This window comes from Eubalaena glacialis, chromosome 10 (assembly GCF_028564815.1).
Source record: "Eubalaena glacialis isolate mEubGla1 chromosome 10, mEubGla1.1.hap2.+ XY, whole genome shotgun sequence".
Lineage (NCBI taxonomy): Eukaryota > Metazoa > Chordata > Mammalia > Artiodactyla > Balaenidae > Eubalaena > Eubalaena glacialis.
Window position 1 is genome coordinate 19,221,886 of NC_083725.1, and position 243,793 is coordinate 19,465,678.

Consider the following 243,793-nt stretch of genomic DNA (forward strand, 5'->3'; position numbering starts at 1 on the left):
TGCATGGGCTTCTCATTGCGGTGGCTTCTCTTGTTGTGGAGCACGGGCTCTAGGCACGCGGGCATCCGTAGTTGTGGCTCGCGGGCTCTAGAGTGCAGGCTCAGTAGTTGTGGCGCACGGGCTTCATTACTCCGCAGCGTGTGAGAACTTCCCAGACCAGGGCTTGAACCCTTGTCCCCTGCATTGGGAGGCGGATTCTTAACCACTGCGCCACCAGGGAAGCCCGAGCTCCAACCTTTTAAAAAATATGTTCCTTCCACCTTCATGGAGCAGGCGTAGGGGACGGGGAGGAGTGAGAACCCGATTGGCAGGGGTCCGGTCGCAACCCCGGAAGGGGACAGGGGAGGATCTAAGAGGTGGCACCGGGCCACAGTCGACCCCCAGTGACAGCTAACAGCTGCACTACTGCCCCTTCCTGCCCCAGGACCTGAGCTCAGGTCCCGGGGCGGCTGGAGAAACGCACTGTTTTTGGTGAGATGCTCTTACTTACTGTGTGGAGCTGCTCCGGCTGCCCCAGCGCCCACACCCCTGCAGGGCCCTGTGCCCGTCCTCCCTGCCCCCTGCCCAGGGCTCGGGGAACAGCAGTCTCTGTGGGGCAACCTGCTTCCAAGTCCTTCAGTGACCACGGAGGAGTGGGAACGGGCTGGGCTGCCGGGGAGCCTGGGCATGCAACACCTGAGCTCAGCCCTGGGGGCTCACGTGAGGGCAGGGGCTGGGGGGTGCGGGCGGTGAGCGGAGGGGCCTCCAGCCGGCGTCAGTCTGGGCCCTGGACCCGGGGAAAGGCCTCACCCTCTCAGTTCTGACCTGCTGTTCGGGACCCCTGTGGCCCACCAGCCCGAGGCCTGTGGCGCCCGCCACAGACTGCCGGGCACACGGCTGGGGTGCCAACGCCACACCTGGATTTTGCACGGGGACCATCGGGGGGCTCGGTGCACGGGAAGACGAGCAGCCCCCAGGCCCCAACACGCCCCTTCCATGTCCATCGAGAAGTGCCGGATGGAAGGCCAGCTGTGCTCCTTTTCAAGCCCCAGGGAATTCTCAGGAACAGCCCTCCCGGCCACGGGGTGCCTGCCCACCGGCTCTGGGCCTGCGACCAGCCCAGAACACAGAAGGCACAGAAGTGGGTGCAGGGAGCTGAGCCGGGTCTGCAGAAGGGCAGACACCATAGCCTGGTCCACAGCCGACTGGCCCAGGGCGGGTGAGAACGGGCGAGCAGGCTGAGGGGAGGACAGAACGTGGCACAGCCTGCCCGCCTGGGCCCCGGGGAGAAGGTCGGGGCGCTGCCTGCGCCCTCGCTCCGCTGCCTGGCGTTGTTTGTGGGGGCGAAGAGCCGGAGGCAGGGCTCCCGAGGAGCTCAAAGGCCAGGGAAGGACACACGGGACGGTCCAGACCCACCCTAGCGCTCCAGTGGGGCAGCACCCTCTCTGAATTCCTACTGCCACCAAACCACATCCCTAAGGCTTTGGGAAGAATTGCTAGGACCCAGGAAGGCGGCCCCTTGCTGTGGTCCAGACTTCAGCAGCTGCCGATGAGCGGAGGGAGCCAGCCGGCTGGCCGTGAGCAGGAGGACAGGGCACGGGGACAGGGATAGCCACAGCCGGGCTTCCCGCAGCTGTGCCCAGCGCCAGAACCAGCTGCAGCCAATCACAGCCCCCGACATGCCAAACAGTGCCAGGCAGGCGAGAGGCCGGCAGGAACCTGACACCCCCTCACTGGAGAGCCGGCCCGGCCGGGGTGGGGGGAGCCATCCGCGTCTGAACTCACCCCACAGCTCAGCCATCTCCCAGTGACCCAGACGCTACACCAGCAGAGAGCAGCCTGCAGCGGCCGCAGGGCTGAGCCCCGACCAAGGTCAGAACTCCCCCCAGTGTGACGGCCCCCATGCCACTCCTGTGGTGGGAGGGACCACAGGCAGAGACCAGGAGTGGAGTCTTTTTATTAATGGCTGCGTTTTCAAAGAACCATTTTGTAAGCAGGAAAGCTCCTCAGGAAGGGATTGCATTAGTGCAACAAGGGGGAGCCTTGACGCCAGGCTCTCCAGACACGTCCAGGTGGAGACTTTTGGCCAAGGCCGGCCGCCAGGGACTCCGGGGCTGGGAGGACACGCGGCCCCTCCCTCGCGCTGGCGGGGCGCTAAGGCACCGGGCCCGCCTGGGTGGGCAGAACCCCGCGCCGTCAGCAGGCCAGCGGCTTGCAGCCCTCAACCTGCAGCCCTTTGCTCAGGAGGAAGGCATCCTGCGTGGGGTCGCAAGCCAGGAAGAGCTTCACCATGCTCTTGGCATCCTTGGAGCCACCTGGCCTCAGAATGCAGCTTCTGTAGTCCATGGCAACCTGCCGAGAGGGGGCGGGGCTGCAGGAGGGTGGAGCTCCGCCTTCACTGAGGGTGTGGGTGTGGCCACCTCTGCTGTGACTGAACAAAGGGCAGGGGAGCAGGAGGTCCAGGGCAGGGCCCTCAGAGCCTGGCAGGCCCAGGCGGGCGGCACAAGCATCTAGGCCCAGGCCAAGGACCTCCGTGTTGGTCTGCGCGGCAGGACGGCCTCTCACCTGGCCACTCAGGACGCCCTCCTGCTTGAGGCGTGTGTGGAACGTGTCCGCGGAGTACACCTCGCTGCACAGGTAGCCATAGGACTGGGCGTTGTATCTTCCTGCCAGGCGGCCGAAGGTCGCAGGCAGGTGGGTCCCTGGGACACACGCGGAGAGGCTCCTGCCCGGCCCCGTGGCCGCTCAGTGCCCCTTCCCCAGAGCGGGGGCCTCCAACAGCCCTGAGTCCCCTGCCACTAGAGGGAGTATTGGCCCAACACTTGTAGAAAACGGGGACCTTGCAGGCAACTCAGTGGAGGGACACAAATCAATCTTTGCCGACTTTCTGCTGAAGCTCACGAGGGTTCACCCCTAAGCCTCTTACAAGGTCAGCTGCCGAGGCTCCGAGGGATGAGTCAGGGCTCGCCCTCCAGCACGGGGAGGGAGAGCGCAGGTTAAAGCGCTCACGAGGGAGTGAAGCGCGTGTCCGCACCTACACGCACAGGCAAACCTCGTCGACGCGTTCCGTCCAGGCTATGAAGCCCTCTCCTGCCTCTTCCAGGCTCTCCAGAAAGCACGTGCAGATACGCCCACCCCACCCTCGGACTCCGCGGGCCACAGCTGGAGGGACCAGCCAAGGAACCGAGGCAGGAAGAGGCCAGAGCCTGTCAGTCAGTCCCCTTTCACACACTACCAGACGATCCTCTTGACCTGGGTAGTAGCCGCCAACCGACCGCTAAGGTGGGCCCGGCTCACGCTTGGCTACCTGGCATGGCTGGGCCCCCGAGGATCTCCTGGCAGAGGCGGGCATTCTCCTGGGCCGGGTCCGCGGGCGTCTGCGTGTGCAGGGCCTGGTCCACCTCTGCCAGGACGATCTGGCGCAGGTTGAAGAGACCTGGGGGGCGGGAGGAAGGAGACGGGGGGATGGCCCTGTGTCCAGGCCCTGCTTTCCAGCCGGGCGGTCCGGGCGCCCCCTTCCCTTCCCTCGGCCCGGCCTCACCTGGGTTGGCCTGGCGGGACTTGATGAGCTTGTCCCGCAGCCCCTGGGGGACGGCGCTGCCCGTGCCCCACCGAGACTGGCAGCAGCGCCAAGGCCTCACAGGGTGCGGTGCCCCCGGCCCCAGAGCCTTCCCTCTGGTTCTCATCACAGGCTGTCACCAGACTCGCAGGCAACGTGCCTTTCTTTTCTTTTTTCTTTTTTCCGGCGCTCAGCCATGCAAAGGGGTGAAGCCCTGACACTCGCTGCCACGTGCATGGACCCTGAGAACACGATGCTCAGCGAGAGAAGTCAGACACAGAAGGACACACAGGGTGTGACCCCACTGAGGGGAAACGTCCAGAACAGGTAGATCCACAGAGTCAGAGAGTGGGTTCCTGGTTGTCAGGGGCTGGGGAGGGGAAGGAGTGATAACTAAGGACGTGAGAGACATTTTTGGGGTGATGGAAATGTTCCAAAACAGGGCAGTAGTGATGGCTGCACAGCTCAGTAAACTGTCCCCACGCGCTCCGGTGCAGCCTGTGAGAGCATCGCTCTCAGGACGAAGGGCTGACCGCAGGAAGACTGAACGAGCAGTGGGTCCTGGGCCCAGACGCTCAGCTCGCCTCCCGCCCCCACCCGCCCTGGGGAAGTCACTGGGACATGCTGAGCCTCCACTGAGACTGGCAGCAGCCCCAGGGCCTCACAGGGCACGGCGCTCCTGGCCCCAGAGCCTTCCCTCTGGTTCTCATCGCCGCCTGTCACCAGACTTGAATGCAACGTGCCTTTCTTTTCTCTTGTCTTTTTTAAAGGCAGCTCTTGAGTACATGTACTTAACATGCAGGGAACCAGTCCTGACTCCTTGATCCGGGGCTTCCAGCCTCCAGAGTCTCGAGGACATCATTTCTGTTGTTTACGCGCCCAGTGCGTGGGCTTTGATGATGGAAGCTGACACCGAGGGCGTCGCCACGTGCGGGGTGACATCAGCGGAAGAATCCCGTGGCGAGGGCCTGCCTGAGGACCACGCGCGCCCGGGCCCTCCCCGGCCCCTGCCCGCAGCCCCGCGCCCGCACCCACCTGGGAGCGGAGCTGGTGCATCGCTTGGCAGAACTCGTGGAAGTAGGTCTCCAGCTCATCGTGCTGCAGCAGGGAGGGCGGGTCGGGCGTGGGCTTGGTGAATTTGGCCACCATGGCCACGATGGCGATCTGGCGGCTCCCATCCTGCTGCAGGCAGCCCGGCTGCAGGCCGAAGCAGGCCGCGTGCCCGGACTTCCTTTCCCTGGGGAGGGACGCGGGGTGAGGCCCAGCTTCCGCAGAGGAGCTCCGGCCCACGGCCGACAGGTTCCCGCATGCACGCACGCACCGAGGGTAGAGGTCCAGGTAGAACTTGCCGATGGATGACCTTGCCCGAGGCCGCGTCCCGGACCGTGTAGAGCCTCACGTCTTCGTGACACACGTTGGCGTCCTCCTCCAGGTCGAAGGTCAGCCCCAGCAGCTCCTGGGAGATGCCCAGCAGCCCGCGCATGACCACCTGCATGGGGAAGGACTCATTGAGCAGGTACTGGTCCTCGTGGTAGCGCGTCTCCTCCCCCTGGTTCATGTAGTAGCGCAGGTCCCAGGCGTTGATGGGCCCGTCAGAGTGCAGGCCCCGCCTCTGGCACTCGGCCTTCTTTAGCTCCAGGATCACGGCCGCTCCTGCTTCCCGAGGGGCTTCAGCTTCTGGGCCAGCTCATCTGCGGGCGGAGGGGAGAGTCTCGGCTACGTCCCTGTGGCGGCCCCCCAGCCGCCCCCCACCCTGCGCCCCTCGAGGCAGAATGAAGGGTCCGGGAAGGTGACCCCCAAGGGTTGACACAGTGGGGTCTCGGGCAGCACCACGTCCAGTTAAGGTTCGCCTGACGCCCTCCCCACTGGGACTCAGGTGGAGGCGGGGTTACCTAGGAAAGTGGCCACCACCTGGCTGGTCTTGGCCATGTTCATCTCCAGCACGGAGTCGGCACGCGTGCTGAACCCCAGCAGGCAGGACTTCTGGGCCTGCAGCCTCACCAGCTCCCCGAGGATCGTGCAGTTCTCCTGGAACCCAGAGCCAGCCGGCGCTGGGGACCGTGGGCCATGCCCTCCCCGTGGGGCCCCGGGCCAGGTCTCTGCGGGCGGGCAGGGCTCTCAGGCCACTGGCGGGCACAGCTAATCCCCCTCCCTCCTCCTCCTGGCCCGGATTTCTAGACACTTTGGTGCTGTCCTAACACGTGGTCTTTATTAACACAGATCCTTTTGGAACCAGAAACGGCGTGAACCGTGATGGGCTCTAAGGCCAAGTGCAGGAAGAAATGCGGCCAGGCTCTCCAGGAGCCACCCAGGGGCCTCCCCGGGCTCAACAATACAAACTCGGCTGCTGTGCAGACAGCAGCTCATGCCCATGGCGCCCGAACAACCAGCCCCTGGACGGCAAGACGCCTGTTGCTGCAGGTGGCCCGTGGCTCGCTGGTGAGGCCCGGCCCCAGGCGTACGCCACCTTCTCTGGGGCCACCTCTCCGGTTCTGCGGTGGGGTTCTCCTGGGAGCCCCCAGTCACCACAGGACCAACGTGGCCTGTCTGCAGCCCAAGAAGGTGGGGACACAGGACTGTTCCCCGTGCCCCCTGCATCACCCGCGAGGCCCGGCGAGCACCAGTGGTGTCTGCGGGGAAGATGAAGGGCTCGTGCACAGCCCCCATCTGCTGAAGATGCTACACGGCAGAAGCACAGACTGCAGCCACACGCGGTATGGACCAAACACAAGTGTCCTTGCAGGAACCGATGTCTGAATGTCAAGGCCGTGCCCGGGCCACAGTGAGAAGGCCCAGACCCCATGCAAGGCACAGAGAGGGGATGGGGGAATCTGCGAATCTGAGCTCATCAGGCATCACCCCAGAGAGAGAGGAAGAGAGGCAGAAGGAGATACAGAGGGAGAGGGAGAGAGAGGGAGGGAGAGACTTCTCTTCCTTCCCTGGGGGTTCTCTAGTGCAGCCAAGGCCGAAAAGCACTGCATTTCGGGAAATGGGTCCTCGTAGAAAAGTTAAATAGTAGCTCATGGCATTATGGACACATATTAAAAAGGCCCAAAATCTTGGGGAGTCAGGGAGGGGAGCTGGCAGCTGCCTCGTAAACGAGGAGAGATTGGGCGTCAGAGAAGGGGCCTGTGCAGCCCGCCGCCCAGGGCCCCGTAGACTTCATCTCCCAGCTGTGGTCCAGGGCTGGAAGTCAGCGGGGAGGTCAGGCCGTCCAAGCATCAACGTTGACTTCAGGTCTGATCTAAAAGGTGCCTGGTGTCTGTTGAAGCAGAAGAAAGAGAAAGCAGTGGGGAGAGCATGGGAGGGGGAGGGAGCCCCCCTCCTCAGCCCTTCTCCCTCTCTTCCTCCCTCCCTCTCCCTCCCTGCCTCTCACTCTCCCTCTCCCTCCATCTCTTCTTCTGCCTCTCTCTGTCCCTTCCTCTCCCCCTCTCCTTCCCTCTCTCCCTGTCCCTCTTTCCCTGTCCCTCTCTCCCTCCCTCTCTCCCTCTCCCTCTTTCCCTGTTCCTCTCTCCCTCTCCCCCTACCCCTCTCCCTCTCCCCCTTTCCCTCTCCCTCTCTCCCTCTCCCTCTCTCCCTCCCACTTTCCTGTCCCACTTTCCCTGTCCCTCTCTCCCTCTACCTCCTTCCCTCTCCCTCTCTCCCTCCCTCTATCCCTCTCTCCCTCCCTCTCTCCCTCTCCCTCTCCCTCTCTCCCTGTCCTTCCTCTCCCTCTCCCTCCGTCTCTCCATCTCCTCACTCCCTCCCAGAGAGGGAGACACAGAGGGAGAGGCAGAGATGAGGGAGAGGGAGACAGGGAGAGGGAGAGGGAGAGGGAGGGGGCAGAGAGGGAGAGAGAGGGGGGAGAGAGGGAGAGGGAGAGAGGGAGGGAAACAGGGAGAGGGAGGGAAGGAGACTTCTCTCCTTCCCTCCTTCCCTCCTTCCCTCCTTCCCTCTCTCTCCCTGTTTCCCTCCCTCTCTCCCTCTCCCTCTCTCCCTCTCCCTCCCTCTCTCTCTCCCTCCTCTCCCTCTCCCTCTGTCTCTAGAGGGAGAGGGGGAGAGGGAGAAGGAGGGAGGGTGATGGAGGGAGGGAGAGGGAGAGAGGGTGAGGGAGGGAGGGAGAGAAGGAGGAGAGAGGGAGATGGAGGGAGGAAGAGACCTCCCTCCATCTCCCTCTCTTCCTCTCCTCTCCCTCCCTCCCTCTCTCTCCCTCTCCCTCTCTCCCTCTCCCTCTCTCCCTCTCCCTCTCTCCCTCTCCCTCTCTCCCTCTCCCCCTCTCCCTCTTTCCTCTCCCTCTTTCCTCTCCCTCTTTCCTCTCCCTCTTCCCTCTCCCTCTTCCCTCTCCCTCTTTCCTCTCCCTCTTTCCTCTCCCTCTTCCCTCTCCCTCTCCCTCCCTCCCTCTCCCTCCCTCTCCCTCTGAGTCTCCCTCTCTCACACTCTGTCTATCCTCTCTCAGGAAGGAGTGGGAGCAGGAGGGAAGGAGAGGCAGAGAGGGAGAGGGACAGAGAGAGACAGACAGAGAGAGAGAGAGAGGAGAGGAAGCAGGGAGAAAACAAGAGAAACAACACACCATCTACATTTCTGTCAAATGACACCGGGGATCCTTACACAACCAGGAGAAAATTACAGAGCGAGGCTCTTTCTCAGCTGGCACTGGAACTGCAGACGGGGCCAAACACCACCAGGCTGGCCACACATGTCCAGCCGCTGCCCCAGTCCCGTGAGTCCGGTCAACAGGGCTCTGAGTGTCTGCTCCAGGGAGCTGGGGTTCACCCTCTCACCCGGGAGGCCGGGCCAAGCCAGTAGGGCCCCGGGCTGGACACATAGAGGGAAAAGCATCCCCACAGGACAGCTTGTGCGAGCAGATTCAGCTGCCAGATTCTAGAGGCCCGGGATCACCCTGTGGCCCGTGAAACCCAGGAGCCACGAGGGTCTTGCATCGTGATTCCTGTCCGTTGGACTGTCAAGTTTATGTAGGGAATCTTGGAAACAGTGGTAACAAGACTGAATTGGAACGAGCTTTAGGCTATTATGGACCACTCTGAAGTGTGTGGGTTGCTAAAAACCCTCCCGGCTTCGCTCTTGTTGAACGTGAAGATCCCCGAGATGCAGCCGATGCTGTCCGAGAACTAGATGGGAGAACACTATGTGGCTGCCGAGTAAGAGTGGACCTGTCGAATGGGGAAAAGAGAAGTCGAAATCGTGACCGCCTCCTTCTTGGGGTCGTCGCCCTGGAGATGATTATCGGAGGAGGAGTCCTCCATCTCGCCACACATCTCCAAGACGGAGAAGCTTCTCCCTCAGCCAGAGCAGGTCCCTTTCTAGATATAGGAGAAGAGAGAGATCCCTGTCCCAGGAGAGAAATCACAAGCCGTCCCGATCTTTCTCTAGGTCTCCTAGCCGATCTAGGTCAAATGAAAGGAAATAGAAGACCACTTTGCAAGAGGAGTGGTGTACAGGAAATAACTTCATTTGACAGGAGTATGTACAGAAAATTCAAGTTTTGTTTGAGACTTCCGAAGCTTGGTGCACTTTTAAATGTTTTAGCTGTTCACATTTGTTTGTCTTTTGGGACAGTGACACATAAAGGTGTCATTCTCTATGGTTTGAAATGGGTCATATGAGGCATGTAATATGAAGAATTGTTACCTTACAATGTTCCCTTAAGCAAAATTGAATTTGCTTTGAATTTTTGGTCTTGCCTAGACTGATAATAAAACTCTCACTCCTGCCCAGCTAAAGTGTGATGTTTACTATTATTATTTTTTAAAAAAAATTTATTAATTAATTTATTTGTGGTTGCATTGGGTCTTCATTGCTGCACACGGGTTTTCTCCAGTTGCGGCGAGCGGGGGACACTCTTCGTTGCGGTGAGCAGGTTTCTCATTGTAGTGGCTTCTCTTGTTGTGGAGCATGGGCTCTAGGCGCACGGGCTTCAGCAGTTGTGGCAAACAGGCTCAGTAATTGCGGCTCACGGGCTCTAGAGTGCTGGATCAATAGTTGTGGCGCACAGGCTTAGCTGCTCCGTGCCATGTGGGATCTTCCCGGACCAGGGCTCAAACCCATGTCTCCTACATTGGCAGGCGGATTCTTAACCGCTGCGCTAACAGGGAAGTCCTCAGCTTCTTCTTGATGCTCTTGATTTTCTGAAGGAAGAAGACGGCGGTAAAATTGGGGGGCGGGGGCACGGAGGGGGGTTCAAGGAGAAGAGGCGGATGAGGCGGACGAGAGGAGGGAGATGGGAAAGAAAGGGCCTCGGGTCCTAACTGTTAGGACCCTCCTCAGGAGTTACCCCAAGGTGACAGTCTAAGCTTCAGCCGTTTCAACGGAGCTAAGTTTCTGTCCCTTCAGGGTCTATCTGGTTTGCAGAAACAGGTAGAAATGGACCAGCCTGGGGGAGGGAGCGACGTGGGGCGCAGAGGAAGGTGCCGGTTCCCCGGGGCCCCTGCCGGGCCAGCAGCAGGCGGGGCGCCTGGAGGACCTGCCCAGGCTGCGCCCCCTGCCCAGCCCAGGACTCAGCGCGCCCGGCCCCGCTCCCGGGCTGAGCAGACGTGCCTGTCCGAGGACAGGAGGGGCGCTGGGGGAGCGTGCCCGCTGGCTCTGCCAGGCGCAGGGGCTCGTCGGGCACGCCTGGCTCAGAAGCAGCCCGAGGGACGCCGGGCCTCTGCGGGCAGCAGGTGCCGTGCCGGGCACTGGCCTCCCTGCAGCCTCACGGCCCCAGCGGCCACGACTGGGCAGGAGCACAGGGCACCCTGGGAGGGCGGGGCGGCACTCAGGACCCCGCCCCGCGCCAGCAGGCTGCCTCTCCTGGGCGCCCCCCTCCACGGGCATCCCCGTGGTCCCTCGGGCCAGTGGTTCTCAAGTGTCAAGGCAGTCTGCGCAGCCCCACTGTCCACACCCTCACCTCCCCCAGCCTCGAAGCTCCATGTGCCTGCCGCTCCGGAAGACTTCGGGGCCCACGTGCCCGGGCCCCACCCTGGATGCCGGAGTCCCACAGTCCTCTGAGTCCCGGTTTCCTCCACCGCAAGGCACAGCGTTTGTGTTGAGGAACAAGAACTGTCGCTGAGCCCTGGGTCGGGCCTGGTACCCGCGTTCACCGCGTCTGTCACTTTCTGACGCAAACCAGCCAGCGCAGGGCTGCACCCCAGCCCCTTCTGTACGGGGCTCCCACACTCGGGACCACCGTCCCCCTGCCCTCATCACCCCGGAGAGGCCCGGAGCCCCGGGGTCATTCTAGCCAATCCTGAGCCCGCTCCTTCCCGGGGACCCACACCTCAGGCTCCAGTCCCCAGCCACCCCTCCCCTCATTCCTGCGGAACCCTCGTGCTCCTGGGAGGCCCTAGGTGACAAGGCGTGCCCCTGCCCAGAACCATGAGTGACAAGCTCTTTCCTCATCTGCTGGCCTCACTGTTCTCTGTCCTCCACACAAACCGACTCGGTCAGCCCTCACGACCACCTGTGAGGGGGTCCTCGGGTCACGCACGTTGCAGATGGTGAACAGGGACAATGGGGTCCAGTGACCGGCCTCCGGGGACCCAGCCAATTGGTGGCAGAGCTGGGTCTGATCCCGGCCATCAAGATGCGTGTAGCCACGGCGCCCCACGCCACGCACCGAGGTGACGCACTCGACCATGGGTGGCTCGCAGTGCCCGCCCCCCTCCCCACCCCACCCCACGGGGCTGCCTCCCGGGAGGGGCCGGGCTGCCCATCGCCCGCCTGTCCAGGGTGCCGCAGGGACTCCGTCCTGCTGGACCAAGAGTGGGAAGAGCTGAGGGCTCTGGGGTCCACGCTGGGGGCAGAGGGGTGTCAGGCAGCTGGGAGGACCTGAAGGGACAGGCCCCCCGGGGGGGGGGGGCGCCCACTGGGAACCCGCGCGGCCGCAGGACTCAGCCAAGAGAGGAGGGAGGGGGTGAAGGCAGACGCCATGCTCTTCAGCCTCCCGTCGTCCCCCAGCCTCCGTGTCCAGCAGGAGCCGCGCTGTGAATTACGGGAGAAAGGGGTCGGGTCTTGGCCCCCAGTCCTGGCACACAGCTCCTAAACCTAAAGCCACAGGCCGGCTTGCATCTTACAGCCCCCCTGCCTGCCCACCTCCTGCGAGGGGAGAGGGCCAGGGGTTGCAACGTGAATCCGTTGCCCATGGCCCCCGCTGTAATCGTGCTCATGGAACAAAATCTCGGTAAACACGGGGTTCAGAGAGCTGCGGGGTGGGTGCCTGCAGGCGGCCTGGAAGCCCCGCGCCCCGCCCCGCCCCACGCCTCCCCACCTCCTCCTTCCACCTGGCTGTTCCTTTCGCATAGCCGGGTGCTCTAGTCCGTGGACTGGGTGCCTGTGTTCTGGGGGCCCGCGCTAGCCAACGAATGGAACTCGGGCTGGGGGCGTGGGAACTCCTGACACAGCCTGTCGGCCACAAGCGCAGAGGACGACGTGGACCTGTGGCTGGCGTGGGCCGAGCCCTGACCTGCGGGCTCTGACTCCGGGTAGATGGAGTCCGAACTGAACTGCAGAAACCTGGCAGTCCCAGCGCTGCTGCTGCGAGAGCCCCACGGGCCTGGCGTCGGGACGGAAGCTCTGTGGGAGCGGGGGCTGAGGGTGGAGTAGGCTCGGAGGAGGGGGGTCCTTCCTTGAGACCCTCCCACCAAGGCCACGGGGGGCGGGGGGCCGGATGAGGCGGGGGTGGGGCGGGACGCAGGGAGGGGCCCACGCCGCCCGTGCTCTGGGGAAGCCCTGTGACCCTGAGGACCGAGGGCACAGCAGGTGCAGAGGGAGCGCTGGTCCACGTGGACCTTCCCTCCTGGGGTTGAGGCGGCAGAGAGATGGGCAGAGGCCGGCACGCGGGGCTCAGGCCAGGCGCTCCCCTACTGCGAAACTTCCTTAAAAAGCAGCCATCGCAGGACTCGGCAACCGCAGTCATGGGCACTTACCCCGGGGAAATGGAGACCGAAGTCCACACAGAAGCTGTACACAAACGCTCGCCTGACTGGGAAGAGCCCCAGACCGAAAGCCGCCGGGGGCCTTCCCAGGGCAACGGATGACAGGGGCAGTCGTGTCAACGTCAGGATCCTGCTGGGACGCTGACTTGACTTTCACAATAGGTGACATTGGGGAAAAGTGGGCAATGTCGTTTCGCTTTCTAGGAAGTTGGCCAACTCCTTTCCAGAGTGGCTGCACTGTCTTCCGCTCCCTCCAGCGACGACTCCCTGTTCTGTGCTGCCTCGCCAGCACGCCAGCACTGGGCACCGTCTCCATGTTCTGCTGTGAGCAGAACTTAGGTTTTCTTGTTCTGGGAGAAGCTCCAGAGTGACTCGCTAAGGCCATCAGCGAGTAATTATTTCCCAATGAGTGGCTATTTCCAGTTAAAACCAAAAGCCACCTAATTATTGCTTTTCCCATAAAATTAAATATGAAATCTACATTATGTAATTGTACACTTATTTCCCCCTTTGTGTATTCTAATTTCTTCCTGAGAAACCTAAGATGCCATCTTGCAGACTGCCCACAGTGGCTACGATTTGGGCAGCAGCAAAGGTCAACTTTAAACATTTTGCATCTAAAGTGGCTTTGGATACCTTTGGATAGAAAGTACAGTCTGAGCCATTTTACAAAATGTGCGGCCATTTTACAAAACAGCTTGACGGTTCCTGCAAGTGTTAAACATAGAGTTACCCTATGACCCAGCAGTTCCACTACTAAATATATACCTAAGAGAAATAGAAACTTATGTCTGCACAAAAGCTTGTACGTGGATGTTCATAGAAGCATATTTCTAAAAACAAAAGGTGGAAAAAATTCAAATGTCAATCTGACAAATGAATAAACAAAATGTGGAACATCCGTACAATAGAATAGCATTCAGCTATAAAAAGGAATGAAATATTGGTCCATGTTACAACATGGATGAACCATGAAAGCATTCTGTAAAGAAAAGCAGCCACTCTCAAAAGATCACATATTGTATGGTCCCATTTATATGAAATGCCCATAATAGCAAATCTGTAGAGACAGAAAGGAGATTAGTGGTTGCCTAGAGCTGAGAGGGTTGAGAGAATGAAAAAACATTGTTAATGTGTAATGGGTTTCTTTGTGGGGGGACAGAAATCTAAAATTGGATGGTTGTGATGGTTACACACGTCTTTTAGTGGTTACACTAAGAACCACTGAATTGTATACATTAAAGGGTTAAATTATGGTATGTAAATTACATCCCGATAAAGCTGTTAAAATTATAATTTTATATTTATAAATTTGAAAATTCATCCAAAATTACAAATTCTTAAAACATGCAACCTAACAAGACTAACCCAAGAAAAGAAATATCTAAAAAATCTATATCTACTCAAAAAGTTGTTTGTATAATTAAGTACCTTTACAGAAAATGATTTCCAGGGATAAATGGCTTTCCAAGTAAATTCTTCCAAATATTTAGGGAAGAAATATTGGTAATCTTACATAAAACCCTTCCAGGAAACAGAAAATAATATATTGCTCAAAATTTTTATAAGGCCAACATAAGCTTCTGATCAAAAGTAAAAAGAACATTACGAGAATAGAATCATAGGCCAGTTTCTCTTTTGAACATGCATGCAAAATTTGTAAATAAAAGCACAAACTGTATCCATGGTATGTAAAACAGTAATATATCACAATCAAAGTGGCTTTCTTCTAGTAATGCAAGGTTGGTTTAATGTTCCCACATGAAACTGATCCCAGGAATGAATCAGAGTGGGGAAAAAAGTCATTTAAAAAAGAAGTCTTGGGAATTCCCTGGTGGTCCAGTGGTTAGGACTTGGCGCTTTCACTGCTGTGGGCCTGGGGTTCAATCCCTGGTCAGGGAACTAAGATCCTGCAAGCCATGGGGCAGGCCCCCCCCCCAGAAAAAGAAAAAATGAAGTTTTAACCAGGAGAAGCACAAGAGTGAATAAACGTAACAGATAACGCCTTATGAAAAGTAGGTGAAGATTATGGAATAGTCTAAACTTTTAAAACAAACAGAAATTGCTAAAGATTCAAGAGGATGTGACAAATGTTGTACATAGGCAAAAAATAAAATAAAATAAGATATACAAATGATGGGAGCCCAAAAATCAGATGCCCAAGTCCCATCTCTGAAAATCCTCATTCAATGGGTTCTGGATTTCCTCTATGTTTAAAAACCTACAGGTGATTCTGATACGACTCATAGACACAATGTAAAGCTTCTGCTTTACAGGAAATAATACCAGATTATTTTGTTATTTTATAGTTATATTAACAGGCTGTACTATTGACGGATAAGTCTGATGTCAAAATGCACTCCCCACTAGGGTTAAAAAAGGAACTAGTACTCTCTACTGCTACTTGGTGGCAGCACGCATATATTGCAATGGCAATTATTGTAGGAAGCCAAATTAATGGAACATTTTAGAATTGGAAGACTACATAGAGGTTACCTAGTCAAACTTCCAACTATTATAGTTGTGAAAACTAAGGCCCATATAAATGAAATGATTTATCTCCAAAGAGGGTTAGTGAAAGAGTACGAAATAAAAACTATCTCTGAACTTTTAATTTAGTGCTATTTTTATTAATCTCAATATTAGCTCAAACTTCAGTGTGACAGATTTGGGATTGAATTCTTGCTTGAATTTAGTGGTTGCGTGCCTTTTCGTAAGTTACTGAAACACTTTTAACTTCGCTTTTCACATATGTAAAATGGTGAGCCTTGACTGATATAGAGTATGAGCTAGCCTAGCACTGTTTTTAACACAAACAAGTACTTAAAATTTTTTGCCTCTCATCCCTCTTAAACAACCTCTATCCTCTTAACAATAAAAGTGTCTTTCAGCTAGCAAAGCACCCCAGAGCTGACCACATTCTGGCAAGAGATATAGGATTCCTTTTCTTACTGAGGGCTCTTTATACCTGATATTCGAACTGCACTGAAACATGAACATCTCTCGTTTATACTGTATTAATGGATTTGATAGATGAATTTTAAAAAGTAATATGCAGAGTTAAGCTGCATTAGTCTCAAGAAATATAATTCGATAGTGGTGGCTAGAATGATAAACAGTGTTTGGACAGGGAGTCCATATTGGATATGAACAACCTGTACTCCCATTCGTCTATTAAGAATAAATAAAATCCTTTCAAAATCTGTTTTAAAGGGCAGTTAGTTTCTTCTGCCTCATTTAAGTTACCTGCAAGAAAAAGACAATCTCCTGAATCCTTGTTTAAAAGGCTTTTAATATAAAGCAAATACTTTTTTGCAACATTTCCCAAACTTCTCATTATCAAATTAGCTGAGGCTTCTCAACGATTATCATTTCACAACAATATCTCCGTTTTCACCTTCTTTAAATGAATTGGCCTAACAGATGTGCCATTAAAACAGAGCTTCACCCTCAACATATTTTAAAGTTTGTATTCAAACAGTATGAAGAAAACAGGATCAGGGAATTCAGACATAAAAGTGAATGGATTACTGATACATGCTACATCATGGATGCAACGAAGTGAAAGAAATCAGGCACGAAAGGCCACATATTGTATGGTTCCATTTATACGAAATGTCCAGCAGTGGCAAATCCATACACGCGGAAAACATTATACATTAGTGGTTGCCAGGGGTTTGGAAGAGAGGGAGATAGGGAATGACTGCTTAAAATGGGTGTAGGTTTCCTTTTGGGGTGATGAAAATGTTTTGCAACTAGGCAGTGGTGACAGTTGCACAGCATTGTGACAGTACTAAAATCCATTGAATTGTACAGTGAATTGTAAAATGATCAAAATGGTGAATTTTATGTTATGTTCATTTAACTACAATAAAAAGGAGAAAGAAATAGGGAAAGACTTTGAGTTTGGGAAAGTAAGGCGAACTGGTCAAGAAAAAGACAGCTCTACTATTCAGTTTTCTTTCAGCTCTCCCAGTGCATTAATCGTCAGCAAAAAGTAGCCTGAACTTGTAGATGACAGTCATTCAACAGAGTCCAGGGAAAAGTAAATAAAATAAAACCCAACTATTCTGATTTAGCACATCTATGACAGGTTAACTTCCTGCTCAGCCACATGGACATTCATGAGGACGTTTCAAGTTAGGTGTCCTCTACTCCAGTACTTTACTCACAGCTCATTCACACATGTATGCAACAGCATTTCTTAATTTAATGGACTCTGCAGTGCTGGTTGTGATCAGCCTCACGAAAAGGAAAGGAGGAAAAAGCCTCCACACTGGCTTGGTGGTCTTGGGATGAAATGGATGCAGAAGACAGCTTGATTGTCAAACTGGAAACTTTTATTTTCCTTTTCCTCTTCTTTTTATCTTTCCTATCAGGTCTTCTCTCCACTTCCCACTGCCTTCTTTCAAACAGGAAAGACATTGATTAGCTGCTGGATTTTTTTTTGTTAAAACAACTATTGTTTTAGATTTCTTGTTGTTCGCTGAATGTTACTGTTTCTACTGCCAAATGAGCTTCGGTGGTTGATGTAGGGGGTCTCTTGGGAACTTAACTTTTTCAAGTTGAAGTGGAAAAGCTTTTTTGTTTGAATTGGCTTTTACTGGGTGCTTCAAGATTTGCTCTTAGCTCTTTGATGGGGGACTGAATAGCACTATGTTTCCTTTGCGGTCCCAGTAAATAAAGGATCCCATGTCCTCCTGGGCACTTTATCGGGATTTTGCTGTGTGTGCTCTCTAACAGCCAGATGCAGATTCCAGGAAAATGACATATAAGTGAATATAAATAATCTAATATTTTTAGAATTTGCTTTGGCCATACTCCTGGTCTCATTCTACTTCTTGTAGCAGATGGCTTTAAAGAGCATTAGCTATGTATATATTAAATATAATATACATATACCAATATTAAAGATTATATTGGTGTATAAATGTAATATATTACTGTTTATATTAATGTATAACAATTATATATTATATTAACATGTATTTTTGCATAGCATATATTGTACACAAACTATGACTAATGCAATGTATTTATATGTTCACAGTATTGATATATCATGTAATATTGATTATAAAACAATTGTATCATAATATAGAAATATATCATTATTATTATCTGATATAATACATTATATTTAATGTATTCTATATAACACAATACATAATGTATTATTATAAGACAAGTATATTATATAATATAAATACTTATATAAAAGTATATATATTTTAATTATACACTACACATACAAGTATGTATAACTATTTATAATTTTATTTACGTAAGAATCTGTTCATAACAATTGATGTAAAAATATGCAATATTTTAAATCAAATGGGCCATAATCTCACTACCTACACATAACTACTTTTAAAATCTTGAACCCTGTCTAAATCATGCTTACATATCTCTCAACCTGTTTTTCTACACATGCACATATACACACATTTATACACAATATATATGTATACTACCACTTTTCAGTTCAATGTATATAAATATATGATATATATAATTATATTCCTGTGTATGTAGACAAATATAAATCAAAGGTATGTGTATAGGTATGTATTTCACATATTTGTATAAATATATCATATAAATAATGTATGTGTACATAAATACATGATTATATACATACATACACAGAAATATACTTATTTAAACAAAAGAGACCTAAATAAACATAGTTCTCAAAGAATAAAACTAGTTATGTCTCACCGTTTCAATAACAGTTTATAGTTTTCTACTGTATGTGCTTCGATAATTGTTACGAACAAATCCCATTTGTTGAATGTTAAGTTGGTTTAATTTTTTGCCATTATTAATGAAGCTCTGAAGAATCCGGTGGGCAAGATTCCTTGAAAAACTCTCCTAAAAGAAAAGAGTTCAGTATGCTAGGTTAAATGTAAACAACTTATTTTTAAGTGCATGTCTGATTTTTGAAGTGTGCAGTAGAAATTTCCAGGACCCCTGAAAGAAGGGGGGTACATGTGTGAGAGTTATAGCTATATTAAGAGTGGATTGAAGATCTTGATAGCTTAGAACAGAAGCTGGTAATCCTGTTTTTATGGAGCAAAATAGCAAATATTTTAGGCTTTGTGGACCAAAGAGGCAAAATTGAGGCTATTATTTAGGTACTTAAGTAACCATTTAAAATATTACCAGTTAAAATGTGAACATTATTCATAGCTCATAGGCCATAAAAAATAGGCAGAGCTGTCTGGATTTGGAATACAGGCCGTAGTTTAATGACACACCTGACCTGACACAGAGACTTGTTGTTAAAATGGCCATGACCACATGGGAGGCAGGAGATAAGACTCCATCCCTACTAGATGGGAAGTTAGAACTAAACCTGTCTATCCCTAGGTTCACCTTTAATGAAAGGGTGTGCCAGTAAAACAAAATATCTGCTGGCAAAGGGAGACTAAGACCAAATTCTCTTGGCCTCTGCTCTGGGTAGGAAACAGGTAGGAAATCTTGAGAATTCTGAACCCCAGATCTGTGTTCACAGTGTTTGGGTTGCAAATTTATTTGCGGTCTTGCAAACAGAAGGTAAGAAATTACCTTAAAATGCTCCCAGATGGGTGGTATTCCAAACACAGAACTAAACACTCTCTGGAGAGGTAGACCTTCAACCCAGGCCTATAGCGTTCCCACAGATAAAGTTTAGCTAAACATGAGCTCATGATCTAAATTTACACAATAATGAAGAAATCAGCTACAATGGGAGAGAATCAGCAAAAACAATCAATACCAGAATTAGATTCCCAAGGCCATCCATTGAATGTTGGAATTATCAGGTGCAAGGCAGAAAATAGACATAAAACTAGAACTGAAACAAGGAACAGGATGTTTTAAAAGAGTGGGTAGGCTCTTTAAAAAATTTCTAAAGTACATGTCATTGATAAAGCTAAAAACTCAAAGGTTGTGTAAAACAGCAGATTAATCATGGAGAAGAGTGAAATTATGCTGTTTTTAAAAATAGGGCAAATCAGATTTTCTGCCTAATTATATAAGTAGATTTATCTTAAAAAAATACACATATTTTAAAGACTTACTGGCTGTAAAGTAACTAAAGGATATTTCAGAGGGCTTCTCTCCAAAGAAAAGTGAGAAGTAGCAAAACACAGAAAGTCGAGGGGAAAAAATGTCAATATATACATTGCTATAGGGTGCACTAAGGCTTAGGCCAGCAACAATGTGGAGGTGCTGACCCTTAGATACTTACAACTAAGCTGGCATCTTCAAAAAGTTCAATTATTTATAACTAAAAAGATTTATTTAAATTAATAACCAAGTGTTTTAATTGACATCAGAAGAGCAAAACAATAAACCCTGAGAACACAGAAAAAATAAATAAAGATATGAGCAGAACTTAATAAAACAGAAAAAAGTATAAAACTGAGGTGATTTAGTAAGTCAAAAGAATATTCTTTGAAAAGATTTTAAAAACACACTTTGAGTAAGCAAAACAAAAACATAAGTAAATAATACACAGAAAGAATCAGAACAATGTTATAGCAGAGAGGACAAACAGAGAGTATATGAAATGCCAGTAAATTTGAACATTTATGTAAAGTGGACAATTTCCTAGCTCCTAAAGTTTACCAACACTGACACAAGAGGAAATATATAGCTGGAGTTCTTTTACCAGTAAAGGAATTAAGTCAATAGTTTACAATCTTTCACCAAGAAAATACCAGACCCACCCAGAACGTTTGGGTGGGGAATTCTATCAAACTTCTATTAAACAGATAACATCAGTATTAATAAAGAAAAACTTCTAGAGAGTAGCAAAGGAAGAATGCTCCTTTATTCATCTTAGGAAGTCTATATAATCCTAATACTGAAAATAGATTAGGACTGTAAGGAAAAAGAAATTTACAGGTCAAATTTACTTGTAAATATAAAAGCAAACATTTTAAGCTCTGATATTAGCTACCCAGGTTCACTAGAGTAAGAAAAAGCATGAGCAAGTTAGGTCATCCAATGAGTGAAAAGGTAGTTTAATGTCAAGAATATATATCAATAGATTGAAATCACATTTTATTTCTTTCGTCTGTCTCTTTAAAAAATTGATAAGTACTTCTATTGATCTCTCTTGTACTGGGCACTGTCCTAAGTCATTTACATATTTACTCCTTTAAACCTTCTATTATCCCTGGGGGAAGGTTCTATTTTGCTTCCATTTCTTAGCTAAGACTCTAACCCCCAGGAAAGTAAAGCAACATTTGCAAGTTTTTGTGGATGGTCAGTGATGGGACCAGTACAGGAACATCCAAAGTCTGTGCTTGGAAACAGTGCCCCATGTTGACACTCACATTACAGATGAAAGGAAAGGAACCATGCACTTACCATACAGATGAAATCTCACATTACATGTTAAAGGAAAGGAACCATGCACTTACATTATAGGTTAATACCCACATAACTGGTTAAAGGAAAAAGAAACATGTGCTTCTCTCAAAAGTTGTAAAGAGAGCATATTTCTAAATATATTTCCCAATTTCTTTTGCTTGTTTTCTGACCTTTGCAGTGCATTTGGCCATGAGGAAAATTTTAATTCTTATATAATTAAATGTATCCTTTTTTCTTTGTATCTTAGAAAGGTGTTCCTCATGAATAATTTATTTCAAGTCTCCCAGGTTTCTGATACTTTTACAGTTTCATGATTTTTTTACTTTTAACTAGTGGCTATATCTAGAATTTATTAATGATAGCCATAGTTTCCCACTTTTGTTGAATAAGTTTGGCTACTGATCCAAAATGTCAATTTTATTTTAATCTCAAATCCCTTATGCTCTTGCATCTAATTTTAAGATGCTTCCTATTCCACTGGTTGTTTTGTCTATCTGAAACAAAATGCTACCTTAATTATAATGTAATTATAATATAATGAATGTAATTAGTAAACATAATACCATATATAATAAATAGCATAATATACAATAACAAAATATAATTTACCATATAACAAGGTCAAAAGAGAACAAAACTATACAATCAGTTGAAATATCTCCCAAAGATATTTTATAAAATTCAATATTCATTTCTAATTTAAAAGAAATAGTAAAATAGGGATTGATGAATGCTTCCACAGTAAGAAGAAATTATATATCTAAAAGAGAAAGAGGTAAATGATAACCTTTAGTAACACTGGCAATAAATACAGGACAAGATGAAGATGCCTGATATAATGTTAAAGAAAAACTATTATGTAACATTGTCTTTGCAGCACTGATGAGTTCAGTGAAAAGAGAATCTCATAGAAAAGAGTATCTCATTCTTCTTAATGTCTGTACACTTGTCCATTGCATGAACATAACAGCTTATTTAACCAATATGTTACTGATCTGCATCTGGATTTCTAGGTTTTCATGGGATTTTATTATGCACAATTGTTACACACTCTAGGACTTCCTCTTATGTTTATATCTTTTGAAAGAAACAATATCTCCACAGATGATTTATCTGGGCTGGCTGCTAGCCGACTATGGCTACTTCTCAGTTCTTCCCTTTACATTCCTAGTCAATATGAAAACGGAAGGCAAGAAGGTCTTCTGTTTAGAGACTGTAAAGATAGGTCTTGGTGATAAAGTCTTGGTGGTAAAGGCTAAAAATATCAACCCAGAACAAGTGTTTTTCCAGCTGTAACTATGTGTGATTCCCTTGGCTTGATTCTGTAGAGGATGTAAGACAAGACTGTAGGATCTGCCCTCAAAGTGCTTCCAGTAAGATGAGCCAAGTCAAGTATGGTGGCATATCTAATTCAAGACAAAATATAATGGCTCCTTTTCTCTCATAGCAAAACTTCGTGGAGTGAATGTAGAAGTCACTGTAGGCTCTTAATTAAAGGAACACAATAAATCTTGTATTGGAAGGTGATTATTCTGGTCTCTTTGTAGAGATGAATTGGAAATTGTCTAGAAGAAGGAAAATTAGCTTAACTAAAGTTAAACTCATAAATAATTGAGCATTAATTAAACATCTGTGGCCTATGTTTCTCTTTGATCATAATTTCTCCCAATTTATACACCTCTTTGATACCCGATTAATCATTGTCAAAGATGCAATTAACAATGATTATTACTGTGTATTAGGTTTTGCCTGGGCCCTGAAGAAACCATCCTAAATTACGAGCTATGATTGTCACTTGATTTTCTCACAAAGAACAGTCAGAACTCCTGGTCTTAAGTGGCTTGGAATGTGAAACTAATGAGTCTCTTAGATATTATTAGAGGACCCTACAGAGCCCATTGGTGAAAGTTTGGAAAACATTGGGCTTCTTAAAATTAATTCTTGTAGTGTGTTACGAAAGATGACTGAACCAAAAGGATAACGGTGTTTCTGGTTCTGTTGTTAGCGTTCTCCATGGAAACATCGCGGAAGCTTCTGGACTCAATTTCCTTCCCCACGTGTGAATGTCACTGAAAATATCCAACTCCATTCTATCCCCATAGAACTTCAGCAACTAAGCAAAATGAAGACTCAAAATTCATTTCAAATAATGAAATGAAAATATAATGTAGAATGGAACTGGGAAAATACCTGGTTTAAATTCTAGAAAGTACTAACTATACAACTCTGGATAAGTTGCTTCATCTTGTTTAGTCTAATTTCATGCGGATCTCACAGGATGTTATGATGATTAATTTAATACTTTTGTATAACGTACAGTGTTATGTAATTTCTTCTTGTTCTTCTTGAGTCAATTCATATCTTTAAGCAACTCACTTTAAAAAATAGTTACTTACTTGCTTAAATTACTCTTACCTTCTATTATCAGCTGAATTGTGTCCTGCTCAAGTTAATATGTGGAAGTCTTAACCCCCAGTACCTCGTAATACGACTGTATTTGGAGATAAGACCCTTAAATAGGTAACTGAGGTCAAATGAGGTCAAATGGGTGGGCTCTAGTCCAATATGACTGGGGTCCTTATAAAAAGAAAATATTAGGACACAGACATGCACAGAGAGAACAAAGTGATTATTAGTAACCACGATCATGTCCTGAATGCATGGAACACGTCACCATTTGCCAACCACCGTGTCAAGTCAGCAGAAACTACAGAAATTGAGAGCTCTCCGCAGAAATTCACACACCCGTGCACCAGGTAACAGACCACAGGCAGACAGACGTTCACTCAGCCTTTCACGTGTCCCTCACGGAGGGCACACTCTCTCCTGGGCGGGGCGAGCACAGACATTTGTCGGGAGTTTAACTACTTTTAAAATGCGTTGAGTCTAGAGCCTGTGCTCCGCAACAAGAGAGGCCGCGACGGTGAGAGGCCCGCGCACCGCGATGAAGAGTGGCCCCCCACTTGCCACAACAAAAGAAAGCCCTCACACAGAAACGAAGACCCAACACAGACAAAAATTAATTAATTAATTAAAAATTAAATTATATAAATTAATTAAATATAAATATATAAAATATATATTTATATATAAATATATAAATATAAATAAATTTATATCTAAATATATAACATTAAATTAAATTTAAAAAATTAATTAATTAATAATAAAAAATCAACCACTGCAATTAAATATTTTTAAAAAAATGCGTTGATACAACCATGTCTCACTTTTGCTTGGATCAGTCAGCAAACGCTTTTTGGAAACCCCTAATTCTCCACACCTACCTTTCCGGCCGCCCTGCTCCTCAGGCCCGGTCCCCATGGGAGGCGGGGCTGCGTGCGGACGCACGGCGAGTGCACTGACGTCCTCGAGCCCCGCCCCCACGGGGCCGCCTGCCGGTTGGAACGGCAGCCCCCCCCCCGGCGCGGAGGTCACTGAGGCCGGCGTCAAAGTGAGCGCGGCATGGAGGGGTCTGCCTAACTGGGGCCCGTGGCCCTGCGTCTTCTGGCTGCGACGCGGGTCCTGCGCACGCTGCGGGGCCGCAGCCGCCGGGCGGTGGGCGCCCGAGGGGCCGGGAGGCGAGCCGGGGCCCCCAGGCGGGTGTGGGCACCGTGTCCACAGCCAGCGTCCCCGATGCCGCGCTCGGGCCATGATGACCGGTGAAGCTGCGCTGCGACAGCGCGGCCGACTTCTTCCCTGTGTCCAGTAGTGGTCTGGAGGGGTAAGGAAGCCTGCCTTTCAATTTGCGGGAGCAGAGGGTTTGAGGTCCTTTCTCTTCTGTTGCTCTAGTATACTGCATAGCACCTAATAAAATACTGGGTTATAGTTGACATTTAAATCGCTGATTGATCACCAAGATTGGGAAGTATCATTGGAAATGAAAATAGTAAGAGTCTTAAGATTTTTAGGTTTTTCTTTTTTTCCCTGTGTCTCAAAAGGTATGTAGTATTTTACTGAGTGGTTGGGAATAAAGTTTGCAGAATTCAGTGTATTCAGTTTTAGTATCTAAATAGAATTAAACTGCTGCTGTAAACTGGAATAACACTTTGTTACTGACAAGTTTTCGAATGCATCTGTTCGTCAATTACCTGTTTGGGAAGATTGTAGTTAATGATTTTAAGAATGTGGCTCTAAACCTCCAGTTGACTCAAGAAAAGCAAGTAAGTCAAGATTGACAAATGTATAGGCTCTTCATCTTATTGTGTGTGTGGTTTTTTTTTTCTTTCTTTTAGTTATTTGTCAAGGTGTAAAGAGTTCTACCACTCTTAAGACAGTAAACTTCACGGGGTGTAATCTGACATGGCAGGGAGCAGATCACATGGCCAAGATCTTAAAGGTGATTTTTTTATGTTTGAACTTTCATGAAAACATATGTGATTGAAGCACATTAATATATTGATACAGATGGCAGTTAATTTTTGTCTTTTGCTACGTGTGAGTGCAGCTTTCGTTTTGTTGAAAGAATATGACCAGTTTTCAGTTTGGGATTCTGCCATGTAGTAAAGATAGTCCACTTAATTTTAGACATAAGAGATTTAATATATAATAATATTTTAATGTATTTTTAGTTACTGAAAACATTGATTGTGATACTGTGAAAAAACTATGCCATTATAGTCTTGAAGACTTAACTGAATCAAGTGTTTACTAGCTGCTGTAGCTAATAAACTAATAAAAATCACTACATCAGCAATTTGTAAATACAGTTTTTAAAATAATGCCTTAACAACTTTACAGTGGTTACAATTACTGTATTTAGGCCTAAAGTTATTTAATAATTTGACATGAAGCCTTCTGAATAGTTTGATGGTGCAGATCAAGGGTAGGTAAACTATGGCTGGTGGGCCAGATCCAGCCCGTTGCCTGGTAAAGAAAGTTACCTTGCAACATAGTCGCACCCATTGTTTACATGATAGCTATGGCTACTTTCACCCTATGCCAGTGGGGTTGAGTAGTTGCAACAGAAACTGTATAGCCCCCAAAGCTGGAAATGTTTAAATTTAGATTTTAAAAATTGAAAAAAATTTTGAGCCTATACAGGGCAAGTCCATTGACCCCTGGGGTTGAAAACAGTCAAGAACTTGGGTGCCTAAGCCAAATGGCCTAGGTTCAAATTCCCTTTCTCCCATTTCATAGCAAGTGACCATGGACAAATCACTTAACTTCTGTGCCTCATTATGAGGTTTAAATGAACTCATTTGTATAAATAGTGCCTGGCACATACTAAGCACTGTGTAAGTGATTGCTGTTATTTCTGCTTGGAGCTTTTATAAGGTATTGGTAATAGAAAAATGACACTAATGATTTTCGTTTTAGAGTGTCAAAGGCACTTTGAGTCTTTTATTTTTTCAAGAATGTAATAAGACTTTTTCCATTTAAAGTCAGTGTTCCCTATTACCAAACTTTATTTTATGAATATAAAGAATTGAATGTCTTTAAGACAATACTTGTGGCTAAATGTCAAACCATTATTTTCCCAAGGCGCATCCAACTGGCTGTGCATAGTCCAGGCCTCTAAAGTTGGTGTGCATACCCTAGGTAGCATGTGAGATCCATTTTGTAAATATAGTTTTAAAAATAATGCCTGGGACTTCCCTGGCGGTCCAGCAGTTAAGGCTCTGCGCTCCCAATGCAGGGGGCCTGAGTTCGATCCCTGCTCAAGGAACTAGATCCCACGTGTCTGTCGTAACTAAGAGCCCACATGCCACAACTCAAATATCCGGCATGCTGCAACTAAAGACCCGGCACAGCCAAACAAACAAACAAACAAATAAATAAATATTTTTAAAAAATAAAATAATGCCTTAGGAGTTAGGAAAAGAACATATTAGAACCTATTTAGCTTTGTATCATTTAAACACTATCTGTGTAGTTTATAATGTACATACATTATATGTATAGAACTTCATGTATATAATTTGTTAAAAAATAAGATGCATATTAAAAAGTTTTCTTATGGGTTGCCCAGTCAGGTGTTTGGAGACCATCGGAGGACAGAATGACGACATTTAGAGCCTCAGCAATGATAGAATTTAGAACCAATTCCCTGACTTAGAAGATAAGGAAAATAATTCATAGACTGTAATTGAGTTGTCCAACTTTACATAACTGTTCAAAAGCAGGTCATCCAGTGGCTGGAATCTAATCACTGACCAACTAGAATCTGGGTCACTGGGCTCGTAAAGCAGCAGTGACTGTTTAATTTCTCAGGTTGATTCTCGTGGCATATGTGCTTGATATGTGTGTGTGTAAATCTCTGACATAATAAGCCATACTCAGTAGGCACACCCTGTTTCCTTTTTCAAGCATCTTAATTTCATCCCATTAAATCTTTGAAGTATCAGACTACCAGAAGGCATGAAGAAACCTGGGCTGAGAGTCTTCGTTCCAGGAGACCTGATCTTGACTGTATGGCTGGTTTGAGGCGCATCTCTCTGAACTGCAACACGCTCATTGGTGACCTGGGTGCAAGTGCTTTGGCAGAATCTCTTAGTGAGGATTTATGGCTTAGAGGTAAATTCTAAAATTGAAAATATTGAATTTTTAATATGATATATGCTTAGCTTTTAGCATGATACTGTTGTGATAGGATTTTTTTTAAAGCCTCATTTTTCTGATAGGTTTTATTTTGCTTGTAAACTTTCTCTACGAGTTGCATATATTCTTTATAGAAAATGCAGAGTTACAAGAGAACAATTACCTATAATCTTAATACCCAGACATAATCACTGTTCATTTTGATGTATATACTTTCAGTCTTTTTTTTTTTTCTATGAATATATTCTGTACACTTAGGGGTAACAAAAATAAAATTGTAGTATACTTGCTATTTCATATTCCTGGTTTTTTCATTTAATGATGTATCATGTAGTATTCCATCATATTGATGTCCCATAGTTTAATCAATTCAATGCCATTAGATTTAGACAGTTTGTTTTTCCCTGTCAGAAACATTGTGACTATGTTGTGTATACATCTCTGTGTCCATCGGGATTACTTCTGTAGAATAAGGAACTAGAAGTGGAATGACCTGAGTGTGACATATTTTTAAGACTGTTGATACACATTGCCAAATTACCATCCAGAAACGCTATGCCAATTTGTAGTCCACACCAACAGTGGATGTGAAGCCTGCCTCACACAAACACTGGCTTGTAGCACTTGTAAAAAACTGTAAAACTACAAAAATGAGTACCTCTCCATTTTCTATGCAAGTAGGATTACTCCAAATTTTATAACTTTTTTCAGTTAATTTAGTATGAGCATTTTAGCAAGTCAGTCAATTTGCATATCCTGCATCATTTTTTGTGATTGTTCAGTATTCCATTATATGAATATGCCACAGTGCACATAGCTTATCCATTCTTGTATATAAGCTTTGTCCAGTTTTTCAGTTACAAATAGTACTCTGATATATATCCTTACCTATATCTCTGACTATTTCTTTTGGTTAAATTCTTAGAAAGAGAGTTGTTGGATCAAAAGGGTATAGACATTTTAAAGGCTTTTCTTACAGAATCTTGGCTTAATCTGATAGGAGAATAACCACATTTTGTTTTATTTCGTATTCATTTGATTTACTGGTGAGGTTTACTGGCTGTTTGTATTAATTTGGCTATTTGGTTAATTATACCCTGTGTCCATTCTTCTATAGTGAGAGTTTGTAAGGGTTGTATCATATCCTGTCAGATCCGTATGTCTGACTTGCTATTTCTGTGTGTCATGGGGGTGTTGAAGGACTCCAGTTATTTCAATGTGATGGTCCAAACAACACTTAAAAAAAAGACTTATGATAGTTTCCTTTCATGTAATATTTTTTAATACCTGTGCTTTGGTGATGATCCCTTTGGTTTAAATGAGTAGGTTGTTCAGCCCCAGAACTCCTAGAATTCATGATCAGTTTTTCTGGTTTTTGTCTGACTTTTTATGGAGAGAGTTCTTTTTTTTTTTTTTTTTTTTAAATAATGAAACTCTCTAGGAGTTAAGCCAGCATTTTATTTATTTATTTATTTTTGGCTGTGTTTGGTCTTCGTTTCTGTGCGAGGGCTTTCTCTAGTTGCGGCAAGCGGGGCCACTCTTCATCGCGGTGCGCGGGCCTTTCGCCGTCGCAGCCTCTCTTGCTGCGGGGCACAGGCTCCAGACGCACAGGCTCAGTAGTTGTGGCTCACGGGCCCAGTTGCTCCGCGGCATATGGGATCCTCCCAGACCAGGGCGCGAACCCGCGTCCCCTGCATTGGCAGGCAGACTCTCAACCACTGCGCCACCAGAGAAGCCCCATGGAGAGAGTTCTTGACCATCATACTTTCATGATAGGTTTTTAGTATGTATTCTCTATTCACACATTGTTTGAATTTGTTATTATTTATATCCTCTTAGACTTGTCTTTTTTGCTCTAAAGCTAACAGTTATTACATTTCTTCTATTTTGTTTTCCCCTTTTAACTAGTTTCAAGTGTGATTTGGAGCTCAAGATCGTGATCAAAAGAATGCAGTGCATTTCTGAGCTCCACCAGTTTTTGCTTGTGAGGTTTACACTGCCACTGCCGCCCTTGCTAATTATGAACTGAGATTCATTTTGTGATGTTTTTTGCTCATAGGTTATATACAGTTATTCTTCAGTTCTGTAATTGTAAAATATGTTGGATGATTTATTGGTACTAAAGCCAGGGTTATCATTGCACATCCAAGAAGAGGTTTTTCAATTGGATTATGCATTATGTTTGTGCGTATATGTTTCTGTTTTTTTCCATACCCAAAATTACAAACCTGCCATGACTTGTCTTCTGCAGGACTCTTCCACGCGTGAGAAAATGAGAGTTGTCTATATGTTAAATCTGTAGAGTTAGCAAGTGACCTTTTGTCTTTCATCAAAAGCACTTGACCTGCAGCAGTGTGGCCTCACCAGTGAAGGAGCAAAGGCTTTACTAAAGGCCCTTGAAACCAACAGAACTCTGCTCGTTCTGGATATAAGAAAAAATCCACTTGTTGGTATGTGGTCACTTTTTTTTAACTGATTAACACATAGCAAAACAAAAAGAATTTGTTCACGTGTTGACAGTTTTTAAAACTTAATGTGTTTAACTTTCCTCATCATATACAGTTGGCCCTTGAACAACGTGGGGTTAGGGGTGCCGACCCCTACACAGTTGAAAATCTGGGTATAAGTTTATAGTCAGTGGTTCCGCATCTGTGGATTCAACCAACCTTGGCTCGTGTAGGACGATAGTACATATTTATTGAAAAATATCCGTGTGTCAATGGACACATTGTCCATTGTCATTGTCGAGGTTCAAACCCATGTTGTTCAAGTGTCAACTGTACTTTTGTAATGTTGCACTTCCCTTATGTTTTTAGCAGATAATGTACTAATTAAAGTGAGTTATACCTTTAAATTGTTCTTATCTCTACTCTGAATAGAGGTGAACCTAGATACTAAGCCTGCTTCCACCAAGAGCATTCTTTCTTTCTTGTGCAACCTCTGAATTCTAGCAAGGAGTACTTTATTCATTTGTCAGATTCACAAGTAATTTTTTTAATATCTTCTGTGTGCCAGATACGGGTTTAGGCACTAGGGATAAAGCAGTGAACCAGGCAGACAAAAGTCTTGCCCTCATGGAGCTTACATTCTAGTGAAGGGGTTCAGATAGAAATGAGTAAACAGATAAGTAATATAATTTTAGATAGTAGGAAGTGCAGAAATATCGTAATGTAAGGAGAGTGAGCGGAGGCAGGTAGGACTCCATTGGATAGGTTTGTTAGGGGACAGCTTCACTGGAGAAGTGGCATTTGAACGGAGACCTGAATGAAGAGAGGAGCAAGCCATGGAAGATCTGGCGTAAGCACATTCCAGGACAAGGAGGCAATGAGTATGCAGGCATGTAGGTGGGTGGTGTATTTAAGGAAAAGCAAGGAGGCCAATCTGGGCAGAGTACTGAGTGAAGAAGAGTGTGGTATGACATGAGGTCAAGGAGCTAGCCAAGGGTCTGCTCTTGTAAAGTCTTGAAGGCCAGAGTAAAGGTGTGGATTATTCTATACGAGTAGAGGGTTTTGAACTGGAAACGGCATGATCCAAATAGTATCTCAATAAGATGACCTGGTATAGAGAATAGACTTGGGGGGATAAAGAAGAGAAACAGGGAGACCAGTTAGGAGACTATCACAGTGGTCCAAATAAGAGATGTTTATGGCCTAGGTTAGGTTGGAAGTTTGGAGCAAGTGAAAAGTGATTGAATTCAGGTTGTGTTTTGAGGGTGTAGCTAGCAAGACCTGCAGATAGATTAGATGTGAGGTATGAAGGAAATAGTAACAAGGAGACAAGTCGTTGATGATTATGTGTGCAACTGGGTGGTATCACTTAGAAGAAGGGGGCTGATGGGAGGAGCAGCTTTTGAGGGAATATCAGGACGTTGGTTTGATATCTTAGATGCCCTTTAGGTATCTAAGTGTCTGGACAGTGCTCAGACTGTGCTTTCTATCCAAAGGTATCCAAAGCCACTTTAGATGCAAAATGTTTAAAGTTGACCTTTGCGATAATCCTGCAGCCTGTGGAACAAAAACCACATTCACAGAAAGATAGACAAGATGAAAAGGCAGAGGGCTATATACCAGATGAAGGAACAAGATAAAACCCCAGAAAAACAACTAAACGAAGTGGAGATAGGCAACCTTCCAGAAAAAGAATTCAGAATAATGATAGTGAAGATGATCCAGGACCTCGGAATAAGAATGGAGGCAAAGATCGAGAAGATGCAAGAAATGTTTCACAAAGACCTAGAAGAATTAAAGAACAAACAAACAGAGATGAACAATACAATAACTGAAATGAAAACTACACTAGAAGGAATCAATAGCAGAATAACTGAGGCAGAAGAATGGATAAGTGACCTGGAAGACAGAATGGTGGAATTCACTGCTGCGGAACAGACTAAAGAAAAAAGAATGAAAAGAAATGAAAACAGCCTAAGAGACCTCTGGGACAACATTAAATGCAACAACATTCGCATTATAGGGGTCCCAGAAGGAGAAGAGAGAGAGAAAGGACCCGAGAAAATATTTGAAGAGATTATAGTCGAAAACTTCCCTAACATGGGAAAGGAAATAGCCACCCAAATCCAGGAAGCGCAGCGAGTCCCATACAGGATAAACCCAAGGAGAAACATGCCGAGACACATAGTAATCAAATTGGCAAAAATTAAGGAGAAAGAAAAATTATTGAAAGCAGCAAGGGAAAAACGACAAAAAACATACAAGGGAACTCCTATAAGGTTAACAGCTGATTTCTCAGCAGAAACTCTACAAGCCAGAAGGGAGTGGCATGATATACTTAAAGTGATGAAAGGGAACAACCTACAACCAAGATTACTCTACCCGACAAGGATCTCATTCAGATTCAATGGAGAAATCAAAAGCTTTACAGACAAGCAAAAGCTAAGAGAATTCAGCACCACCAAACCAGCTCTACAACAAATGCTAAAGGAACTTCTCTAAGTGGGAAACACAAGAGAAGAAAAGGATCTACAAAAACAAACCCAAAACAATTAAGAAAACGGTCATAGGAACATACATATCTATAATTACCTTAAACATGAATGGATTAAATACTCCAACCAAAAGACACAGGCTGGCTGAATGGATACAAAAACAAGACCCATATATATGCTGTCTACAAGAGACCCACTTCAAACCTAGGGACACATACAGACTGAAAGTGAGGGGATGGAAAAAGATATTCCATGCAAATGGAAATCAAAAGAAAGCTGGAGTAGCTATACTCATATCAGATAAAATAGACTTTACAATAAAGAATGTTACAAGAGACAAGGAAGGACACTACATAATGATCAAGGGATCAATCCAAGAAGAAGATATAACAATTATAAATATACATGCACCCAACATAGGAGCACCTCAATACATAAGGCAACTGCTAACAGCTATAAAAGAGGAAATCGACAGTAACACAATAATAGTGGGGGACTTTAACACGTCACTTACACCAATGGACAGATCATCCAAAATGAAAATAAATAAGGAAACAGAAGCTTTAAATGACACAATAGACCAGATAGATTTGATTGATATTTATAGGACATTCCATCCAAAAACAGCAGATTACACTTTCTTCTCAAGTGCACACGGAACATTCTCCAGGATAGATCAAATCTTGGGTCACAAATCAAGCCTCAGTAAATTTAAGAAAATTGAAATCCTATCAAGCATCTTTTCTGACCACAACGCTGTGAGATTAGAAATGAATTACAGGGAAAAAAATGTAAAAAACACAAACACATGGAGGCTAAACAATACGTTACTAAATAACCAAGAGACCACTGAAGAAATCAAAGAGGAAATCAAAAAATACCTAAAGACAATGACAATGAAAACACGATGATCCAAAACCTACAGGATGCAGCAAAAGCAGTTCTAAGAGGGAAGTTTATAGCTATACAAGCCTACCTAAAGAAACTAGAAAAATCTCAAGTAAACAATCAACCTTACACCTAAAGAAACTAGAGAAAGAAGAGCAAACAAAACCCAAAGTTAGCAGAAGGAAAGAAATCATAAAGATCAGAGTGGAAATAAATAAAGTTGACCTTTGCTGCTGCCAAAATAGTAGCCACTGGGGACAGTCTGCAAGATGGCATCTTAGGTTTCTGAGGAAGAAATTAGAATACACAAAGGGGGAAATAAGTGTATAATTCCATAATGTAGATTTCATATTTAATTTTATGGGAAAAGCAATAATTAGTTGACTTTTTGTTTTAAATGGAAATAGCCACTCATTGGGAAATAATTACTCTAATTTCAATTTATTTTACTTTAGATCATTCTGTGATGAAAGCAGTTATCAAGAAATGTCTCCAGAATGGAAGGAGTGCCAAGTCAGAGGTATATAACATGTTTTAATTCTCTCAGAAGAATTTCTCTTTAATGGCTTGTTTTTCTTTCCTTCTTAAAAGAAAATTATCAAGGTACTTTCTGCCATCTTAAAACTAAGCTTTTAGTCAAATGAAATGGCTTTTCTGTTTTTGAAAATGTTGTGTGATGCTTTAATTTAGCTTCCCAGAAATGCAGATTGAAGACCTTTTATTAACTTAAAATATCTTAATTTCCAATGAAGATCAAACCCTCCTAAATTACCTGTGACTTAAATGGCATATTTGTCATTTCTCTCTCAGTACCAGTGGATAACTTCTCCATCGGTGAAGGAACCATCCAAAGCTGCTAGACAGAAAAAGAGAACTATAATTTTGGGAAGTGGTCGAAAAGGAAAAGCTACTATTAGAATTGGTAACTCTTTCTTTTTTTTAATGCTACTAGAACTTATACCCCTTATATATCCAGTGTGCTAAAATTAAAACAGCCTTAATGGTTATTCCTTAATGGTTAATTTTTTCCTTAACGGTTAGCTGTCAGTATTATTTGTGGTTCTTATGGAACGCACCTAGGATGTTCCTGACACATAGTGTTTAATATGTATTAGATATTAATTTTAATATGATAAAGCTCTTGAAGTGACAAAATCCATATCCAGATACGAGGTCACCTTTTCTCCCTTTCATGTGGGGTCCAGGCCTTAGGAAAGAGAGGGAAGCATGTGATGTGTCTAGTGACAACCCCAAAATAAAATAAAGTATGCAGAGCCCTTGGCGCTTTACAGATATTAATACATTTTATTGTCATCACAACCCTGTGAACAGACAGTATTTTACAGCAGCACAGACAGGTTAGGGTCAGGTGCAGCGGGGAAGTGGGATCAGGCAGGATAAGAACATGGGGAGAGTCGGGAGGGCTGGTTCCAGAGCCTTTACTAAGGAAACAACAAAAATCACAGATGATAATGACTGTTTTTTCAAAATGCAGGAATCGGTGGAAAAACTAGAAATGATCATGTTCTGAATTGTGATCAGTTGTGTCTAAATATGTGAAAGTCAGTTACTTTCCCATAAGCCAGAAATAACAATAAAAAACAAGGAAAGATCCCATTCGCAATAGTCACAAAAATTAGTAAATATCTAGAAGTCAGTTCAGTGTTCACCTGAAAAAGTTAGTGCAAAAGGATAGATGAAACATTTTAAACATATTTGTTAACATTAATAAAATGTAATGTTAACATATGATCTATTAACATATAAAGCCACTGGCAGAGGGAAAGACGGATCGGTGGAAAAGTCCAGAAACTGGTCCCTGTTTACTTGAGAATTGTATTTTAACTTAGACAATTTTAAAGTCTAACTTGACTTTTTGTCTAATTGACTGATTGAAGCATTGATAATTCATTTAAACAGAAATTAGATATTTGCCTCACAGCATACACAAATTCTAGTCAGTCAAAAAGATGCAAATGCAACTAAATGCAAGAAGCAAATATAAAATACAGGAGAGAATTTCTGTGTAAGTGTAGGGAGTACAGAAGCCTTCCTAAGTAAGCCATAAAACTCAGAAGCCATAAAGTAAAAGATATTTAATTACATGAAAATTTAAAACTTTTCTACAGTTCAAGACATAAACAAAACAAAATGACAGGCACCAAAGTTTGGTAGTGTATTAACATATAAAGGTTACTGTTGATATAGAGAAGAACCCACAAATAAATGAAAAAGGATAACCAAATTTTAAAAAGGCAGGGGGTGGTTTCTAACTGTATGAGCAAACAACTCAGAAGAAACACAGCTGGCTAATAGACAAATGAAGAGGGGCCAACTTCTTTAGGAAATGCAGATTAAAACCATGGGATTTTCTTCCCCTCATGGGCAGAAATTCTAAAGACTGATAACATCTGGTGTAGACAAGGGAACAAACACACTTTGCGTATGTTAAGTATAATAAATGTGTTCAAAAAATAATAATAATAATAATAATAAATGTGTTCAATTTTGGAGCGAGGTTTGCAGCATCCATGAAAGTTCAAAACTCTCTTGCTCTTTGACCAAAGACTTTTACTTCTAGGCACCTGCCCCCTGCCAGTACTCTGCCTTGCATAGAAGTGTGCATAAAATCAGGCACCCACAAGTCCAATGAGGGATACTTACGTAATGGGGAAAATCTAGAGACAACCCGGATGTCCTTCAGGAGGGGTCTGATGAAGGAAATTAGGATCCATCCATGATATGGAGTAACGTGTGTGTGGAGAAGGGGGAAGGTCTGTGAGCAAACTGGGAAGATGACCTGATACGTCATCAGGTTAAAAGGAAAAAGAGCAGGTGTAGAAAAGGACATGTCTATTATTCCACTTAGAAACCCACAATGTTTGTATTTGTAAATACTATGTATGTATATATGTACATATGGAAACACGCATATATACACGTATACACATTTGTGTATCTGATCCTGAAAATGCACAAAAGACTGTTAATGGAAACCACCTCTATGGAAGGGAATAGATCTTTATATTTTTACTCTAGTTTTCCTAATTGTGTGCAAATTTAGAGTTAATTTTTTATTTAAAAGTTAGGCAGTCAGGAGAGGCCTAGTGACTCTTTTGTGGGCTTCTCTCACCTCAGGATGCACTCTTCACGCCTTTCTTGTTTCTGGTTTGTCTTTTGGAGCAGACACCACTGAAACGAGTGTCTTGTCATCGCTTGCCAACTGCCTGCGGTTTTCTTGGCGCCCTCCTAACCCTCACCACCTTTGTGAGATGCTGTTTTGCGCTGAGGTGGTGACTTTCCCCTCACACATACCCCTCTGGTACCTTGGGAAGTCCCGGGGTTTCTCAGTGGGCATTCTAGAATACTCATCCCAGAGATGCAGTGGGTTTTTCAGCCACATGCATTTGGGGAAGACTGTGTTCCTATATGAATTATCCTCTTGGGAGTTCACAATTCACCGGAGCTCTTGAGACGCTCTAGGAAGTTGAGTCAAGAAACCCTTGTAGCCCTGTTAATTCAGGATTTCCTAAATGTCTGTGACTGACTGTGGCACTGCTTTTCCAGTCACAACCATCCTTATCAGCTTCCGTCATAGACTCCCTGGGGAGCGCTGCTCAGACTCTGTCCTGGAAGCTTTGTAGTCCCAGGATTACCGGCTGCTTCCATGCCCACCCGGCCCCGTGCTAGCGCTCTGTCAGCGTGGCACCTTCTCCCTGCCCCCCAACTCATTCAGGCCACAGGCCCTGCCCCCGCTCTGGGATTTAGTGATAACGCCTGGGAGCGGTGGCCCAGCACAGCCCACGGCAGTGCTCGGTGTGGCTCACAGGGTTTAAAACACACAATGTGAGCCCTTATTGGAACATGGGAAGATGATTTAAATCCAGATGTCTTATTTCATAATCCCCGTGTCTCAAAGTGGGAGAAACGGACTGGGAGGGCCGTATGTTTCAAGCAAAAGGGAGACTGTTTCTCTGTGGGAGTAAAGAACGGGCCCTCACAGTTAACAGGTAACGTAGGGAGTTTGTGTTGAGTCTGTCATGTTGGGCCTGTTATACTCATTTATATGACCGTTGGGTCCCTATTGGCATTTGCATTTACTGCCCATGCTTGAAACTCTCCAGTGTCCCTGTCTTGGTCACGAGCACAAATTCTGTTGACCTAGAAAGTTCTTTGTGGGAGCTTTCTAGCAGGCCTCTCCCCCAGTGTCCCCACCCTCCAGCCCCTATGTCGTAGTGCTTTTTCTAAAATGCAGAACTCCTTGTTGGGCAGACCTGATTGCTCCTCGTTGCTCCAGTATCCGATCGATCCAGTTCCCAGGAGAGCGTGTCTGCAGGGCCCTCTGCGGTCTGCAGTCCTGCCCCCAGCCAGGCACCCAACACCCCAGGTGCTGCAGAGAACTTGCTGGCATCCCCCGTGCCTTGGCAGACACAGCTCTCTGCCAGATGCCCTTCCTTCGTCTCCCCCTGTCCTGACCCCTCCCACCTCCCTTCCTCTGAAACCTTCAACCTTCTCTCGGGCAGAGTTACTTGCTCAGCTCTGTGCTTCCACAGCGCTTGTCCTGTGGAATTTGAATTCCCTCCACAGCCGTCTTGCTAGGTTGGGAGCAGCTAATTCCCCTTCATCTTTTTCTTCCTTCCCTCAGCCCCACACCAGGGACACTCTCGGGCACCGTGCAAATTTAATCTTCAGTTTCTAGTTGTTATGACATTGTTGCTGTCATGATACCACCTACGTTCACAGTAGGATGGGTAAATGTGTGGGGGACGACTGTCAATACAGATTCTCTGTAAATCCAGGTTCTTAATTCTTCCCCCTTTTAATATTTTTTCTCCTGAAAGCACGTGTCCTTTTTGCTGCTCCAGCTCTATACTTGGACTGTCACCTGGGGAGCCTGAGGCAGCAGAATATCAAAGAGGGTAGACACTAAATTTTTAATGTAAGTGTCAACCAGGATACCTACTACCTGTGCAAAGGGGGGCCCAGACTTCAGGCTCAAAGCCTATTACCAGATACTTGGTTTCCCTGCTTGCGTCTCTTCTGTCCGTCGACGTGCACTTGACTCCTATTAACTTTAACAGGAATTATGTGTGTGCCCTGAGGGGCGAGCATAGCTTTTAATGGGGGCTTCCTCACACTGCTTTTCTTTGTTGCTTACTTTTAATGAGTCCCACCCACCCTGTAGAAGTGGAAGAATAAGACAGGATGTGTTTGAGAAAATGGAGATAGTTATTACATATTTTCCTTGTAATCCAGAATAGCATGTCAGCTCTTCTGTTTGTCTCCTTTGGTTGTCAGTGGAAGATAATTTTGGCTTGCTTACTTTCCAAATGAGAAACTGAAGTCAAATACTAACGTATCCTAGATGAAACTTGACCCATTCATTTTTGAGAGTCTGTATGAGCCCTGTGCAAGGTGCTGAGAATAAAAAGACAGATTTATTGACTTCGATAGATATTTACATAGCATTGAATGTGTTCCAGACACTGTTCTAAATTCTATCAGTTATCTACTTTTGCATCATAGAACACTTCAAGACAGTGACTTAAAACCACAGCCATGGGGCTTCCCTGGTGGCGCAGTGGTTGAGAATGTGCCTGCCAGTGCAGGGGACACGGGTTCGAGCCCTGGTCTGGGAAGATCCCACATGCCGTGGAGCAACTGGGCCCGTGAGCCACGATTACTGAGCCTGCGCGTCTGGAGCCTGTGCTCCGCAACAGGAGAGGCCGCGATAGTGAGAGGCCCGCGCACCACGATGAAGAGTGGCCCCCGCTTGCCACAACTAGAGAAAGCCCTCGCACAGAAATGAAGACCCAACACAGCCATAAATAAATAGATAAATTTAGAAAAAAAAAAAAAAGGTTAAGATGGATGTGTTGTACAACATGGGGGATATAGCCAATATTTAAAAAAAAAAAAAAAAAAAAAAAAAAACCACAGCCATTTCTTTTGCTCAGGATTCTTTTCAGTCAGCAGGTGGGGCTGGGCTCATTGGGGTGGTTTCTTCTGCTGGTCTCATCTGAGATCACTTATTCAACCAAAGTCATCTAGTGATTCACCTAGAGTCTCAATGGCTCCCCTCATCTGTCTGGCAGCTGGTGCTGGCTGTTGGCTGGACCTGTTATTTCCAGTAGGCTAGCTCGGGCTTGCTTACATGGCAGTGATGTTTTAAGAGGGCAGGTATAGAAGCTGCATGCCCCTTGAGGCCTCAGCTTGGAAGTTGCACAGCATCACTCCTGTTGCAGTCTCTTGGTCAAAGCAAGTCCACAAGGCCAGCCCAGATTCAAAAGGTGTGGAGCAGTAGACCCCACCTCTTGCTGGGAGGGCTGCAGAGAATTTGTGGCCATTTCGTCCTCACATCAGAGAGGCACAACAGAGAGATTTAGTAACTTGTTCAAGGTCACACAGCTTGGGACAATACAGTGTTTTAAGTGCTTTGAAAGCTGCTGCTCATTATTTTTAAATCTTACAGCCACTATTCGGACCAACTTTTTTTTTTTTCTCTGCAGCCTTGTAGAGAAAGGGTCATTCACATTGCTGTGTGGCTGCCATGGGTTGGAAGCTTCATATATGTTGTACCACTGAACTGTCATAACTAGTATGAAATGGAGATATTATTATTATTCCTAATATTCAGATGAGGAAACTGAGGCTCTTGGAAATTAAGTATGAGTCGTATAAGAGAATGTTAGCTCACTGTTTCATATGCAAGAGTGGTCTCCCTAAGTAAATTATAAATGTCCTGGCACAGATCTTTTTTTTAATCTCTTGTTTGCATCTGGAAAATGGTTTTTAAAACCTTTCTGTTGCTTTGTTAATGGCAGTTGCACATTGCAGAAAAATAGCTGGAACAAAAAACATGTTTTTCAGATGTCCAGTGGAGCCCCAGAATAGAAGCAAGACAAATATTCCATTCCACATTGGCGACACCAAAGGAGATGATGCTTTAGAAAAAAGATTTCTCGACAAAGCTCTTGAACTCAATATGATCTCCCTGAAAGGGCATAGGTGGTGAGTACATGTCCCATCCAGAAGCTTGTCAGAGAATTGGTTTAGTTTTCAGACGCTGAATGAAACACATCTAGGAGCCTGCCCAACCTGGAGTAGCAGTTATTGTAACTAGTTGGGAAAGACCATTTGTTACGGGGGTTCTCCTGCTGCTGCTTACAGGCCCCTTAGCACGATTCCACGGCTGAGAGCATGGGGGGGCCACACCTTCTAGGAGCTTTGGTCAAAATTACCTTTGAAAATCTCTGCTCTGACAGCACAAAGGGTGCCATCCCATCTCTGGTGCGGCTGGCACATGCCTATTCAGTGTAAGAACAGATCACTGTTGCTCCCCTGAACATCGGAGAGAGTAGTTAATTCTGTAAGCTCCATGAAAAATGTATGTTCTCATGCATGAGAATAGCTGCCCGCTCCCTGCCCCCTGTACGGCAGGCTCATCGAAGAGTTGAGCTAACCTAGGTTCAATGTGAGCGTGACGGTCCTTCACTGCGTTGGAAAGGAATTTTCTAATGACTGAGATGTGTGAAGCTCCTGGCCACCTGCAGGGGCTTTCAGGTGGGAGGTTGGACACGATGGTCTCAGGTGCCGTGACTCTCGCAGGAGCTGGTGACGGGAAGGAGGGTCCTGTTCTAAGCCAGATGCTTAGCCAGATGCTAAGCCAGATGCTCCTGTTCTTAATGGCTGCATCGGTGGTTCTTCTGGGTCCGTGGGAGGCATTCGGGCCTCTCTGCATAATGCTATCACCATCGAAGATGTCCAGAAGCTGGCAGCCTTCATGAAGCATTTTTTGGAGATGCACCAGCTATGAGCACATCCTAACCAATATACACTCTGCCCTTGAACAGTGTACAAAAGTCACTTGGGCATGGCTAAAAAAACTAAACAAGCTCAGTATTTTTCTCGAATAAACATGCTTATGATAGATTTTCTTCTTTTTTCAGAGAACAGCAAAACATCCACAGCTATCCCAAGCTGTTGAAACTTAACCTTAATTCTGACTTGAACTGGAAGCTTTGAAAAAGTCTTCTCTTGCTTTTCTACCAAATTCTAGCTACTGTTGTCTTTGCTGCTACTTTTTCTGCCTAGATCTCACATTCAAAGCTGCCTATGGGTTTAATTATATGCAAATTGCAGGTTATTATTTTTAGAGACACACAGACACACAGCATGGAGGGTGGGTGGGGCTCTCTAGGTGCTGAATTTTGATCCTTTGCAAGATGACAGCAGTGGGGTCTTCTGGATTCTTTCTTTATACGGTTATTCTCATAAAGCAATAAGAGTGACATCCTATATGTTTATCTAGCAAGGTCTGTTCTTAATACCAAATAGTTTATATCTCTATGCATTTATATCTCTGTGCCTTTATATTTCTAAGAATACGGTTCTTGTTGGTATATGTTGAGACTTTGAGAATGTTAGGATCCTTGACCTTGTGCATTAGAGTGTTACGTTCTCAACTGTTGTGTGCCTCCCCTTCCCCCTCCCCTCTCCCTTTTTAAGCTGCTTCACAAGATTTGGAAGCTCCCTGATTCACTTTTACTTTCCTTTCAGTGGGTAGAAAAATGGTTGGTTGGTTGGTTGGTTGGTTTTGCACTTATGCTATTAAACTAAAAATCCCCGTTAAACTCCCTTACTGTTTGTTCACGTGACTGTTCTCTTTATGGCGTTTGACCAGTGATGCTGTGAGTTCGGGAAGATCTTTGCTGAAGAGTCTTTTCCCGAATGGTTCATCCATTGTCAGTGTTTTATGTTGACCGTATGAAGGACATTAAAGTCCTAAAACATCAATGAATTTCTTTACATGCTTTTTAGACAGATTGTTCTTTTAAAAACTTTATGTTGGGAAAACTTGAGTCTAAACATAGCATCTGTGAAGGGTATTTTGTTCAAAAAGGTGTAAGACTTGAGTCCTGTACATCCATGTTTTTAATGATTCAGCATACTGGTAGCTTTCCGTTGGCTTTTGGAATGGACATTACCAACACACCACCTTACAACACAGCTGACGGTAGAAAGTTCTATGAACTTTGTCCCACTTAGGCTGGAGACATGCCGCTAGGACAGTTCTGAGCTATCTTCGTGCTTCGTTGGATTGTGTAGTGAGGACGATACTGATCTTTCGTCCCAGCTCTGCACCAATTAGCTGGGTTAGTTGGGTTTCCTGCTTAGGGCTAAGCCTTGCCAGTCTTGGTTCTCTCATCTGTAAAAAGGAGGATTGAAATAACTCCCCCACTTATCTCAGGGATATTTAAAGAGCTTAAAACGAGGGCTCCATGCAGGATGTGACTAATAACCACAGTAAATGTTTAAATAGCAAAAGTCAGCCAGTCCATGGACGCCATCCAAGTGTTCACATATAATAGTGCTCAGAGTCTATTTTGCCTCCTTCATCATCCATTCATATGATGGTTACAAGTCCCTGTGGTTTGTACCGGCCCCACATCTCTTGAATCTCCACTTATTTCCAGTCCCATTGCCACAGCCAGCTCTGTCAGCCCTCAGCGGATCATTTCAGCAGCCTCATCTGCCCCCATCTGCCCCTACCAGCACAGCCAGTTGGACCATCACTTCCCCTTCATGCTCCTCCTTGGTTCATAAAAAAAGCTCAGACTTCTGAGCCCAACGGTCACAGCTTTGTGGTGTCTGGTCTGGCTTCTTCTTTCTTGTGTTTCTGGTTCTTGGAATGTGGTGTGCATATATGCCCATGCTACGTCGGGTAAGCCTGGACTTCCTGCCCCCGCTCAGCAAGACTGACATTCCTTCAAGACACTTGCCAACCTCCTGACCTTGTTTGTGTCTCCTGCATTGGAAGGATGCGCTTTTCCTTTGTTCTTATAAACGTGACCCTTTTATCCCATCACAGCACCTCCATTCTGTGTTTTCCTGTGCCGAGGGTGTCTGCTTACGTGCCTTCCCCATCAGAGCAAGGAACAAGCCCTGTTTCTCCACCTGCATCACCTGGCATCCTGCCTTGCCCTTAGGAGGTGCTCAGTGACTGTCTGTTTAATGAATGGAAAGGCAGGGCTTCCTGAATTTCACAAACAGCCTGCAGTAAAGGCAGAGGTACAATCTCACATACGTGGATGTTTTAATTTTTCAAAAGCTTACTATGTAATATCATTTTTTACTAAAATTTAAAATCTTGGAGGGCTCCTAGATTCTTCTTTACATATGTGTGAAAGTGTTTGGAAAACGTTCAGCAACTGCATTCATACCAGGACAAAGGGCAGTCACTGTTGTCTGGAGCACAGATCGCTGGAAGATACTCATCGAGCGAAAACCTTGACCTTTGTATGTCTCAAGTGAGTGAACGGATGCCAGTCTGCTGACCACGTGGAGAGAGGGGAAGGGGGGAGATAAGGATGCAGGCCCCGGGTCAACAGGCTGCGGGAGCCACAACTGGCCAGTCTTTAAGATTAAAAGCAAAGTGGACAGACAGGTGTCTTTCAGGCCTTGGGAAATCTGTGTAAGGCTTGGTGGCCTCATGTTCCTTTATATCCTCCGGAGTGTCCTCCTTCTTCTCCCAAACTGTTTTTGTCTATTTTTCTCTTGCAAAATTTGACAACATCTAATCATGTTAATACCACCTACGTGAGAAAAAACAGATTTGTTCCCACGTTGCTTATGTTTACCTCCACACACTGCTTCATCCCCAGCACTGCGGCTCTGTTCTTTGCCTGCACAAGAAACAAAATTGTTCTGTTCCGCGCTAGTCTATGTTTATCTAAACATCTAATGCTGTCTCATCACAACTTAGCAGATGCTGGAAGGTTTGGCAAGCCCTTAGGTGAACTATGTGATGTAACAAATAGTTAGTCCCTTTTTTCCCCTATAGAGCATCAGGAGCCAGTAGAACCCCGTAAAATGGACAAGACCCATTGATAGATGTCCAGCTCTGCCAAAGGCCCTTGCAGGTCTGGCCTTGTATCATTCTGGAATTAATGTTTGTTGTATCGTGTTCTTTGGAAGGAAAATAAAATGAGGAAGAATTTTCTCACATTTGATCAGACTGAACATAATTAAGTGAAATGCTACTGCATCTGCAAAGAAATCAATCACTTTAATTGCAAAGAAGATTCCCCGCCTTGGTTAGTAATTGGGCTCTTGGTAATTTAGAATCAGAATCCATGATAGTTTGTGATGAATTGGCTCCTTTTGGGCTAAAGAAGGTAAGAAGTTCTAATTACCCCTGGATTATTCCAGAGTGGATGGAAAAGCTTGATCAAAGAGATATTGGGAGAGAGCTAGAAAAGCTAGCAGTGAGCAATGATTTCTTGAATTTCTTTTTAAGAAGCTAAAGAATAAAATAGTTCATTTGTTGTGACAAAAACCAGAGCTTGTGGTATTTGAAATCCCAGAGCAAATTGGATTTTCTAAGAAAATAGGGAACTGGGCATATTAGAAAAAGTTTATGTAGCCAGAAATCCTATAGTTAGGTTATGGAAATTGGCCTTGCTTACTTGTTAGCACACGAGAATACTGACAGCCTTGGGCCTCACTTGGGGAAAACTATGGAATTCATACTTTGAGTGTTTAAATGTATAAGTAATTGGCACTAAGTTTAAGGAAGTCCAAAATGTTTTATTCAAATGAAAGCGTAATTTAAGTTAGTAGAAATGTACTCAGGGCCCTAATGAATGAATCTACTAACCCAATCCCTGTTGGTATCCTAGCCTTTGTCTCTCTTCAGATTACCTAACAATACCTGAAGAATAGGCTGGATTTTAGGTTGATGCACTTATTTTGAATGGTGTGTGTTGATTTTATATATCTATATAGATGTAGATATATAGTTATAGATATAATTTCAAACTTAAAGAAAAGTTGCAAGATTAGTACAAAGAACTCTTGTATATGCTTTACCTAGATTCACCAATTATTAATATTTAGCTTTATTTGCTTTGGCATTCACTGTCTCTCCATATATACATGTTTTTTTTCTCCTGAACCCCTTAAGGGTAAGGAGACATTGTGCCCTTTTCCCTGTAAATAGTGATTACTTCCTAAGTGAAACAACATTTTCTTACCAAACCACAGCACAGTGGTCTAAGTCAGAAATTTAACATTGATACTGTTGACTGATCTACCGTCCATATTCAAATTTTGCCACTTATTCCAGTAACATCCTTAATGGCTAATTTTTTCAGCCCAGGAACCAGTCTACAATCATGCGTTGTACTTAGTTCTCATGTCACTTTGGTCTAAGTATGAAATAATTCTTCAGCCTCTTTGTTCTTCATATTATTGAGAGTTTGTGACGAGTACAGGCTGGTTGTTGTGTAGAATGATCCTCGGTCTGGGTTTGTGCTCTGTTTCCTCATGGTTGTTTCATGTTATGTGCTTTGGATGGGGGTTCCACAGAGGTGACAGTGTGTCTCTCTGTGCATCCTTACAGGAGCCACCTGATGGTCATCTGTCTCATTAGCATCTTGGTTAAGGTGGTGCCCACGAAGTTTCTCCACTGTCAAGTTATTATTTGTCACTTTGTAGTTAGTAAGTAATTTATGGAGAGGTATTTTGAGACTCAAAGTATTCTGTTCTTCATCAAACTTTTGAATTACTTATCTGGTTCATAGAGCCGGTAATTCAGGTGGATTTATTTGATGGAGAAGGTGAAGTGATTCTTAATGCTTACTTTCCACTAGTATTTTTACAAGCCACTCTTCTCTCTCCCAAAGGAAAAAAAATCCTAAAGTATAAGCAGCAGAGGTGTGCAGAACAGTTCATAGATAAAAGGCAACCGTTGGAGGATATATATTCCAGGAGCTCTGAGAGTAACAAACATATTTTGAGAATGTGAACAGTATGGGCAAGTGTGCTTTTTGGTGAATCAGGGAAGGAGGAAAAGAATCCCCTGATCAGGATATAGGGACCAACTTGCAGACTTTTCCTTCCCTGTCTAGTCAAGGTTGTTTATTTCTCAATAGTTGTAGAAGTACAGCCCTTTGGCCACACAGACCTTTAATCTAATAACCAGATCATGAACCACATAGCCTGATTATGCTTTAAAAGATGTGATATATATAACAACCTAAAGTTAAAGCTGCTTCTAATGACTCTAGCCCCGCAGAATATCCCCCAAGAGAAAAGTAAAATCTTGGCTTCCATCTAGCCAGGTGAAGAGCTGTAGGCATCCCGAGAAATGAAACTTGAAGTTGAAACGTAAGAAATGTAGGAGGTTACAGGTCATTCTGGGGGAAAAAAATAATGATCTTATCCAGCAGAGTAAAAAGCGGCTAGAGGCTGAATCATTCTTTCCTATTCCCGTCCCACAGTTTAAAACCATAGGTTCTTTAGGTTGAATGTCCAGGGGTTGAAGCAGAAATCTTTAGGAGTTCTTAGGAAATGACAGGTGAGCAGGTTAATAACCTCAGGTAGGAACAATTCTGCTGTAAAACACACTGGGGAAAGTACTCCTGAATTTCTGATGAATTTAAGTCTAGGGCAGTCTAACATATTTTCTAAAGAACTATGTTCACGTTAAGGCTCCAGCTGATGTTACCCAGTCGCCTCCCCCATTAAGCCATCTCCAGTTCTCCCAATGGCATATTGTTCAAGATATGGTGTCTTCCATGAGCAAGGTTCTTGTGGATACAGGGGCAAGATATATCAGTTAGGATTTTGTTGGTCACAATAGATAGAAACCTTGGTCCCAACTGGCTAAAGCAAAAAAAAAAAAAAAAAATTATTGGTTGATGTAACTGAAAAGTCCAAAGACAAGGGCCAGCCCAGATCTGGTTTACCGCAGAGGCCCATGGTGTGTATTCTTCAGAGCCACCTTTCTAGGACTCTGCGTCTTTGTCCTCCTTCGTGTCATGCTTCATGATAACCACATTGGTGACATTGCCTCTTCAGAACAGGTCTGTAGCTCTGCTTTCCTCGCCAGAGTGTCCAGCCTCACTCTGCTTGGGCTGCCTTAGGTCAGGTTCTCATTCCTGTGCCAATGAGTAGGACCCAGAGGAAGGGACATGCTAACTGGCTGGAATACAACAGGACCCATCCTTGGAGCTGGGTAGGTGGCCAATCCCACCTAAACCATATAGAAGCCTGTGCAGTTTGCCAAATGAGTTCTGCTTTTTGTTGCCCTTTTGGAGCTTACAGCTTCATCAGGGAGGCAGACAAACAAATAAGCAAATGGATACAAGATATGAAGTGAAAGAACAGAGCTGTGAGAGTAAATGTCAGGGAGACACAGTCCAGACGGCGAAATGGGAAGTGACATTTGAGTTGAGATCTGAATGGTTGAGCAGGAGTTAATCAAGAAAAGAGGTTAAGGAGAGACAAAAGCCACGTGAGCATTTGGGGGAACATTTATCACTTTACTTTCTCTTAGGAGAGTTGGTGTGTGATGCTCAAAATATTGAACAACTAGTATGGTACCCTAAAGAGAGCAAAATTACAAGTGGCCAAAGGAGGATGACTACAGGAAAGCACCACCTTGCCATAGGTGGCCACAGATGAGTGGCCCACTGCTGGGGTCTGAGGCCCACAGGGCTAGGGCTGGAGCAGAGACTGTTAACCAACTAGGATGGAAGTAGTAGATAAGTATATAAATAACTGGTATGGCAGCAGAGGCGTGTACCTGCTGGATTTCAAGCCTGAGTGTACCCCCTTTTTTTCTGGGCCTCTTTCCACTATTTACTGACCACCAAACCTTCCCTATGTGATATTCAATAAATGTTGACTAAACATATAGATGACTATATTGATAGCATGGGAAAATTATCTACATTCATGCCTGGATATTGTTAGAAGATTTCGCCCCAGAGCAAATTAGCAAATGCTTCCCTAGATTCCGCAGAGCATCTCAGATGTTGATTTTCAACTAGTGGCTTCTGGGATTTGAATCAGCATCTGCCTGAGGTTTGCAAGTTGAGGGGAATCTCAGCCTAGAGATACATGTTGATTCCACGGTACAGTGTTGGAAGCCCACACGGAGTAATAAACTTACAGTTGTGTTCTTTTTGAACCATTTCATACTTATTGACTTAATGGGCACGTTAAAAAAAATCATGAGATGAAGCATTAACATCTTGATTCCTGTCTTTTCTTGAAGGGGGAGAAAATTTGGGCCTGCATTTCAGCATGGAGGTTTGTCTGCAGCCAGTAGAGGCTGCCTCTTTAGATGGTGTGCTCTAATTTGCCTTTCTTCCACCTTCCTCATTTTTTTCGTATTTGTTACGTACTTGCCCTTGGGTACCGGGTCTGAAAATAGCAAGATTTAAGCTTTCTATTAGAAAACCATCGCAAGGTAAAAAGAGTACAATGATCCTTGGCATCACCCTTCTGGCCTTTTCCACTGTTTTAACCCCAGCAGCAGGAGCATAAACTTCCCAGCTGTGTGAAGGACTCAGAACTGAGCCAGAGCAATCCCCAAACCAGCTGAAGTTAGTCTGTTAGCTTTGTGCAGGCTGAAAGCTTTAAATAATCATTTCCAGTCATACCTTCTTGTCATTTCCCTTTAGTGTACAATTTCCACCTCCAAGTTCTTGTCTTACACCCTGAGAGCCTGGCCCAGAACTAACCTAGGAGCCTCCACTTGGGTGAGTAATTGTAATTAGCCTCCTTTTAGTCTCTTCAGCATCTCTCCTGTTTAAGGCTGAAGTCTAGTTCTATACGATTTCAAGTAAAAACTCCCATCCGCAAGTCACTGATCCATTCATCCAACCTTACCTAGTTAGTTAGCAAAATGGGGAATCGTATTGACAAGATCATTATCCTTAAGTGATTTGGAGCCTAGTAGGGAACTTAAAATATCAACATGCAGTTGTCATGCTCTGGGACAAGTGCCTATCAGGTAGGGTTGCAGATAAAATACAGGACACCCGGTTAAACTTGCGTGGTTTATTTGTTAAATCTGATAACCCTACCACCGGGGAAAGTGTTGGGTGCAAGGGAACACAGGTGAGGAGGACCAGGGAAGTCTTCCTAGAAGCACTGCCATTGAGGCCAACACGAGAGGGGTTAAGTCAGAAGAGGTGGAGCATAGCGGAGGGCTCTGTGAAGACAGAGAACAGCACGTGTGAAGGCCCTGACTTGAGAGCTGCCCCAGGAAGTTTAGGGGCCTGAGGTTCAGGATGTGGGAACGTGGAGGGTGGAGGAGTATGTCAGGGGAGGGGAGACTGGAGACGCGATGAAGTCCTGCCATGGAATGTGGACTGGATCCTAAGCACAATGGGCCAGCTATTGTAGGACCTGAAGTGGCAGAGTGACGTAAGATACGCATTTGAGAAAAATCCTTCCGGCTGGAGTGTAGTGACTGCTTAGAAGAGGGTGTCTGGAGACAGGAGAAGGCAGAGCGGTGCTTGCTGCGGTAACGATAGTGAGTGATGGCGGTGGCTGTGAGGAAGAGAGAGGAATGGATGAGCTACTTAGAGGGTGGATGGGTAGATGTGGGAGATGAGGGAAGAGAAAGGTCGCATATGAAGATGGTTCCACTCAGTGGGACAGGAGAGGTAGGGAGAAGTGGGTACTGCGCTGCCATCTGCCTGTGTGCCTCAGACCGGCTCCCTGCCTTTCCACTGCTCTGCTCCGTGTCACAGGGCTGATCCTGCAAACCCCATCGCCCAGATTTCCTCGCCAACTCTTTTCCAGGTAGGTTCAGCCAATGGAAAGCATTGGCCAGAGGTTGGAGGGCAGGGGGATGGGAGAAGCCAGCGTATTTTTCCCTCGCCCTCCGCTCTCTGTTTGGGCAGCTGCAGCAGGGCTGGTGGCCGCTTTGCTCTGAGTGACTGCCCCACCAGGCAGCCACTCCCTCTGTGCTTCCAGCTCCTGCCTGGCGGCTGTGGCAACACCATTTCCTTCTTTGCCCACCAGCCCAGCAGTGGGGTGGGTGTGGTTTCCTCTGCTGTGACTCTCTGGGATGTCTCACCATCCCATTATGCCTTTTAGCGTTTTCATCACCATATGAAATTTGTCGTATTGAACTACCTGTCACGGGCTGTTTTTCTGAGTGGACATTCAGTAATATGGACGTGTTGGATTTGAGGTGCCTTATGAGACATTTAAATGGAGACGTTTAACAGGAAGTCATATATAGATTGAAAGGTGCAGAGAGTGGTCTTAGATGGAGACAGACTTAGCTGGTAATGGAAACTAGGGGAGAGGATGAGGTCCTTCAGGGAGATGGCATAGAGGATGAAGAGCAGAGAGCCTAATACAGAGCCCCGAGAAATACCCCAAGGAGGATCAGCTCAGCAAGAGACTAGGAGGGTGCCGAGCGACAGAAAACTTTCAGGAAGGTTGGGTGGCGCAGAAGCCAAGGGAAGAGATTTTCAAGACAGAGACGTTGTTTAAGATCTAACTCGGCTTGGCGGTCACATAGATAAGGACTGAGAAGTAGTACCCTGGACTTGTCAACGGAGAAATCATTGGGGGCTTCAAGGAGATCAGTTTCATGAGAGTAGTGGGGCAGAAACCAGATCGCAGTGTAGATGGGAGGGGAGCAATGGGGGGCAAGTCAAGAAATTGATGGCAAAGGGAAAGAAGGGAGGGGTGGATAGGACAGGAGAATAGAGTGGAGGAGGGCATTTCCTTGTGGCTCTTTAACTCTGGCTGGGAGGGGCCAACAGAGAAGGAGAGCGTGAAGATGTAGGAAGAGAGGGTGGCATCCCGAGCCCAAGGAGGACTGGCCCCTGTCTTCAGCTCCCACCAGCTGGATGTTCCCTTTCTCTAGCTTTCCACGTAGGCTGTGGAAGTTGCCCCTTGCCTCCTTGGATCAGCTGCCCTTGATTCTTTCGTCCTTTTCTTATTTCTCAGTACATCTGGGTCATACGTTATGTGAAGACAAACAAATCACTACTGATGGTTAATTTTCTTGAAAAATCCCCCAGGCAGGTACCATTTTGGAGAACTACATATTGTTCCTCAAAAAGCCAAAGTAGCCCAATTCTCCTCTCTCATTGGGAGAGATTGCTGTTTCTTGGAGAACCCGAGGAAGAGGGTGACTCGCACTTAGGAATAACGTTGCTTGAAAAGTGCAAAAGGTGAGGTTGTTTGGCTATGAGGGGCCTCTGAGGCCTGAGACTTCCTGAGAGATGGCAGACTCACAGCTCCCACTTCCCTCTGACCCTGGGCTATGAGCTCATCAAATGAGATGGTAAATGAAGTCACTGACATGGTTTAAAGGATAATTTTGTTCTCTCTTTTTCATTCAGAGCAAATTTAATGGAATTTGTATACAACATATGGATGAAACATCCGTAAGATGGGGCTTGACTATATCCTCATGATTCCCCTTCCCTTTTCTCCATCTGGCCCCTTTAGCTCTGCAGACTTAACCCCACACCATCAATCCACCCAGTCGGTCCACTGAGCGTCTCTTCCTCCTTCTCATCTGGTCATTGTCGTCACCTTGCTCTCCACTACCGCCTCCTGCAGTAGCTGTTAGGTCCAGGGAGGTTGGTTCACTGTGAGCAAGTAACTGTCAACTCCATGGACAGGTGGGAAGTGACTTGGCAGCCGGAATGAGCCCACCCTGAGTTAACTATACCAATGAGGGTCAAGGAGAATGGGGATGCAGCTGGTCTGCAGAGCCCCAGCAGTTCTGAGACACATGCTCCTGGATCCACACGTTGCTCCATCTCCAGCCTTGCCTTTCTTTGTTCTCTGTCTTGACTCCATCCAGGTTTCTGCTCTCCTTGTCCCTTTGGGGAGGGAGGTCAGTACCGGCCCAGGTGTAGTCCCCAAATGCTTCCTACTTCAGGCCCTACGTAGGCTTGTATATCCACTTGCTTGGGTTGCCCTGGCATTCGTGATAACAAGTTGAGTGGTTTCTGCCCTAGGCTATCTTTTCTGGCATCCTTCCTTGCTGAAATGTCGGAGGAGGCCATTGAGAGGGCATAACCGCCAGCTGACCCGAGAGCTGGACCCGGGCAATCAGAGACTCCTCACCCCCTCCCCTGACCTTGGAATATACATTCTGCCCACCATTCCCACAGTGGGAACCATTTTCAAGAACTCAGCCTTGAGCGAGTAATGTGTTCTTGAGACCATGTGGACAGTATACGTGACTGAAGCCTGTTAAGGTCTCTATGTAAACTCAAGATCCTGGCAGGTGGGTGCTGAGATCTATTCGTCTTTCAGCTGACCAAGGCAAGCCTTGTAAGCAGGTTCCCTTGCTTGTTAAAACTGCCACTGACTTGTCTAGAGCGAGCTGCCTCTTTCTTCAGTCTCTCGTTGCCCTCTGTGTATAGGGGCCAGTTTTCACACCAGCAGATAATCTTAATGCTTTGTTTTCTTCCAAGTATGTACAAATCAAATAATGCTTTTGTGGTGAAAATTATACAGCATTATACAGAGAACCAAACATATACTTTCCATTACATCTTTGATGTACTAGTTGGTGATAAATTGACATGTTTCTTCACCCGTGTTCTTTGGACTGTTTTTTTCATTCGTGTCTGTTTTTCTTCAGATGATTTTCTAGTAATTTATACAAATATGTGAATCTGGATAAACTAATATATTTTAGTGTCAGTTTCAGGTTGCATCCTTTGCTCTCCAACAATCATTGGAGTGCTGTTTTCAATATGTACACACAGGGATTCAAAATAACAAAAATGCTTTTGAAAAATAATGTCGTAGGTTGACAGAGTGGTTTATAAATTATAGCATACGCTTATGCTCTTAATTCTTCCTCTCAACCCTGCTTATCATGGCTGGAATTGCTGCTACACCTGTGGGGTCAGCTGGGGGCTGGCTGTAGCCGGGCCAGGGGCCTGACTGGGCCACATGCCTCTTATGCCCCAGCTAGTAACTGGGGCTTGTGCTCATGGGGGTAGCAGGGCTCCGAGAGGGAGAGTAGAAGCATCGTGGGACCTAGCTCTGAACTGGCACACCATCGTTTCTGCTGCCTTCTATTGGCCATGGCAAGTCACCTACCTTCAAGGGTGGGGAAATCAACTCTGCCTCTTGATGGGAGAAGTTGGAATGTCACGTTGCAAAGAGTGAGGACACAAGGAGTCAACCTGGAGCCATTTTTGCAATTTGGGATGACGCTTGGTGCCTTCCTCAAGGAGGTCGTCCAAAACCATTTTTCAAACATCCCAGGTTCCTATAAATCTCCATCTCTGGTTTGGCGGCCCCTAAAAATTCGCAGTCAGTTTTGGTGAGGGGACACTTGGTGACAGTGTTGTCTTTCGAAATGAGTAGTTCCGTTATCTACATTACATTGCTCCCCATACATTATTTATAAGGTTTCCCTGTTTGTATGTGCAAAATATTTCTGTGTATATTTTGAGAAATAAATTGTACAGGCCTCTTTTTTTCTTTCACACACCCTAGAGATGTTCTAGAGGCAGTCAAAGTGTCCAAATTTTTGAGAAATTGGAACAGTCAAGAGTTACCTGTATGGAATGCTGTTAACGATGGCAATTCCCGCTACAGTACCTTTCATCTGAGACACTTAGGGTCTGTTAACAGATTAAAAGTAGTAAAAGACGCCGATCGAGAGAATTTTCATTATCTTGTGCTCTGAAAACTTGGATTTTCATGGGTTTGAATGGGCCTGAAAATGCATTTTTATTACTAGGGGCATAGAAGCCTCTAGCGGTATTCTTAATAAAGCAAGGTGAGTTATAAGCAATCATCTGATGGAGGGTAAATGTACCACACTCCATTTTAAGAAAAATACAATATAAAAGTCTTACCATGGAAGAAAATCTTTATATGATCTTTTAAAAAAAAAACTTCAAGAAAAATAAAGACATGACACTATATTCAGTTTAAAGTCAGTGACTTATAAGCAAAGCAAAGCAAAGACAGTCTGATTAAGGCCGTTGCATTGTTCTGGCATTTTTTAGGTCTCACCCATTTCTGTGGCCTTTTTAGAGCCTAAGCTTCTAGGGCACAGAGAACTTCATCTTGATGTAGGACTGAGCAAATGCACAGAGAGGTTCTCAATAAATAGGCATTAAATTCTAAGTCCAGAAGGGGCCTTGAGATGGCCTCTCTTTACTCCTTGGTAGAACTGTTTTAACCAGCCCCCCAAAACAGATTTTTTTTCTTTAAATCTCAAAATTCAGAGATTCCACAGTAAGAACTTACTTCTCATATTGCCTTGTGGTCTGCTGTGGGCATCTGTCGAATGGTGTGAACTCTGCGTGGGGACCCTGGCCTCCCCTCCAGGCCCACGGTTTGGGCTGCTGTGGTGCCGTGCTGTGCTAGGGGCCTTCTTTGGAGGTCTGGGCTCCAGTGAGCCTTGGTCATGTTCTTTTATGGAACCTTGGGTGCTTGACCACTCTGAGCCTCAGTCTCATTTGCAGGTTCTGGGGAGGATTAAATGAGCTCATGTGATATCCAAGTGACTGAGGCAGAGTAGGCTCGGGATGAATCTTTGCTTCATTTTCATTAGCTGCGGAGAAGAGGATGACCCTAGGGATGAGCTACTTGGACTCCAGCTTGGTGCCTCTCCAGCTTTAATATGGGTGTGCCTCTCTTGTGGATCTTGTTCAGTGCAGGCTGTTATTCAGTAGTTCTGGATGGGGCCTGGATTCTGTGCTTCTAACAAGCTCCTAGGTGATGGTGACGCTGAGAGCAAGGGTCCAGCTCCTGCCTTTCTCCCTTCTTTCGGGAAGAGCAGGACGTCTGCCCCCCGGGAGGAGAAAACATCCGCAACGTGACGACTAGTAACCAGCTTCCCTCACAGTCAAGGGACCTGTACCACTGCTCCCAACCATTTTGTCTGAGGTGCAGCAAGCCAAAACACTGAGATGCTGAGGTTTGCAGCAAAGAGGAGGTTTATTCACAAGGCAGCCAAGCGAGGAAGTGACGTGAGAATAGGTCTCAAATCCACCTCCCCAAAGGCAAGGGGCTTGGGGTATCTATGGGAGAAAGAATAAAGAAGCAGGGCAGTATGAGGCATGGGAAGCATGAGGAAAGGTGATTGGGAAAAGGTGTGCTCATCATTGTTCTGAGCTGGCGTAACTAGGCTACAGGGCTCAGCACATTCTCGGGCTGGAGTTTTCGGCCCTCTGATGGCAGAAGGTCAAAAGGCACTTGCCCAGTTGGAAGATCGGTGGTCCTCTCCAGTCTTAAGCAGCTCAGCCTAACTAGACACAGCTGATTCCAAGTTCCTGGACAATACTGGGGCAAACATCTTATTGCTTATGCTACATGCTACTTGGAGGACGTGCAAGTGTTCAAGCTACCTTGATGAGTGAAGACAGGATTTGACTAATCATTACACATGGTTTCACCTCCAGGTGAGCAGAAGAGACCTGTAGGCTGAGTCTGGCTCCTGGCACCTGGAATTGGAGGCAGATGGTTTAAAAACGGGCTCTCCCACCCTCTGTGTGATCTTAGGTAGATAGACTATTGAACCTTCCTGTGCCTGTTTCTCCACCAGCAGCATGGGGACACTCAGAGTCGCTCTCTTGGGGGCTGTTATGGGGGTTCAGTGAGATATAGATGCATGCACAGGCACATGGGAGACACCCAGTGTGTGTTACCTTCGTGCTTATTTTTATTAGGAGACCAGTATTGTTAGAAGATTTCTGGTTTGGACAACAAATTAGATAGGTGGTCATTACTATAGTTTATGCAACAGCAATTCACATTACCATTTGCAAAAAAGTAGTTGGTTGTCCAATGGGGATTATAAACATCCATTTAACATGAGCTTCTGAACAGATACTTTACACAGTAACTACTTCACGTACTATTTAAAATCAATTCTCTATGTTTTCTTAAGCAATTGTTAATCCCCAATTTCGTGAATAGTACCAAGTAAGTCACTTGAAAATCATCTAGAGCAATCTATTTCACTTAGCAAGCCTAAAGCTATAGTTCAACAATTTTATTTACTGTTCTATGACAAAAATTACTCTGAACAGCTATCCCCTGGATAAGTAATCAGCTAAAGCTAGTTTGACTGACTAAATCTGATTTACTGAGTTAATAAGCCAGTTGATTTAGAATAGGTCTAATGCATATTTCTCATCCATTCTGCACTAAACTGTTTCCCATGCCTAAAATGTCTTTTTTCCCATTCATACATATCCAGATTCCTACTTCTGTGCTGTAGGGCTTAGCTGAACTACACCTGCCTTTAGTGAAACTTTTCTCACCTGCACAATTGGAGATAATTTTAGTCTCCTCATGACTCCCACGGGGTTACCTCTGTTGTGACACTTGACTATTTGGTGGCATATTTTATTTTAAAAAGCCTTCTGTTACTCCGTGCACATCAAACAGTAAATGCTTTCTCTTAGTAAACGTGCATAACAATTTTCTGAACTCTTCTGCTCTGGGCAAGATTCATAAATACACCAGGCAAACATAGTGAAAGAGGAGACAGTATTTGTGTTGTATTCAATTGGGTCTTGATACCTAAGTGTGACTCTTAACCAAGGATTATGCAGTAGTTAAGGACACAGATTAAAGTTGTTTAGAGTGTGTCCTAAAGTCTCACTGGCAGAATTTAAATCTCTACTCTGGAAATTGTAGACCTGAGACAAACTACTTCCCTAAACTTCATTTCCTACATCTGAGAAAGATAATAGTATCTACCTTGTAGTAGACTGAATAATACCATTGCCCCCAAATGTCCACATTCTACTCTCCAGAACCTGTGAATGTCACCTTAAATGGCAGAAGGGACTTTGCCAATGGGATGAAAGTAAGGGTTTTGAGATGGGGAGATTCTCCTGGACTACCTGGACGGGCCCAACTATAACCACTGGTGTTCTCGTAAGAGAGAGGCAGAGGGAATTTTTACTCCAAAGAGAATGTGATGATGAAGTTGGGGTTGGATTGATGTGGCCAGAAGTCAAGGAATGCTGGCAAGGAAACAGATTCTCCCTCAGAGTCTCTAGAAGGAGGATGGATGGCCCTGTCAACTCCTGGTTTCAGCCCAGGGAAACTGGTTTTGGACCTCTGTCTTCCAGAACCATAAGAAAATAAGTGTGTTTTGTTTTAAGCAAGCACATTTGTAGTAATTTGTTACAGCAACCATAGGGAACTAATACGTACCTCATAGGAACTATTTCTCCAATTAAAATGTGTGACTGGAAACACACTTAGTGGCATGTCTGACACACAGTAGTTATGCTACCGTAGGTCGTTCTTGGAAACTGAAGCCTTGGTTTTGAGGGATCATCAAAACCAGTACAATGGTTGCCATGTTTCTCCTTGTTCATCCTGGTGACAAACCTGGTAAAGAGAGCTCCATCCTTTCCCACAGGACCCCACCACTAGTACTTAGAGGGAAGCGGTTATGTCTCACTTAAGGCACCTTATTCTTTTCCTTTCTACTTTTTTGTTCATGAATCTTCATCCAACTGGCCTTTCTAAATTTTACAGAAAACAAAACCATTTCTCAATGGATTCAGATACTACCCCAAGTTAATATTCCAACCAAGTTCTTGTTCTTCCGGGTCTCATCACCAGAAATTTCTGAGCCTAAATCTTCTCTAGTTTCTAGGATCACTCATTTTCTCATTTCTGCCTTCTCCTTTTAGTTCAGAGTCTTGTCAATTTAGTCCCTTCCCTAACCACAGCTTATAACAAGGTGACACGACAAAGTGATGAAAGTCTAGACGGTCTGGTTTTAATCCTGGGGTTTTGCCACCTACTTACTGTGTGGCATTAGGCAAGCTATTCAACCTCTCTGGGCCTCAGTTTCCCCCCAAAAAAGTGAATATTATGAATATTACCTACCTATAGGGTTGCCATTATGAGGAATAAGTGAGTTAATATTTGCTAAGCACTTAGAATAGTACTTGTTATAGTCTAAGCACTACAGTTGTGCTTGTTAATAATAATAAATAAAATTCCAAGCGTATAACTTACTCAACTTTCTGTCATAACTTTGAAGTGTTGGTCTATCTGCTGGCCAGCGTTGCAGGTAAATGAGTCGAGGCATGGGCTGAGGCATTGCTACCACTGGGTGGTGTGTTCCCAGAACTTGGAACAGCACTGTGAAATGGGTAGTGGTTCTACTTGGAGACGGGGCAGACTGGATGGAAAATGACAACCTGGGAAGGAGGTGTGGTGTCCATAGGTTTGGGGTCAGAGGTGCTGCCTGCTGAAGCACCAGTGCCGGCCTAAGCCGTAAATGGGTTGCTGGGGAAAACAGGAGCAGAATGGAAAATGACAGCCTGGGAAGGAGGTGTGGTGTCCATAGGTTCGGGGTCAGAGGTGCTGCCTGCTGAAGCACCGATGCCCGCCAAAGCCGTAAATGGGGTGCTGTGGAAAACAGGAGCAGAATGGAAAATGACAGCCTGGGAAGGAGGTGTGGTGTCCATAGGTTCGGAGTCAGAGGTGCTGCCTGCTGAAGCACCGATGCCCACCAAAGCCGTAAATGGGGTGCTGGGGAAAACAGGAGCAGAATGAAAAATGACAGCCTGGGAAGGAGGTGTGGTGTCCATAGGTTCGGGGTCAGAGGTGCTGCCTGCTGAAGCACCGATGCCCGCCAAAGCCGTAAATGGGGTGCTGGGGAAAACAGGAGCAGAATGGAAAATGACAGCCTGGGAAGGAGGTGTGGTGTCCATAGGTTCGGGGTCAGAGGTGCTGCCTGCTGAAGCACCGATGCCCGCCAAAGCCGTAAATGGGGTGCTGTGGAAAACAGGAGCAGAATGGAAAATGACAGCCTGGGAAGGAGGTGTGGTGTCCATAGGTTCGGGGTCAGAGGTGCTGCCTGCTGAAGCACCAATGCCCGCCAAAGCCGTAAGTGGGGTGCTGGGGAAAACAGGAGCAGAATGGAAAATGGCAGCCTGGGTAGGAGGTGTGGTGTCCATAGCTTCCGTATCAGAGCTGCTGCCTGCCTGATCTGAGAGCAGAGAGTGAAAGTGGGAGAGCTTCTCCCTAGCTTCTAACTCCTCTCGAGGTCTAGCACACACTGGACACTGCACGGCTCAGCCTGGCTCTGTGACATATCCATTGTACCTGTCACAGAGAAAGGGCGGGCAGGGCAGGGGGTGAGGCGGGGGGCACATGCAAGCCTAGCCCGTGGAGAAACCCCGGCCCAAGGGCAAAGGGCGGGGCCCTTTCTGGACTTTCTAGTGGCTGGGACTTCTCGCTGTGGGTGCCAGGTGTTTGGCACCGGATGGGCCACCATGCAGAGACTGTTGGGGACTGTGGAAGCCTTCTCCTCCAGAGCTCACCCTGCCTGGGCACCGACTCTGCAGGCCCCTCAGCCCTGCGTATGTATTGGCCAGCCCTTCCCCACCACGGGGCCCAGAGGCCAGAGCCTGCTCAGAGCTGAGTGCAGGAGGCACCCAGAGCTTACCAGGGTATGGGCCACCTCCCCAGCTTCTCTGCGAGGCCTGGAGACAGGATCGCCTTCTCCAGGGCTGCTCAGCTGCCAGCATCACCATGAGCCAGGTGGCGAAGGTTTCTGAGCAGGGGATGCAGAGCCCTGACCCGACTGGATGCTGCACCCCGCGATGTCCCTTCCTGACAGACAGGTTCTTTCTTCACTTCTTTTTTGAAATTCGGTAAAACAACATTTAAACCTTCGACTGTTCTTCAGGGTATACAGATGGTAGTGGCTTAGCCGGGATTCGAACCAAGCCTGTGTGATTCCAGAGCTCGTGCTCTGGACTGTGGCGCCTCCTTATCCTATATGCTTCATGTGTTCCTTTTTTTTCTTTTTTTCTTGTAGTCCTTATGGTACTTAGCCCTAAGTGCCATACCTGTAACGAACAGATACACTGCCCTGTAGGAGGTCTTCTTTTGTTCAACGCATGAATTGGTCATCTACCACACTGGGTTCTAATCTCAGAAGATACAGGTCAGGGACCACCAGTTGTCAGTATAGCACCATTCCACATTTCTAATTGAGGCTTGAAGCCCAGATTTTCCCTTTGTCTAGTTTGAAGGATCTAGATATGTAAAGATTATATTCTAGATAAATCATGGGCTATCCTGAAAGAAATTCACCAGTGAATTATTCCGTATGGATTAGAAGCCAGTTTCTCTGGCCTTCCTGGGGTATATCCAGTAAGGCATCTCATACATGTCTAGAAAGCAAATATATCATTTATTGCAACTTCATCGTGGAGCAATGTATTGGTTTAAAGTACGATCAACACAATTTGGTCATTGTGAGTATGCCAGCTGGGTCCACTCTTTACTACACATATGTAACTCTAGAGATTGTTATGCCCAAGAGAGGAGACGTACTCTTGGGTGTCTAGGACAAGGGAAACATGTGTTGTTATTCAGGAGCTGGAAGCTTCAGCATGACAGGAAAGAATTGAACAATCCTGGTCTACACATCACTTTACCTTGTTTAAAACTTGTTTCTTTGGCTTGCTTCATTGGAGTGTTTTCTCTCTCCTGGGGCTGACATTGTGTGTTATGTATCACGCATGTGACATGTAGAAGTTTCAGAACCCAGAATCATATAGATCAGTAAAAATGTATTTATATATTTTTGTTTAAAATCTATTGAAAATAACACTGGGCATAATTCATATATTCCAAAATTAGTTTGACCCTCTGCTCATGAGATTCTTTTTATGGTATGTCACAGCAAATTTGGACTTCCATCCCCAATAAACTCTGGGGTTGGAGGACACAAAAGGTTTTGCTCAGACCTAAATTCTGTCTGAAAAAAAAGGGTAAATATTATAAGCCCTTTCTAACCTCTCCAAGAGCAGAAATGATTTACAGCTGTGGCATTGAACCATAATTCCTTGATTTCATTTGAGAAGAGTTCAGTAAGAAACAATGTCTTGATTTTTGTTTGTTTTGTTTGTTCCCTGTTTTCTTGTCTTGCTTACCAACAATCCATTGTAATTCATGAGTTAGGATGGCAGCAGGCTGAGTGTTCCCTGGAGCTCATTAAATGAACTTTTTTTCCTTAAGTGACTTTTGTCTCCTTGTTTTCAGCCCCTCTTCTTTCCTCTGCCCTTTACTATAACCAGAGCTCAGCAAAAGCTGACTGGCTTTGTGCAGACCTTACTTAGGGTAGTCTTTTCTTAATTATTTTATTCATGGCTCCTCCATTTCATTGTTTGCCTTCTCGAAATGTGTTGAAATCTTTCTGTGGTTGATGACTTCCAAAATGTCTTGGCTTTTATTGGTTGATTAATTTTGGTATTTCTACAGTTTTATTTAAATATGGTTTCAGGAGGAACAGAAAGGAAATATGTTTCCTAGTCTGCCATCTTGAGCTGAAAATCCCTGTTGATTTTAGCATCCAATGTTCCCATCGGAAAAAACCCAACCTTGGCATTAATAGATGTAACACTTAAGATTTCAGCTTTTCTTGAGCAATCACTAAGGATTTAATATGTGGTCATTTCTACCTAGTTTTGTTTTTTTTTTAACTTTTGGGTTTATTTATTTATTTATTTATGGCTGTGTTGGGTCTTCGTTTCTGTGCGAGGGCTTTCTCTAGTTGCGGCGAGCGGGGACCACTCTTCATCGTGGTGCGCGGGCCTCTCACTATCGCGGCTTCTCTTGTTGCGGAGCACGGGCTCCAGACGCGCAGGCTCAGTAATTGTGGCTCACGGGCCTAGTCGCTCCGCGGCATGTGGGATCCTCCCAGACCAGGGCTCGAACCCATGTCCCCTGCATTGGCAGGCAGATTCTCAACCACTGCGCCACCAGGGAAGCCCTGTGGTCATTTCTAATGAGAAAATAATAACTATCTCATGGAGTTGATTTGAGGATTAAATTAGATAATGAACATGAAAATGCTTTGTAAGGTTTAAAAATCTATAAAAATGTTTTCTGTTATTATTTGGTTTGTTGCTATTTCAACTTTACTTGACAGTTGTTTATGACCTTGCTTATGTGAGAAGATGCCTTCTGGTTTATTGTTTTGAAAGCCAGAATATATTTTTCAATAGCTCAATGAAAATGGCATCATTTGTGAAGGTTAAGGGTGAAGGCATAAATGTTTCTTGACACCTATCACTTTACAATGTTTTCAGGAACTAATTGACTCATGTATTCCTCTTCCAAATTTTGTTGAGCACCTCCTACCAGCCACATGCTTTACATCAGGTGTTGGAAAGCATTTTCTGGATTTTAAATATCTTAGGCTTTGTGGGCCGTATACAGTTTCTGTAGCTTCTCCTCCTCTTTCTTCTTCAACAAACTTTCTAAACGTGAGAACCGTTATTAGCTCACAGTCACACAGATCCAGGCTGAGAGCCTGATTTGATTTGTGGCCATTATTTGCCGATTCCTGCTCTGCGTCCTCACTGAGGAGGGGGACCATGTTTGAATAATCACTTCTTTGAATCAACTATTGGTCTTCTGGGGCTTGTCCTTATTCTCCTACAGTCTCTAATCAACATGGCATCCAGAGAGATCCTGTTAAAACATAAGTCAGATCATGTCACTCAGGTCTCTTCAATGGCTTCTTCACAGGAAAAGCAAAGTCCTCAAAGTGCCTCCACAGCCCTAGAAATCTGGGCCTCTGTTTCCTCTCTGACTGTTTCCTTCTCCTCTCCACTTTGCTCCCTCTGTTTTCCACACACTGACATCCTTTCTGCTCCTTGGATACTCCAAGCCTACTCTTGCCTCATTGGCTTTCCATCTGACTATTCCCTATGCTTGTACTATTCACTTCCCAGATATGCTCCTTGCTCCCTCTTAAATTTTATCTTCCCCAGAAAGCCCTCATTGCTCACTTAGTTTCAGATCGCAGCCTCCTCCTACCAGCTAACAATCTCCATCTCCCTTCCCTGCTTGTTGTTTTTCTCCGGCACTTCCCTGATATACTAGTTATTCTATCCATTTATTTCATTTCTATTTACATATTTATACTTATGATTTTATATTTGCTTCTTTACTTTTGTCTCCCCCCTCAGCTCGAGAGAGGGTATATTCATCTGTGTTAATCACTGCTGTGTTTCCTGAACATGCCTATGAAACATACTGAAGAATGGTGCCTGAAATTTGGTAAGGGATCAATAAATTTTCTTGGCTGAATGAAGAAATATGTTCATAAATTAACAAATCTCCGGGGTTTCTGAATTGAGGACTAATGGGAAGAGGAAGGCAAAGGGTTGGGACAGGGTACTGCAAGAAGTAGTATTTGGAGTACTCTGATAGCTATCCTAATAGATACGATTTTGTTCATTTAAGTAGTTTTAATGAGAGAGCTGGGAACTAGGCACACACAGCATCAAGAATTTTATAATGCATTCTGTAGAGTTCTTTTTAAGTGTGTACAAATATCATTGAAAATATATGCACGCATATACACCTCTGTTACTTTATTTAGTGCTTTACAAGAGCCCCTCAGTGAAGGGGTAGTAGCAACTATCAGTATCCTTCCTTTATGATGAGCTTAGTTTATTCAAAGTTACATTATAATTTATTTGTAACTGTGAAACTAGACTTAGTTATTGAGTAGACACTCCCTAGAAACCTATGACATTAATAAAACCAACAAAAATTTGTTCAGTTTCCAATGATACACACACTACAGACTCAATTATGGGCCATCCATTTTAATGAAGGGAAGAAGTGATTTAACAAATACAGAGCAAACAGAATATTAAGTTTTGTCCTCCATTAATACTAGTAACGGATAAAGTGGGCTCCAATGCCTTCAAGGTAGCTTGAGACCGTCATCTCTGTGTCACGGGCAGGGGGATGTTCAGCCAGGATGTCTTTCTCTGTCACTGAGAAAATTTTCCATAATATATAATGATACTTACTGAAACAGATGTGGGGCATTTGGGTAAATAGGAATCCATTAGCATATTTTTCTGGAAGCCTTGACTACAAAATGAAGACAGTGGATTTGGACACTTTCGGCTCTGAAGAAGTTGTTTGGATATTCATCTTTATGCTGAATGAAATACGCTTATTTCATCTCTGCAGCTTCCCATATACCATTTTCCAACCTCTGTTTTGTGTTTGGAAAGACTTTTAGAAATTAAAAATCAAGTTAAAAAGTAAGTGACAACTTAAATGATATATGGAATATTTTGCTGACTTACAAGAGCATGCAGAATTAAACATGACCCAGTTGAAATGTTAATTTTACTTTAATGTGTATGTTGGGGTGGAGTCTTTAAGGTGCCAGAAAACAAGAATTCACCCATCCTGTTTGGAACTGCAGCACACACACACCTTCAGTTAACAGTTCTGTTCATGCCACAGAATCATCTTCAGAAAACATACTGTTTTCTATGTACCTGGTGTATATCTCAATTAGTTTGAAGAATTTCCCAGATACCTCTTAATATGTAGTGCTCCAATTCCAATCTTGCCAAGTCCTGTACCAGTGACATAGCACATAGGAGTTTTATTTCTCTTTATTTCTCTGGGTTGTTCAGAACCCAATGAAAGAACAATGGAATGCGATCAAAGAGATCAGGGTTCTTGTCCCAGATTTACCATAAAATAATTTTGTCCTCTTGGGAAAATTATAGTTATTCTAGGCCCCTTTCCTTTTCTTTACTTTGACAGAGCTGCACTAGATGACCCCACATAACATTGCACTCTTTCAGTCGTAGCTTAGATGTTATTGGTATTCTGAAACAAATGAAGACAATGACACATGAAACTGTGCAACAGCTCTGTAACTATGTTTTCTTAGAGTTGCCTCCATTTTACAGATGATAAGATGACTGAGCACAGAAGTAGATGTTTGGAACCAGAGGTTCCAAAGTAAATGGAGCTAAACCACAAGTTTCCTTCTTTCCTGAAGCTCACTTAGCCAAAACATAGGCTGCTGAATATTAAGCTGTAAAGCATATTATCAGTACATTTTAAAAGAAGCTATTCTTCTAGGATTTCCAATTAATAGCAAGAGGTTTTGAAATTCTTCAAAGATCATCTAATTTTGTGAGATTTACAGCTCTATTTTCCTGTCAAGCAAGTTGTATTAGTGCCAGATAATCATGTGAGCTTCTGGATGCTTCTCTGAACCTCTTGAATTTTTCTTCTTGCTATCTGAAATTCATGCCAGATAAGCCTTTTTCTAGAGCGTATGTACAGACTTGTGTATTTTTATATAGGAAAGCGATGCAGTGAGTCAGGTCCGGGGTTAAGCCCTCATTCTCAGAGTGGTATTGAGCTCCTGGTGAAATATAATCATCATTTCCTCAGAATCGAAAAGCAGTTATCTCTAGTTTTTAATCCCATTAACTATTTATACATTTACGTATGATACATGTATTTATTGTACCTACTAAGTGTGTTCTCTTTGGTAAGTACAAAGCTCTTTGAGACATAGGTTGTTCTTTTTTTTTTTTTTCCCCACAAATACTGTGACCTTTTGAGCAGGAAGGTCTATATTTTACTAACATCTAGAACCAGCAGTTAACACGGTGTCTAAGATGTAGTCAATAAATATGAAATAGATAAATGAACACATTTTTAAGGAAGGGCCAGGACATGAACAAATAGAAAATTTTCATTTTCAGTCACAAAGCCACAACAGACATAAAAATTATACAGACAACAAGTGCTACGGTCATTCAAAGAAGGCATAGAATAGATACAACAAGGATCTCCTCTATGGCACAGGGAACTCTACTCAATATTTTGTAATAACTTATAAGGGAAAAGAATGTGAAAAAGGAATCACTGTGCTCTACACCTGAAAGTAACACAACATTGTAAATCAACTATACTTCAATTAAAAAACAAACAAACAGACAACAACAACAAAAAACCAAAGAGGTCTTAGAAGTTCTTATGAGATTCCATAAGAGAAGACAAATGAGGACGGGAGAGACGGCTTTTGAATCAATTCAGAGGAGAAGTCACAGAGAAACTTGTCTTTGGCCTGAACTTGAGTTTCCATTAAGATTGCAACGCAGTGATATTACCGATGAAGGTAATCACATAAACTTACTATACTGAAACTTGCAGAGGTTATGAGTGTTGTTCAAGATCCCAAAGAAAGTGCATTGTGGAATCAGAATTTTAAGTGAGGCCTAATGAACTAAAAACAAACAAACAAAAAAACAAGCCCTTCCTGTGATACCACGTTGCCTTTGAAGTCATTTTTTTGGTGGGTTGGTAGAAACTGGTTCCAGTGTTTCTTGCAGGAATGACTAGTTCTGTCCCCCCGCGGCCCCCCACCCCCGAGTTGATCCTCCAAGTCTCCTTTAGAATGGACTTGCTAAAATGCAGACACACAAGTATTCATGACGCCTGTGTCCAGTCATTTCTCCTGCCATTGCCTACTTCACTTCTGGATTATATGAACAATTCACTGTCTTCATTTTCCCTCCTCCAAGAATTCCTTTCTCCCTATGGGGCACCTGGGAAACCCACTTCATTTTTCAAAACTCAATTTACATATTATATCTTTTGTGCAGTCTTCTTTTTAGTGTTGTGATCACACGATCCTTTTTGCTACCCTTGCACTTCTGCATGCCTGATTGTTGCACTCGCTACACTGTATTGTAATTGTATTTTTTACATATCTCTGTCTTCTCCTGGGCAACATTCCTTGGGGCCAGGGACTACCTTTTTTCATCTATTGATGTTGCTTTAGCATGTTACTTGTTGTGAAGTAGTTAGTTATAAAAATGAGATTTGATTAAATTGAAAATTGTTATGTACCTATTAGTTATTATCATTCACAGATATAACAGGAAAAAATATTAATGTTGGTGCTGAAAGTTCACTTCTAGTAAATGGTGGTGGTACTTGACTTCACTTATATTTTCCCCACTATTTTATATCTTTCTACCTGATAGCTCTTCTTTATTTCCATCTGTGTTTCTTTATTACTAAACCAAGAAAAACAGGGATAAGGGTAGGGCTAGGCCATACTTGGCTGGAATAGTAAAGAAATTGTGTGGGGTTTTGGTGAGAAAATCCTGAAGCATACAGGTCTGCATCTTCCCTTTGAGGCATGTGGAGGGGTCTGCTTCTAAAGAGTTTTATTAGCAACTAATCAAGATGCTTTTGCACAAGGCTCCTGATTAGCTGTTGGTATACTAAGAGTGAATCAGAGTTAGCGTAGTTTCTGATTTCTTTTAAACTGTCAATGTGGATGATCATTTTTTACTGCTGGAGGTGGTGGTGGTGGGGAGTGAGGGAATGTTCCTTTCCTGCTCCTCATGTTTCAGTCCTGTCAAGAGAGCTCTTAGGGTCATTTCAGCCCTGCTTCTTTACTGACTCTGCCCCAGGATGATCAAGTGACTTATATAGAAAACTTGAAAAGCATTAAGTGAGCATGCTTGCCTTGACTAATTCTGTTCTCTCCCTTGAGAGTGTGAGTGAGTGTCTTCTGTTTCTCTCATTCTGTGTATTACTAGTTAGTAAATCTGCCCAATTCTGGGGTTCCGTTATGTGATCATTTCATTGAAACTGGATTCTCAAGCCAGGGTTATCAACAGTAACAGGAATATTCGGCCCTCCATCTTTTCTCTTTTATCTTATTTCCTAATTTATTCCAAACCAAATGGAATTAAGGCATTGTACTTGCTGGAAGGTAATTAAAAGACCCTAACATTTGGTGCATTACCTGGGAACACTGAGAAATAAAAAGAAAGGAGCAACATTTTGGAGAGGAAAATGTCCTTGTGGAAAATATTTTGGTACTGCCAAGGAAGGTAGTCTAGTGCCTTGGTCTTTAATGTATGGTGGGATGTTGAGACCTTTGACTGTTTGAATATATTTAGGTTTGTGCAGTAAACTGCTGAAGCCTAGAAAAGGTTTAATGCATGCTGTGTAAGTGTCCCGTGCTTGCTGGGAGACTAATAAACTTGGAGGCTTAACACAATAGAAATTTACTATCTCACAGTTGTAGAGGCCAGAAGTGTGATATCAAGGTGTCAGCAAGGCTGCTCTCCCTACATATGCTCTAGGGGAGATTCTATCCCTTGCCTCTTTCAGCTTCTGGTGGTGGCCAGCTCCCTTGGCTTGAGGCCACATCACTCAGTTTTTGTCTCTGTCTTCACATCACCCCCTTTCTGTGTCTGTATCTTCTCTTTTGTCTATCTCAAATGTCCCTCTGCCCTTCTTGTATAATAAGGACAATTTTCATTATATTTAGGACCCATCCAGATAATATAGGATGGAAATCCCATCTCAAGATCCTTAATGACATTTGCAAAACCTTTTTTTTCTAATGAGGTAACAGTCAAGGATTAGGACATGGATATATCCTTTTGGGGGCCACCATCCAACCCACTATACCAGCCGTAAGATACTTTGATTTTGGCTGATGGCTGCAGCTTATGGCGTGGGAGAGGGGCTGTTTCTTTAGAGCCACTTAAGTAAAAGTCTGACATAAAGAAAAGGGGCGTTAGGGAGTTGCAGGTGGCTGAGCAATACCTGGAGCGGAATGAATAAGGCGCCTGGAGGGTCTTTAGTATACAGACACCTTTACCTGGCACTTGACGTGAGAGTGTGCAGGAGTTTACAGGGCAGGAGAGTCTCAGGCAGCCGTCCACCTTGCCTTACTCTTCAGGTACAGTTTTTCCCAAGCAGGCTTGACTGAGACAAAGACTCAATTGTAAGGAAAACCTGTTTTGTAGAACTTGTCGGCATTGACACATATGGTCTACCGTAGGCTCAAGTGACTCCCTTTACATGTGGACCCAAATTGACACTGGATTTGTCAATTATGTTGGAGAAAGAAATGTTCTCTTAAAGGCAGCCGCCTTTGGTCTATGCAGTTCCATAGCAGGAGGCAGTGAAAATGGCCATGGCGGCATAGGACTGTCAAATCTACGCATCAGAACTGGAGGTGTAATGTCACTCGACAGAACCCATAATCAGTTCAGTACTGCAGTGTGAACCACAGGGTCGTCAAAGAGGAAGGATAACTCAAGAGTCCACGTGTGACAGATGCTCAGGGCTGTGCGCTGCACATGGCAAATTCATAGTGACAAATCAACGTCAGGCTTCAAAGATTCCTCCTGGTTCAAAGTTCGCAGGTCAGAAATTTCAAATAAATGGCATAGACTAATGGACATCCTAGTGAGGCTAGAACGAAAGAAACTTTATCTTTCTCTCAAATGCCATTGAGTTTCTGCTATGTTCTTTGGTCAAATTCTGTACTGGATTCTGGGAACAAAAATGTGCCTAGTTTCACTCTTCTAGGGGTGGGGGCTTGGCTTGCTTTTGAGATTGTTTTTAAATTTTGGGGATAGTGCTGTAAAATCAAATTGTATCTTAGTAACTCTTTAGACTCTTTAAAAGCATGGTTCATGAGAGGCTTGATAAACTGATAAAACAGCCAAGGCCCTGAGAGACCCACACCCGTGTCAGTGACAGAAGTCCAAGCTACAGATACTGAAGGAGCCCTCAGTCCCATTCAGGCAATGAAAGCCCTGTCACTGAGAATGAACCAAATGTACATTTGGGAGGATTGTTTATGGACATTTAGGACTTTGGATTTTTAACCCACAGTAACAAGGAAACTTGATTTCAAAATTGGGCTTTGATACTTTGGGACCTTAATTCATAAGAGCGTTTAATGTGTGCCCTTTTAATTTCTCTGTGAAGAATTTGATACTGGCAAAGGTGTACTTTCAAATTTGCAACATTTCTATGATTTCTGAATTGTATTACTGGATGCTTTTATGTATTTAATCTTAGTGTGTCATTTAACCTCATCAATTTTCTATGGTTAGCTGTGCTGTGGATGGCTGGTAGAACAAAAAGTTGTTTCTGATCATTGGATATGAGTAGCCCTGGAGTTAATTTAAATTAATGCAATTTCTCACCCATATCAGAGACTTCTGGGATGAAGCTCTAAGTCATCCACCAGCAGTTCCCGGAAGCCACTCAAATGAGTAGCCCCATAAAAGTGTGAGCAGGACTGTCCTGATAAAGATCTATTCTTTTTCCTGAAGGGAGAGCCATATTCCTTTAATTACAGGCTTAAAGGCATAGTTGAGTGGGTTAAGAGATTGAAAAAAACAGGGGAGCATTAGTGACAATTTCCCTTCTCGTTCCTAATGGTACCAGCATGTGAAGGGAATTTGATTAGTATAACTTTTAACCTCCCTGCTCTTATATTCACTGACACTGGCTAGGTGAGGTGACCTACTTGACTGGCAAAGTTAGGAAGAATAACTGGCCATGCTTTGCTAAGCTCTTCTTCCCTTCATCTTGGGAGTGAGTCTGGTGATAGACAGACAAAAGTTCTCTGCTCCACTGTGGACATGCCCCTTTCACATGGGTTTGCCTGGAACCAACTTGCTGCAACAAAGTGGGTAAGTCTGGATAATTCTAGAATTCAGTTGACAGACTCACTTGGCTGTCTCATGAAGCCCCTGTTTCCAATATAGGCTCTAACAGTAAAAAGTGACATAATGTGTGGGCTCCAGTGCAAAATGAAAATATAGTGCCTCTTGTTCAAACTGCAAAGAAAAAGTGTTGTTGAAAGTATTTGCACTGGGGTGCATAGTGTCCTCCCCAAATTCATGTTCACCTGGAACCTGTGAATGTGCCCAAGTAAATTCTTTTTTCAGATAGACTCGAGATAAGATAACATCATACTAGATTAGGGTGAGCCCTAAATGGGTTCTATGGGTTGTTCTCTCTTCTCTTTTTCATACATGTCATCTTTTTCAGCAGAAGGGTTTGACTAATATTGGGAAGTAAAACGAGTAAGAAAGGATATGATAAGATTCCTTGGACATTCTTGTTTCTTAAAAAACAACTGCTTTCTTTCTGTGTTAGAAGTAAGTTCAGATTCAAATGGAAAGCATGGCCTCCCGGAGCTGTTAACACCTTCACTTAGTCTTGGATGTGACCAGTAGCACAGAATTCTGGTGGAACTAGTAAGACTCCAAATGGGTACCAAATAAGCATGTCATGGAAAGCACACCATGAGCAGGGTGAAAACTAGATGTGAATGGGGCAGCAGGAATGGTGGCAGACACACATATTGCACATGTCCCCTCTGCTCATGCGTATATTTTATTGTCCCATAAACTTTACTTACAAAACGTAAGTTCAAAGATAAAATCATTAAGAATTTCAAGACATCAATAGCAGAGCATGAAACCAAGCAAGCGTGGGGCCCTTCTGAACATGGTTCATGCGGGACTTGATCAACTGGTAAAAGAGCCAAGACTCTGAGATACCCACACCATGTCAGTGACAGAAGTCCAAGCTAGAGATATTGAAGGAGCCCTCAATGCCATTCAGGCACTGAAAGCCCTGTCACTGAGAATGAACCAAAATGTAAATTTAGGAGGATAATTTATGGACATTTAGGACTTTGGATTTTTAACCCACAATAACAAGAAAACTTCATTTCACAAGAAAGTGTGAGGGCTTCTCTGGTGGCGCAGTGGTTGAGACTCTGCCTGCCAATGCAGGGGACACGGGTTCGAGCCCTGGTCTGGGAAGATCCCACATGCCGCGGAGCGACTAGGCCCGTGAGCCACAATTGCTGAGCCTGCACGTCTGGAGCCTGTGCTCCGCAACAAGTAGAGGCCGCGATAGTGAGAGGCCCGCGCACCACAATGAAGAGTGGCCCCCACTTGCCACAACTAGAGAAAGCCCTCGCACAGAAACGAAGACCCAACACAGCCAAAAATAAATAAATAAATAAAATTAAAAAAAAAAAAAAAAAAAGAAAGTGTGAGGTCTTCAAGTTTGCTTTGGTTATTGAGGGTCCTTTGTGGTTACATATCAATTTTGGAGTCGTTTCTTCTATTTCTGCAAAAATAGGGGATTTTGATAGGCATTGCATTAAATCTGTAAGTAGCTTTGTGTAATATGGACATTTTAACAATAGTTCATGAATATGGGATGTCTTTCCATTTATTTATGTCTTCCTTAATTTCTTTCAATAACCCTGTAGTTTTCAGTGTACAAGTCTTTCATGTCTTTGGTTAAGCTTATTCCTAAGTATTTTATTCTTTTTGATGCTATTGTAAATGGAATTGTTCTCCTAATTTCTTTTTCGGATTGTTCATTGTTAATGTGCAGAAATGCAAGTGATGCGTATATGTTGATTTCATATTCTGCAAACAAACTTTGCTAAGTTGTTTTATTAGTTCTAATAAATTTTTTGTGAAATATTTAGCATTTTCTACATCTTTTTCAATAGTTTCCCTTTCAGCCTAAGTGTATCCTTAAATCTAGGGGACATTTTGACCTCCATCTTAGACTTTCATCTTAATTCTCAACTTATTCAGAGTCTTAGTTGGTTAGTGTTCTCCTTATTGTTTGCCACTTTGGAGAATCCAACAAAATGTTCTACTCAAGGTGAGACCTCTTTTCTCTTCCACCTCTGAACCTGAATATCACTTATTACTTACTTCATTCTCTTAGAACTTAGCATTCGAAGTTTAAATGGTGATCTTTCTTAAAGGAGGTCAATATGCTCACTGAATTCAAGACCTCTGGTGAGTTGTGTCAAGTGTGTAGGAATCATATTAACTTGTTGGCTGTTAGCACCCCTGGAAACATTTCTAAAGTGGCGTTTGAGCTTGATATTCAGGTTTTTTGGACACTGCATTAAAGAGTTTAACAGAATAAGAGTAGGCTGGTCTTTCCTAAAGCAGAGTTTATCCAACGGTGACCTTGTAGCCACCTGCATCAGGCTCATCCTCGTTGAGTCATTGAGTGCCCTCAACCCCCCTAAACTGTAAACTCCTTACAGACAAGAATTACGTTTTATAGCTCTTGTTCCCCTTCCCTATACCTAAACATGCCTGGAATAGAAGGTGCCTCTACGAACAGGTGTTGCTTTATTTTAAACTACATTAAGTACATATATATGTTCATTTCCCTCTGGGAAAGGAGGCTACATTCCACAGGATTCAAATATCAAGCCTTTAAACTTCCTTGAACCCATAGATATATAAATAGTTGCATAACTATCCTCCCTCTATACAACTCTAAGATGATCATATCAAAGTATGGTCATCATTAATTGTTTTTCATTGCAAACAGATAATAAGCAAAGTGAAAGGAACTTCTTCCACCAAAGTAAAGGCCAAAGTTCAAAAAGTCAAATTAATATGGGATTTGTTACTATTTTAAATAGTAAAGAACACTGACAAGAAATATCACAGTGCTGGTTGCTATTATCATCTTTTCATTTTCCATTACAGTTGTTTATATTATCTTCATGGGATTTCACTGAAGTTATCAAGGTTTTTTAATAGTCAAATTAAAAAACAAAATCCCTTGAAATGCCAATACAAAGAAAAATGAGTCAGAACATGAAAAAATGTTTTAGACAAGTTGACAACATATATTCTTTGCTCATTTCTCTTTTTGAGACAAGTTCCATCTTATTCACACCCACATGTACAATAGACTGAATAAAATACAACCCCATCACTCGATGGTGATAAAAAAAGGAAAGACAAGCTGGGTCCAGAAAATTCCTCTATTTATTCCTAGTATCTTGTTGCATCTGGCAAAAAAGAGCATTTTGAAATATTCTCTAAAGTTTTGTATTTTATTTTATAATAATTTGCTTATTTATCTCAATGTAAATATTTAAAATGCATGAGAAATATTTTAACATTTGGCATTTGACTATTCCTATCTATTTTCTTAATGTTTCCTTTGCGTCCTATGATGATCTTTTGGGATAGACAGCACATACCACTCTCATACTCCCCAGACTCTACAGCCCCATACACATGCAAAATAGCTTGTGGGGATGTGTTAACATACACTTGGTTGAGGCAGGAAGGCTGTAGAATACATAGTTTTTATACCTCAACATTTTAAGTGTTTTTGGAAAGTAACCCTAGTTTGAGTGCAAGATCCATCGATTTATCAAATGCATTTCAGGTATACCTAGGTATGTCCAGTAAAATGGTAAGACTATATTACTGGGAGACTATTTACATGAGCAAGTGAAAAGACATCAGTGAAAGAATATATTATAACCAAGAGTCAGATATAATACGTCAATCAAATAGAATGTAGATCCCAGAAACATATCCACACATGTAAGGACAATTGATTTTTCAACAGAGCTGCAAAGCCAATTTTGAGGAGAAAGGATAGTCTTCTTGACAAATGGTGCTGGAAGCATATAGCACACGGATATTGTGCATAGATAGCCATATGCAAAAGTATGACCTTTGATCCCTACTTCACACCATATAAAGAATTAACTAAATGTAGATCAAAACATAAATCTCTAAAACTTGGACAAAATCTTTTTGACCTTGGGTTAAGCAAAGATTTCCTAGAGATGACACCAAAAACAAGATCCATAAAAGAAAAGTGATAAATTGGGTTTCATCTTTGGAAGCCATTATTAATAAAAGAAAAGCCACAGGTTGGAAGAAAATATTTACAAATTATATACCTGAAAAGACTTGTGTCTCTAACACGTATAGAACTCTCAAAACTCAGTAATTAGAAAAATTTTTTTAAATTAACAATATGGGTAAAAATATTTAAAAAGAGATCCTGCCAAGGAGGTGTACGGATGCAAATAAGCACATGAAGTTGCTCAATGTAATGAATTATTATCTAAATGAAAATGAAAGCCCCAGGAGATACCACTACACACCTATTGAATGGCTAAAATTAGAAAAGTCCAAGCACACCAAGTATTGGTGAGGCAGTGTAGGAACTGGAAGTCTTTTACACTGCTAGTGGGAAGGAAAATGGTACAGTCACTTCAGTCAACAGTTTGGCTGTTTCTTTATAAGTTGAACATACACCTACTGTATGGTCCAGCCTTTCTGCACCTAGATATTTATGCAAGAAAAATGAAAGCATATGTTCATACAAAGACTTGTACATGGATCATCATAGCATCCTTATTTTTAATAGACAGAATTGTAACAACCTCGAGCGCCCATCAACAGGCGAATGAATAAACATACTGTGGTACACTCATACAGTGAAACACTACTCAGCAAAGCAAAGTGATAAACTATTGATACCCACAAAAATATGAATTACTCTCAAAATAATTACATTGAGTGAAAGAAGCCAGATAAAAGAGTCCTCACTATGTGAATCCATTTATATAAATTTCTAGAAAAATGCAAACCCATCTCTAACGATAGAAAGCCTATCAGTGGTCACTTGGGGATGTGGAGGGGTGGAATGTGAGGGAAAAAAAGGGGCTTTATGAATGAGGCATAAAAACACTTGCAAGTGATGGATATGTTCCTTTTCTTGATTGTGTTGGCAGTTCCATGGATATATGCATATTTCAGAACTTAAATTGTGTTCTTCAAGTATGTGCAGTGTACTGTGTGTCCGTTCTATTTAACAGAGCCATTAAAAAAAGGCTAAGAACAGACGTTTGTCTCAACAAATAAATGTAGCAAAGAACAGAAAAGTCCAGTACAGTATGATCTCTGTCAGTTGAATTTTCCTATAGTTTATTTCCCTCAAAAAATATATCCCAGTTCTTAAAAGAGATGGGACTCTTAATAAAAGGTAAAAAAAACTGGCAAAGCCATCAGCAGGATGAGCTCCAGCCAATTTTCAATTGTGAGACACTAGGTGCACGGTGCAGACATGCTAGGATGTTTGTTCTCCTGCCCAATATTTTAGAGAGGATATTAAACACCCCCGTTAAATGCCTGCAAGTGATGGCCAGAGTGGAGTTTGGAGAATGATGTCTGTGATCTTTAATATGGTTGTGCCTTTGTAAAGAGTCTCACTCAGAATTTCCAGGGTAACTTTGGAGTCAATTTTTTTTGTTATTTTTTGGATGATATATATGTCAAACTCACCTCAAGAATATATCCACGTAGACTTGAAGTTAGGGACCAGCTGGTGTAAATTTGTGTGGTTATCTCCTGACCTAACCTTTAACTTCTCTTTGTTCCTTGATTGTAGTTAAGCTTCATCTTGCCTCAGGGCCTTTGTATTTGCTGTTCCCATGTTTTGGAAATATTATTTCCAGAAAAATTGTCCATAAATGATTCCTTTCTATTCTTTGGCACTCACCTCCAAAAGATATTTTTTCCGTGATGGTCCTACTAGCCTAACTTATTCCCAATTTATCAGATTACCTTACTTCTTTCACAGAATAATAATAAAAACAAATATTTTCTTTGGTGTCTCTTTGTATTTAGATGAACTTCTTCCCAAAGAACTCAAGCCCCACAGAGGTTGTTACCTTTCTTATCCCTTATTCTGTGTCTTAGAACTGTGGCTGGCGTGTAGTAATCACTCGAGGCCTGTTGACTGTGTAAAGAATATGTGAGTAGATGAACAGATTTGGAGTTATTTGAGGTCACTCTTAATGATGGCTGGTGTTGGTGATTAAATTAAAATTGTAGGTTTTAGAGTTGGAAGTGATCTTGCTGAGTCTCACAGCTACGGCAAAACTCTCCCTACTGTAGCATCCCTGACAGATGATCAAGTCTGAGCTTGAATAACTGTATATGAAAGACCCTAGCCAGGGCAACCTCCTAGCTTTCTTCAAGCAGATCACAACCTTCCATGGGAGTTTGCTCCCTATTATTCAGCTGTAATTAGGAGAAAACGGTTTGATTTACCCAGAACCATCTTCTCTCAGTCTCCTTGTTCCAGTTCCTAGAGAATAAACAGGACAGAGTTTCCTCTAAATTACATCCTTTGGGTTTGCATTCCTGCTTGTAACAAAATAAGCACCATGCTATGGCAAAATTCCCCTTGATTGTCTGCCACTTGTTGCTACATTCCTTGTTAGTGTTTAGAAATAATTTGTCTTAATGTTCCACATTATAATTGATGGAGTACAGAAATAAAAGAGATCTTGGGGTTACGTCAGAAGCAATCAGACAGATATTTTAACTTACCCTTTTAATGTATTTAATGCTGACACTGTGAGGAATTGAGCAGTATAGTCACCGCGTTATTACCATTGCTGAAAAAATGTATTTATGGTGAAACTTATGGTAACTTTGAAAGCATTAGCTGATGGGGGAATTGTCAGCTACATCTTAGAGCTCTGAGCATTTCTCAAAAAGTTGTGATACGAAACACCTCTGCCTTTTCTTGTATTTCTGTTATGTTCAGCTACTTCACAAAAAGCATTCTTCATATTCCTGAAATAATGATGGGCTTAGTTGAGATTCTTTTGGGTCCTAAGGGACCAACATGTGTGCATAACAGTGTTGAGTTACACAGAGCCTGGATGTTTAGCTCCAGACTGAAAGTCCCATGGAGTCGTTTTTCACATCTGTTCACCAATGTGTATGAATGGGAGAAAACCAAAGTTCTGGCTCGTTCGATCAAGGGGAGCCACACTCCTTTTACTTTTGCTGTGACAAACAAGTAAAGAGGTGTAAAATATCTGAAAACAGCCTCTTAGGGTTTGGTAGAATGCTTAAGTGGGATGTAGAGAATATACAACAAAAAGAAAAGCAAGTGAGTACTGCTGGCAAACTTTTTCAAGGACAGCTAACAAAACAACAATAGTAGTAACAACAATAGTAAGATTGATTTTGAAAGACTTAAGAGTGGCATGGATTCCTAAGCACTCTACGTGTATTAACTCCACGCCACAGCTCTGTAAAATGGGTGAGGTTATTAAGCCCTTGTTTTTCAAAGAGGAAGTGAAACATAAAGAAGTAACACTCCTGAAGTCCCACCACTAATAAGTTGGGGAGCTGGGGAAAAAAGATCCAGGCAAATTAATTTCAGAGTTAGTGCTCTTAGCCAGTAGGTTATGTCCCACAGGTAATATTTGCACATTTTGAAATCACTTTACAAATACTCTTTTTACCCCTAAAGTACACACGGAATACCCAGGGAAATTGGCATTATAATTATTTTTATATCTTTGCCAATAATCTGTTAACTTTTGGCAGTTCAGTATCCTTCCCCAACTTCCTAAAAATTCAGCCTACAATCCAAAAAAATAAGGGCTAGTGAAAATAAATGTCTTGTAAATCCAGTTCAAGAGAGCAACTAAAAACTAAGGCCCCAAGGATGTAAAAGAGAAAGCAAAAGAAGAGACAAGAAGCCCAAACCCTATGATTAAGCTCCACGTTGTTAGGTAAAGGGGCATTTAAGTAATGCTTCTTTAATACCTTGTGCACAGAGGCATGGCTCTACAGAAGCCAAGGAGTCTCCCTTTCATCACGGATTCATGGTATGCTTCTGGCAGGGTCACTTCCTTCTTTGAGCCTCAAAGCTTTTCATCAAGACAGTGAGGGAATTGGAACAAGGTTAGCTCTCACAAGCCAGCTCTCATGTTCTCTCATGTTACCTGTGAGTCTAGGTAAGTGCCGAATGTCTTTAACATGACAGATTATATTTTTTCTTAACCATTTCTCTTCTCCTGATTTTTACATAATTTCTAATACATAGTAGAATAGTAGAAAAGAAAAAATACCACACTGAAAAGTAACTGATACACTAACTTTCCATTCTCATTTCACTGCCAATTCAGCCAAAAGCCTTCTGTAGAATTCTGATGCAGACCATAAAAACACACTGTAAGTGTTTCAAAGTCTTTTCCATATTTGGTAGTCCTGTGATTTCCACTGGCAGAACTGTCTTGGACTGTCATCTGAAAATCTATCAAAAAGAAATTAAGTAATAGGAATTCATATCAGTGGTATTGGAGAAAGAAATCCTTGAACTTATCTTACTGTGTGAACCTTCATCCACGTACAAAATCAACAAGAAAGGTTAAACTTTAAAGGCAACATATTCCCATGAATAGAAGGGAGAACATAACACAAATAATATACAATGCTAACATTATGTACATACACGTATATACAAGTGGTCTTGAAATATATTCCCAGATATTAATTGGATTAAAGTTTGGGGCAATAAAGCATTTTTTCTCATAGAGAACATTATTCTTTAAGGCACATACAGACACACATATCTGCCCTGCTGGCCTCTCACAGTTTCAGTTGATTCCAGTCATGTCCCCAGTTCATTTCCCCATATATTTATTCTCGGATTAGTGATTTTTGAACAGGTATTCATCTCTTTAGAAATACCTGTGCCATGACCGCAGAGTACTCAGATTTCTTTTTGGCATTTGGTGGCATATGATGGGGAAAGTGATGAGTTGTATGACAGGAGAGGTACAAGGTGAACCTTAGAGTAAGTAAGACATTATGGATAGTTCTTAAGCCCAAAAGGAAAAGAGAAGGATAGCAGCGAAAGTCATTGGAATAAAGGACCTCTCAGATGAATCAGCATTAGGATAATTCATTGGTTACTGACTGTCCAGTCGTTTTAGGTTATAAAGTATTCCTGAGTGACTGCATCACTTTATGAAAGGATCTACCTAACTATAGCTTTCTTTTGCTGGAATTAGTTTATATGGCAATAATATGCATAGAGAATGGCAATTGTGAATTCATGTCTTCCCCAAATTGAAGACACTCGTTAAGGTACAAGTTTCCCCAAGACTGCAAATGATTTATCCATACTATACTAACTGAGACTGTGTCTTGCCATTCTTGTTTGTTAAAGGAGATAACAAGGCTAACTTTGAGTAGAGTAATAGCAGGATACTTAGAAAATACTTTCACATTAATTTTTGTAAACAAAGTTCAGTGTTTACCCACCAAAAGCAAATCAGCTCATTTAGTATTGCAGGAAATGCCTTCATACTTTTTCATTGCCACTAAAGGAATTTAAAACACCTGTTGGATATATTCCCTCCTAGAATGCCATTTGTACGCTTATTCCTCATAGGACCTGTTATTTTAAATGCAAATTCATATTATAAGGCTCAGAATTGATACTCAGTATTTTTAGTGATCACATGGTTTAGGGTTCTCAGATTTGGGCTCAGACTTGCATCTCAAGCATTGCAATCTGGGCCTGTTAGATGATTTCCTTGCAACCAGGAAAAATTGTTTATCTGAATCTAAAGTCCAATTAAAGAAATGTGATAGTGGTGATAGTGGTTGATGAAGCAGACTAGCATAGCAGCTCGGGCAATTATGGACAAGTTACACTTAACCTCTCTGTGCCTCAGTGTCTTCCTCTGAAACTGAGTTTCTTCATCAATGGGAATAAATACTGGTACCAATCTGACAGAGTTATTGTAAGAAATGAAGGAGTTCACAAATTTCCTAAAGGCTTAATGTTTGGCTTGCCGTTACTAAATGCTGGTAATTATTAGTAAAACAATATCCCTCTATTATTTATTATATCAAAATAATAATGATAAGGGCCTGTTATTTTAGTAGTTCTATTTTTGGGTCATATAGTTTAGACTAACTCATATTGTTTAAATGTGAAACCAAGAAGAAAAACAGTTTTGTTTTGTTTTTTAACCTGGTCAAGGAACCCCAAATCACCTAATTCAGAAATGTTTCTAACTTGGCATCTGCTTTGAATCTGTCACAGCCAGAGAAAGTTTATTGTCTCAGAAAGTGACAGCCTTGTATTTGTGTAGCATAAAAAAGAAGATACATGCTAGATAAGATATATATACCCCTTATCATAGTCATGCCACATAGAGTGCAAAACTATTCCTGCTGGGTTCAAACACTGTGATCCAGAGCCTGCCATTGCCTATTATCAGGAGCAGGAAAGCGTAAGAACCGTATGTGTTTGTTTGCCCTTAAGTTGGTCTACAACACAGATACTGTCAATCAGCCTCTGATAGTACCCTGCCCGTGGACAACCTTCTGTGCTCTTTTGAGCATGCTCAGATGGAGTCTACCATCAGTGTGGTGGGAGTTCACTTGGCTTCAAGTGTGTCCACGTTGAAGGGTGAAATGAACAAATACTAACCAAATTTGTGGCTGTCCAAACTAGGAAAATAGTTAAAGAATCAGGACATGAGGAATCAGGCAAATACTCATTTGGCGTCAACCCAATAAAAAAGCTTCTTGGTGAGAAGAAAGTTGCCAAAGATGAAAGCCGAGAATAGTGCTACTTTAGCCTAACCACAGTGTCAAAGCAAATAACACACATACACACAAACGCAAAAGGAAGCCCTCTTCACACTAATGCCCCAAAGTCCTTTATGGGTCTTCAAATTGAGCGGATTAGGTAGGTTGATGTTGTCCTTTACGGACTGGGTCCACCTAACAAGACTGCTTACTAACAGAATATCTCTGTTTTGTCATTTAATAGACATCCCAAACTTAATATACCTTGCAATCAAATACACACATAGTCACTCATGCTCTTCCTGTAGACTTGCCAAAACAGAAAAGGGCAGCTCCATTCTTCCTGGTGCTCAGTTACAAAATGTGATTCATCTTTGACTTTTTTCTTTCTCTCTCCTTTCACATCCAATACAGAAGCAAAATGTGTCAGCCCTATCTTTGAGATAGAACCAGAATTTGACAGTTTCTCGATTTTTCCACTATTACCACTCAGGATTAAGATTTCGTTATCTGTCATCTTAATTATTATCCCTCTGAAATGTGTCCTTAACACAGTGGCCAGAGATCCCTTTGAGAATCTAAGTCAGAAGAATTATGTGACTTCAGTGTCTTCCCCTTCATCATAGTTGAAGCTGAAGTTCTTAAAATGCTGGAAAGTTGCTACATGATTACCCTCCACATTATATATTTGATCTCATCTCCTCCACCTCTACTCCTTGCTCACTCTTTTCCAAGCACCTTATACTCTTTAGTCCTTGATGTTCAACAAGTATAGTAGGCAGACATTTTCACTTGCTGTTCCCTTTACCTGAATTGCTGTTCTCTTTACTATCTACAGTACTCATCCACTCACTTTTTTAGGTCTTTTCTCAAATATCACCGTCTCCATTATGAGGCCTTGCTTGGATTCCCTGTAATAACCTGCAGCCCCACTAATACACCCTACCTCCTTAGAAGCCTCCCTTCTGCTGTAGAATCTGTTGAATGAATGAATGGAGTGAGCTATGTCTAATTTCCAAAAACATAAACATCAGCCATAAACACTTGTGGAGAGACGGGTTCAGGGTATAAAGAATAAAAGAAGTGTAAATTCAGGCCTTACCATTCACCATCCATTCCCTCAGGGTTCTGCTATGGTGTATCTTTGAATAAAAAGCACAATTTGATAAGACTAATTAATAGCTTAAATTCGTTAGACTCCCAAACCTTTTATAGTAGAAATGTGATAAAAATTGTGTCAGAGATTCTCAACAAAATGTTAGCAAATTGAAGCCAAAAAAGTATAAAAACAATTATATACCATGGGGCTTCCCTGGTGGCGCAGTGGTTGAGAATCTTCCTGCTAATGCAGGGGACACGGGTTCACGTCCTGGTCTGGGAAGATCCCACATGCTGCGGAGCAACTAAGCCCGTGAGCCACAACTACTGAGCCTGCGCGTCTGGAGCCTGTGCTCTGCAAAAAGAGAGGCCACAATAGTGAGAGGCCTGCGCACTGCGATGAAGAGTGGCCCCCGCTTGCCGCAACTACAGAAAGCCCTAGCACAGAAACAAAGACCCAACATAGCAATCAATCAATAAATAAATCTTTAAAAAAAAAAAAAAATTAATTAAAAAAAAAAAATTATATACCATGACCAAATGGGATTTGTGTCAGGTATGTAAGGCTGGTTCAACATTTGAAAATTAATATAATCCATCCAAGACAAAAAAAGGAAAAAAAACCATATAAATACATGCAGAAGAAGCATTTGACAAAATCCAGCATGCGCTCATGAGAAAAACTCTCAGTAAACTAGGAATAGAGAGGGACTTTCTTAACTTGATAAATACGATCTACAAAAAAACCAATAGCTAACATCATACTTACTGGAGAGAAACTCAATGCTTTCCCACTAAGATTAAGCACAAGGCAAGGATGTCCTCCTTTATTATAACTTTTCAGTATTGTGCTGCAAGTCCTTGCTAATGCAATAAGGCAAGAAAAGGAAATAAAAGGTATACAGATTGAGAAGGAAGACATAAAGCTGTCTTTGTTCACAGGTGACATGATCATCTATGTAGAAAATCTTAAAGAGTTGACCCAAAACTCCTGTAACTAATAAGTGATTATAGCAAGATTGCAGGATCCAAGGTTAATATACAAAAGGCAATTGCTTTCCTATATACCAATAATGAACAAGTGGAATAGGTTAAAAAAAAACCCACGCTATTTACATTAGCATTGCCAAAAATGTAATACTTCAGTATAAATCTAGTAAAATAAGTACAACCTCTACAGGAGGAAAACTACAAAACCGTGATGAATGAAGCCAAAGAATAACTAAATGGAGAGATATTGCATGTTCATGAATAGGAAGACTTGGTATTATCAAAATGTCAGTTCTTTCCAACTTAATCTATAGAAATTCAGTGCGATCCCAATCAAAATCCCAGCAAGTTATTTTATGGATATTGGCAAACTGATTCTAAAGTCCATATGAAGAGGCAAGAGACCCAGAATAGCTATCACCTCATTGAAGAAGGACAAAGTTGAAGGGATGACACTACCCAGCTTGAAGACTTATTATGAAGGTGCAGTAATCAAGACAGGGTGGTACTGGTGAAAGAACAGATAGATCAATGGAACAGAATAAAGAGCCCCAAAATAGACCCACATAAATACAGTCAACTGATCTTTGGCAAAAGAACAAAGGCAATACAATGGAGCAAAGATAGTCTTTTCATCAAATAGTGCTGAAACAACTGGATGTCCATAGTAAAAAAAAAAAAAAAAAAAAAAATCTAGACACAGACTTTATATCCTTCATAAAAATTAACTCAAAATGAACCACAGACCTAAATGTAAAACACAAAACTGTAAAACTCCCAGAAGATAACATAGGAGAAAACCTAGATGACCTTGGGTATGGCAATGACTTTTAAAATATAACACCAAAGGCACAATCCATGAAAGAAAGAATTGATAAGCTAGACTTCATTAAAATAGAAAATTTCTGCTCTGTGAAAATCACTATCAAGATAATGAAAAGACAAGCCACAGAGTGGGAGAAAACATTTGTAAAAGACGCATCTTGTTAGGATAAAGTGGCAACTTGCAAGCTTCTTACATGTGCAACTGGTGTAATTTATTTTGGTATGTAGTGTGAGGTACAGACTTTAGTTTTCAATGGGTGTGTAGTTTTCTAGGCATCAGTTTTAAAGATTATAACTTGACTTTATCACAATCAAACTTCCCAGACATACTTAGAACTATTTGTGGATATTCTTTTCTGTTTAATTTATATATGTGTTCATTCATGTAGTAATGCTACAATGTTTGAATTGTAGTGGCTTTATAGTTAAGTTATATAGCTGCCTGCTAATTAACAGATACTCAACTTCTAATAAAATTTATGACTTGTACCTGAATGCCTCCAGATTATGTTCTTCATTCAGACTCTTTACTATTCACTCAATATAAATGCAGAGCTGATATACATTAAAAACTGAACTAAGGTGGCTAACATGTTTTAGTTTTCATCTATATTCCTAGATTTAAAATATGAGAAAGTAATAGAATGCAACATTTTAAAAAACCTCTAATGACTCACATTTTCTATCTCTAATTAAAACAGAATACCCTATGGAATATCTTTGCATCATTTACCCAGTTTCATTAATTCTGGCTGCTGAAGTTAATTTAAATTCACTCTGGTAAAATGAGAGCTCAGTATAAGCTTTTAGCATACTCAGTGAGACTTACAAACAGTCATCTGCTAGGTGGTAAACAGTAAACAGTCTTTTTTATTGCAAATAATCTTAGCCAATAAATGTTATTTATGCTCCATTTAAGAATAAAGATGTTAATCTGAGATCACAAAACGATCTTTTTGTTAAAGCTAAAAGCAATTCTGCTTTGATTAGTTGCAAATGCAAATATTACCCAACTTCTTTCTCCTTCTTTGATAGTTGTATAGAAATAAAACTAAATATAAGAATGTAAGCCAAACCCACTACAAATGAAACTGCACTACAAGCCCAGTATCTTCAGTGATTTCTAGATGATTTCTATGCTCAAACCTTCATTCTATCCTCTCTTCCTAAACAGAATTGTTTTTTTGTTTTGTTTTGTTTTTTGGTTTTGAGTAACTTTTGTTACACAAGGGATTCATATTCTTTATAGAGAAATCAAGTAATCAAATAATCCAAAAATAGATTAAAAAGCAGCCATAATTCCACCTCTCAGATATATTATCACTGTATCTATTTTATAGTATAGCTTTCATATATATATTTTTAACATCTTTATTGGAGTACAATTGCTTTACAATGTTGTGTTAGTTTCTGCTGTATAACAGTGCCTCAGCTATACGTATATATACATCCCCATATCCCCTCCTTTTTGCGTCTCCCTCCCACCCTCCCTATCCCACCCCTCTAGGTGGTCACAAAGCCCCGAGCTGATCTCCCTGTGCTATTTGGCTGCTTCCCACTAGCTATTTTACATTTGGTAGTGTATATATGTCCATGCCACTCTCTCACTTCGTCCCAGCTTCCCCTTCCCCCTCCCCATGTCCCTAAACAGAATTTTAAGAAGATAGCCAAGATAAAATGAGAATCTGATTTAGACTTAGGTCCCAAATTTACAGCTTCAATGATATAGGAAAATTCCTTGACAGCTATACTGAGCCTCAGTTTTCACATTTATAAAAGGGTGAGGATTAAAAAAACTGATACTTCTGGAAATGCCTGTCATTCTGATTGGATATTTTTTAAATGTTAACTGAAATTTAAATGTATAAATTATAAAAAGAAGATGACAAAAATGCCTATTATCATTTTATTACCCAGATAAACCCTGGTGGTCCACTGATAGGAGAAGGGGCTTCTCTAAGTAGTTTTCTTCATCCTGATTTCTAGACACTCCCTTCTTTAATCTGGTTTTGGAGGCAGCGGGTGACGTTTTGGCAAGTTTTATTCAATTTCTTTATGCCTTGATTTTAGGAAAGAAGAATAGTAGCTGTGCTGAGCTTTGCCAGGTCAGATAGAATTTTGGAGTATTCTCTTTCTCTCTCTTGTAGACAGCCACTGTCATTTGGTAAGCCATAAGCCTTCCTTTGCTTTGACTGTGGTTAGTGTGTTTGCTGGATTTCTAAAATATATATTTTAGTGTTTACTTGTTTAGATTGAAAAGATTTGGCTATATTTTTAAAACTTTATCCCTTCATTTTGGAAGGCCTTTTAAGTTGTGATATTGCATGCAGGAGAGCTAACCGAATTCTGGACTCCATATTTTCGTTTTTACCTTTTTTTTTTTTTTTTTCCTCAGACTTTGAACCAACAATGGCTAAGAATGAAAGGAACTCAGACCCAAATATTTTTTCCCTTGTAAAGCACAGAGAATATGGGAAAAAATGAAATTGGGAAATTGTTTTGCTCTCTTCCTCCTCCTTTTTGGTCAGTTACCTCAGTCATCCACCTCACTTTGTGTTTCTAGCCTGGCTTCAGAAAGGCCTGAATTTGATGAACTACACACCGTTGGAGTAGTAGATTGCTAGAAGGAACCAAGATCCAGACAACCTTAAATGGCGGCTTCATGGAATTATATTCAAGAAGGATGGTCCAGCCAATTTCCTCACTTCCATTGTGAAAGGAGTTCCCTATTCCTAAGAAAATGGACCTATGTCCGACTGACACAGAAGATGGAGGTTTATCCCAGTGCATTTATATATGTATATATATTAAAATTATGTATATATATATATATATATTTATATATATATAATGCCTAATGGAAATATCTCAGATGGTCTATTTTGTGTTTTTTCTTTAATTTTACTTATAAAATTGTGACCATTTTTTAACTCAAAAGAGGAGAACCTTAAAAATTAATTAAAAAGACATTCTCAGTAGTCTAAGGTTCAGAGTGACTTGGCAGAGAAAATTGCTGAATGGTTAGATAACAGTGCTGGTATGCTTGGCTATTGTAACACTTTCCATTTGAGTTTCTCTTCCTTGAAATTACAAGAACCATATGACTCAAGAGAAAGATTGATAATTAGGAATATTCTGCTTGCTTTTTATATAGCCTATTGAAGAACATTTTGATTAATTATTTGGAGGTCATAGGAAGGAACCTTCATGATCTAACTTTTGAACAAGTAGTGTTGCAACACAAAGCTATGACTTCAAATTAAAAAGGAAATTTGAAATGACCTATTTCTTTTGGCATCTCAATCCAGATATCTGTCAGTAAAATGAGTCACTTTTCAGTCAAATGGGTGGTCAGCAATATAATTTTTTATTGGGAAGCTGAAAGACACCATTGCCAAACAGAGCATCTGCAGTGTTAACATCTATATTTGAGCATCTTTCATTTTCCCAAGGGGTGCAGATGAGAAGAAGGAAGGCAGAGAAATGCACTTGAATAAAGCTTTTCAAGATGGATAGAACAGAGAGCATTCCCAGAGGCAGGTCAAGTTCAACCCAAGAACAACTCTCTCAGTGCTTTCACAACTAGTTAAAATACAAGACCAGTAGTAACTCAGCTCTCAAATCAGTGCTGAAATCAAGCAGAAGGTTGTTAATATTGATACGGTTAACATACATCAAATAGGATTACTGAATTTTCTGAATCCAAAAGTTCTCCACAGTGTTGACATTTCCTTACTGAACTCCCAGGACTGTTTGGTTTCAAAGGCTGTTGGGCTCAAGACGCATTTTGTTTTAAATAATCCTTCATAAAAAGTTCAGCTTTCAGTCTAATATGATTGAAACCCAGCTTGAGTGTGTTTTATACTGCACTGAACTGGAAAGACTATGGGCATTGAATTATTCAAAACATGGTAGGCGAAGGAGTGATATGTGGGGAGGAGGTGATCAAAGAAATCAGTGAGACTTGATAGGTCTTGTTATCTCATTTTATTTACCTTTTAGAACTCTTCCAAATATTAGAGGAAAGAAATCAATATCAATTTTCACCTGTCACGTTCCACACTTCAATTATGAATGAATGTCAAATTTGACCACAGTTTTCTGTACCACCTGCTCTGCAATAATATTTCTGAGCCTTTATTAAAAATGTAAAATTGTCATTGAATTTCCAAATATGATTCTCCAGTGGCTAATTCAGCTTGTTTTATTAATAAGCAAGTTCTGATGAGTAATATTAATTTAATACGCCTGCATGTGTGGTTAAAGTGTAAATTATTGCTGCCGAAGGTGATGAGATATGACTGCGATGTGGTGGTAGGGCACTCACCTTCCTGAACGAACCCTGGGAGCACACAGTTCTTGGGAGAAACCAGTACTTCATATAGTAGCAAATCTGATATTATTTTGCATGTCTCCTGTAGCAGTGGAATGCACACACACACACACACACACACAAACGTGATCATGGGTGAAAAAACACACATGCGCACCTTAGATGCTTACATTAACTTATGAATATAGTTCTCCGGAAAGAAAAAGCTTTACTAATGATTTGTATTTTTATAGTTTATTATTTTATCCATACTAAAACACTTCATGAAATCACTTACTGTTTTGTTGTCCATGGAATCCTTTCAATTTTGAGATGCTAAATATAAATCGAAATAATGATTATAGTCCTTGGCCATGAAAGACTAAGTTACAGAGAGCCCGGTGACTGGAGGTCAGAGCTGCCACGGAATTATTCTCTGCTCCAGAGACCATTAGAATATCACTGTGTACCCACTTAAGGATGGAATGCTGCTACTGAGAAACTAGCTCTCTTTTATTTCTACTAAAAGGAGAGAACAGTAGGGGACCTTGGCTGTGTGAGTGTATGAGACTTTCTCTGTTTTGTACAAAAAACCAAAAACTATACATGAAATAGCTTCGGGCCTTTTGTCTTTTGTACCCAGCTCTTTCCTGTATTGCTCCTGATCAATTACACTTAAATCAACAAGAGTTGCTTGAACATTTTGACAGTTATGTTCCCCATACCCTGAAGCATTTTTAAAGGATTACTGAGATAAAGCTATTTCAAAAAATACTCCCTCCAAATTTTTTCAGGGTGGCATCAATGAAAGTAACTTAGAGGAAAGAAACTGGACCTTGAGTTCCTGGCCTACCACTCTAAGGCCAGGCAAGCATAAACCTTCATAGTAAAACCTAAGTTTGCTCCCAGTTGAGAATTTGGTTTCCACGGTCTTATATAAAAAGTATATGGAGATTTTAATTCCCTATAAGCCCTTTCCAAAGAGTAAATACCGTTGATCATTCGTAAGAGATGATGAAAACTACAATTTTGTTGAATAGGTGGAATATATATTATATATAATATATATATTTATTTTTAATATATATATAAAATATATAAAGTTACTATTCAGAGTCCTAAAACATGGATTTTTCTTACTTACCAAGAATGAACAGTAACTTGATCTCTAAACACAGTAAAGCACCTGGTCATAGCAGCATCATAACAAATATTTGATATCAGAATGAATTCACTGTTCAGGTGTAAAGAGGGAATACCTTCAGTTTTCCTCTTTCTTGTACCCCATTATTGCATCCTGGACAGAGGGGATTTTCTTGATTTTAATCTAAAGGAGAAATGTTCACTTTTGTTAAGGTGGAAATTGACAACCTCAGTAGGCAGAGGAACTGTTTTTATTTGGCTGAATTCATATTTCTAGTGATAATTCAAGGTGTAATAGGGTTTTCTCTGCCACTCCAAAATCTGAAAATGATAAGCATCTCACCAGAGTTTCAGGACGACCCATTACCTATTCTGTGGAAAGGATATTCAAAATACCATGCTTCATCAATGTCTTCTTTGACTTATTCATCAATGGACAACTACTGAGTTAAGACAGTGTCTTATCCTTGCTTCAAAAAAATAAAAACAAAAAAAACCCACAAACACAAAAAAACTGTTAACGATGAAAACTTATTATGCCAGGCCTTAGTATGGCCTGACTTGGAAATTTAGTTTCAGAGGCTTTTGTGAATATACCAAGGAAAGAAGACCTAGGTGTATCTTATTCCCACAGGCCGCCAATAAATATTTGCTTAACGGAGAAAAAATTAATATGTAGTATAGGAGAGAACCTGACAGATGCTTAACATTATTGAGTGATAGCAATGCCCAAACTCATCTGTGATCAAACACTATGAAAGTATCCTCCTAAGGATAAACTTATTACAAATAAGAAGTGAAAATTCAATTATGGAGATACTTTCAGTTTCAGTTCTGATATGTAAAAAGCTTGGAAGTTGTCACTGTATCTTGTCCTTACAAGATAATGCTGTACAAAATGAAAAACAATGAGTTTTCTCAGACATGATTAATAAAACATGTAACTACGAAAGAATTTTAAAACTGTAATTATGTATGTGTATATATGTGTCTCTGAAAAATCTGTGTCAAAGAAAACTGAGACTATCAGTATGAACTCATTTACCTCTATCTCTTCTTACCTTTATTTCCTCCCAAACTTACCAGTACCCATCCAACTCGAAGGATACAAGTGATTTTTATATACTGTGCAAGGTTTTTTTCTTATTCATATGTCCATGTTTCCCCAATTCTCTAAATTATTATCTACATCTTCAGGATCTCCTTTATCGGTTCCTTCATTTCAACATATAAAATATAAGTCCTTCTCATTCTAAAAAATTCTTTTTTGCTAATTATTTTCTCTTTTCATCCAAACTCCTTCAGAGCAGCCTATTCGCACTGTCTTCACTAGCCCCGCCTGGCCCCGACAGGCAGCCCTATGCCCTCAATTTATTGCCATCTGGCTTTCATGTCCACCACTTCACTGAACTGCTCTAAGGTCACTGGGGACCTAACTGCCCAAATCCAATGGACACTTACATTCTCTGAAGGATGACGCTGTCATCTACTTCCTCCTTCTTGAAACTCTATCACCTCTCTCCTTCCCAGAATTCTTTCTCTGCTTATTACTTAAACGTTGTCAGTACTCACAATTCTCTGAAATCTCATCCATTTTCATGATTTTAATGACTGCTGATATGTGCTGATGACATTCAAATTTTTATCTTTCCATGTCTTCACGTGCATGTCCAGTTATCTACCAGTTTGTCTCCTGAATTCTACAGGTGCTTTAAAATTCAACATGTCCAGAACTAAAGTCTTTTCCCCAATTCAGTTCTTTATCCCCTGTTTCCAAACTCAATGATACCACCACCCAACCTTAGTCACACAGATGGGGGTTCAGCCTCCTCCTCCTACTTCTTCCTTACTTCCCAAGATCAAGTCTTGCTTGTAATTTCCTAAATATAATTAGAACTTATTTCCTCCCTTCACCTATACCTTATTTCAGACCCCTTTCTTCTTGCTGTTACCTGGTCTAGAAGTTACCAAATTGCTGTTTGGTGGAACCAGTTGTTAGGCAGTTCTATTAAAAAAGGACTCTAATGCTCGCTTCGGCAGCACATATACTAAAATTGGAACGATACAGAGAAGATTAACATGGCCCCTGCGCAAGGATGACACGCAAATTCGTGAAGCGTTCCATATTTTTGCCACAACTACTGAGCCTGCGCGTCTGGAGCCTGTGCTCCGCAACAAGAGAGGCCGCGACAGTGAAAGGCCCATGCACCACAATGAAGAGTGGCCCCTGCTCGCTGCAACTAGAGAAAGCCCTCCACAGAAACGAAGACCCAGCACAGCCATAAATAAATACATAAATAAATAAATTTATTAAAAATATATATATTAAAAAAAAAAAGAATGTATATAAATGTATAACTGAGTCACTTTCCTGTACAGCAGTAATTAACACAGCACTGTAATTCTACTATACGTCAATAAAAAATAAAATTTAAAAAAACTGCCATAAAAATCATCACATAAGGGGGACTTCCCTGGTGGTCCAGTGGTTAAGACTTCGCCTTCCAATGGAGGGGGTGAGGGTTCGATCCCTGGTCGGGGAGCTAAGATCCCACATGCCTTGCGGCCAAAAAACTAAAACATAAAACAGAAGCAATACTGTAACAAATTCGATAAAGACTTTAAAAATAGTCGACATCAAAAAAAATCTTTAAAAAAAAAAATCACATAAATCAGAAACAAATGAAACATAATAAAGTCCATACATTAAAAAAAAAGAGCATGGGTTCTGGTCACATCCCAGCTTACCACTTACTTATAGCTGTGTAATTTTGGGTAACTCACATAATGTCTCCTCAGACTCCTCATCTATAAAATGGGGGTGGTAATAGTTCCCTACCTCATAGTGTTGCTGTAATCCATAAACACGGTTAAGTGCCTTGGTAAATGTTTGATGCTCTCTGGTTATTGTGAATTAAAATATGTCAATGGCTTCTGGCCATATGATTTATAATAGTTTGACATTTAACCAAATGGTAAAACTATTCCATTTATTATTCCCATCTCTTTTTACCCCTTACCCTGCTTTGTTGTTTATGTTTTCTCCCACCACAGAGTGTTAGTTCCAGGAGAGTAAAGGCTTTATTTTGTTCACTGCTGAAAGCAATAGCACCCAGAAAAGTACTGTACATATGAAGCCCTCAGTAAACACTAGCTGAATGAATGGTGCAAAGTGTCGCAAGGAAAAATACACCAAAACTTTCATTATAATAAAAAAGTATAGATAAATCTTTCTCTAATGGCTTCCAGTCAAGTATTTTAAAACACCATATGCTATAATAAAAACATAAGTAATTTATTAAAATTTGAAGGCAAAAACATAATTTTAAAAGATTGTAAAAGATTTAGACCTATGTTAGGCGTGATGGAGTATGGATGCTTTCTGGAAATTCACAGTCAGATCCAAGAGTATCACTTTCAGAATGTTCTAGTAGACTGAGTTTACTTTTAGTTGTCTTTGAGGAAACAGTCACTATTCTACTCTCTTTCTTAACAGAAATGTGTTTTTTCGAAGACTCACTTCTAATTGGTTCATTAAGCAAAGAATTATTTTGCCCAATTCCTTTGCTTTTCTGCTTTACAGGTGAGTCAGTGCAGGAATGCAGGTCCTTCCCAGGTTGTTTCTTAGCAGAGTATTTTTTGGTATATTCACCTGCTTTGCTCATTTTCTCTGAAGAAGACCTGCTATTTCTAGATAATTCCTCTTCTTTTCTTTGACTTCCAGTTCCAGAAATGATGTCTGCTGAAGGAGAGCATGTTCTAGCAATGAAATCTTCAAAAGACTCCTGCCGCTGCTCTGTGACTGGGACCCCCAGGTTGCCTTTGGAAGTTTCTAAGGCTTCCTGACTAGAGACTGGGACATGGAAGGAGTCGAGAGGCAAAGGAATCCCAGCATCACCTGTAATTTTTTGAAACTGGAGGGAAAGACAAAAGACAAGACAAAAATTCAGTGATGAACAAAGCCAACCATTAAAAAGTAGAGTTCAAAACTTCAATATTACTCTGTGATCTTATTATTAACACAGTCAATTGATTATTCAGAAGATTTCAGAGCCAGTTTTTTCTAATTATATCTTGCCAAGTGATTCTCAGCTTAACCTAGCTATATCCAAGGCTATGTCCGCTACATTTTCAGACTTTGGTGATTGGGGTAGTTACTACCCATTTCCTTTCCCTCACTAAAAATGAAACCCTACTCTGTAAGAAAATTAATTTCTTTTCTATCCTCCAGGCACATGTAAACAGTATATAGTTAGTGACCAGACTGTGTTCTCAAGCTGTCCGTTCCCAAGACCAGTCTGAGATTGGCTGAGGTGGGCAAAGGGGGCTCCAAGTAAGGCTAGAGGAAAAGCTGACAGGTTTCCCCTCCCATTCCCATGACCAGGAGAGTCACTATAATATCTTATGTATTAGCTATGTCAAGATTACTTATTTTAAAAATTATATCAGTACGTGTACCTTCATTAGTGTTCCTTTATTGTAAGCTGACTGCATACAAATAGAAACCTAGATAAAATATGAATAGGATAGACATTTATACAATTTAAAATTTGGAATATTTTCTTTAATGTTTTCTTTCTTCATTAAGGAGAGTTTGCTTTAACTCATAAATTTTCTAAAGAACTTCCAGTTTTCTTATGTACAACAATACAGTATCATGAAATGGGCCCACATTTACTAATCTCAGATTTGGAGAGGACTCCAGAGTCTTCTAGCTCCCGAGCATGTGAACTATTAGAGACTGACCATTATTATTTTCTCTCTGACTTGGTCATTTCCTTTTTGCTAATCACTCTTAGAATCATTAAGTGCTGTTCTGTCCACTTACTTGGAGATTTTGCGTTTGTACTGGGGCACTCTGCTTTGATTCTGATTTTTCTTCTTCAAGTGCCTTCTTTTCTTCTTTAGGTGGACTACTAACAAACAGTGGAATTCATCTGGGGACGACCTAGTAAATGGAAATCTGACTGATCTATACCAGCCATTGTGGCCAGCTGCCCAAGCCTGGACCAGAGGAGGAAAGGAGAAAAGACAAAGGTTATTATAATCACATAAGAGCAGTTTAGATTTCCCCAGACCTACAATCATGAAATACTTCTAAAATCTTAAAAGCCAACAACCTACTCCAGACTACAAGCCTCTCTCTCCCCCAAATTCTCAGCCCTTTCCAGATTCATCCTCTAGGAGAAATCCCACTGTCTCACTAGCTGCTTCAACATGTACCATGCACCCCGTCCACTGCCTGCCACACCTCCATTCCCACACTTCTTTACCACCTTTCCTCCAGTTTCCAAGAATGTGTTTGTTCCTTCCTTCCCAACACCAATTCATTCACTGACAAAACACCACTCCATCAACTATCAATCTCCACTTCCCTCTTTCAGCAAAATTGCTCCCGGTTGAGAACCACTGACCTATATCTTCCCTGCAGATTAATCATAATTTTTATGTCTAAGACAAAAATAACTTTAATTCAAACTTATCAAACAAGCAAAATAAATGAAAGATAGGAAAATTCTTATCCATTCCCGAATATTTTCAATGAAAACTGCCTTCAATTTAGTCTTTACAAAAAACTATACCTACTAATTACTCTGTCTACAGGTTACTGTTTTATAATGGGCTCCCCACTCTACCAAAGCAGGCTCCCCTATTTGCATTTCTTAAAAAATTTAATTCCTCATTTTAAAACGTCAATTATATTACCTATAATTACACTAAATTTGGCTAAATATGGCCACGTAAGTGATGAAAATTGCTCCAGTTCCTCAGCAAACTACCATTATAGTCCCAAAGAGAAGAACACCATGAAGAGAAATGAACTAACCCAGGATCTTTAAGGAGATCCAAGGAAGCATGGAACTTCTGAAAAGAATTCTCAGTGCTGCCCAAAACACCTTCATCATCCAGGATCATGCTTGTCAATGAGTGGGCATGAAGGGCTTCAGACAAAGAGAAATTTATATTTCTTAACTGGGCATTTTCATGTTCCAGCTATAAAAGAAGACTGAAAATGTCTGACATGATTTTTTCTCATTGTCATCAAAAGTAGTCTTGTCTAGTTTCAAGGAACAAAACTAAAACACTCAAAATGTAATTAATCTGTAATTAACCGAACTCTCCACCAGTAAAGACAGAGACCATATCACATAATAACCAAAACCCCCAGGCACCCAACAAAGTTTCCTATATAACATTTAGGTGGTATATAAATAAACCAAAGTTATCATTTTATTAATGATCTTTCACAAAAGATCACATTTCTAACTGGTTAAATTCATAATGGAGCCTCATTCCACATTAGAAAATTACCTGCTTTAAGTTTCCCTTAAATTAGAAAGTGAATTATAGAATCTGATTTGAACAAAACATATTACAACTCTGCTGAATGTTAAGAATTAACTTTAGTGAGCAAAATATCTAATGCTTATGTTTAAAAGTCCTAAATCATACCCAACCCAATTTATTAAATGTACGATCACCAATATTTTCTTTGGCTTCTTCAAAATATTCACTCCCGTGCACTCTTCCCCTTCCGCTCATCACCTATGCACTTAAAACCCCCTATAAGCTCAACTCTAGTATTTCTCAGAAAGGCTGTTATGTTCATGATGCCCCTTTTGCCTTATATAAGCAGGTGCTCAACATTTATTGAATGAGTGTCTGCCAATCCAGTGGATGCACTTTGAAAAATTCCTCCCTACGCTCAACCTATGACAAAGTATATTTATATAGAACTTTTTAGATTATGCCCTGCTTTCATGCACATTACCTAATGTAATTCTTATAGTGTATATTTTTATCTTTCATTGCATTCTTAGAAGTTTTCCAATATCTTAAATTTATTTAAATGATTCACTTTCCTAATTCATTGCCAGAAGAGTCTCATCATGTCTTTTATGCTACTGTATATAGAGTATATGCACAAAAAGTGCTTTCTTGAATCAAAGAATCATGAACAGAAAATAAGCTAATGTCATAAGAAAGCACACACACACACACACACACACACACAAAACGAGATTTTCACATCTTTGAAAACATGCTTTCTGGAATATAGATCATATGATCACTAAATACCAGTAAATGCAAAAGTCCATATGATACAACCAATCTGCAACATATTACAGTTTCAAAGTTTACAAACTATGTGTATATGGCTTAAAATCAAATCAAAATAAAACCAAAACACTCTCAAAAGTATAAGAAATTGTTTACTTCATTGACTCATTTATCAGCCTTAAGTCTTATTACTCTTTCCTCCTTTAACTGCTTTAGGCACTCCTCCAGTTTTTCCTAAACAAACAGAGTAAGTGTTATAACTAATTCGTAGTATAATATCCAAAAGCCTTTCCAGCTATAGGACTCATCAGGATTTAGGGGCAGAGTCAGAAGTGAATTCAGATTTTAGTCTGCTACTGGTAATATCATACCATGCTAGTGAAATGAATTATCAAAATCTATCAAATTAGCATAGTAAAGATTTATTTAAATTCCACTTTTTCCAACATAAACTTGTGGCAGCCCACCATAAAAGGCATATGCGTATAACATAGCAAGTCAGAAATAAATAGTTAAGACCAAGAAAGAAAAATTCTATTTTTATGTGTGGGTCTCTCTATAGTAGGAAGTCCTATTAATGAACATGCTTAACATACCTGAATTGCATAATTGCAGATTCAAAAGCATATTTTTAAAAAGTAATCACTTTTAAAGCAATTTACAGTCAAGCACTGTTCCTGGAGTTCCCTGGGCATTAAATAATCTAATCATCAAAACCCTAAGAGGGGGGCTTCCCTGGTGGCGCAGTGGTTAAGAATCCGCCTGCCAGTGCAGGGGACACGGGTTCGAGCCCTGGTCCGGGAAGATCCCACGTGCCGCGGAGCAACTAAGCCCGTGCGCCACGACCACTGAGCCTACGCTCTAGAGCCCCCGTGTCACAACTACTGAAGCCTGCGTGCCTAGAGCCCGTGCTCCGCAACAGGAGAAACCACCGCAACGAGAAGCCCGCACACCACTACGAAGAGTGGCCCCCGCTCGATGCAACTAGAGAAAGCCCGTGAGCAGTATCAAACACCCAGCGCAGCCAAAAATAGATAAATAAAATAAATGTATTAAAAAAAAAACAAACCCTACAAGGAAGGAACAATCACTAACTCCATGTTATTTTACAGATGAGGGAAACAGGCAGAGAAGTAGAGTAAGTAGAGCAGCACAGCCAAGGTCACACCACTAAGTAGCAAGCCACACTGTGGACTCAGGAAGCTGGGTGCCATTCCTGTTCACGGAGGTGGTAGTCTCCCCATTCACCGAGGTCAATAAAATAAAATGAACACTGATAAACTCTCTTAGGAGTTTTAGGAACTAAGACACTTCGGTTCTTGAAGTGGGGACACTGCTTGCAATAGGCAGAATTCTAACAGAGCCCCTAAGACTCCTACTTACTGAAGTACACAAACCTTCCACTTATTCAATCAAACTCTAAATCTAGGTGCGGCAGTGAAGGGATTTTGCAGACGGAATTAAGGTTCAAAATCAGTTGATTTTTTTAAGATAGGGAGATTATTCTAGGTGGATGTGACCTACTCAGGCACCCCATGAAAAGGACCTGAACTCTTCCTGAATTGAAGTACAAAAGGGACAAGAGGGAGACTCTCCATTGCTGGCTCTGAAGAAGTCCAATGCTGTGGCAGGGAAGGCAAGCGAGAGGCGTCTAGGAGCTGAGACTGTCCCCCGACTGACAGCCAGCAAGGAAATGGGGACCTCTGTCCTGCAACTGCAGAATCTGAATTATGCCAACAAGCCGAAGAAGCTTGGAGGCATTCTTTCCCAGAGCCTCTGGATGCTAACACAGCCAGACTGACATCTCGATTTCAGCTCTGTGACCCACACAATCTATGGTGAACATCCAACATTTGGGGCTCAGTGTGTTACACTTAAATTTCACGTGCTTTAACACTCTCAGGAGGGAAACCACATGTTCCCGTGTGTATCTGAGCAGGAAACCCAGTCACGCTGTGCCTGGACTTCTGACCTACAGAACTGTGAGCTAGTCAAATAGGTATTGTTTTCAGTCAGTGAGAGTGTAGTAAAAGCATTAATATTCTACTCAACCTCCAGGTTCGTGGACAAAATACATGATTGTCATTGTTTTAGGCCACTGTTTCGGGGTGGTTTCTTATGCAGCGATAAACAATCAGAATACTTATACTTATGAAAACAGTAAGGTATATTTATACATTTTAACTGCTTTGAACAATCACTTAAAGAATGAGGAACTCTATTATATGCCATCATTGGGGGAGGAACTGGTATCGCTTTCTGGAGAGTAGCTTTTGGTACCTAACAACAATCCTACATCAGGAGTTTACCCTAAGGAAATCAAAGATGTGGGCAAAGATTTATCTACCAACATGATGTCATAAGATTGTTTATAACCAAACCCTAGAAGAAAGCTAAGAGCCTCCAAATTGGGATTGGTTTCAATAAAAACAGCTCACCATCTGAAGGAATGCGCTATGAAGCCACTAAGAATGACAAGAGGTCTCCACCAGAGTTAATGAATGGGCTTCAGGAGCTCTACATTCAAAATATATCTGTGCGTTTTTCCTGGGAGATGATGCATAAGCTTAATCAAATTCTCTGATGTAGAAGAGTATTTAGTGACATGGCAAAATACTTTTGACACTTTTTTAAGACAAAAGAGCAGATTAGGTGTGTGTACATGCAGAGGTGGCTTTTATTTCCTTCAATAAGTTGTTCATTGTTTTCAAACATTTGCTCAATGAACATATATTTTTATATTCAGAACATGTTTTAAAAATTGAGAGTCTAAGAACTTCAAATTCTTTAATGTTTCATTACTAAAGCCAGTCAAGTTTTCAATGGGGAAAAAGGGGAAAAAATTGCAAAATTCCTCTACTTTTAATATAATGGTTTAATCAATCTTCTAAAACTGATTGCAAAGAAATTCTAAACAAATAAGCAAACAAACAAAAAACCCTCACCACAGTCAGAGGAAAGTAGACTAAAATTCCTGACTGGTTCTAAATAGCACATCAAAGTGCAATTACATGAAATAGTTTCTCCCTCTAACGGAGGGAATTAGAACACAGTGTTAAATTTTTGTGAAAAAGGGTACCCTCCTCCTACAAAGTATTCATAATTCATGTCCCTTACATGGAAATATGGAACCAAAAAAGTTAGAAAGTAAAATTGCTTGATATTCCATTACTTAAATAAGACTAATGATAAGGCTTTGGAATAATTTTCCTTCCTGTCATCTGCTCTCCTTCCTCCCTTCTGTACACTGGCTAGGGTGATTTTTCTGGGACAAAGCTCCCATCATATTGGATATCAAATTTTATGTTCAACTTTTCTCCATTTAACATTGAAATCAGTCATTTCTCATATAATCAGGGGATTCATAACCTTGATTTTTTTTTTGTGGGCTACAAAATATTCCACTGAGTGGGTTTACTGGTTAACCATTTTACACATTTAAATTCTTTCCAACTTTTCAATATTATAAGACAAAATGACCGTTTTTATGCCTGAATGCTTTTTTCCATATTGAGAATAACGTTCTTGCAATAAATCCGTAAAAATGAGTTTGAGATCAAAGCAAATGAACATTTCTAAGGCTCTGAGGTACCTATCTCCAAACTTCTTTCCAAAAGGTTTCTGAGATTTTATACTGCCATCAGCGATGTATCACTTGGTATATAACCTCTACTATAACTGTTGGCTTACTTCCTCACTTAGAGTGCAAGTTATTTGAAGATAGGGGGCGTATTTTATTAAGTGTTTATCCCCAGCACCTGTGCCTAGCACAAAGTAGACGGTCAATAAATAACTGCTTAATAAGAAAAATCCCTGCCAATACAAGATGTACGTGTGTGAAAGACAGACTGTGTGTTTTTCTCTAACTGGATAGATGAAAACTTGTCATCTTCTTTAATGTGCAATTTTTTTGCTTATAATTAGTAATTAAATTTCTCTTTTAGATTATACTGTAAAAATTCAGATTCTCTGAGGCAAATGGGCCTGGCACTACCCATTAGATATATAACCTTGGACAAGTTCTATAACTCTAGGCCTCAACTTCCTCATCTATAAAATGGAGATAAGCTCCCATATCACAGAGCTCTTGTGAGGATTACATGAGTTAAAACACATATAACATTAGAAGAGTGCTTGGTACATAGAATATGTTCAATTAATGCTGAATGAATGGACATGCGAATGCAAACAGTAGTGAAGGGCTTAAAATGAAATGGTCTCATCCTACTCCCACATCCAGCACTCAAGAAGCGACCGATTCTTCACGCAAGTTTTTAATTGTAAAATACGATATGCGTACTGAGAAGTGCACAGAACAAAACTGTCAATGTGACAAATAAAAAGAGAATACTTACATAACCACTACTCTAATCTGAAAGTATTGATACTTGTCAGCATCTCAAAAACCTCCCATATCCTTTTCTCATCACAAGCTCCTTCCCTCTTCCTGGTTAAACACCATCCTCGTTTCTCGACAATCATTTCCTTTAACCTGCATGCATCCCTAACAAAAGAGTTTAGTTTTGTCAACATCTAACTTTATGTAGAGGATCATAGTATATGAAGTCTTTTCTATCTTATTTCTTTCTCTCAACATTGGTTTAAAAAATTCATCCACATTGCTGCCTGTAGCTCTAGTTCATTCAATTTTATTGCTTGATAGTTTTCCCACTGTACGAATACACATGATTTATTTAATTTTTCACTCTTAATGGACATTTGGTTTGTTTTCAGTTTGTGCTAATGCAAATCATGCACACGAATCCTGCTGTACCGGTTATTCTAGTGCATTTACACAGGGCAAGGGTGAGGGCTGCTGGGTCACAGGCTATTTATATACCTTCAGTTGATGGAGAGTGCTAAATGCATTCCAAAGTAGTTGTGTCGATTTATACTCCAGTATAAGCAGGGTAGAAGATTCCCATAGTACTCCAGGTCTACAATACCTGATACTACCAGACTTTATTTATGTATTTGTCAATCTGATTGGCATGTAGTTTCCTTGGTTTTGACTCACTTTTCTCTTATTACTTAATGAAGTCGTACACTTTTCTGTGTTTACTGGCTGTTTGGATTTCCTTTTTTATGAGGTTTACGTCAACTATTGTTATTTTTTATTATTATTTTTATTATTATTTATTTATTTTTGGCTGTGTTGGGTCTTCGTTGCTGCGTGCAGGCTTTCTCTAGTTGCAGCGAGCGGGGGCTACTCTTCATTGCGGTGGCTTCTCTTGTTATGGAGCACAGGATCTAGGCGCGCGGGCTTCAGTAGTTGTGGCACGTGGGCTCAGTAGTTGTGGCTCGCAGGCTCTAGAGCGCAGGCTCCGTAGTTGTGGCGCACGGGCTTTGTTGCTCTGCGGCATGTGGGATCTTCCCGGACCAGGGCTCGAACCCGTGTCCCCTGCCTTGGCAGGCAGATTCTTAACCACTGCGCCACCAGGGAGGTCCAACTATCGTTATTTTGAATTCTTCTCCATTTCCAAGTAATACTCTTACATGACTATTTTCTCATTAAATTTGAGGCATTATCTGTTCACTTTCTAACTTACTAAGTAAGGGTTTAGTTCCTTTACACTCTTTCCTATGTCCACACTGCTCAGTAAAGTTATGTCATCATTAGTTATTCCACTGCTCATGATCTCTTTGACTTGTAGTGATATACTTAAAAACCTACATTGTTGATCAACTATAAACTCTCTCAACGTCACGCTTTGTAAAATGAGGACATTCATACCATCTTCCCTTTTTTCTACCTCCTGTCTACCTTCCAAACCTAGCTTTTACGTTGTCAAAGTTGAAATTTATATTCTGTTCTATGTGCAGTTAAGTCTTCTGTTATTTGAGAGTCAGTACGGAGTAAGGTTTAAGAGAACAGGCAGAGAGCCTAAACTCAAAGCCTCGATCCAACCTTAAATTAGGTACAGCCTGGGCAAGTTCCTTCCCTGTCTTAGCTTCCTGTTCTCAAAAGTGGGAATGATATTAGCACCAACCTCATAAGGCTATTCAGAGGATTAAATGAGTTAATATATGCAAAAACACTTAGAGCCTAATATATACTAAGTACATACTAGTACACAATACATTTCAGTACATACCAAGTTAATACTAATACATACTAAGTATAGTTTAGGTTAGTTATTTGTTATTACATGCAAGTTGACAATAAAAGCTGCAAACCAAGACAGTATTGCCATTATTACAATTAAATTAATATTGCCCACTGCAGATGTACTGTGTCTCTGTGTATAGACTACACCTCGTTCCATACTGTGTCAGTGTCACTGCCCTTGTGCAGGGTGACCACATACCCCAAGACGCCTTGGGCTGTTCCAGTTAATACCTGTTGTCCTGATGTTACAGCATTAGAGCGCCTCCTTACACTATTGAAGTATAAGGAGTTTGGACAAGTTCTGGTTTGGACAACAAATTAGATAGGTGGTCATTACCCCTGTGTGTCATTGAAAAGGGGGACATCTATAGTGTCAAGTTTAAGTGGATTCTTCTCTTCCTCACCCATAGTAGGTTAGAACTCAACCATAGTTTAGTTTGCTTCATGTTTATGTCAGTATAGCCTTTTCTCCTCTGGAGTTCAAGTTCCTTCTCCTCTTCCTCTCCCTCCTCCCTTCCAACAGTGCCTAATACCTAGTAAGTACAATATGCCTCAAGGTGTTTCTAAGCTCTCAATCACACAATCGATAGAAGCCTCTCCAATCTAGACTAGCTGCTCTCTGCACTGACTCCCCTATTACCTTCCTTCTTGGTTTATTGCCTCATTTTGCTGGATTATTTCTATAAATAGCTTAAGGTGTAGCACAGGAGGTAAATTTTTCAAATTTCTTTGTGTACAAAATATCTTATTCAGCCTCCACTTATGACTGATAGTTTGGCTGGATACAAACCCCTAGGGTGAAAATTATGTGCCTGAAAAACTTTGGAGGTATCTTTCTAATGCCTTCCAGGATCCATGGTGCTGATGACAAGTATGATAAAGTCAGATTTTAACTTTTTTTTTTAGGTGACCAGTATTTTTTTCTCTGGAATGGATGTATCCTCTCAGTATTTTATTCTATTTTAATTTATTTTTTCAGTATTTTAAAGTTTCACAATGAAGGGTGCCTAGGTATGAGTCTATTCTTGTTCATCTTGCTCAAAACTTGAGTAAGTATTTTCAGTCTGAGACCTGATGTCTACTTTCAGCTGTGGGGAATTTTGTTGCCCTTTGACAGCTTCCCTCCATTTTTTTTCTGGGTCTGGAGTTTCTAATAGTAACATGTTGGATCTCCCATATGCAGCCTCTCTAACATATCTCTATCACATTTTCCATTGTGTCTTTCTTTTTTATATACTGAGAAATTTTTTTAATTCCTACTGAATTTAGTTCAGCAACCATATTTTCATTTCCAAGAGACCTCTCTTGCTTTCTGACCATTCTCTTTTTAATTAACAGCCTAGTCTTATTTTATAGTTGCTAGCTCTTTTTAAACCTCTCTCAGGATACTAATTAGGGTTGTTTCTTAAATTATTTTGTTCCCTAAATTGTCCCTGTTCCTACCAGGATATGTTTTCACTCTTTTTCCCCCTCTCTCATGTTGTAAGCTTTACTCAACTATCAGGCAAATGACAGTTATTTTCTATTTAAGAATGAGTGCAGAAAGCTCCCTGAAGTCAATGATTGATTGGTTTCATATGCAGGAAGAAGCGGGGAGTAACTGTAATAGGATCCCCCCCAAACACAATTTTCTAGGGTGTAAAAACTCATACTAGCTGCCCTAGTTCTCGCCAGTTTCACTGTTTTCAAAATGAAATCATCTCATTTCAGGAGCGTGAGGGCGGGGCTGGGAGTCCACTCCTCCAAACACAACCCTTCAATGAGCTCCCCTATTTCAGTCACACGTTTAACTAACTCCACCCTCTCTCCTACATGCGCATCTGAGCATGGAGCTACTTCTGCAGGTGGGGTCAGAATCCTCCTCAGTTGAAGGTGGTCCGTGTGCATATTCTAGGTGATGCTTTTCCTCTGTTCTACTGCTTCAGTTTCACACTCTTCCACTTGTCTTCCGTCTTTCAAAACTGTGTTGAAATCTCTTGATTGTTGTGGGCTTATATACTTAAACACTCTGATACCATCCTTGTAGTGTCTTGTCAAAACGGAGAAGAGCTGAAAGGGTTCTCAGTGCGTTCTGAATCTGCTATTCTGTGGTCCCAGTGTTTAAACTTCTTGATCTTCCCCAGTGTCTATCATTGCTTTTAGACATACAATCTCCTGGTCTACTCGTGAAGGAAATGAATACAACACATCTAAAATGACAAGGAATGCGGGTTAGATGCTCTAGGGTCTTGTCGTACTCTGCCATTTACTAATAAACCACTTACGTGCTACAAATTGTAGGTGCTCATTTATAAAATGAAAGGGGGTAACTCTACATGAACTATAGATTTCTCCTACTCTAACATTTCATAATTTTCTAAGTTTTTTTCTTAAAATTTCTCTATATTATCATTAATTTTAATTTAAAAAATAAAAATCTAGGGCTTCCCTGGTGGCGCAGTGGTTGAGAATCTGCCAATGCCGGGGACATGGGTTCGAGCCCGGGTCTGGGAAGATCCCACATGCCGTGGAGCGACTAGGCCCGTGAGCCACAATTGCTGAGCCTGCGCATCTGGAGCCTGTGCTCCGCAACAAGAGAGGCCGCGACAGTGAGAGGCCCGCGCATCGCGATGAAGAGTGGCTTGCCGCAACTAGAGAAAGCCCTCACACAGAAACGAAGACCCAACACAACCATAAATAAATAAATAAATAAATAAATAAATAAATAAATAAATAAACAAATAATTTTTTAAAAAGAAAAACCTTATATAAAATTTTAAAAAATAAAATAAAATAAAAAATAAAATAAATAAATAAAAATCTAACTTTCTCTTTTGAAAATCAAAGAGTAATTCCCATAGTCCTACAATAATGGGATAATTAGTTCTGAAACCTGTCAAGTTTCATGTTTCATACAAAAAGAAAATCATACTAAATAATTTTTAAAAATTAAACATGGACTTTGTAGCACAAAGACAAGGTCCCCCCAAATGGTGTTCCTTTATTTACTAGAAATGTTCAGCTCTGCATTAAAGTTGAAATAAAATAAATATATTATTTTTGAGGTGCAAAAATTTCTTATGAAAATCAATTTTTCTTTTCTGTCCATACAAACAAAAGTATGGAATGACATTAGAGGTCAGGTTTATTTGGTAATAGAATGTAGCTTCTTGATATTTTTTATTTTAGGAAAGGAGAATATCAACATCAAAACGTTTTTCAACTTTACTTTTATTTAAAATAAGGCCATCTTTTCCTCTTATAAAAAGAGAGTTCAACTAGAACTGTCAATTTTCTCATCTGTAAAACAAGAGCACTGAATCAGCTGACTATATTCATTCAGAACTCAATTTATTTATCTTATGATCACTAAGGTTCTCCCTAAATCTAATATACTAAGGTTCTAAGGAAAGGAAAATATATTACTAATGACATGTTTTGATTTTTATTTCTTAGAGTTCAAATGTCCACCATTCACCTTGGTCTAAGCTTTAAGGAACCATTCAAGGGGATACAATGCAGATGGGAGGGGAAAACAGAACCCTCACACAAGCTGTGCCGTGTTGCAATCAGGCTTCCGTTTGAAAAATAATCTTCTCTATAGCTTTAAAGTGATAACTTTGTACTGGCAATGCTTCTTGTTTCAAACTGATTTTCTCTGGCTCTTCCTGAACACTTTCTGAGGAATCATCGACCTCTTCGATTTCTGAGGAGGAAGGAATCTCTACTGTCACAGTCACAGGAAATTCTGATGGACCTGAGTGTCTGAAGAAGAAGATAGGAAATCACAGAGTTGTTATACTAAAGTGCAAAGAAAGAAGACAAGATTGTATAAAAGACAATACAAGCCAGATACCAAATATCCAAATATTAGAGGACATTTAACAAAAGTGATCTGAGGTATCATTATTTATAAATGTCTCTCACTGCTCCTTAGTCTAAAACAGGCAATGACTAAGTAAAATTACAGTAACTTACTTTTGCTATGTTACTGTACAGACCTCTGTTGTACATGGTTAGGATTAGTAATGGGAATTGCCCATATTATTTTATTAAGTTTCTTTCACAGAAGCCAAGTGAGATCCAAGGTAAACATTTTTTCTCAGATCAACTTTATACTGCAAATGAAAAATTTATTTTTCACTATCAGACAAAAACAGTCTGGAAGAAAATGTTTTTTGGAGGAAAATACATCAGTAAAGGGACTGATAAAGAATCAGAAGAATAATCAGAAAGTCAACATATCTAAGCTGTGTATAATAGATGTTAGAATTTAAAAAAATAAATCACATACACATACATAACTAAAACTGACCCATCAGAAATTTCACCTTCTCATCACCCTTAAGCCAAAAGTAGGGTAACAGTAATATAATTCTCCTGTCAAGCTTCACTGCCACTGCAATGTTGTTCAATTGGACATTTCCAAACATTTAAAACCTGACCTGGCCACAACCCCATAAAAGTCTACAGATCATAAAGAAGTGTGCTGGGATTATGTAACTATGCAGAAGACAAGTCACTAGGACATCATTTTGACAACAAGCAGCAAACCTGCAGCACAGGAAAATCCCAACAGGAGAACGAGGTGCACACCCCACTCTCTGGGCATGCAAGGGCAGGACTGACACCCAAGATGCTCTTCTCTCAACCTCAGCAGTGGTGCCTTTCACAGAGCAACTATGCAGTCTCCCAGAACCACTGGGAAGGAGAATCTGATACTGACAGTATTAGCTTGCCATGAGGCCATAAGTGAGGGAATGTGTGTGGCCTTGGTGAGAGAGCAGAGGTTTGGGAGATGTTGCTTTATATTGGCTTTAAGATCAGGAATTTGTACATATAGCCCGCAAACAACATTTCTTGAAAACATATGCACATTCTTGAGTATGACAGCTCCATGTGAGGGGTCAGAAATGGCAGTCAAGTTCGTTTCACTGGGTAACAGCTGATTTGTGGACTGGAGAACAGGCTTCCTTGTTTACAGACAACCACAAGGCTGCCAGTTGTGTGCCAAATCCACACAACTACACAGTTGCATTGGGAGAGCGACCAAACATGTTTTACATGGATTTATTTCAGAGAGGGAAATGCTTCTTGTAAGGCTCTGTCAGTTTAAAAAGCAAGAAGAATGACCATCCACCTTTCCCAATTCAAGCCCTATATATCATAAATATGATAGCTACACACCAGCAACTGATTACGTACATCACGAGCTTTGATGAATGGAAAGCCCCTAACAAGATATCAACAAAATGAAGTTAGATCTTGATGTAAATACATCACCAGTTAAACCCAGTTAATACAACTATTTAGTATTATGTACAGTATCCATACAGAATTGTGTATAAAAATAAATAAGCTCAAAACAAGGACCTGGAGGGCTCTGCTACGGAGAAAACTGAACAGTATTCAGCCGACAGGCTTGGTAATAACTCTCTGAACTGCTGAGAGGCCCCTTCAGTTCCTATGTCCAGGATGGTTGAGATTTCAGTCTCACTTCTTTAAATGGTGATATTAATCATTCTCTAATTCACCACTCTGTGTGACGAGGATGGATCTGAGATTAAGTGTCTCAAGAAGAAGATAGGAAACCACAGAGTTGTTAAACTCAAGTGCAAAGACTGGGGATTCAACACTATAGTTTATGCAACAACAATTCACATTACCATTTGCAAAAAAGTAGTCGGTTGTCCAATGGGGATTATAAACATCCATTTAACATGAGCAACTGAACAGATATTTTACACAGTAACTACTTCAAGTACTATTTAAAATCAATTCTCTTTGTTTTCTTAAGCAATTGTTAATCCCCAATTTCGTGAATACTACCAAGTAAGTCACTTGAAAATCATCTAGAGCAATCTATTTCACTTAGCAAGCCTAAAGCTATAGTTCAACAATTTTATTTACTGTTCTGTGACAAAAATTACTATGAACAGCTATTCCCTGGATAAGTAATCAGGTAAAGCTAGTTTGACTCACTAAATCTGATTTACTGAGTTAATAAGCCAGTTGATTTAGAATAGGTCTAATGCATATTTCTCATCCATTCTGCATTAAACTATTTCCCGTGCCTAAAATATCTTTTTCCCCATTCGTACATATCCAAATTCCTACTTCTGTGCTGTAGGGCTTGGCTCAACTACACCTGCCTTTAGTGAAACTTTTCTCACCTGCACAATTGGTGATAATTTTAGTCTCCTCAAGACTCCCACTGGGTTACCTCTGTTGTGACACTTGAGAAGCAACTTGAAACTCCCAATTACTTTTTGTTTTTCTTCCTGAGAGGGCTCATTAGGCAGAAGCCATGTGTGAGTTATCTTTTTTCCTCTATAGAAAGTACCAGAGACGGCCCACATAATAGAAGTTCCAAAATAAAGAATTCTGAACGACTGAAAAAGACAGGGAATGCAAGCACGCTACCTGTTCCTTTTTGCACGTTCTGCAGTACACCACGGCAGGAAACCAGACACACCAGGTGGTAGAGGTTCAGGAGCATAACATTCTTTACCAGCAGAGTGTTTCCTTCCATTACTTACAGGTTTCTTTGCGGCCAAGCCTATGTTTGACAAAGCATGAAAAGAAGGAATCAAGATGCACCAAAGGTCTACAGAGCAACTGTCACACGGTTACACTTTGAAAGGAATCAAACAGGCACTTGACAATGATGCCAAGGCCATTAAAAAGAGGATCATTTTGCACAAAGGTTTTACCTAAGCCAGCATTTTTAAAAAATATAAGTTCTCTACAGTAACAAGTTATTTTAACTAAAACAAAAGTATTGAGATGTGCAGAAATGCAAAAATAAATTTTTAAAATAATCCCAAAGTATGATACATTTTATGTATCATGCAGAAACACTCAAGTTTACTGAATCTTAGAACACCTTTGGCATTTCTGAATCTCAAGGACAGAGAAACACAGATACACCCATGACTTCTGCCAAACAGAATCTTCAGAATTAGACCAAAATTTCAATTTAAGATGAATTTTTCTATGTAAAAACAATAAAAGTTATAAGGCTGCAAGTTGCTGGGTGGTTGGTGAGTCAATGTTATCTCCTATAAGCCTGTCAACCTTCACTGCTCCTTTGATTTCATATAGAAAATACACAAAAAAAACAAATGAAACCCACTGGATAAAAGAGTGAAATGTGGAGACTTACCCTATATTTCAGTAGTAAAGAGGCAAGTATCTTTATATGAAATATTTGGTGGCAAAAACTAGACCTACGTGTTAATATTTTATTTAGAACAAGCCACATATTAAAATTCACATTTAAATATTTAATTTGAATTTACTGAAAACAAACATCATAGGTTAAAATGGTTATATTTATCCTTCAAATCTACTATATTTTATGTTATGGTATTTATGTTGTTTTATTTATTTTAATAGATATTTATTGGAGTATAATTGCTTCACAATTCTGTTAGTTTCTGTTACACAACAAAGCCAATCAGCCATATGCATACACATGTCCCCATATCCCCTCCCTCTTGAGCCTCCCTCCCACCCTCCCTGTCCCACCCCTGTAGGTCATTGCAAAGCACCGAGCTGATCTCCCTGTACTATGCTGCTGCTTTTTACTATATTTTAGTAGCATTAGGATGCAGGGTAAAATGGAGTGTATGTGGTAATATAGGACAAATATTTCATAGAGTGTAGCTTATTGATAATCACCACATGATCTTGTGTGACTTACATGCCTCTTAAAAATATATAGGAGCTCAGTTCATTTTGTGCTATTTTATTGTGTTTTTTAACTTAATTACCATCAAGAAAAATGTTTGTATGCATGTGGTTTGTCTGTGTATACCCTTCCTTTACTTTCAGAAACTAATGCAAATACATATGTATTAAAAATTTTTTAAATTACACTTTTCTTGTTAGGAGATAAAAAAAATTTCTAATAAAAGTTCCCATCTTTTTTTAGGCATACATAATTACAATATAAATGTGACACAATTCACACCATTATTTCACCCCTATACTCACCTGGATCTATGTATATACCCAGATACTGATTTGGCTTACCTCTATGTCTCCAAATAACTGAGGCAAATACAAAAAAAAGCCCAAGAAGTAAAATTACTCTTAAAATAGCTCGATGAGCTTGTATACTTCAGTTACATTTCCACTTTGTTTAATCATGCTAAATTAAAAAAAGTTTAATTGTTTTCTTCTCATTCCATGATGCCCTATTATATACCACCAGGTACTAATTTTACAGAATTTCTAATATGTTTTACATATACATGTTTTATTTATATATATTTCCATTTCTAATATCATAGCAAAAGTCAACTTAGCTATTTTAAGAATGCTTTACATATGATATAAATTTTTAATAATAATATCTACTTAGTGTAATATCACAAATCTTAACTTCTTTGTATATATTATTTGATTATTAAAATATCAGTCTCTTGAAATAACAATTGGCAGACAATCATAAGCTTTTTTTTGACTTCATAAACACTTGTAACAACTTCTATTTAATACACTATTGTCTTTCACAGAAAGATAGACAAGATGAAAAGTCAGAGGGCTATGTACCAGATGAAGGAACAAGATAAAACCGCAGAAAAACAACTAAATGAAGTGGAGATAGGCAACCTTCCAGAAAAAGAATTCAGAATAATGATAGTGAAGATGATCCAGGACCTCAGAAAAAGAATGGAGGCAAAGATCAAGAAGATGCAAGAAATGTTTCACAAAGACCTAGAAGAATTAAAGAACAAACAAACAGAGATGAACAATACAATAACTGAAATGAAAACCACTAGAAGGAATCAATAGCAGAATAACTGAGGCAGAAGAACGGATAAGTGACCTGGAAGACAGAATGGTGGAATTCACTGCTGTGGAACAGAATAAAGAAAAAAGAATGAAAAGAAATGAAGACAACCTAAGAGACCTCTGGGAAAACATTAAACACAACAACATTCGCATTATAAGGGTCCCAGAAGGAGAAGAGAGAGAGAAAGGACCAGAGAAAATATTTAAGAGATTATAGTCGAAAACTTCCCTAACATGGGAAAGGAAATAGCCACCCAAGTCCAGGAAGCACAGCGAGTCCCATACAGGATAAACCCAAGGAGAACACACCGAGACACATAGTAATCAAATTGGCAAAAATTAAAGATAGAAAAATTATTGAAAGCAGCAAGGGAAAAACGACCAATAACATACAAGGGAACTCCCATAAGGTTAACAGCTGATTTCTTAGCAGAAACTCTACAAGGCAGAAGGGAGTGGCATGATATACTTAGTGATGAAAGGGAAGAACCTACAACCAACATTACTCTACCCGGCAAGGATCTCATTCAGATTCAATGGAGAAATCAAAAGCTTTACAGACAAGCAAAAGCTAAGAGAATTCAGCACCACCAAACCAACTCTACAACAAATGCTAAAGGAACTTCTCTAAGTGGGAAGCACACGAGAAGAAAAGAACCTACAAAAACAAACCCAGAACAATTAAGACAATGGTAATAGGAACATACATATCGATAATTACCTTAAACATGAATGAATTAAATGCTCCAACCAAAAGACACAGGCTTACTGAATGGATACAAAAACAAGACCCATATATATGCTGTCTACAAGAGACCCACTTCAGACCTAGGGACACATACAGACTGAAAGTGAGGGGATGGAAAAAGATATTCCATGCAAATGGAAATCAAAAGAAAGCTGGAGTAGCAATACTCATATCAGATAAAATAGACTTTACAATAAAGAATGTTACAAGAGACAAGGAAGGACACTACATATTGATCAAGGAATCAATCCAAGAAGAAGATATAACAATTATAAATATATATGCACCCAACATAGGAGCACCTCAACACATAAGGTAACTGCTAACAGCTATAAAAGAGGAAATCGACAGTAACAAGTAATAATGGGGGACTTTAACACCTCACTTACACCAATGGACAAATCATCCAAAATGAAAATAAATAAGGAAACAGAAGCTTTAAATGACACAATAGACCAGATAGATTTAATTGATATTTGTAGGACATTCCATCCAAAAACAGCAGATTACACTTTCTTCTCAAGTGCGCACGGAACATTCTCCAGGATAGATCACATCTTGGGTCACAAATCAAGCCTCAGTAAATTTAAGAAAATTGAAATCATATCAAGCATCTTTTCTGACCACAACGCTATGAGATTAGAAATGAGTTACAGGGAAAAAAACGTAAGAAACACAAACACATGGAGGCTAAACAATACGTTACTAAATAACCAAGAGACCACTGAAGAAATCAAAGAGGAAATCAAAAAATACCTACAGACAAATGACAATGAAAACACGACGATCCAAAACCTATGGGTTGCAGCAAAAGCAGTTCTAAGAGAGAAGTTTATAGCTATACAAGCCTACCTCAGGAAACAAGAAAAATCTCAAATAAACAATCTAACCTTACACCTAAAGGAACTAGAGAAAGAAGAACAAACAAAACCCAAAGTTAGCAGAAGGAAAGAAATCATAAAGATCAGAGCAGAAATAAATGAAATAGAAACAAAGAAAACAATAGCAAAGATCAATAAAACTAAAAGCTGGTTCTTTGAGAAGATAAACAAAATTGATAAACCATTAGCCAGACTCATCAAGAAAAAGAGGGAGAGGACTCAAATCGATAAAATTAGAAATGAAAAAGGAGAAGTTACAACAGACACTGCAGAAATACAAAGCATCCTAAGAGACTACTACAAGCAACTCTGCCAATAAAATGGACAACCTGGAAGAAATGGACAAATTCTTAGAAAGGTATAACCTTCCAAGACTGAACCAGGAAGAAATAGAAAATATGAACAGACCAATCACAAGTAATGAAATTGAAACTGTGATTAAAAATCTTCCAACAAACAGAAGTCCAGGACCAGATGGCTTCACAGGTGTATTCTATCAAACATTTAGAGAAGAGCTAACACCCATCCTTCTCAAACTCTTCCAAAAAATTGCAGAGGAAGGAACACTCCTAAACAAATTCTATGAGGCCACCACCACCCTGATACCAAAACCAGACAAAGATACTACAAAAAAAGAAAATTACAACAGATTGCCAACAAACACATGAAAGAATGCTCAACATCATTAATCATTAGAGAAATGCACATCAAAACTACAATGCAATATCATCTCACACCAGTCAGAATGGCCATCATCAAAAAATCTACTAACAATAAATGCTGGAGAGGGTGTGGAGAAAGGGAACCCTCTTGCACTGTTGGTGGGAATGTAAATTGATACAGCCACTATGGAGAACAGTATGGAGGTTCCTTAAAAAACTAAAAATAGAATTACCACATGACCCAGCAATCCCACTACTGGGCATATACCCAGAGAAAACCATAATTCAAAAAGACACATGCACCCCAATGTTCACTGCAGCGCTATTTACAAGAGCCAGGGCATGGAAGCAACCTAAATGCCCATCGACAGATGAATGGATAAAGAAGTTGTGGTACATATATACAATGGAATATTACTCAGCCATAAAAAGGAACGAAATTGGGTCATTTGTTGAGACGTGGTTGGATCTAGACACTGTCATACAGAGTGAAGTAAGTCAGAAAGAGAAAAACAAATATCATATATTAACGCATGTATGTTGATCCTAGAAAAATGGTACAGATGAACCGGTTTGCAGGGCAGAAGTTGAGACACAGATGTAGAGAAGAAACATATGGACACCAAGGGGGGAAAGCCGTGGGGGAGTGGGGATGGTGGTGTGCTGAATTGGGCGATTGGGATTGACATGTATACACTGATGTGTATAAAATTGATGACTAATAAGAACTTGCTGTATAAAAAAATAAATATAATTAAAAAATTAAAAAAACATAAAATTCTTCAGTCTGGCAATCCTCCAAGTGCTTGTAAGATCCACACATCCTGCCTAACTCTTTTCAGGCCCACACACCTAAATTCTAGGTGTGATTTCAGGATTTACAGCCTGAACATTGTAAAAAAAAAAAAAAAAAAAAAAAGATGAAACTGGAGGGAAGGGGGCGGGGCACAACATTTAAAAGAATGACATAGCCTGAGGACAAGACATAAACTGATTAGAATCAAATAGGTCCAAGATGGTGGACAAGTCGACTTCCACTAGACCTTAAGCCTCATTGTAACACATCCACAAGCTAAATGACAGTTCCAAAGCCAACCAAAAAGTGGGCAGTGACCCAATTTCTGGAAATCCCCACCTCTTCCCCACAACAGTTAGCGTACTCCTCCCCCTCATTAGCCTATGAAATTACCCACCCCTATAAAAACTAACAACCCCATACCCTGGTGCCTTTCTCACCTTCTGAGATGGTCCACACTCTGTCTGTGGAGTGTGTTTCTCTCTAAATAAATCCGTTTCTTACCTATCACCTTGTCTCTCACTGACTTTTTTCTGCAATGAGACATCAGGAAACTGGGCTTCATTAAGTCCTCAAACCAGGCGTGTGATCTCAGTTAAAAGACCATGGGCTTTGGACGGGTTTGAGTCCTGGCCGCATGGGTTCAAGTCCCAATCTGGGTTTAGGCTGGGTTCGAGTCCCGGCACGTGGGTTCGAGTCCCAGTCTGAAGTTCATGGCTTCACGTTACTAACGAAAAGTACAGCAGGACCCATCTATTGTACTGTAATTACTAGGTTGCTTTAGCACAGCAAAAATCCTATGACAATTCACTTCATATATAATTCAATTAAAGAATTGAGTTTCAGGTAGAAGGTACCTTTTAAATTTGATTACTAAAATATTACTTTCATAGTCCATCCTTATCTTGTAAATTGTCTAAACTGAGAATTTAAAAACAAGGATTTTAAAAGAGAGTTGCTTAAATTAAAAGTATTATATAATTTAAAAATAAAATTGTAATTAGGCAAGGCAGAGTCAAGATGGCAGAGTAGGAGGACATGGAGTTTGTGTCTCATCTCAACTAGGGCACCAACCAGGCGCTGGTGAGGGACCTCAGACACTGAAGAGGACGGGAGGAATCCCTGCACAACCAGGTAGGATGTGGGGGTAAAGGGGAGGGAGGAAAAGTGGAGGTGGGATGGGACCAGCACCCCTGAGGGACGGCTGGGAGAGGGGAGGGATTCTCATGATCGGAGGTGCTAATGCACTGCGAGGGGATCAGCGGGGATGGGGAAAGACCTTTGGGGGATTTGGGGATCAGAGGGGAATGTGGTAAGTGTCTCCGCCGGCCACTCAGGCCCTGGTGAGGCTGCTGGGGCACCGGGCCTGATCCTCAGCCCTCCAGGGCCCCCTCCGGCCATGCAGGTCCTGAACCTACGCTTCCCTCACCCCCTTGCCCCAAGCCCAACTGCCACCCACCCCACCCACCCCCACCTCCCCTGAGCCTAAGCCACACACCCCCAGGGCCTTTTCCATCCTAAACCTAAGCCCTGCCCCTCCCTACCAGGGCCTTTTTCAGCCCACACAGATCCTGGGCCTAAGCCACTCCCCCAGATCCTCTTCCAGCCTCGAGGGTCCCAAGGGTCCCGAGGGTCCCAGGCCTGAGACCCGCCCCCCCACTCCCGCCAAGGCCTTTTCTGGCTTTTTTTTTCTTTAATTTTTTTTTCTGCTTTTGTGGTTCTGTTTTGCTTTGTTGTTGTTCTTACATTTTTATTTTTTCTAATATATTTTTTATTTTTCTAATTTTATTTTCGTTTTTATTCTTTGTTATTGTTCTGCTCCTTTTTGTTTGTTGCCTTTTTTTTTTTTGGCCGTGCCGCATGGCTTGCCGAGTCTTGGTTCCTAGGCCGGGGGTCAGGCCTGAGCTCCTGTTGTGGGAGTGCCAACTCCAAACCAGGGAACCTCAGACCCCAGGGAATATTAATCAGTGTTAGCTCTCCTGGAGAGCTTCATCTCAGCACCAAGATCAGGTTCCACCCAACAGTCTGCAAACTCCAGTGCTGGACACCTTAGGCCAAACAACCAGCAAAACAGGAACACAACCCCAACGATCAAAAAAATGAGATGACAAAAAATATGGTACAGACGAAGGAGCAAAGTAAAAACCTACAAGACCAAATAAATGAAGAGGAAATAGGCAACCTACCTGAAAGAGAATACAGAGTACTGATAGTAAAGATGATCCAAAATCTTGGAAATAGAATGGAGGCACGGATCGAGAAAATACAAGAAATGGTTAACAAGGACCTAGAAGAACTAAGGAACTAACAGTGATGAACAACACAATAACTGAAATGAAGAATACACTAAAAGGAATCAATAGCAGAATAAATGAAGCAGAAGAACGAATAAGTAAGCTGGAAGATAGAATGGTGGAAATGACAGCCAAGGAGCAGAATAAAGAAAAAAGAATAAAAAGAAATGAGGACAGCCTCAGAAACCTCTGGGACAACATTAAACGCACCAACATTTGAATTGTAGGGGTCTCAGAAAAAGAAGAGAAAGAGAGGACTTCCCTGTTGGTCCAGTGGCTAAGACTATGTGCTCCCAATGCAGGGGCCCTGGGTTCGATCCCTGGTCAGGGAACTAGATCTCACATGCCGCAACTAAGAGTTCACATGCCACAACTAAAGATCCCGTGTGCCACAATGAAGATCCTGCACATGGCAGCGAAGATCCCACGTGTTGCAACTAAGACCTGGCAGAGCCAAATAAGTAAATAAATAAATGTTTTTTTAAAAAAGAAGACAGGGCTTCCCTGGTGGCGCAGTGGTTGAGAATCTGCCTGCCAATGCAGGGGACACGGGTTCGAGCCCTGGTCTGGGAACATCCCACATGCCGCGGAGCAAATGGGCCTGTGAGCCACAACTACTGAGCCTGCACGTCTGGAGCCTGTGCTCCGCAACAAGAGGCCACGACAGTGAGAGGCCCATGCACCGCGATGAAGAGCGGCCCCCACTTGCCACAACTAGAGAAAGCCCTCGCACAGAAACAAAGACCCAACACACCCAAAAAAAAAAAAAAAAAAAAAAAAAGACAGAAAGGTTCTGAGAAAATATTTAAAGAGATTATAGTGGAAAACTTCCCTAACATGGGAAAGGAAATAGCCACCCAAGTCCAGGAAGCACAGAGAGTCCATACAGCATAAACCCAAGAAGAAACATGCCGAGACACATACTAATCAAACTAACAAAAATTAAATACAAAGAAAAAAATATTAAAAGCAGCAAGGGAAAAGCAACAAATAACATACAAGGGAATCCCCATAAGGTTATCTGCTGATTTTCAGCAGAAATTCTGCAGGCCAGAAGGGAGTGGCAAGATATATTTAAAGTGATGAAAAGGAAAAACCTACAACCAAGATTACTCTACCCAGCAAGGATCTCATTCGGATTCGATGGAGAAATCAAAAGCTTTACAGACAAGCAAAAGTTAAGAGAATTCAGCACCACAAAACCAGCTTTACAACAAATGCTAAAAGAACTTTTCTAAGCAGGAAACACAAAAGAAGAAAAAGACCCACAAAAACAAACCCAAAACAATTAAGAAAATGGTAATAGGAACATACATATCGATAATTACCTTGAATGTAAATGGATTAAATGCTCCAACCAAAAGACACACTGGCTGAATGGATACAAAAACAAGACCCATATATATACTGTCTACAAGAGACCCACTTCAGACCTAGGGACACATACAGACTGAAAGTGAGGGGATGGAAAGAGATATTCCATGCAAATGGAAATCAAAAGAAAGCTGGAGTAGCAATACTCATATCAGATTTTAAAAAGTCTAAAATCTTTAAAATAAAGACTGTTACAAGAGACAAGGAAGGTCACTACATAATGATCAAGGGATCAATCCAAGAAGAAGATTATAAATATTTATGCACCCAACATAGGAGCACCTCAGTACATAAGGCAAATGCTAAAAGGGGAAATCAACAGTAACACCATAATAGTGGGGGACTTTAACACCCCACTTACACTAATGGACAGATCATCCAGACAGAAAGTAAATAAGGAGGGACTTCCCTGGTGGCACAGTGGTTAAGAATTTGCCTGCCAATGCAGGGGACACGGGTTCAATCCCTGGTTTGGGAAGATCCCACATGCCACGGAGCAACTAAGCCCATGTACAACAACTACTGACCCTGCGCTGCTCTAGAGCCCGCAAGCCACAACTACTGAGCCCGTGTGCTGCAACTACTGAAGCCCGCATGCCTAGAGCCCATGCTCCATAACAAGAGAAGCCACTGCAATGAGAAAGAAACCTGCACACCGAAACGAAGAGTATCCCCCGCTTGCCGCAACTAGAGAAAGCCTGTGTGAGCAGCAACAAAGACCCAATGCAGCCAAAAAAAAAAAAAAAAAAGTAAATAAGGAAACACAAGCTTTAAATGACACAATACACCAGATAGACTTAACTGATATTTATAGGACATTCCACCCGAAAGTGGCAGAATACACGTTCTTCTCAAGTGCACACGGAACACTCTCCAGGATAGATCACATCTTGGGTCACAAATCAAGCCTCAGTAAAGTTAAGAAAATACAAAATGTATCAAGCATCTTTTCCTACCACAATGCTATGAGATTAGAAATCAATCACAGGAAAAACTATAAAAAACACAAACACATGGAGGCTAAACAATATGCTACGAAATAACTAAGAGATCACTGAAGAAATCAAAGAGGAAATCAAAAAATACATAGAAACAAATGACAATGAAAATACAATGACCCAAAACCTATGCTATGCAGCAAAAGCAGTTCTAAGAGGGAAGTTTATAACAATTCAATCTCACCTCAAGAACAAGAAAAATCTCAAATAAACAATCTAACCTTGCACCTAAAGCAACTAGAGAAAGAAGAACAAAGAAATCCCAAAGTCAGTAGAAGGAAAGAAATCATAAAGATCAGACCAGAAATAAATGAAATAGAAACAAAGAAAACAATAGCAGACATCAATAAAACTAAAAGTTGGTTCTTTGAGAAGATAAATAAAATTGATAAACCTTTAGCCAGACTCATTAAGAAAAAAGGGAGAGGATTCAAATCAATAAAATTAGAAATGACAAAGGAGAAATTACAACTGACACTGCAGAAATACAAAGGATCATAAGAGACTATTACAGGCAACTATATGCCAATTACATGGACAACCTGGAAGAAATGGACAAATTCTTAGAAAGGTATAACCTTCCAAGACTGAACCAGGAAGAAATAGAAAATATGAACAGACCAATCACAGGTAATGAAACTGAAACTGTAATTTAAAATCTTGCAACAAACAAAAGTCCAGGACCAGATGGCTTCACGGGCAAATTCTATCAAACATTTAGAGAAGAGCTAACACCTGTCCTTCTCAAACTCTTCCAAAAAATTGCAGAGGGAGAACACTCCCAAGCTTGTTCTACAAGGCCACCATCACCCTGATACCAAAACCAGACAAAGATATCACAAAAAAAGAAAATTACAGACCAGTATCACTGATGAACATAGATGCAAAAAACCTCAACAAAATACTAGCAAACAGAATCCAACAAGACATTAAAAGGATCATACACCATGATCACATGGGATTTATCCCAGGGATGCAAGGATTCTTCAATATGTGCAAATCAATCAATGTGATATGCCATATTAACAAATTGAAGAGTAAAAACCATATGATCATCTCAATAGATGCAGAAAAGCTTTTGACAAAATTCAACACCCATTTATGATAAAAACTCTCCAGAAAGTGGGCATAGAGGGAACCTACCTCAACATAATAAAGGCCATATACGACAAACCCACAGCAAACATCATTCTCAATGGTGAAAAACTGAAACCATTTCCTCCAAGGTCAGGAACAAGACTAGGATGTCCAATCTCACCACTATTATTCAAAATAGTTTTGGAAGTCCTAGCCACAGCAATCAGAGAAGAAAAAGAAATAAAAGGAATACAAAGTGGATAAGAAGAAATAAAATTGTCACTGTTTGCAGATGACATCATACTATACATAGAAATTCCTAAATATGCCACCAAAAAACTACTAGAGCTAATCATTGAATTTGGTAAATTTGCAGGATACAAAATTAATGCACAGAAATCTCTTGCATTCCTATACACTAACAATGAAAAATCAGAAAGAGAAATTAAGGAAACACTCCCATTTACCATTGCAACAAAAAGAATAAAATACCTAGGAATAAACCTACCTAAGGAGGCAAAAGATCTGTACTCAGAAAACTATAAAACACTGATGAAAGAAATCAAAGATTACACAAACAGATGGAGAGATACACAATGTTCTCAGATTGGAAGAATCAATACTGTGAAAATGACTATACTACCCAAAGCAATCTAGATTCAATGCAATCCCTATCAAATTACCAATGGCATTTTTCACAGAACTAGAACAAAAAATTTTACAATTTGTATGGAAACACAAAAGACCCCGAATAGCCAAAGCAATCTTGAGAAAGAAAAATGGAGTTGGGGGAGTTAGGCTCCTCAACTTCAGGAGATACTACAAAGCTACACTAATCAAGACAGTATGGTACTGGCACAAAAACAGAAATATAGATCAATGGTATGGGATAGAAAGCCCAGAGATAAACCCACATACCTATGGTAACCTAATCTATGACAAAGGGGGCAAGAATATACAATGGAGAAAAAACAGCCTCTTCAATAAGTGGTGCTGGGAAAACTGGACAGCTACATGTAAAAGAATGAAATTAGAACACTCCCTAACACCATACATAAAAATAAACTCAAAATGGATTAAAGACCTAAATGTAACACCAGACACTATAAAAGTCTTAGAGGAAAACATAGGGAAAATCACTCTTTGACATAAATCACAGCAAGATTTTTTTTGACCCACCTCCTAGAGTAATGAAAATAAAAACAAAAATAAACAAATGGGACCTAATTAAATGTAAAAGCTTCTGCACCTCAAAGGAAACCATAAACAAGACAAAAAGACAACCCTCAGAATGAGAGAAAATATTTGTAAACGAAGCAACTGACAAAGAATTAATCTCCAAAATATACAAGCAGCTCATGCAGCTCAATATCAAAACAACAAACAACCCAATCAAAAAAATGGGCGGAAGACTTAAATAGACATTTCTCCGAAGAAGACATACAGATGGCCAAGAGGCACATGAAAAGATGTTCAACATCACTAATTATTAGAGAATGCAAATCAAAACTACAATGAGGTACCACCTCACAATAGTCAGAATGGCCATCATCAAAAGATCTACAAACAATAAATGCTAGAGAGGGTGTGGAGAAAAGGGAACCCTCTTGCACTGCTGGTGGGAATGTAAATTTATACAGCCACTATGGAGAACAGTATGGAGGGTTCCTTAAAAAACTAAAAATAGAACTACCATATGACCCAGCAATCCTGCCACTGGGCATATACCCCGAGAAAACCATAACTCAAAAAGTTACATGTACCCCAATGTTCATTGCAGCACTATTTACAATAACCAGGACATGGAAGCAACCTAAATGTCCATCAACAGAGCAATGTATAAATAAGATGTGGTACATATATACAATGGAATATTATTCAGCCATAAAAAAGGAACAAAATTGGGTCATTTGTAGAGATGTGGATGGCCCTAGAGTCTGTCATACAGGGTGAAGTAAGTCAGAAAGAGAAAAACAAATATCGTATATTAACACACGTATGTGGAATCAAAAAATGGTACAGATGGACCTATTTGTAGGGCAGAAATAGAGACACAGATGTAGAGAATGGACATGCGGACACAGGGTGGGGAAGGGGAGGGTGGGATGAATTGGGAGATTAGCACTGACATATATACACTACCAGAAGTAAAATAGGTAACTAGTGGGAAGCTGCTGTACAGCACAAAGAGCTCAGCTCGGTGCTCTGTAATGACCTAGATGGGTGGGATTGGGGGAGAGGAGTGGGAGGGATGTCCAAGAGGTAGGGGGTATATGTGTACATACAGCTGATTCATTTCGGTGTACAGCAGAAACTAACACAACATTGTAAAGCAATTATACTCCAAGAAAAAAAATTCTAATTAGATGATGTCTCCAAGTGATAGCATGAATAAAGTGTTATAACTGGCCAAAAACTGCTAATTTTTGTTCTACTTAGCACTTGATTAGGCAAGGTAAAGTTTTTTCCTGGTATTGGGAAAGTGAATAATTGTGTAATGATAGATAATGAAACAAGTATTAGAAGTGATTTCGTGCCTGTATGTGTTTCTTTCAGGGTCTTTTACATCCCCCTTAAGCCAAAAAGTCAATGTGACCTCAGATGGCAGCTCCTGCCACTGTAGCTAACTGACATGCCACATGGGGGGAGCTAGTGAGATGCTGTTTTGAACACTTTCCATCACAGTTGCCGCAAGACCAACAGTGGTCGCTGGAGGGCTCCAGAATGCGAGGTTAAGGATCCCGGAGTTAAAACCTCTGACTTGTCTTCTCTCTTCATGGAGAAGTGTTTCCAACTGCTGGCGACTCTACTTACTGGGAGAGTAAGAGAGAAAGGATGAGCTTGATTTGGGCACTGGAGGAAAGAGGTCCAGAGGATATGCAAATGGGTCCAGCAAAAAAGTCCAAAATTCTGCAGTCATCTCTGGTTTAATCCCTCCTCTCCTATGTGAAGAGAGTTAGGGTACATCATGAGAGTAAGGCAGGGGAGATTCACTGCTGTGGACAGGGGGCAAAGAGGAACTAGAGTTTGAGTTTTCAGTGAGGCATCCTCAGAGGAGATAAGAATCAGGTCCAGGAGTGAAAGTTCAGCCTCACAGAACAAGCAAAACGTGCCTTGAGTATTTGTCTGTTTTGGTTTTTTCTGAAACCATCCTTAAGACAAGAAAAACATTAAATCACAAATCTGAAGACTTGAATCTAGTCTCAGTTCTGTCAATCAACAAAACTAGCTGATATGGTGGAATATAATTTGACCCTAGGCAAGTTCACAGGAAAGAAGTTGGTCAACCCCACACATTGGTTAAAATATCTATTTGTTCCAGAAATCACGTACCTAATCACTGGTTTTTCAAGAATTAATAATCGTGGGGATTTACAGTATTGTTTTGCAATATTTTTAACCTTTGGACACTTTTGCTATTTTTTGGCTTTTGGGGGATTTTCTGTAATATAAATAGAATATCATAAGCCCATATTATTTAATTCATCCTTGTCTAGAAAATATAATTGAGGCGTAAGCTTCAGGCATTAGTTAACAATTGTTAATGAAAGATCTTAAAAGAACAGGTGACTATTCACCAGTTGCTTTGAGAAGACTAGCCCCAAACTAGTTATTAACATTTGTTCTCCAGGGAATTCCCTGGCAGTCCAGTGGTTAAGACATCGCACTTCCAAAGCGGGGGGGGGGGGGGGGGGGGGGGGGGGGCATGGTTTTCATCCCTGGTCAGGGAACTAAGATCCCACAAGCCTTGTGGCACGACCAAAAAAAAAAATTTTTGTTCTCCAGAATTCTCAGTACCTCAGATAAGCTCATGTCTCTCTCCGGGTTCCCTGCCCCCTCTAGTAAAGGTCAAGAGAATTCCCAAGAACCCTGTGGATTTGAGTGAGGTAGAAGCGGCCCTTCCCAGCTTCCGCCCTTTCAACTGCAGCAGAGAAGGGGACCCTAGAGCTCTGTGTGTTTCTGGCAAGGTCCCTACCCTTCCCTACTGCCTGACACACCCCTATTATCTGCCCTTCCACCATTAAAACCAATCTCATTATGCCTTTAGCTTTGTTATGTCAGTCTCCACAAGGAGCCCCAACATCTAGTATTACCCCTTATCCAGATACACCTCAGCACTTACCCTTCTGATTCTATCTCCCCTTTGCCCAACCTGCAAGCCTCTGGACAGGCAGTAAAATCCTCCGTAGCCTCAAACTCTTCTCTTAATAGTCTTTTACTTTCTTATTCTAAGTGAAACTTGATTCTCCTCTGAAGTCAGTGCTTCTCCTGCATCTCTCTCAAGTTATGGCTGACGTACCACTGAGCCTGAGTTCGTGTGCTGGTCTTCTTTTCTCCCCACTGCCACTTCCAAATCATCCTCCTCCCCTCCTCCCTAAAAGCACTCACCTTTGAGTCTGGTGTCAATGGACTATCCATCCATTAACCCTCTTTGTCACAGTCATGCACTGAACCCCGCCCCCAGGTCATACTCCCCCATTCCTTAATTTAGGTCCTGACTCTCTATCATTCTCTCCAACATGACTCCTGTCATAATTCTTAGTGATTTCAACATTCACAGAAGATTATGAGTACCCTGATGTTTTAGTAAGGTTTCTCCTGAAAGTAGACCCTGAAACAAGGGCTTTGGATACAAGTGGTTTATTTGGGAGATAACCCAGGAAGCAGGAACCAGGGAGCAAGGAGAGTAAGATAGAGGGAAAGAGGAAAAGCCTCTGTAAAGGTGTGGCATCAAGGTCACCACTATGAAAAAAAAACGGGGGAGGGTATTCAAGTCCAGTGAGAACTCCAGGAAGCATCCTGAGTGTCTCACAAAATTGTCTGTCAAAGGACCAGAGGCTGGGACACTTATTCACTGACTTCTAACCCTACTGGTTGAGGGTTGTTCCCTGAAGCATATCTTCCTCATACTTGCTGTACTTTGTTCTTGCCTGTGAACCTAGCAGGCTCCTGAGCTTTCAGAGAAGACCTTGAGGTGAAAGCAGAAGAGGTGCCCTTTTCAGGTGGGAAGATGTCAGGGGGAGTCTGAAATGTCTTCTACCGTAGCTGTTGCTGAAACCAGAAGTAGGTCAAGGAGATATGACTAGGACATCAAAAGCATCTGGAATGCCTGGCTTCTCAGTTCTCTTACCTCTTATTTTCCAGTGATCCTGTCCTCTGCCCTACCTCAACTATTCTCCCCCTTGATCATAATTTAGCCATTGTCATTACCAATTTCACCCTCCAGACGCTTCCTTCTATCTCTCAACTTGGTCCCTCTTGTATCTTTTTTTTTTTTTTGGTATTTTTTTAATGTTTTATTTTTATTTTTTTATAAATTTATCTATCTATTTATTTATTTATTTTTGTCTGCGTTGGGTCTTCGTTGCTGCGCATGGCTTTCTCTAGTTGCGGTGAGCGGGGGCTACTCTTCATTGCAGTGCATGGGCACGGGCTGTAGGCATGCAGGCTACAGTTGTGGCTCGAGAGCTCTAGAACGCAGTAGTTGTGGCTCAAGGGCTCTAGAGCGCAGGCTCAGTAGTTGTGGCACACAGGCTTAGTTGCTCTGCGGCATGTGGGATCTTCCCAGACCAGGGCTCGAACCTGTGTCCCCTGCATTGGCAGGCAAATTCTTAACCACTGCGCCACTAGGGAAGTCCCCCCTCTTGTATTTGACTCCAACAATCCTTAGACTCTTACCCAGACATACAGTACTTTGATCCTATTATCTTACGCTGTTCTTCACCCTCCAAATTCAGCTTTAATCCTATGGTCGATCATCATACTCACTCTTTTACATCTATGCTCACCTCCCTCAGCAAAACCCCAACCTAGGTTACATTCTATTCTATACCTATTCAGTGTTTGTGCCTGAGCAGCTGAATGTGGTTTTAGAACCAAATAGGTCTTGCCACTCATGAGCTGTGAGACCTTAGGCACATTACTTAACTCTGCTGAATCGTAGTTTCCTTAGCTATGCTGAGTAGTCTCAAAAAAATTCAGGATCACTAGTCTCAAGTGGGTCCTTGGGCTGCCTAAGAATCATAATACATTTCCTTAGTCCCTTCACTCTCCCTCCATCAAAAATATCTTCTTCTTTTTTCCTTTCTTCTTAAACCTCACAACATCCTAACTATCAGCTAGCTTCCAACTTCAGCCAGAGAAGAGGAGCAATCAGAAGAGAACTTTCACCTCCAACAGCCCATCTGCTGCACTGTATCCATTCCACTTCTATGTGTGATTGCCCATGCTCCTAGCAAAGGCCAACCCCTCTCCATTTGTGCACTAGGTGCCATCCCCTCTCTTTATCAAGAAAATGATTCTGGAAATTTTCCCCCTTCTATCTTCTGCATCATCGTTTTTTTCCTTTTAGTGTTTCACTCCTATTGGCCACTTTTGACTCCTCCTTTTCTAAGATGTAAAGTTTAAATGATACTTAAGGTCTCCACAAGGAGGGATTTAATTCCAGTATTAAATGTATACATCTATGTAAAGTGCATAGAACAGTGCCTGACATACAGTAAGCATTATATAAGTATTAGGTCTTATTACATTTATTGAGTGCTTTCATGTGTAATACATTATACTATATTATATTTTACATGTATTATCGTATTTAATCCCTACAATAACTATGATGCAGATGCTACTATTTCTATCCTTATTTTACAGATAAGGAAACTAAGACCCAGCAGGGTTAGTAATGCACCCAAAGTCTCTCACAGCTCGTATATGGCAGGACTTGTTGGGTTCTAAAGCACATGCTCCTAAGGGTTCTCAATCACTAATACATATAAAAATCACCTGGGATACTTGGAATAGGCAGATTTGGGACCTAATTCCTGACCTGTGAAATCAGAATCTTCACAGGTTGGAGCCTGGAAGTCTGCCTTTTTAATAAACACTCTAGGTTATTTTGATGTAACTGATATATCCACCACATTTGAGAAACTCCTTCATATATCCTTTAATGTATACGCAGAAAACAGAGGAGAATAAAACAAACGGTTAACAGTGGATTTCTAGGAGGTGGCAGAGAGGAGAATATAAAGAACTTTCATTTTCTAATGTATGATTTAACATGATGTTTAGATTCTCTTCAATGAGCAGGTGAGTTTTAAAATATTTTAAATGAATAAAAAGTAAAAATTATCCCATTTTGTACCGAACACATTCAAGCACTGATAACATTTTGAAGATTTTCTTCCAGTTTTTTCCCCTATTCAGAGTAGGAGATAAAATTATAGGGTTTTTTTCAAAGTTAGAATTTTAGTACATATGTGGAATTTTGCATCTTCTATTTTCACATATTACATTCTAAGCATTTTCCCGTGTAATTAGCCTTATATGAGTTTTAATAACTTAAAAATTGTCATATATCTCTAAGAATTATTTGACGATTCCTGTGCTGTTATATTTTTATGTTGTTTATACTTTCTGCTCTTATTGATAATGCTAGGATGAAAGTGCTCATACCAAAATTTGAGGATTTATTAAGATAAATGGTTATGAACATTTTTAAGAATCTTGAACCCACAGATTAAAATGCTTTTTACTGACATTAATGTTCCTTTGCTCCTATCCTACCTCTTCATACTTGTGTGGCTTTGAACCTGAGCACTAGATTTTATTTTCTTTCCTTACTAGGTATTGTCACATTAGCTCATTATTACAGCCAGGTGAGATATTTTGGATTCTGATTCTTTTCTTCAGACATATTAGATATCTTTACCAGCTTCATATCATCTGGAAGTTAATATATGAACAAAAATTCAAAAAAGAGTGGAGTCCCAACTCCTAAATGAGACTGCAATCAGACTGACATTGATTGGACATGCATTATGTTTAACAGAAAATGTTCGTAGAAAATTCTACTTTTGGGACTTCCCTGGTGGTGCAGTGGTTAAGACTCCGTGCTCCCAATGCAGGGGCCCCGGGTTCAATCCCTGATCAGGGAACTAGATCCCACATGCATGCCGCAACTAAGAGTTTGCATGCCGCAACTAAGGAGCCCGCCTGCTGCAACTAAGACGGAGAGCAACCAAATAAATAAACTTTTTTTTTTTTTAAAAAGAAAAGAAAATTCTACTTTTTTCCTTAATATTCAGCATGCTGGAAAACACTTTCCATACCTAAAGCAGAGAATAATTATTCTACTTTCCCCCTATATATATTTCATAGAATCTTAATATTATAGTAATAAAGTGCTAGTACATTTACTCTTAGTAAATAGGTCATAAAAATTTTCAACAAGGTTGTGGTTCCCGAGATTTGAAGATGGCAGAATAAGAAGTCCCAGCGCTCACCTCCACCCATAGGCACAAGAAAATTACAACTATTTACCAAGCAACTAATCATGAGAAAAACTGGAAGGCTATCAAAAAACATCTTCTATAACTAAAGATATAAAGAAGGAACCACAAGATGGGTAGGAGGCTGGAGAGGCATTATAGTCAAAACCTATACCCCTGGGTAGGCGATCCACAAATGGGAAGAAAATTACAACTGCAGAGGTTCTCCCCAAGGAGTGAGGGGTCTAAACCCCACATTGGGCTCCTCAGCCTGGGAGTCCTGCACCAAGAAGATGAGTCCTCAGAACGTTTGGGTTTGAAGGGCAGCAGGACTTACTTTCAGGAGAGCTAGAGGGCTGTGGGAAATGAGACTCTACTCTTAAAGGGTGCACACAAAATCTCACATGCTTTGGGAACCAGGGCAGAAGCAGTTATTTGAAAGGAGCCTAGGTCAGACCCACTTGCTGATCATGGAGAGTCTCCTGAAGGGGCAGGAGGCAACTGGAGCTCACCCTGGGGCCACAGACACTGGTGACAGCCAATTTTTGGGAGCTCGTTCTACCACAAGGACACTAGTGCTGGCAAGGGCCATTTTGGAATCCTCCCTGGAGCTTATTAGCACTGAGACCTGACCCAACCCACCAGCGTGTCAGCACCAGTACTGGGATGCCTCAGGCCAAGCAACTAGCTGGGCAGTAACACAGCCTCACCTACCAACAGGACTACTACCTTAAGACCCCCTGAGACCACAGCCACCTCAGACCAGCCCTGTCCACCAGAAGGCTCAGGACCTGGCCCCACACACCAGGGCACCGGCACTAGCAGTGGGGTCCCTCAGGCCATGCAGCCAGAGACCCTAGGCCCAGCTCCACCTGCCAGTGGGCCAGTACTAGCCCCAGGACCAGCCTCATGCACCAATAGGTAGACACCAGCCACAGGAGTCCCTGGACCCTGGTCCCATCCACCAACAGACCAAAACACCAACTCCAGGACGCCAGGATCCTACAGCCAGAGACCTCAGGTCCCAGCTCCACCCACCAGTAGACCAGCACTAGCCCCAGGACTCGACCTCACTAACCAGTGGGCAGACAACAGTCCCAGAATCCCCTGGGCTCCAGCCTTGCCCACCAGCAGGCCACCACCAGGTCCAGGACTCCCAAGGCCCTGCAGCCAGATACCCGGGAACCTGGCTCCACCTACCAGCAGGCCAGTATCAGCTCTGACAAACTTTGGCCCCCTCAGCCAGCTGCCCCAGGATGCAGCCCCACTCACCCAAACCTGCGAAGAACCAGCTTTGGGGCACCTTGGACCCTGCAGCCAGTCAGGAACTTGCCCCATCTATCAGCAGGCCGACACTAGATCCTGGACCCCTACCCGACTACCACCCACTCCAGAAACCAGCTCTGCACACCACTGGGCCAGCTCTAGCTCTTGGGCCCCTCAAGTCCCCTTAGCCAGCAGCCTTGTGACTCGGGCCCTCCAACTAGTGGCCAGCAGACTCTGTACAAATCAGGACCTGGCAACCAACTGGACCAGGGCCAGCCACAATTACCAGACTGCCCACAGGAGTCAGCCCACCACAACAGAAGGACCCATGGAGCCCAAATATGGGGCACCCCTATAGTATATAGCTCTGGTGACCAGAGAGAGTGCATTGCTGGGACCATAGGACATCTCCAACGACTCAAAGGCCACTTCTCCAAGGTAAGGAAATGTAACCAACCTACTAGAAATAAAAACAACAAATAGGCAAATTGAGGCGACAGAAGAATATCTTCCAAACAAAGGAACAAGAAAAAAACCCAGAAGAATTGTGAAGTGGAGATAAGCAACCTACCCTATAGAGAGTTCAAGGTAATGATTGTAACTCAGGAGAAGAATGGATGAACAGAAGGAGAAGTTAGAAGTTTTGTTTCTTTGTTTGTTTTTTAATTTTCAGTAGCTTTTATTCCTTTACACTATATTTTGAATATTTTCCCAACTTTGAAAGTATTTTAATGTTTTTCATTCAATTTTTATTTTTATTTATAAATTTATTTATTTATTTATTTATTTTTGGCCGCGTTGGGTCTTCGTTGCTGCACACGGGCTTTCTCTACTTGCGGTGAGCGGGGGCTACTCTTCGTTGCAGTGCATGGGCTTCTCATTGCGGTAGCTTCTCTTGTTGTGGAGCGCAGGCTCTAGGCACATGGGCTTCAGTAGTTGTGGCACTTGGGCTCAGTAGTTGTGGCTCGCGGGCTGTAGAGTGCAGGCTCAGTAGTTGTGGTGCACGGGCTTAGTTGCTCCCCGGCATGTGGGATCTTCCCAGACCAGGGATCGTACCTGTGTCCCCTGCGTTGGCAGGTGGATTCTTAACCACTGTGCCACCAGGTAAGTCCTCATTCAATTTTTTAAAATCAGGGCTTCCCTGGTGGCGCAGTGGTTGAGAATCTGCCTGCCAATGCAGGGGACACGGGTTCAAGCCCTGGTCTGGGAAGATCCCACATGCCGCGGAGCAACTAGGCCCGTGAGCCACAATTGCTGAGCCTGCGCATCTGGAGCCTGTGCTCCGCAACAAGAGAGGCCGCGATAGTGAGAGACCCGTGCACCGCTATGAAGAGTGGCCCCCACTGGCCGCAACTAGAAAAAGCCCTTGCACAGAAACGAAGACCCAACACAGCCGTAAATAAATAAATAAATAAATAAAATTTAAAATAACAAAAAAAAAACATTAAAAAAAAATCATATAGCTGAACACATACAGATGGCCAAGAAGCACATGAAAAGTTGCTCAACCTCACTAATTATTAGAGAAATGTAAATCAAAACTACAATGAGGTATCACCTCACGCCAGTTAGAATGGGCATCATCAGAAAATCTACAAACAACAAATGCTGGAGAGGGTGTGGAGAAAAGGGAACCCTCTTGCACTGTTGGTGGGAATGTAAATTGATACAGCCACTGGGAGAACAGTATGCAGGTTCCTTAAAAAATTAAAAATAGAATTACCATATGACCCAGCAATCCCACTACTGGGCATATACCCAGAGAAAACCATAATTCAAAAAGACACATGCACCCCAATGTTCATTGCAGCATTATTTACAATAGCCAGGTCATGGAAGCAACCTAAATGCCCATTGACAGACGAATGGATAAAGAAGTTGTGGTACATATATACAGTGGAATATTTCTCAGCCATAAAAAGGAACGAAATTGGGTCATTTGTAGAGACGTGGATGGATCTAGAGACTGTCATACAGAGTGAAGTAAGTCAGAAAGAGATAAACAAATATCGTATATTAATGCATATATGTGGAACCTAGAAAAATGGTGCAGATGAACCAGTTTGCAGGGCAGAAATAGAGATACAGATGTAGAGAACAAACGTATGACACCAAGGGGGGAAAGTGGAAGGGGGGTGGTGGTGGTGGGATGAATTGGGAGATTGGGATTGACATATATACACTAATATGTATAAAAGAGATAACTAATAAGAGCCTGCTGTATAAAAAAATAAATAAAATAAAATTCAAAAATTCAAAAAAAAAATCATATAGCTGGCTGTAGCAGCCAGTAGATTAAATAACACAGAGGAACGGATCAGTGAGCTGGAAGACAGAGGTAGTGGAAATCACTGATGCTGAACAGACAAAAGAATAAAAAAGAAATGAGGACAGTTTAAAAGACCTCTGAGAGAACATCAAGTGTACTTACATTCACATTATAGGGGTCCTAGAAGGAGAAGAGGAAGAGAGAACAGGGACAGAGAGCATATTTGAAGATTTCAGAGCTAAAAACTTCCCTAACCTGGGGAAGGAAACAGATATCCAGGTCCAGGTAGCATAAAGAGTTTCAAACAGGATCAACCAAAAGAGGACCATACCAAGACACATTGTAATTAAAGTGGCAACAATTAAAGGTAAAGAGAATATTAAAAGCAGCAAGGGAAAAGCAACAAGTTACCTTCAAGGGAACTCCCGTAAGGCTATCAGCTCACTTTTCAGCAGAAACTCTGCAGGCCAGAAGGGAGTGGCACAATATACTTAAAGTGATGAAAGGGAAAAACCTACAACCAAGAATACTCTACCTGGCAATGCTTTCATTCAGATTTGACAGAGAGATCAAAAGTTTTACAGACAAGCAAAAGCTAAAAGTGTTCAGCACCATCAAACCAGCTTCACACGAAATGCTAGAGTTCTCTAAGCAAAAAAGAAAAGGCTACAAATAGAAACATAAAAATTACGAAAGGGGACTTCCCTGGTGGTGCAGTAGTTAAGAATCCACCTACCAATGCAGGGGACACAGGTTTGAGCCCTGGTCCGGGAAGATCCCACATGCGGTGGAGCAACTAAGCCCGTGCGCCACAACTACTGAGCCTGCGCTCTAGAGCCCTTGAACCACAACTACTGAGCCCACATGCCACAACTACTGAAGCCCGCACGCCTAGAGCCCATGCTCCACAACAAGAGAAGCCACTGCAGTGAGAAGCCCACGCACCACACCGAAGAGTAGTCCCCGTTCGCTGCAACTAGAGAAAGCCTGCGTGCAGCAATGAAGACCCAACTCAGTCAAAAATAAATAAATAAATAAATAAATAAGAAAAATATATCAGACTTGTGTTTACCAGAGGCAAGGTGTTGGGGTAGTGGGAATTGGATGAAGGTGGTCAAAAGGCACAAACTTCCAGTTAATAGATGAATAAGTTCTAGGGATGTAAAGTACAACATGATAAATATAATTAACCCTGCTGTATGTTGTATATGAAAGCTGTTGAGAGTAAATCCTAAGAGTTCTCATCACAAGAAAAACATTTTTTTCTCTTTCTTTAATTTTGTATCTATGTGAGATGATGGATGTTCACTAAACTTATTGCGATTACCATTTCATGGTGTATGTAAGTCGAATCATTACGCTGCACACCTTAAACTTACACAGTGCTCTATGTCAATAATATCTCAATAAAACTGGAAGGAAAAAAAATTTCAACAAGGTTGTGAATTATCCTTTCTCTGAAACTTAAAACTAACTCCTCACTGATCAAAAGGATTGGCCAGTACTTTAGACACCCCAAAAAGATATTTGTGAACTTCTCTCTGCTGAATAAAAATGAGATTCAATAATGATTTAAAAAAAAAAAAAAGCAAATTAGCAAAGTGCTAACTGATTTATATGCTTTACAAAGGAGACAGGATGATGGAGATAAACATTTTTCTCACAGGGAATATATAGAATTTTATTTTAAAATAATAAAGTAATTATTGGAAAGAATAATCTTTTAGTTCCCCAAATTATCATTTGGTAGCCTAACAACATATCAGATGGTCACTAATTCTTCCATCTGCTCCGGTCCACATCTACTACATAGAGACTGAATTAGAGAAGCGTATTTAGGGATCTGTTGAAGTTATCCTGGCTTGTAATAAGGTGCTGGCAGTGGTTATAGAGTGAAAATGGACAGATTCAAATTATGTTTTGGAAACAGAATCAAGAGGATTTGCTGATGCATTGGTTGTAGGGGATAGGGAAAAGGAGGAATGATGATGCCAAGGTTTTTGGCCTGAACAACTGGGTGGAGGGTGGTTGTTTAAACTGAGATGAGGACGCCTTGGGGAGGTGAGAGAGAAACACGTTTGGATGAGGAAAAGGCGTGGAAATGGCTGTTAAAGAAGAGAGAAGTGGGTTCCCTGGTGGCACAGTGGTTGAGAGTCTGCCTGCCAGTGCAGGGGACACGGGTTCGAGCCCTGGTCTGGGAGGATCCCACATGCCGCGGAGCGGCTAGGCCTGTGAGCCACAACTGCTGAGCCTGCGTGTCTGGAGCCTGTGCTCCGCAACGGGAGAGGCCGCGATAGTGAGAGGCCCGCGCACCGCGATGAAGAGGGGCCCTCGCACAGAGGCGAAGACCCAACACAGCCAAAAATAAATGTAAATAAATTAATTAATTAAAGAAACGTTTAAAAAAAAAAATAAGAGAGAAGATCGGAAGTTTTGCATATTGTCAAAGGTAAAAATGTTACTGAGTCCAAGCTTGCTCTGCTTGCCGCACGACAGGCCAATAAATCAGGAGACGAGGTGTTGAGGCAAAGAATACGACTTTATTCAGAAAGTTGGAAGACCGAGAAGATGGCAGAATAATGTCTCTAAAAAACCATCTTATCGGGGTTTGGATGCCAGTTTCTTTTATAGAACAGAGAGGGGGAGGAGGTGGGGAACTGAAGTAAAAAGGCCATAACTCTTGCAAATATCTCTTGGAATGGCCAGCCTCGGGGAGGGGATGTGTTAATTTCTTCTTTCTTGCAGCCATCCACAGGTGGACAGAGTCAGGATACTTCCCTGAACAAAGGCACTTTGGTTTAACATTCAAGCAGAGGGGCAGCGTTCCCTGAGGCAGGCCATTATGTATAGACAGTATCCTTTCAGTGAACAAAAGCAGCGGAATGCAAAGTTTAAAGAAAGAGAAACAGATCCAACATGGCGTCGGGACTGGCTCTTCCCTGATACAAAAACACCAAGTAAGGAAGTTGATTTTACTCGGGCTATTGCAATGGGGAGAGCACCCCAAATCCAAAGATTAGAGGTAAGTCCGTAGGGTGATTTTGCCTGGAAGAATAGCCAAGTTATAGGCGGGGTTGTTATCGAGTCCAAGCTTGCTCTGCTTGCTGCACGACAGGTCAGTAAATCAGGAGACGAGGTGTTGAGGCAAGAAACACGACTTTTTTTTGACCCAGGTCCTAGAGAAATGGAAATAAAAACACAAATAAACAAATGGGACCTAATGAAACTTAAAAGCTTTTGCACAGCAAAGGAAACCATAAACAAGACCAAAAGACAACCCTCAGAATGGGAGAAAATATTTGCAAATGAAGCAACTGACAAAGGATTAATCTCCAAGATTTACAAGCAGCTCATGCAGCTCAATAACAAAAAAACAAACAACCCAATCCAAAAATGGGCAGAAGACCTAAATAGACATTTCTCCAAAGAAGATATACAGATTGCCAACAGACACATGAAAGAATGCTCAACATCATTAATCATTAGAGAAATGCAAATTAAAACTGCAATGAGGTATCATCTCACACCGGTCAGAGTGGCCATCATCAAAAAGTCTGGAAACGATGAGTGCTGGAGAGGGTGTGGAGAAAAGGGAACACTCTTGCACTGTTGGTGGGAATGTAAATTGATACAGCCACTATGGAGAACAGTATGGAGGTTCCTTAAAAAACTAAAAATAGAACTACCATGCGACCCGGCAATCCCACTACTGGGCATATACCCTGAGAAGACCATAATTCAGAAAGAGTCATGTACCAAAATATTCATTGCGGCTCTGTTTACAATGACCAGGACATGGAAGCAGCCTAGGTGTCCATCATCGGATGAATGGATAAAGAAGATGTGGCTCATATATACAATGGAATATTACTCAGCCATAAAAAGAAATGAAATGGAGGTGTTTGTAATGAGGTGGATGGAGTTAGAGTCTGTCATACAGAGTGAAGTAAGTCAGAAAGAGAAAAAGAAATACAGTATGCTAACACATATATATGGAATCTAAGGAAAAAAAAAAAAGGTCATGAAGAACCTAGTGGCAAGATGGGAATAAAGACACAGACCTACTAGAGAATGGACTTGAGGATATGGGGAGGGGGAGGGGTGAGATGTGACAGGGTGAGAGAGTGTCATGGACATATATACACTACCAAATGTAAAATAGATAGCTAGTGGGAAGCAGCCGCATAGCACAGGGAGATCAGCTCGGTGCTTTGTGACCACCTAGAGGGGTGGGATAGGGAGGGTGGGAGGGAGGGAGATGCAAGAGGGAAGAGATATGGGAACATATGTATATGTATAACTGATTCACTTTGTTATAAAGCAGAAGCTAACACACCATTGTAAAGCAATTATACTTCAATAAAGATGTTTAAAAAAAAAAAAAAAAAAGAAACACGACTTTATTCGGAAAGCCGGCAGACCGAGAAGATGGCAGACTAGGGTCCCCAAGAAACCATCTTATCAGGGTCCGGATGCCAGTTTCTTTTATAGAGCAGAGATGGGGAGGACATGAGGAAGTAAAGTGAAAAGGCCATTTATCTTGCAAAACATCTCCTTTGCATGGCCTACATTGGGGAGGGGAGATGTTAATTTCTTCTTTTCTGCAGCCATTCACAGGTGGACAGGGTCAGATTGTCTCCATGTGAGCTAAACAAAGGCACTTTAACATTTAAGCAGAGGGGCAGGGTTCCCTGAGGCAGGCCATTATGTATGATTATAATAACAAAAGCAACAGAAAGCAAAGGTTAAAGTCAAAACACAGATCCAACATGGAGTCAGAATTGGCTCTTCCCTGTTACAGGGTGATTTTGTAACTGAACAGAACCCTATGAGGCCTTCCCAGAAGAGACCCCTCCCCCATATCCTCTGCTTTAGCTCTTCTCTGAAGTGTCTAGATAATAGTATCTGATGTACATTTCCTGAGTTCTTTTACAGATGCTAAAACCCTCACCAAATGGAAAGAGTTAACTACTTGATGACATGAGCATGTAGCCCCCAGGCCTACTGGCGGCTACCTATCGATAATATTAACCCTTGTGACACCACCCTGTTACCATCAACCAATCGGAGAATTGTGCCTGAGCTGATCACATACCCTGGGACACCCCTCCCTCACCTTGCCTTTAAAATGCTTTGCTGAAACTCATCCAGCAGTTCGGGCTTTTTGAGCACTAGCTGTCCCTAACTCCTTGCTTGGTGCCCTGAAATAAATGCTGCAATTTCTTTCATCACAACCCAGTGCTAGTAGATTGGTTTTACTGCTGCAGGTGAGCAGACCCAAGTTTGGTTCAGTAACAATTTTACTATTGGGGTTGTTTTTATAATCAGGGAATCTCTATGTCTAGAGATTAGTTCAGCTAATCATTTATGAGACCAAGAATGTAAATTTGGAGGGTCTGTGTCTGGCCTTATCACAAGTAAATGAGAGAGTCACTTGTGAGTGAGTCTTCAGGGAGTCATGAGAAAGAATGGACAATCTAAGTCATATGGAGAAGGGTCTTTCTTTGTAGTAAGCTGTTTCTGGAAAACAAAGTTTGGTAGGGGGGATTACCTGTCACTGTTTTCTAGGAGCACAGGGCTCATGTAAAGTTCAACACTGTCAGTATGTTATACTTGAGATATTTGTGAGATCCCAAGTAGAGATGGCAAGCAGGTGGCTGGATATATGAGTCAGGAATCTGGGAGAGAGGTTCAAGGCTGGAAATATATATTTGAAAGTTCTCAGCATTGTAGGTGATATTTAACACTATGGGACTTGGTATGATCACTAAAGGAGAAATTGTATATAGAGAAAAGAGGGTCTAAGATAGAGCTCCAAGGAACTATAATCATAAACATTAAGTAGAGGAGAAGGGCACAATATGAGAGAGATATAACCATGATGTGGGAAACAGGAGAGTTTGGTGTCATGGAGGCCAAGAGAGGAGAGCCTCTCAGGAAAGGGAAAGTGGAGAAGTGCACTGAAAGATGCGGAGAATTAAAATCAGGGCAGTGACCATTAAAACTGATGAGGGAATTAAAGGAAGGATTCTTTTCTTTTAAGATGAAAGATGCTTCTGAACATGTTTTTATGCTGATGGGAATAAAATAGCAGAGAGGGTAAAGAAACTGATGATACAAAAGAGGTGGGTGATGGCTAGTTCTTGAGATGGGATCCAGAATACAAGTAGAAGTACTGGGCTGGAGGAGGGGCCTGGTCAATAATACAGTAAGAGAAAGGGATTAAAAGATGGAAGGACAGAAGTTTGAAGATTTCATGGGAGAAGAAAAGAAAGATGCCATTTATTTTTGCAATGAAGTATGGATGGAGGTAATCCACTATGGAGGAGGAAGGGGAGTAAGAGGTTATGAAATGAAATAGGTGTCCAAGGGCATGGAGTGGAAGAGCAAGCCCACCAGAGAAAAATAGGACTGGATTGTTGGGTAGTGTTAGGTTCCCATTCAAGGTCTGAGTTTGAGTTTAAAGAGAAACCACTCAACCTGGTTTTGGGCTTTTGTCCAGCAATGTTCAGCTACTTGGGTGTAGGCATGAAGAAGACAGAGAGGGTTTATTGAAGGTTGTGATTTTATTACTTACGTACAACAGAGGAGAAAAGGGGCTAGGTTGTTGTATTTTCAAGAAAGTGATTACATAACATGTATAAATTAGACTGAGGGAATTTCACTCCTGACCTTGTCCTATGGGTGGAAACCTTAGGATGGTTCTCTTCAGTTTCATAAGTTGCTAGTGGGGATTTCACTTCCTTATCTCCCCATCCCCCAGTCACCCATCTTGTCCAGGGTCCCACTTTCTGGAGATGGAAGTGGAGCTTAGGAGTGTTTGGGGCCATGGAAGAGGAAGTCATCCAAATATAGTCCTATGGGCTGAGACTTAAGGGGATTGCTTTTATGCAATATGGAGAAGGCAGCTGCCTCTGAGATACCCTCTCCCAAGAAAGGCAAGTAATACACCCATCATCACTGGCAAGGTGTGGCATCCACTGTCACAGCAAAGAAGGATCTTCTGGATTAGGAATAAGGATAGAAATTGATATAGGGATACAGTTCAATTCCAGTTACAGCTAGGCTTAGGGTTGGGTTTAGGGCTGGATTTCTGGGTCTTCCTGGTGCCAGGCAATGGTACAGTCTTTTGAGGTGAACTCTTCTTTTTCTCCATGTAGTACCCAAAGGTCTAGGAAGCCCCAATAGCCATCTTCCTCCCTCTCCCACTCCAAAATCTTGAAAACCCTTGATGCCCCATCTAGTTTTTCACCAGTTCTTTGTTTATTGATTAAACTTTACATACTACCTTTATATGCACAAAGCTTTGTTTTTTGCTTCTTACAAATGAAAAGCTTTGATTTTATAGCTATTGTGTCAAAAATGGACTTCAAGAGCCTATTTTGGAAATAACAATCCCAAACATCCTGGAAGCAACAGGTGCTTTAGGGTCTGCCAGTCTTGTTTGGATTTCTATAATGAAGTGTGGAAAAAATAAGCATAAACATATTTTTCAGAGATTTATATCATACATCTGAGTGGGGAAAAAAAGATGTTAAAGAGTATTTTTTTTTGTAATTTTTAAATGTAATTCACAAGAAATTTATTATAATTGTGGTTGTCTCTGAGTAAGGGAGAATGGATACCTGAGGGACTGTGGAGGAAGGGGGCCTATTAAAATAAATTTCCCACAACACTTCATTATGAAAAATTTCAAACATATAGACAAGCTGAAAGATTTTACATAGAGAACACTAGTAAACCCACCCCCAGATTCTGTCATTAACATTTTTGCTATACTTGCCTTGTCCTCTTTCTATGCAACCATCAATCCATCTTATTAGGACCTCCCTGGTGGTCCAGCCGTTAAGACTCCGCGCTCCCAATGCAGGGGGCTCAGGTTGGATCCCTGGTCAGGGAACTAGCCTGCATGCTGCATCTAAAGATCCTGCGTGCCACAACTAAAGCTCTAGCCTGCATGCCACAACTAAAGATCCTGCATGCTGCAACTAAGACCCGGCTCAGCCAAATAAATAAAATAATTAAATAAATATTTTAAAAAATCCATCTTTTTTTTGGATACATTTCAAAGCAAATAGTAAACATAAGTTATCCCTAAATTCTTCAGCATGAATATCATTAACTAAACTCAAATTTTGTTTACTCTTTTTTCTTTTGAATGAGATGCAAGAATCTTAAGGGTACACTGGCTGAGTTTTGACAAACGCATACACCTGAATAACCCAAATACCTACCACAATACAGAACATTAAATTACCCCAGGAAGAGGAAGGAGGCTTACTTTTAACTGTATTCCTTTTAGCACCTTCTGAATTTTATATTATGTGCTTCTGTTCTCTATCTTTAAATAAATATTTAAGCATTTAAAATATTTAAACATTTTAATAATGATGGTTTATAGAGTCTAAACTGGATGAGGAAGAAAGTGAAAACAGGAGGGGATGATAGGTAACAAGGAAGTGGTGGGGTAAATGGAAAGAAGAACTTATTTGAGATCTGACTTTTGTAGCCATGGTGTTTCCAGAACAAGCGAGTTGGGAGAAAGGAATGTCTTGTTAGACAGTGGGATATTTGAAACTGTTTTCAAAAGTAGTCATAAGTTCAGAGCGTGATCATAGGAATAGTACTATCATAGGATAGTAGTCCCCTCCAAACCATATGCTCTGAATTGCACGTTGTATTTTACCCTTGCAGTATTTACCACAACTTCAATTAAGCAACATTTGGTTTGTATAACTATGCTTAATATCTAGCTCCCTTATTAGACTATAAACTCCAAGAGGGCAGAGGTCTTGTCTGTCTCATTTAATCCTATATTTCCAGTGCCTAGTACATAATAGGTACTCAAACAAGTATTAAATACTTAATTGGATTCTTTAAGCAGGGTCATTAATTTATGAATTAATTCAATTGTTATATCACAGTTTGTCACCTAACTTTTTTTTGTGGTACATAAAGTTGGTTATAATTCAATCAACTTACACTTTAAATTAAGCAATAGAGTTGGAGTAGGGTTGAAGACAACCCAGTTTCACTGGAAAAGGGAACCATAATTATATAAATTTATTCTGGACTAGGCCTTTTCTCTGACCCAGCTGTGACCTTGACCAGAGAGAAGCCTCCATTTTCCCATCTGTAGAACAAAGATGACCTCTAAGAGTCATCCCTATATTGACATTCTGGCAGGACATTACAGGCCTAGTGGCTCTGAATCCTTGTTCTACCACGTCATTGTTTAATCATGCCTAGATTACTCTCTAATAAATCACTGTAAAATGTGGGGTAACTAGGTGGCATGATTGTGCTGATTTAATGAGATAGTACAAAAGCTTTCTAAATTACCCTTCTCCTTCTATTCACTACACAGTAGTCAGAATGATCATGTTGGAATGGGAGTTTGATCATACCACTCCCCTCTTCACAAGCCTGCAATGACTGCCCATCTCACTCAGAATAAAAGCCTGTCTTTACTGTGGTCCACGAGGCCCTATAAGCCCTTATGCTCTTCATACTCTCTCTGCTCTGAACATACCAACCTTCTTACTGTTCCTCTGACACTCTGGGCAACTTGCCACCTGTGTTTCCCCCTATTTGGAATGCTCTTCTCCTGCATATGTCCTGGCCTTCTCCCTCATCTCTTTCAAGTCTTTTTGCTCAAATGCCATCTTCTCAGTGAGACCTATTTGGATCCCTCTATTTAAAACTGCAAACTAGGGACTTCCCTAGTGGTGCAGTGGTTAAGAATCCGCCTGCCATTGCAACAGACATGGTTCGATCCCTGGTCTGGGAAGATCCCACATGCCTTGGAGCAACTAAGCCCGTGTGCCACAACTACTGAGCCTGCGCTCTAGAGCCCTCGAGCCACAACTACTGAAGCTCACGTGCCTAGAGCCCATGCTGTGCAACAAGAGGAGCCACTGCAATGAGAAGCCTGCGCACCGCAATGAAAAGTAGTCCCCGCTCGCCGCAACTAGAGAAAGCCCGCGCGCAGCAACGAAGACCCAATGCAGCAAAAAAAACCCAAAAAAACCCTGCAAACTTCATTACCTTTCCCTGCTTTATTTTACCCTATAGCTCTTATTTATTTCTGTACTTCTCTTATTTATTTTTAACATATTATGTGTTAATGAACACAGTTTGGAAACGTGTATAATACAATACTAGATATATTGTAGGTTCTATATATAGAGTATATTCTCTTTCTTCTCCCAGTGGTTTGAGGTCTGAAGGGATAAAGCTTAGGGGTTTATGGCTTAGGATATTCTAGGATAATGCGCTTTCAGGTAATCCAAGATTTATATTCATTACCTGAACAACCTCTTATAGGTTATTTCAGTGCCAGGCACTCTTGAGTAGAAATATTAATAAACACTTTCGTGCATACATTCATTCATTCACGCAAACAAATATTTAGTGGGTGCCTTCTATGTGCCCTTTCTTCTTGAAGACAGCTATTACAAGCATTTCATTCGGGAATCCCCCGAGGCGGAGGATGAGTGAATACGTCTAGTCCCGCCAGCAGAGGGCGTGCTTTCGCACTCTCCGCATCCTCCCGGCCCACGAGGCTTTCAGGCTCCCACGCTCGCTCCCTAGCGCGGCCCCGCCCGCCGCATCACGTGACTCGGCCACCGAACCAGAGCTGCAGGGCCCAAGCCGGGCTAAGTTCGTTGCCGGTGGCCTCTGCGGGTGCAACCACAAAGGCTAGTCCGAAGGAGTGGGGAGGCTCGCGTCGTCGATGCTTCCTCTTCCATTTCAGGTCGGCTCCCGTTACCTTCTCACCATTCGCCGTTGCTATCTTCCTGAGCGTTTGCATGAGCTCTTTCGTGTGGGGAGGCTCCGGTGACCATGTAGGGGGAAAAAGTGAGGAAGCTCCAGGTGCCTGGGACGAGGTCACCGCTGTTGGCACGCCGCCCCGGCTCCCCTCACATCTCCATTGCGGGCCGGTGGCCCAGTCAGCCCGGGTGGAAACTCCGGCCTGCAGTTGTGGCCTGGCAAGGAGCGCCACGAAATCTCGCGCTGTTTCGCGAGAGTCTAAGTTGAAGGAACATGGCGACGTCTAATCTGTTAAAGGTAAGACCGTCAGTCCAGCTTGGCTTTTACCCCGGGGGTGGTGGGTTCAGCACTTAGGGAATGGCTCGGCCCAGGTTCAGCGGCAAAATGTGGGAGTGTTCAGGGGTTGCCTACCGGAAGGGAAGCCAGGGAGGCTGCCGCCGAGGACCGGAACGCGGGTCTCCGGCCTTGGGGTGGAGAGGCCGTGGGTCGTCCCTCTTGCCGGTTGACCGGTGTGTGAAAGGCCCTGCCGAGGGCTGGAGGGGAGCAGTGCTTTCAAGGGACCAGCTCTGGCCTGGGGCCGCAGAAGAAGGGTGGTGCCGGGTCCTGAAGGATAGGGCAGTTAGTATTCTTGGGGTCTCAGTTTATTCTGAAACGAGAGCCTAAGGCGCGTAAAAGGAAAATCCAAGAAAATGTTCCCTAACGGGTTTTAATGACTGGACCCCGACCTCCTCAATTTCTGTTCTCATTCTGCCTGCATGAAATTACAAGTCAGACAGCAGTGCCTGTCGCCGCACTCCCTCCCGTATCTGCATGCTACGCCTTCCTTCCTATTCTTCCTTTCTTAAGTTCATATTTTACCCTTTTTTCCTTAGGAAACTGTTCCTCAACCCCATTAGATCACACAACCAGATGATTACTGTGGAAGCACTACCATCGTTTTATGGCTTAGGATAGTTGCCTTATCAAAGAAAACGGTTAAACTTAGTTTTATGTATTTGGGATAGCAGGGGAGATGTAGGCCCAGAGAGGCAGATTCTCTACCATCAGTTAAAAAGTTTGGAGGAGAAAGAGGAAGACATGGCACTAGTTTCTGCTGTGCTGTCTTTGTAATAGGAACCTTTTGCCTTAAAAGTATTGACTGAAATGGGGGTAGTGATTAGCTCAGGGAACATAAATACAAAGGATGAACTACTCCTCCCTCAAACCCATCATTAGGCCTTCAGACAGTGTGGCTCGATAATAGAAAACAATAGAATAGAAAATATATTAAAATTTACTGTAACCTCACTCATGTCTTCTTTAGACTACTGCACTGTTAGCTACACTGTTAACTGTTTAATATATGGGACTGTCTCATAAAATGTAGACCTAATTTTACTAATTTAAGAGGCAATATATCTTTTAAAAGGGGGAGGGACCTCGAACGAGACTGAATTTCTGCCACTTAGAAGCTGTATGACTTTGGGCAAGTTTCTAAACCTCTCCGTGCCTGACCTTCTTCATCAATACAGTGGAATTATCAATAGCACCTATTTCATAGGAGCATTATGAAGATTGAGTTAATATATGTAAAATCTTAAAACAGTGACTGGAACTTAATTAGTACCCAATACACATAAATTGCTAGAGTTAACTATTTCTTCTGCTTCTCTAAGAAAACCAATTCATGGGAATTGAGTAACCCATTCTCTACTCTTCTTTTATAACAGTATAGCAAAGCTCTAATGTGTTAATTCAGAAAGACTCCTGTTAATGCATCCGTGTATTTACATAAGCAGTAGTGTATGTTATTAATTGAAATGTGTTTAAGAAGTAATTGAATTCCTTATTCTTTGTGAATTTTTGACTTGTTGATTACCTGGATATAAAGCAAGGTCTTTTTTCCTCCCAGATTTCTCTCTCAGAAAAGAGCGAGTCACTTTATTCTACTCCATACAAAGCCTTACAAAGGATTGTTTGGAGGAGATATAAGTCTGAAGCCACTTCAGTCAATACTAGTAAGTGGTTACCTTGTAGAGATTACGAATCGACATCTATAGCACACACCTACCTATAGAATGAAAAAACTGCCTGAATGTCTAGAAATCGGCACTTAGGACTTAGGTTAAAAAGATCGTAATTCAAACAGTCCTGTAACTCAAATAACTTTTATAAATGAAAGGAAAGTGGTAATGCTTTGACAAACTGGTAAAAGACTCAGTCTCTTTAGTGAACATGAAGAGATGCCAAAGATACACTGGAAAATTTTCAACAAAATTATTTAATGAAATGTTGAAAAGGGGGAAAAAGAATTTCTAAATGTTTTATATAGTATGTGTTTTAAATATGTACAACTAACATAATAAAATGGATATTATAAGTAGACATTTGATTCTTTTATCTGTATCACCAAAAGTTTACGTATTCAAGGTGGCCAGAAAACCATTTTTTTTCTTTTTTCTCTGCTCATTGCAGGGGTGGGAGGCTGGGGGGGAATTGCCTTGTGTTTATACATTTAGAAGTAGTTAATTAAAAAGTGGGGAAGTTTGTCTTCTTGGAGAAATGCAGTGAGATCCTAACAATTCATAGGATCATTTAAATTCAAGTCTGGAGGAGGGCGTGGGAGAGGAATGGAGTGGGAGTTTGGGGTTAGCAGATGCAAACTAGTATATAGAGAATGGATAAACAACAAGGTGCTATTATATAGCACAGGAAACTGTATTCAATATCCTGTGATAAACCATAATGGAAAAGAATATGAAAAAGAATGTGTGTGTATATATATATATATAAAACTGAATCAGTTTGCTGTACAGTAGAAATGAATGCAACATTGTAAATCAACTGTACTTCAATTTAGATAAATAAGTAAATAAATTCAAGTCTGGTAGTACCTTGAATAGAGATAGAGCTGGCTGGGGAGTGGCCAAATTAGCCTCATTTCCTTTTTTGACAGGATTAATAGGTTAGTTCATTAGACAAATGCCTTAGACATTGCGCGGTTAGATTTCATCAGAGCATATTTGACAGAATTATCATGTCTTATGGTCAAAGTGGAGGAATGTGGGCTAGATGAGAATACAGTTAGAATTTGATTATCAGGTAAACAGCTGTACCTGAAGAATGATGGAGGGGTAGATCTTTCCCTCCCTGAAGGGAGGCCTTTAGTGTCCTGCTGAAAAAATACGTCCTTTTCCTGTGTACCAGTAACCTGGTTGGAGTTAAGTTTATTGAATTTGTGGATGAAGAGTTTGAAGGGATAGCTAATATGTTTATGAAAGATAACAAGGTTCAGAACTTTGCTATGAAACTTGAAAGTCAGAACACAATGCGATAAAAACCACCTACTTATTTCATATTGGAATTTGATTGTAATAATAATTATGTTTATTAAAGTAAGTGGGCTATTGCTGGGTTTTGGAAATCTTTTGGATATACAAATATTTGTGTTGTACAATTTATTTTTTATTTTTTTTATTTTTTTATAAATTTATTTATTTTATTTATCCACCTTTGGCTGTGTTGGGTCTTCGTTGCTGCGCGTGGGCTCTCTCCAGTTGCGGCGAGCGGGGGCCACTCCTCGCTGCGGTGCGCAGGCCTCTCACTGCAGTGGCCTCTCTCGTTGCAGAGCACAGGCTCTAGGCGCGTGGGCTTCAGTAGTTGCGGCACGCGGGCTCAGCAGCCGTGACTCATGGGCTCTAGAGCACAGGCTCAGTAGCTGTGGCGCATGGGCTCAGCTGCTCCGCGGCACGTGGGATCTTCCCGGACCAGGGCTCGAACCCACGTCCCCTGCATTGGCAGGCGGATTCTCAACCACTGCGCCACCAGGGAAGCCCTGTGTTGTACAATTTGACATACACAATTATCAGTTGCTTGGGGGTTTATATCTCCAAAAACATTTCAGTATTACTACTTTAACTTTGCTGTTTTAACGTATAATTCTCCTTGTTCCTTTACTTTTGCCGTTACCATCTAGGCCTTCAGTGCACATTTTCTTCATTTCCAAGTGATTATCCTATTCCAAATAGCTGTTGTTGAAATCTTATTTTGTTAAGCCTAACCCTGTTTAATTCTTAGCACATTACTTTATCCAGCTGTTTGAATGCCCTTAACTTTCTTGGTCAATAACACCACAACCTTTTCTAGTTTCCCCTATATTCTCCTCTTTTCCAAGGCACCTGCTACATTGCCTCCTTCCACTTGTTCTTGTTGAGCCTTCTTTTTCCCCCCAGGACTTAGCAGCATGTCCCCTGTTATTTTGTTTCAGTCTCCTTTATTCTCACTTCTATGAGGATAAGAAAGTTCACATATCCCCCTCATATAAACTTAACCTGTACTCTGCTTTGGCTTCAGACCTCTGCCCTTTTCTCTCTTTCCGTTCACTGTCATAGTTCTTAGAAAAGCAGCCCCCAATTGCTTCTTTTATAGTTCTTCACCTTTTTCCTTAATTTATTATGACTTGGCTCTCCCCGTACCCCCACCCAATTATATTAAAACTGTCAGTCTCAGGATCACTAGCAACCTCCTGATTGCCAAAGGAGATTCTCCCCTGATACATTCATCCTCTATTCTGATATTGTTGCTTGCTTGCTACTTAATGCTTCCCTTTTGGTTTTATGCCATTCTCTCCTTGGTTTCCTGTCTCTCAAATCTCATGTGTTTTTCACCTCTCCTCCCCAGTATAATTATTTCTTAGGATTTAATCGTCATCCTTTTTCTGTCTTTGTACTTTTTTTTTTCTGGGTCAGTCTTAACTCCCATGATTTCGCTATTTTTATCTCTTAACTCTGATCTGAGGACTAGACCAAAACACAGTGCTGACCATATCACTTTCCAGCTCATTTTTAAAAAAAATATTTATTTATTTATTTGGTTGCACCGGGTCTAAGTTGCGGCAGGCAGGCTCACTCCTTAGTTGCGGCTCCAGGGCTCCTTTGTTGCAGCTTGCCGGCTCTTTAGTTGCAGCACGTGGGCTCCTTAGTTGCGGCATGCATGTGGGATCTAGTTCCCTGACCAGGGATCGAACCTGGGCCCCCTGCATTGGGAGTGGAGTCTTATCCACTGTGCCACCAGGGAAGTCCGGCTCATATACCTTTGATAGTTCAAGTTCTTTGAGATCTTTCTAGCTGGGTCTTCTCCCTAATACCTCTCTCCTCCCTCTCCCCCCCTCCTCTCTCTCTCTCTCTCTCTCACACACACACATGCACGCACACACACATACACACCCCTACCCCTCCCTCTACCTGGCTGGTTACTTCTTGATTTACTGCATACCAGAGTCTTCAAGACTTTTTATGTTTGCTGTTTCTTTTTTTTTTTTTTAATATTTATTTATGGGCACGCGGGCTTTTCCCTAGTTGCGGTGTGTCGGTTTTCTCTCTCTAGTTGTGGTGCATGGGCTCCAGGGCACGTAGGCTCTGTAGTTGTGGCACTCAAGCTCTCTTGTGCGAGCTCAGTAGTTGTGGTGTGCGGGCTTAGTCGCCCTGTGGCATGTGGGATCTTAGTTCCCTGACCAGGTATCAAATCCGTGTCCCCTGCATTAGAAGGCGGATTCTTTATCACTGGACCACCAGGGAAGTACCTGTTTGCTGTTTCTCCTGTCAGGAATCCCCCCCTCAGTATTAGCCTGTCAAAATCCTATTTAGTCATCAAGACCCAGCCTAGATACCTCCTTTCGTCGTCTTTTTTTTTTTTTTTTAAGATTTATTGATTGATTGATTGGTTGATTACTATGTTGGGTCTTCGTTTCTGTGCTAGGGCTTTCTCTAGTTGCGGCAAGCGGGGGCCACTCTTCATCGCGGTGCGCGGGCCTCTCACTATCGTGGCCTCTCCTGTTGCGGAGCACAGGCTCCAAACGCGCAGGCTCAGTAGTTGTGGCTCACGGGCCTAGTTGCTCCGCGGCATGTGGGATCTTCCCAGACCAGGGCTCGAACCCGTGTCCCCTGCATTAGCAGGCAGATTCTCAACCACTGCGCCACCAGGGAAGCCCTTTTTTTTTTTTTTTAATATGTATTTATTTATTTGGCTGTGCTGGGTCTTAGTTGCGGCATGCAGAATCTCCGTTGCCGTGTGCGGGATCTTTAGTTTCAGCATACGGGATCTAGTTCCCCGAGCAGGGATCGAACCTGGGCACCCTGCATTGGGAGCGCAGAGTCTTAACTGCTGAACCACCAGGGAAGTCCCCTTCCTTTCTTTTTAGTGCTCTCATTTGGAATTTAATTGTTGCTTACTCTGCACAGGCATAGCACTGCATCAGTCTCTTCTAGCACTTAACATTTTGCCTTCTGTATTAGTTACAGGATATGTTTCCATATATATCTAACTCCCTTTCTAGATTGTAAGCACTATTAGTTTAGGGACTTTATAATCCGTTGATGCTTTAACCATTTAGCGTAGTGATTACTCATGGTAGGTGCTCCATAAATGAGTGATAGTTGATTGAAAAGAGAAGTCTAGTGCATGCATTGTAGATGCTCAGTAAATGAGTGTTGATTGGTTAAAGGGAGGAATTTTCTGCCTTTATTCCCTTCTAATTAGATCTAGAGAGGGGGAGAGAGAGGGGAGTAGAGGTATACAACCCACAAGGCAATCCAAACTTAAAACTGAAATATGAAGGACACTACTTTTTTCAGTGGAAACTTTTTTACCCTTTGAGAGGAAAGAAAATGGAAATACAAAGGAGTGGTTCAGAGTGTGTGTAGAACTTATTTTTTATTTAAATAATTTTATAGACACATGCGCAAGGCACCGGGATGCAAAGATAATGCAGAACAATGTCCATGCTCTTTGGGAATTAACCAGATACTAAAGGAGATAAAAAAGTACTGATGATTTGTTTTAAGGCAAGAATTTTAGGAGTGCTACCATGTGTTGTATTGGTCCCTCACCGACATAGGAGATCACTTCTGGTGGGATGATCAAGGCAAGTTTTATGGAGAAAGCATTGGAGCTGGATTTTGAAGAATGGGTAGACTTTTTGTAGGTGATGATTAGGGGAAAATTTGGTAGAACATGCTTGGCAAAGAATATGGATGTGATACCAAGATTTGAATAGTGTCAGTGAATGTGGTTAAGATACACAATGGGATAATTCTTTTTAATGTCTATTTAAACATAAATGAGAGCCTTATTTAGAACCTAACTTTTCATTGGGTTGATGGAAATTGCCCTTTTGAATGGACATCTAAGAGGCATGTGATCCTTAAGGCCACCTTCCTTCACTCCACTGGCCTGTCCTAGAGACCTGGTTACATTTGACACTCACAGCCGAGGGAGAAAACCAATTCGAGGGTGTGTATATTGGCCATCACTAGAGGTGGGAGTGGGAATAGAGGACTAAATCATCACTTACTATAAAACTGTGATAAATATAAATGTGAAAATCTTTCATGTTCTGTGAAAATATAAATGAGTGAGCAGTTACCATAATCTGGAGGTGACATATGTTAATTAAAGCTACTAACAGGAAGTGGCAGTTTAAGATACACTTTAGAGATCAGTCATTTGTCAATGGATTAGAAGAGAGGAATTTCAGACTGCAATAGGGTTTCAAGAGGACACTAGGCATCCATCTGGTGGAAAGAGAAGGAGGGTGGAAAAGAGAGACAGACAGGTGTTTCTTATTAGGTATTTTGTTAGGGTCCTAGTGAACCTAAGTTGTATCACAGAAAGTCATGGCTCTTGCCTTGGTATAGTAATAGAGTAAATTGGTGGCTGATAGGCTCTGTAAACAAGTAAACAAGTTACAGCTCAGGTTAAATCGTTGGTCATTATACATGGAGTACATAGAGGTAAGTAACATCAAGGATATTTGATCTGTATAACTGGGCTTGTTCATTCCACAGATACATTAGTATCCACTCTGCTGGATCCTATTCTAAGTGTCAGTGATACAGCAGTGAATAAGACAGACAAGGTCCCTAGTGTTTGGAGCTTATATTCTAATGCATAAATACTAACACCAAAGAAATAAGTTAACACATTGGGAAGTTTTTATAGTAATGAGGTCTGTGATGAAAACAGTATAATCAAGAGTGCTCAGAAGATGGTGCCACTATTTTACTTATTTAATTACAGCAGAAAATAATTTTTTCCCCTAAATACAGCTTTCAATTATGTTCTGTTGAATTTTCCTTCCCTGCTATTTGATGACATTTCAGCCAGATCCCATAGCTTTCTGTTTTTTTTTTTTTTTAAAGTACTGTTTAAGGAATTCCCTGGAGGTCCAGTGGTTAGGACTCCATGCTTCCACTGTGGGGGGCTCGGGTTTGATTCCTGGCTGGGGAACTAAGATCCTGCAAGCCGAGCGGTGCAGCCAAAAATAAAAAAAATTACTGTTTAGTCTGAATTAAAATTTCATTCTCATAGCCAATCAAAGTAACTGTCCTACCTGCTCAAGACCTTGGCTCTGGATCTGCAGAAAGGAAAAGGGAATGACATTCTTCTTAGGTTGGCTTGGGAAGGCCTCTCTGAAGTGACAGTGACAGTGAGACCCAAATGATCTGCTTTCTAGGCAAAGGTCTGAGGTGCAGTGGTGAGCTTGGCATATTTGAGTAACACTTTTAAAAGGGTGGTGTGGCTGGAGCATATTGAGAATTGCCAGTATTCAAATATATACTGTAGTTTTGTGGTTCTTTTGGTTAATGGGGATTGCAAATGTGGTTTTAAATCATATAACTTGGAGCACTAGTGGCTCGTAGAGATTATGGGAACCCACACATTCAAAGAGCCAACCTCATAATTTACACCAAAGACCTAAAATATACAAATTGGTTTCCCTTTGAAAGTTATTAGAATGCCATCATTGGATATAATCCATAATCAATAGACTAGGAACTGTGCAGCGGTATGTGGGATCTTAGTTCCCCGACCAGGGATTGAACCCGTGCCCCTTGCAGTGGAAGCTCGGAGTCCTAACCACTGGACCGCCAGGGAATTCCTGACTGGGAACTTCAAAGAAGGAACAAATACAAATCTTAAACAACTAAACTCCTTGTGTCGTGGTAAAATATTATGGGCATGGAAGAATACAGGTGACAAAAAATAATTGCTATCAATTGTGAGTATTATTATTTCTTGTCTTGCTTACAACTTGTCCTTTAACTTTTTTGTACTTTTGTCATCATGAAGAAGATGTAGCAAGAAGACCTACAGCAATAATAACTACATTCTTTGTTTCCTTTTAAATATGCAACATTTGACATCATTATAAAATATTGTAGTAATATTGTTCCCACAATTCGATGGGGTGTGTTTTGTCCTGTAGTATAGGGATTTCTGGACATTTTCAGGGCAAACTAATAGGTCAATATTTGTATTATATTGTTGCAAAGTAAGTGAGTAATTTAAAAATGAATCTATTACTTTTAAAACATTTTGCAAGCCAGTAGGCTTTTCTGTTTCTCATGTGTTTATTTAAGCACTCCTGTTTTTTTAACATAGTACCAAATTTTATATTTACACATAAGCAATTATACATCTACTCTTTCTTGGCATCAAGTAACATGGAATTGTTGTAGATGAATTCATTGCTTGAAAAAGCACTTTTGAATTTCAGTGGGAGGTGTGCAGTTTAAAGCAATGATATATTCTAGAAAGATCTATATAGCATCTTTTTAAAAAAAATTAATTAATTAATTTATTTTTGGCTGTGTTGGGTCTTCGTTTCTGTGCGAGGGCTTTCTCTAGTTGCGGCAAGCGGGGGCCACTCTTCATCGCGGTGCGCGGGCCTCTCACTATCATGGTCTCTCTTGTTGCGGAGCACAGGTTCCAGACGCGCAGGCTCAGTAGTTGTGGCTCACGGGCCTAGTTGCTCCGCGGCATGTGGGATCTTCCCAGACCAGGGCTCGAACCTGTGTCCCCTGCATTAGCAGGCAGATTCTCAACCACTGCGCCACCAGCGAAGCCCTATATAGCATCTTTCATTACTGGCCTATAACACCTCCCTCCACTCTAATATATTACAAAAAATTAAGTTTGTTCTGTAATTTACCTTCTTCCTAGTGCACATTTGTTTTTCTTTGAAACAACCACCAGGGCTATAAATAAGAGATTGTGGGACTTTACTGTCAAAACTGTTTTAGAACTGATTCTTCTACTAGGGAATATTTTTCAGGTAAAGCTGAATGTATTTTATTTGGGTCTGGGCAACCAACATGTTATATTAAGAGATTCTGATTTCTTTGTACTGATTAGAGCAGGGAAAGGGAGCTGAACCTTTGTTCACCTGTTTTTCTTTTCATTTTTCTTTACTGTTTTTATCCTTTCCTAATTGTGAGAAACTTTACACTGATTTTTTTTTTTTTTAATATTTATTTTGGCTGCGCTGGGTCTTAGTTGCGTCTCGTGGGATCTTTGTTGTGGCATGTGGGATCTTTTTAGTTGTGGCATGCGGACTCTTAGTTGCAGCATGCATGTGGGATCTAGTTCCCTGACCAGGGATCGAGCCCAGGCCCCCTGCATGGGGAGCTTAGAGTCTTAACCACTGGACCACCAGGGAAGTTCCTACACTGATTTTTTCTTTCCCCTCAGCCCTCGGGGTTTTACATTAAGTAAAAAGCAATTCAGTAGTAGATAAGCTTTTATCTTATTTAAAATAAAGAAAGAAGAAGGGAGAACACAGGGAAAAAGAAATGAACCCCAAGAGTTATAACTTGAACATTTGCTTTTATTGGACAATACATCCAAAATGCATCACCTCTTATATACCATCCAACTCAAATGCATTATTCCCCTGGCATTTTTTTCTGTGGTCAGTGATTCCAGCAGCCATTCATTCAAGTCAGAAATCTGAGAGCCGGAGCTTCCCTGGTGGCGCAGTGGTTGAGAGTCTGCCTGCCAATGCAGGGGACACGGGTTCGGGCCCTGGTCTGGGAAGATCCCACATGCCGCGGAGCAACTAGGCCCGTGAGCCACAGTTACTGAGCCTGCGCGTCTGGAGCCTGTGCTCCGCAACGAGAGGCGGCGATAGTGGGAGGCCCGCGCACCGCGATGAAGAGTGGCCCCCGCTTGCCGCAGCTGGAGAAAGCCCTCGCACAGGAAAAAGAAGACCCAACACAACCAAAAATAAAAAAAAAAAAAAAAGAAAAAGAAATCTGAGAGCCATGTTGTATTATCCAACAGGCAGAACAAGCACATGTCCATTATCCACAATTTAAGAAATACTGTACTGGAAAGTGAATTACTTGAGGACCTTTCATTTATGTGTCCCAATGACTAGCATAATTCTTCATGTACAGCAGGTAGTCAGATGTTTGTTGAATGAATAAGTGTAGTAATGAATGATTAAGAATCCCCCCCCAAAATAAGTTCAAACTCTTTCATTAGTAGTTATTTTTTTCTTCTTAAAATTAGTTGTTTGGGTTTTTAAAAGTACAAGCATTGTCAGAATTTGTTAAAAAATTTTTTTTACCTCTATAAAAGAAACCTAAAAGCTTTTCTTTTTTTGACTCCCCATTTATGGGTCAAAAGAAACCTAAAAGTTTTAAAGGGAAGTGGAATGTGAAATTTTTCATTTCAATGGAAAAATGTGTCCTCCCACTCCCCCACTATGTTTAAAGAGAAATATGTCTTTTATGTAGTGATGCTTCCACCTTATGGCTTCTAGATAATTGCCACTAAATTTTTATAATCATAGATTTTTTTTCCTTCAGTTTATAAGCCTGATGAGGTGAAGCCAAGGGCTGGATCTGGCCCATAGGTTAGAAGTCCTAGCATTCCTCTTCCAGGAAAGGTCCAGGGAGTATTTAAGAATGTGGCTCTAACAGAACTAAACTGCTTGGATTTGACCCCTTGCTCTGCCACTTACTGCTTGTAATCTTAGGGAAGTAACCTAACCGAATTACAGTGTACAGTTTTTTCACCTCTAAAATGATAATAATGTCACCTAACACATAGGGTAGTTGTAAAGATTAAATAAGTTAATATTTGTAGGTATATATTTAGAATAGAACCTGACACATAATTGGCAATCAGATGTTATAAGGTAAAATGATCAAAGTGATGGAGTGATCTATACTGAAGTTAAATAATAGAGGGTATAAATAGCTGAACTCATATTTTTTCACAGATCTCAAATGTTTGAACTACCCTTGGAAATGTAAAGGAAACTATTTGAAGATGAAAGGAAATGCTCTTTTGTACCACATTTATCACATGTACAAAATTTATTGGTTTCTATAACACCGAATTAGCCAAATGCCGTATATTTGTAATGAAAGAAATAGTAGAAAGTCTTGCAGTGGAATGATTAAGCAAAAATATAATCAGAAATTTTTTATCATTCCAATTTCAAGCATCCTACTCTGATTACCCTCTCCTGTTTTTCTAACTCATTCTAGTGCTCTCATTCTGATCATCCAGCTCCACTATGGTCTCCAACTCATTGATTCTGCCTCATTGTTTAATGTCTTAAATCTATGGGTTTATAGTTTTCACCAAATTAGGAAACATTTTAGCCTTTATTTCTTCAAATATTCTCTGAATCCCAAGATTGCGGTTATATGTAGATGAGATCATTTGATGTAGTCTTACAGCTCACTGATATTCGTTTTATTTTTAATTTTATTTATTTATTTATTGACATATAGTTGATTTGCAGTGTTGCTTTAGTTTCAGGTGTACAGCACAGTGATTCAGTTATACTTACATATATATATATATATATATATATATATTCTTTTCCAGAGTCTTTTCCCTTATAGGTTATTACAAAATATTGAGTATAGTTCCCTGTACTATAAAGTAGGTCCTTGTTGGTTATCTATTTTATTTATAGTAATGTGTATGTGTTAATCCCGAACTCCTAATTTATCCCTCCCTGATACTTGTTTTTAAACAACTTTTGTTTCTATGATGTTCATGCTTTCTGCTATTTTCTTAAATGTGTGGAGTGTATTCATAATAGCCAGTTTAACATCATTGTCTACTAAAACTATCATCCACGTCATTTCTGGGTCAGTTTCCATTGTTTGGTTTTTCTCTTGATGGTGAGTTTATATTTTCCTGCTTCTTTGCCTGCTTGATAATTTTTGAATGGATGCCAGACGTGTGTTTTATGTTTTCGGGGCTGGATTTTTAAAATTTCCTTTAAATATTTAAATATTTTGGCTGTGACACAGTTAAGTTACTTGGAATCAGTTTGATCCTTCTGAAGCTTGCTTTTAAAGTTAGAGTGGGTCCATACAGCACCGAAGGTACGGCTACTTTGTTGTCATTATAGATGCAATACCTTTCTGAAGACTGCTAGATGCCTAGCATATTAAGGAGTGTTTCCACTCTGGCTGGCAGAACGTGAACTATTACTAGCCCTGTGTGACTCTGGTGATTGTTTTGTCTACTCCTTTCAAATGGTTATTTCCCCAGTCTCTGATAGTTTTCTCACTCACATGTACAGGTCAATATTTAATAGTCAAAGTCTTGAGGGGAGTCCTCTACATATCTCCAGAGCTCCCTGTGTGTGCAATTCCCTTTTTTCTGATACTCTGTGCCACGCATTTTCATCACCTTGGCCTCCCCAAACTCTGAACTCTTGTCTCCTAAACTTAGTGAAACCACCAGGCTGTTTGGGGTCCCTCTGCTTATGCTTAGTCCTGGAAACTCTATGCAGTATGCTTGGGCGTTTGTAGGGCTCACCTCATTTGTTTATCTTTTCTCAGGAAACACTGTCCTGTACCCCCCTTTGGTTTTCCAGTTGTTCAAGCAGGAGGAGAAATCTGGCACCTGTTATTCTATCCTGGTTGGAAGCAGAGGTCTCTGTCTTTCATCATCCTGTTGTCCTTTCTCTTCCCCTTACCCAGCATAAATTCTCTGTTCAATCATTATAATCTCTCCCTGGAATGCACTTTGGACTCCTTTTCTCCTCTCTTGTTTCACTGGGGAAAACCACAACCCTGGATCCACCTCTTCACCTTTTAGTGCCATCTACGCAGTTGAATGTTGCAGGAGAAAAAGATACACACATGCTATTTTCACTTTAAATTCATGACCACAAGCTATAAGTGAGCCCAGTCACACTGTACTTCCATAGTCATTTATTCTTCCACTTTCCTAGATGTCTGTTTCACATCTTTTCTCTCAAAATTTTGACACCTCCTCCCCCATCTTCCACGGCATTTTCCTTATTTCCATATCAGTGAGAAGCTGAAGCAATCAAAAAGGAACTTCTCACAGTGGTTCCACATCTACCCTCCTACCCACATCTGCACATACCATACTTGGCACGTACTTTGCCTTCTCCTCTTAGCATATAGTCAGTTCCTCCATCTGTGCATTAGATTCCATTCCCTTTTGCCTGTCCAGGGCATTTAAAATTCTCCAACAATTTCCTTCTTTTCTCCTACATCATCAATATTATATCTTGGAACATACTTATCAGTATACAAGCATACTGTATTCCATCTAGATGGGTGGGATGGGGGGGAGGGAGGTCCAAGAGGGAGGGGATATATGTATACATATAGCTGATTCACTTCACTGTACAGCAGAAAATAGCACAACATTGTAAAGGAATTATACTCCAATAAAAAAAAATTTTTTTTTTGATTCCCTCTCACCCTATCAGTTATCATGCTGTTTCTGTGTTCCCTTTTATAGCAAAAACTGTCAAGAGTTGTGCATACATTTTCCAGTTCCCACTTGCCCCCCCCACTTAATTCTACTCCAGTCTGGCTTTTGTCCTTACACCCTACAAAACCTGCCATTGACAAAATCTCAGTGACCCTCATATTGCTATTTCAGTGGTTGTCTCACATCAGGGGTCCCCAACCCCCTGGCCGCAGACTGTTTGCGGTCCTTGGCCTGTTGGGAACCGGGCTGCATAGCAGGAGGTGAGTGGTGGGCGGGTGAGAGAGCGAAGCTTCATCTGCTGCTCCCCATCGCTTCCCATCGCTCGCATTACTGCCTGAACCAGCCTCCCTCCCCCTCCCCCCCCCACCTGCCCCCCTACCCCCCGTGGATACATTGTCTTCCACAAAACCTGTCCCTGGTGCCAAAAAGGTTGGGGACCACTGTCTTACATGATCTATCTGTAATATTTGCTAAAGTTGATTACTCCTCCTTTCCTGATCAGCTTTGTTTAGTTGGTTTCCAGAATACCACACTCTTGGTTTTCTTGCCACCTCTTTGGTTGCTTTCTCTTTCCTTTCCTAGTTCTGACTATTCTCCCCTACTCTTTTTTTTTTTTTTTCCCTTACTCTTAATGTTAGATACCTAAGGACTCCGGCCTGGCTCTTCTCTATTTATGCTTACTCCCTTATTGATCACAATCGCTAACAAGTTTTAAAACCCATCTGTACTCTGATGACTTCCAAATTTTTATTTCCTGGTCAGACCTTTCTTTTAAATTCTAGATTTGCTTATTGAACTGCCTGTTCAACATCTTCAAATGGCTGTTTGATAGATGTGTCAAATGTAACATCTCTGCAACTGTACTCCTGAGCTTTCCTTCTTAAACCTGTTACATCTACAGTCTTTTCCATTTCAGTTGATGGCAATGCCATACTTCCTGGACGTGTCAAATCACAAAACTAAAACAATTTAGTAACGAGTTTCCCTTTATTCAAGGGAAAATAATCCATGGATTGGAATAGTACAATGCCTAACAAGCAGTGGAGCACTCTTCCTGAAGGATTTTGGGGAAGAGCGAGTTTTATAGAATGTTAGAAGAGGCAATACAGAAATAAGGCATGATTGGCTAGGAGGTCAGGGATTTCCTTATAAGGTAAGCAGGTCCTATTTTTTTAGGTAAGGTTAGCTAGCTAAAACTGAGTTAGAGGATTGTGATTGGTGTTATGTTTCCTTGACAGTGAGGTGTTTCCCATCTGTGCAGGCTGATTTAAGTTTAGATTTTTGACGTGGGCTGGGCCTATGCGGTGGCCTCCGTTTTGCTGTTCCAATATACAAATTAACTTTGCCAGACAAAAACCTTAGAGTCAGGCTTTATTCCTTTCTCTCATCCCAGATGCCTGCTGTCAGGAAATCTTGTTAGCATTACCTTTAAAACATAAAATCTAATTACTACTCACTACCTGCACTGCTACCACCCTGGTCCATGTCACTATTATTTCTAACCTTGCCTCTTACACTCAGGTTTAACACTTGCCCCTTTAATGTATTCTCAGCATAGCAATCAGGAAGATTTAAAAATATAAGTCAGATCATGTCATTTCTTGCTCAGAATCTTTTAATGGTTCCCTCATCTCACTTATAATAGAAGCCAAACTTTTTACAATGGCCTTCAAGGCCCTACAAGGTCCAGTACTATGTTGCTTCCCTGACCTCATCCACTCTCTCCTCTGTCCTTATTTTGCTCTACCTTGAATACATCAGGCATGCTTCTACCGTAGGGTCTTTGCAATGGCTGCTTCCTCTGCCTGGAATATTCTTCTCCCAGTTATCCCCCATGGTCAATCTCCCATCAGCTTCCCCATGGCCCATCTGTGTGTTTGAGAAGAAGAGTGCCTCTGAGGGAATTAGTTGTGCTGCAAAAAGTGAAGGATAGAGGGACAAGGAAATGGCAAATGTTGAAATCCTGTTGGTGAAAGAGAGCCAGTGGGTGAGATAATCCTAGACTTATTAGCTATTCTGAGTGGTAATGAAAGACTTAAGCAGAAGAGACTTGTAGCACATCAGTAAAGATGAGGCAGCCTTTAGTTAGCCATTGGAAAAATTCATAAATTAGGGTTCGTAATTTGAAGGTGTCTTCGCTTATTAATATCTTTTGTAGATAGTAGGTTTGGTGTCCTGCTGCTTAGTTTTGATTTAATTATGTGCTTTTCAGTTTAACAGAGAATAGGTCAAAGAACTGCTTGAACATCGTTTTTGGAATCTATTATAAAAGCTTAATAGGAAAATTCAGTTATTTAATTTCTCCTTTAACTGAGTATTAGAGGAAAATGTTTCTGTAGTTAATCTTGTATGTTTCATCAACTAAGAGACAGTGTTTCCTGTCATTTTACCATAGCTGATAGATTTCAGAGCCTAACCAGTATTTATCTCATACCTGTTTAGTCTACTGTACCTTTTTGATTTTGATTTTTTGTTTATTTAAAAAATAATAAATTTATTTATTTATTTTTAAAAAAATAAATTTATTTAAAAAAAATAAATTTATTTATTTATTTTTGGCTGTGTTGGGTCTTCGTTGCTGCGCGAGGGCTTTCTCTAGTTGCAGCGAGTTGGGGCTACTCTTCGTTGTGGCATGCGGGCTTCTCATTGTGGTGACCTCTCTTGCTGCGGAGGATGGGGTCTAGGCGCGTGGGCTTGCTTCAGTAGTTGTGGCTCACAGGCTCTAGAGCGCAGGCTCAGTAGTTGTGGCGCACGGGCTTAGTTGCTCCGCGGCATGTGAGATCTTCCCGGAACAGGGCTTGAACCCGTGTCCCTTGCATTGGCAGGCAGATTCTTAACCACTGCGCCACCAGGGAAGCCCCCTTTTTGATTTTTAATGGCAGGATTTACACTAGGTTTAATTTTGTAAGTTGCCAGAATCGCTTATGGAAGTAGACTTAGTTGACATAAAATATTCTCTTATTAAGAGGGTATTATGGGGCTTCCCTGGTGGCGCAGTGGTTGAGAGTCTGCCTGCCAATGCAGGGGATGCGGGTTCGAGCCCTGGTCTGGGAAGATCCCCCATGCCGCAGAGCAACTGGGCCCGTGAGCCACAATTACTGAGCCTGCGCGTCTGGAGCTTGTGCTCCGCAACAAGAGAGGCCGCGATAGTGAGAGGCCCGCGCACCGCGATGAAGAGTGGCCCCCGCTCGCCGCAACTGGAGAAAGCCCTCACACAGAAATGAAGACCCAACACAGCCATAAATAAATAAATAAATAAATAAATAAACAAGGCTTGCATTCCTTAAAAAAAAAAAAAAAAGAGGGTATTATGTTTCTCCATGTCATAGTCAAGAAAAGATTTGCCTGTCCTTTCTGTGGTTCTTCCATATTTGTTTATTTGCACACCCTTTTCTTAGAGGTAAGAGTAAATGAAGAAATGATGGTTATAGGAAGATATTAACAGAAAAAGTGTAGCTAGCCATAAGATTAGTACACGAAGTATATACCATAGGATCTCAAATCTGACTGAATTTCTCATTAGCCAACACTAAGGAAAGCAAAGTTACCTACATGATTCACTTAGGTTCATAAGGTAAAAACAAACTAGTTGTTCAGGGGAGAAGCACAGTTAATCCCAGTACTAAATTTTGAGTATCTCCCATGGGTCCCTATAATAAGAATACTTTGTGATAAAAGTAGGTACCTGGGGCAAGAAAGTACAGTAACTTTTAGGATCAGCTGTGTTTGTAGATGTAAGAAGTATCATTTGCTTTCACAAGAGTTTAATGTTAGTCAGTGGTTCTTAACTTTTTTGGGGTCATAGACCCTATAACATTTTTATGTAGTTTTACTGTGAATTTGCTAAACATGTAAATTCTGAACTCATCTCAAGAGATTCTGATCCAGCCGGTCTGTGGTAGGTTTTATAAATGTATGTGTAAGCACCATCCTAGGTGATCCTGACGTAGGTTCTTATTAGACCATATGTTTAGAAACTGCTTCTGGAATATAATTTCAGGGAGTTCGAAGATTACTTTCAGTACATGGATCTTATCTCATACAAGTGAACAACATTCTCAACAATTGTATGGTGAAAACAATAATGAGATTCATAGGGGTGTTTGGTGCTGCTGTATTAGAAAATTAATGATTTTTTTTTTTGAAATTTATTGATCAAAGCAAGTCACATGGCCATACCTAACTTGAAAAGGAACAATACTCGTGAGTAACACATGTGGGGTGCCCCCCACACCCTCTCTTCTCTCTCTTTTTAGTAATGAATTGATTTTTTTCCCCTTAATATCGAACCACTTTCACATCACTGGAATAAACATGCATGATTATGAGGTACTATTTAATTGTTTAATTTACTAATATTTTTTAAGACTTTTGCATCTATATGTTCTAATTAGATTGGTCTACAGTTACCATTTCTTGTTCTCTCCTCATCAGTTTGGTATCAGGGTTTTGTTAGCATTATAAAATGAGATGAGTATCTTTCTGGTTTTTTTTCTTCCTCAACTTTCAGAGTTTATATGGATTTTCGATATACTTTCTGTGAGGAGTTTAGGGCACAGTCTCTACACACAAGACCACACTCACTTCTGACATCAGCTGCAAATTTGGGAGGTTCCCAAAACCCTGAGGTTCAATAATTTGTTAGAAATATTCATAGATCTTACTGAAAACTGCTTTGCTCATGGTTATGGTTTATTAAGGGAAAGGATACAGATTAAAATCAGCTAAAGGAAGAAACAGTGTCCAGGAGGGTCAAACACAGAGCTTCCCATGTCCTCTCTGGTTGTCAGGTCACATTTCTCTCCTTCCCTCATTAAATGACAGGGCATATAAGTACTGCCAGTCAGGGAAGCTCACACAACCTTTGGTGTCCAGAATTTTTATTAAGGCTTCATCATGTAGGCGTTGCTCATGTGGATAATCTCAATCTCCAGGTTGATTGACCCAAACCCCCTACCCTGAGTCATACTGTTGGTATTTCTGGATTGGCTTGCCCCCTAAGACTATATGGGTTTGCCAGTCCCCTCCCTGAATCACATTGTTAGGTTATCCAGTATGACCCAAGGCCTCAGGCTAACAAAGACTCTCTTATCAGATATAACATTCTCAGGGCCCAAGGATATTACCTACTGGAAGCCAAGGGCAAAGGCCAGACCGGCTCTTTGGACAAGGCCAAATTCTTTGCTACACACTTTCACATAACTGGTTTTTTTCTTTTATGGTTGTCTTCCTGTGATTCTTTGATACCAGATTAAGTTATAGGGATTCCATTATGGAAAATTGGTTCTTTTAAATTTCTTTAGTTGTCTCTTAGGAGATAAAAATAACAGACACTTCTGATTTAACTGCACTTAAATTACTTTTTTTTTTTTTTTTTGAAGAATAAAGGTTCTCTTCAGTTTGAAGACAAATGGGACTTCATGCGTCCAATTGTTTTGAAGCTTTTACGCCAGGAATCTGTTACAAAACAGCAGTGGTTTGATCTGTTTTCGTAAGTAATCCATTCATTCTACCTTTTTGCTAACATAAAGGAAAATTTGGTGGCTATGTTCAAATGGAATATTGGCTCCAGATTGGACTGTTTACCTGTTTGAAATTATTACTGATTGTGTTGGGGGTCCCCAAGACCACCCCTAGGTTCAGTGATTTGCTCGGAGGACTCATAGGACTGAACATAAAGTCATACTCACAGCTATGATTTATTACAGCTAAAGGATACAAAGCAAAATTAGCAAAGGGAAAGGTACATGGGGTCAAGTCTGGGGAACAGGCACAAACTTCCAAGAGTACTCTCCCAGTCGAGTCACACAGGACGCATTTAATTTCCCCAGCAGCAAGATTGACAGCATATGTGATATGCTGTCACCAAGAAGCTCTTTGGAGACTCAGTACCCAGGATTTTTATTGGGGGCTGCTCACATAGGCAGCCTCTGCCTGGCATGTACCAAAATTCTAGACTCTCAGAAAGAGCAGGTGTTCAGTGTAAACCATGTTGTTTGTACAAACAGGTTAGACACAGTGAGCCATTCTCATCATTTCAGGAAAATTTTCTATCAGTGTAGGAAACTGTCAAACATTCAAGTTCTCAGATCCCAGCCAAACAGGCTTTTCTAAGGAATACAGTCTCGGATCTGTTATGTTAACTCTTAGCCTTTGGCCAGAATGTCTTCACAGCAAGACTATTACCAGTAGGACACCACCCCTGCCCACATCCCCACCCCTGTGTGCAGCAAGGTAAGACCAACTTGTAGTATTGATCTCAGTTATGCCTTTTAGAGGGCCTAAATTTAGTTAGTTAAAATAAATCCCGCCAACCATGAGGTTTCTCTTAGAAAAGCAGGTGGCTTTCTCCTTCAGTTTCTGTATGGACCTTTTACATGGCCTGAGGCATCAATTCAGGCAAAACACAACTATGGCCATAAAGTTGAATTCGACCTGAAAATTTTCCAGGGTTGAAGCAGTGTCATGATAGGGTACATACAAAAAGAAGTATAATTTCAGAGGACCCACATGGTACCCCTGGAAACAAAGAGTTTGCACTTTTTTAGGGTACTCCGAGCAAGACATAAATTAGATAGTATGGATTAACAGGGCCCTCAATGTGTCCTCCCATGGGGCCTTTCACTTTAGCGTTCTCAATCTAGTTCAGTTAATTCAGTCAGGCCTTGTTTTCAGACAGACTACCTGAAGGCAATTAGTTCCAAACAGTTTGTTTATCCACGACACCATTTCATTTGCTTCATAGTGTGGATGACATTTAGAGGTGTTCTTTGTGGAAGGTGTAGGAATTGGGGCTGCTCGCAGCCGTCTCAGAGTACTACTAGGTGTGATTGAAGCGCAGCATTGAGTTTGAATTCAAAGCACTCACAACAGCATAGAAAGCCAACACCAGGAGCTGGGAAAGCTTTCAAGAATACTTATGAAAAACAAAAATCATTCATGTCCTTCTCCCTGGTGCCTCACCAGGTGCTGAGTTTTATTTTTTCTCCCTTATAAAGTCAGTGTGTCCCATTCAGTAATGAAAGCTTTTCACTTTTTTCCCAATCACCCAGACCTGGAGGAGGAACAAAAACATTTTTACAGAAAAACATTTTTATACAACTTAACTAGAAAGACATATGTTTAGGAATTGGTCTGGATGAAATCCCAAATTTTCAAAAATTTTCATAATAAGTTTACGTCACCCCCCACCCCTTTTGTCCTGACCATTTACCTAGTGAGCAGCCTGGAAAAGATCAATTCCGTTCTGGAGATAGCTGTGTTTAATAATGAAGTTGCCTTACTAAGGTGTGTGTGCAAGGAAGGGTGATGCAAAAGTGAGGGAAATAAAATCAGATTATTAATTCATTGTTGAAAACTGCAACTAATCCAGAAAGCTGGACACAAGTCCATAGCAGTGAAACATCCCTGAGAGGGGATCATGAATCCAGTCTGTAAGGAGCGAGTATGCTTTCTCCCAACTTGCAGCTTTTAGTAGTAACCACAAGTTAGGAATGCACTTTAGGTCTGTATATCTGATACAGAGGCTATCAGCAACTTGATTTCAGATGGCCCCATCAGAGAATGAGCCCTTTTCTGTGGGCATCTGCAAGTGATTTAGATCTTCCAGCCAGAATCCATGACGTTTTCAGTTTATGGCTTCACAGAGGGTGTCTTAAATCTTCAACAGTCCACAAGTCAAAGTCCTGTTCACTGAGCATATGCCTGCTTTAGTTCAGCACAGCTTGTGTTGAGGTTTAAATAGCCCAATGTCAGACAATATCAGGTTTCAGCTTAGAGTTAGATCCAAGCAATTAGGATTTGTGAATTCAGGATTCCAAAAAAGCCAGTGACTTTTCTCGAGCAGTGGCAAAGCCAAGATGCTGCAGAACAGACAGTCATGTTCTAAGTCCAAGTGACAAGCAAGACTTTTCTAATCCCCTTTTATTTGTCAGTCTTAGAGTTCAGATTAATCCACTCAGTAATATGCACATCATGCTGGAAAATCATCAGCCTTTCAGGGTCAGACATCTGATTTCACAAGAGCTCAGTAGCAACTGAAAACTGCTTTTTAAAACTCCAGAAGTGTATTTCTATTTGGAAATTTCTTATGTTTTCATGTTGTCTCCCTTTTCTCTGAGATGGCAATAAGTAAAAGTAATAGTATCCATTATGGAGATGTATTTATTCTGTTTCCAATACTCAAACAGTTCAAATTCTAATCCTTTCACCAGCAGTAAAAAGGAAATTGTGTCTCACTAACTTTTTTTTTAAAAATTAATTAATTTATTTACATTTTATTTTTGACTGCGTTGGGTCTTCATTGAGGCGAGCGGGGGCTACTCTTCATTGTGGTGTGCGGGCTTCTCCTTGCAGTGGCTTCTGTTGTTGTGGAGCTCGGGCTCTAGGCGTGCAGGCTTCAGTAGTTGTGGCTCGCGGGCTCTAGAGCGCAGGCTCAGTAGTTGTGGCGCATGGGCTTAGTTGCTCCGCGGCATGGGGGATCTTCCCGAATCAGGGCTGAAACCCGTGTCCCCTGCATTGGCAGGTGGATTCTTAACCACTGCGCCACCAGGGAAGTCTGTCACTAACTTTTTATTTTGCAACTTTTCCTGATTGATGTGATCCCTCTAGCATTTATGAAAGTACAAGCAGATAATATTTTATATCTTTATTTATCATACATCCAGATGCAGTAGCCAAAGAATACAAAGCCATCTTTAAAACTTGCCTTGTCTCTTTTTTCTTATTACAGATTTATTCAAACTCCTAGCAATAAATTTAGCATTTACAATATTAACATTACAGTTGCTGGGAGATCCTGACTGGAATGTAGGAGGCATGGAGAGGTTGCTGAAGCAGCAGTAGTCAGGCTGAAGAAACAGCTGGAATAGTTTCCTCTCCCTTGGTTATCTAAAACTTTCTCCAGCCCTGAGACCTAATGTAACTATTAATTCCTCCTGCTTGGAGGAGAGACCAGCACAAACATTTAACATTTTTGGTCCACCCAAAAGCTTACATTTGAGAACTTTTGGGCCTTTTCTCCTCTTATTTGGAGGCAAGAACAAAAACCAGAGTCATCATCCATACTGGGCTTTTTCTCTCCTCACTTGGGTCAGCATGGCCAAAGCAGCTAGAAGATTTAATGAGCCAACTCTCTTGGGGTTAGATCTATCATTTTCAAATTTCATAGGTAACTTTTACCTTTCTCACAGCAGATAGCAACTCAGCTGCTGATTCATACCACAGTTGATTTCATAGCCATGCAAGTAGCAGAGGTTCATCATACTACCACTTAATCCTTCCTTTTCTCAAACAGTGCTTTCACCATGTTTAATGAATCCCACTTCTGACACCAACCATGTCAGTGGTCCTAAGACCACCCCCAGGTTCAGTGATTGTTAGGAAGACTCATAGGACTCAGCATATAGTTGTATTCATGGCTATCATTTATTACAGTGAAGGATACAAAGCAAAATGCAACAAAGGTGCATGTGGTAAAGTCCAGGGGAAACCAGGTACAAGTTTCCAAGCATCTTCTCCCAGTGGAACATATCCACTTAATTCCTCCAACAACTAATTGGGACAACACATGTGAAATGCTGTCTACCAGGGAAGCTTCTTTTTTTTTTTTTTTGTTAATATTTATTTGTTTATTTGGTTACACCCGGTCTTAGTTGCGGCTTGCAGGCTCCTTAGTTGCGGCAGGCAGGCTCCTTAGTTGTGGCACGCTGGCTCCTTAGTTGTGGCACGCAACTCTTAGTTGCGGCATGCATGTGGGATCTAGTTCCCTGACCAGGGATCGAACCTGGGCCCCCTGCATTGGGAGCGTAGAGTCTTATTCACTGCGCCACCAGGGAAGTCGTCAGGGAAGCTTCTTAAAGACTCAGTGCCCAGGGTTTTTACTGAGAGAGCTGGTCACAAAGGCAGCTTCTGCCTGACATGAACCAGAATTCCAGATCCTAGACAAAAAGCAAGTGTTGAACATAAATCAGATTTTTTACATAACAATTTAGGCACAGTGAGCCATTCTTATCAGGAAATGGTGAGAACTCTCACAGAACCCAAGTTCCTATATGTCAGCCAAGGGCCAACCTTGCAACCATGTCGTCCTAAGGATAGTAGTTTCAGACTTGGTATAATTACTGTGTGTGTGTGTGCACTAGTAAAATACTATATCAATGAGTTGAAGATGTGTGACTGAATAATCTATACAGATTAAGCTGCTGTGCTCATTTTTTCTCTTTATCACAGAAGAAAATAGTCTAATCCTAAATAACATAGAACTTGTTGCATAATATTAACTTATATCCATGATTCTGCCTTTTGAGAAATTAGAATTCAATAAGAAACAGCTGAGACCTTTTAAAATTTCATAGCATTCATGTATACGTATATTTTTCTTAAATTATTTGATTAAATGTATTTTATGAACAATGTGTTGAATGTGGTGGGTTTTTTTGTTTTGTTTTTGCCAGTTTGTGTTAATAATATGATTTATCATGTAGAGTAATGCTTGTTCTCTGTGCATTCCTGACTGGAAAAAGGAGCATAGTGTGATGGTGTTTCCTGCTTAAAGTATACTTCTAAACAGAAATAGTACTTGCTACAGTTAGTGGCCTCAGCCCATCGTTTTTAAAAATCCTTGATCTCCTTGGAGTTACCCAAGGCTGCTCAATATGTAGTCCTTTTAAGTTAAAGGATTCCTGTATGTCTTATTATGCCACACCAAAATTATAAGACCTACATTAATTAAAACCTTTCCAAATTTTAGCCTATTTAGCCATATTAATTAATAACCTTTAGGTTAGTTATATCTTTCTAAATCTAAGGTACTAAAATAATGTTTTGGTGTTAAACTACATTTACTATTTGTTGCCCTTTTCTCATAACCTGTATCATTATTTTTCAGCAGGGGTACTGTTGGTGTTTTGGGTGGTTATAAGATTGTTCTGCATACTGTGGCCTGTTTATCACCTCTGGCCTTCACCCTCATAAACTCTAGTAGTGGATACTTTCTGTATACTCCTCTCCCTACCCCTCATTATTGAAAGAAAAAAAGCTTTCACTTCCAAATGTCTGAGGCAGTACTTCCCTCAGTTGAGAACTGCTGCTTTAGATTCATGTTGTTTGGTTTGACTCTGGTTTGTGAAATTGAGGCTAAAATTTAAAAATAAATTATTTTCAACTTGTGAGACTTTATTTTTAAGAAAATTCATCTTTACTACAAATAATTTTTTTAATGTTTTTCTTGTTCCTAAGCTGGTTTTTATGATACCACTTTCTCCTGTTTTTTTCTCCTATCTCGTCTACCTCATCTCAGTCATCTAAGCTGATTCATCCCTTTTGTGCCCGTTAAATGTTGGTTTCCTTCAGAGTTGTTTTTTTCTTATTCTTTTACCTGAGTTCTCATCTATTTAAGCAATCCAGATTATTCTCCAAACTTCCATACCCATGTGACCTATTGTTTCCTGCATACTTAAGTTCCATAAGTACTCCAAATTTAGAGTGATGAAAATCTGTTATTTATAGTCTCAAACCAAAAATCTGGAAGCTACCATCAACCTCCTGTTTTTTTACTCCTTCATATCCACTTGATTACTAGATTTCATAGACTTTTAAGTACCTCTTGAATTTCTTTCCATCCCATCTGTCTTTTCCCCCCCACTCTCTTGCCTGAATGATTACAGTAGTCCCGTACCTACTTTGTTGTATTTCTAGTTATCTATTGCCACACAACAAATTACCCTGAAAATTAGCAGCTTAAAACAACAAACATTTATTATCTCACAGTTTCTGAAGGTCCAGAATCTGGTTGCAGCTTAATTGGGTCTTTCTAGCTCAGGATCTCTTACGAAGTTGCAATCAAGCTCTAGGCAAAAGAACTAAGCCTATATTCAACTAGGAGTGAATGATCTTCAAAGCTTACTCATGTGATTGTTGGCAGGCCTCAGTTCTTCACTAGCTGCTCAGTTCCTCACTGTGTAGAACCCTCCATAAAGCTGTTTACTGTGTGGCAGCTTGCTTTCCCCAGAGCAAGAGAGAGTGTTCCCAAGACAGAAGTCATGGTGTTTTATAACATAATTTTGGAAGTTACAAACCATTATTTCTTTTCTTTTCTTTTTTTTTTTTTTTAATTGGAGTATAGTTGATTTACAATGTTGTGTTAGTTTCAGGTGTACAGCAAAGTGAATCAGTTATACATATACATATATCCATTTTTTTTTTTTTAAGATTCTTTTCCCATATAGACCATTTTAGAGTTCTGAGTAGAGTTCCCTGTACTATACAGCAGGTTCTTATTAGTTATCTATCTTATATATAGACCTTCATTTCTTCTGTATGCTGTTGATCACACAGACAAATGCTTTGTACACTGTAGGAGGGAACTATACACGGGTATGAATACCATCCAGGAGACGGGGATCATTGGGGGCCATCCTAGAGACTGTACCTTCAGAGGAAATAGATGATGCAAGGTTTAGAAGATAGCTCAAAAAGCATTCTAGTTTATATCATTAGAGAGGAATAAAATGAAAGAGACTACTTTGAAAATGAAATAGTCAAAATAAAGACCTTTGAAATAAAAAATAAAAGAGCTAAATAAAAAAAGATTGAATTAGTAATACAAAAAATAAAACCAAAGAGTTCTCCCTGAATGTAGAGCAAAGTATGGAAAATTAAATAAAAATGAAGACATTGAGGACAGCTCTAGAATTAGGCTAACTTATACTTAGAAGGGGTTCCAGAAGGAGAGGACAGAAAGTAGAGGAGAGGATATAGCCCCAAAGGATAAGAAGAAAATTTCCCGGGGCTGAAATCTTGTATCTCTCCACCCAACCCTCCAGATCTTCATATTGAAAGTGCTAAAAACCATGCCTACACATGTCCTTAATTTCAGAATTCCAAGGATAAAGAAAATAATCTAATTGCTGGAGGGAAAGTTACCTTTCAAGCGAAACAGACTGTCTGCACTCTTTTCTTTTCTTTTTTTTTTTTTTTTTTTTTTTTTGCACTCTTTTCATTGGCCAAATTGGATGCAGGAGGCTGATGCAGTTTTCTTTAAATATTTAAAGGGAAATTATTTTGAACTTAGTATTTTCTACCTAGTCAAGTTTTCAATCATGTTTAAGGTGAGATGAACATATTTTCAGACAAGTAAGTATTTAGAAGATTTAAGGATCCTGCATCCAATGATGAAACAGATACCCTTTCCTCCACTATTACCAACACTGACCATTAAAGAAATTGAACTTTACTGAACTAAACTGAAGGAGGTACTCTTGAACTAGGAATCCTGACCATGAAATGAATATGAATAGAAAAAAGCAGACACTATCTATCCAAAATTATAAAAAAGTACAAATTGAAACATTTTAGCTTATAAAAATTGTCCCACAGAAACCAACTATGAAGTAGAACACAAATACAGCACTCCGAACTGAGTTCAGTATCCCCACACAACCATGTGGGGTTATAAAACAACCTTGAACTGAAAATTCAAAAGCTAAGGAGAGAAATCAACAAAAGTGGAGGAAATAATGAAATGAAAATTGAACTCAGAAAACAAATATAACAAGACAAAATCATATCAGAAATCGATCATCTCAGTAGATGAAGAAAAAACATAGAGATAATCTTTCCAAAATAAAACAGAAAAATGAAAATATTATTCTTTAAACTGATAAAGATCATCTGTAAGTAATCTAGCAGCAATATCCCAGTAATAGTATGTTGGAAGCATTCCATTTAAATTGGGAATAAGAGCCCAGTCTCCCAGCCTCTCTTGGGAGAATGAGGCAGCTTGAGGGCTGTGGCTGAGTTGCGGTTGCTGGGTGACAAGTCGGAGCCGGGACAGGCGTAATGGCAGAAACTGCTTCTCCACTGAAGCACTTTGTGCTGGCTAAGAAGACAATTACAGCAGCCTTTGACCAGTTACTGGAGTTTGTTACAGAAGGATCACATTTTGTTGAAGCAACGTACAAGAATCCAGAACTTGACCGAGTAGCTACTGAGGATGATCTGATAGAAATACAGAGGTATAAAAATAAGCTTTCCATCATTGGTGAGGTGCTGTCTCGGAGACACGTGGAAGTGGCATTTTTTGGCAGGACAAGCAGTGGGAAGAGCTCTGTTATCATTGCCATGCTGTGGGATAAAGTCCTCCCTAGTGGAATTGGCCATACAACTAATTGCTTCCTGAGTGTTGAAGAAACGGATGGAGATAAAGCCTGTCTCATGACAGAAGGGTCACATGAAAAAAAGAATGTGAAGACAGTTAATCAGCTGGCCCACGCCCTTCTTATGGACAAAGACTTGAAAGCTGGCTGTCTTGTACATGTGTTTTGGCCAAAGGCAAAATGTGCCCTCTTGAGAGATGACCTGGTTTTAGTGGATAGTCCAGGTACAGATGTCACTGCAGAGCTGGATAGCTGGATTGATAAGTTTTGCTTAGATGCTGATGTCTTCGTTTTGGTTGTAAACTCCAAATCAACTCTAATGAACACGGAAAAACAGTTTTTTCACAAGGTAAATGAGCGACTTTCCAAGCGTAATATTTTTATTCTGAATAGTCGTTGGGATGCCTCTGCTTCAGAGCCAGAATATATGGAAGATGTATGCAGACAGCTCATGGAAAGATGCCTACATTTCTTGGTGGAGGAGCTCAAAGTTGTGGATCCTTTAGAAGCATGGAATCGTATCTTTTTTGTTCTGCAAAGCAAGTTCTTAGTGCTAGAAAGCACAAAGCCCAGGGGATGCCAGAATGTGATGGGCACTTGCAGAAGGATTTCAGGCAAGAATACAGGAGTTTCAGAATTTTGAACAAATCTTTGAGGAGTGTATCTCGCAGTCAGCAGTGAAAACAAAGTTTGAACAGCACACTATCAGAGCTAAACTGGTACTAGAAACTGTGAAAAGCATAATGGATTCAATAAACATGGCAGCAGCAGAGAAAAGGGTTTACTCAGTAGAAGAGAGGGAAGACCAAATTGATAGACTGGACTTTATCTGAAACCAGATGAACCTTTTAACACTGGATGCTAAGAAAATAATCAGGGAGGTTTCAGAGGAGGTTGCAAATAAGATTTCATGTGCTATGACAGATGAAATTTGTTGACTCTGTTTTGGTTGATGAATTTTGTTCTGAGTTTCATCCTACTCCAAGTGTATTGAAAGTATATAAAAATGAGTTAAATAAGCACATAGAAGATGGAATGGGAAGAAATTTGGCTGATCAGTGCACCAATGAAGTCAATGCTTCAATGCTTCAATCCCAGCAAGAAATTATTGAAAATTTGAAGCCATTACTTCCAGCTGGTATGCAGAATAAACTACATACACTGATTCCTTGCAAGAAATTTGATCTCAGTTATGACCTAAATTGCCACAAGTTATGTTCAGATTTTCAAGATGATATTGTATTTCATTTTTCCTTGGGCTGGTCTTCCCTTGTCCGTTTCTTGGGCCAAACAAATGCTCAGTGGGTGCTTCTAGCATTATCAGAGCCTATCTTTCAGCTTCCCAGATCTTTAGCTTCTACTCCCACTGCTCCTACCAATCCAGCGTCACAGGAGGAACTCATGGTTACCTTAATAACAGCATTAGCTTCTCTTACATCTAGAACTTCTATGGGCATCGTTGTTGGAGGAGTGATTTGGAAAACTGTAGTCTGGAAGCTCATATCTGTTTCATTAAGTATGTATGGAGCTTTGTATCTTTATGAAAGGCTGACTTGGACCACCCGTGCCAAGGAGAGAGCCTTTAAACAGCAATTTGTGAATTATGAAACTGAAAAACTGCAAATGATTGTTAACTTCACAAGCGCCAACTGCAGCCCTCAAGTACGACAGGAAATGGCAACCACTTTTGCTCGCCTGTGCCAACAAGTTGATACTACACAAAGACATCTAGAAGAGGAAATTGTTAGATTATCCAAAGAAATAGATCAATTGGAGAAAATATAAAACAATTCAAAGTGCTTAAGAAATAAAGCTGTTCAACTTGAAAACAAGCAGGAGAATTTTACTAAGCAGTTTCTACATTCAAGCAATGAAGGAGAATCGTAACAATAGAGATTGCTTTGGTGATCATGATAGGAGAAAATGGAACTTGGAAGATTGGGACAGTTATTTTTATGAAGTGACTTTAAATATGAATTCTACTAACTGTACCTAAATAGCAAATCCTTGAGTAGATCCTGGTATTGATCTATCTCAGGGTGTTTGCATTTCTGAAAAGTGTTGTGATGTCTCTTTTAGTTTTAATTTTGGGTAAAGAAAAATCCTTTGATACGTGAAAATGATGAATTAGTTTAAAGCAAAAGAACCAACTCTGTGACCCCTGAGGGGTGGGGCCTTTCTCTTAATTAGGGCTCTCTTTGTTTTTGATTCTGAAAAACTCTGCTTCCTGGCATCCAGGAGTTAGAGAATGCTTCTTTCATCTTCTTTCTCAAAATGAATTTTTGATGCCTACTTCAACAGGAATAGTCACATTTTTGTTTTACAAACTGCATTGCTCTAACCACAAAGGAGTGTGGAAATGTTCTTGAGTGTATTATTTATGCAGGTTACAATCACTTTTGCCATCCTGGCAGGTGTGTAAACCACTAATAAATAATACTGTTTTTACTCCCTCTTTTATTCCCATTAAAACTGATGTAAAACCGTAAAAAAAAAATAAAATAAAATAGGGAATAAGACAAAGTATCTGCACACTTCATTTTAATTTCCTCTAGGTTTAGAAATTTGTTGCCCTAGAATTGTAAGTAGTATACTTATATTTTATATGTGGTCATATCTCATTTTTTTATCCCTAATCCTATATATTTTCTTTAATATCCATATTAAGGAGTTGATCATTTTGTAGGTCTTTTCACATAATCAAGCTATAAAAATTACTTTGATATGATACATCAAAACGTATTGGATCCAACTGTGCAGTGCTTAAATGCTAAGGAGTTCATAGCCTTCGATGCATATATTAGACAAAAAAAGCTAAAAGTGCATGGTCTAAGTAAACCTGAAGAAAGTAGAAGGAAGGAAAGACAAAAGACAAAATTAATGAAATACAAAATAATTGTGAATAGAGAAAAGAAAAAAGGTAAAAATTAGTTATTTGGAAAGAAGAATATTTATTCCATTTTTGTTTATTATTATGTTTATAATTTGCTTCCTTATCAGTGTTTTCTTCCTGGTCTCTTCGATTTATTTTATCCTTTGTCTGATTTCTTAGTTCTTTTATTGAATTCTTAATTTTAAAATTCTGTTTAATATTTTTCTTTACAGTGAAAGCTTTCAAGCTACACATTTTTTTCTTAATATTGCTTTTATTGTCACCATAGTTTCTGTGGTATTCAGGGTTTTCCTTTTTATTTCTTTCTTACAGATTCTATTTTTAAAAAAATTTAATTTAGTTTTTGGCTGTGTTGGGTCTTTGTTGCTGTGTATGGGCTGTCTCTGGTTGTGGCGAGCAGGGGCTACTCTTCGTTGTGGTGCGTGGGCTTCTCATTGGCGTGGCTTCTCTTGTTGCAGTGGCTTCTCTTGTTGTGGAGCATAGCTCTAGGCATGCGGGCTCAGTAGTTGCAGCACCCAGGCCCCAGAGCGTGCAGGCTTCAGTAGTTGCGGCACTTGGGCTCTAGGGCGCACGGGCTTCAGTAGTTGTATCGCGCGGGCTCAGTAGTTATGGCTCTTGGGCTTTAGAGCACAGGCTCAGTAGTTGTGGCGCACGGGCTTAGTTACTCTGTGGAATGTGGGATCTTCCCGGACCAGGGCTCGAACCCGCGTCCCCTGCGTTGGCAGGTGGATTCTTAACTACTGCGCCACTAGGGAAGTCCCTTTATTTCTTTCTTGATTGTTAGTAATTTTTCTTTTTGTTTTTTGTTTTCCTTTAATCCATGCATTATCTAGGAGCTTAAATTTCTAGATAATGAAATTTTTAATTATTTATGGATTATAATCAGAGAAATAGCCTATAAAATTATCTTTTTAAAATGTTGTATGTATGCATGTGCTCTTAGGAAAAAATTGTCTTTTTGTGAGTTGCAAGAATCTCTACCTAATAAATCATAGCCATTAATTGTATTTTTTTTTTTTTTTTTTTTTTTGGCTGTGCCATACGGCTTGTGGGATCTAAGTTCCCCGACCAGGGATTGAACCTGCGTCTCCTGCGCTGGAAGGTGGATTCTTTACCACTGGACCACCAGGGAAGTCCCCAGAATACCTATTTTTTGCACCAGGGTCACACTATTTCTCTTTTACTTCCTGTTTAACTTGAGGAAGTTGAAACCTTTGGAATACTTCTTACCTCGTCTTCTCTCATCCCTTCTGTCTGTCCTCTTGAAACCTTTAAAAAGTTTTTACTTCATCATTCTCCCACTCCCCAACCTCTTGATTTTTCTAATATAGTTAAGTATTTAAAAAGAATTCCCTGGGGGACTTCCCTGGTGGCGCAGTTGTTAAGAATCTGCCTGCCAATGCAGGGTACACGGATTTGAGCCCTGTTCCGGGAAGATCCCACGTGCCGCGGAGCAACTAAGCCCGTGTGCCACAGCTACTGAGCACGCACTCTAGAGCCTGTGTGCCACAACTACTGAAGCTGTGCACCTAGAGCCTGTGCTCCATAACAAGAGAAGCCACCGCAATGAGAAGCCTGTGCGCAGCAATGAAGACCCAACGCAGCCAAAATAAATAAATAAATAAACAAAATATTTAAAAAATAAATAAATACAATAAAAAGTAAAATGAATTCCCTGGGACTTCCCTGGTGGTCCAGTGGTTAAGATTCCACGCTCCCAATTCAGGGGGCCCGGGTTTGAACCCTGGTCAGGGAACTAGATCCCGCATGCCACATCGAAGATCCTGCACATGGCAACGAAGATCCAGTGTGCTGCAACTAAGACCTGGCGCAGCCAAATAAATAAATACATAAATAAATATTAAAAAATAAATAAATAAAAAGAATTTCCCTTAACAGCATGTCTCTTTTTAAAAACACTTAGTTATGTATTCCAAAAGACTGTGTTCTTATCCAGATTTAATTTCAGATATTTATTGCTCAACCATTACTCCTTCCCTTTTATGTTGAAGTGCCATTTTATATAAAAGGTAAAGTGCAAGAACGAGAACTACATCCACCTATATGAGTAAATAGTAGAAACGTGTTGAGTAAAAAAATTATTTGAAAAAATTATTATTTGATATAATTTCTGTAACGTTCAGAAACCCTCATAGTATGTTGTAAAACTTGAAAATAAAATGACAGATTCAGGCTTAGTTACTTCTAGGGGTGGATGAGAGAGTAGGATTAGGGAGAGGAACATAGAGGTCTTTAAGGGTATTATCATCATACAGTCCTCAAGTGTATTATAATATATTCCTCAAAATGTATATGAAAATTGACCAGGAGACTTGACATGTTCTATTGTGTGGTGGTGAGAAGTATTGTGTTTCAAATAAGAGTGTATTGAAGATATTCTTCCATGATGTAACAGCATATAGGAGCACCTGGAGGTTGAGGAAAGGGAGCTGGAGAAGATGTATTGATCACAAGTTTGACTCTTTCCTGGGTACCCAACTCAACACCATTCCCTCTTGCCTTATGAGACTCAAGTCACGTTTGAGCCCTTCTGACATGTACCTGCAGTGGGTTTGAGTAGGCAGGGATACTAAGGTAGTCCTATTTTGGGGAGGTATGGAACTCCTCTGATGGGTGACTTTTGCTCTAAAACTCTTAAATAGCTTTACCAAACTTTCTTAGAACTGCTGTGTAGTCTAAGACTCTTGCTACCCAACCTTCATCCTTCCTACTCTTCCCTACAGGGATCAGACCAGCATTGTGGGCTTATCTTTTGCCCAGCTTCCTGTAGCTCACTTCCCATTGTCCCTCACAGGCATTACCCTCAATAAATCTCTTTCATGTCTGATCCCATCTCTTTTTTGGAAAACCTAAACCACTGCATGGGTCAATATGTGTGAAGTGCTTGGTACATCGTAAGCAGTCAATACATGCTAGTTTGTGTTATAGTAAATTAAGTAAGAGATGATGGTAATTTTGACTGTGGTAGTGGTGATGGATGGAAATGTCCAAATTGGAGAGACATTTAGCTGATGGATACAATAGGACTGTGATTGAATTATAAAAGGGTTAGTTTGCCCAGTTTCTTGCTTATCACTCCCCACTTCACACTTGACAGCCAAGCCACATTGATTTGTTAATAGTTCACTGCATACACCCTAGTGATCTACAGTTCTTTACTCACATTGTGACTTCATAAAATATCCTTCCCCCACCCTCTTTTGCCTGGCAAAATCCTACTTGTTCTTTGAGATAAGCTTAAGAATCAACTCTTCCAGGGAATCTTCCCTTTTTCTCTTTACCTGTCACTTCCATCCTTTCCTTCTCCTTGGGTTCCTAAACCATCTTATGTTTATAGGCTTAGTAGTCGTAAACATATTGAAATATAATCAATCTATTTTTGTATCAGTTTCTTCTTTTAGACTCTAGATTTCTGTAGCCATGAGGTGAGATTGCAGAGGTATTACAGGGGTCAATTAACCATTTTGTACTTTATTCAAAGAGCAATGGGAAACCGTTGGAGGATTTTAAATTTAGAGGCAGTAAGATGTAAATTTGAGTTTTATGATGATCACTTTAGCTATTGTTGGATGGATTAGAGGGGTGCAAGAGTAAATTAAGGGAAATGGTTTGATGTGGGCTCTAGAGCCCAATTGCCTGTGTGATTGCCATATACTAGCTGGGTAATCTTGGGAATGTTACTTAACCGTTCTTTGCCTCAGTTTCCCCATCTGTAAAATGGCAATAAAATAGTACTACTTCAGGGTTGCTGTGAAGGTTAAGTGAGTTAAAACAGCTTAGAATAGTATTTGGCATATAGTAAGCAGTTAGCTGTTACCTATTATCTTGTTATTTAACAAATATTTGTGTGCTTACTACATCTGCTTTGGGCCAGATACCACTATTAAGCTGAATTTAACAAATGATGAAAGTAAGTTCAAATTAATATGCAGACAGAACTTTGGATTATAATTATGTCCCTAAGAATCTGAATGTAAAACATACTATTTGGCCATTGTTATAATGTTACAATTCTAGAGATATTTTTTGGTTTTTTTGACATTTTTTATGGTAGGGGCTCTATAAAGTACTGGGGAACATTTTTTGAATAAAAGAATCCCCAGTATAAGACTCTATCCTTTTGTTATGTTTCCCTGCTCTACAATATATTAATTAAAAAATTCACTCTGTGAACATGTATTAATATTAAATATATTTCTATAATGAATGACCTTTGGGTAAAATATGTTAGCTTTATAGTTTAAAGAGCTTTTGTTTCTGTTTATTTTAAATAAAGGAGGCACAGTGGTAATTGATGTGTAAATGTGATGAATGTATGGGGGAAACTAGGAATTTTGCTGTAATGGTATTTAAATTACAGATTTTCTATAAAAGGATAGTTTATATATATTGTGTTATATATTAAAGGATTTATACTTGTCTTTGCACAAGAAAATATTGATAGTATTTAACTTTGGGAGTCTGATTGGGAGATCCTTTGATAATTTAAAAATTTAATCAGTAAGTGGCAAAGATTTAAGGAAAGCAATGACAAAGAAAATAGAAGCAAATGTTTGTATATGAGACAGCTTACAAAGAATGCTTGGTTCATGTGAATGGATTCAAGCACCCTTAGCATGGTCCATGGAAACTGTATTGAAACAGAACAGAGTTCTGTCTTTGTTCTTTTTCCAGTGTTAATGTTTGTTTACCTGCTTTATTTTTACAGGGATGTACATGCAGTCTGTCTCTGGGATGATAAAGGCCCAGCAAAAATTCATCAGGCTTTAAAAGAAGATATTCTTGAGTTTATTAAGCAAGCACAGGCAGTAAGTTTTGCATCTATATATTGTTTAAGACTTTACTCAGAGAATATCATATTTTCTGATTTTGAATGTAGGGCTTCCTGAAGTAATTTTAAAATATCACATTAACTTTTGACACACTTGCTAAATAAATTTTTTAATGAAATGGTTGTCATTGTTGTTTTCCCCTCCTCCTTCCCCTCCTCCCTCACTGAAATATAATATATTTCAAAAGAATATATTATTATCCTCAATTAAAAGGTGCTGTAAAAAGAATTTCATTTTTAATACATTCTTTAGAAATCCCCACCACCATTATTTTTTGGCCACACATCAGTTCACATAAATCTTTTTTTTCCTCACAATTAATACTTCTTTTCAAGCTGACAGCAATTTTCTTCAATTCTAAATACTTCGCCGACTGTATAATTCTTGGACTGTCCTTTGCATTGCTGCTGCTGAGCTGAAATTCAGCACTCTTGAGTTGATGATATGTATAAGTGTTTAATATTATTGAAATGAAGATAGAGCTCATTTAGGCATTAGGTCAGTTATGCAAGAGCTAGTTTTGTTTTTGTCTTTATTAACACCTTTGTCTTTTGGGAAAAATTAATGCAGAGGTAAAGTATTATTTCAGATCAACTCTGGCATCACTAATGCATCCTTTACCACTTTGAAGAAGGGCCTAAAGACATGAGATTATTTTCCTTTCTATAAAATGAAGTTTGAAAACTAGAGAGCTAGAATTTCTTATTCTTTATTTGAATTTTTACATCATTGTCTTGTACAACATTAGTAAAAGTCTGTTAGAAATCTTGTTGAATATTAATGTGTTAGCAGTTGGAAATTAAAAATGAATATATAACTTAAAGGAAGATACTGAAATTGAATATATGATTGGTATATATTTAATTCTGATAGTAGCCACTACCATGATAAAATAAGAATGATGTCGCGTTGGATATTACTTACAAAATGAAATGTTTTATTGATGACACCATTAATTCTGCTGTCTTGATCAATGATTTTTTTAAAATTAGAGTTTTATAAGGAAATTATCTTTTTGTTTTTAGGAAATTATCTTTTAATGAAAATAAATCATCAGGTTTGCTTAGAAAAATTAAATGTTTCAATATCACAGTTTAATCAAAACATACATTTTTCTAGAACTGATTTAGGAAAACAGTTTCTGCTTGCATTGGAAAAACAGATAAGCAATCAGCTTATCTGTTTATGACTTTTGGTGAAGATAAATTATGTTTATTTCAAATTGATAGAGCATTATTCTTTAGTTTCTGGAAATGGGCTCATAAAGAATCATTTTAGAAATATTTAGAAATATACTTCACACTAGAAAACAAAGTATGTTCAGGGTTTGGAATGATGTTTGGAACGATCCAGGAAAGTTTGGAATGTAGACCTTAGCAAGAACTCGAGAATGGGATTTAGTGCCACTAATTCAGAGCAGTTAAATTGCAGGACTGGCAGTGCCAGACATGGGTGTATAATTTTAAAACATTTTAAAACTTTTCAGAAGATCTAGCTTCCTGAGTTTACTAGTCAGTTACTAGACTAATTGAGTTTATCCTGTTAGGAAGGACCAAATCTCCCAAATAGGACAGTGAGCATTAAAATGTTTATTATAGCATTATTTAAAATGACAAAAAGGAGAAATAAAAATAAATATGCAATGCTTGGAAAGTTATTAGGATATTGAATTTTTTTCTTGTTTTTTTTGTTTTTTTTGTTTTGTTTTTAAGATTAACGTAACCCTTCTATTTGTATTGGGTTGGCCAAAAAGTTCGTTCGGTTTCTCGTAACAGCATATGGAAAAACCTGAACAAACTTTTTGGCCAACCCAGTACATAATTCTGTGGCTTAGCAATTTGGGCTAGGCTCACCTGATTTTGCCTGGCTTATTAATATGGCAGCAGGAAGGCTCTGCAGGGACTGGATGGTCTAAGAGAGCTTTTCTCGTATTCCTGGTGTTTGGTACTGTCCTGGCTTCCCTCTGGGGCTTTCCCCCCCTCACATGGTTTCTTGTTCTCAAGGAAACCAGTCTTTGAGGTGATAGTGTAATCTTGCAAATCTCTTCAGGTCTTGGCTCAGAAGTCTCACAATGTCACATCTACAGCATTTTGTTGGTCAGAGTTAGTCACAGGACCAGCTAAAGTCCAGTGGTGGAGAAATAGACCAGGATCTTTTAAAAAAAAAAAAATTGAGATATAATTTACATACCAAAACATTCACGCTTTAAAAAAGTGTATAATTCTGTGTGTTTTAGTATATTCATAAAGTTGTACAACCATCGCCCACTAATTTTAGAACATTTTCATCAGCCCAGATAGAAACTCTGTACCCATTAGCAGTTACTTCCACATGACCCCCCCCCACTACCCCCCACTTTGGCAAACACTAATCTACTTTCTGTCCCTATGGATTTGTTTATTCTGGACATTTCCTATAAATGGAATCCTACTATATGTGGCCTTTTATGACTGACTTTTTTCACTTGGGATAATGTTTTCAAGGTTCATGTATATTGTAGCATTTAGCACTATTTCATTCCTTCTTATGGCAGAATAATATTCCGTTGTATGACTATGCTGTATTTTGTTTACCTATTTGTCATTGATAGACATTGGGTTCTTACTACTTTTTGTCTGTTTTGAATAATGCTGCTATGAACATTTGTGCACAAGTTTTGTTTTAGGTATAATTGACACATAACATTATACTAGTTTCAGGTGTATGACATAATGATTCAATATTTGTATATATTGCAAAATGATCACCACAGTAAGTCTACTTTCACATCTGTCACCATACGTAGTTACAAATTTTTTTTCTTGTGATGAGAACTTTTAAGATTTACTCTTCTTAGCAGCTTTCAAATGTGTGCTACAATAATATTAACTGTAGTCACCATGCTGTACATTACACCTCTGTGACTTTTTAATTTTTAAAATTTATTTATTTATTTATTTTTGGCTGCATTGGGTCTTCATTGCTGTGCGTGGGCTTTTCTCTAGTTGCGGAGAGCAGGGGCTACTCTTTGTTGTGGTGCATGGGCTTCTCATTGCGGTAGCTTCTCTTGTTGTAGAGCATGGAGTCTAGGCACACGGGCTTCAGTAGTTGTGGCATGCAGGCTCAGTAGTTGTGGCTTGTGGGCTCTAGAGCGCAGGCTCAGTAGTTGTGTCGCATGGGCTTAGTTGCTCCGCGGCATGTGGGATCTTCCCGGACCAGGGCTCGAACCCGTGTCCCCTGCATTGGCGGGTGGATTCTTAGCCACTGTGCCACCAGGGAAGTCCCCCTAATATATTTTTATAACTGGAAGTTTGTACCTTTTGACCCCCTTCACCCATTTTGATCCCTCTCCTCCCCATCCCCCTGCCTGGCAATCACCAATCTGTTCTCTGTATCTGTGAGCTTGGGGGTTTTTTTTGTTGGGTTTTTTGGGGTTTGGTTTTTGATTCCACATGTAAGTGAGATCATAAGGTATTTATTTGTCTTTCTCTGTCTGACTTATTTCACTAAGCGTAATGCTGTTAAGGTATCCATCCATGTTGTCACAGATGGCAAGATTTCATTCTCTTGGATGGCTAAATGATATTCTATTGTGTCTATATACCACATTTTCTTTATCAGTTCATCCATTGTTGGACATTTAGGTTGTTTCCATGTCTTGGCTGTTGTAGGTAATGCTGAAGTGAACATGGGGGTACATATATCATTTTGAATTAGTGTTTTTGTTTTCTTTGGATAGATACCAAAAGGTGGAATTGCTGGAAAATATGGTAATTCTATTTTTAATTTTTTGAGGAACCCCATGCGGTTTTCCGTATTGGCTGCACCAATTTACATTCCCACCAACAGTGTACAAGGGTTTCCTTTCTCCACATCCTCAACAACACTTATTTGTTGTCTTTTTGATAATAGCCATTCTAACAGGGATGGGGTGATATCTCCTTGTGGTTTTGACTTGCATTTTTCTGGTGATTAGTGATGTTGAACATCTTTTCATGTACCTGTTGGCCATCTCTGTGTCTTTGGGAAAATGTCTATTCAGATCCTCTGCTCATTTTTTTTTAAATTAGTTTATTTATTTATTTACTTTTGGCTGCATTGTGTCTTCGTTGCTGAGCGTGGGCTTTCTCTAGATGTGACGAGCAGGGGCTACGTTTCGTTGTGGTGCTCAGGCTTCTCATTGCAGTGGCTTCTCTTTGCAGTGGCTTCTCTTGTTGTGGAGCATTGGCTCTAGGCGTGCGGGCTTCAGTAGTTGTGGCATGCGGGCTCCATAGTTGTGGCTCATGAGCTCTAGAGCACAGGCTCAGTAGTTGTGGCACAGGGGCTTAGTTGCTCCATGGCATGTGGGTTCTTCCCAGACCAGGGATCAAACCCATGTCCCCTGCATTGGCAGGTGGATTCTTAACCACTGTGCCACCAGGGAAGTCCCTCTGTTCATTTTTTTAAAAAATTTAATTAATTAATTTATTTTTATATTTTATTTTTGGCTGTGTTGGGTCTTTGTTTCTGTGCGAGGGCTTTCTCTAGTTGCGGCAAGCAGGGGCCACTTTTCATCGCGGTGCGCGGGCCTCTCACTATCGTGGCCTCTCTTGTTGCAGAGCACAGGCTCCAGACGCGCAGGCTTAGTAGTTGTGGCTCACGGGCCTAGTTGCTCCGCGGCATGTGGGATCTTCCCAGACCAGTGCTCGAACCCGTGTCCCCTGCATTGGCAGGCAGATTCTCAACCACTGCACCACCAGGGAAGCCCCCCTCTGTTCATTTTTAATCAGATTTTTTTTTTTTTTTTTTGCTATTGAGTTGTGTGAGTTCTTTATATATACTTTGCATATTAACCCCACATCAGATATATGATTTGCAAATATTTTCTCCCATAGGTTGCCTTTTGTTTTGTTAATGGTTCCTTTGATGTGCAGAAGCTTTTTAGTTTGATGTAGTCCCATTTGTTTATTTTTGCTTTTGTACCTTTGCTTTTGGTGTCAAATCCAAAAGATCATCACCAAGACTGGTGTCAAGGAATTTACTACCTATGTTTTCTTTTAGAAGTTTTATGGTTTCAGGTCTTATGTTCAAGTCTTTAATTCATTTTGAGTTAATTTTTGTAAGACAGTGGTCTAGTTTCATTCTTTTGCATGTGGCTGTCCAGTTTTCCTAACACCATTTATTGAAGAGACTGTTCTTTACCCACATATATTTTGACTCCTCTGTCATAAACTAATTGACCAAATATGCGTGGGTTTATTTCTGAGCTTTCTGTTTTGTTCTGTTGATTTGTGTGGTCTGTTTTTATGCCAATACCATACTGTTTTGATTACTAGCTTTGTAATATAATTTGAAATCAGGAAGCATGATGCCTCCAGCTTTGTTCTTATTTCTCAAGACTGCTTTGGCTATGCGGGGTCTTCTATGGTTCCGTACAAATTTTAGGATTCTTGGTTCTATTTCTGTGAAAAATGTCATTGGAATTTTGATAGGGATTGCACTGAATCTGTACTACTTTGAGTAGTGTGGACATTTTATTTATTTATTTATTTATTTTTATTTATTTTGGCTGCCCTGGATCTTAGTTTCGGCATGCGGGATCTTCGTTGCGACGTGTGGACTTCTTAGTTGCGGCATGCAACTCTTAGTTGTGGCATACATGCGGGATCTAGTTCCCCGACCAGGGATCGAACCTGGGCCCCCTGCATTGGGAGTGTGGAGTCTTACCCACTGGACCACCAGGGAAGTCCCAGTGTGGACATTTTAACAATAGCATTGTAACAGTCTGTGAGCACAGAATAATTTCATTTATTTGTGTCTTATTCAGTTTCTTTCATCAGTGTTTCAGTGTAGGTCTTTCACCTCCATAGTTAAATTTATTCTTAGGTATTTTATTCTTTTTGATGTGATTTTAAACAAGATTGTTTTCCCGCTAATTTCTCTTTTTGGTGGTTTGTTATTAGTGTATAGAAACTCAACAGATTTTTGTATATTGATTTTTCTATCCTGCAACTTTACTTAATTCATTTGTTATTTTTTGGTGGAGTCTTTAGTGTTTTTCTGTATATAATATCATGTCATCTGCAAATAGTGACAGTTTGATTCCTTTCTTTCCAATTGGGGTGCCTTTTATTTCTTTTTCTTGCCTAATTGCTCTGGACAAGATTTCAAGTACTGTTTTGAATAGGAGTGGTGAGAGTAGGCATCCTTGTCTTATTCCAGATCTTAGAAGAAAAGCTTTCAGCTTTTCACCATTGAATATGATGTTAGCTGTGAGCTTGTCTCATATGGCCTTTATTACATTGGGGTACATTCCCTCTATACCTACATTTTTGAGAGTTCTTAATCATAAATAGATATTGCATTTTGTCAAATCCTTTTTCTGCATCTATTGAGATGATCATATGATTTTTAGTCATTCTGTTAATGTGGTGTATCACACTGATTAATTAGTGAATGTTGACCCATCCTTGCATCCCTGGAGTAAATCCCACTTGATCATGGTGTATGATCCTTTTAATGTGCTGTAGAATTTGGCTTGCTAGTATTTTCTTTTCAGAATTTTTGCAGCTGTATTCATTAGGGATTCTGGCTTGTAATTTTATTTTTTTGTGGCATCCTTGTCTGATTTTGGTATCAGGGTAATGCTAACCTTATAAAATGAGTTTGGAAGTGTTCCCTGTTTTTTGGAAGAGTTTAAGAAGGATTGGTATTAGTTCTGCTTTAAATGTTTGGTAAGATTCACCAGTGAAGCCATCTGATCCTGGACTTTCATTTGTTGGGAATTTTTTGATTATGAATTCAGTCTTGATAACTTACCAGTAATCTGTCTATCAGATTTTTTTTTCCTTCACCATTGAGTTTTGGTTGATTATATATTTCCAGGAGTTTATCCATTTCTTATAGGTTGTCACATTTGTTGGTGTTTAATTGTTTGTAGTAGTCTCTCATGATCCTTTATATATCTGTGGTATCAGTTGTAATGTCTCCTCTTTTATCTTTGATTTTAGTTATTTGTGTTCCTTTCTTGGTGAGTGTGCACAAGTTTTTTGTGGTTTTTTTTTTTTTTTTTTTGGTACACAGATGTTTATAGCAGCATTATTCATGATAGCCAAAGGTGGAAATGACCCAAATGTTCATCAGTGGACAAACAGATAAAAAAAGTGTGGTATGTCCATAAAATGGAATAGTATTTAGCAATAACACCAAATAAAGTACTGACATATACTACAACTTGGATGAGCCCTGAAAAACTATGCCATATAAAAGGAGTCAGTCATAAAAGTCTACATATTATATAATCTCATTCATATGAAAGTCCAGAACAGGCAAATGCATAGACACAGAAAATAGATTAGTGGTTGCTTAGGGCTGGGCGGGGAGGGGGGAACTAGGAAGGGAGGAGGGTAGGAAAGTAATAGCTAAAGGATATAGGGTTTTTTTTAATTGAAGTATAGTTCAATTGAAGTATAGTATAGTATATAACATTTTATTGGTTTCAGGTGTACAACATGGTGATTCGATATATGTATAGTGAAATGTTCATTACAGTAAGGCTATGTGAACAAGTTTTAATTTCTCTTTGATTATATATATGTTTTAATTTCTTTTGGGTATAATATAGGTTATACAGTAAATAAAATATTTTAAATTTATGGCATGAATATGTTTCATTATTCTTTAAAGCACCTGTATTTATTTAAAATTGGTATGATTCTTTTTTTTTTTCAGCGAGTACTGAGCCATCAAGATGATACAGCTTTGCTAAAAGCTTATATTGTTGAATGGCGAAAATTCTTTACACAGTGTGATATTTTACCGAAGCCTTTCTGTCAACTAGAGATTACTTTAATGGGTAAACAGGGCAGCAATAAAAAATCAAATGTAGAAGACAGTATTGTTCGAAAGGTAAGTAAGTTTTCCCATTTTTCCCTAATGTTCTTCAGAAATAGGGTGAGTTGAAGACTTTTGAAAGAAATTTACACTGAAATGGGTTTTTCTACTTCACATATAAATTCCTTTTCAGCTTTTGCCGGGTTTTATTGAATAATATTAGTTTTCTTTCGTCTTTTTGTAGCTTCAGTTCTCTTTCATCTTTTATGTGGTCTTAAGCTGTAAATCTGTGTCTTCAAACATTGCCTCGTTTGTTTTTCCTTTTCACTTTCTCCTTTTCCTAGTTTTATCTTCATAATTTTATTTCATTATTCTTTCTCTGTACTTTTACCTTTCTATAAATTCAATTACTTTTTTTCTGTTCAAAAAGTCTTTCCTTATTAGGTTACCTTCTGGTATCTTTGTGTTTAATTGTGGCTAAACTGCTGTCATCTTTATCATTTTCTTTACTTAATTCTAGTTATTATAAACTCAATATGTACCATGTTTATTTTCATATTTTGCATAGTTTCTAGTTAAAAGCTCTGTGCCCAGTAACAACTCATGAATTAATGGAAAGAACTCAGCTCTGAAATTGAAGAGTCCCAGGTTTCCCTTTCAATTCTTCAGTCAATAATGCCCTAACCTTGCTGTCCTCATTTTTCATATTCATAAATATGTATATATATATACACACACACACACATACATACACACACATGTATTTCTACTTGTGAGAATCAAATGGAACCACAGATTTGAAAAGTAAAAAATGCCGTTTGAACTTTGAACAGCTCGCTGCTTGCTGTGATGGTTCTAGCAATCAGCTCAGGCATTTAAATAGTGGCCTGGGGCTTCCCTGGTGGCGCAGTGGTTGGGAATCTGCCTGCCAGTGCAGGGGACATGGGTTCGAGCCCTGGTCTGGGAAGATCCCCCATGCCGTGGAGCAACTAAGCCCGTGAGCCACAACTACTGAGCCTGCGCGTCTGGAGCCTGTGCTCTGCAACGGGAGAGGCCACAACAGTGAGAGGCCTGCGCACCGCGATAAGGAGTGGCCCCCGCTCGCCGCAACTGGAGAAAGCCCTCGCACGGAAGGGAAGACCCAACACAGCCAAAAATAAATTAATTAAAATTTAAAAAAATAAATAAATAGTGGCCTGGATCTTGTTGCCCCTTCCCAGCCTTAAAATTTGTACTAATGCTGACAGCATACTCATGAATATGTATATGCCATTTTCATCATTTAAACAGAACATCCATAGGGTGGATTTGTATATTCTTTTCTTTTTGAGATTCATTATCAAACATATTTTTATTTGGTCCTTTTCACATTTATCATATTTGTACAAACATGCATATGACCATCCCAAACACATATCAGTATCTCTGAAATACAACCTTGGAACTATAGGGAAAGCAACATTTTCCATGTATTACCATATTTAATTTTTACAACAACCACTTGAAATTTGTACTGTTATTTTCACTATTTTACAGATGAGAAAGCAGGCAAATAAGTAACAGCTGGAATTCAAATCCATTTGTGTTTGATTCTGAAACACTTGTTCTTTTGTCAGTATTTACCACATGATAGTTACCAAATTTAAATATACTGCTTTCCTGGGACTTCCTTGGTGGCGCGGTGCTTAAGAATCCACCTGCCAGTGCAGGGGACACAGGTTGATCCCTGGTCCGGGAAAATCCCACCTGCCGCAGAGCAACTAAGCCCTTGCACCACGAGTACTGAGACTGCACTCTAGAGCCCACAAGCCATAACTACTGAGTCTGCGTCCCACAACTACTGAAGCCCGCGCACCCTAGAGCTCACGTGCCGCAACTGCTGAGCCCATGCACTGCAACTACTGAAGCCCTTGTGCTCTAGGGCCTGAGTGCCGCAACTACTGAGCCCGCATGCTGCAACTACTGAAGCCCAGTGTGCCCGGCCCGTGCTCCGCAACAAGAGAAGCCACCGCAATGAGAAGCCCACACACCGCAATGAAGAGTAACCCCCGCTCACCACAACTAGAGAAAGCCTGCGTGCAGCAAAGAAGACCCAAAGGAGCCAAAAATAAAAATAAATAAATAAATAAATAAATATGTTGCTTTCCTGTAGTATTCAAGTGAATGTAGGTCTAAGAGTTTCCTTTTTTACCATTTGTACTTAAAATTTTTTGTGTGTATTTATGGTACTTGGTATATTAATAATTGAAATGATGGCATATTTTCTTCTTTTTTTCCTAGCTCATGCTTGATACATGGAATGAGTCAATCTTTTCAAATATAAAAAACAGACTTCAAGATAGTGCAATGAAGCTGGTACATGCTGAAAGATTAGGAGAAGCTTTTGATTCTCAGCTTGTTATTGGAGTAAGAGAATCCTATGGTATGTTCTGAACCTTTATGATCAAATTTCCTTTTCATGGAAATTAAGACAGTTATAGAATAGTAGTATCAAAGTTATGTTTATTAGAATATAGTCACATCTACTTTTAGTGCCACATGAAATTAAGAGTACACAAAAGATACTCTGTTTTAATGAAAACTACAAAAGTTCATATTCATGTGGTTAATATTTATTTTCTCCATTTCACTCATTGCTTGGCTAGTGAATCTTTTTAGCAACCTATATTAGAGAAATGTAGATTTGAGTCTCTAGCTTATGAAAGGTAACTGGTTTTGTACTTATATTTTTAGGACATCAGTTAATTCCATGTGTACATTCTGGAATTTCTAAACTTTTCAGTGTCTGATAGTGATACTCTCATTTTTCATTCAGTCAAATGTGCTGTTTCCTCTGACCAGAATACTTTTCCTCCTCTTTTATTTGCTAACTCATCCTCATCCTCTGTTTCCTCGTGGAGGCCTTTCCTAATTCCCAGAGTAGGTTAGGTGCTTCATAGTACCTGTGCTTCCCTGTCGTAATACTTCAGTGTATTTAACTGTGTTCTTGACACTATATCTTTACTGGACATAGAATGCCTGACACAAAATAGTTGCCGATAAGAAAGTTTTATATAAATGAACCTTTATTTATCTTTGACTTGCTTTCTCCATTGCCATTGTGTTTCTTTAGGTATCAAGTCTAGATTTTCATTAGCCGTGTCCCTGAAATTTATTCCTTTTTATTTCAGCTGCCACCAGTTAAGACTTCTTTGAATTCTACTTCTAGACTTCTGAAACAGTCTTCTTATAGTGATGTTATTGCTATCGTTTAGCCCTTATACTTTCACAAGATTAATTTTTAAGTATAATTTTATTGGTGTTTTTCTTACCCATTTAGTGGTAGGCTATGCTAAATTCAGGTTACTTAGCCAGAGATTTGAGGTTCTCCATAACCATTCCTAACTTACTATTCTACCTTATCTTCTATTAACCTTACAATCCACGCAGACAACCTCGTTGTTATACCTCGATTTGATCTTGTGTTGTTTTACTTCTGAATATTTACTTCCTTTACTAATCAGTGTAAATCCTACTTTGTTCCTAAAGACTCAATTCAAATCCCATCTTTTCTGTGAATGGTTTCTTGATCATCCAGTTTGAAGTCAGTCTCTTTCCTATTCAAAAATAAAATAGTTCATGTTATCTATACTATTTGTCACTTTACTACTCTGTATTGTTATCTTTTTAAGTTTCTTATAGAGAAGGGTTTTGTCTTTTATGGCTTTATGTTCTCTTGAGCATTGTCACAGTTCCTTGAACATAACTCCTCAATATTTGTTATTTCATTTATTGTACTCAAAATACTGATTTGAATCATAATTAGAGTAAAATTTTATTTTCTGTTTTTCAGTTAACCTTTGTTCTAATCCAGAGGATAAGCTTCAAATTTATAGGGACAATTTTGAGAAGGCATACTTGGATTCAACAGAGAGATTTTATAGAACACAGGCACCCTCATATTTACAACAAAATGGTGTACAGAATTATATGAAATATGTAAGTGAGAACTTAGTATATGTGGTAATTTGAGCTATTTTCTTGATTTTCTTAAAATGATTGCTATTTTGCTTCTGGACAGGCAGATGCTAAATTAAAAGAAGAAGAAAAACGAGCCCTACGTTATTTAGAAACAAGGCGAGAATGTAACTCTGTTGAAGCAGTAAGTAATTTTGTAATTGTTTATTCTTTGAGATTATTTGAAGTACAGTAGCCCAGGGGTGGTATATTCATGAAGCAAGTAACATTATTTACCCTTTCTCACTTCTGTGACCAATATTACTAATTGATTTTAGTACTCGTTCCCAGTGAACCAAAGTACAACTTCCGAAGGCACCTTACTCAGAACTCATTGTTCTTCAGAGCTAATGTGCAAGATAAAATCTGTTTGCCATCCCTGCTCTAGACTTTTCTGTACTCAATGTACTTAATTTTTAATCAATCTCCTATTATGTTTTGTGCCTACCTAAAGTTAACCATATTAGGGATTTTCAGGTATCAAGTAAAGTATGCTCCTGAGAGATACAGTTGATTCTCAATATTGATGGTAATTACATTCTGTAAAATAGTGGCTGCAAACACTGAATGAATGAGCACCAAACCATTACTACTAGGGGATATTTCTTCTTGTTATGGGAGGGTGTTTTCAAAGTTTTCTTGTCGTGAGATAAAATATTAATTACTTGATAAGAGAACATCAGTCTTTTAAATAGTTTTTATTTATTTTATGTTGTAAGTTCCTCATTAAAAGAAAGAAATGATCAGAGGTAGTAGCCATGCTACAGTGTCTATTCTGGTGTTTTCCTTTACATGGATGATGACCTTAGTGTGCTTTGTTAAGGAATTTAAGAATCAAGTTTGGATAGAGTGTTAGAAATTGCTCAAATATAGCAATAATATTTCTTCCAGTTCCTTTCAATCTTTGGAACCTACAAACTAGATTTAGATTCACATTCAAAGAAGTAACATTCCAGTTTGCTTACAACCAGACATTTTTCAACTATGGATGGGATTTGTTTTTTTCTTACTTCTGATTTTTCTTTGGCTTCTTCCATCTTGAGTGATAGTCATGTTTATTTGTTCAGAAATTGGACTGAGTTGGATCTTTTTTCCCTTTTTTGTTTGTTTTGCTTTTTATTATGTGCAGTATATATCCTCTTTCAAATAACTCTGATATTGGCCAGATAAGGGGGCAAATTTAGTGGTTGCTTATAGAAGTTCTCTATAGAGATTTAAAGCCAGACTTGAACTTCATTCAGAAGGTAGGGAGGCCATTGAATATGTTTTAAACAAATAATGCTACACTCAAACTTATCCGTCAGAAAAATTAATCTAGTGTCAGTATGAAAGATTAATTGGAGTGGGGGGGACTTCCCTGGTGGTCCAGTGGCTAAGACTTTGTGCTCCCAATGCATGGGGCCTGGGTTTGATCCCTGGTCAGGGAACTAGATCACTCATGCCACAACTGAAGATCCTGCATGCCGCAACTAAGACCCACACAGCCAAATAAATAAATTTTTAAAAATTGGAGTGGGGAATAGCTTGGAATAGGAAGTGGGAGGCTTTTGCAATAATTCAAACAAGGTATTAGGAGTGCCAGATAGGGTTATAGCAATGGGAATGGAAAGATAGGGTAGAGACAGACTTCCCAGAGGTGGAACATTGTAATATGAATGGGGCTGATATTGGAGAGAATTGAGTCAACAGAGTTTCTAAGGTTTTGGCTTGGGAGAATTGTGCTGCTGCAGGAAGATCAGGTATAAGAATAAATCTTTGTAGTGAGGGAGAAAGATGAGTTTAGTTAGAGGGATTTGAATATTTTGAGTTGATTGGTGTGCCTGTACCACCTGGATGGGGATGTTGTCAGTTTGTAAGATAGAGTTGTTTTTCTATTCTTGTACTCTATTTTATACATCTTAGTTGTGTCATATTTTTAGTAAACTTAAAGAAATTCAACTATAGAGGTCTAACTAATACAGTGAATAAGAGAGAGCAAGAAAAAGAATGAGAAAGGTAGAGATAAACAAATACACATGAAAACTTGTATAGAACAGTTAAGTCTCCCTTTCTACTTTAAAATACACACACACATTTTGGGAAAAACTTGAAATAGATGGTGTGAATTTGCTCTTCCATGGATACCAAGTGTGAACATCTTACCAAGCTGAATGATTCTAGAGTTTAAAGATAAGTTTTTGTTTTGTTTTGTTTCAACAAAGACCCTAAGTGCAATATAATGTGCTTGCAAAGAAATTGTGCTTTATTGGGGAAGTAAGAGGTCTGTTTGTATGGTTTGTTTTGATTGTCTGCTTATTTTTCTTAAATCAACTATTTTGATTGAAGTATAACATATATACAGAAAAGTGTACAAAAATCTCAAGTATAAGTGAGTTATCACAAAGTGAACATACCTGTGAAATTACCAGAAAAGGAATTATTAGCGAGTAAGAAACCTTCCATCATGCTCCCTCCAAAGTATTATTACCATCTTTTTTTCCAAATGTTATCACTTTCCTATCTCTTAAGAACATAGATTAATATTCATCAGTGACCACTATATAGTTTGTACAGCAAAATTTGGTGCAGAGAAGACATTAAGCATGAAAACTATAGAATTAACTGTAACATTGGGAATTTAAGGCTTAATGCAGATACATTACTGTATTATATAGCTTACTGAGCTAAGGCCATTATACTATATACATAATATTTGTTATATATTTGTTAATTTACAGTTTCTGTTTCCAAAGAGAAATGGTGTGTTAAAGTGAAGTATGTTATAATGGAACAGTAAACCAAAAAATCACCAAGTCTGGGGTTCTAATTTAATATGCATAAAGTATGAACAGTATTATTTGAATAGTTACTAAGAAAAGTCACTTCCATAATTGAAAATTATTCAGAGCAGACTTACTGCCCTAAATTCTTTCTTACAGGAATTATCAGCCATCAGAACATGCTATGCTATATCTTAATGCTTTATTGATACTAGTTTTTGTCTGTACTTACCTATTAGGCTATTACTAGTGGAAGACAATTACCTATCAGCTCATATGGGGCTACACAATGATGCACACCAGAATTTAATATTAAAGTATGTACATTTTCGACATTTGTGTTTTCTCTGAAAATTAGGAAATTATTATGATTTATCACTTACCTTTTTTGAACATTGTAAGTCTTGATCTTAATCTTCTAAACCTGATTACTTTTCAGTATCCTAGGAAAAAAGCAAATTTCTGGACCAGTGTTCTGTATCATAGAGCAAGTCTCACCTAAGTAGTACCCAGTTGTGAGGCCAGGCCTAATAAAGGCCAAATATACATTTCAAGTAATGTTCATATAGTGCTTAGCAGCTTACTGAATTCCTTCCTTGTTTATAAGAGTTTTATTTTGTTTTTTTGGGTATTCTAAACATCTGATTATATCTTTCTAATATTAATATCTCTTATTTCCTTCAGTTGATTAAATCTGTTAATGGTTTATTTTAGAAAAATGTTAATAATATTGGGGATCCTTGTCTTCTTTCAATGTTTGATAGGAGTGCTTCTAAGTGGTGCTTCTAAAGCACCATTAAGCATGATGCTTCTTTCTGGCATGATGTATGCATTTTATGATGCTAAGAAAGTACTCACTTATTTTTCTTTTATTAAGAATATTATCAGGAATTATCTACCTTAGCCCTAAAGCCATCTTATTTTATGGAGAATCATTAGAGGCATTTCCATGAATATCATAAACAAGGCAAGGACACCCACTATTTCTATTTCTGTTGAACAGCACATTAGAAGTATTAGCCCATGCAGTTAAACTACAGAAATCAATTAGAGGCATAGAATGGGTAAGCCAAAAGGAAAACTGTCTCATTTTAGAGATGATATGATAGTACTTTGTCTGGAAAACTCCACAGTCGATGATAAAACTCAAACAGTAAAGTAATTCAGGAAAGTTGCAGGATATAGAATTAACATACAAATATCAGTCTTCATATACACAAATAATAAACAGAGGATATAAGGTTAGGGCAAACCTTACTTATAGTAGCAACAAAGAAAATTAAATACTTGGGAAAAATCTAGTAAGAAATGTGTGAAACCTGTAAGAGGAAAAGTTTTAGACACTCCAAAGACACAGATGTAGACTTGAAAAAATGTTAAGATATCTCTTATTCTTAAATTCTATGACTTGAAAGATACAGATATCAAATCTTCTCTAAATTAATTTATATATTTCCTGTAATTCCAATAAAAATACCAACAACTATTTATTGAAATTAGACAAGTTGAAAATAAGTTCATGTGGAAAAATAAACATGTAAGAATGGCCAGGAAAACACTGGAAAATAAAAACTTTGAAGAGAACTAGCCCTACCAGACATTAAAACATACTATATAAATTCTCTGTAATTAAGTGGTGTGGTATTACAATAGAAGAAACAAAAAGAAGATGAAATGAACAGAGAAGAACTACAAAAACAACTGGAAAACAGGTAATAAAAGGGCCATAAGTAAACACATACCAATAATTACTTTATATGTCAGTGGACTAAATGCACTGATCAAAAGACATAGGGAGGGATGGGATTTCCCTGGTGGCGCAGTGGTTAATAATCTGCCTGCTGGTGCAGGGGACATGGGTTTGAGCTCTGGTCCAGTAGGATCCCACATGCTGTGGAGCAACTAAGCCCATGTGCCACAACTACTGAGCCTGTGAGCCACAGCTATTGAGCCCATGTGCCACAACTACTGAAGCCTGTGTGCCTAGAGCCCATGCTCTGCAACAAGAGAAGCCACTGCAATGAGAAGCCCGCACACCGCAACGAAGAGTAGCCCCTGCTCACTGCAACTAGAGAAACCCCGTGCACAGCAACAAAGACCCAACACAGCCATAAATAAATTAAAAAAAAAAAAGACATAGGGAGGCTAATTGGATAAAAAAACAAGACCCTTAAGTATGCTGGCTACAAGAGACTCCCTTTAGGATGAAGGACACACAGACTGAAAGTAGGTATGGGATAAGTTATTTCATGCAAACAGAAACGACAAGAAAGCAGGGGTAGCAGTACTCATTTTAGAAAAAATTAAAGGCCATGATGAATGACAAAGAAGGGCAGTATATTACGGTAAAGGAATTGATACAAGAAGAGGATATTATACTTGTTAACATATGTGCACCCAATCCAGGAACACCTAAGTATAAAGTAAATACAGATATAAAGGGAGAAATTGACAGTTAATACAGTAATAGTAGGACCCCACTGACATCAGTGGACATGTCATCCAGACAGACAATAAGGCAGCAGAGATCCTGAATGACAGAATAGATGAGTTGAGTTGGATTTAATTGTTATCAACAGGACATTCCATCCAAAAAAAAGGGCAGAATAAACATTCTTTTCAAGTGCACATGGAACACTTTCCAGGATAGGTCACATACTAGGTCACAAAACAAGACTTAACAAATTTAAGAGGATAGAAATTATATCAAGAATTTTTTCTGATCACAACAGTGTGAAACTAGAAATCAATCATAGAAAGAAAAGTGGGTAAATAACAAACGTGGAGACTAAACAACATGCTGCTAAAAATCCAGTGAGTCAATGATGAAACTCAAAGAGGAAATCAGAAAATACCTCTGGACAAATGAACATGGAAACACTGCTTTCCAAAATCTATGGGATGCAGCAAAAGCAGTTCTAAGAGGGACATTCATAGCAACTTCAGGCCTTCCTCAAGAAACAAGAAAAATCTCAAAGAATCTAACCTACCACCTAAAAGAAATAGAAAAAGAAGAGCAAACAAAGCCTAAAGTCAGGAGAAGGAAAGAAATATAAAGATCATAGAGAAAAAAAATAAAGATTAAAAAAAACCAAAAGAAAAGATTATTAAAACCAAGAGCTGGTTTTTTGAAAAGATAAACAAAATTGATAAATCTTCAGCCGGGCTCACAAAGGAGAAACCGATAGGATCTGAATAAACAAAATAAGAAATGAAAGAGGAGAAAGAACAACTGATACCACAGAGATAAAAAAAATAAATCAATTGAAGAGGAGGGAACACTCTCAGATTCATTCTATGAGGCCTAATACCAGTAGCAAACAAAGGCACTACAAGAAAAGAAAATTAGAGGCTAATATCTTTCATGAATACAAATGCAAAAATCCTCAACAAAATATTAGCAAATTGCATACAACAATATGTAAAAAGGATCATACACCATGATCAAATTGGATTTATTTCAGGGTCACAAGGATGGTTCAGCATATGCAAATCAGTGTGATACACCACATTAAAGAAAGGAAAGATAAAAATCACGGTATCATCTCAGTAGATGCAGAAAAAGCATTTGAAAAAATTGAACATCTGTTCATAGTAAAAACTCTTACCAAAGTGGGTATAGAGGGAACATAACAAAGGCCATTTACAGCAAACCCACAGTCAGCATAGTACTCCATGGTGAAAAGCTGAAAGGTTACCCACTAAATTCAGGAACAAGATAAGGATGCCCCTTCTAGCTGCTTCTATTTAACCTAGTATTGGAAGTCCTAGCCACAGCAGTAAGACAAGAAAAAGAAAAGGTATCCAAATTTAAAGGGAAAAGGTAAAATTGTCACTGTTTGCAGATGGCATGATACTCTGTAACAGAAAACCATAATGTCTTCGCCCCAAAACTATTAGAACTAAGAAATGAATTCAGCAAAGTTGCAGAATACAAGATTAATGTACTTCTATTTCTGTTGAATTTCTATACACTAATAATGAAATATCAGAGAATGTAAAAACCAATCTCATTTAAAATTACATCAAAAAAATGTAAATACCTAGGAATAAACTTAACCAAGGAGATTAAAGACATATACTCTGAAAACTGTAAACCATTGATGAAGGAAACTGAAGATGATTCAAAGAAGTGGAATGATAGATAGCCCATGCTTGCTTGGATTGGAAGAATTAATATTTTGAAAATGGCCATACTACCCAAAGCAATCTACAGATTTACTGCAATCCCTATTCAAAATACCCGTGACATTTTTCACAGAACTAGAACAAATAATCCTAAAATTTATATGGAACCACAAAAGACCCTGAATTGCCAAAGCAATCCGACACTCTCTTCAACAAGTGGTGTCTGGGGAAACTATATAGCCATGTGTAAAACAATGAGATTAGAACATTCCCTCACACATACACAAAAATAAGTTCAAAGTAATTTAAAAACATAAATGTAAGACCTGAAACCATAAAACTCCTAGAAGAGAATATATTCAGGACACTTGGTCATAAATCGTAGCAATATTTTCTTGGATGAGTCTCCCAAGGCAAAAGAAATGAAAGCAAAAATAAACAAATGGGGCCTAATTAAACTTAAAAGCTTTTGCACAGCAAAGGAAACCATCAAGAAAACGAAAACAATCTGGGAGAAAATATTTGCAAATGATGCAGCCGACAGGGATTAACAAGGATTTGTTAATATCCAAAATGTAGGAACAGCTCATAAAACTCAATATCAGAAAAAGAAACAACCCAATCAAAAAATGAGCAGAAGACCTGAATAGACATTTCTCCAAAGAAGACATAGAGATGGCTAAAAGGCATATGAAAAGATGTTCAACATTGCTAATTATTAGAGAAATGCAAATCAAAATTACACTGATGTACCACCTCACACCTGTCAGAATGGCTATCATCAAAAAGTTCACAAATAACAACTGTTGGAGAGGATGTGGAGAAAAGGGTACTCTTGTACACTGTTGTTGGGAATGCAAGTTAGTGCAGCCACTATGGAGAACAGTATGGAGGTTCCTTAAAAAACTGAAAATAGAGTTACTCTACTATCCAGCAATCCCACTCCTGATTATATATCTGGAGAAGACTAAAACTCTTCATTTGAAAGGGTACATGCACCCCAGTGTTCATAGCAGTGCTATTTGCAATAGCCAAGACATGGAAGCCACCCACGTACCCATCAACAGATGATTGGATTAAGATGTGGGGTGTATGTGTACACACACAAACACACACACAATGGAATATTACTCAGCCATAAAAAAGAATGAAATATTGCCATTTGCAGCAACATGGATGGACCTAGAGATTATTATGCTTAATGAAATGAATCAGAGAAAGACATGCACAGTATGGTATCCCTTACATGTGGAATCTAAATGATACAAATATATAAAACAGAAACAGAGTCACAGATATAGGAAGCAAACTTGTGGTTACCAAAGGGGCAAGGGAAGAGGGGAGAGATAAATTAGGGGTATGGGATTAACAGATACAAACTACTGTATATAAAATAGATAAGCAACAAGGATATACTGTATAGTGCAGGGAATTATATCTATTACCTTATAATAACTATAATGGAGTATAGTCTGCAAAAATACTGAATCACTATGTTGTATACCTAACTAACTGTACACCTATCTGAAAGTAATACAATGTTTTAAATCAACTATGAATTGATTTCAATAAAAATACATAAATTAAAAAAAAATAGTGTGATATTGACACATGAATAGATAGTGGACTAGTGGAATGGAGTAGAAAGTCCAGAATTATATATGACAAAGGTTGGATGTCAAATCAGTGGCAGTAAAGATGGTGATGGGACGACTCAGCAGATACTTGGAAAAAGATCTTTTGATCTGTATTTTACACCATTCAGAAAAATAAACCCCAAATAGATCAGGGATCTAAGTGTTAAAAGTGGAATCATACAAGTACTAGAAGAATTCCTCTTTAACTTTGGCGTAGAGAGAGGTTTTTTATTATGACTCAAAGTTCAGAGTCAGTAAAAGAAAAGACTGACAAATGTGACTATACACTAAAAAAATTGCAATCTTAGAAGTTCTCATCATAAGAAAATAAAATTTTTAACTATGTATGTAATTATGTATGTATGTTAACTGGACTTAATTGTGGTGACTTAATTCACAATGTATACAATTATCTATTTATGTTGCACACCTTAAACTAATGTTATATGGCAATTATACCTCAATAAAAAATAAATTAATTTTAAAAATTAAAAAAAATGTAATTGCAAAAAGCACAATCAGCAAAGTTAAAAATCAGCTCACAACCTGGGAAAAAGTATTTGAAATATATGTCACAGACAAAAGCCCAATATCCCTACTATATAAAGTTCTACTATATAAAGAACTTTTAAAAATTGAGGAACAAAAAATGATCAATATCTGGTAGAAAAAAGTTGGAAAAAAGATACAGATATATACTTAATACTGGCCATCAAACATGAAAAATGTTCAGATTTTTAGAGAAGAATTCTCTAAAAATGTGGAGGGAAATTGACGATCACTATTAGGTACAATCACACTAATAGTTGTTGCAGACAAGCTCCACTAATAGATACTAAAATCAGTGGCCAAAGGTTTGAGGTAGAATTGACAGTTTCAGAGTATCTTCCTCAAGATATTTGGTAAGGGGAAAATAGTACTACGATGGAGAAACCCAAAAAACACTTATCTTAATCAAGTGATCAAGGTTAACATAACCAGTAATAGGACATATTGATATTATGTACCCCTTGATATGATACACTAAGAAGAGTACAAAATCATTTCTGTTGTATTCTTGTCAAAAATTAATACTCTTATTCTAATGAGAAAATTTTAGACAATCCCTATTGTGGGGGCAGTCTACAAAATAACTGGCTACTACTCTTTAAAAGTGTCAAGATCCTACCTAAGGAGGCAAAAGACCTGTACGCAGAAAACTGTAGGATACTGATGAAAGAAACCAAAATGACACAAACAGATGGCGAGATACACCAAGTTCTTGGATTGGAAGAATTAATATTGTGAAAATGACTATACTACCCAAAGCAATCTACAGATTCAGTGCAATCCCTGTCAAATTACCAATGGCATTTTTCACAGAACTAGAACAAAAAATTTTACAATTTGTGTGGAAACACAAAAGACCCCGAATAGCCAAAGCAATCTTGAGAAAGAAAAATGGAGCTGGAGGAATCAGGCTCCCTGACCTCAGACTATACTACAAAGCGACAGTAATCAAGACAGTATGTTACTGGCACAAAAACAGAAATATAGATCCATGGAGCAGGATATAAAGCCCAGATACAAACCCACACACCTATGGTCACCTAATCTATGACAAAGGAGGCAAAAATATATAATACAATGGAGAAAAGACAGCCTCTTCAGTAAGTGGTACTGGGAAAACTGGACATGTAAAGGAATGAAATTAGAACATTCCCTAACACCACACACAAAAATAAACTCAAAATGGATTAAAGACCTAGATGTAAAGCCAGACACTATAAAACTCTTAAAGGAAAACATAGGCAGAACACTCTGACATAAATCGCAGTGAGATCTTTTTTGACCCACCTCCTAGAGTAATGGAAATAAAAACAAAAATAAACAAATGGGACCTAATTAAAAGCTTTTGCACAACAAAGGAAACCATAAACAAGACAAAGACAACCTTCAGAATGGGAGAAAATATTTGCAAACAAAGCAACTGACAAAAGGATTAATCTCCAAAATATACAAGCAGCTCATGCAGCTCAATATCAAAAAAACGACCTAATCAAAAAATGGGCAGAAGACCTAAATAGAAATTTCTCCAAAAAACATACAGATGGCACGTGGAAAGATGCTCAACATCACGAATTAGTAGAGAAATGCAAATCAAAGCTAGGATGAGGTATCACCTCATACAGGTCAGAATGGCCATCATCAAAAAATCTACAAACAAATGCTGGAGAGCGTGTGGAGAAAAGGGACCCCTCATGCACTGTTGGTAGGAATGTAAATTGATACAGCCATGTAAATGGAAAACAGTATGGGGGTTCCTTAAAAAACTAAAAATAGAATTATCATATGACCCAGCAATCCCACTACTGGGCATATACCCAGGGAAAACCATAATTCAAAAAGACACATGGACCCCTGTGTTCTCAGCAGCACTATTTACAATAGCCAAGACATGGAAGCAACCTAAATGTCCATCAACAGAGGAACGGGTAAAGAAGATGTGGTACGTGTATACAATGGAATATTACTCAACCATAAAAAGGAATGAAATTGGGTCATTTGTAGAGACGTGAATCGACCTAGAGACTGTCGTACAGAGTGAACTAAGTCAGAAAAACAAATATCGTATATTAACACACATATGTGGAATCTAGAAAAATGGTATAGATGAAATCTATTTGCAAAGCAGAAATAGAGACACAGAGGTAGAGAACTGATGCATGGATACCAAGAGGGAAAGAGGAGGATGGGAGGAACTGGGAGATTGGGATTGACATATACACTATTGATACTGTGTATAAAATAGATAACTAATGAGAACATATTGTATAGCACAGGGAACTCTACTTAATGCACTGTGGTGACCTAAATGGGAAGGAAATCCAAAAAAAGGGAATATATGTATATGTATAGCTGATTCATTTTGCTGTATAGTAGAAACTAACAGAACATTGTAAAGCAACTATATGCCAATAAAAATTAAATAAATGTGTCAAGATCATAACACACACACATGGACCAAGAAATTGTCACAGATTGGAGGAGACTAGGAAAACTAACAACAAAATGTAATCTGGATTTGTAGATAGCATCCTGGAATAGGAAAAACTGGTGAATTTCTAATAAGGTCTGTAGTTAATTAATATCGTACGAATATTATTTTCATGGTTTTGATAGTTGTGCTGTAGTTACATAAAAAGTTACCATTATGGGAAATAGGGTGATGGATGTATAGGAACTCTGCTATTTTTACAACTTTTATGTAAGGCTAAAATCAAAATAAAATGTAAAAAAATAAAGAATATTGTGAAGAATGCCTTTATTATTTGGGAAGCATCAATGGAGATGATCATGTGGCATTTTCCTCCATTGAACTAATTCAGGAAATCACATTAACAGAGTTCCTAATATAATAGCATTCTTTCATTTTAGGATAGAACAGAAAGTCTCCCTGCCTTTTTTTTTTTTTTTGGCCACACTGTGCAGCATGTGGGATCCTAGTTCCCCAACCAGGGATTGAACCTGTGCCCCCTGCAATGGAAGTGTGGAGTCTTAACAACTGGACCTCCAGGGAAGTCCCAAAGTCCCATTTTTAATGGATAAAAATTTATACCCCAAAGGGATTTTGACATATACTATATAGCCAATAAAAGTTACTCTCAAGATGTTTCTGTTTTTTTATACGTAAAATGTTTAAATGTTTGGTTTAGCATGTAATCACAATATTTTTAGGATCCTTTTATAGATTTATCCTAATTCAACTTTCATTTGAATTTGCTTGTCGTCAGTACAGCAGATTCTAATAGAGATGAATCGAAGAAAAGTGAGTTATGCTGTGAGTTGTTTAGATAGGCTAATATAATGATATTTTGAACTGAAATCTCTAGGCCAGAGATTTTCAATGAAGATAGTATCTACCTCCAGTGAGTGTTATAGAAATTTGTGCAGGCTTTTTTTTTTTTTTTTTTTGGTTGTCACAATGATTGATTTTTAGTGAATGGAGTCCAGGAATGCTACATGTCTCACAGTGCTCAGACTGTCCCACATAAATAAGAATTAGCCCATATCCCAAAAATAATATTCAGTGGTACCACTGGCCACTCATGTAAATGAAAATCTTGTTTACACTTAGATATCTGAGTCTAGAATTTAATTTCATTTTACTTTTAAACCAAAACATTTTTGCATGATATTAGTAATATACTTCATTTTCTAGGTATATTATTCTGTAAATTGAGCAATGAAAATATATTTTTTGTTTGGAATCTTAAATTTTTTTCACTTTTGGAAATTTATATCATCTATAGTGATACTGCTCATGGTATCTGAGTCACCAATGAACCTGTGTTAAATTGAAGTCAGGACGATGAACGCTGCCAGTTTTTCCTTCCAGTTTGTGACCTGAGAGGAGTCTTGTCCCACTGGTTTTAATTAGCCTAGCTCTAATTGGCCTAGCTTGGGTTGAGTGCCCAAACTTGGATCAAATGCTTTGTGTGTGTGTCTTTGTACACATGTGCAAGCATGCTTGAGTTGTCAATGTGTTTGTAGTAGGTATGATATAGTAATACTTGACTCATCCAGAAGATAACCCTTTTAGCAACTTTAGCTACTTGCAGTTCAGTGGAGAACTTAAAAAGTAAGTTAGGCCAAGAGTTCTGAGCAGCTGCATTGCATTAGATGTCTGACAGGCCCAGTCTTCAACTTTTACTTATAGGAGAACAACTTAGCCCCACCCAGATCCAGCTTAGCCCCAACACAATTCTAATGAGCTTGATTATCACTGGATGGGCCTCTAGCAGATGAGCACGGTAAATTAGTAAAACCGGGTAAGAGGCTTCAGAGCTGTGCTGCTTGAAGAGGCATTATTGACAGAAAAGTGACACATAACCGTAAGAAAAGAACGAGAAAAAATATAAAACAAAATTACTTAAAATTTTTTTTCTGTGGCTATTAGTATTTTAGGTGATAGTCCTGTATAGCTTGGTTTTACCTGAAGGCAGTCATTTATTATTTATTATGCACCTAAACTATGTCAGGCCTTGTGCTAGTGGGGATAAGAAGATAGAACGGGTTCCTATCTTCAAAGTAACACTAGAGTAAAATGGATTGTTTATACAGTGGAATAATGGAATAGAGAGTGAAATGGTGATGGCAAGTCTTCATTTCTTCTCATTGACCAGAGCTCTGATAGGGAAGCAGTGTATTACACTGGTTAGGGACATACATATTGGAAGGAGATGAGGATTTGAATTCCATTGTCATTTTACCAGCTGTGTGCCCTTTGGCAAGTTCTTCAACCTTTGTAATCCTTGTTTTCCTAACTGTAAAGTGGGGTAATACCCACTTGTGTTTGATGAACTACTATATCAAAACATTTAAGTGCTGTGCCAGGCATGGTAGTTTTTACTGTTAGGGCTGTGGTTTACAGAAGTTGCTTACTGATTCTCAGACAGATAGACACTATTTTACTACCTGTGCAAAATATTGATAAAAAATGGAATTAGCAACAAGGTCAAAAGTCATAAGTTGTTAACATTAAAGTAAGTAAAGTACTTGTTAACCTTGAGTATTTAAGTATATTAAGGGTGGTGTTTAAAAAGTCAAGGTGAGTCTAACTGACTCCGTTGGTCTATGTAGAGAGTTACTTGTGTAACTAGTTGAGAAATGAAGCAAGAAGCACTGGTTATAAAGGTTTTAAAAAACCTTTTAAAACAAAAAAGTTAATTTTGAGAATAGCCTACCACACATGGAATGAATGAATCCTTGAATACATACACATATCCTTGTATGGTTAAAGACCTGATAATGATAAAGTAGAATCTTAAGGTGGAGTAATCTAGGATGATTTTTAATTCAACTCCTCTATTTTATAGCTAAGGGAAAAGCAAATTATCACTTATAGGGAATTACATAACTAACAAAAATCAGATCTGTTCGTATTGTTTTTACTAAACTTCAGTGAAGTAGCATTAATTGTGCAAATTGAATACCACTAAAAAAAGACTCTAGTACATCAGTTAGCCTGCGTTATCCCATCTTTCTCATCTTCACAGAGCTATGCATTCATTCATTCAACAAATACTGAGTGCCTGCTGTGTTTTATGGCAGGCATCATCTTTGAAGAGTTTTGCTATAAAGGAAGGTAAAACATCAAGCACATTGATAGTTAAAGTGTTTCACCTTGCAGACCTCTGGGGAGATTGCTATGGATTTAGAAGTTGTGCTCATCTCAGGCAAAATACAGGAGTTGATGACATATGGCAAAAAGTTTTTTTCTTCACGGAAGCTAGCAAAAGGAGACAGAAAGGGAATACAAGGTGAGAGAGATGGTTTATCACTATCCTTTCCATTCAAGATGTATTTTTCAAATAACAAATATATACTCAGGGTTGACTCTGTATGTAGAACTTTGGTAAATGATGGGGAGAAAAATACAAATGAGGAATAACATGGTCCCTGCCCTCAAGAAACTGACCCTCTTGTTAAGACAAGACTCTTTGGAGATAAGGAGAGAACTCTATCAAGCAACCTCCCTTTCTTCCTTTTGCCTACATAAAATAGTTTTCTAAAGGATTTTCAATACACAGGGATCTATACCATGATTCTTCTCTTTATTTTTTTAAAAAATATTTGTTATGAAACTTTTCAAATATTTTCAGAAGTAGAGAAAATAGTGTAATGAACCCCACCCTCCAAACCTAGCCAGCAGATTCAACAATGATCATCATTTTGTCATACTTGCTTGGTTGATCCTTTTTTTCTTTTCTTTCCTTTTTTCCCTTTCCTCCTCTCCTATCCTTTCTTTTCCTTCCCTTCCCTTTCCTTCTTTTCTTTCTTTATTTTTTTTAAATTAAAAAAAAAAATTTTTTTTTGTTGGCCGAGCTGTGCAGCTTTCAGGGTCTTAGTTCCCTGATTAGGGATTGAACCCGGGCCCTGGCAGTGAAAATGCGAAGTCGTAACCACTGGACTGCCAGGGAATTCCGTCTCTTCTTTCTTTTCTCTCTTTCTTTCTTTCCTCTAGTATTTAAAGATGTTATGATGTACATTTTTACTCTAAACACTTCTATATTATAACATTATTTTTAATGCCTGTATATATTTCATCATATATATGTACTATAATATACCTAACTACTTCTCTAATGATGGGAATTTTCATTATTATTTGTTATTATTATGGTTTTTTTAATAAATAGTACTTCCTGGAATGTATTTACATGCTTATATCTTTATATCTTATATCCTGATCTATTTTTAACATCTTTATGCATACATCTTTCTTACATGTGGCATTCTCTTGGAATGGAATTTCCTGGAAATGAGATTGCTGAAGCAAAGGGTATGCACCTTTTACAGATTGCTATATAACACCAAACTGATTTTCAGAAATGTTGTTGTAATTCTGATTCCCATTAACAATATGCCTGTTTATCTTTGCTGATCTGGGTTTTTTCAGTCTATTAATTTTGCCAATTTCCCAGTATCATAGATTTTAAAAGATTTTTTAATGTGCATTTAAAAATTACTAGGGGACTTCCCTGGCAGTCCAGTGGTTAAAACTCTGCGCTTCCAATGCAAGGGCGCGGGTTCGATCGCTGGTTGGGGAACTAAGATCCCACATGCTGCATGGCGCAGCCCAAAAAAAAAAATTGCTAATGAGGCTGGGCATCTTTATTTATTTTTATTTTTTTATTTTTTTAGGATTGACATTAATAGTTTAATTCAAGGGAATATCCATCTGCTAGTTCCTATCATTAAGAACATTGGATTTTCCACTACTTTATTCTTATTATGGACCATTTGTATTTCTTCTTTTGTGAGTTGAGGCTACTCTTTCATTATTTTACTTCTTTATTCAAAAAACCATAGTATCTTGATTTCCTATCTCTGATTTTCAAGGCCCTTCATAATTTGGCCATAACATTTTTCTAACTTAATACTGTCCAGTAAGAGTCATTCTACCCAATAAGGAATATTTCCTTATTCATATACCTCATTCTATTCGTTTTTTCTTGGATTCATTCTTTTAAGTAATGTTTTACTTTTCTTCTTTTCTGCCTATTCAAATCCTTCAGAATTCTTAAAGCCCATCTTGCGAGTCTCCCCAAATACTCTAGCCTTCATCCATTTCCTGTTATTTGAATTCCCACTGTACCAATTGTTTCTACAACTTGATTTAGTAGCAGATTATAGGCTACTTTGTTGTGTTATTTATCAAGCACCAAATGTGTTGAGTGCATGAATATATAGCTGGATGGAACACAGTCTCTGTCCTTGTGAAGTTTATTTAGTGTCGTAATAATGTGTTTATTTCCATCTCTTTGCTTTATTGGTGAAATTGAACTTTTCATATACCTCTGTTATGTATGAAGTATGCACACATTTTAGATACACTATAGTTAAATATCCCCAACTGGATTGTAAGAGCATTGAGTGTATAAACCATGTGTTATCTTCTCTATTCCTTACAACACTTAACTCATTTCTGAGCACATAGCCATTACTAAGTATATACTTGCTCTCTTAATGTAGTATCAAAAGTTGTAGGCTTGGAGTCACATACCTGGCCTCATATTACAGCTCAAGACCTTATGAACTAATTTTGTAACATTTGTAAGTTACTTAGCCTCTCTAAGCTTGTTTCCTCATATGTTAAATATCTGCTTCATAAGGTTTTCTTGAGTTAAGTGACATATGGGTTAATCAGATAATGTATGTAAAGCATTTAGCACAATGCTTCGTACAGAGTAGGTGCTCATTAAAAGATATTTGTTATTATAATAACTTGCTTAACCTTTCAAGCTAGAAAGTGCTTCAGTAACCTTTATATCCCTAACTCCTTTCATCTAAGCAGTTACCAAATTCTGCTCAGTTTACTTCAACTATCTTGTCAATTTAGCCTCTCGTTTATGTTATGTTATGTTATTTTTTTGGTCGCACCACGTGGCTTGCAGGATCTTGGTTCTCTGACCAGGGATTGAACCAAGACCCATGGCAGTGAGAGCCCGAGTCCTAACCACTGGACACCTAGCCTCCCTAGTCTCTACTTTAAATCCTCATTGTAACCTACAATAAGAAATACATTTTTTATTGTGACTTAGTATACGCTTTGTTTATTTGCTCATATCTGAAACAGTGTTATGAAATAATATTCATTGTTTTTATATGTGATGCACTCTGATTTTTTTTTTTGTTCTGTTCTATATTTAAAAAAAAAAGCTGGTCACGCCATTAAAACATTTCACAACAGTTTGAAACACAAGACACGATTTTTGGAGTCTGCAAAATTTGGACTACTCCTGAACTAGATTATGTTCAAGTGTAAATTTTCAGTGAAACAGAAAACAGAGATTATTTTAGAAAACAGAAAATAGAGCTTATTTTAGAAAACAGAGCTTAATCTGATTGCACTTTCTCTTTTTTCTTCATTAGTTGTATATAGTTAGATTTACCTATTCTCTGTCAAAGGTGGGAGTGTTCCATTGTGCATATTCCAGAGCTGGTACAGAATGAGATTACTCAGTAATTGGGGCAGAGCTTCCCACCTTGGCAGAAATTTCTCAACCAGTTCATATGTATGTTGTTTTTCTTAGGACAGAAATTGACATACATGGACTTTAAAGTCATTAGTGTAATTCTCAAAGAGGGAGGGACCTGAAAAAAACCTTTTTATTATGGAAAATTTTTTAATATTTTAAAAAGTGGAAACAGTGATATAATGAATCTCCATTACCTAAATTTAACTTCAGTAATTTAACAACATTATGTCAATTCCAAGAGGAATTTTTAGCAAACAACTTTTAAGGCACACACAATTCCCTTCCTTAATACAGACAGATGATCTATTTTTCAGAAGAGAGATATCAGCCTTAGTGTACCTTGTGTTAGTAATCACAACCTGTTCATTTTGAAATATATGACACGAAGGAGCAGTGATGGAATGGAGCCAGCCAGAACATTAGACCCTGACCATCTTACTTGGAATCTTTGAACAGCCATGTTTGCCAGTCTCCCTACCACCACTCAGTGCCACCTACCTTGCTGATGTTAGACTGTCCTTTTAAAAATGACTTGGTGGGGGAATAGAAGCTCATTACATTTATCTTCTGTTTAAAACCTTCCCTACCTATAGAGTAAAATCCCAAACCATAGATTTTCATTCATCATCTGGCTCCAGTCTACCTTTCTAGCTTTCTCTCCCACTGTCTCTTCATATTCAGCTTCTTTTCCTTAGAATACTCAATCCATTTTAAGATTTGTACTTACTTTTCAAGATCCAATTTAGATTTCATCTTGTGGATGAGACCTTTTTAACTACCCAGAAAAAAATAGTAGTTCCTTGGTTTGTTTCTGTTTGTGTGTGTGTGTGTTTTGCCACTTAACTGAGTTGTATTTATTAAAGTTTGCTTCCCTCCCCACCCTCAATAAGACAGTGATCTTCTCCAAAGCAGAGGTTATAGCTTATTCTTCTTTGTATCCTAACACTTCTTTGGTGGTCACCGCAATGAAACCTACTATGTGTTGAGTGGATGTTCATACTTCTGGCATTTTAGAATCTAATTCCAACACAGGTTCTCTCCAGATAAGAGTTCATTGAAGTTTAGTTTTTCAGTTTGTTTTGTACATTAAAAAGGTTTTTTTCCTCCCCTTGTTGGGGACTTTCATTAAAATTTCTAAAGAGAACCTAAGTTCTATAGCCTTTTCCTTAGGGGGAAGTATGCTTTGGTAAACTAAAATAGAGTATCCATCTTCAACAATCCTCTAGTAAAGGTAAGTAAAATCTACTTTCAGTATTCTTAGTTTTTTGCTGTTGTTGAACATTGTGGTTTTGTGGAACTATGAAGCAAAATGGAGTGGAATAGATTTGTGCCTTATTTGTGCTTATAATAGCCTTGACCAATTTTTGATGTATTTCAGCTCATGGAATGCTGTGTAAATGCCCTGGTGACATCCTTTAAAGAGACTATCTTAGCAGAGTGCCAAGGCATGATCAAGCGAAATGAAACTGAAAGTAGGTAAAACATCACATAAAGTTCTCATACTCTTTTAAGAGGATATCTTTGAAGCACATCACTTTTAATAAATTGCTGTTAGATCATTCTTTTATACATAGGTATTTTTGTTATGGCAAACTGCATAAAGAAAATGATAAAAATATTTAGCATAGTTAGAAACACTGTAAAGAAAATCTTCTTTATAAACTTACGTTTTAAGCATTTCTCCCCCTTAGGTATCAGTATGTTTGTGTGCGCTCACATGCGAATTTCAATTTGTTCTCAAAAGTAGGATGCTGCTTTTAAAGGCTAATTTAAATGGTAAACATATGGTATAGGATAGAACTAGGTATTTTGACTTTTGTGTGGAACCTTGAGGCAAATATTTTTAAAAAGTAATAAAACACTCTATGTTGGTAATCTTCATCCCTCTCCCCCCAAATATCTTATAATTTAAGATTTCTGAAGTGTATTTTTTATTACTTAAATGTTATTTTTTTATTACTTAACTATGATAAAGTTCTGTTTTGGGAGGTAGCAAGTACATTAATACCAAAAAGAATACAGTAAAAATTACCCATATCCTTATACTCAGAGACAACCACTTTTAACATTTTGATGTATTACTCTCTAGATTTCATTGCATAAGATTGCAAGGTCCTATTTAATCTCTAGTTGTCTTTCAAGTACGTATTTCAGTTCACATAAGTCTATACACTCTTCAGAAGTATTTTGGAGTAAAAGCAAGTTTCTCATTTGGCATAAACGAAATATTTGAATTTCTGCATGCCAAACTAAGTAGAGTTATGTCTGATCCAAGGTGGACTCCCTTCAAAAGGATTTATCTAGTGGTAACCATTCTGTGAGGTAAGATTATTGTGAAGGTCAATTAAATGGGATAATAGGAGAAAGTGCTTTTTGTAAACTGAAAAATTCTTTATGAATACAGTTTTATATTACCTTGTTACTCTGAACAATCTGAGGACATTATTTTACCCCTTAGTGATGTGACTGTGTATTGTGTATTTAATATTGCATCTACTTTATGAAATGTAACTAATTTTCTGTGTAAACTTTTGTATTTCGTAGAATAAATATATTCTATTGCATTGAAGGTCAAATGACTCACCTTTTAAGAGGAGTTGGGTTTTGCAGTGTGTGATCACTTTAATTAGAGTTTCTTTTAAAAATAATATTTGTCAGACTGAGATTGTAGATCAGGAAGTTATAGTACTTACTATAACAACTCCTAAACTAATTGCACCCACAGAATACTAGTAAAGCTATAAACTTCCAGCTAATATTTCCCCATACTCTTATTATCATAGGCATTCTAGATCCATGATACAAATCAAAGAGAAAGTCTGTTCTGATGGATGAAATGATTACATGGGTGTGTTCTGTCATTTCAGAATTACATTTGATGTTTTCATTAATGGACAAAGTTCCTAATGGGATAGAGCCAATGTTGAAAGACTTGGAGGAACATATCATCAGTGCAGGCCTGGCAGATATGGTAGCAGCTGCTGAAACTATTACTACTGTAAGTTCTCTTCAATGACAATGATAGATATATATCAACGTTATTTTGTAAATGCAGGATAGGGTATTTAAAATTGGGTATTTTAAATTGATGGCAAAACAGTAATGTTGGAACACCTTTCTTAATAAGAAAAAAATATTTCAGAAAAGTTTCCAAATTTTAAAGCTATAGTGTGTGATAAAAATTATGTTTATATTTTCTCATTTTTTGTTTTTTTTTTTTTAAACTCAACTTAATATAAAACACTTTATTTTTAGGACTCTGAGAAATATGTTGAGCAGTTACTTACACTGTTTAATAGATTTAGTAGACTTGTCAAAGAAGCTTTTCAAGATGATCCACGATTTCTTACTGCAAGAGACAAGGTATATATTCCTGTATGTTAACACTGTTGTCATAATTTAATTTTAATAAGAAACTTGCATCATTATGCTATTAAATTACAAACTAAAAAACCTAGCAACTCTGATTTTTCATCAGTGGAGGGCAACCATATTATATTTGGTTTCTTCTATGCTTTTGTAAGCATTGGGTATGCTTGTGAACCAGAATTTAGCTAGAAAGTTGCTTTCTTAATTTTTCAAGAATGTTTTCCTGTTTTTGAATATTATTGATTATTGAATTCTTATTCATCCTTCCTTTAAGACTCAGCTCAAAGTATACTTCTCCTGGAATTTCCTTGATACTCTGCCTCCCCCCACGTCCTATCCCAAGCAGAGTTGATTTCTCTGTCCTGCTTCCTTTCATAGGGCTCTTGTGAGAGTTATATCACATTTATCCTTGCTTTCCATACCTTCTTTCCCATCATTATAGTCTAGGATAATGATAATGAAACAGTATTATCCTTAGAGTCGTTATCTTTTTATTTTTTATTTTAATTTTTTTAAAATAAATTTATTTTTTTATTTTATTATTTATTTAATTTTGGCTGCGTTGGGTCTTCATTGCTGCACGTGGGCTTTCTCTAGTTGCGGTGAGCGGGGGCTACTCTTCATTGTGGTGTGCCGGCTTCTCCTTGAGGTGGCTTCTCTTGTTGCGGAGCATGGGCTCTAGGCGTGCGGGCTTCAGTAGTTGTGGCGCAAGGGCTCAGTAGTTGTGGCTCACGGGCTGTAGAGCACAGGCTCAGTAGTTGTGGTGCACGGGCTTAGTTGCTCCGCGGCATGTGGGATCTTCCCGGAGCAGGGCTCGAACCCGTGTCCCCTGCATTGGCAGGCGGATTCTTAACCACTTTGCCACCAGGGAAGCCCTGTATCTTTTTAAATATCATAAACCTATCACTAGAATTACCATTAGTTTTTCCCCCTCTTCAACTACCTTTCCTTACTTCCCAAGTGAAATTATTTTCTAGACTCTAGAAACACAATCAACTTTCTCCAGTAGCATTTTTAAAAAATTACTGTCTGTCTACCTTTAGATAAATAAATGGATAGAAAGAAAGGTAGGTAGGTAGGTACATAGGTAGATAAAGTAGGAAAAGGGTTAAGGGAGTATGGAGGTAATGAGGTCATTTGAAATATTAAATTGAGTGGCCTGCAAAGGCTTTATATGAGGTGACATTCAAATCAAGATTGAAGTTGATAAGGAATAAGTCATGTGGCTCTCTGAGGGAATAATACTCTAGCCTGAGGGGAGAGCAAATGCAAAGGCTCTAAGGCAGGATTATACCTGTCATGTTCCAGAACCAGAGAAGAAAGAGATCATTGTGGCCAGAGTGGATTGAGTGAGGGGGAGAATAGTAGGAAATCAGAGATAAGTAGTCAGAGATAACAGGAGGCCGGATCATGTAAGACAGCCATGGTAAGGAGTTTCATTTCTACTCTGAGTAGGATAGAAAGTCATAGAAAGATCTTGAATCAAATGACAGGATCTGACTTACATTTTATCAGGATCACCTGCCTGCTGCAAAAAGAATAGACTGAAGGGGGCAAGAGAGGAAGCAAGGAAATGGGTTAAGAATCTATTTAAGTAATTCAGTTAAGTAATTATGGAAGCTCTGCTCAGAACGATAGTAGGTGGAGGTAGTCAAAAGTGGTTGGATTTTGATTATATTGTAAAAATAGGCTATACAGGGCTTGCTAATGGAATCAGATGTGGAATGTGATAGAAAGAGATCAGTCAAGGATGACACTCAGATTTTTGTTCTGATCAATTAGAAGTATATGCTTGCTGAGATGAGGGACGATGAAGACTTTGGGAGAAGCAGGTTTTGGGGAGATGGTTGAAGAGAGATTAGGAACTCAGTTCTGAACAAGTTAACTTTGAAATGCTTATTAAACATCCATATGGCAACATCAAATCTGGAGCTTAAGGGAGGGGACGGGCCTGCAAAAATAAATCTGGGAGCTTCAGCATATAGATGGTTTTTAAAGCACTGACAGTGGCTATGATCTCCAAAGTAAGAGTGAAGATAGCAAAGAGAAGAGATCCAAGGACTGGTCTGGGGCATTTTAAAGTTAGTTATCAGAACGATAAGGAACCAGCCATCTTTCCTGAGGAGAGAGGAGAATGAGTGGAATGACCAGGAGAGTGCTGTGCTAGAAAACAAGTGGAAAAAGCACTTTGCAGGAGGAGGGCATGATCTGCTGTTTTAAAATGCTGCTGATAGGTCAGATAAGATGGAGATTAACCATTGTCTTCAGCAACATGGAGGTTGTGAGTGACTTTGACAAGAATGATTTGTTGGAGTAGTAGTGTGAAAGCCTGTTGAGAACAGTTTCAAATAAGAATGGTAGTAGAGAAATTAGCGACAGTGAGTTAGATAATTCTTCTAGGAGTTTAGCTTAAAGAGAGAGAAATATGGGGCAGTAGCTGAAGGTGGACAAAGCCAAGAGAGAATTTTTAAGATTTAAAGAATAATATGTATGCATATTGAGGCTGTAGAAATAATGGAGGGGGGGGAAATTGATGATACAGGAGAAAGAGGAGGGAATTCTGATTACTTCGGTTTTCTCAATGAAATAGGAAGCCACATCATCAGCTGAGAGTATGCATGGGAGAGGAAATATTGGAGGTTTGAAGAGAAAGGAGGTGGTATGAAAATGTTTTCTAGGAGAATGTGTGGACAAGAGAAAATGTTATGGTTGTCAGGCAGCGTTAAGACCTCACTTGAGAATAATGATAATCATAACATGAGAAAGAGCATGTTGAAATCATTGACTTGAAAAATTCTGTCAGGCCAGATACATCATTAAAAATAAAAACTAATTTGTATTTTATGTATTTTTAGAATTATAATTAACTATTTTAAGTATTAAAAATAATGTTCGTATCTTATTTTATATTATTTGCAGGCATATAAAGCAGTTGTTAATGATGCTACCATATTTAAACTTGAATTACCTTTGAAGCAGAAAGGGTAAGTTTTTTAAATCATATGTTTAAAATGCTTACATTAAAATTCTTAAATTTTTTGGAGTGTATTATATGTTATTGGATATGCAAAGTGCCCTGTTTCCCTAATCCTATCAGGTTTGTTTTTCATTTTTTTAACGTTTATGATTTTTGCTGCCTTTGATTATTAAAAATTCTGTCTTGATTTTAAATTTTATATTATCTCCTCTTATGAACAAAGAATGTTGACCTTATTTTTTTCAGTAAAAATCGTTTTGTTCTTAATCTTTTTGAATCTCTACTTGTTTTTCCCTCCTTGTTATTCACCAAAGTTATTTTATAACCTACAAAAGCATAAAATACGACTCTATTCACCGTAATGATTTTAAGGGAAATCAATTTTAATGTAAATTTTTATATGTTTATTTTTTTAGTTGATCTCTCATTGGTAAGATCTCATCTCAAGTTAAGATGGATTTATTTGTGCTACTACTATTACAGAAAATCTGAAAATGAAAAGTTAATGAAATATTAATCTGAGCTAGTTATAGTATCTTCAGAGTTGTACTAAGTAGTGCTAAAGGTTAATTGGAAAAATCTTCTTTCTTAATTTTAAATAAATTTTATACACAATGCTAAAATATTCGAAAATAACATTTCTCAAGAAGGAAAAGTAATTGTTCAGGGCTTTGTTGTTGTTGTTTTTTTTTAATCATTTTCATTTTGTATTTTTTTGAACCGTGTAAGTTATTTGAGTGCCGTCACAGTGGAAGACACTTGGGTCATACAGTTTTATTGGCATTGTTTAGAAGGGCATTTATTGTGTTCTCTTTATAAATATGAAACATATAACACTACATCTTGGAGATCTCTTCATATGAATACATAAAGGTCTTACTTATTCTCCTCTACTCCCAGCATTTTTTAATGAAAATTTTCAAACTGAAGAGTAAAGTCACTCTGTTGCTTTATTTATATGTATATGTATCTTTATATGTATATGTATATTTATATGTATATGTATATTTATATGTATCTCCCTATACATCCATCAGTCAACTTTTAAATGCATTTCAAAAGAAGTTGCAAGAATCAGTAAACTTTGCTCCCTAAACACTTTAGCATGCAGTCGTTAATTGAATTTTGTGTTTGTTTTGAGATAAAATTTACCTACAGTCATATCCATAAATCTTAGGTGTATAATTTTGTGAGATTTGACAAATGCCTACATCCCTATTAAGATACACAATATCTTCATCATCCTTGAGAATTACCTGATGTCTATTCCCAATCAGTCCCACCTCCTTCCAGAAGGCAACTATTGTTCTGATTATTTCAACATAGGTTAGTTTTGCCTGATCTAGGACTGCATATAAATGGAATTCATACAATATGTACTTTTTGTGTACAGCTTTTTTCAACTCAGCATAGTGTTTTTAAGATTTATCCATGTTTTTTGTATCACAGTGGTTTGCTTTCCAAAGTGGTTGTACTGTTTTACACTCCCACCAGCAAAGTATGAGAATACCACTTAATCCTCGTTCTCGCCAGTGTTTAGTGTTGTCATTTTAATTTTAGTCATTCTGGATGTATGTAGTATTATCTCAGTATAGTTTTTATTCCCATTTCCCTCATGTCTATTGATACTGAACACTTTTTTGGTATTTTTGGTACTCTTATATTTTTCTTTAAACAGTGTTCAGATTTTTTGCCTGTTTTTTTTCTATTGGGTTGTTCCTTTTTATTAGTGAGCTGTGAGTTCTTATATATTCTGTATGTAGGTCCTTTGTAAGATATATGCTTTTCTTTTGTGGATTTTGCTTTCTATGTTTTGTCTAGGAAACCTTTGTCTACCTCTGACACTAGGACAAGAAGATAACCTGTTTTCTTCTAGAAGCTTTATAATTTTTAGCTTTCATATTTACATTTAAGAGCCACCTTAAATTGATATTTGCATATAGTGTAAGTTAGGGATTAAATTTCATTTTTTTCTTTTCTGTATGGATAGCAAGTGGTTTCATCACCATTTGTTGGAAATACTTCCCATTCCCCACTGGGCTGCTTTGGTGTCTTTTGTGAAAAATCAAGTGACTTAAAAATATGTATGTTTTTCTGGACATTCTATTCCATTGAATTAAATGGGTATCCTTTGGCCATTACAAACAGCCATGATTAATATAGTTCTGCAGTAAGTCTTTAAGTCAACTGGTATAACTTTGTTCTTTTTTTCCCTTGAGTGCTTTTGATATTCTGGTATTTTACTAGTATATAAAAATATGGTTGATTTTTGTATATTGATCTTACCCCCTGTTACCTTGTTAAAGTTATTAGTTCTAATAGTTCTTTTTTAGATTTCTTAAGATTTTCTATGTAAAAAATCATGTAATCTTTGAATAAGGCGGCTTTATTTCTTCCTTTCTCATCTTTATACCAGTTATTTCTTTTTCTGGATTGATGCACTGGCTAGGATCATAAGTACAGTGTTGAACAGAAGTGAGAGTGGGCATCCTTGCCTTTTTTGGCAAGCTTAGGGGAAAAGCCTTAATATTTTGTCATTAAGTACAAAGTTAGGTGAGGGTTTTTCATAGATGCCTTTAATTGGGTTGTTTTTCATTCCTAATTTGCTGAAAGTTTGATAATGAATGGGTGTTGACTTATTAAATGCTTTTTCTGTGTTGAAATGACCAGAAGGTTTTTCTTCCTTATTCTTTTGATGTGGTGAAATACATTGATTTGGGGGAGGGGAGTGGGGAGATAGAAGAGAGATTTATTTAAAGGAGTTGGCTTATGTAATTGTGGGGGCTGGCAAATCCAAAGTTTGTAGGGCAGGCTAGCAGTCTGGAAATTCTTGGGCAGGAATTGATTATACATCTTTGGGCAGAATTTCTTCTCAGAAAGAAACCTGAGGGAAACCTCAGTTCTGCTTTTTAATTTTTATTTTATATTGGAGTATAGTTGATTTACAATGTTGTGTTAGTTTCAGGTGTACAGCAAAGTGATTAAGTTATACATATACATATATCCATTCTTTTTCAGACTTTTTTCGCTTTTAGGTTATTACAGAATATTGAGTAGAGTTCCCTGTGCTGTAGAGTTGGTCCTTGTTGATGATTTTTTTTATATATGGTAGTGTGTATATGTTAATCCCAAATACCTGATTTATCCCCCCCACACACACACGTTTCCCCGTTCATAACCATAAGTTTGTTTTTGGAGTCTGTGAGTCTCTTTGTTTTGTAAATGTTTGTTTGATTAATTTTTTTTAGATTTCACATATAAGTGATATCATATAATATTTGTCTGACTTACTTCACTTAACATAATTTCTAGGTCTATCCATGTTGCTGCAAATGGCATTATTTCATTCTTTTTTATGGTTGAGTAATATTCCATTGTATATATGTACCACATCTTCTTTATCCATTCCCCTTTTGATGCACATTTAGGTTTCTTCCATGTCCTGGCTATTGTAAGTAGTGCTGCAATTAACATTGGGGTGCATGTATCTTTTCAAATTATGGTTTTCTCTGGACATATGCCCAGGAGTGGGATTGCTGGGTCATGTGGTAGCTCTATTTTTAGTTTTTTAAGGAACCTCCATACTGTTCTCCATAGTGGTTGTATCAATTTACATTCCCACCAACAGTGCAAGAGGGTTCCCTTTTCTCCACACCCTCTCCAGTATTTATTGTTAGTAGACTTTTTGATGATGGCCATTCTGACTGGTATATTGTATTTTTGTATTGTAGACTTTTGGATGATGACCATTCTAACTGGTGACATTGTATTTTTGATTTGCATTTCTCTAATAATTAGTGATGTTGAGCATTTTTTCATGTGTTTTTGGCCATCTGTATGTCTTTTTTGGAGAAATGTCTAGTTAGATCTTCTGCCCATTTTTTGATTGGGTTGTTTGGTTTTTTTTTTGATATTGAGCTTCCTGAGCTGTTTGTACATTTTAGAGATTAATCCCTTGTCAAGTCACTTCATTTGCAAATATTTTCTCCCATTCTGTGGATTGTCTTTTCATTTTGTTTATGGTTTCCTTTGCTATGCAAAAGTTTTTAAGTTTAATTAGGTCCCATTTGTTTATTTTTGTTTTTATTTTCATTACTCTAGAAGGTAGATCCAAAAAAGATAACTGCTGCAATTTATGTCAAACAGTGTTCTGCCTATGTTTTCCTCTAAGAGTTTTATAGTGTCCAGTCTTACATTTAGGTCTTTAATCCATTTGGAGTTTATTTTTGTGTATGGTGTTAGAGAGTGTTCTGATTTCATTTTTTTACATGTAGCTGTCCAGTTTTCCCAGCACCATTTATTGAAGAGACTGTCTTTCCTCCATTGTATATTCTTGCCTCCTTTGTCATGGATTAATTGACCATAGGTGCATGGGTTTATTTCTGGGCTTTCTATCCTGCTCTATGGATTTATATTTCTGTTTTCGTGCCAGTACCAGACTGTTTTGATGACTGTAGCTTTGTAATATAGTCTGAAGTCAGGGAGCCTGATTCCTTCAGCTCCATTTTTCTTCTTCAGGATACATAGATTTTTTAAAGAAAACATTTAACCAAGGTTGAATTCTTGGGATAAATTCTACTTGGTCGTGCTGTATTATTCTTTTTTTATATTCCTGGATTTAATTTGCCAGTGTTTTGTTAAATATTTTTTGTCTATATTTGTGGATTTACCACTTTCTTTCTGGCCTTTGTGCCTTGTACAGTTTTCGTTTTTTTGATATCTTTGTCCTTTTCTGGTTTCAGGATTATGCTGGCCTCAAAAAGTATGGAGAGTTATTCCCTCCTTTTGTATGTTTTAAAAGAATTAGTTTAATTGACATTACTTCTTCCTTAAATGTTTGGTAGAATTCATTAGTAAAACCTTTTGGGTCGGGAGTTTTCTCTATGGGCAGATACTGATCACAAGTTCGATTCCTTTAATAGACACAGGCTTTTCAAATTTTTAAATTTAATCTAGCTGTAGTTTTGGTTAAGTGGTGCTTTACAAGGAATCTTTTCTTCTCAGTTGTCAAAATAACGTACATATAGTTGTAAGTTTATTATCCTTTTCTCTTTGGAAATACATTAAAACTTTTTTTCTGGAACCATTTGAGAGTAAGTTGCTCATTATTCCAAGTACACTAGTGTATATTTTCTACAAATATAATCACAGTACAACTATCAAAGTCAGAAAATTGTCTTTGATGCATAATAACCATCTACTCCTCAGATCCCTTTAAATTTATTGACCATGTTGTATTTTTTATAGCAGAAGGATCCATTGCAGAATCATGTGTTGCATTTAGTTCTTTTTTTATTTTTTATTTTTTTGCATTTAGTTCTTATATTCCTTTTTCTTTGGTGTGGAACTATCTCTCCTTTGACTCTCATTACCTTGACATTTTGAAGATTACCCTCCAATTATTTTGTAGGATGTCCCTTAGTGTGAGTTAATCTGATGTTTTTTATGATTAGATTCAGGTTTGCATCTTTGGCAGAAGTGAAAGTTTATTATTCTCATTGAATCTTTTTTTTGGCCGTGCCACATGGCTTGCTGGATCCTAGTTCTCCGACCAGGGATTGAACCTGGGCCCTCAGCAGTGAAAGCGTGGAGTCATAACCCCTGGACCACCAGGGACTTCCCTCATTGCATCTTATCTGAGGGAGGGTGCATGATTTTGATTTATCCCAGTACTGATTTTGTTTAGTTTGATCACCTGATTAAGTTGGTGTATGCCAGACTTCTCCACTCAATTCTTTTTCTTTTTGTAATTAAGTATTTTTTGACAGGTACTTTAAAACTATGTAAAGATCCCATCATTGCTCATTAAATTTTCAATTCGTACATTGATTTATCATCTCAGTATGAATTCATAGTTTACTATTTTTATTCAATGGGTTATAATTTACTTTTTTTTTGGTGGGGGGGTGTGGGTTGCTGTGCTGCATGGATTACAGGATCTCAGTTCCCCAACCAGGGATTGAACCCGGGCCACAGCAGTGAAAGCACCAAATCCTAACCACTAGACCACCAGGGAACTCCCATAATTTACTTTTATTCTTTGTTTTGATTTTTAGATTATCCTAGATTTCGCTAGTGGGAGCTGGTTTCTGGGTCCTTTTTACAGTAAATTCTTCTTTCTTTTTGGGATGTGAGGATTTCCAGATTCATTTTGTACTTTCCCTTGCATAGCCTCAGGGTCAGCCATTTTTTCACAAAGCTCTAGTTGCTTTTAGTGGACGTTGGTATTTAGTGGACAAAATCTGGTGCTAGGTGTATTCATTGCTATTGTGGTGTCACTGGTCCTAGAGCCTCTCAGTGGACAAACTAAAGGTACACATATGCATTTATAACTACAATACCTCGCCTTGTTTCTTTGTGGATGCATTCCTCACCCTGCTGAGGCTCTGACTCCCCAGACTGGGCCACCCCCTACATGAATGCCTTCCTCATCCAACTGGAGCCTTAATGCCTCCCATTGTGCCTTCTCCTTGCATGGGCACCCTCCTTACCTATTTGGTCTCTTCTCTCATACTCCATACCTGGCCACTCCTTCATGTCAACACACCCCTTACCTGTTTGGTCTTTGACGCCTGGATGCTAGGCCTTTCTAGTGGCTTTGACACCCCATGCAAAGCTGCAACCCTGCAAGGATGGCTCTTTTACTCTGCTTGGGCTTTCATGTCCTTGGTTAAGTTTATTTCTAGGTATGTTTTTCTTTTGGATGTTATTATAAATGAAATTGTTTATATAATTTCCTTTTGGATTGTTCATTGCTGGCGTATGAAAACACAACTGATTCTTGTGTGTTGATCTTGTACTCTGCAACTTTGCTAATAAATTCAGTCATTGGCTCTAGTAGCTTTTCTGTGGATTCTTTAATACTTTGTATATAGAAGGTCATGACATCTGTGAATAGAGACACTTTTACTTCCTTCTTTCCAATTTGGATGTTTTTATTTTTCTTGCCTAATTGCTCTAGATAGAACTTCTAGCACAGTGATGAACAGCAGTGGTGAATGTTGACATCCTTGTCTTGTTCCTGATTAATATGTTAGCTGTAGTTTTTTTCATAACTTTGTTGTTCTTAATAGCAGCATGGTGTTATGTCTGGTACATATAGCATAGTTTATTTAATTGATCCTTTATTTCTACACTAAGTATTTTCTGATACTTTGCTATTACTAATAATAGTGCTCCAGTGAATAATATTGTACATTTGCCATTTTATATCTGTTTCTACAGTCTAAATTCCCAGAAGTGGGGATTACTTTCTCTTTATTTTTTTTATTCTAAGGTGACCAGGTCCTGTCTTTAGCTCCAGATTAAGTAGAAAATTTCTGTGGAATAAAATGAGTATTACTAGATGATTCAGGCAGCAGAACATGAGTGTTGTGGCTATTGGAGGTGGTAGAGGTAATGTTCTAGAAGAATAAAGCTGCTGGTATCATCCAGGTTATTTGGGAGACTCACTCCTGAGGAGGAATATAGTAGTTCATGGTGAGCCAGTGCTTCCACTGAGAACAATCAGGAAAATCAGGTAAATTTAGGAAATAGTCATTTTAATATTATCAAAGAGCTACAGAAGCAACTAGAACAAAATATTTGAAAGTTATAGAAATGAGAGAGAACCTTTCAGAAGTTAGCTGATGCTTTGTAGCTGTGTTTCCCTGAAAAGAAGTAACTGAGAATCTAGGTTTCGCTCAGGCTGAGCAGTACTGCTGGGGGACAGTAGAGCTTCTGGTGGTCACACAGGACTGGAATGACAAAACTCACTAGGCTCTCAATTGAAAGCCCAGGAGGGACATTCCTTAGATTCAGTGGGTAACCAGAGGTAGACTGATTCTTAACAAAACTACAACCCATCCTTGAACCAAAATAGTTTGATTGGATTAAAGTGATCAGCCTCTGCCATAGCAGAACAAAGGGTGAACACACATTCTTAATGGAAGATAAACATTGTCTGGTGCCTCTGTGATTCTTCTTTTTTTAATTGAAGTACAGTTAATTTACCATGTTGTGTTAATTTTAGGTGTACAGCAAAGTGATTAAGTTATACATGTATATTTTTTTCAGATTCTTTTTTCTTGTACGTTATTACAAAATACTGAGTATAGTTCCCTGTGCTATACAGTAGATCCTTGTTGGTTATCTGTCTTATATATAATAGTGTGTATATGTTAATCCCAAACTCCTAATTTATCCCTCTCCCCCTTCATGATTCTTTTATATGCAGTGCGTAGTATTCAGTACAACATTACTAGTCCTGTGATGGCAGAGAAATTTATGGTCAACTAAGAGAAAAATAATTTCAGAAGCAGACTCTCAGGTGATCCCACTATTGGAGTTAGCAGATAAGGACTTTAAAATAATTAAGATTAATAGCTTAACCACAGTGATATACCACTCACACCCACTAGGATGGCTAAAATTGAAAAGACATTAACAAGTGTTGGTGAAGATGCGGAGAGAGATTGGGATCATTATACTTGGTACACAGCTACTGTGGTAACAGTTTTGTAGTTCCGCAAGAAGTTTAACGTAAAGTTAACATGTGACCCATCAGCTCCACTCCTGGGTATATACCCAAAAGAAATGAAAACATATATCTGCTCAAAAACTTGTACATAAATGTTCATAGCAGCATTATTCTTAATAGCCAAAAAATGGAAACAACCCAAATGTCCATTATCTGATGAATGGGTAAGCAAAATGTGGTATATCTATGCAATGGGATTTTATTTAGTCATAAAAGGAAAGAAATTCTGATACATGCTACAACATGAGTGAAACCTTGAGACGTGAAATAAGCCAGACACAAAAGGACAAATTTTTTATGATTCCACTTATATGAGGTATCTAGGATAGGCAAATTTATTGATACAGAAAAGTAGGATAGACGTTACCAGGAACTGGGGATAGGAGGGAATGGAAGGTTATTGTTTGATGAGTATAGGGTTTCTGTTTGGGATAATGAAAAAGCTCTGGACATAGATAGTGATGATGTTTGTAGAACATTGTGAATGTACTTAAGGCCACTGAATTGTACGCTTAAAATGGCTAATATGCTAAATCTTTTGACCATGATAAAAGGATAATATTTTTTGAAGGAATGAATGGATATGTGCTATGATCCGGATGAATCATAAAAACATTATGCTGAGTAAGCTATACCAGTCACAAAAGGTCACATATTATATGCTTCCATTTATATGAGATGTCCAGAATAAGGAAATCCATAGAGACAGAAAGTAGATTAGTTATAACCAGGGGCTGGGAGGGAGGGATAGCTGGAAAATGAGATTTGACTACTAATGAGTATGGGGTTTGTTTTTGGGGTAATGAAAATGTTTAAAATTTTATTTTGATGATAGTTGTACAAGCTTGTGAATATACTTTAAAGAAACATTGAATTGCACACTTCAAATGGATAAATTGTATGGTATGTGAATTATATCTCAGTAAGAATCTTAAATAGGTCATGAATAATAATGAGTAAATAATACATATTAATAGACAAATAGGTAGAAATTGTTACCTGAGAAAAGGTAATATATCTATAGCGATATGTAATTGGAATCATAGAGAAAGGAAAAGGAGGCATGAGCTATTGACCAGAATTTTTCCAAATTGCCAAAAGATGCCAACTTTTGTATTCAAGCAACTCTTTGAATCTCAAGCATGATAACTACAAATTAAATCATTCCTAGGTACATCATAGTAAAACAGCTAAAAACTGGAAAAAAACAAAGCAAAACACAAAAAGCCAGAGATCGGGGGAATGACACAATACCAAAGAAACAACAATAAAAGACTGAAAACTGTCTTCTCAACCTGTTGAATTGGAGGAAGGGAGATAGACCACTGCAGTTATTACAGCAGTTCATACAGAAGCTAGGCACTGGCAATGTGAATAGATTGGAGGAGATGGATAGATTCTTATGAAGTAAGTTAGTGGTCTTTATACTTGCTATATCTACCTCGAGAGATACAGAAAGAATTCCCAAGAGAATGCCAGTGTAGATACTTTTAAGGAAATCACTTTCTAAATCCTCAACTTCCACATCTACTTTTTTCTGAAATTGAGCCCTCTGGTGGAAGTATTGCAGTTTCTCCTTTCACTTCTCCTTTCCAGAATTACTCTTCCCTATTTTGTAAAGAAAGGCGTATCTCTCTTCATTCTTACTATGGTATGTGCCTTGAATTGTAAAATGCCTCCAAGTTGTGTAAGAAAGGAATATTTTGAAATAATTGGTATTGTTGTACAGAAAATGAATTTCTAATGACTAGATATTATATCCTTTTGCAAAATGGTTTCTAATTATTTGCTTTCAACACAATTGATAGCTAATTTGATCCATTATTAAAAAATAACTTTTTTTGTTAGATCAATATGTGTTTTTTAGCAAATAACTCAGGAGGTGCTCAGTGAATTGAGTAACATTATAAGAAACGCTTCTTCTAGTCCTGTTAACTTAATGTGAATAAGATTTTTTTAGGGAAAAGACATAAATTTATAAATACAAAAAGTAGAAGTAAAATTGATGATATCCTGCATTCATAATTGGGAGGGGAAAAAAAGTTTCATCCACTTCATAGACAAAATTTTGCATATGCATATGTTTTATACACACACACAATATAATTATGTTGTTTTGGTAAGTCATGTACTTATAATAATTTGGACAACTCATTTCTGATAACAGTTGAATTTTATCTATACATAAGAAGTTTTAAAATGTTGAATTTAAATTTATTTACATATATAGTTTAGAGAAGTAGGATAAAGAATAAATGAAAGACTTTCAAACATAAAATACAATACACTTGTTTTAAAGTTTTGTTAGGAAAGTGAAATAGAGATGTAAGTTCATTGTTAAAGGAAAGTTTGTTTACAGTTTTTTTTAATGGAGGATGATATATATCATATCACTGTGAAATTTAGGTTACATTGGATATGTCTCAAAGAGTGAAGTAACAGTTTTAACATATATTGATGTTCTGAATCAGATCGTCAAAAACAGGGGAGAATGCTACTTGTGTAACATCTTGCAAATAAATCGAACACTGAGCGCTTTAAAAAAAAAGTTTTAAATGTTAACTTATAAATATGCAAGGATTTACACAGTTTTTCAAAACTATTTTAGAAGCATCTTAATAAAATCTTCTAAAGATCATTGGCAAAGCTGCCACTAGAGTGAGGCAAGGTGGCATGTAGGTTACAAAATACAAGGAGGTCTCACTCTCAGTGTTCTCCAAGTGCACTTATGGGAACCTAAGAGTGAGTGCCTCCTTAAACTATGCACCCTAGATGTAGACTTGCTTACCCTAGTCCCATTGGATCTATACAACATAAGAAATCTGTGAAAAATTGGCTTTAGAAAAAATACTTGCAGATTCAATCATTTTCATCAACTGCTTTTAATTTGTTTTTTAGGGTGGGATTAAAAACTCAGCCTGAATCAAAATGCCCTGAGCTGCTTGCCAATTACTGTGACATGTTGCTAAGAAAAACGCCATTAAGCAAAAAACTAACCTCTGAAGAGATTGAAGCAAAGCTTAAAGAAGTGGTACATAAATTTTTTTTAACTTGAAATTTTAAAATTATCTTTGAATTTGTGTTTTGCTTATAATGCTTTCTGTGATAGCCTCAGTTTTTTTTTTTAACGTATATCTCTAAGCAGCTAATATTATGAAATTTTACCAGTGCAAGATCTCTATAGAGCAGTTATTTTTCTTACTGAAAATTTTTATTCTGTAGCTGCCAGAAAGGGAAATAGTATTTAATTCTTCCCCTTTCTTGATTTTTTTTTTTAAACTTTGGGTTTATTTATTTATTTATTTATTTATTTATTTATTTATTTATTTATGGCTGTATTGGGTCTTCGTTTCTGTGCGAGGGCTTTCTCTAGTTGCGGCAAGCGGGGGCCACTCTTCATCGCGGTGCGCGGGCCTCTCACTATCGCGGCCTCTCTTGTTGCGGAGCACAGGCTCCAGACGCTCAGGCTCAGCAATTGTGGCTCACGGGCCTAGTTGCTCCGCGGCATGTGGGATCTTCCCAGACCAGGGCTCGAACCCGTGTCCCCTGCATTAGCAGGCAGATTCTCAACCACTGCGCCACCAGGGAAGCCCTCTTGATTATTTTTAAAAGTCAATTAAATTCTAGCTCGTATTAAAGGACAAAAAAAGGGAAAATGGAGCTAGCTGGTGGTATTTGGAATGATATTTGAGAGACCAGGAGTTTTTCACTTCTTTCTTTTTGTGAGAGCCCAAAATAGATAGCCAGGGATAAATGAGTGTAGATAAAAAGTTAGTTGCTTTCATATTTATTTGTCTCTGCTTGTTATTATAATATAAGCCAAAGATATCACATCAAAGAGGAAAAAATTAGTAAGTAAAGATACAGGGAAAGTATAGACAAAGAGGGTTAGAGGGGGGAATTCCATGGCAGTCCAGTGGTTAAGACTGCTTTCACTGCTGGGCCCAGGTTCAATCCCTGGTCGGGGAACTAAGATCCCATAAGCTGCATGGCGCAGCCAGCGAAGTGGAGGGTGGGGTGGGGGGTGGGGTGGGGGGTGGTTAGAGAGAAGATTAGTGTCAGAATAAAGTGAAGAAGAAATGTAGAAGAAAAAAATGGGGAAGAACCATTGATTTTCATGTAAAGTTTTATCACATTTTATATAAAATCTCAAAAATTAATGTTTCTAAGAACTAAAAGGTTATTTGGTTACAGTCTCAAATTTGCTAACTTCTAAAGTATTAAAGTATTGTAGTATTTCAGGACTGGTTATTTTTCAGAGATGGGCAATTTAGTAAGCCTCTGTCTGTATTTGCTTATATAAATTTCTGAATTTTGACAATTGGGGATGTAGAAAGGTCTAAATGAGAGGGATGGCTAAGAGTGTATGTAAATTGAAAGTAACTTTTTTTTCTGTACAGCTCTTGGTACTTAAATATGTACAAAACAAAGACGTTTTTATGAGATATCACAAAGCTCATTTGACACGACGTCTTATATTAGACATCTCTGCTGATAGTGAAATTGAAGAGAATATGGTAGAGTGGCTAAGAGTAAGTAAAATTTTAAAAAGTATTTGGTTTTCTTAAAATAGCACATGGTTCATATGTGTGCTTAAGTAATGCATTTTGGTGATATTGTTAATATTGAAGAAATATGGAACATTTTAGAAGAATATAGCATCAATTATATAAAATAAAGTATATTTTCTTAATGAAGACTTCTGGTGAAGCACCTTTGCTCTTGCTTTGCTTCTGTTGTTTCACTCTTTTGTATCTCCACTCTCATTTGAACTGACCTTAACTAACGGACAAATCGTTTCATTTTTAAGATGTTTTTAGTACTAAATATTTAGCCATAGAGATGTTGGTAAATAAATACATCTATTAAGGAAAAAGAACCCATAGGTAAAAGGTGATGGCTTATTTAGTTTAATCAATGCTAATTATGGCTAAATTCCCATGTTAAAATATTTTAAGTCTGTTCCTTTCAGTCCATTTTAATGGAATTTGAGTTATATTAGTATAACATAAATGAATATGTCTTTCATTTATACATATGGTATTATATATAATATTACATTAATATATGATAATAAAACATCTATTATAATGTGTATAATTATATGTATTTTGTATATATTTTTTTCATTTATATGTGTATTTCAAATTAAAGATTTGCAGATAGCCCTGTTTTGCCTGGTAGTGTGGGATAGTAAAAATTACTGTGCAGGTGATCTTAATATTAACAGTCACTGGGGAAAATTACTGTTTTGTGACTTCGAAATTTTTGTCAAAATATTAAAAACCTCTTATTATCTGTTACAAGTATATAGGAGAAAGAAAAAATTAGTAAAATTAATATGTATGTAGTACACTGTAATTTAAAACATAAACTTTCAGATTTAAAGTGTTGTAAAACTGCTATTGCAATTCACATGTCTGATATTGTATCTAGAATATATAAAGAACTCTTACAACTCAACAGTAAAGACAACTCAGTTAAAAATGGGCAAAGAATTAGAATAGACATTTCTTCACAAAAGATATATAAATGTCCAATAAGTGTATGCAAAGATGCTCAACATCATTAGTTATTAGGGAAATGCAAATTAAAACCACTGGGATAGCTGAAAATTCAGACAATGACAGATGTTGGTGAGGAAGAGGAGAAATTGGAACACTCATGCATTGCTGGTAGGAATATAAAATGGTGCAGCCACTTTGGAAAACTGACGGTTCCTCAAAAAGTTAAACATAGAGTTGACCCGGCAATTCTACTCCTAGGTAATTCCACTCAAGAGAAGTGAAAACATATGAGCACACAAAAAATTGTACATGAATGTTCACAGCAGCATTATTCATAATAGCCGAATAGTGAAAATAACCCAGAAGGTCAGTCAGCTGATAAATAGATAAAATATGGTTAATTCATATAATGGAATATTTTTGGTAATAAAAATAAATGAAGTGCTGATATATGCAACAATATAGATGTACTTTGAAAATATTATGCTAATAAGCAAAGAAGCCAGTTAGACCACATACTGTATGATTCCCTAATACAAAGTGTCCACAGTAGCCAAATCTGTAGAGACAAAAAATAAATTAATGGTTTTCAGGAATGGAGGAGTGAGGGAACATGGGGAGTGACTGCTAGTAAGTATGGAGTTTCTTTTGGGGATGATGAAAATGTTCTAAAGTTAGATAGTGGTGATGGTTGCATAACTCTGTAAATATACTGAAACCTGATTAGTTGTACACTTTAAAAGGGCAAATTTTGAGGTACGTGATATATATCTCAATAACGCTGTTACTAAAATGAAGAGTAGTTTGACTAGTACTTGCCTTCTTGTCATGTAACTTACAAGTTACTTAGTGAGCACCTTTTGTATACTTTGAAGAGTTATACTCTGTAAGTTTGGATCAGCTTCCAAACTTTTGTCTTTTGGTCTTTCAAAGTCGTGAAAGTTTTTGCTGGCATCACTTCCTCTTCTTAATTTTTTTGTCACTACCACTTTTCTCATTTATGTTGATAATTTGCCTTCATTAAGTTCCTTGTACCTGCATATTTAGACTCTTCAGCATTGGTGTTATCAACAAACATTACAACCACAGTTAGCTCTTTCTTCAGAAACTCCATTTATGTTCTATTTTATTTTCATTTCCAACATTATTCCCTTCCTGCCTGCCTGCCTGCCTCCCTCCCTCCCTTCCTTTTCTTTCCTTTCCTTTTCTTCTTCTTCTTTTTTTTTTTTTTGGTGTACTTTTATCATCTTTCTTGACCAATTACCTCTTTCAGTTATCCGTTTTTGTAAAATGTCATGTGGATTTATCAGTGGAAGACATGGATGCAACAAAGCTACATGCTTTGCTGTCTGTGGGTGAATTGAATAAACAGATGACTAACAGATTTTGAAAGAAATGTTGTGATTGGTCACTGATATGATGTGCTCTGTTATTTGTTAGTGATTTGTAGATTGAGGAGCTAGAAGTGAAATTTGTGCTTTATGCATAACTCACGTTTAATATATAATGGTAATTGAAAGTTGAATAGTGTTGTTGGGGTACTGGTGTTCTTTAACTATACTGTGGTAACTGAAATTCATGGATATTGGAATCATGCACAGAAAACCAGGATTGCCTATATATTCTGTTTAGGTTCTAAGAATCAAATTTAATAGGTATTAGATTATAAACATTCTATAAATATAAGAGAGAAGAAGAATTTTGTATTAAAGCATCTAAAACTTAGTTTTCCATTAAAATTTTTCCTAATACTATATCAGATTATATATTATTTATTACTTCTTCTGTCTTTGGTTTTCATAGGAAGTTGGTATGCCAGCAGATTATGTAAACAAGCTTGCTAGAATGTTTCAGGACATTAAAGTATCTGAAGATTTGAACCAAGCTTTTAAGGAAATGCACAAAAATAATAAATTGGCTTTACCAGGTATTACTTTATAATTACATACATTTTTTTAAACATTTTACAAAAGAATATCTTTGTTTTCTAGTAAATTAAAAATAAAACTAAGCAGTAATAGAGACAAAGATGTTTCAAAGTCCACATTCCTTGAAAATATCCTACAAAACAGAATTTAGATTTACTAATTCTTATTTTGAAACAGAAAGACACTTTTAACAAAATCTTTAGAGTCTTATTTTTCACCAAAGCTTATCCTCTGTGTATGTATTTTGAATTTTACCCATTGTCAAGATTATTTGCTTTATATTTTCTGATATACTTTCCTATAGCTGATTCAGTTAATATAAAAATTCTGAATGCTGGTGCCTGGTCAAGAAGCTCTGAAAAAGTCTTTGTCTCACTTCCTACTGAACTGGAGGATTTGATACCCGAAGTAGAAGAATTCTACAAAAAAAACCATAGTGGTAGAAAATTACATTGGCATCATCTCATGTCAAATGGAATTGTAAGTAGGTGATGTGTTAGTTCAGATATTGGTTTGGCTGAAAGTAGCAGGACTCCAAATAAGATTTGTTTAAACAAGATAGATCTTTCCTTCTCTCACAAGTGAAAGTTTGAGCAGGTATAGTAGATCTGTTCCGTGAAGTTGTTAGGGACATAGACTTCTGGTTACAGCACCATCCTTAAGGTATTCCCTTGCCTGCAGAATCCAATATGATCCTCTCACTATGTCTGTCTTCCAGCCCAACAGGAAGGGAAAGATGTGAGGGTATAGCTTCCTTGAACGGCAACTTCTAGAAGTTTCCCCCATTAATTCCACTCAAATCTCATTGGCCAGAACTTAGTCACATGGCCACATTTTTGCTCAGGAAAGCTGGGAGGTGAGCCCTTATTCTGGACAGTCATTAAAGTCTGCTAAAATTTTTATTACCATGTAAGAAAGGAAGAATGGATATTGAAAGACAGCTCGCAGTCTTTTTGTATACAATCTCATATAAGAGATATTATAGTAGATAGATGGTAATCATCATGAAGAGATTGTTATTTTTTTAACTATTTTATCTATTATAGATAACATTTAAGAATGAAGTAGGTCAATATGATTTGGAGGTAACAACATTTCAGCTGGCTGTATTGTTTGCATGGAACCAAAGACCCAGAGAGAAAATCAGCTTTGAAAATCTAAAACTTGCAACTGAACTCCCTGATGCTGAGCTTAGAAGGACTTTATGGGTTGGTTTGTTTTTATGTTTTTTGTTTTTAACATTGCATCCTCTCACATAGCAGGAAACATGTGTTGGCTTGTGTTATAATAAATTTATGAATTCATAATACTCAAATGACTTTTAAGCAAGAAAAATACACTAGTGAGGTATTTATGGAAAAAAAAATTGAAAATAAGCAAGTTACTAAGACAGAGAATGGCAAGAGAGAGAGAAAGAAAGAGATTGAGTTGGTATTTAAACGTTGCCTGTGAAGAGCATGACCAAAGATTTCATATTGAAAATTTGTTCAAAGATTTTTATGATAACCAAAATTCTAAGAATAAGAAGACTTTGGTCCTTTTGAGGCCCTGTAAAATGTACTTATTAGCCTCCTGTTCAAAACTACATTTTACCTGCTACTCCATATGCCTGTTAAAAGTTCCAAAATAAATTATTACCTAGAGAGAAACAGCTGGTTTATAACCGGCAATGATGTTTGCTGTGGTCATATATGACCAATCCCTCTAGTTTGTTGTTGTTGTGTTTTTTTTGGTTGTCTTATTGTAAAGAGAGCATTTATTGCTTCCTCATAACCAACTCTTTTCTCCTCATTCTCTTTCCTCATTATGCATTTACATTGTTATATTCATGGAAGTACCAAATAAAACTTTGAATTATGAATTTGTGCTCATAATTTTTTCTCACCTATATTGGTCATGTTGTAGAACTGATCTTGGTGTTCCATAGTGTTTATAGAAGCTAATTGTTTTCTCTTTACTCTTCATAGTCTTTAGTAGCTTTTCCAAAGCTCAAACGGCAAGTTTTATTGTATGAACCTCAAGTCAACTCACCCAAAGACTTTACAGAAGGTACCCTCTTCTCAGTGAACCAGGAGTTCAGTTTAATGTAAGGTTTATGTTGATTGATCTAAAATAAAAATACCTTGTTTGAATTTTAATGTTTTATTTTTAGCAAAATAATTTTCCTTACATGATATTTAAAACATCTGTATGCTGTCATCACTTTAGATTTATGCCATTTAGTTTATTGAACATATTAATGAACTAGAGATGTTTATTATTTCTTTACATATTTTTCATGGATACATTTTGGTGTCTGACATACTATATTGCTTTTCATCTTTAAAGTAAACATCCTTTTGCACTCTAAAGCAGCTTTATCCACACAGAGTACTGTTTCCTTTAGATCCAATTAGAAGATAATATTGAATTACAACCCACATATCTTCAATTATCTAATCACTTTCATGGCAATATAAATTATATTAACTTTGTTATTACAGGGAGCATAGTCACACTAACAGAGCTTTTATCATGTTTGAGGGAAATCATAAGGTTCATTTTAATAAAGCTCCATGTTGGTTATTTGTTACTTTTCCCTTAAACAGTGTTGGATATTAATTTTTAGACTATTTCTAAGTATTTTCTCTTAGACATTGTTGCTATAATATGATGTTTAAAAGGGCTTTCACTGTAAAATATTTGATTTAATGTTTTTTATAGAAAAAATGCAAAAGTTCAGAAAAGGGGTAAAATCAACTTGATTGGACGCTTGCAGCTCACTACAGAAAGGATGAGAGAAGAAGAGAATGAAGGAATAGTTCAACTAAGAATACTGAGAACCCAGGTTTGTAATATTAAGACAGAATGTCTAAATTTTGAAAAACTTTGTTGTTGTTTTTTTAATCTTCAAATCTTTTTTTAAAATTAAAGGAATGTAGGTACTCAGACTTTTCGTACAGAAGAGCTAATTTTCAATTTACTGAAATTTAAAAATTGTATTAGTAACATTCTCTTAGTTGCTCAAAGAGATGTCTGTATGACTTGGTGGTCTCTGGTAGGTTCTGTTGGTTGGGCAAAACCTTGGTTTTAGGTTAGACTTCTCTGACTGCATGTCAAAGAGAATAAATGTATATCAACAACAAGTACGATTCTAGGATTGCGTATTTAAAATTTAATTTTAACACCTAATTCCATTGTAATCGGAAATTAGGGACACTTTAAAAAACATATTTTAAAACTAGGATTATACCTTCTGAACATGATAAAGAATACCTATTGCAAACTAATGTATGACTGTTTTAACTTTAGAAATAGTCTTATTAACACCAAGTTGTCCCACTTTTACTGTTTTCATTTAATATTGTTTGAAAGTATTGGCCAATGCAATCAAGCATGAAACAAAAAAGAAGAAAAGATTAAAATTTTTCACTACTTGTAGATCATATAATATGATAAAGGAACGGAGAAAAGATAAATAAAAATCAAATGCTTTTCTATTTAGCAATAAACAAATAAATAAATAAATTTAAGAAAATAAAAGAAGAAACCATAGAATTCACAGGCATTTCTTTAAAAAGCAGTGTGTTGGACCTGTATGAAGAGAGGGGCCTTTGCCTAAGAGATACAAAAGGAGATTTGAATAAATAGAAAGATCATGTTCCTTTTTTTCTTACTAAATTTTTTAATTGAGGTATAACTTACATAAAATAGAATACATATTTCATAGTTTTCAATGTGTTTTGCTAAATGTGTATACCTGTGTGACCATCACCTCAATTAAAATACAGAACATTTCTATCACTCCAGTAATTTCCCCATGTCTCCATTCAGCCAATCTCCCCCTTCAACCCACCTGATTCCTATCACCATTGCTTTGTTTTGCCTGTTCTCGGTCTTCATATACATGGAATCAGACAGTGTACTCTTTGTATCTGGCTTCTTTTTAACATGAATTACCATTTGTTGTTTTTTTTTGGGCTGTGTTGGGTCTTCGTTGCTGCGTGCGGGCTTTCTCTAGTTGCGATGAGCGGGGGCTACTCTTTGTTGCAGGGCGCGGGCTTCTCATTGTGGTGGCTTCTCTTGTTGTGGAGCACAGGCTTTAAGCGCATGGGCTTCAGTAGCTGCAGCACACGGGCTCAGTAGTTGCGGCACGTGGGTCCTAGAGCGCACGGGCTTCAGTAGTTGCGGCGCGTGGGCTCAGTAACTGTGGCTCACAGGCTCTAGAGCGCAGGCTCAGTAGTTGTGGTACACAGGCTTAGTTGCTCCGTAGCATGTGGGATCTTCCCGGACCAGGGATCGAACCTGTGTCCCCTGCATTGGCAGATGGATTCTTAACCACTGTGCCACCAGGGAAGTCCGAAATACCATATTTTTTAATGATAAGGCTGAATAACTTCCCATACTAGTAACAAGTCTACAGAATTTCATATAAAAATTCAACTAGGAATATTTTTGGAATTTTAAAAATTGATTCTCAGTTTTATCAGAAAGAACAAATAGATGAGAGTGATTGAGAACCTTAAAAAAATAAGGTGTTAATAGTGGTGGAACTTGCCTTGCCAAATATTAAAACTTATTAAAATATCTACAAAAATAAAATAGCATAACATACAGATTAATAGAAGAAAATAGCTCAGTATTAAACCTCCTATGTAAGTGTAGATGAACTTTGCAATAAAGGAAATAATTTCCATGGCCCATGAAAAGAGAATGTATTATTCAATAAGAGATTTTGGAAAATTTTACTTCTGGGAGGAAAAAGCATGATATAGTCTTAGTTTATGGCTACAGCAGGGTAAATACAGATGGATTAGAGTTGAGATATGAAGTAGAATGGGCAGGTATAGTCATACTATAAGATGTGCAAAGAAAATGAAGTTTTTTTGTTTTGTCTAAAACTGATTCATAATTATGCTCAATCCGCTAATCCAAGCTATCCCTTTAGGTAATGCTCAGACTTTCTTATTTCTCCCTCATTCTACTCCACCCATCCCTGTTCTTTGCTGTTTTCACAGATGGCATCTGCATGTATTGAGGTTGAGAGAAATTCACTTGACTTCATAGTGACAGTGAAGGGATTGTCCTATCTATACAGTTGTAACAGTGTTCTGGGTTTTTGGTCTTGTCAGCTCTAGAGTGCTTTATCTGTCATCTCTAGAGTGCTTTATCTGTCACCTATGGGAATTTGACTTTCTATTGCTATCTATTGCTGATGTCTGTAGCAGATGAACTATGGTTTATTCTTTTTCCAGTTGGTAAGGACCACGTGGCCTCTTTCCTGTTCTGGCTGCCTGTCCTCTGCTCTTACTGAGCTCTTGAGCCCTCTGAGCCTCTGCTACATCTTCTTTGTGGCCCTTGGCCTACATGGCACACTGTTATCATCTGCTGTTACAGGATCACCCTCTCCTGACACTGAAGGCCCTGTGGCAGGTCCATTGGCTCTGAACTCTATCTGCATCATATGGGAACTGAGAGAAATTCAGGAGTGCAAATTACTTCCATCATATCATGCCACTTTTCAAGTGACCTCCAACCTATTAAATGGGGCCAGGGCCAGAACCCCTCTGTTTTTCTCTTAACATCTCTAACACAGCCATCTTCACCTCTACCAAAGCTAGAATAGGAGAAATTGGAATATTTACAGTTGTTCCTCTCCTACTTACTGGTTTCTGTAATGTACAAGTGCCTGTAGGGGGACAGACTTTTTCCATCTTCCTTCTTTCTTTCTGGACCCTTGACATAAACCCCTGTGATCAAGAGCCTGGATCTGGACATACTGACATTGGGAGTAATTCACCTGACCTCCTAGTGGCAGTGTAGGAATCCTCATATCTGTACAGGGGAAGTTGAAGGTATACTTTTCTCATACTGAGTAGTGCCTGACTCCCAAGCCTATTGCCTTGTAGCCAAACTCCATTTTCAGTGTTAAAAAGCAAATATTGATTCCTTTTTTGTTTTCACATTTCTTTTATAATGAATTCTAACTTCCACTAAGGCAGATGAATGCCTTTTGTTGACTAAGCAGACACCTTGTACTGGAAAAGGCAAAAGAGAAAATATGTAGTAATTTTCTAATTTTCCTTATTAAAAGAATAATAGTAATTAAAGAAATCATCAAGGAAGCTATTGATAAAATTGATTTAGATGAAAAGTGCTTACTCCTACAGAAAGTTAAAACCATTTAATTGAGTCAGTACAAACTGAAGATACTTATAACAAGTACAGTTTATTAATCTGATAAATTTATAAAGAATAGTAATTATTAATTTTTGAAACAGACAGCAACTGGCCTGTACTGCTATACAAAGAAGTAACTGTGAATACAAGGGAAAAAGTATGTGTAAGGGGTTTGTTGTATCTTAGTTGATAGTTGATTCTTAACACAATACCAGGTTATATACATATTGTGTTCATAGGTAAAATAAACTTTTTAAATGTACATAGTGTGGGTACGAAAGAATGAAAGGAAATACACCAAAACCTTAGGTGTGATTTTCTTTTCAGCAGGGAAGTTATGGGTAATTTTGTTTTTCCTCATTTTTTAAAATCTCCATAGTATGCAGATTTTATTTTTCAGAGTGAAAAAAAGATACTGGTCTCAAGATTAATCTAGTGATTGCTAATCATTTGGATAGGTATTGGATAGAGGATAAAATACATTAAAAGTCATTTTTTGTTTTGTTTTACTTAAAATAATTTTTCATTTTTATTTTTTCTTTTAGGAAGCTATCATACAAATAATGAAGATGAGAAAGAAAATTAGTAATGCTCAGCTGCAGACTGAATTAGTAGAAATTTTGAAAAACATGTTCTTGCCACAAAAGAAAATGATAAAAGAGCAAATAGAATGGCTAATAGAGCACAAATACATCAGAAGAGATGAATCTGATATCAACACTTTCATATATATGGCATAATTTTGAATATCATGGACAATATTAAGAACCCAAATTTTGGAGCGCTTGGGCAGAAAGTTCTTGCAGTTTGTGCTAGGGGAAGGTTTATTTGGACTTTGATTACATAAATATTAAAATCTCTGCCTTACCTAACAAAACAACTATATTTTGCCAATCACATTAGTTAGCATGGTGGCATTCCCTTCATGTTGCACACTTTGTTTTAACAGCATGCCGTTTTGTGGAGAAACTTGCATTCATGAAGAGCCCATTATGAACTTTTAAAAATCTGATTTATACCCACCGGAAGAAATACAGTTGGGAAGGGTGAAAGTGGGGTTCTTGTTGCTTTTTTTTTTTCTTTCTTTTTCTTTTTTTCCTCTCTTACAAAAATGTACTTGCACAAGGAAGGATCTTCAGATGTTTGTGTGCTGAAAAATGCTGTTAACGTTTGTTTTAAAAAATGCAATTAAAACTAGAAATAGCACTCTTGGTTTCTTTTGATCAAAAGAGTGAGCTGGTCTACACAACATTGGGACAGGGCAGATATAGGTGAAAAGATAAGTTTATAATAGTATCAAATTATGTGTTCAAACACTGCTTCAGTATAGCAACTGGATTTTAGTGGTGACTTAAAAATTGTATTAAATTTTTCCAACTAAAAAATGTTGGCTTTCTTTAAGCAGGAGACTACTGTCTTAGTTGTTTATTGTTAAATGATGAAGAGTTTTTTAAATCTTACATGGCTAAGAGAGCTTGTTTTGAAAAAGTGAAGCTCATATTAATTATTATTTTAATTGTTTAAAAAAATGTATGGAGATAGGTAGGTCGATTGCAGAGTCAAAACAGCAAAACAAGCATATTAAGTGTTTACTAAGACACTTAATATTTATATACTTAATATTTATTATGCCATATTCAAATTTATTAAAAACAAGACAGAAATCTCCTGCTTTAATATAATACAGTTATGTAACTGACCTCTTAATCTGTAGCATAGAAATATTTTGACATTTTAAAGTCTCATGATTAGGGATTTATAACCTCAGGTTTCTGGAAAGGAAGACATTCTGTTTTAAAAAGTAATAATTAAGTATCAGTCACCTAGGAGGAAGAGAAGAACCACAACATAGACCTGAAAAGCATAAGCAAAATTGTTGCAATCTTAATATGAGCAGTACACTTGCCAAATATATGTACATATATATTTATATATTTTAAAAGTAAACATTTAAAAAATGTTCAGAAGGCAACACTTACCTTGTTCCTTTTAGTCAATCCAAAGTAGCAACTTACTAGTTGCTGGCAACTGAATACCCAGAGTAATGGAGATTTTAGGACTTGAGGACATGAACAACTTAAAAGAGAAAAACTTACTCCCCATTGGGAAAGAATGGCTCAACATGGATTTTATTCATTGTGGTGCACGTTTCAAATTTTCTTGCAAATTATTTTATATTTTATTTGATATTAAGTAATATTTTAAATTATTTTGATGATAGTAGGAAATGGAGTGCCAGAATGTTGAAAGGCGTACAGTATTATTACAGAGTGCTTTCAAGAGCATTTCATGGAATCTGTCCCCAGTCCCAAGAGACTTTGTGAGCTGCCTGTTGAAAGGAAGGACAGCAAATTTAAAACATTTAAGGTTTTGCTGGCTGTAGTCAAAGGCCTATTCTGAAACTCATAGGAAATTGGAATTTTGTTTCTAATTTAAAATCTTACATTTGAGCCCTAAGGTAGCATATGTCAGTTCTTAGACCAAGCATATTGTGAAGGTTAAACTAAATTAGCGCTCACTGTTTTCTCTAATTAGATGACTGTTAACAATGGGTAAATTCGAAATTTTTAAGAACTGATAATTTGGTAATAATTGTGGCCCTTATATTTAACAAATAGTTTGGTATTGGCATATTTGCTTATCCGATACAGGAGCGCCAAAGGAGGAAGCAATGGAAGGAAAAATTACAGGCCATTTCTTAAAGTTTAAGATTTGTTGTTGTTTTAAACCAGAATAGTTCTCAGAACTTTTTTAGGAATTTCTTATCTTTTTTTAGTCATTTAAAAATGAGAGCCATGATGTTTTGATTTATAAAGGCAAATTTAATGCAAAAGTGGGTAACTCTAAATCCATAGCAAAGTTTTCTATTAAATTTTATAAATTTTTAAATTGCTAATTATGTCCTAATTGTATTTTGGGGAATAGAACAGCAACAAATACTGTAGACTTACAGTTTTCATCATTTTGTTCATTATGTATAGAAAAGTTTATCTGACTACTTTTTGGTGTTTATGAAAACCATTTAGTTGACAAGGTGCCTATACCATTGTTGAATTTTCTTTAGATATATTTTGACAACAGATTTGCTAATTTAAAAAAAAAGGATCTGGAAAAAAAACTACCAGCAATTTGCTAAAGATGCAGAATCACAGTTAGTATCCTTTATTACTAAGTCCCTTTTCTCTAATGTGCACTTAAAATTAGTGCTATCTGAGGAGGGATGAACTCTGACATAGTTAAGGGGAAAAATATATACATATATATGCATATATTTTTTTCATGAGCAGTATGGCAATAGGACACTTCAGAGGTTAAGATTTGAACATTCATCTTCTAATGTAAAGGTGGAGCCATCTTGAAAATGTTAACCTTTATTGCCATCTCATTGCCAGAGTAAGTAGATATGAAACAAAACTTACAAAGTGAAAATACAGAACAATTTTAATGCTTACAATGAGTTAAATATTTAGAGTATTACTGTTCTAATGATTTAATGAGTATCTTGAAATAAATTCTGAAGTCTTCCAATTTTTACATTTATTGGAGGGGTCCCTGCATTCTGGCAAGCTTTAAGTCTCTTTCTCTTATTTTGTGCATAAATGTTAAAATTTCCAAAAATGAAATGTTAGCTTTCTTATTTTTACCTTTTATTAAATTTAATACAAACTATGACTGGAGCAGTTTAAAAGTATTTTGTATTATTTGCAGTAGGATGTCATTGGCCCTGCTCAAAGGGTAAATTTTAAAAATTCAATTTGGGTGAAAGTTTTGCTAGTTTTCCAGAAAGATTTGCTATCTTAAACTCAAGCTTGTTTTTTCTATTTTCATGTAAATGACTGGGATGCTATCTTATAAACTCTTCCAATGTCATGTTTGTGAAATAAACATTACAATGAGAGCTTTCCTGTCATCTACACTATGTATGTTGTCTGGAGTGTTGAACAAATTTGAGTTCCTAAGTTGTAATCTATCCTCGTATATACAATTTTGAATGTGTGCCACTACATACTGAGATGATAATGCTGTACAATTTTAAATGGTAGCAGTTTCTGTATGCAGTAGGCTGAAATATTTTGATGAACTGCTTAATTTTTGGATTTTATTTTTTAAGTTGTATAATTTATTTTCTTGCAAAATAAAAATGTAATATAAAAGCTTTCACCTATCAAGAAAATGTTGATGTTCTACTGTAAAATAGTTTCTAAGAGTTTAGTTAAAATTTTTATAATAGGTATATTTATATATTTAATTGTGAAATAGTAAATCTTAACCAGCCTTAGGAATCAGAAATATGAAAAGTAACCCACTTATTTCTTTTAAATTTCAAAATCTAGTTCAAAATGAAAGCTAACAGGAATGTAGCTTTTCCATTGATGATGGCATAGGGCTATATCATGCCTGGAAGAGGTCAGAATTTTCAAACCTGAAAGTGATTAATGCATTCATACATCTGTTTAGATAGGTCATGTCATAACCAAAATTTAAATTTTATATCAGACAAAAGTAAAAAATATAAAACAAATTATTTCATGTTTTGTATATTTTTGGAAGTTTGTGAATATTTAAATTTCAAAGCTAGAGGTAGTTGTAATAAGGTTACGAAGATGGACTGTGTCTTAGTCTTGGTGGTTGTAACAAAGTACCATAGACTGCATGACTTATAAACCAACAGAAATTTATTTCTCATAGTTCTGCAGGCTCAAAGTCTGAGATCAGAGTGCCAGCATGGTTGGTTCTGGTGAGGAACCTCTTTCAGTTTGCAGACTGCTGACTTCTCACTGTGTCCTCACATGGCAGAAAGAGGGTTTAGAGAGCTCTGGGTCTCCTTTATAAAGGCACTAATCCCATTCACAAGGGCTCCACTCTCGTGACCTAATTACCTCCCAAAGTAAAGGCCCCACCTCCCAATAACATCACATTGGGGATTAGGTTTCAACATATGATTTTTGGAGAGAGACAGACATTCAGTCTTTAGCACTTCATAATGACCCTAAAATCAACCTTGGACTTTCTGGGATTTGGGGGTGGGGGGAAATTGACTTGGAAATGAAGGCGGAGAAAAGTGTGGCCTCAGTTTAAGATTCCCCAGAACCTAGAAACAGGTTAGGCATAGAAACTTAGGCAGAAGCTTCTGGGCCCCTTACTTGCACATGTCTCCCAAGGCGCTGGGAGGGGCCCTTAGAGTTTTGTATTTGTGATTTATATTATTTTTCTCAAAGAGAATCCCCTAAATATCCAAGGTTGAATCCAGTCCTGCTAAAACTGAATGCAAAAAGAAACGTGTCTGGCACACAGAAGGCATTCAAGTGTGGATCGAATGAATGAGGCGTGTGTGCCTGAGAACAGAGTAGAGTTTAATACTTCGTTTTAAATGGGAAGAGTTTATTTTCTAATTGCCTGTTCTAGACTGTAAAATCAAATACGGACATTGCATGTCACTAAACTTCTGTTTTAACCAATGGACAGTCTGGAACTGGGGTCTTAGACTGTTGAGGAGTTACAGACTTTTATGAGCATCTGATTAAAGAAAAAGACATGCATATAAAGATACGAACAATTCTGTGTATAAATTTTAAGTATTCCAACACTCAAGATTAAAAATCTTTGATAGTGAGATCCCACAGTGGGTAAAGAGAGTAAGTAGCAGCCTGCTCTCTGAATTGGTAACAGCCTAATGTCACAAGTGCTGATTCAAACTTAGATCTGTACTAGTTTTTGGCTGTTTTTATCTAAAGAATGACAGGAGACTTCCCTGGGTGTTATTGGGGTTTGCTATTTTCATTAATGATAAATGCAATATTTTATTATTATTGTGGTTGCTGAAGCAGACTGATACTACTTAGATGTTTCTTTGACAGTGGTTGATGGTTGAAGGGTAGCAGTGGGAACCAGGAAGGCAGAGAGGAAAGAGCCAACTTTGCAACAAGCCAGGTTTGCAAATTAACACTCCTGTTAAGAGACCACAATTATCATACCTCTAAGAAAGGGTGGGGCTTGGGACTACCTTTACAAGGCCCTTTTCCTATGGCTGCTAAGTGTGTAATTTTCTTTCCCCCTACTCTACCTTACCTCCTCCATTCTCAGCAGATGACCTTACTTTGGGAATATAAGCAGAGAAAATAAAATAAGGCTTTCAGGCATGCACTTTCATAACTTGCTTTCTCTACCTCTAAACTTTACCTGTAACAGTGCCCATTTTCATCTGCCTACCTATCTCAGAGGAAGGGCTGCCTCACTTCTTACTCGAGGCCAACTGTTTTTTTTTAATCTTTTCACTGAATTCCTTCTGCTTCTGTGTTTTGCTCCAAAATACCTATATTTCCTATATCTTCCAAACATCCTTTTATTAGTTATTTCCTCCTTAGCCTCCAACAGGGGTTCTCAAAGTTTTGGTCCACAGACCAGCAGCATTATCATCACTCGAGAACTTGTTGGAAATGCAAGTTCTTGAGCTCCACCCCAGACCTACTGATTCAGAAAGTCTTCAGGGG

The 243,793-nt window shown here is 39.5% G+C and overlaps 3 protein-coding genes, 1 long non-coding RNA gene, 1 other non-coding gene and 2 pseudogenes across 13 annotated transcripts; 4 read left to right on the forward strand and 3 right to left on the reverse strand.

Annotated features, from left to right (window-relative positions):
* Positions 1–2,175: 2,175 nt before the first annotated feature.
* Positions 2,176–5,563, reverse strand: LOC133099798 (thimet oligopeptidase-like). Its single transcript, XM_061203677.1, is given in 10 exon segments — positions 2,176–2,331; positions 2,545–2,681; positions 3,287–3,415; positions 3,521–3,671; positions 4,022–4,254; positions 4,414–4,775; positions 4,860–4,891; positions 4,893–5,185; positions 5,188–5,229; positions 5,431–5,563. Coding segments are annotated over 10 exon segments (1,578 nt in total). The 5' UTR covers positions 5,474–5,563.
* Positions 5,564–15,775: 10,212 nt separating this feature from the next.
* LOC133099131 (uncharacterized) lies at positions 15,776–24,143 on the reverse strand. Of its 2 annotated transcripts, none has more exons than XR_009702294.1 (3): positions 24,102–24,143; positions 18,172–18,324; positions 15,776–16,849 (listed from the first exon to the last, which is right to left on the reverse strand). It is a non-coding gene; the product is annotated as an uncharacterized LOC133099131 (long non-coding RNA). The 2 variants fall into 2 exon arrangements; XR_009702295.1 differs by having other exon boundaries at positions 15,776–16,852.
* Positions 24,144–24,251: 108 nt separating this feature from the next.
* LOC133099081 (centrosomal protein of 78 kDa-like) lies at positions 24,252–94,636 on the forward strand. Of its 8 annotated transcripts, none has more exons than XR_009702288.1 (9): positions 24,252–24,538; positions 25,050–25,153; positions 27,156–27,330; positions 29,691–29,804; positions 33,640–33,704; positions 33,995–34,106; positions 62,962–63,052; positions 92,928–93,179; positions 94,112–94,636. XR_009702288.1 is itself a non-coding variant. In XM_061202539.1 (8 exons), exons 2-7 carry the CDS (start codon positions 25,136–25,138, stop codon positions 63,030–63,032), a joined length of 555 nt encoding a protein of 184 aa, XP_061058522.1. In that variant the 5' UTR covers positions 24,252–24,538; positions 25,050–25,135; the 3' UTR covers positions 63,033–63,052; positions 86,312–86,519. The 8 variants fall into 8 exon arrangements, 2 of the variants coding, with proteins under 2 accessions (XP_061058522.1, XP_061058523.1); XR_009702283.1 differs by lacking the exons at positions 92,928–93,179; positions 94,112–94,636 and adding exons at positions 40,055–40,195; positions 86,312–86,519; XR_009702286.1 differs by lacking the exons at positions 92,928–93,179; positions 94,112–94,636 and adding exons at positions 40,055–40,195; positions 86,144–86,214.
* LOC133100201 (U6 spliceosomal RNA) lies at positions 91,228–91,334 on the forward strand. The gene has a single exon (XR_009702439.1). It is a non-coding gene; the product is annotated as a U6 spliceosomal RNA (small nuclear RNA).
* LOC133099799 (centrosomal protein of 78 kDa-like) lies at positions 92,554–142,603 on the reverse strand (annotated as a pseudogene).
* CUL5 (cullin 5) lies at positions 142,423–238,759 on the forward strand. Its single transcript, XM_061202542.1, has 19 exons — positions 142,423–142,860; positions 162,489–162,598; positions 178,886–178,985; positions 186,699–186,875; positions 189,081–189,222; positions 190,633–190,778; positions 190,861–190,941; positions 210,223–210,316; positions 211,712–211,842; positions 212,100–212,207; positions 215,133–215,197; positions 226,607–226,739; positions 228,109–228,240; positions 231,019–231,142; positions 231,448–231,623; positions 232,190–232,351; positions 233,111–233,229; positions 233,847–233,970; positions 237,848–238,759. Exons 1-19 carry the CDS (start codon positions 142,837–142,839, stop codon positions 238,040–238,042), a joined length of 2,343 nt encoding a protein of 780 aa, XP_061058525.1. The 5' UTR covers positions 142,423–142,836; the 3' UTR covers positions 238,043–238,759.
* Positions 170,857–173,150, forward strand: LOC133099082 (mitofusin-1-like; annotated as a pseudogene).
* Positions 238,760–243,793: the final 5,034 nt, after the last annotated feature.

Bases quoted from the DNA above. Each gene is read 5' to 3' on its own strand.
- LOC133099081 (XM_061202539.1), top strand. The intron at 27,331-29,690 runs GTAAATTCTAAA...TTTCATCAAAAG, and splicing joins TGAGGATTTATGGCTTAGAG to CACTTGACCTGCAGCAGTGT. The intron at 29,805-33,639 runs GTATGTGGTCAC...ATTTTACTTTAG, and splicing joins AAGAAAAAATCCACTTGTTG to ATCATTCTGTGATGAAAGCA.
- CUL5 (XM_061202542.1), top strand. From the start codon at position 142,837: ATGGCGACGTCTAATCTGTTAAAG. The intron at 231,143-231,447 runs GTATTACTTTAT...ACTTTCCTATAG, and splicing joins TAATAAATTGGCTTTACCAG to CTGATTCAGTTAATATAAAA. The intron at 231,624-232,189 runs GTAAGTAGGTGA...TATCTATTATAG, and splicing joins ATCTCATGTCAAATGGAATT to ATAACATTTAAGAATGAAGT.